The 248,195-nt window shown below is 60.8% G+C and overlaps 3 protein-coding genes across 5 annotated transcripts in view; 2 read left to right on the top strand and 1 right to left on the bottom strand.

Moving 5' to 3' along the window:
• Positions 1-24,234: 24,234 nt before the first annotated feature.
• On the bottom strand, positions 24,235-62,889 carry EXOSC4 (exosome component 4). Of its 3 annotated transcripts, none has more exons than XR_012790599.1 (5): positions 62,740-62,889; positions 45,190-45,585; positions 43,799-44,005; positions 24,747-25,162; positions 24,235-24,674 (listed from the first exon to the last, which is right to left on the bottom strand). XR_012790599.1 is itself a non-coding variant. In XM_075580921.1 (5 exons), exons 2-4 carry the CDS (start codon positions 45,358-45,360, stop codon positions 24,803-24,805), a joined length of 738 nt encoding a protein of 245 aa, XP_075437036.1. In that variant the 5' UTR covers positions 45,361-45,585; positions 62,740-62,889; the 3' UTR covers positions 24,235-24,674; positions 24,755-24,802. The 3 variants fall into 3 exon arrangements, 2 of the variants coding, with proteins under 2 accessions (XP_075437036.1, XP_075437024.1); XM_075580921.1 differs by having other exon boundaries at positions 24,755-25,162; XM_075580909.1 differs by having other exon boundaries at positions 24,235-25,162.
• Positions 62,738-237,028, top strand: LOC142474711 (5-oxoprolinase-like). The gene is made up of 12 exons (XM_075580899.1): positions 62,738-62,886; positions 96,077-96,261; positions 153,156-153,347; positions 159,387-159,501; positions 194,623-194,746; positions 201,592-201,787; positions 218,604-218,769; positions 219,656-219,794; positions 222,742-222,809; positions 224,125-224,390; positions 225,415-225,527; positions 236,854-237,028. Exons 2-12 carry the CDS (start codon positions 96,094-96,096, stop codon positions 237,026-237,028), a joined length of 1,722 nt encoding a protein of 573 aa, XP_075437014.1. The 5' UTR covers positions 62,738-62,886; positions 96,077-96,093.
• A 6,961-nt stretch (positions 237,029-243,989) lies between these two features.
• DGAT1 (diacylglycerol O-acyltransferase 1) overlaps positions 243,990-248,195 on the top strand; it is a 121,256-nt gene continuing 117,050 nt past the window's right edge. The window contains exon 1 of the mRNA XM_075589210.1: positions 243,990-244,000. Within this exon, the coding sequence (XP_075445325.1) occupies positions 243,990-244,000 (11 nt within the window). The remainder of the gene's footprint in view (positions 244,001-248,195) is intronic.

Genomic DNA, 248,195 nt, shown 5'->3' with positions numbered 1-248,195 from the left:
CAGAGAACAGACACACACACAGAGAACAGACACACACACACACAGAGAACAGAGACACACACACACACACACACAGGACACACACACACACACACAGAGACAGAGAGATACACACACACACACACACACACACAGAGAACAGAGACACACACACACAGAGAGAAAAGAGACACACACACACTCAGAGAACAGAGACACACACACAGAGAGAAAAGAGACACACACACACACACACACAGAGAACAGAGACACACACAGAGAGAGAAAAGAGACACACACACACACACACACACAGAGAACAGAGACACACACAGAGAGAGAAAAGAGACACACACACACACACACACAGAGAACAGAGACACACACACAGAGAACAGACACACACACACAGAGAACAGAGACACACACACACAGAGAACAGAGACACACACACACACAGAGAACAGACACACACACACACACACACACACACACACACACACACACAGAGAACAGACACACACACACACACACACACAGAGAGAACAGAGACACACACACACACACAGAGAACAGAGACACACACAGAGAGAACAGAGACACACACAGAGAACAGAGACACACACACACACACACACAGAGAACAGAGACACACACACACACACACAGAGAACAGAGACACACATAAACACACAGAGAACAGAGAGACACACCCAGAGAACAGACACACACACACACACCCAGAGAACAGAGACACACACACACACAGAACAGAGACACACACACACACAGAACAGAGACACACACACACACAACAGAGACACACACACACAGAACAGAGACACACACACACAGAACAGAGACACACACACACAGAACAGAGACACACACACACACACACACAGAGAACAGAGACACACACACAGAGAGACACACACACACACAGAGAGACAGAGACACACACACACACACACACACACACACACACACACACACACACACACACACACACACACACACACACACACACACACACACACACACACACACACACACACACACCAGAGAAGCAGATGCTCTCACCTCCTGTCTGTTACTTCCGGATCAGAGAGACGGGGATATCAGGATAGAGGGAATCCGGAGCCCCACATAGAAGAGAGGCGCGGCAGTGACACCTGTAGCGAGGAGGCGGTACTGCAATCAGACTGACTGCTCAATGGGATAGAGCCCAGACCATGAGATTTCTATCAGCCAAAGAGGGGCAGCAGCCAGGTTCCCAATACCCCCACTGCCAGGTTCCCTATACCCCCACTGCCAGGTTCCCTATACCCCCACTGCCAGGTTCCCAATACCCCCACTGCCAGGTTCCCAATACCCCCACTGCCAGGTTCCCGATACCCCCACTGCCAGGTTCCCGATACCCCCACTGCCAGGTTCCCGATACCCCCACTGCCAGGTTCCCATTACCCCCACTGCCAGGTTCCCGATACACCCACTGCCAGGTTCCCAATACCCCCCACTGCCAGGTTCCCGATACACCCACTGCCAGGTTCCCAATACCCCCACTGCCAGGTTCCCATTACCCCCACTGCCAGGTTCCCGATACACCCACTGCCAGGTTCCCGATACCCCCACTGCCAGGTTCCCAATACCCCCACTGCCAGTTTCCCAATACCCCCACTGCCAGGTTCCCAATACCCCCACTGCCAGGTTCCCATTACACCCACTGCCAGGTTCCCTATACCCCCACTGCCAGGTTCCCAATACCCCCACTGCCAGGTTCCCCATACCCCCACTGCCAGGTTCCCAATACCCCCCACTGCCAGGTTCCCATTACACCCACTGCCAGGTTCCCATTACCCCCACTGCCAGGTTCCCAATACCCCCACTGCCAGGTTCCCAATACCCCCACTGCCAGGTTCCCTATACCCCCACTGCCAGGTTCCCAATACCCCCCACTGCCAGGTTCCCGATACCCCCACTGCCAGGTTCCCGATACCCCCCACTGCCAGGTTCCCGATACCCCCACTGCCAGGTTCCCGATACCCCCACAGACAGGTTCCCGATACCCCCACTGCCAGGTTCCAGATACCCCCACTGCCAGGTTCCAGATACCCCCACTGCCAGGTTCCAGATACCCCCACTGCCAGGTTCCCAATACCCCCACTGCCAGGTTCCCGATACCCCCACTGCCAGGTTCCCATTACCCCCACTGCCAGGTTCCCTATACCCCCAATGCCAGGTTCCCAATACCCCCACTGCCAGGTTCCCTATACCCCCACTGCCAGGTTCCTGATACCCCCACTGCCAGGTTCCCTATACCCCCACTGCCAGGTTCCCTATACCCCCACTGCCAGGTTCCCATTACCCCCACTGCCAGGTTCCCATTACCCCCACTGCCAGGTTCCCATTACCCATACTGCCAGGTTCCCATTACCCCCACTGCCAGGTTCCCAATACCCCCACTGCCAGGTTCCCTATACCCCCACTGCCAGGTTCCCAATACCCCCACTGCCAGGTTCCCATTACCCCCACTGCCAGGTTCCCTATACCCCCACTGCCAGGTTCCCATTACCCCCCACTGCCAGGTTCCCATTACCCCCCACTGCCAGGTTCCCATTACCCATACTGCCAGGTTCCCATTACCCCCACTGCCAGGTTCCCAATACCCCCACTGCCAGGTTCCCTATACCCCCACTGCCAGGTTCCCAATACCCCCACTGCCAGGTTCCCATTACCCCCACTGCCAGGTTCCCTATACCCCCACTGCCAGGTTCCCTATACCCCCACTGCCAGGTTCCCAATACCCCCACTGCCAGGTTCCCATTACCCCCACTGCCAGGTTCCCGATACCCCCACTGCCAGGTTCCCGATACCCCCACTGCCAGGTTCCCGATACCCCCACTGCCAGGTTCCCATTACACCCACTGCCAGGTTCCCATTACACCCACTGCCAGGTTCCCAATACCCCCACTGCCAGATTCCCTATACCCCCACTGCCAGGTTCCCAATACCCCCACTGCCAGGTTCCCAATACCCCCACTGCCAGGTTCCCGATACCCCCACTGCCAGGTTCCCGATACCCCCACTGCCAGGTTCCCAATACCCCCACTGCCAGGTTCCCAATACCCCCACTGCCAGGTTCCCTATACCCCCACTGCCAGGTTCCCGATACCCCCACTGCCAGGTTCCCGATACCCCCACTGCCAGGTTCCCGATACCCCCACTGCCAGGTTCCCATTACACCCACTGCCAGGTTCCCGATACCCCCACTGCCAGGTTCCCGATACCCCCACTGCCAGGTACCCGATACCCCCACTGCCAGGTTCCCGATACCCCCACTGCCAGGTTCCCAATTACACCCACTGCCAGGTTCCCATTACACCCACTGCCAGGTTCCTGATACCCCCACTGCCAGGTTCCCTATACCCCCACTGCCAGGTTCCCAATACCCCCACTGCCAGGTTCCCAATACCCCCACTGCCAGGTTCCCGATACCCCCCACTGCCAGGTTCCCTATACCCCCACTGCCAGGTTCCCATTACACCCACTGCCAGGTTCCCATTACACCCACTGCCAGGTTCCCTATACCCCCACTGCCAGGTTCCCTATACCCCCACTGCCAGGTTCCCGATACCCCCCACTGCCAGGTTCCCGATACCCTCACTGCCAGGTTCCCGATACCCCCACTGCCAGGTTCCCTATACCCCCACTGCCAGGTTCCCAATACCCCCACTGCCAGGTTCCCATTACCCCCACTGCCAGGTTCCCAATACCCCCACTGCCAGGTTCCCAATACCCCCACTGCCAGGTTCCCTATACCCCAACTGCCAGGTTCCCGATACCCCCCACTGCCAGGTTCCCGATACCCCCACTGCCAGGTTCCCTATACCCCCCACTGCCAGGTTCCCAATACCCCCACTGCCAGGTTCCCAATACCCCCACTGCCAGGTTCCCATTACCCCCACTGCCAGGTTCCCAATACCCCCACTGCCAGGTTCCCAATACCCCCACTGCCAGGTTCCCAATACCCCCCACTGCCAGGTTCCCTATACCCCCACTGCCAGGTTCCCAATACCCCCACTGCCAGGTTCCCATTACCCCCACTGCCAGGTTCCCAATACCCCCACTGCCAGGTTCCCTATACCCCCACTGCCAGGTTCCCAATACCCCCACTGCCAGGTTCCCTATACCCCCACTGCCAGGTTCCCAATACCCCCACTGCCAGGTTCCCTATACCCCCACTGCCAGGTTCCCAATACCCCCACTGCCAGGTTCCCAATACCCCCACTGCCAGGTTCCCAATACCCCCACTGCCAGGTTCCCATTACCCCCACTGCCAGGTTCCCGATACCCCCACTGCCAGGTTCCCGATACCCCCACTGCCAGGTTCCCTATACCCCCACTGCCAGGTTCCCAATACCCCCACTGCCAGGTTCCCAATACCCCCACTGCCAGGTTCCCAATACCCCCACTGCCAGGTTCCCATTACCCCCACTGCCAGGTTCCCAATACCCCCACTGCCAGGTTCCCATTACCCCCACTGCCAGGTTCCCGATACCCCCACTGCCAGGTTCCCATTACACCCACTGCCAGGTTCCCATTACACCCACTGCCAGGTTCCCGATACCCCCACTGCCAGGTTCCCGATACCCCCACTGCCAGGTTCCCTATACCCCCACTGCCAGGTTCCCTATACCCCCACTGCCAGGTTCCCATTACCCCCACTGCCAGGTTCCCAATACCCCCACTGCCAGGTTCCCTATACCCCCACTGCCAGGTTCCCATTACACCCACTGCCAGGTTCCCTATACCCCCACTGCCAGGTTCCCATTACCACCACTGCCAGGTTCCCAATACCCCCACTGCCAGGTTCCCATTACCCCCACTGCCAGGTTCCCATTACCCCCACTGCCAGGTTCCCAATACCCCCACTGCCAGGTTCCCATTACCCCCACTGCCAGGTTCCCTATACCCCCACTGCCAGGTTCCCATTACCACCACTGCCAGGTTCCCAATACCCCCACTGCCAGGTTCCCATTACCCCCACTGCCAGGTTCCCATTACCCCCACTGCCAGGTTCCCAATACCCCCACTGCCAGGTTCCCATTACCCCCACTGCCAGGTTCCCAATACCCCCACTGCCAGGTTCCCATTACCCCCACTGCCAGGTTCCCGATACCCCCACTGCCAGGTTCCCATTACACCCACTGCCAGGTTCCCATTACACCCACTGCCAGGTTCCCGATACCCCCACTGCCAGGTTCCCGATACCCCCACTGCCAGGTTCCCTATACCCCCACTGCCAGGTTCCCTATACCCCCACTGCCAGGTTCCCATTACCCCCACTGCCAGGTTCCCAATACCCCCACTGCCAGGTTCCCTATACCCCCACTGCCAGGTTCCCATTACACCCACTGCCAGGTTCCCTATACCCCCACTGCCAGGTTCCCATTACCACCACTGCCAGGTTCCCAATACCCCCACTGCCAGGTTCCCATTACCCCCACTTCCAGGTTCCCATTACCCCCACTGCCAGGTTCCCATTACCCCCACTGCCAGGTTCCCTATACCCCCACTGCCAGGTTCCCATTACCCCCACTTCCAGGTTCCCGATACCCCCACTGCCAGGTTCCCGATACCCCCACTGCCAGGTTCCCGATACCCCCACTGCCAGGTTCCCATTACACCCACTGCCAGGTTCCCATTACACCCACTGCCAGGTTCCCGATACCCCCACTGCCAGGTTCCCAATACCCCCACTGCCAGGTTCCCTATACCCCCACTGCCAGGTTCCCTATACCCCCACTGCCAGGTTCCCATTACCCCCACTGCCAGGTTCCCAATACCCCCACTGCCAGGTTCCCTATACCCCCACTGCCAGGTTCCCATTACACCCACTGCCAGGTTCCCTATACCCCCACTGCCAGGTTCCCATTACCACCACTGCCAGGTTCCCAATACCCCCACTGCCAGGTTCCCATTACCCCCACTTCCAGGTTCCCATTACCCCCACTGCCAGGTTCCCATTACCCCCACTGCCAGGTTCCCTATACCCCCACTGCCAGGTTCCCATTACCCCCACTTCCAGGTTCCCGATACCCCCACTGCCAGGTTCCCGATACCCCCACTGCCAGGTTCCCGATACCCCCACTGCCATGTTCCCGATACCCCCACTGCCATGTTCCCGATACCCCCACTGCCAGGTTCCCAATACCCCCACTGCCAGGTTCCCTATACCCCCACTGCCAGGTTCCCAATACCCCCACTGCCAGGTTCCCATTACCCCCACTGCCAGGTTCCCGATACCCCCACTGCCAGGTTCCCGATACCCCCACTGCCAGGTTCCCGATACCCCCACTGCCAGGTTCCCATTACCCCCACTGCCAGGTTCCCAATACCCCCACTGCCAGGTTCCCATTACCCCCACTGCCAGGTTCCCATTACCCCCACTGCCAGGTTCCCATTACCCCCACTGCCAGGTTCCCATTACCCCCACTGCCAGGTTCCCGATACCCCCACTGCCAGGTTCCCGATACTCCCACTGCCAGGTTCCCATTACCCCCACTGCCAGGTTCCCATTACCCCCACTGCCAGGTTCCCAATACCCCCACAGCCAGGTTCCCTATACCCCCACTGCCAGGTTCCCTATACCCCCACTGCCAGGTTCCCATTACACCCACTGCCAGGTTCCCATTACACCCACAGCCAGGTTCCCATTACACCCACTGCCAGGTTCCCATTACACACACTGCCAGGTTCCCTATACCCCCACTGCCAGGTTCCCATTACCCCCACTGCCAGGTTCCCATTACACCCAATGCCAGGTTCCCATTACACCCACTGCCAGGTTCCCATTACCCCCACTGCCAGGTTCCCAATACCCCCACTGCCAGGTTCCCAATACCCCCACTGCCAGGTTCCCAATACCCCCACTGCCAGGTTCCCAATACCCCCACTGCCAGGTTCCCAATACCCCCACTGCCAGGTTCCCAATACCCCCACTGCCAGGTTCCCTATACCCCCACTGCCAGGTTCCCAATACCCCCACTGCCAGGTTCCCATTACCCCAACTGCCAGGTTCCCGATACCCCCACTGCCAGGTTCCCGATACCCCCACTGCCAGGTTCCCGATACCCCCACTGCCAGGTTCCCGATACCCCCACTGCCAGGTTCCCATTACACCCACTGCCAGGTTCCCATTACACCCACTGCCAGGTTCCCTATACCCCCACTGCCAGGTTCCCAATACCCCCACTGCCAGGTTCCCAATACCCCCACTGCCAGGTTCCCAATACCCCCACTGCCAGGTTCCCTATACCCCCACTGCCAGGTTCCCAATACCCCCACTGCCAGGTTCCCATTACACCCACTGCCAGGTTCCCTATACCCCCACTGCCAGGTTCCTGATACCCCCACTGCCAGGTTCCCTATACCCCCACTGCCAGGTTCCCGATACCCCCACTGCCAGGTTCCCTATACCCCCACTGCCAGGTTCCCATTACCCCCACTGCCAGGTTCCCTATACCCCCACTGCCAGGTTCCCTATACCCCCACTGCCAGGTTCCCGATACAGCCACTGCCAGGTTCCCAATACCCCCACTGCCAGGTTCCCAATACACCCACAGCCAGGTTCCCATTACACCCACTGCCAGGTTCCCAATACCCCCACTGTCAGGTTCCCGATACCCCCACTGCCAGGTTCCCAATACCCCCACTGCCAGGTGCCCATTACCCCCACTGCCAGGTTCCCAATACCCCCACTGCCAGGTTCCCATTACCCCCACTGCCAGGTTCCCTATACCCCCACTGCCAGGTTCCCATTACCCCCACTGCCAGGTTCCCATTACCCCCACTGCCAGGTTCCCTATACCCCCACTGCCAGGTTCCCATTACCCCCACTTCCAGGTTCCCTATACCCCCACTGCCAGGTTCCCAATACCCCCACTGCCAGGTTCCCTATACCCCCACTGCCAGGTTCCCTATACCCCCACTGCCAGGTTCCCTATACCCCCACTGCCAGGTTCCCAATACCCCCACTGCCAGGTTCCCTATACCCCCACTGCCAGGTTCCCGATACCCCCACTGCCAGGTTCCCGATACACCCACTGCCAGGTTCCCGATACCCCCACTGCCAGGTTCCCGATACCCCCACTGCCAGGTTCCCAATACCCCCACTGCCAGGTTCCCGATACCCCCACTGCCAGGTTCCCTATACCCCCACTGCCAGGTTCCCATTACACCCACTGCCAGGTTCCCGATAACCCCACTGCCAGGTTCCCAATACCCCCACTGCCAGGTTCCCTATACCCCCACTGCCAGGTTCCCATTACACCCACTGCCAGGTTCCCATTACACCCACTGCCAGGTTCCCATTACACCCACTGCCAGGTTCCCGATACCCCCACTGCCAGGTTCCCATTACACCCACTGCCAGGTTCCCAATACCCCCACTGCCAGGTTCCCAATACCCCCACTGCCAGGTTCCCGATACCCCCACTGCCAGGTTCCCATTACACCCAATGCCAGGTTCCCATTACCCCCACTGCCAGGTTCCCAATACACCCACTGCCAGGTTCCCATTACCCCCACTGCCAGGTTCCCTATACCCCCACTGCCAGGTTCCCATTACACCCACTGCCAGGTTCCTGATACCCCCACTGCCAGGTTCCCTATACCCCCACTGCCAGGTTCCCATTACACCCACTGCCAGGTTCCCATTACACCCACTGCCAGGTTCCCTATACCCCCACTGCCAGGTTCCCTATACCCCCACTGCCAGGTTCCCATTACACCCACTGCCAGGTTCCCATTACACCCACAGCCAGGTTCCCTATACCCCCACTGCCAGGTTCCCATTACCCCCACTGCCAGGTTCCCGATACCCCCACTGCCAGGTTCCCGATACCCCCACTGAGTAACAATGAGCCTACTCCAAAGGCCACAGTCTTTATGGGGTTAACTCTGCATGAAGGGCAAAGGATTATGTAACGGTCAGACCCCCACCCAATCTCATATTGGCCCCTGTGGGTGTAATCTGCTCCCAATTACATGTATGTGGGTTGTGGAGCACCTGCTGGCAACAGGACTCCTGAGTCTCCCGCTGGTTGGTAATGGGGAATATCACCATGACAGGCGTCTGAGGTAGTGTTCTGAGTCCTACTCACATTTGGTACAGCGCCTCCACCCCATCAGGATCCCTACGGCAGCAGGGAGGAGTTGCTGATGGGGAACTCCTAGGGGCACATTCTTGTGGAATAACTCCAGACTCACACAGGAAGGGTCTCTTGAACCAGGGCATCTTTAATTGCAGGTCTCGTGGCAGACTGCCCATCACAGCGGCCGACACTCAGCCGCACCTCTTGTAGAGGTACTCCATGCAGAAAGTTCCTCCTGTCTCTCTAATTGAGTTGTTCTTCCACCTCTCCCCTAAGGGAGACCACCAGCTGTGCCAGGTCCCTGGACACAGTGGGTAATAGATTGTCCCTTGGCCACTATGCCAGACAGACTTGAACTGCTGCAGACCTTGAACTCCAACTCTGAACCAGCAGAGCTTAAACTTGACACACACTTTTGGGAGTGCTGTGCCATATATAGGCTCCAGAAAAGACCCACCTCTGTGTCACTAATGTGACGGGAGCTTTGTGACAGGCTATAATAATACACCACCAAATATAACTGGGTTGAACTGGACGAGACTTAGATAGGATAAAATATAATTTATTCCTTGAAAAAGGTGAACACACGAGATATACAAATAACAGACAAAATATGGACACTTACTTAAAGGACAAGAAAGCCATCAGCATACAGGATGGGCCATTTCTTCCATAATTCAGTTTACATCACAGCAATACATGCAGATCATGAAGACACATGAAGGACATTTGAGTAAGGGGTGACTGACTTATATACCATTTCAACCCTTCTCTTGCACTCAAGATGCCGAGTTGGCTAGAAAAAATCTCTTTGAAGCAGATTTTGGCTTCCATTGTAAGTTTGAAGTATCACACTTAAAAACACTCAGTTCCTTGGTTCCTGCCCCCAGTATAAACAATTAGGGCAGTTACCTTTTGATCACCGGGCTATGTTAATTCTTGCAGGATGCTCTCCCTGCCCTATTAACATAGCAGATGAGGGGGGTCTGCATATTTCAGAGCAGATCCAAAATTCCATATACACTGTAAATAACTTCATAACTTCAGTTCAGTAGTATTAACTGGCACGCGAGACATATTAATACATTCCGTCTCGCATGACGCTCCGATTGAGACTAAATATTACCGTTTAATACTAAAATTAAGAGAGATATTAATATCTGTCTCTTAGGAACGGCTAAACATCAAGGGTGTCTGTAATCTTTATGTGCGAATCAGTCCCACGAATACACATATGTAGCTTTTATCACGTTCAGCCGAGGACATCTCATAATATTCTTATATTTAATAAGGTCACTCATTCTGTAGCCCCACTCCTAAATCAGGGGCGTTTGGCCAGTCTACCAAATGGAGTGTCTGGCAGGATACTATGGTTTGTAAGTGTGAGTTTTAAAACTCACAAACCACTCCAGCTTCCTAAACATTTGGTCGCATTCCTTAGTAGGCAGGCATCTTTGAGGGTAACTTAAACAAAGGGCTAGAATCACTATTCAACTATTAACCCTTGCCCTCCCGGAGGGATCCCAGTGTTTGTGTGGTGCAGTCACTGGAACAGAAACAATACATTTTTACAGGGGAATAAACAGTTGGATGGCTGAAGCAAGGCAAAACCACATTACTGGACCCCAGTCCAGTTAACCCCTTGCTTCCCAGGTGAGAGTAGAGGGTGGCCAAATGGGGTGTAACCCCTTTAATCCCAGGCCAAATACTCTCTATCATGATAACTAACAGAGGACACAAAGCATTCTGTCACTTCCTTTGCTACATATGACACATCACAGGGGTTTGAGGGCAAACCTCCATGATCACTACTGGCAACCCTGCCTTCTTACCAGGATTACTGCCAGCAAGAGAGAGATCTGTACACCAATTTTACACATGGCTACAATTACTTTGTAACATTGTGTAGACAGGACTGGTTCTTGGTAAGTAATAATGCTGCATGGAGCTGTTGTGAGACAAGTGTGTGTGTGCAGACTAAACAGCAGGGGGCGCCTTTTACTTGCCAAAATGGTGTGCTGCATTTCAATGCTAGGGCCTATTCAGGGTTTGTGGGGGGGTGAGGGCAGTTGTGTGCAGTCAGTGTTGGGAGAGGCTGCAGTAAAATAGAAACCTAGTTCCCACGCCAATTGAGCAGCCGCCATTCAGGTTACGCTGACTAACCAGGACGGAGATACATTGTATCCGAGTACCACTTGAGACGGGAAACTGCAAGTGAAGAATGGTGTGATATTAACTAGACAAAAGAAAGCCAAACCTGAAACTTATAAAGAGATATAGTATGAGATCTCTTCACATATTTTGAAATATAACGATATCTTGCACACTATTCTTACTTGTATATCTAAAACCACAGAGACGCCATATTGTCTCTTTATAATTATCTGGTACATATGAAGTTAAAAAGGAAAGGAAAAATATTCAAGAAAATATAATCAAGAGGGCCTCTCAACTTTCCTTTATATTGTGCCAAAATGTATAAACATTAAGAGATAAAATTCTGGGACGAAGTACAAGGATATCACAAGAATAAGGTTAATTGGAAAAACAGGATATTGCCAATTAGGCCAGGTATCAAGAAAGGTTAGGTAGGTTAAGAAATAATGAGGATGAGACACAGTAGGAATGTATGACACAATTTGATGAGGAACACCTGGGAAAAGTAACAATTTGGGAAAAACAAGTACTTATTTGTCTTTACGGAAATCCGATAACAGGGTATAAAGATGTGGACTTGTGGGAGGAGACTTCAGAATTATTAGGGTTGTTAGAATCTTCAGAATTATCAGAATCATGTTAGGATTTACAACGGCCTATATTTGAATAATTCTCCATCCATAACCTGTGCTGAGGATGCCTGTATAATTTGACGCTGTGATGCTGTGCTCTGAACTTGTCTCTGAATAAATCTGGAAGAGAATCCTGCTCCGTGTTCTTATTGACTAAGGTGCCACACCTTAGATACCAGAACCTCTACAAAGAAGGATCTTCAATTGCGAGCCAGTGCCCGAGTCCGTGACTTAACTCTACTCACAAAGGGGGGAGAAGGGGTGAGCCCCAGGAGGGGTGAGTCCTTCTTCCTCTCACCCACGATCGTGTGAGTAGGGTTCCGGATAAAAGAACCTGAGGAAAAGAAAGAAAGAAGCATCGGACGGATATCCCCCCCAGTCATGTCATTGTCAGGGGAAGGGGACAAGGTAAGGGGGAACAGTAAGTCATGAAAAGTTCAGTCCGCGCTCTGGCTCTTTAAACTTGGAGTGTTGGTCCCTCTCAGTTCTCTTGCTGCTTTTGTGTTTATGAGGTGTCTCCCCCACCTCCAAATGTGGTCTCCACCGGAACCCCGATGGTGATACCAATATCAGCAAAACAAGAAAAAACACAAAAGCGCACCAAGATGAGAGATAGATATTGTATTAGCAACAAATAATAAAATTAGTAACTTACATATAAAATTTCTTTAATAATCCCCGATTCTGGTGTCTATCACAGGAGTAGGGCATCACATAGGAAGTATGAAGGGTAATCTCAGTTCTGAGAGATCAGACCCGCGCGCTGGGGCTGTCTCTGTTCACTCTCCTGTCCTCCACGTGTGGTAGCGTGGTGCAGAGTGTAGCTGGGGGACTGGAGCGGCCGCCGCCGGCATTGCCGCGGTCTGGCTCCGGGTAACCGCCGCCACTCCAGCGGGCTGGGGCACACGGTCGTAGGTGCAGGTCATCGGTCCCAGGTCGTTGCCCAAAAGAATTTCAGCATCCAAACCGGGTAAAACCCCCACCTCCCGCACACCCTTGCCCACCCCCCAATCCAAAAAGATGCGGGCCACCTGCAAGAAACGTGGCACTCCATCAGCCACAGTGATCTGCATCCCAGGGCCTGGGAGCAATTCCTCTGGCCGGACCATATCAGGTCGGACCAGGGTCACTGCAGCTCCTGAATCAAGCAAGCCGACTGCTTGCCGGTCACCGACTGTGACCGGGGTAAGATGTTTGCTCCGGCCGTCCGTCTGCTGCAGGTCTGCGCTGAGATGTCCTCCGCTCCTGGCTGTAGGCACCGAAGAAACCGGGATAGGGGTGACATGGGACATCTCACTGGGAGTTGTTTCCATGACCGGTCCTGGGGTGCGTTGCCCTCGATAGGGTCCGTTGGAATGCAGGGGTTACTGGCAATCTGGTCTGAGGTGACCAGTGCTGTTGCAATTGTAGCACCGGCGCTCATGCCGGAGCTCTCCCGCCTTTGGTGTCCCGCTGCCCGCAGGCGGCTTTTGGGTCCACTGGGGGGTACTCACAGCTTTCTTGACTGGTACCGGTGCGTCGCCGCTTTGGCGGATGCCTTGGTGGTCATCTGGGAACGGCTGATCACATAGTCATCTACCATCCTCGCCGCCTCGTTGTAGGTCTTGGGCTTTTTATCATACACAAAAGCCCTCAACGCCGGCGGGCACTGCTGCATGAGCTGCTCCTGAAAGATGAGGTCCAGCAGGCGTTGGTAAGTCCTGGCCTCAGAGCCCTCCACCCAGTGTAACCCGTACAATGCCATGCGGGTCACATAAGTGACATAGGTCTCCTGAGGGTGCCTCTCCTCCAGCCGGAACTTACCCCGGTAAGCTTCAGGGGTAAAACCGTGCTGAAATAGCAAAAGTTCTTTCAGGTGGTCATAGTCATCAGCATACTCCTCTGTAAGCGCCATCAATGTCTGCTTAGCCAAGCCGGAGATTAGCAGGTCCAGGCGTGCAACCCTATGCTGGGGGAGCATCTTGTACCGCCGGCACTGCGGCTCGAAGTTCATTAAAAACATGTCGATCTGATCAGTGCCTTCCACGTACCTGGTGAGACTGTGCTTGTCCAGTTGGAGTTCATCTTTGCGGGTTTGGACCGGGGGGCAATAAGCGGGTCTGTTCACTGCCATTGAGATAAACTTTAGCCGCTCCTCCGCTGTCCCTCGGTCTCCCCATGTTGTAATCAGGGCCAACATTTCAGAGGTAAACGGACTGGTGGCCGTAGCCATCGGTGCCCCTCTTGTTGCACTTGTCCCGGGAGGTGCACTTGTCCCCTCCCCGGGATCCTGCCGCTCCGGCACTGGGTTCAGTCCCTGATCTCCGGGCGGCTGTACAAGAGCAAGCTGAGCCGTACCCTGAGACTCTTGCAAGCTCGGCTTCATGAGCTGTGATTGCGGCAACCATGTCCTCGACATCCTGGTCCACATATTCCAGTCCATATTCACGGCACTTGTCTCTTAGCTGACTTCTAGTTTTCAGGTAATAGGCGTTCTCCGCTTCACTCATGGTTCTGGGTCGCAGCAGGTGAGGTGGTGTGACAACTTGCGTTACTTGTTGCACTAACGTGTGTTCAATATCTTTAGACCCAGGAACTCGCAATTACTATCGAGTCCCCTCTAGATCACAGTACCCCGCAGAATACTGTAATCTAGGTCCAGTTCAATCCCGCCTCTGCCACCAGTTTTATTAATACGCCTGTGACGATAGCCTACACAGGTCTATTAATATTACACCAAAATAACTGGGTTTGAACTGAACGAGGCTTAAGATATAAGAAAGTGATTTTATTCCTTAGGATAGGTGAACACACGAATAATACAGTAACAGACAAGAAGTACACTTACTTAGGGGTTGGGGAATGAGAAGTTTGATGTAGCATTTCTCTTCAGCAATCAGGTAATCATTCAGGTGATATCAGGTAACCATATCAGCAAACGAAGAACTCAGGATATATGGGGAACAGCAGCTTATAAACCTTTTGTCCCTCTATCCTTAACCTTAAGTACCTGTGATTGGTTTTCAATTACCTCCAGCCAATCTTTGATGGGGGAACCCATTGTATTACATGCCCCGCTGCTAGCTGGCACAGGCGCAGTAGAACTCTGGAGTCTCATTTCTGTAGCCCCACAGGTTCAAATGGAATGCCAGCCAGTCTACCCATCTGGATCTCTGACAGTACAACCTTTGTTGGAATGTGATAAATGGGACACTTAAAAACTGCTCTGGTATGAGCCTCTCCCGCCCTCAAATAGACAGGGAGGGTGATAAGACCCTTTGAACAATACTTAAGTCCTAGACATTGGGGCGCCTCTAGGGCCATCTGCTATCTTGCTATGCAAAGGAATTTCCTCTGGGTCTTTGTCCATACCTTGGGACACAGTATTAAACATAAACCATAAATGTATTCAAATATCCGGTTCTGTTGGGTCTAGCAGAACCAAACTTCCCAGTTCTCATGGCCGGAACTGGGACACCATATGGTCCAAAAAGCGACTTGCTACGACCTACGGAACCGGAGTTACACAAATGCACATTAAATCATTTTTCATTTTATTACAAAAATCTCCGCTAAAAAAGAAATCTCAGCTTTTCACTAAATCCCCATTGAAAACAACGGGCTTCTCCGCCAGAGACTTTCAATGGTAAATTGCCACCATTGAGGTCAATGGGGTTTCTCCGCCATTGAAGTCTATGGGAAAAGTCCCGAACCTTCAAGGGGGTCCATACTCCGTCGGGTTGGTCCAGGAGGGTCAAGGATGGTTCTGCAGTGATGCCGGTGCAGTGACTGCAGATACCCCAAACCTTGATCCACTGGGCCCTCCGGAACCGGAGATATGGAGTACCAAAATACAGCATTTCACACACAGTCATTTTTCTGAGCCGTTTCTGCCGCCGCCGGCAAAGCCTATGGCGCGACCCGTTCTTCTCGGTTCGACCCTTATCGGGGGTCCAGGATTTGGGGACCCGGTTGTGGTCGAGTGGTGGGGAAGCCTAGGAACTAGGGGCAAAAATAATTTTATTCCTAGGGGCCCTAGAACTGTTTATTCCCACGCCACTTGACGTTGACCTTGACTTGTAAGTGATCAAAGCTCTCCTACTGAAAATGTATCCGCTTTGCGGTTTGCGGTCTGGACGGCAGCCAACTTGTTCTTCGAAAGTTACCTCGAGGAACCTCCATTGAAGTCGATGGGCCCATTGACTTTCAATGGGAAACCGCCGCTCTCCCTCTCGGACGCCACCTGCTGGTCTTTACAGGAAACAGGACTAAAACAAGATTCTCCATTAGAATGCATGGAGCCCTAATGGCGGCCAATGGGGACCTGCAAAATGGTGCCTGAAAAGGCGGGAAAACTTCACAAAGAGCTATAATCATTAAAAGACTATTAACCCTTGTGCTCCCGGATGGATTCCAGTGTGTGTGTGATGCAGACATTGATTAAACCAGACATTACAATGGAACAGGGGAACAGGGGAATACACATGCACATGTCATTACAGGGGTTAAATCACTGTTCTGGGTCCTAGCCCAGTTAACCCTTTGACTCCCGGGTGAGGTCAGGGGATGGCCAAATGGGGTGTAACCCCTTTAATCCCGGGCCACCCCCTTTCTCCCTCAACACCTCCCCTTCTTAATGGGTGACCTGTGGCCCATTGGCCCTAACGGGGAGTGGGGCACTGCTGGCACCATTAATGAACTCAGTCTCAGAGGGATAGTCCTGGCGTGAAAGTCCGTCAGCATTGCTGTTTTCACTGCCCTTCTTGTGTTGAATGGTAAATTCAAATTCTTGCAAAGCCAAGCTCCATCTCAGCAGTTTGGCATTTTCCCCTGATACCCTCTGCAGCCAACTTAGGGGGTTGTGGTCTGTGATGACCGTGAAAGCCCTCCTATAGACATAGGGCTGGAGCTTTTTGAGTGCCTACACAATGGCCAAGCACTCCTTCTCAATGGTGGCATATGCCACTTCCCTGGGGAGCAGTTTGCGACTTACATACACCACAGGGTGCTCTTGGCCGTCGTCCCCCACCTGGCTCAACACAGCCCCCACACCAAAGTCTGAGGCATCAGTTTGTATGAGAAAATGCTTGGTATAGTCTGGAGCAGCCAGGATAGGGGCTCCAGCAAGCGCAGTTTTCAGGGCCTGGAAAGCAGTTTCACAGGCAGGAGTCCAGGTAATAAGCACAGGCAGTTGCTTCTTGGTCAGATCAGTCAGGGGTTTGGCCAGGGCGCTGTACTGTGGGACAAATTTCCTATAGTACCCTGCGGTGCCCAAAAATGCCATGACCTGTTTCTTGGTTTTTGGAACAGGCCACTGAACTATGGCTTCTACCTTGGCTGGCTCTGGCTTGAGATGCCCTCCACCCACCCTGTGCCCTAAGTACAGGACTTCTGCCATCCCTACCATACACTTAGTGGGTTTTAAGGTAAGCCCAGCCTCCCTGATCCTATCCAGCACCGCAGCTACATGTCCTATGTGGGATTCCCAGGAATTACTAAAGACAGCAATGTCATCTAAGTAAGCCCTGGTATAGCTCTGCATCCCTTCCAGTAACCTATTGACCAGGCGTTGAAAGGTAGCCGGGGCATTCTTCATCCCAAATGGCATCACTAAGAACTCATAGAGGCCACTTGGAGTGATGAATGCTGACTTCTCCCTAGCCTCCAGGGTCAGTGGGATTTGCCAATAGCCTTTGCTCAAATCCATGGTGGTCAGATACTTTGCACCCGCGAGTTCATCTAGTAACTCATCCATGCGGGGCATGGGGTAAGCATCTGACACCGTCCCAGCGTTGAGCAACCGGTAGTCCACACAAAACCTGGTGGTCTTGTCCTTTTTAGGAACTAGGACTACTGGACTTGCCCAAGGGCTCTGGGTCAGAGTAATTACCCCTAGGGTCAGCATCTCCTCAATCTCTCTCTCCATACTGGTCTTGACCTCTGCTGACACTCTAAAAGCGTGCTTATGCAGAGGCTGCAGGTCCCCGGTGTGTACTGGGTGTTTGGTGAGATGTGTGGTCCCTGGCATGTCAGTGAAGAGGGCGCTATACTGAGCTAGCATGTCCCTGGCTTCTCCCTTCTGCCTGGCACTCAACTGTGCCCCTATCTCTACCTGCTCTACAGTGTTTCCTTGCCTTGCCTCCCCTAGGAGATCAGGCAGAGCATTGCTCGCCGGATCCTCCAGCAGTGGGCTACAAATGGCCATTACTGCTCCCATACTCGGTGCTATGTACTCTTTCAACATGTTGATGTGGTATGTCTTGTGCCTCTCAGGCGCTACCTGTACAACATAGTTGCACTCATTCACCTTTCGGATAACCGAGTACGGTCCCGACCAGGCAGCCATCAGCTTGTTCTCCCGAGTGGGTTTGAGAACAAGTACCTGCTGTCCTGGGATGAATTCTCTGCTACAGGCCTGCTGGTCATACCATCGCTTCTGCTTGGTCTGAGCCGCCCTGAGGTGGTCCTGGGCCACCCCCATGAGCATCTCTAACCGGTCTCTGAGATCTACCACATACTGGATCACTGAAGCATCAGTAGCGGTAGTCTCCCCTTCCCATCCCTCACGGAATAGGTCCAGAGGTCCACGTACCCTGCGGCCATATAGTAGCTCGAAGGGGGAGAAGCCTGTAGATTCCTGCGGTACCTCTCGGTATGCAAACAGCAAGTGCTGCAGGTGAATCTCCCAGTCTTTCCCCTCCGCCTCTATAAAGGTCCGAAGCATCTGCTTCAGGGTCCCGTTAAACCTCTCACATAATCCGTTTGTCTGGGGATGGTAAGGGGTAGTGCGCCGGTGCTGTACACCGCATGCATCCCAGAGACAATGTAACAGTTCACTCATGAACTGCGACCCCTGATCGGTTAGGATCTCACTAGGGAAACCTACCCTAGCAAAAACGTTCAGCAAAGCTGCTGCCACTGTCTTGGCACTTATGGTGCCAAGCGCTACCGCCTCAGGGTACCGGGTGGCAAATTCCACCACCGTGAGGATGTAGCGCTTCCCTGACCTGCTAGGAATCATGAGGGGTCCTATCAGGTCCATCGCTACCTTCTGGAAGGGTTCCCCTATTATCGGTAGGGGTCTCAGGGGTGCCTTCACACGGTCGCCCGCCTTACCTACTCGCTGGCAGGCATCACAAGAGCGGCAGAAGTTGCTCGCATCTCGGGATGCCCCCGGCCAGTAGTAACGCTGCAATAACCGGGCTCGCGTTCTGGTGACCCCCTGGTGTCCCGCTAACGGAATAGAGTGAGCTACCCGTAACAATTGCTGTCGGTACCCCTGGGGCACTACTAGCTGTCGCTTACCGGTCAATCCCTTCTCTATCCCCGGGTTCCCTTCTTCTCGGTATAGGAGTCCCTTATGCCATAGGCAGCCTTCAGTGCCCTACCCTGCCTGAGATTCGGACGCCCGAAGTCTCACGCCGGCCAGGGTAGGGTCTGCCTTCACTGCCTCCCTAAACTGGGCTCCTAAATCTGGCCACCCCCCAGTCATGTCACTGTTAGGGGCAGGGGACAAGGTGAGAGGGAACAGTAAGTCAGCCTGTGGTTGCAACTGGTCCTGGCTTACCTCCCCGGGCTCCTCTGTGCCCTCCGCTAACGTTGGTCCCAAAGGCTGGGGGACTGGGGCGGCCGCCGCCGGCATTGCCGCGGTCTGGCTCCGGGTAACCGCCGCCACTCCAGCGGGCTGGGGCACACGGTCGTAGGTGCAGGTCATCGGTCCCAGGTCGTTGCCCAAAAGAATTTCAGCATCCAAACCGGGTAAAACCCCCACCTCCCGCACACCCTTGCCCACCCCCCAATCCAAAAAGATGCGGGCCACCTGCAGGAAACGTGGCTCTCCGTCGGCCACAGTGATCTGCATCCCAGGGCCTGGGAGCAATTCCTCTGGCCGGACCATATCAGGTCGGACCAGGGTCACTGCAGCTCCTGAATCAAGCAAGCCGACTGCTTGCCGGTCACCGACTGTGACCGGGGTGAGATGCTTGCTCCGGCCGTCCGTCTGCTGCAGGTCTGCGCTGAGATGTCCTCCGCTCCTGGCTGTAGGCACCGATGAAACCGGGATAGGGGTGACATGGGACGTCTCGCTGGGAGTTGTTTCCATGACCGGTCCTGGTTCTTTGGTGGAAGCCACACGCACGCGGGCTACCGGCTTCGCAGCTGGGGTGCGTTGCCCTCGATAGGGGCCGTTGGAACGCAGGGGTTCCGGGCAATCTGGTCTGAGGTGACCAGTGCTGTTGCAATTGTAGCACCGGCGCTCATGCTGGAGCTCTCCCGCCTTTGGTGTCCCGCTGCCCGCAGGCGGCTTTTGGGTCCACTTGGGGGTACTCACAGCTTTCTTGGCTGGTACCGGCGCGTCGCCGCTTTGGCGGATGCCTTGGTGGTCATCTGGGAACGGCTGACCACATAGTCATCTGCCATCCTCGCCGCCTCGGTGTAGGTCTTGGGCTTTTTATCATACACAAAAGCCCTCACCGCCGGCGGGCACTGCTGCATGAGCTGCTCCTGAAAGATGAGGTCCAGCAGGCGTTGGTAAGTCCTGGCCTCAGAGCCCTCCACCCAGTGTAACCCGTACAAAGCCATGCGGGTCACATAAGTGACATAGGTCTCCTGAGGGTGCCTCTCCTCCAGCCGGAACTTACCCCGGTAAGCTTCAGGGGTAAAACCGTGCTGAAATAGCAAAAGTTCTTTCAGGTGGTCATAGTCATCAGCATACTCCTCTGTAAGCGCCATCAATGTCTGCTTAGCCAAGCCGGAGAGTAGCGGGTCCAAGCGTGCAACCCTATGCTCGGGGAGCACCTTGTACCGCCGGCACTGCGTCTCGAAGTTCCTTAAAAACATGTCGATCTGATCAGTGCCTTCCACGTACCTGGTGAGACTGTGCTTGTCCAGTTGGAGTTCATCTTTGCGGGTTTGGACCGGGGGGCAATAAGCGGGTCTGTTCACTGCCATTGAGATAAACTTTAGCCGCTCCTCCGCTGTCCCTCGGTCTCCCCATGTTGTAATCAGGGCCAACATTTCAGAGGTAAACGGACTGGTGGCCGTAGCCATCGGTGCCCCTCTTGTTGCACTTGTCCCGGGAGGTGCACTTGTCCCCTCCCCGGGATCCTGCCGCTCCGGCACTGGGTTCAGTCCCTGATCTCCGGGCGGTTGTACAAGAGCAAGCTGAGCCGTACCCTGAGACTCTTGCAAGCTCGGCTTTATGAGCTGTGATTGCGGCAACCATGTCCTCGACATCCTGGTCCACATATTCCAGTCCATATTCACAGCACTTGTCTCTTAGCTGACTTCTAGTTTTCAGGTAATAGACACTCTCCGCTTCACTCATGGTTCTGGGTCGCAGCAGGTGAGGTGGTGTGACAACTTACGTTACTTGTTGCACTAACGTGTGTTCAATATCTTTAGACCCAGGAACTCGCAATTACCATCGAGTCCCCTCTAGATCACAGTACCCCACAGAATACTGTAATCTAGGTCCAGTTCAATCCCACCGCTGCCACCAGTTTTATTAATACGCCTGTGACGATAGCCTACACAGGTCTATTAATATTACACCAAAATAACTGGGTTTGAACTGAACGAGGCTTAAGATATAATAAAGTGATTTTATTCCTTAGGATAGGTGAACACACGAATAATACAGTAACAGACAAGAAGTACACTTATTTAGGGGTTGGGGAATGAGAAGTTTGATGTAGCATTTCTCTTCAGCAATCAGGTAATCATTCAGGTGATATCAGGTAACCATATCAGCAAACAAAGAACTCAGGATATATGGGGAACAGCAGCTTATAAACCTTTTGTCCCTCTATCCTTAACCTTAAGTACCTGTGATTGGTTTTCAATTACCTCCAGCCAATCTTTGATGGGGGAACCCATTGTAGTACATGCCCCGCTGCTAGCTGGCACAGGCGCAGTAGAACTCTGGAGTCTCATTTCTGTAGCCCCACAGGTTCAAAAGGAATGCCAGCCAGTCTACCCATCTGGATCTGACAGTACAACCTTTGTTGGAAGGTGATAAATGGGACACTTAAAAACTGCTCTGGTATGAGCCTCCCCCGCCCTCAAATAGACAGGGAGGGTGATAAGACCCTTTGAACAATACTTAAGTCCTAGACATTGGGGCGTCTCTAGGGCCATCTGCTATCTTGGTATGCAAAGGAATTTCCTCTGGGTCTTTGTCCATACCTTGGGACACAGTATTAAACATAAACCATAAACGTATTAAAATATCCGGTTCTGTTGGGTCTAGCAGAACCAAACTTCCCAGTTCTCATGGCCGGAACTGGGACACCATATGGTCCAAAAAGCGACTTGCTACGACCTACGGAACCGGAGTTACACAAATGCACATTAAATCATTTTTCATTTTAATACAAAAATCTCCGCTAAAAAAGAAATCTCAGCTTTTCACTAAATCCCCATTGAAAACAACGGGCTTCTCCGCCAGAGACTGTCAATGGTAAATTGCCACCATTGAGGTCAATGGGGTTTCTCCGCCATTGAAGTCTATGGGAAAAGTCCCGAACCTTCAAGGGGGTCCATACTCCGTCGGGTTGGTCCAGGAGGGTCAAGGATGGTTCTGCAGTGATGCCGGTGCAGTGACTGCAGATACCCCAAACCTTGATCCACTGGGCCCTCCGGAACCGGAGATATGGAGTACCAAAATACAGCATTTCACACACAGTCATTTTTCTGAGCCGTTTCTGCCGCCGCCGGCAAAGCCTATGGCGCGACCCGTTCTTCTCGGTTCGACCCTTATCGGGGGTCCAGGATTTGGGGACCCGGTTGTGGTCGAGTGGGGGGGAAGGCTAGGAACTAGGGGCAAAAAGAATTTTATTCCTAGGGGCCCTAGAACTGTTTATTCCGACGCCACTTGACGTTGACCTTGACTTGTAAGTGATCAAAGTTCTCCTACTGAAAATGTATCCGCTTTGCGGTTTGGACGGCAGCCAACTTGTTCTTCGAAAGTTACCTCGAGGAACCTCCATTGAAGTCGATGGGCCCATTGACTTTCAATGGGAAACCGCCGCTCTCCCTCTCGGACGCCACCTGCTGGTCTTTACAGGAAACAGGACTAAAACAACAAGATTCTCCATTAGAATGCATGGAGCCCTAATGGCGGCCAATGGGGATCTGCAAAATGGTGCCTGAAAAGGCGGGAAAACTTCACAAAGAGCTATAATCATTAAAGGACTATTAACCCTTGTGCTCCCGGATGGATTCCAGTGTGTGTGTGATGCAGACACTGATTAAACCAGACATTACAATGGAACAGGGGAATACACATGCACATGTCATTACAGGGGTTAAATCACTGTTCTGGGTTTTAGCCCAGTTAACTCTTTGACTCCCGGGTGGGGTCAGGGGATGGCCAAATGGGGTGTAACCCCTTTAATCCCGGGCCACCCCCTTTCTCCCTCTACAGCCCTCCCTACTGCTTTTTCTGTTTACTGTTTCCTCATTCTTTTGTGAACGTCTCTGTTCTCTCCAACTTCCCCACTCCCCACTGCACCATTATTTATACACCTCTCTCCCAACAACTTCTTTACCCCTCAATAAAAAGCACCCACACAAATCCTCTATTCACACCCTCTATCTACTCCTTCCTGCTGCTGGGGATCTCCCCTAAGCCTGAACTAAGATATATACACCTGATCTAACCCACGCCTCCCTGCCATCTCTTCCCCTGTAAATGGTGTCAACCTTCTGATTTAATACTGACTAACCTTAAAACTCGCCCCACAAATCAAGCTTCCCAAAAGCCTGCACTCATGGCTATTGTCCCACGTTCAGTCACTCCTACCACCCATTGTGACCAAGCACAGCCATCTACAGCACTTACTTCCGCCTCTGCTTTCTGTAAATTTCCCCTCAGAGGGGAGGTGTGCCCCGGGCGTGGGCAGAGCGGGGGGAGGTGCCCCGGGCGTGGGCAGAGCGGGGGAGGTGTGCCCCGGGCGTGGGCAGAGTGGGGGAGGTGTGCCCCAGGCGTGGGCAGAGCAGGGGGGAGGTGTGCCCTGGGCGTGGGCAGGGCGGGGGGAGGTGTGCCCCGGGCGTGTGCAGGGCGGGGAGAGGTGTGCCTCGGGCGTGTGCAGGGCGGGGGGAGGTGTGTGCAGGGCGGGGGGAGGTGTGTGCAGGGCGGGGGGAGGTGTGCCCAGGGCGTGTGCAGGGCGGGGGGAGGTGTGTGCAGCGCGGGGGGAGGTGTGTGCAGGGCGGGGGGAGGTGTGCCCAGGGCGTGTGCAGGGCGGGGGGAGGTGTGTGCAGCGCGGGGGGAGGTGTGCCCTGGGCGTGTCACACTTATACTTTAGACGCCAGAATAAAAAGAAGAGGCGCTTTATGAGAAACGGTTTATTTACCCAACAGGCGCAGTAACCGCAGCGATGTTATTATACTGATCCTTTAGCGAGACGCACGCGCACGCACGGAATGTGGCTTGGAATAAGTGTTACCCCCACCCCGGCCACGTGAGGACCACCACCACTTTTTTTTTAACTTACGTGGTCCCCTCGAGATTTGTTTATTTCATGAACTCACTTTCCAGCCACGAATCCCAAATAAATCCTGCCACGAATCCCAAATAAATCCTGCCACGAATCCCAAATAAATCCTGCCACGGCACGGTCCACGTTCCAACGTCTAACCACCGCAGTCCGGCTCAGAACCACGGCTGTTTCCAGGACACAGATAGTAAATAGCTGTAGCTTCGTGAGGGGGGAGTGGGGGCAATTTCAGTCCTCAAGGGCCACTAACAGGTCAGGTTTTCAGGATATCCCTGCTTCAGCACAGGCGGTGGAGTTGAAGGCCGAGCCACTGATTGAGCCGCCTGTGCTGAAGCAGGGATAACCTGGAAACCTGAGCATTCGGTGGCCCCCCCGGTGTACGAGTCTCCTTTGCTGCTCCTCAGTCTCCCACCAGCGCGGTGACCTCCTGGAGGTGCTCCCGCACCGCCTGGTCCAGCACGGCGTACACGTCCTTGCAGGCCTTGCTCGCCGCGTCCATCACCTTCTCCAGGTGGTCCTCGTGCAGCCGCGCGTTCATCTCCAGCAGGGCGATCTGCTCGGACTTGGGCAGCAGGGCCAGAGCCAGCTGGGGGCCGCCGGACGCCTCCTCCACGTAGCTGAGGTCGGCCAGCGGCGTGTCCTCGATGAAGCCGGCGGAGCAGGCGCACACGTAGTCCCGCATGGGGATCCCGGCGTCGATCACCGCCAGGGTCGCCGCGTTCACGCAGGCGCAGTAATTGCCGCCATCCGCCTGCAGGATCTGGGGAGAAGCAACACGGTACATATTCATACAGGGCCGGGAGCCACGGCACTCTCATAGTTAGGGGCCCAACATTGTCACGGTGATCGGGTCATTATCTTGTGCACAGAATGTTGCCGTCTCTGAGCTGAGGAGCTTACGCTCTAGTTTGAGGAGCCGGAGATGATCGTGAGGATAGGATACAGTAGGTGTGTTCCCGTCCGACACTTACACCGAGCCTGCCACACACAGCCACGCCCGAGCCTGCCACACACAGCCACGCCCGAGCCTGCCACACACAGCCGCGCCCGAGCCTGCCACACACAGCCGCGCCCGAGCCTGCCACACACAGCCGCGCCCGAGCCTGCCACACACAGCCACGCCCGAGCCTGGCACACACAGCCACGCCCGAGCCTGGCACACACAGCCACGCCCGGGTCTGGCACACACAGCCGCGCCCCAGCCTGCCACACACAGCCACGCCCGAGCCTGCCACACACAGCCGCGCCCGAGCCTGGCACACACAGCCACGCCCGGGTCTGGCACACACAGCCGCGCCCCAGCCTGCCACACACAGCCACGCCCGAGCCTGCCACACACTGCCACGCCCGAGCCTGCCACACACAGCCGCGCCCGTGCCTGCCACACAGCCACGCCCGAGCCTGCCACACACAGCCGCGCCCGTGCCTGCCACACACAGCCACGCCCGAGCCTGCCACACACAGCAGCGCCCGAGCCTGCCACACACACAGCCACGCCCGAGCCTGCCACGCACAGCCACGCCCGAGCCTGCCACACACAGCCGTGCCCGAGCCTGCCACACACAGCCGCGCCCGAGCCTGCCACACACAGCCACGCCCGGGTCTGCCACACACAGCCGCGCCCGAGCCTGCCACACACAGCCACGCCCGAGCCTGCCACACACAGCCGCGCCCGAGCCTGCCACACACAGCCACGCCCGGGTCTGCCACACACAGCCACGCCCGAGCCTGCCACACACAGCCGCGCCCGTGCCTGCCACACAGCCACGCCTGAGCCTGCCACACACAGCCGCGCCCGTGCCTGCCACACACAGCCACGCCCGAGCCTGCCACACACAGCAGCGCCCGAGCCTGCCACACACACAGCCACGCCCGAGCCTGCCACGCACAGCCGCGCCTGCCACACACAGCCACGCCCGAGCCTGCCACACACACAGCCACGCCCGAGCCTGCCACGCACAGCCACGCCCGAGCCTGCCACACACAGCCGCGCCAGAGCCTGCCACACACACAGCCACGCCCGAGCCTGCCACGCACAGCCACGCCCGAGCCTGCCACACACAGCCGCGCCTGCCACACACAGCCACGCCCGAGCCTGCCACACACACAGCCACGCCCGAGCCTGCCACGCACAGCCGAGCCTGCCACACACAGCCACGCCCGAGCCTGCCACACACACAGCCACGCCCGAGCCTGCCACGCACAGCCACGCCAGTGCCTGCCACACACAGCCGCGCCAGAGCCTGCCACACACAGTCACGCCCGAGCCTGCCACACACAGCCGCGCCCGAGCCTGCCACACACTGCCACTCCCGAGCCTGCCACACACAGCCACGCCCGAGCCTGCCACACACAGCCACGCCCGGGTCTGCCACACACAGCCACGGCCGAGCCTGCCACACACAGCCGCGCCCGAGCCTGCCACACACAGCCACACACAGCCGCGCCCGAGCCTGCCACACACAGCCACACACAGCCGCGCCCGAGCCTGCCACACACAGCCACACACAGCCGCGCCCGAGCCTGCCACACACAGCCACACACAGCCGCGCCCGAGCCTGCCACACACAGCCACACACAGCCGCGCCCGAGCCTGCCACACACAGCCGCGCCCGAGCCTGCCACACACAGCCACACACAGCCGCGCCCGAGCCTGCCACACACTGCCACGCCCAAGCCTGCCACACACAGCCACACACAGCCGCGCCCGAGCCTGCCACACACAGCCGCGCCCGAGCCTGCCACACACAGTCACGCCCGAGCCTGCCACACACAGCCACGCCCGGGTCTGCCACACACAGCCACGCCCGAGCCTGCCACACACAGCCGCGCCCGTGCCTGCCACACAGCCACGCCTGAGCCTGCCACACACAGCCGCGCCCGGGTCTGCCACACACAGCCACGCCCGAGCCTGCCACACACTGCCGCGCCCGAGCCTGCCACACACAGCCGCGCCCGAGCCTGCCACACACAGCCACACACAGCCGCGCCCGAGCCTGCCACACACACAGCCGCGCCCGAGCCTGCCACACACAGCCGCGCCCGAGCCTGCCACACACAGCCACGCCCGAGCCTGCCACACACAGCCACGCCCGGGTCTGCCACACACAGCCACGCCCGAGCCTGCCACACACAGCCGCGCCCGAGCCTGCCACACACAGCCACGCCCGAGCCTGCCACACACAGCAGCGCCCGAGCCTGCCACACACACAGCCACGCCCGAGCCTGCCACGCACAGCCGAGCCTGCCACACACAGCCACGCCCGAGCCTGCCACACACACAGCCACGCCCGAGCCTGCCACGCACAGCCACGCCCGAGCCTGCCACACACAGCCACGCCCGAGCCTGCCACACACAGCCACGCCCGAGCCTGCCACACACAGCCACGCCCGAGCCTGCCACACACAGCCACGCCCGAGCCTGCCACACACAGCCACGCCCGAGCCTGCCACACACAGCCACGCCCGAGCCTGCCACACACAGCCACGCCCGAGCCTGCCACACACAGCCACGCCCGAGCCTGCCACACACAGCCACGCCCGAGCCTGCCACACACAGCCACGCCCGAGCCTGCCACACACAGCCGCGCCCGAGCCTGCCACACACTGCCACTCCCGAGCCTGCCACACACAGCCACGCCCGAGCCCGCCACAGACAGCCGCGACTGCCACACAGCCGCGCCCGCCATACACAGCCACGCCCGAGCGTGCCACACACAGCCACGCCCGAGCCTGCCACACACAGCCACGCCCGAGCCTGCCACACACAGCAGCGCCCGAGCCTGCCACACACAGCAGCGCCCCATTCTGCCACACACTGCCACGCCCGAGCCTGCCACACACAGCCACGCCCGAGCCTGCCACACACAGCCACGTCTGCCACACACAGCCGCGCCCGAGCCTACCACACACAGCCACGCCTGAGTCTGCCACACACAGCCACGCCCGAGCCTGCCACACACAGCCGCGCCCGAGCCTGCCACACACAGCCACGCCCGAGCCTGCCACACACAGCCGCGCCCGAGTCTGCCACAAACAGCCGCGCCCGAGCCTGCCACACAGCCGCGCCCGAGCCTGAAACACACAGCCACGCCCGAGCCTGCCACACACAGCCACGCCCGAGTCTGCCACACACAGCTGCACCCGAGCCTGCCACACACTGCCACGTCCGAGTACGCCACACACAGCCGCGCCCGAGACACACAGCCGCGCCCGAGCCTGCCACACACAGCCGCGCCCGAGCCTGCCACACAGCCGCACCCGAGCCTGCCACACAGCCACGCCCGAGCCTGCCACACACACAGCCACGCCCGAGCCTGCCACACACAGCCGCGCCCGAGTCTGCCACAAACAGCCGCGCCCGAGCCTGCCACACAGCCGCGCCCGAGCCTGCCACACACACAGCCACGCCCGAGCCTGCCACACACACAGCCACGCCCGAGCCTGCCACACACATCCACGCCCGAGCCTGCCACACACGGCCACGCCCGAGCCTGCCACACACACGGCCACGCCCGAGCCTGCCACACACACGGCCACGCCCGAGTCTGCCACAGACACGGCCACGTCCGAGTCTGCCACACACACGGCCACGCAAGAGTCTGCCACGCACACGGCCACGCCCGAGTCTGCCACACACGGCCACGCCCGAGTCTGCCACACACTGCCACGCCCGAGTCTGCCACACACGGCCACGCCCGAGTCTGCCACACACGACCACGCCCGTGCCTGCCACACAGCCACACCCGAGCCTGCCACACAGTCACGCCCGAGCCTGTCACACACAGCCACGCCCGAGCCTGCCACACACAGCCACGCCCGAGCCTGCCACACACAGCCGCGCCCGAGCCTGCCACACACTGCCGCGCCCGAGCCTGCCACACACTGCCGCGCCCGAGCCTGCCACACACTGCCACTCCCGAGCCTGCCACACACTGCCACTCCCGAGCCTGCCACACACTGCCGCGCCCGAGCCTGCCACACACTGCCACTCCCGAGCCTGCCACACACAGCCACGCCCGAGCCTGCCACACACAGCCACCTGTGTGTATGGATTTGAATCTTTGTGTATTCCATATAGAGCCGTGTACGCGCTATGGAAAGACCACACTAATATCAGAGACGCCCCCCCCAGCGCACAGCGGGGCCCCCACCTGCACATAGATATCGCTCTGTGAGCGCGGGTACAGCTGGGTGAGGATGCCCCCCCCCGGCGCACAGCGGAGCCCCCACCTGCACATAGATATCGATCTGTGAGCGCAGGTACAGCTGCGTGAGTATGCCCACCCCCCCCCCAGCGCACAGCGGTGCCCCCACCTGCACATAGATATCGATCTGTGAGCGCGGGTACAGCTGGGTGAGGATGCCCCCCCCCCAGCGCACAGCGGAGCCCCCGCCTGCACATAGATATCGATCTGTGAGCGCGGGTAAAGCTGGGTGACGATGCCCCCCCCCCCAGCGCACAGCGGAGCCCCCACCTGCACATAGATATCGATCTGTGAGCGCGGGTACAGCTGGGTGAGGATGCCCCCCCCCCCGGCGCACAGCGGGCCCCCACCTGCACATAGATATCGCTCTGTGAGCGCGGGTACAGCTGGGTGAGGATGCCCCCCCCCGGCGCACAGCGGAGCCCCCACCTGCACATAGATATCGCTCTGTGAGCGCGGGTACAGCTGGGTGAGGATGCCCCCCCCCAGCGCACAGCGGGGCCCCCACCTGCACATAGATATCGCTCTGTGAGCGCGGGTACAGCTGGGTGAGGATGCCCCCCCCGGCGCACAGCGGAGCCCCCACCTGCACATAGATATCGATCTGTGAGCGCGGGTACAGCTGCGTGAGGATGCCCCCCCCCCAGCGCACAGCGGTGCCCCCACCTGCACATAGATATCGCTCTGTGAGCGCGGGTACAGCTGGGTGAGGATGCCCCCCCCCCGGCGCACAGCGAGGCCCCCACCTGCACATAGATATCGATCTGTGAGCGCGGGTACAGCTGGGTGAGGATGCCCCCCCCAGCGCACAGCGGTGCCCCCACCTGCACATAGATATCGCTCTGTGAGCGCGGGTACAGCTGGGTGAGGATGCCCCCCCCCCCGGCGCACAGCGGTGCCCCCACCTGCACATAGATATCGATCTGTGAGCGCGGGTACAAATGCGTGAGGATGCGCCCCCCCCCCCCCCCGGCGCACAGCGGTGCCCCCACCTGCACATAGATATCGCTCTGTGAGCGCGGGTACAGCTGGGTGAGGATGCCCCCCCCCAGCGCACAGCGGGCCCCCACCTGCACATAGATATCGATCTGTGAGCGCGGGTACAGCTGGGTGAGGATGCCCCCCCCCGGCGCACAGCGGGGCCCCCACCTGCACATAGATATCGATTTGTGAGCGCGGGTACAGCTGGGTGAGGATGCCCCCCACCAGCGCACAGCGGGGCCCCCACCTGCACATAGATATCGATCTGTGAGCGCGGGTACAGCTGGGTGAGGATGCCCCCCCCCCCGGCGCACAGCGGGCCCCCACCTGCACATAGATATCGATCTGTGAGCGCGGGTACAGCTGGGTGAGGATGCCCCCCCCCAGCGCACAGCGGGGCCCCCACCTGCACATAGATATCGATCTGTGAGCGCGGGTACAGCTGGGTGAGGATGCCCCCCCCCCGGCGCACAGCGGTGCCCCCACCTGCACATAGATATCGCTCTGTGAGCGCGGGTACAGCTGGGTGAGGATGCCCCCCCCGGCGCACAGCGGGCCCCCACCTGCACATAGATATCGATCTGTGAGCGCGGGTACAGCTGGGTGAGGATGCCCCCCCCCCGGCGCACAGCGGGGCCCCCACCTGCACATAGATATCGATCTGTGAGCGCGGGTACAGCTGGGTGAGGATGCCCCCCCCCCCGGCGCACAGCGGGCCCCCACCTGCACATAGATATCGATCTGTGAGCGCGGGTACAGCTGGGTGAGGATGCCCCCCCCCCCCCCCAGCGCACAGCGGGGCCCCCACCTGCACATAGATATCGATCTGTGAGCGCGGGTACAGCTGGGTGAGGATGCCCCCCCCCAGCGCACAGCGGTGCCCCCACCTGCACATAGATATCGATCTGTGAGCGCGGGTACAGCTGGGTGAGGATGCCCCCCCCCAGCGCACAGCGGTGCCCCCACCTGCACATAGATATCGATCTGTGAGCGCGGGTACAGCTGGGTGAGGATGCCCCCCCCCCCCGGCGCACAGCGGGGCCCCCACCTGCACATAGATATCGATCTGTGAGCGCGGGTACAGCTGGGTGAGGATGCCCCCCCCCCCGGCGCACAGCGGTGCCCCCACCTGCACATAGGTATCGCTCTGTGAGCGCGGGTACAGCTGGGTGAGGATGCCCCCCCCCCCGGCGCACAGCGGGCCCCCACCTGCACATAGATATCGCTCTGTGAGCGCGGGTACAGCTGGGTGAGGATGCCCCCCCCCCCGGCGCACAGCGGGCCCCCACCTGCACATAGATATCGCTCTGTGAGCGCGGGTACAGCTGGGTGAGGATGCCCCCCCCCCCCCGGCGCACAGCGGTGCCCCCACCTGCACATAGATATCGATCTGTGAGCGCGGGTACAGCTGCGTGAGGATGCCCCCCCCAGCGCACAGCGGGGCCCCCACCTGCACATAGATATCGCTCTGTGAGCGCGGGTACAGCTGGGTGAGGATGCCCCCCCCCCCGGCGCACAGCGGGGCCCCCACCTGCACATAGATATCGCTCTGTGAGCGCGGGTACAGCTGGGTGAGGATGCCCCCCCCCCCCGGCGCACAGCGGGGCCCCCACCTGCACATAGATATCGCTCTGTGATTGCGGGTACAGCTGGGTGAGGATGCCCCCCCCCCCGGCGCACAGCGGTGCCCCCACCTGCACATAGATATCGATCTGTGAGCGCGGGTACAGCTGGGTGAGGATGCCCCCCCCCAGCGCACAGCGGGGCCCCCACCTGCACATAGATATCGCTCTGTGAGCGCGGGTACAGCTGGGTGAGGATGCCCCCCCCGGCGCACAGCGGGCCCCCACCTGCACATAGATATCGCTCTGTGAGCGCGGGTACAGCTGGGTGAGGATGCCCCCCCCCCGGCGCACAGCGGGGCCCCCACCTGCACATAGATATCGCTCTGTGAGCGCGGGTACAGTTGCGTGAGGATGCCCCCCCCCGGCGCACAGCGGGGCCCCCACCTGCACATAGATATCGCTCTGTGAGCGCGGGTACAGCTGGGTGAGGATGCCCCCCCCCCCCCGGCGCACAGCGGGCCCCCACCTGCACATAGATATCGCTCTGTGAGCGCGGGTACAGCTGGGTGAGGATGCCCCCCCCCCCCCGGCGCACAGCGGTGCCCCCACCTGCACATAGATATCGATCTGTGAGCGCGGGTACAGCTGGGTGACGATGCCCCCCCCCGGCGCACAGCGGGCCCCCACCTGCACATAGATATCGATCTGTGAGCGCGGGTACAGCTGGGTGAGGATGCCCCCCCCAGCGCACAGCGGAGCCCCCACCTGTACATAGATATCGATCTGTGAGCGCGGGTACAGCTGGGTGAGGATGCCCCCCCCCCCCCGGCGCACAGCGGGCCCCCACCTGCACATAGATATCGATCTGTGAGCGCGGGTACAGCTGGGTGACGATGCCCCCCCCCCAGCGCACAGCGGGGCCCCCACCTGCACATAGATATCGCTCTGTGAGCGCGGGTACAGCTGCGTGAGGATGCCCCCCCCCCGGCGCACAGCGGAGCCCCCACCTGCACATAGATATCGCTCTGTGAGCGTGGGTACAGCTGGGTGAGGATGCCCCCCCCCAGCGCACAGCGGTGCCCCCACCTGCACATAGATTTCGATCTGTGAGCGTGGGTACAGCTGGGTGAGGATGCCCCCCCCCCAGCGCACAGCGGAGCCCCCACCTGCACATAGATATCGATCTGTGAGCGTGGGTACAGCTGGGTGAGGATGCCCCCCCCCCAGCGCACAGCGGTGCCCCCACCTGCACATAGATTTCGATCTGTGAGCGCGGGTACAGCTGGGTGAGGATGCCCCCCCCCAGCGCACAGCGGAGCCCCCACCTGCACATAGATATCGCTCTGTGAGCGCGGGTACAGCTGGGTGAGGATGCCCCTCCCCCCCCGGCGCACAGGGGGGCCCCCACCTGCACATAGATATCGATCTGTGAGCGCGGGTACAGCTGGGTGAGGATGCCCCCCCCCCCAGCGCACAGCGGAGCCCCCACCTGCACATAGATATCGCTCTGTGAGCGCGGGTACAGCTGGGTGAGGATGCCCCCCCCCCCCGGCGCACAGCGGTGCCCCCACCTGCACATAGATATCGCTCTGTGAGCGCGGGTACAGCTGGGTGAGGATGCCCCCCCCCAGCGCACAGCGGTGCCCCCACCTGCACATAGATTTCGATCTGTGAGCGCGGGTACAGCTGGGTGAGGATGCCCCCCCCAGCGCACAGCGAAGCCCCCACCTGCACATAGATATCGCTCTGTGAGCGCGGGTACAGCTGGGTGAGGATGCCCCCCCCCCCCGGCGCACAGCGGTGCCCCCACCTGCACATAGATATCGCTCTGTGAGCGCGGGTACAGCTGCGTGAGGATGCCCCCCCCCCCCAGCGCACAGCGGAGCCCCCACCTGCACATAGATATCGCTCTGTGAGCGCGGGTACAGCTGCGTGAGGATGCCCACCCCCCAGCGCACAGCGGGCCCCCACCTGCACATAGATATCGCTCTGTGAGCGCGGGTACAGCTGGGTGAGGATGCCCCCCCCCCCCCCGGCGCACAGCGGTGCCCCCACCTGCACATAGATATCGATCTGTGAGCGCGGGTACAGCTGCGTGAGGATGCCCCCCCCCCCCGGCGCACAGCGGGCCCCCACCTGCACATAGATATCGATCTGTGAGCGCGGGTACAGCTGGGTGAGGATGCCCCCCCAGGCGCACAGCGGTGCCCCCACCTGCACATAGATATCGCTCTGTGAGCGCGGGTACAGCTGCGTGAGGATGCCCCCCCCAGCGCACAGCGGGGCCCCCACCTGCACATAGATATCGCTCTGTGAGCGCGGGTACAGCTGGGTGAGGATGCCCCCCCCCCCCCGGCGCACAGCGGGGCCCCCACCTGCACATAGATATCGCTCTGTGAGCGCGGGTACAGCTGGGTGAGGATGCCCCCCCCCCCCCCCGGCGCACAGCGGGGCCCCCACCTGCACATAGATATCGCTCTGTGAGCGCGGGTACAGCTGGGTGAGGATGCCCCCCCCCCCCCGGCGCACAGCGGTGCCCCCACCTGCACATAGATATCGATCTGTGAGCGCGGGTACAGCTGGGTGAGGATGCCCCCCCCCAGCGCACAGCGGGGCCCCCACCTGCACATAGATATCGCTCTGTGAGCGCGGGTACAGCTGGGTGAGGATGCCCCCCCCCGGCGCACAGCGGGCCCCCACCTGCACATAGATATCGCTCTGTGAGCGCGGGTACAGCTGGGTGAGGATGCCCCCCCCCCGGCGCACAGCGGGGCCCCCACCTGCACATAGATATCGCTCTGTGAGCGCGGGTACAGTTGCGTGAGGATGCCCCCCCCCCGGCGCACAGCGGGGCCCCCACCTGCACATAGATATCGCTCTGTGAGCGCGGGTACAGCTGGGTGAGGATGCCCCCCCCCCCGGCGCACAGCGGGCCCCCACCTGCACATAGATATCGCTCTGTGAGCGCGGGTACAGCTGGGTGAGGATGCCCCCCCCCCCCCCGGCGCACAGCGGTGCCCCCACCTGCACATAGATATCGATCTGTGAGCGCGGGTACAGCTGGGTGACGATGCCCCCCCCCGGCGCACAGCGGGCCCCCACCTGCACATAGATATCGATCTGTGAGCGCGGGTACAGCTGGGTGAGGATGCCCCCCCCAGCGCACAGCGGAGCCCCCACCTGCACATAGATATCGATCTGTGAGCGCGGGTACAGCTGGGTGACGATGCCCCCCCCCCAGCGCACAGCGGGGCCCCCACCTGCACATAGATATCGCTCTGTGAGCGCGGGTACAGCTGCGTGAGGATGCCCCCCCCCGGCGCACAGCGGAGCCCCCACCTGCACATAGATATCGCTCTGTGAGCGTGGGTACAGCTGGGTGAGGATGCCCCCCCCCAGCGCACAGCGGTGCCCCCACCTGCACATAGATTTCGATCTGTGAGCGCGGGTACAGCTGGGTGAGGATGCCCCCCCCCCAGCGCACAGCGGAGCCCCCACCTGCACATAGATATCGATCTGTGAGCGTGGGTACAGCTGGGTGAGGATGCCCCCCCCCAGCGCACAGCGGTGCCCCCACCTGCACATAGATTTCGATCTGTGAGCGCGGGTACAGCTGGGTGAGGATGCCCCCCCCCAGCGCACAGCGGAGCCCCCACCTGCACATAGATATCGCTCTGTGTTCGCGGGTACAGCTGGGTGAGGATGGCCCCTCCCCCCCCGGCGCACAGGGGGGCCCCCACCTGCACATAGATATCGATCTGTGAGCGCGGGTACAGCTGGGTGAGGATGCCCCCCCCCCCAGCGCACAGCGGAGCCCCCACCTGCACATAGATATCGCTCTGTGAGCGCGGGTACAGCTGGGTGAGGATGCCCCCCCCCCCCGGCGCACAGCGGTGCCCCCACCTGCACATAGATATCGCTCTGTGAGCGCGGGTACAGCTGGGTGAGGATGCCCCCCCCCAGCGCACAGCGGTGCCCCCACCTGCACATAGATTTCGATCTGTGAGCGCGGGTACAGCTGGGTGAGGATGCCCCCCCCCAGCGCACAGCGAAGCCCCCACCTGCACATAGATATCGCTCTGTGAGCGCGGGTACAGCTGGGTGAGGATGCCCCCCCCCCCCGGCGCACAGCGGTGCCCCCACCTGCACATAGATATCGCTCTGTGAGCGCGGGTACAGCTGCGTGAGGATGCCCCCCCCCCCCAGCGCACAGCGGAGCCCCCACCTGCACATAGATATCGCTCTGTGAGCGCGGGTACAGCTGCGTGAGGATGCCCCCCCCCCAGCGCACAGCGGGCCCCCACCTGCACATAGATATCGCTCTGTGAGCGCGGGTACAGCTGGGTGAGGATGCCCCCCCCCCCCCGGCGCACAGCGGTGCCCCCACCTGCACATAGATATCGATCTGTGAGCGCGGGTACAGCTGCGTGAGGATGCCCCCCCCCCCCGGCGCACAGCGGGCCCCCACCTGCACATAGATATCGATCTGTGAGCGCGGGTACAGCTGGGTGAGGATGCCCCCCCAGGCGCACAGCGGTGCCCCCACCTGCACATAGATATCGCTCTGTGAGCGCGGGTACAGCTGGGTGAGGATGCCCCCCCCCAGCGCACAGCGGGGCCCCCACCTGCACATAGATATCGCTCTGTGAGCGCGGGTACAGCTGGGTGAGGATGCCCCCCCCCCGGCGCACAGCGGGCCCCCACCTGCACATAGATATCGATCTGTGAGCGCGGGTACAGCTGGGTGAGGATGCCCCCCCCCCCCCCAGCGCACAGCGGGGCCCCCACCTGCACATAGATATCGATCTGTGAGCGCGGGTACAGCTGGGTGAGGATGCCCCCCCCCCCCCGGCGCACAGCGGTGCCCCCACCTGCACATAGATATCGCTCTGTGAGCGCGGGTACAGCTGGGTGAGGATGCCCCCCCCCAGCGCACAGCGGTGCCCCCACCTGCACATAGATTTCGATCTGTGAGCGCGGGTACAGCTGGGTGAGGATGCCCCCCCCAGCGCACAGCGGAGCCCCCACCTGCACATAGATATCGCTCTGTGAGCGCGGGTACAGCTGGGTGAGGATGCCCCCCCCCCCCCCCGGCGCACAGCGGTGCCCCCACCTGCACATAGATATCGCTCTGTGAGCGCGGGTACAGTTGCGTGAGGATGCCCCCCCCCCCCCCCGGCGCACAGCGGTGCCCCCACCTGCACATAGATATCGCTCTGTGAGCGCGGGTACAGCTGCGTGAGGATGCCCCCCCCCCCAGCGCACAGCGGAGCCCCCACCTGCACATAGATATCGCTCTGTGAGCGCGGGTACAGCTGCGTGAGGATGCCCCCCCCCCCCAGCGCACAGCGGGCCCCCACCTGCACATAGATATCGCTCTGTGAGCGCGGGTACAGCTGCGTGAGGATGCCCCCCCCCCCCCCGGCGCACAGCGGGCCCCCACCTGCACATAGATATCGATCTGTGAGCGCGAGTACAGCTGGGTGAGGATGCCCCCCCCGGCGCACAGCGGTGCCCCCACCTGCACATAGATATCGCTCTGTGAGCGCGGGTACAGCTGGGTGAGGATGCCCCCCCCCAGCGCACAGCGGGGCCCCCAACTGCACATAGATATCGCTCTGTGAGCGCGGGTACAGCTGGGTGAGGATGCCCCCCCCCCGGCGCACAGCGGGCCCCCACCTGCACATAGATATCGATCTGTGAGCGCGGGTACAGCTGGGTGAGGATGCCCCCCCCAGCGCACAGCGGGCCCCCACCTGCACATAGATATCGCTCTGTGAGCGCGGGTACAGCTGCGTGAGGATGCCCCCCCCCCCCCCGGCGCACAGCGGGGCCCCCACCTGCACATAGATATCGCTCTGTGAGCGCGGGTACAGCTGGGTGAGGATGCCCCCCCCCCAGCGCACAGCGGTGCCCCCACCTGCACATAGATATCGCTCTGTGAGCGCGGGTACAGCTGGGTGAGGATGCCCCCCCCCCAGCGCACAGCGGTGCCCCCACCTGCACATAGATATCGCTCTGTGAGCGCGGGTACAGCTGCGTGAGGATGCCCCCCCCCCGGCGCACAGCGGGCCCCCACCTGCACATAGATATCGATCTGTGAGCGCGGGTACAGCTGGGTGAGGATGCCCCCCCCCGGCGCACAGCGGGCCCCCCACCTGCACATAGATATCGATCTGTGAGCGCGGGTACAGCTGGGTGAGGATGCCCCCCCCGGCGCACAGCGGAGCCCCCACCTGCACATAGATATCGATCTGTGAGCGCGGGTACAGCTGCGTGAGGATGCCCCCCCCCCCCCCCCCGGCGCACAGCGGGCCCCCACCTGCACATAGATATCGATCTGTGAGCGCGGGTACAGCTGGGTGAGGATGCCCCCCCCGGCGCACAGCGGTGCCCCCACCTGCACATAGACATCGCTCTGTGAGCGCGGGTACAGCTGGGTGAGCATGCCCCCCCCCAGCGCACAGCGGGGCCCCCACCTGCACATAGATATCGCTCTGTGAGCGCGGGTACAGCTGGGTGAGGATGCCCCCCCCCCCGGCGCACAGCGGGCCCCCACCTGCACATAGATATCGATCTGTGAGCGCGGGTACAGCTGGGTGAGGATGCCCCCCCCCCCCCCAGCGCACAGCGGGGCCCCCACCTGCACATAGATATCGATCTGTGAGCGCGGGTACAGCTGGGTGAGGATGCCCCCCCCCCCCCCGGCGCACAGCGGTGCCCCCACCTGCACATAGATATCGCTCTGTGAGCGCGGGTACAGCTGGGTGAGGATGCCCCCCCCCAGCGCACAGCGGTGCCCCCACCTGCACATAGATTTCGATCTGTGAGCGCGGGTACAGCTGGGTGAGGATGCCCCCCCCAGCGCACAGCGGAGCCCCCACCTGCACATAGATATCGCTCTGTGAGCGCGGGTACAGCTGGGTGAGGATGCCCCCCCCCCCCCGGCGCACAGCGGTGCCCCCACCTGCACATAGATATCGCTCTGTGAGCGCGGGTACAGTTGCGTGAGGATGCCCCCCCCCCCCCCGGCGCACAGCGGTGCCCCCACCTGCACATAGATATCGCTCTGTGAGCGCGGGTACAGCTGCGTGAGGATGCCCCCCCCCCCCCAGCGCACAGCGGAGCCCCCACCTGCACATAGATATCGCTCTGTGAGCGCGGGTACAGCTGCGTGAGGATGCCCCCCCCCCCAGCGCACAGCGGGCCCCCACCTGCACATAGATATCGCTCTGTGAGCGCGGGTACAGCTGCGTGAGGATGCCCCCCCCCCCCCCAGCGGGCCCCCACCTGCACATAGATATCGATCTGTGAGCGCGGGTACAGCTGGGTGAGGATGCCCCCCCCGGCGCACAGCGGTGCCCCCACCTGCACATAGATATCGCTCTGTGAGCGCGGGTACAGCTGGGTGAGGATGCCCCCCCCCAGCGCACAGCGGGGCCCCCAACTGCACATAGATATCGCTCTGTGAGCGCGGGTACAGCTGGGTGAGGATGCCCCCCCCCCGGCGCACAGCGGGCCCCCACCTGCACATAGATATCGATCTGTGAGCGCGGGTACAGCTGGGTGAGGATGCCCCCCCCCAGCGCACAGCGGGCCCCCACCTGCACATAGATATCGCTCTGTGAGCGCGGGTACAGCTGCGTGAGGATGCCCCCCCCCCCCCGGCGCACAGCGGGGCCCCCACCTGCACATAGATATCGCTCTGTGAGCGCGGGTACAGCTGGGTGAGGATGCCCCCCCCCCAGCGCACAGCGGTGCCCCCACCTGCACATAGATATCGCTCTGTGAGCGCGGGTACAGCTGGGTGAGGATGCCCCCCCCCCAGCGCACAGCGGGCCCCCACCTGCACATAGATATCGCTCTGTGAGCGCGGGTACAGCTGGGTGAGGATGCCCCCCCCCCGGCGCACAGCGGTGCCCCCACCTGCACATAGATATCGATCTGTGAGCGCGGGTACAGCTGCGTGAGGATGCCCCCCCCCCCCGGCGCACAGCGGGCCCCCACCTGCACATAGATATCGATCTGTGAGCGCGGGTACAGCTGGGTGAGGATGCCCCCCCAGGCGCACAGCGGTGCCCCCACCTGCACATAGATATCGCTCTGTGAGCGCGGGTACAGCTGGGTGAGGATGCCCCCCCCCAGCGCACAGCGGGGCCCCCACCTGCACATAGATATCGCTCTGTGAGCGCGGGTACAGCTGGGTGAGGATGCCCCCCCCCCCGGCGCACAGCGGGCCCCCACCTGCACATAGATATCGATCTGTGAGCGCGGGTACAGCTGGGTGAGGATGCCCCCCCCCCCCCCCCCCAGCGCACAGCGGGGCCCCCACCTGCACATAGATATCGATCTGTGAGCGCGGGTACAGCTGGGTGAGGATGCCCCCCCCAGCGCACAGCGGAGCCCCCACCTGCACATAGATATCGCTCTGTGAGCGCGGGTACAGCTGGGTGAGGATGCCCCCCCCCCCCCCGGCGCACAGCGGTGCCCCCACCTGCACATAGATATCGCTCTGTGAGCGCGGGTACAGTTGCGTGAGAATGGCCCCCCCCCCCCCCCCGGCGCACAGCGGTGCCCCCACCTGCACATAGATATCGCTCTGTGAGCGCGGGTACAGCTGCGTGAGGATGCCCCCCCCCCCAGCGCACAGCGGAGCCCCCACCTGCACATAGATATCGCTCTGTGAGCGCGGGTACAGCTGCGTGAGGATGCCCCCCCCCCCCAGCGCACAGCGGGCCCCCACCTGCACATAGATATCGCTCTGTGAGCGCGGGTACAGATGCGTGAGGATGCCCCCCCCCCCCCGGCGCACAGCGGGCCCCCACCTGCACATAGATATCGATCTGTGAGCGCGGGTACAGCTGGGTGAGGATGCCCCCCCCGGCGCACAGCGGTGCCCCCACCTGCACATAGATATCGCTCTGTGAGCGCGGGTACAGCTGGGTGAGGATGCCCCCCCCCAGCGCACAGCGGGGCCCCCAACTGCACATAGATATCGCTCTGTGAGCGCGGGTACAGCTGGGTGAGGATGCCCCCCCCCCGGCGCACAGCGGGCCCCCACCTGCACATAGATATCGATCTGTGAGCGCGGGTACAGCTGGGTGAGGATGCCCCCCCCCAGCGCACAGCGGGCCCCCACCTGCACATAGATATCGCTCTGTGAGCGCGGGTACAGCTGCGTGAGGATGCCCCCCCCCCCCCCCGGCGCACAGCGGGGCCCCCACCTGCACATAGATATCGCTCTGTGAGCGCGGGTACAGCTGGGTGAGGATGCCCCCCCCCCCCAGCGCACAGCGGTGCCCCCACCTGCACATAGATATCGCTCTGTGAGCGCGGGTACAGCTGGGTGAGGATGCCCCCCCCCCCCAGCGCACAGCGGTGCCCCCACCTGCACATAGATATCGCTCTGTGAGCGCGGGTACAGCTGCGTGAGGATGCCCCCCCCCCGGCGCACAGCGGGCCCCCACCTGCACATAGATATCGATCTGTGAGCGCGGGTACAGCTGGGTGAGGATGCCCCCCCCCCGGCGCACAGCGGGCCCCCACCTGCACATAGATATCGATCTGTGAGCGCGGGTACAGCTGGGTGAGGATGCCCCCCCCGGCGCACAGCGGAGCCCCCACCTGCACATAGATATCGATCTGTGAGCGCGGGTACAGCTGCGTGAGGATGCCCCCCCCCCCCCCCCCCGGCGCACAGCGGGCCCCCACCTGCACATAGATATCGATCTGTGAGCGCGGGTACAGCTGGGTGAGGATGCCCCCCCCGGCGCACAGCGGTGCCCCCACCTGCACATAGATATCGCTCTGTGAGCGCGGGTACAGCTGGGTGAGGATGCCCCCCCCCAGCGCACAGCGGGGCCCCCACCTGCACATAGATATCGCTCTGTGAGCGCGGGTACAGCTGGGTGAGGATGCCCCCCCCCCCCGGCGCACAGCGGGCCCCCACCTGCACATAGATATCGATCTGTGAGCGCGGGTACAGCTGGGTGAGGATGCCCCCCCCCCCCAGCGCACAGCGGGGCCCCCACCTGCACATAGATATCGATCTGTGAGCGCGGGTACAGCTGGGTGAGGATGCCCCCCCCCCCCCCCGGCGCACAGCGGTGCCCCCACCTGCACATAGATATCGCTCTGTGAGCGCGGGTACAGCTGGGTGAGGATGCCCCCCCCCAGCGCACAGCGGTGCCCCCACCTGCACATAGATTTCGATCTGTGAGCGCGGGTACAGCTGGGTGAGGATGCCCCCCCCAGCGCACAGCGGAGCCCCCACCTGCACATAGATATCGCTCTGTGAGCGCGGGTACAGCTGGGTGAGGATGCCCCCCCCCCCCGGCGCACAGCGGTGCCCCCACCTGCACATAGATATCGCTCTGTGAGCGCGGGTACAGTTGCGTGAGGATGCCCCCCCCCCCCCCGGCGCACAGCGGTGCCCCCACCTGCACATAGATATCGCTCTGTGAGCGCGGGTACAGCTGCGTGAGGATGCCCCCCCCCCCCAGCGCACAGCGGAGCCCCCACCTGCACATAGATATCGCTCTGTGAGCGCGGGTACAGCTGCGTGAGGATGCCCCCCCCCCCAGCGCACAGCGGGCCCCCACCTGCACATAGATATCGCTCTGTGAGCGCGGGTACAGCTGCGTGAGGATGCCCCCCCCCCCCCCCCCCGGCGCACAGCGGGCCCCCACCTGCACATAGATATCGATCTGTGAGCGCGGGTACAGCTGGGTGAGGATGCCCCCCCCGGCGCACAGCGGTGCCCCCACCTGCACATAGATATCGCTCTGTGAGCGCGGGTACAGCTGGGTGAGGATGCCCCCCCCCAGCGCACAGCGGGGCCCCCAACTGCACATAGATATCGCTCTGTGAGCGCGGGTACAGCTGGGTGAGGATGCCCCCCCCCCGGCGCACAGCGGGCCCCCACCTGCACATAGATATCGATCTGTGAGCGCGGGTACAGCTGGGTGAGGATGCCCCCCCCCAGCGCACAGCGGGCCCCCACCTGCACATAGATATCGCTCTGTGAGCGCGGGTACAGCTGCGTGAGGATGCCCCCCCCCCCCCCCGGCGCACAGCGGGGCCCCCACCTGCACATAGATATCGCTCTGTGAGCGCGGGTACAGCTGGGTGAGGATGCCCCCCCCCCAGCGCACAGCGGTGCCCCCACCTGCACATAGATATCGCTCTGTGAGCGCGGGTACAGCTGGGTGAGGATGCCCCCCCCCCAGCGCACAGCGGTGCCCCCACCTGCACATAGATATCGCTCTGTGAGCGCGGGTACAGCTGCGTGAGGATGCCCCCCCCCCGGCGCACAGCGGGCCCCCACCTGCACATAGATATCGATCTGTGAGCGCGGGTACAGCTGGGTGAGGATGCCCCCCCCCCGGCGCACAGCGGGCCCCCACCTGCACATAGATATCGATCTGTGAGCGCGGGTACAGCTGGGTGAGGATGCCCCCCCCGGCGCACAGCGGAGCCCCCACCTGCACATAGATATCAATCTGTGAGCGCGGGTACAGCTGGGTGAGGATGCCCCCCCCCCGGCGCACAGCGGTGCCCCCACCTGCACATAGATATCGATCTGTGAGCGCGGGTACAGCTGGGTGAGGATGCCCCCCCCCCGGCGCACAGCGGTGCCCCCACCTGCACATAGATATCGATCTGTGAGCGCGGGTACAGTTGGGTGAGGATGGCCGCCTCGAAGGTCTGCTTCAGGTGCAGGGTCATCTCTGTGGACTTGCGGTCTCCGTGCGGCCGCCGCTTCCTCTCGCCCGTGCTGAAGGTCGCCATGCTGTACTGGCAGTTCACCACGGCGCGGTCGTGGAGGGTCTTACTGCGCGAGCCACGGATCTGGGGGTGGCACGACGGACGCCATTACCTCTACTTATCCCAACCCCCTCGCATTACTCTCCCCCCATGTAAGAGAGGGGTGGGGGATACAGGGGGAGGATACACAGGGCGGGATTGTAATAGGGAGTACCCACGGGGCGATTTTACGGGTGGATACATCCCTGTGGCAGGGGGATGCACACAGGAGGGGGGGGGATAGCACACAGGAGGGGGGGGGCAGCACACAGGAGGGGGGGGGGCAGCACACAGGAGGGGGGGGGCAGCACACAGGAGGGGGGGGGCAGCACACAGGAGGGGGGGGGCAGCACACAGGAGGGGGGGGGCAGCACACAGGAGGGGGGGGGCAGCACACAGGAGGGGGGGGCAGCACACAGGAGGGGGGGGGGCAGCACACAGGAGGGGGGGGGCAGCACACAGGAGGGGGGGGGCAGCACACAGGAGGGGGGGGCAGCACACAGGAGGGGGGGGGTAAGCACACAGGAGGGGGGGGTAAGCACACAGGAGGGGGGGGGTAAGCACACAGGAGGGGGGGGTTAGCACACAGGAGGGGGGGGTAAGCACACAGGAGGGGGGGGTAAGCACACAGGAGGGGGGGTAAGCACACAGGAGGGGGGGGGGTAAGCACACAGGAGGGGGGGGTAAGCACACAGGAGGGGGGGGTAAGCACACAGGAGGGGGGGTAAGCACACAGGAGGGGGGGGTAAGCACACAGGAGGGGGGGCAGTGAGGGGGGCGCAGCACACAGGAGGGGGGCGCAGCACACAGGAGGGGGGCGCAGCACACAGGAGGGGGGCGCAGCACACAGGAGGGGGGCGCAGCACACAGGAGGGGGGCGCAGCACACAGGAGGGGGGCGCAGCACACAGGAGGGGGGCGCAGCACACAGGAGGGGGGCAGGAGGGGGGGTGTAGCACACAGGAGGGGGCAAGAGGGGGGGTGCAGCACACAAGAGGGGGCAGTAAGGGGTGCAGGACACAGGAGGGGGCAGTAGGGGGGGTGCAGCACACAGGAGGGGGCAGTAAGGGGTGCAGCACACAGGAGGGGGCAGTAAGGGGTGCAGGACACAGGAGGGGGCATTAGGGGGGGGGGGGCAGCACACAGGAGGGGGCAGTAAGGGGTGCAGGACACAGGAGGGAGCAGTAGGGGGGTGCAGCACACAGAAGGGGGGTTCCCTGGCCCCCTCACCTCATGCGGTCCGTACACCACCGCCAGCGCCTTGGTGTTGCCCTGCTCGATATAAGCGGAGCCGTCCGCCTGAGCAAACACCCCCATGCGGGCCTGGATCTTCCGCAGCTCCCCGGCCTTCCTCCCGTCCACCCGGTAACCCTGATCGGACAGCAGCTCCACACCCGCCATGGCAGCACACGTGCGCCACCGCCGCGCCGGACTACAACTCCCGTCAGGCCGAGCGCTGGCAGCCAACGTCACTTCCGGACTCAGCAGCGGAGAGGATGGAGAGAACTACATCTCCCAGCATGCCCTCCAGAGCACTCTGCGCAAAAGGGAACGTGGAATAAGAGCAGTGCTTCCTGGGAAATGTAGTTCCTGGGAGCGGCTCGGGCAGTTTCTCCTGCAGGAAGGCTGTGGGGTATATAAATGGGGCCGGTGTAGTTAAAGTAACTCCCAGTATCCCTGATTATAGTAATGTCTGTATTCCCCCCCCACTCTGAGGTTATAAAGCTGATATACAATTGCAGCACATGTACCCCCACCCTCTACAGGGGTGCACAAAGTTTTTAACTTGTCAACTAGTCAATTAGACTGTAAGCTCCTCGGGGCAGGGACTCCTCTTAATGTCTAAAGCACTTATTCCCATGATCTGTTATTTATATGATTACCACGTGTATTACTGCTGTGAAGCGCTATGTACATTAATGGCGCTATATCAATAAAGACACGCAGTACAATACAACTTGCGCCCCCCTCCTTGGCTCCGGGGTCAAATGACGTCATGGGGGGGGGTCATGTGACGTCACGTGACTCCGACGGTTACCATGGCGACGCATCGCTGAAGATCGGGTAAGTGAGGCTCCAGAGGTCATTCCCCACTAAAGCACACTTCTGTCCTCCCTGCCCAGGGACTGACACTCAGACAGGAGCATGGGGAAAGCACAGGGGTCTTTATTCAGCAGTCACTGCCCATCTTCCTTACAGCGGTGCATAGGGTCATCAGAGGATCCCAGGCCGGTCATCAGAGGATCCCAGGCCGGTCATCAGAGGATCCCAGGCCGGTCATCAGAGATCCCAGGCCGGTCATCAGAGGATCCCAGGCCGGTCATCAGAGATCCCAGGCCGGTCATCAGAGGATCCCAGGCCGGTCATCAGAGGATCCCAGGCCAGTCATCAGAGAATCCCAGGCCCCTGGGTTGTGTTGGTTCTTTTAGTGTGGAGCATTAGATCTTCTTGAGCCGGCCAGCCATGAGGGCCTGGCTGCCCTCTCTCTCCCACAGGGAGAAGATTCATGACTCACACCTCCACGCTGATGGAAGGGTGGAAGAGAACAAACTAAATTTGGCACTGCCTCTCTGAAGAACCAGAAGGGGAGGGCTCAATGTCTGTACCTATACCTGATAGGCTATACACAGGCCATGAGTCACCACTACACTTCTGTCACTCAGAGAGGAGCACGAAGGGGGGTCAAAAGACCACAGAATGGCCTGTCACAGCCTAGACTGCTAAGGACTTATGTGACAGGGGGAAAGACAGGTAGAATAGACTAACTATGTTACACTCTCCCCTGGATGGAACTTCCATGTCCTCACTGGAACTAAATTTACTGCACCATCTGTCAGTCTGGAACCTGCAAGGTAACAGCAATATACATACACATTATGCATGGTTACCCAAACACAGGCACAGACGAAAAGAGTACCCATCGCCCACTGACCACAGTGATGATAGACTAACTCTTGAACATAAGAGTATGGGGCGACTAGTTATAGTACTTGGGATCGGGTTTCTTGATGGTCCGTCCCTCTAGATCCTTAACCCAAACATAATATACTTTGGTTCCGCCAGTGACCTGGCGAACCTCCACCCTGTCTTTGAAGTCCCAGTGAGCCACTCCCTCATCACCGCACAGATGTGAGACTCGGTTATATGCTCTTTGTAACTGCTCTTGGACTGTAGATATTCTGTAACAGCCAACCTCAACCAATCACGCCGTTGTTCTTCTATCTCCTGCATGATTGGCTCTGGGACGTGTGGCCCTTCTCCCCTCCCCTGTGTGTGGCCCTTCTCCCCGACCCTATGTGTGGCCCTTCTCCCCTCCCCTGCGTGTGGCCCTTCTATGTATGGGGTGGGGGTGGTTGTAGGATTGGAGTTTGCATATGTATGGTGCTATTGTATGTTTTTATTTATATAGCGCCATTAATGTATGTAGCCTTCTTTCTACTGCTCTAGAGTGACTACGGGTACTGCACACACCTGTTGGCTCAAGGAGATCTGGGCCTCCGCTAGCTGGAAGCCTGTGGCAATAGTTATCTTATTGGCAGCGCCTCCACTTACCCAGGATCCCCATAGCGTAAGATTCCTCTGGGTAAGAACAATAGCAACACACATCAGATTGTAACTGTTTACTGTAATACTGATAAACCCTTATTGCATAGTTATGACGAGAACACATATAACACATTAACCAACTGTTTATAATATAACATGTAACGGCTGGACCCCCTTGTCTGACCCACCCAATCTCACATTGGCCCGTATGGTCTAACCGGTCCCCATTAGGCTAAGGCCCCGCTCCCAGAGTCAGCGCACCTGCACTGTAGACAGGCGGTGCGCTGAGATACACAGACCGCGATATGCGGTCTGTAGGGAGCGGGAGGTGGGCGGGAGTGGGAGGCTTGACAGGGAGGGGGGGCGTGGCTTGAGCGGAGGGACCCGCTACTCTCCCCCCCCTCCCTCCACGGACTCGGGCTGGAGCTGCTGAGGGTAACTTTAAACACACACACGCAGGCACTCATACACATACACACACACACACACAGGCACTCACGCACTCATACACACACGCGCGCACACACAGGCAGGCACTCACGCACTCATACACACACACACACACAGACAGAGGCAGGCACTCACGCACTCGGGCACACACATACACAGACAGGCACGCACGCACGCACTCAGACACACAGACAGGCACTCACCTGCTTTCACTCCACACTCCTCCCCGCTCCCCGAAGCCTCTCCTCCTCCCGAAGCCTCCCCTCCCCATTGGCTCACAGCCACACCACGTGACGCGTCAACGCTTGGAAACACCATTCTCTTGTGTCTCCTAGCGGCTGACGCGCCACAGCGTGTAGTCAGCTGTGCCGCCAGGGGGGACCGGGACCGGCTCGCGAGGATTCCCCTGCTGGTGGGGAACTCGCGACATGGCCGCCAACGAGCGCAGCGGGACCGAGGCCTTATGCAGTAGCATACACTTTACCAGCTACTTCACACAACTGCTGGTCAACCTACAATAACTGACAGTGTTGTGCCTTATATACTTCAGGAGGCAGGCCCATCCCTGATGTCACTATCCAGGGACTCAGAGCATACAGCCACTCTCCTCCATACATAGGGCACCTCACCAGGGTGTGAGGGAAAACCTCCATAACTACTGCTGGCATACCTGTACTTACCAGGACTTACTGCCAACAGAGAGGAAAGTAGTATACCATTATTATGCATGGCTATAAACACTAGTGGCTCGGCCACTCTCATAAGGAGAAATGTCACTGTCCCGTCACCGCGTGCCCCCACACCGTGTCCATATAACTAACGTTATGTCTATAGGCTCAGTCCTTTGGCCACTCCACTTAGTGTCCCCAAAGAGTGTTCCCTAAGGCGGGATCAGCGTTCAGTCCTTTGGCCACTCCACTTAGTGTCCCCAAAGAGTGTTCCCTAAGGCGGGATCAGCGCCTGGTGACTGGTGTTGGTGCACTTAGTAAATACCTCCCAGTCACTGGGGTGACCGGCAACAACTTCAAAGAGGATCCGTCGATCCAACGCAGCCTCCCACGATGCACGATGCACAGCAACCTGGTCCCAGACCACTGGCATCAATCACACCCCGCGACACTTGTCCCTATCCTCTATATAGTAAGGGCAAACGTCGCTCTCACTGCAGCACCACAAGCTAGGGTGGCTCAGGGAATATACTGGGGCCTGAGGGGGAATCTAACCTACGCAGGTGGGTCACGGACCCCCTGCGCCCACACTACCTTCCCCCATGCTCCTCCGGTGCCCTCTGACTAGCGTGACTCTCCCCCACGCTTCCATTTCCTGCCTCCCATAATTCCAGCCCTCCCATTCGCTCCCTGGCGTCAGGTGACTTCGCTAAGGCTCCTGGGAGTTGTAGTTACTGGCTGAGCCTCTTCCTTATTGGCCAGCCGTTCGCGCGCTTGCACTGCGCATGCGCGACCTCTCTCTGCTCTGACAGTGCTCCCTACTATTGTGCTACAACATGGCGGCGCCCTATGCTGTCGGGCCGCCGCGGAACCTTCCAACACTCCCTCTGGAGACGCGCTGCAGCGAAGGGAAAGCAACTAACACATCCCTACATGTACCTAGCGTGTCACAGCAGTAATACCCGTACATAGCGCGTCACAGCGGTAATACACGTACATAGCGCGTCACAGCGGTAATACATGTACATAGCGTGTCACAGCGGTAATACACGTACATAGCGTGTCACAGCAGTAATACCCGTACATAGCGCGTCACAGCGGTAATACACGTACATAGCGTGTCACAGCGGTAATACATGTACATAGCGTGTCACAGCAGTAATACCCGTACATAGCGCGTCACAGCGGTAATACACGTACATAGCGCGTCACAGCGGTAATACATGTACATAGCGCGTCACAGCGGTAATACACGTACATAGCGCGTCACAGCAGTAATACACGTACATAGCGCGTCACAGCAGTAATACACGTACATAGCGTGTCACAGCGGTAATACACGTCGGTAATACATGTACATAGCGCGTCACAGCGGTAATACACGTACATAGCGCGTCACAGCAGTAATACACGTACATAGCGCGTCACAGCAGTAATACACGTACATAGCGCGTCACAGCGGTAATACACGTACATAGCGCGTCACAGCAGTAATACACGTACATAGCGCGTCACAGCGGTAATACACGTACATAGCGCGTCACAGCAGTAATACACGTACATAGCGCGTCACAGCAGTAATACACGTACATAGCGCGTCACAGCGGTAATACACGTACATAGCGCGTCACAGCAGTAATACACGTACATAGCGCGTCACAGCAGTAATACACGTACATAGCGCGTCACAGCGGTAATACACGTACATAGCGCGTCACAGCGGTAATACACGTACATAGCGCGTCACAGCAGTAATACACGTACATAGCGCGTCACAGCAGTAATACACGTACATAGCGCGTCACAGCGGTAATACACGTACATAGCGCGTCACAGCGGTAATACACGTACATAGCGCGTCACAGCAGTAATACACGTACATAGCGCGTCACAGCAGTAATACACGTACATAGCGCGTCACAGCAGTAATACACGTACATAGCGCGTCACAGCAGTAATACACGTACATAGCGCGTCACAGCGGTAATACACGTACATAGCGCGTCACAGCAGTAATACACGTACATAGCGCGTCACAGCGGTAATACACGTACATAGCGCGTCACAGCGGTAATACACGTACATAGCGCGTCACAGCAGTAATACACGTACATAGCGCGTCACAGCAGTAATACACGTACATAGCGCGTCACAGCGGTAATACACGTACATAGCGCGTCACAGCGGTAATACACGTACATAGCGCGTCACAGCGGTAATACACGTACATAGCGCGTCACAGCGGTAATACACGTACATAGCGCGTCACAGCAGTAATACACGTACATAGCGCGTCACAGCAGTAATACACGTACATAGCGCGTCACAGCGGTAATACACGTACATAGCGCGTCACAGCAGTAATACAGGTACATAGCGCGTCACAGCAGTAATACACGTACATAGCGCGTCACAGCGGTAATACACGTACATAGCGCGTCACAGCGGTAATACAGGTACATAGCGCGTCACAGCGGTAATACACGTACATAGCGCGTCACAGCGGTAATACACGTACATAGCGCATCACAGCGGTAATACACGTACATAGCGCGTCACAGCGGTAATACACGTACATAGCGCGTCACAGCGGTAATACAGGTACATAGCGCGTCACAGCAGTAATACACGTACATAGCGCGTCACAGCGGTAATACACGTACATAGCGCGTCACAGCGGTAATACACGTACATAGCGCGTCACAGCAGTAATACAGGTACATAGCGCGTCACAGCGGTAATACACGTACATAGCGCGTCACAGCGGTAATACACGTACATAGCGCGTCACAGCGGTAATACACGTACATAGCGCGTCACAGCGGTAATACACGTACATAGCGCGTCACAGCGGTAATACAGGTACATAGCGCGTCACAGCGGTAATACACGTACATAGCGCGTCACAGCGGTAATACACGTACATAGCGCGTCACAGCGGTAATACAGGTACATAGCGCGTCACAGCGGTAATACACGTACATAGCGCGTCACAGCGGTAATACAGGTACATAGCGCGTCACAGCGGTAATACACGTACATAGCGCGTCACAGCGGTAATACACGTACATAGCGCGTCACAGCGGTAATACACGTACATAGCGCGTCACAGCGGTAATACACGTACATAGCGCGTCACAGCGGTAATACACGTACATAGCGCGTCACAGCAGTAATACAGGTACATAGCGCGTCACAGCAGTAATACACGTACATAGCGCGTCACAGCAGTAATACACGTACATAGCGCGTCACAGCAGTAATACACGTACATAGCGCGTCACAGCAGCCCATCCCTGATGTCACTATCCAGGGACTCAGAGCATACAGCCACTCTCCTCCATACATAGGGCACCTCACCAGGGTGTGAGGGAAAACCTCCATAACTACTGCTGGCATACCTGTACTTACCAGGACTTACTGCCAACAGAGAGGAAAGTAGTATACCATTATTATGCATGGCTATAAACACTAGTGGCTCGGCCACTCTCATAAGGAGAAATGTCACTGTCCCGTCACCGCGTGCCCCCACACCGTGTCCATATAACTAACGTTATGTCTATAGGCTCAGTCCTTTGGCCACTCCACTTAGTGTCCCCAAAGAGTGTTCCCTAAGGCGGGATCAGCGCCCAGTCCTTTGGCCACTCCACTTAGTGTCCCCAAAGAGTGTTCCCTAAGGCGGGATCAGCGCCCAGTCCTTTGGCCACTCCACTTAGTGTCCCCAAAGAGTGTTCCCTAAGGCGGGATCAGCGCTCAGTCCTTTGGCCACTCCACTTAGTGTCCCCAAAGAGTGTTCCCTAAGGCGGGATCAGCGCCCAGTCCTTTGGCCACTCCACTTAGTGTCCCCAAAGAGTGTTCCCTAAGGCGGGATCAGCGCTCAGTCCTTTGGCCACTCCACTTAGTGTCCCCAAAGAGTGTTCCCTAAGGCGGGATCAGCGCCCAGTCCTTTGGCCACTCCACTTAGTGTCCCCAAAGAGTGTTCCCTAAGGCGGGATCAGCGCCTGGTGACCGGTGTTGGTGCACTTTTAGTAAATACCTCCCAGTCACTGGGGTGACCGGCAACAACTTCAAAGAGGATCCGTCGATCCAACGCAGCCTCCCACGATGCACAGCAACCTGGTCCCAGACCACTGGCATCAATCACACCCCGCGACACTTGTCCCTATCCTCTATATAGTGAGGGCAAACGTCGCTCTCACTGCAGCACCACAAGCGAGGGTGGCTCAGGGAATATACTGGGGCCTGAGGGGGAATCTAACCTACGCAGGTGGGTCACGGACCCCCTGCGCCCACACTACCTTCCCCCTTGCTCCTCCGGTGCCCTCTGATTAGCGTGGCCTCTCCCCCACGCTTCCATTTCCTGCCTCCCATAATTCCAGCCCTCCCATTCGCTCCCTGGCGTCAGGTGACTTCGCTAAGGCTCCTGGGAGTTGTAGTTACTGGCTGAGCCTCTTCCTTATTGGCTAGCCGTTCGCGCGCTTGCACTGCGCATGCGCGACCTCTCTCTGCTCTGACAGTGCTCCCTACTATTGTGCTACAACATGGCGGCGCCCTATGCTGTCGGGCCGCCGCGGAACCTTCCAACACTCCCTCTGGAGACGCGCTGCAGCGAAGGGAAAGCAACTAACACATCCCTACATGTACCTAGCGTGTCACAGCAGTAATACCCGTACATAGCGCGTCACAGCGGTAATACACGTACATAGCGCGTCACAGCGGTAATACACGTACATAGCGCGTCACAGCGGTAATATACGTACATAGCGCGTCACAGCAGTAATACAGGTACATAGCGCGTCACAGCGGTAATACACGTACATAGCGCGTCACAGCAGTAATACACGTACATAGCGCGTCACAGCAGTAATACACGTACATAGCGCGTCACAGCAGTAATACACGTACATAGCGCGTCACAGCAGTAATACACGTACATAGCGCGTCACAGCAGTAATACACGTACATAGCGCGTCACAGCGGTAATACACGTACATAGCGCGTCACAGCAGTAATACACGTACATAGCGCGTCACAGCGGTAATACACGTACATAGCACGTCACAGCAGTAATACACGTACATAGCGCGTCACAGCAGTAATACACGTACATAGCGCGTCACAGCGGTAATACACGTACATAGCGCGTCACAGCAGTAATACACGTAAATAGCGCGTCACAGCAGTAATACACGTACATAGCGCGTCACAGCGGTAATACACGTACATAGCGCGTCACAGCGGTAATACACGTACATAGCGCGTCACAGCGGTAATACACGTACATAGCGCGTCACAGCGGTAATACACGTACATAGCGCGTCACAGCGGTAATACACGTACATAGCGCGTCACAGCAGTAATACACGTACATAGCGCGTCACAGCGGTAATACACGTACATAGCGCGTCACAGCAGTAATACACGTACATAGCGCGTCACAGCAGTAATACACGTACATAGCGCGTCACAGCAGTAATACACGTACATAGCGCGTCACAGCGGTAATACACGTACATAGCGCGTCACAGCAGTAATACACGTACATAGCGCGTCACAGCAGTAATACACGTACATAGCGCGTCACAGCAGTAATACACGTACATAGCGCGTCACAGCGGTAATATACGTACATAGCGCGTCACAGCAGTAATACAGGTACATAGCGCGTCACAGCGGTAATACACGTACATAGCGCGTCACAGCAGTAATACACGTACATAGCGCGTCACAGCAGTAATACAGGTACATAGCGCGTCACAGCGGTAATACACGTACATAGCGCGTCACAGCGGTAATACACGTACATAGCGCGTCACAGCGGTAATACACGTACATAGCGCGTCACAGCGGTAATACACGTACATAGCGCGTCACAGCGGTAATACACGTACATAGCGCGTCACAGCGGTAATACACGTACATAGCGCGTCACAGCAGTAATACACGTACATAGCGCGTCACAGCAGTAATACAGGTACATAGCGCGTCACAGCGGTAATACACGTACATAGCGCGTCACAGCGGTAATACACGTACATAGCGCGTCACAGCAGTAATACAGGTACATAGCGCGTCACAGCAGTAATACACGTACATAGCGCGTCACAGCAGTAATACACGTACATAGCGCGTCACAGCAGTAATACACGTACATAGCGCGTCACAGCAGTAATACACGTACATAGCGCGTCACAGCAGTAATACACGTACATAGCGCGTCACAGCAGTAATACACGTACATAGCGCGTCACAGCAGTAATACACGTACATAGCGCGTCACAGCAGTAATACAGGTACATAGCGCGTCACAGCAGTAATACACGTACATAGCGCGTCACAGCAGTAATACACGTACATAGCGCGTCACAGCGGTAATACACGTACATAGCGCGTCACAGCAGTAATACACGTACATAGCGCGTCACAGCGGTAATACACGTACATAGCGCGTCACAGCGGTAATACACGTACACAGCGCGTCACAGCAGTAATACACGTACACAGCGCGTCACAGCGGTAATACACGTACATAGCGCGTCACAGCAGTAATACACGTACATAGCGCGTCACAGCAGTAATACACGTACATAGCGCGTCACAGCAGTAATACACGTACATAGCGCGTCACAGCAGTAATACACGTACATAGCGCGTCACAGCAGTAATACACGTACATAGCGCGTCACAGCAGTAATACACGTACATAGCGCGTCACAGCAGTAATACAGGTACATAGCGCGTCACAGCGGTAATACAGGTACATAGCGCGTCACAGCAGTAATACACGTACATAGCGCGTCACAGCAGTAATACACGTACATAGCGCGTCACAGCGGTAATACAGGTACATAGCGCGTCACAGCAGTAATACACGTACATAGCGCGTCACAGCGGTAATACACGTACATAGCGCGTCACAGCGGTAATACACGTACATAGCGCGTCACAGCAGTAATACACGTACATAGCGCGTCACAGCAGTAATACAGGTACATAGCGCGTCACAGCGGTAATACACGTACATAGCGCGTCACAGCGGTAATACACGTGGTAATCATATAAATAACAGATAATATAAATAACAGATCATGGGAATAAGTGCTTCAGACACAAAGTAACATTAAGGAAGAGGAGTCCCTGCCCCGAGGAGCTTACAGTCTAATTGGTAGGTAGGGAGAACGTACAGAGACAGTAGGAGGGAGTTCTGGTAAGTGTGTCTGCAGGGGGCCAAGCTTTATGTATCATGTGTTCAGAATATCCACAGTGCTACTCATATGCTTCTTTAAGCAAGTGTGTCTTATACACGTTCTATAGTGCTGGGCGCGTGTCACGCCGGGCGCGGATTTTTAGTTGGCTGACGTTGTATAGAAGGGCTGCGCGCGCGCACGGAAGAGGGGAGCCGACAGACAGCGGCGAAGATGAAGAAATTCACCTGCGCTCGTGTGTGTGTGTGTGTGTGTGTGTGTGTGTGTGTGTGTGTGTGTGTGTGTCTCAAGAATTGTAAAACAAAAAAATATTTATTAAACTTTTTTTTCTTTAAAAATATCTAACACACACACACACACACACACACACACACACACACACACACACACACACACACACACACACACACACACGCGTTCACATAGGAACGCACGCTGTATAGAACAGCCCTTAAGGTGGATAGAGTGGGTGCTAGTCGGGTATTGGAGTTTGCATATGTATGGGGTGGGTGTGGTTGTAGGGTTGGAGTTTGCATATGTATGGGGTGGGTGTGGTTGTAGGGTGGAGTTTGCATATGTATGGGGTGGGGGTGGTTGTAGGGTTGGAGTTTGCATATGTATGGGGTGGGTGTGGTTGTAGGGTTGGAGTTTGCATATGTATGGCTGGGTGTGGTTGTAGGGTTGGAGTTTGCATATGTATGGGGTGGGTGTGGTTGTAGGGTTGGAGTTTGCATATGTATGGTTGGGTGTGGTTGTAGGGTTGGAGTTTGCATATGTATGGGGTGGGGGTGCTAGTCGGGTATTGGAGTTTGCATATGTATGGGGTGGGTGTGGTTGTAGGGTTGGAGTTTGCATATGTATGGGGTGGGTGTGGTTGTAGGGTTGGAGTTTGCATATGTATGGGGTGGGGGTGGTTGTAGGGTGGAGTTTGCATATGTATGGGGTGGGTGTGGTTGTAGGGTTGGAGTTTGCATATGTATGGGGTGGGGGTGGTTGTAGGGTTGGAGTTTGCATATGTATGGGGTGGGTGTGGTTGTAGGGTGGAGTTTGCATATGTATGGGGTGGGGGTGGTTGTAGGGTTGGAGTTTGCATATGTATGGGGTGGGTGTGGTTGTAGGGTTGGAGTTTGCATATGTATGGCTGGGTGTGGTTGTAGGGTTGGAGTTTGCATATGTATGGGGAGGGGGTGGTTGTAGGGTTGGAGTTTGCATATGTATGGGGTGGGTGTGGTTGTAGGGTTGGAGTTTGCATATGTATGGGGTGGGTGTGGTTGTAGGGTTGGAGTTTGCATATGTATGGGGTGGGTGTGGTTGTAGGGTTGGAGTTTGCATATGTATGGGGTGGGTGTGGTTGTAGGGTTGGAGTTTGCATATGTATGGGGTGGGTGTGGTTGTAGGGTTGGAGTTTGCATATGTATGGGGTGGGTGTGGTTGTAGGGTTGGAGTTTGCATATGTATGGGGTGGGGGTGTGGTTGTAGGGTGGAGTTTGCATATGTATGGGGTGGGGGTGGTTGTAGGGTTGGAGTTTGCATATGTATGGGGTGGGGTGGTTGTAGGGTTGGAGTTTGCATATGTATGGGGTGGGTGTGGTTGTAGGGTGGAGTTTGCATATGTATGGGGTGGGGGTGGTTGTAGGGTTGGAGTTTGCATATGTATGGCTGGGTGTGGTTGTAGGGTTGGAGTTTGCATATGTATGGGGAGGGGGTGGTTGTAGGGTTGGAGTTTGCATATGTATGGGGTGGGTGTGGTTGTAGGGTTGGAGTTTGCATATGTATGGGGTGGGTGTGGTTGTAGGGTTGGAGTTTGCATATGTATGGGGTGGTTGTAGGGTTGGAGTTTGCATATGTATGGGGTGGGTGTGGTTGTAGGGTTGGAGTTTGCATATGTATGGGGTGGGTGTGGTTGTAGGGTTGGAGTTTGCATATGTATGGGGTGGGTGTGGTTGTAGGGTTGGAGTTTGCATATGTATGGGGTGGGGGTGGTTGTAGGGTGGAGTTTGCATATGTATGGGGTGGGGGTGGTTGTAGGGTGGAGTTTGGATGTGTATGGAGTGGGTGGGGTTGTAGGGTTGGAGTTTGCATATGTATGGGGTGGGGGTGGTTGTAGGGTTGGAGTTTGCATATGTATGGGGTGGGGGTGGTTATAGGGTTGGAGTTTGCATATGTATGGGGTGGGGGTTTGGTTGTAGGGTGGAGTTTGCATATGTATGGGGTGGGGGTGGTTGTAGGGTTGGAGTTTGCATATGTATGGGGTCGGTGTGGTTGTAGGGTTGGAGTTTGCATATGTATGGGGTGGGTGTGTGGTTGTAGGGTGGAGTTTGCATATGTATGGGGTGGGGGTGGTTGTAGGGTTGGAGTTTGCATATGTATGGCTGGGTGTGGTTGTAGGGTGGAGTTTGCATATATATGGAGTGGGTGTGATTGTAGGGTTGGAGTTTGCATATGTATGGAGTGGGGGTGGTTGTAGGGTTGGAGTTTGCATATGTATGGGGTGGGGGTGGTTGTAGGGTTGGAGTTTGCATATGTATGTATGGGGTGGGGGTGGTTGTATCGTTGGAGTTTGCATATGTATGGGGTGGGTGTGGTTGTAGGGTTGGAGTTTGCATATGTATGGGGTGGGGGTGGTTGTAGGGTTGGAGTTTGCATATGTATGGGGTGGGGGTGGTTGTAGGGTTGGAGTTTGCATATGTATGGGGTGGGGGTGGTTGTAGGGTTGGAGTTTGCATATGTATGGGGTGGGGGTGGTTGTAGGGTGGAGTTTGCATATGTATGGGGTGGGGGTGGTTGTAGGGTGGAGTTTGCATGTGTATGGAGTGGGTGGGGTTGTAGGGTTGGAGTTTGCATGTGTATGGAGTGGGTGTGGTTGTAGGGTTGGAGTTTGCATGTGTATGGAGTGGGTGTGGTTGTAGGGTTGGAGTTTGCATATGTATGGGGTGGGTGTGGTTGTAGGGTTGGAGTTTGCATATGTATGGGGTGGGGGTGGTTGTAGGGTTGGAGTTTGCATATGTATGGGGTGGGGGTGGTTGTAGGGTTGGAGTTTGCATATGTATGGGGTGGGGGTGGTTGTAGGGTTGGAGTTTGCATATGTATGGGGTGGGGGTGGTTGTAGGGTTGGAGTTTGCATATGTATGGGGTTGGGGTAGTTGTAGGGTTGGAGTTTGCATATGTATGGGGTTGGGGTGGTTGTAGGGTTGGAGTTTGCATATGTATGGGGTTGGGGTAGTTGTAGGGTTGGAGTTTGCATATGTATGGGGTTGGGGTGGTTGTAGGGTTGGAGTTTGCATATGTATGGGGTGGGGGTGGTTGTAGGGTTGGAGTTTGCATATGTATGGGGTGGGTGTGGTTGTAGGGTGGAGTTTGCATATGTATGGGGTGTGGGTGGTTGTAGGGTGGAGTTTGCATATCTATGGGGTGGGTGGGGTTGTAGGGTTGGAGTTTGCATATGTATGTATGGGGTGGGGGTGGTTGTAGGGTTGGAGTTTGCATATGTATGGGGTGGGGGTGGTTGTAGGGTTGGAGTTTGCATATGTATGGGGTGGGGGTGGTTGTAGGGTGGAGTTTGCATATGTATGGGGTGGGGGTGGTTGTAGGGTTGGAGTTTGCATATGTATGGGGTGGGTGTGGTTGTAGGGTTGGAGTTTGCATATGTATGGGGTGGGTGTGTGGTTGTAGGGTGGAGTTTGCATATGTATGGCTGGGTGTGGTTGTAGGGTGTGGTTGTAGGGTGCAGTTTGCATATGTATGGAGTGGGTGTGGTTGTAGGGTTGGAGTTTGCATATGTATGGAGTGGGGGTGGTTGTATCGTTGGAGTTTGCATATGTATGGGGTGGGTGTGGTTGTAGGGTTGGAGTTTGCATATGTATGGGGTGGGGGTGGTTGTAGGGTTGGAGTTTGCATATGTATGGGGTGGGGGTGGTTGTAGGGTTGGAGTTTGCATATGTATGGGGTGGGGGTGGTTGTAGGGTTGGAGTTTGCATATGTATGGGGTGGGGGTGGTTGTAGGGTTGGAGTTTGCATATGTATGGGGTGGGGGTGGTTGTAGGGTGGAGTTTGCATATGTATGGGGTGGGGGTGGTTGTAGGGTGGAGTTTGCATGTGTATGGAGTGGGTGGGGTTGTAGGGTTGGAGTTTGCATTTGTATGGAGTGGGTGGGGTTGTAGGGTTGGAGTTTGCATATGTATGGGGTGGGGGTGGTTGTAGGGTTGGAGTTTGCATATGTATGGGGTGGGGGTGGTTGTAGGGTTGGAGTTTGCATATGTATGGGGTGGGGGTGTGGTTTTAGGGTGGAGTTTGCATATGTATGGGGTGGGGGTGGTTGTAGGGTTGGATTTTGCATATGTATGGGGTGGGGGTGGTTGTAGGGTTGGAGTTTGCATATGTATGGGGTGGGGGTGGTTGTAGGGTTGGAGTTTGCATATGTATGGGGTGGGGGTGGTTGTAGGGTTGGAGTTTGCATATGTATGGGGTGGGGGTGGTTGTAGGGTTGCAGTTTGCATATGTATGGGGTTGGGGTAGTTGTAGGGTTGGAGTTTGCATATGTATGGGGTTGGGGTGGTTGTAGGGTTGGAGTTTGCATATGTGTGGGGTTGGGGTAGTTGTAGGGTTGGAGTTTGCATATGTATGGGGTTGGGGTGGTTGTAGGGTTGGAGTTTGCATATGTATGGGGTGGGGGTGGTTGTAGGGTTGGAGTTTGCATATGTATGGGGTGGGTGTGGTTGTAGGGTGGAGTTTGCATATGTATGGGGTGTGGGTGGTTGTAGGGTGGAGTTTGCATATCTATGGGGTGGGTGGGGTTGTAGGGTTGGAGTTTGCATATGTATGTATGGGGTGGGGGTGGTTGTAGGGTTGGAGTTTGCATATGTATGGGGTGGGGGTGGTTGTAGGGTTGGAGTTTGCATATGTATGGGGTGGGGGTGGTTGTAGGGTGGAGTTTGCATATGTATGGGGTGGGGGTGGTTGTAGGGTTGGAGTTTGCATATGTATGGGGTGGGTGTGGTTGTAGGGTTGGAGTTTGCATATGTATGGGGTGGGTGTGTGGTTGTAGGGTGGAGTTTGCATATGTATGGGGTGGGGGTGGTTGTAGGGTGGAGTTTGCATATGTATGGGGTGGGGGTGGTTGTAGGGTGGAGTTTGCATATGTATGGCTGGGTGTGGTTGTAGGGTGCAGTTTGCATATGTATGGAGTGGGTGTGGTTGTAGGGTTGGAGTTTTCATATGTATGGGGTGGGGGTGGTTGTAGGGTTGGAGTTTGCATATGTATGGGGTGGGGGTGGTTGTAGGGTGGAGTTTCCATATGTATGGGGTGGTTGTAGGGTTGGAGTTTGCATATGTATGGGGTGGGGGTGCTAGTCGGGTATTGGAGTTTGCATATGTATGGGGTGGGGGTGCTAGTCGGGTATTGGAGTTTGCATATGTATGGGGTGGGTGTGGTTGTAGGGTGGAGTTTGCATATGTATGGCTGGGTGTGGTTGTAGGGTGGAGTTTGCATATGTATGGAGTGGGTGTGGTTGTAGGGTTGGAGTTTGCATATGTATGGAGTGGGGGTGGTTGTAGGGTTGGAGTTTGCATATGTATGGAGTGGGGGTGGTTGTAGGGTTGGAGTTTGCATATGTATGGGGTGGGGGTGGTTGTAGGGTTGGAGTTTGCATATGTATGGGGTGGGGGTGGTTGTAGGGTTGGAGTTTGCATATGTATGGGGTGGGGGTGGTTGTAGGGTGGAGTTTGCATATGTATGGGGTGGGGGTGGTTGTAGGGTTGGAGTTTGCATATGTATGGGGTGGGGGTGGTTGTAGGGTTGGAGTTTGCATATGTATGGGGTGGGGGTGTGGTTGTAGGGTGGAGTTTGCATATGTATGGGGTGGGTGTGGTTGTAGGGTTGGAGATTGCATATGTATGGGGTGGGGGTGGTTGTAGGGTGGAGTTTGCATATGTATGGGGTGGGGGTGGTTGTAGGGTGGAGTTTGCATATGTATGGGGTGGGGGTGGTTGTAGGGTTGGAGTTTGCATATGTATGGGGTGGGGGTGGTTGTAGGGTTGGAGTTTGCATATGTATGGGGTGGGGGTGGTTGTAGGGTTAGAGTTTGCATATGTATGGGGTGGGGGTGGTTGTAGGGTTAGAGTTTGCATATGTATGGGGTGGGGGTGGTTGTAGGGTGGAGTTTGCATGTGTATGGAGTGGGTGGGGTTGTAGGGTTGGAGTGTGCATATGTATGGGGTGGGGGTGGTTGTAGGGTTGGAGTTTGCATATGTATGGGGTGGGGGTGGTTGTAGGGTTGGAGTTTGCATATGTATGGGGTGGGGGTGTGGTTGTAGGGTGGAGTTTGCATATGTATGGGGTGGGGGTGGTTGTAGGGTTGGAGTTTGCATATGTATGGGGTGGGGGTGGTTGTAGGGTGGAGTTTGCATATGTATGGGGTGGGGGTGGTTGTAGGGTTGGAGTTTGCATATGTATGGGGAGGGGGTGGTTGTAGGGTGGAGTTTGCATATGTATGGGGTGGGGGTGGTTGTAGGGTGGAGTTTGCATATCTATGGGGTGGGGGTGGTTGTAGGGTTGGAGTTTGCATATGTATGGGGTGGGGGTGCTAGTCGGGTATTGGAGTTTGCATATGTATGGGGTGGGGGTGGTTGTAGGGTTGGAGTTTGCATATGTATGGGGTGGGGGTGGTTGTAGGGTGGAGTTTGCATATGTATGGGGTGGGGGTGGTTGTAGGGTTGGAGTTTGCATATGTATGGCTGGGGGTGGTTGTAGGGTTGGAGTTTGCATATGTATGGAGTGGGGGTGGTTGTAGGGTTGGAGTTTGCATATGTATGGAGTGGGTGTGGGTGTAGGGTTGGAGTTTGCATATGGGGTGGTGGTGGGGGTGGTTGTAGTTTGCATATGTATGGGGTGGGAGTGGTTGAAGTTTGCATACCTCTCTTAGGATTGGCTCTGCGGTTCCCTGGGGTTACTGATCCTGGCAGGACACTTCCCTAAGCTGTTCTTATCCTGCAGGGTTGGAACTTGCAGGAAGCACATTGCAGCTCATCTGGGGACGTTCGTGTTCTGGAGAACAGTGGTGGTAAGTGACGGATACAAGCACAAGGCAGCGTGTGACCAATCAAATCCGCTTTATTGGCACAGACGGAGACGTGTCAGTATTGCCAAAGCATGAATAACGGGGGGTAGGGTATAATGATTACACAGTACATGAATAACGGGGTAGGGTATAATGATTACACAGTACATGTATAACAGGGGGTAGGTATAATGATTACACAGTACATGAATAACGGGGTAGGGTATAATGATTACACACATGTATAACAGGGGGTAGGTATAATGATTACACAGTACATGTATAACGGGGGGTAGGTATAATGGTTACACAGTACATGAATAACAGGGGGTAGGGTATAATGATTACACAGTACATGAATAACAGGGGGTAGGGTATAATGATTACACAGTACATGAATAACAGGGGGTAGGGTATAATGATTACACAGTACATGTATAACGGGGTAGGTATAATGATTACACAGTACATGAATAACAGGGGGTAGGTATAATGATTACACAGTACATGAATAACGGGGTAGGTATAATGATTACACAGTACATGTATAACAGGGGGTAGGGTATAATGATTACACAGTACATGTATAACAGGGGGTAGGTATAATGGTTACACAGTACATGTATAACAGGGGGTAGGTATAATGATTACACAGTACATGAATAACAGGGGGTAGGTATAATGATTACACAGTACATGAATAACAGGAGGTAGGGTATAATGATTACACAGTACATGAATAACACGGGGTAGGGTATAATGATTACACGGTACATGTAACGGGGTAGGGTATAATGATTACACGGTACATGTAACATGGGGTAGGGTATAATGATTACACAGTACATGTATAACGGGTAGGGTATATTGATTACACAGTACATGAATAACGGGGTAGGGTATAACGATTACACAGTACATGAATAACACGGGGTAGGGTATAATGATTACACAGTACATGTATAACAGGGGGTAGGGTATAATGATTACACAGTACATGAATAACACGGGGTAGGGTATAATGATTACACAGTACATGTATAACAGGGGGTAGGGTATAATGATTACACAGTACATGTATAACAGGGGGTAGGGTATAATGGTTACACAGTACATGTATAACAGGGGGTAGGTATAATGATTACACAGTACATGTGTAACGGGGTAGGTATAATGATTACACAGTACATGAATAATGGGATAGGGTATAATGATTACACAGTACATGAATAACGGGGGGTAGGGTATAATGATTACACAGTACATGTATAACGGGGTAGGGTATAATGATTACACAGTACATGTATAACAGGGGGTAGGGTATAATGATTACACAGTACATGAATAACGGGGTAGGTATAATGATTACACAGTACATGAATAACAGGGGGTAGGGTATAATGATTACACAGTACATGTATAACAGGGGGTAGGGTATAATGATTACACAGTACATGAATAACACGGGGTAGGGTATAATGATTACACGGTACATGTAACGGGGTAGGGTATAATGATTACACGGTACATGTAACATGGGGTAGGGAATAATGATTACACAGTACATGAATAACGGGGTAGGGTATAATGATTACACAGTACATGAATAACGGGGTAGGGTATAATGATTACACAGTACATGAATAACGGGGTAGGGTATAATGATTACACAGTACATGAATAACGGGGGGTAGGGTATAATGATTACACAGTACATGCATAACGGGGTAGGGTATAATGATTACACAGTATATGTATAACAGGGGGTAGGGTATAATGATTACACAGTACATGTATAATGGGGTAGGGTATAATGATTACACAGTACATGAATAACGGGGTAGGGTATAATGATTACACAGTACATGTATAACGGGGTAGGGTATAATGGTTACACAGTACAATTATAACAGGGGGTAGGGTATAATGATTACACAGTACATGTATAACAGGGGGTAGGTATAATGATTACACAGTACATGAATAACAGGGGTAGGGTATAATGATTACACAGTACATGAATAACAGGGGTAGGGTATAATGATTACACAGTACATGTATAACGGGGGGTAGGTATAATGATTACACAGTACATGATTAACAGGGGGTAGGTATAATGGTTACACAGTACATGTATAACAGGGGGTAGGGTATAATGATTACACAGTACATGAATAACAGGGGGTAGGTATAATGATTACACGGTACATGAATAACAGGGGGTAGGGTATAATGATTACACAGTACATGAATAACAGGGGGTAGGGTATAATGATTACACAGTACATGTATAACAGCGGGTAGGGTATAATGGTTACACAGTACATGAATAACAGGGGGTAGGGTATAATGATTACACAGTACATGTATAACAGCGGGTAGGGTATAATGATTACACAGTACATGAATAACAGGGGGTAGGGTATAATGATTACACAGTACATGAATAACAGGGGGTAGGGTATAATGATTACACAGTACATGTATAACAGGGGGTAGGTATAATGATTACACAGTACATGAATAACAGGGGGTAGGGTATAATGATTACACAGTACATGTATAACAGGGGGTAGGTATAATGATTACACAGTACATGTATAACAGGGGGTAGGTATAATGATTACACAGTACATGAATAACGATGTAGGTATAATGATTACACAGTACATGAATAACGGGGTATTGTATGTCTTTATTTATATAGCGCCAAAAGTGTACTCAGCGCTTAACAAAGAATACAGTACAGGGAATTATAATACTACAATAAGTGCAGCAAAATCAGACAGTAGGAAATCCCTACCCCGAAGAGCTTACAATCTAAGGTTTGAGGGGAACTTAGAGACAGCAGGTGAGGGAGTAAGTGCTGTAGATGGCAGTGCTTGGTCACAATGGGTGGTAGGAGTGACTGTGTGAGGGACAGGAGCCATGAGTGCAGGCTATTGGGATGCTTGATTTGTGGGGCGAGTTTTAAGGTTAGTCAGTATTAAATTAAAAGGTTGACACCATTTACACCCCCCCCCCCCTTGCAGCTCTCACTGCCAGCTTTCTATTATTCAGTTGCACGCTTCTCTGCTCTGAAAACACACAGTGCCTGTGTAATTGATACACTTTGTAACATGTTCCTTCTCCACACAGCCTGTAGCTGGTTGTCCTGGCAACCTACCAATTCTCCTAGCTGAGAATGGGTCAATCCACCCCCCCCCTGTCTCTGTTGATAAGTTAGTTTAGTCCCGAGACTATTCCTGTTTCCCAGGCACCCCTCACTTCCTTTCTATCCTAAGCAGGCTGAGTGAGTACATCTTGTGTTATCTACTCCCTGGCAAGGCCATTCTGTTTTTACCTTCCCTTGATACAAAGCACTCCACATAGAGAAGCACTCTCTTACCACTCCACAACATCTACACGTGCCTTTATATGTCTGATGCTTTCCCAATAAAGTCAAGAAATACATAAAGACTTGTTGTGCTTTCAAGAGGCATGAGTTAAGCTATCTGGCATCCTACACGTGACCCTGGTTCCAGAATAGACAGGGAGGCATGAATGAGAGCAGGTGTGTATGTCTGGCTTCAGGGAGATCCCCAGCAGCAGGAAGGAGTAGATAGAGGGTGTGAATAGAGGATTGTGTGGGGGTGTTTTTTTATTGAGGGGTAAAGAAGTTGTTGGGAGAGAGGTGTATAAATAATGGTGCAGTGGGGAAGTTGGAGAGAACAGAAACGCTCACAAAGGAAGGAGGAAACAGTAACCAGAAAAAGCAGTAGGGAGGGCATAGTGAGACGCAGGAGGAGAGGGCATAGTGAGATACAGGAGGAGAGGGCATAGTGAGATGCAGGAGGAGAGACTTCCCAGGTTCTGGAGGATAGGAAGAGTACAAATAATCACAGCGTTTACAAAGTAAAGTTCTCACAGTTGCAGAGTTGTTGTTGTGCAGAGTCCAGATCTTCCTCCATCTTCACCTCCAATGTTAACTCTGCCAGGCACTTAAATATAACACTTTAAGATAAAAACACAGTCACTTGAATAACAATTAAGGGAGGGGTCTGCCTAATCAACTCACAGATACATACCAAATGGTTAATTACATTTTAAGAAGGGCTCTTGCAAACTGATTTAAGGAAACATACCTGTTTTAAGAGTAAGGTATAATGATTGCACGGTATATGGGTAACAGTTTCACACAGGGGTGTGGGGGTTAGTGGACGTCTCTCAGCCTGTGTCCGGTGCTGATACAGTGTGCAGCCAGTCCTGCGGGGGTTTCATCTTCTCCCAGGAGGATCGCTATTTTTTGGTTCTCTACTGTATATTATTGAAGTTCTGTGCCTCGCTGTAAGGTCTGTGCCTCGCTGTAAGGTCTGTGCCTCGCTGTAAGGTCTGTGCCTCGCTGTAAGGTCTGTGCCTCGCTGTAAGTTCTGTGCCTCGCTGTAAGTTCTGTGCCTCGCTGTAAGTTCTGTGCCTCGCTGTAAGTTCTGTGCCTCGCTGTAAGTTCTGTGCCTCGCTGTAAGTTCTGTGCCTCGCTGTAAGTTCTGTGCCTCGCTGTAAGTTCTGTGCCTCGCTGTAAGTTCTGTGCCTCGCTGTAATGTCTGTGCCTCGCTGTAAGTTCTGTGCCTCGCTGTAAGTTCTGTGCCTCGCTGTAAGTTCTGTGCCTCGCTGTAAGGTCTGTGCCTCGCTGTAAGGTCTGTGCCTCGCTGTAAGGTCTGTGCCTCGCTGTAAGGTCTGTGCCTCGCTGTAAGTTCTGTGCCTCGCTGTAAGTTCTGTGCCTCGCTGTAAGTTCTGTGCCTCGCTGTAAGTTCTGTGCCTCGCTGTAAGTTCTGTGCCTCGCTGTAAGTTCTGTGCCTCGCTGTAAGTTCTGTGCCTCGCTGTAAGTTCTGTGCCTCGCTGTAAGTTCTGTGCCTCGCTGTAATGTCTGTGCCTCGCTGTAATGTCTGTAAGACATGGTGCATATATCTATATATCTATCAATAGGTAGAGGACCTGCACAAGTGATCAGACTATTTATTAAAAACAAGGTGCGTGTGTGCGTGCGCGAGTGCGTGTGCGTGTGCGTGTGCGTGTGCGTGTGTGTGTGTGTGTGTGTGTGCGCGTGTGTGTGTGTGTGTTACTGATCACTGCCCGGCCTTACAATGCAGGGTTACACACACCTGAGATCGGGGGCAGGTAACTTCTCCAATCACCGTTATTATCAGGGGCTAAACTGATTAACCCTTTGCTTTGCAATGTGTTGCTTTGTTCCCTGGCTCTGTGAGAATTTAGGGGGGCTCTGAGTATTCAGGGGGGGAGAGGCTCTGTGAGTATTCAGGGGGAAATTGTGTTAGGGGCGAAGCGGGTATCTTTTTGCTGAAGGAATAAAGGCGGTGGTTATGTGTAAAGTAAACCTGTTTATTTAACCCTTTTTAGTTGTAGAGGCAGCACTGAATGGGTTAAGTAATTAGGTGAATATGCAGATAAAAAGAATGAGTGTTCCTGTTTCCCTCCCCTGCACCCTCCCCTGCACCCTCCCCTGCACCCTCCCCTGCACTATAACCCTCGCACTATAACCCTCGCACTATAACCCTCGCACTATAACCCTCGCACTATAACCCTCGCACTATAACCCTCCCTTGTACCCACAGACTATATTGTCCTTGCACTATAGCCCTCCCTTGTAACCTCACTTGGACCCTCACACTATAGCCCTCCCTTGTATTCTTGCTCTATAGCCCTCCCTTGTACCCTCGCACTATATTGTCCTTGCACTATTGCCCTCCCTTGTATTCTTGCACTATAGCCCTCGCACTATAACCCTCCCTTGTACCCTCACACTATATTGTCCTTGCACTATAGCCCTCCCTTGTACCCTCACACTATAGCTCTCCCTTGTACCCTCGCACTATAGCTCTCCCTTGTACCCTCGCACTATAGCCCTCCCTTGTACCCTCGCACTATAGCCCTCCCTTGTACCCTCGCACTATAGCCCTCCCTTGTACCCTCGCACTATAGCCCTCCCTTGTACCCTCGCACTATAGCCCTCCCTTGTACCCTCGCACTATAGCCCTCCTTTGTACCCTCGCACTATAGCCCTCCTTTGTACCCTCGCACTATAACCCTCCCTTGTACCCTCACATTATAGCCCTTGCACTATAACCCTCACACTATAAGCCTCCCTTGTACCCTCACACTATAGCCCTCCCTTGTACCCTCGCACTATAACCCTCCCTTGTACCCTCGCACTATAACCCTCCCTTGTACCCTCACATTATAGCCCTTGCACTATAACCCTCACACTATAAGCCTCCCTTGTACCCTCACACTACAACCCTCCCCTGTACCCTCACACTATATTGTCCTTGCACTATAGCCCTCCCTTGTAACCTCACCTGCACCCTCACACTATAACCCTCCCTTGTATTCTTGCACTGTAGCCCTCCCTTGTAACCTTACCTGCACCCTCACACTATAACCCTCCCTTGTATTCTTGCACTGTAGCCCTCCCTTGTAACCTTACCTGCACCCTCACACAATAACCCTCCCTTGTATTCTTGCACTATAGCCCTGCCTTGTACCCTCGCACTATAACCCTCCCTTGTACCCTCGCACTATAACCCGCCCTCGCACTATAACCCTCACACTATAGCCCTCACACTATAACCCTCACACTATAGCTCTTGTACCCTAACACTATAACCCTCCCTTGTAACCTAACCCTCGCACTATAAGCCTCCCTTGTACCCTCGCACTATAAACCTCCCTTGTACCCTCGCACTATAAGCCTCCCTTGTACCCTCGCACTATAAGCCTCCCTTGTACCCTCACACTATAACCCTCGCACTATAAGCCTCCCTTGTACCCTCACACTATAACCCTTGCACTATAACCCTCCCTTGTAACCTCACACTATAACCCTCCCTTGTACCCTCGCACTATAACCCTCCCTTGTACCCTCACTATAGCCCTCGCACTATAACCCTCCCTTGTACCCTCACACTATAACCCTCGCACTATAAGCCTCCCTTGTACCCTCACACTATAACCCTTGCACTATAACCCTCCCTTGTAACCTCACACTATAACCCTCTCTTGTACCCTCGCACTATAACCCGCCCTCGCACTATAACCCGCCCTCGCACTATAACCCTCACACTATAGCTCTCCCTTGTACCCTCACACTATAGCCCTTGCAGTATAACCCTCCCCTGTACTCTCACACTATAACCCTCCCTTGTACCCGCACACTATAGCCCTCACACTATTACCCTCACACTATAGCTCTTGTACCCTCACACTATAACCCTCCCTTGTAACCTCACACTATAACCCTCGCACTATAAGCCTCCCTTGTACCCTCGCACTATAAGCCTCCCTTGTACCCTCGCACTATAAGCCTCCCTTGTACCCTCACACTATAACCCTCGCACTATAAGCCTCCCTTGTACCCTCACACTATAACCCTTGCACTATAACCCTCCCTTGTAACCTCACACTATAACCCTCCCTTGTACCCTCGCACTATAACCCTCCCTTGTACCCTCACTATAGCCCTCGCACTATAACCCTCCCTTGTACCCTCACACTATAACCCTCGCACTGTAAGCCTCCCTTGTACCCTCACACTATAACCCTCCCTTGTATTCTTGCACTGTAGCCCTCCCTTGTAACCTTACCTGCACCCTCACACTATAACCCTCCCTTGTACCCTCGCACTATAACCCTCCCTTGTGCCCTCGCACTATAACCCGCCCTCGCACTATAACCCGCCCTCGCACTATAACCCGCCCACGCACTATAACCCGCCCTCGCACTATAACCCGCCCTCGCACTATAACCCGCCCTCGCACTATAACCCGCCCTCGCACTATAACCCGCCCTCGCACTATAACCCGCCCTCGCACTATAACCCGCCCTCGCACTATAACCCGCCCTCGCACTATAACCCGCCCTCGCACTATCGCCCTCGCACTATAACCCGCCCTCGCACTATAACCCTCCCCTGTACTCTCACACTATAACCCTCCCTTGTACCCGCACACTATAGCCCTCACACTATAACCCTCACACTATAGCTCTTGTACCCTCACATTATAACCCTCCCTTGTAACCTCACACTATAACCCTCGCACTATAAGCCTCCCTTGTACCCTCGCACTATAAGCCTCCCTTGTACCCTCGCACTATAAGCCTCCCTTGTACCCTCGCACTATAAGCCTCCCTTGTACCCTCACACTATAACCCTCGCACTATAAGCCTCCCTTGTACCCTCACACTATAACCCTCGCACTATAAGCCTCCCTTGTACCCTCACACTATAACCCTTGCACTATAACCCTCCCTTATAACCTCACACTATAACCCTCCCTTGTACCCTCACACTATAACCCTCCCTTGTGCCCTCGCACTATAACCCTCCCTTGTACCCTCACACTATAACCCTCGCACTATAAGCCTCCCTTGTACCCTCACACTATAACCCTTGCACTATAACCCTCCCTTGTAACCTCACACTATAACCCTCTCTTGTACCCTCGCACTATAACCCGCCCTCGCACTATAACCCGCCCTCGCACTATAACCCGCCCTCGCACTATAACCCGCCCTCGCACTATAACCCTCACACTATAGCTCTCCCTTGTACCCTCACACTATAGCCCTTGCACTTTAACCCTCCCCTGTACTCTCACACTATAACCCTCCCTTGTACCCGCACACTATAGCCCTCACACTATAACCCTCACACTATAGCTCTTGTACCCTCACACTATAACCCTCCCTTGTAACCTCACACTATAACCCTCGCACTATAAGCCTCCTTTGTACCCTCGCACTATAAGCCTCCCTTGTACCCTCGCACTATAACCCTCCCTTGTACCCTCGCACTATAACCCTCCCTTGTACCCTCGCACTATAACCCTCCCTTGTACCCTCGCACTATAACCCTCCCTTGTACCCTCGCACTATAAGCCTCCCTTGTACCCTCGCACTATAAGCCTCCCTTGTACCCTCGCACTATAACCCTCGCACTATAAGCCTCCCTTGTAACCTCACACTATAACCCTCCCTTGTACCCTCGCACTATAAGCCTCCCTTGTAACCTCACACTATAACCCTCGCACTATAACCCTCCCTTGTACCCTCGCACTATAACCCTCCCTTGTGCCCTCGCACTATAACCCGCCCTCGCACTATAACCCGCCCTCGCACTATAACCCGCCCTCGCACTATAACCCTCCCTTGTACCCTCACACTATAACCCTCGCACTATAAGCCTCCCTTGTACCCTCACTATAGCCCTCGCACTATAACACATAATGTGACGGCCGAGAAGAACCACGTGGCCCCCCGTGGCTGCCCACAATGTGACGGCTGATAAGACCCACGTGGCCCCCGTGGCTGCCCACAATGTGACCGCCGATAAGAACCACGCGCCCCCCCGTGGCTGCCCACAATGTGACGGCAGATAAGAACCACGTGGCCCCCGTGGCTGCCCACAATGTGACCGCCGATAAGAACCACGCGGCCCCCGTGGCTGCCCACAATGTGACGGCAGATAAGAACCACACGCCCACCGTGGCTGCCCACAATGTGACGGCAGATGAGAACAATCCTATCGGCTGTCACACCTCCGCCTCTATTTGATCCTGAGCTTCTATTTGGATTTAGCCTTGTGTCTATCCCAAACATGTCTGAACTCCCTTAGGCCGCGCCAATAGTGCCGTCGTTGGCGATGGCGACACGGCGGGTGACGTTATGTTTCGCCGGGCGGCGGGGTCGCGGGATTCCGGCAATTTCATTTGTTCAAGGGCCGTCACGTGACGCGACAGCCCTTGAAAAATCACATTTTGCCGGCTTCCAGTTTCCGCTTTGTCGCCATCGCGCAGACTATAAGCGCACGCGGCGGCGGCAATGTATTTGTTTTTGGGCGACGTCGCCGGAACTGTAAGCGCGGCCTTACTCTGAGCCCTTACCACCTCTGCTGGGAGGCTGTTCCAGAAACCACCACCCTTTCAGTGAAGACATACTTCCTCCCAGCGTCAGAGAACGACCTCTTCTCTCTGTCCGATATATGCTTCCTTCCTGTACTCCGACCCCCTTTAATAACAGCAGCAGCAGCAGCAGCAGCGGGGACATTTTACTCTTAGCTCAGTACCTGTCTATTTTGCTAATCGTTTTAATGTTTGTGCAGAAACAGCGAATAGCGCCATCAGATTCTATAACCGCGACTAAAGACTGAGATCAGCCGTGAAAACGAGACAGCGGGAGGTGGGGAGCGTCCCCTTCCAGCCCGACGGGCGGGACACCGACACTCACAGATTCGCGTGATACATCTGCGGCAATAAAAAGAGCGGTGAAGTTACACTTACCATGCACAAAAATAAAGAGGGGTGTTTGGGTAATAATATACAGTAAGGAGATACCCATAAACCATCCTGAGGAGTGAATCCCGGACAGAGCGGAGAACGTTCTACCCCAAAGGCCCGGAAAGAAACGGTCAATTACTCACCTTGTGCTTATAGTTATTACATCTGGGAAACGATATCGCACCATTGGGTTTTTTTTTTTTTTTTTTTTTACTTGTCCCCCCCTTTTTTCCTCCCCTCACCCCCCCCCCCCCCCCGCTCTCCCGTTTTTCTCTCCCTCCTTTCCCCCTCCCTTATCTGGATGTATGCGCCATAAGACTCATTTACCACCGTGTAATGTTTGTTTGGACTGCGTGTGTAAGGTCAAGTGTAGATAAATATAGTTGCGTATCATCGGCATAGAGATAAGTGAGTCCATGAGGTCCCCCCAGTGAGAGGGTATGTAGAGAGAAGAGAAGGGGCCTAAAACTGCACCCTGAGATGTTCCATAGGGGTGGAGGAGGAGTTGGCATAATAGACACCGAAGGAATGGGGAGAGAGGAGAACCAGGAGAGGGCTGTGCCACGGAGTGAAGAATGTGCAGGAGAAGAGGGTGGCCAATAGTACCGAAAGCCGAGGAGAGGTCACGAGTAATTCATACACCCACCCAACAAAAGGATCTCATTCATATTCATTCATACACCCACCCAACAGAGGATCTCATTCATTCATACACCCACCCAACAGAGGATCTCATTCATTCATATTCATTCATACTCCCATCCAACAGAGGATCTCATTCATTCATATACATTCAAACTCCCATCCAACAGAGAATCTCATTCATTCATACACACATCCAACAGAGGATCTCATTCATTCATACACCCACCCAACAGAGGATCTCATTCATTCATATTCATTCATACTCCCATCCAACAGAGGATCTCATTCATTCATACACACATCCAACAGAGGATCTCATTCATTCATACACCCATCCAACAGAGGATCTCATTCATATACATTCATACTCCCATCCAACAGAGGATCTCATTCATTCATACACCCACCCAACAGAGGATCTCATTCATATACATTCATACTCCCATCCAACAGAGGATCTCATTCATTAATATTCATTCATACTCCCATCCAACAGAGGATCTCATTCATTCATACACACATCCAACAAAAGGATCTCATTCATATTCATTCATACACCCACCCAACAGAGGATCTCATTCATTCATACACACATCCAACAGAGGATCTCATTCATTCATACACACATCCAACAGAGGATCTCATTCATATACATTCATACACCCAACAGAGGATCTCATTCATTAATATTCATTCCTACTCCCATCCAACAGAGGATCTCATTCATTCATACACACATCCAACAGAGGATCTCATTCATTCATACACCCATCCAACAGAGGATCTCATTCATATACATTCATACTCCCATCCAACAGAGGATCTCATTCATTCATACACCCACCCAACAGAGGATCTCATTCATATACATTCATACTCCCATCCAACAGAGGATCTCATTCATTAATATTCATTCATACTCCCATCCAACAGAGGATCTCATTCATTCATACACACATCCAACAAAAGGATCTCATTCATATTCATTCATACACCCACCCAACAGAGGATCTCATTCATTCATACACACATCCAACAGAGGATCTCATTCATTCATACACACATCCAACAGAGGATCTCATTCATATACATTCATACACCCAACAGAGGATCTCATTCATTAATATTCATTCCTACTCCCATCCAACAGAGGATCTCATTCATTCATATTCATTCCTACTCCCATCCAACAGAGGATCTTCACTGCAATACAGTGCTCGTCCTTCTGGCAGTGCAGGGGTTACACTCACTTCACGCCCTGGCTTGCCTATTATGTATAGAATACCCCAGTGGCGTTCTCCTGTGTACTGCGGGTAACTTTCCGTGCAGCTCTCCCCCAGATTGATATACTTTGGACCCGGTGTAAAGATGCTTGTCTTGCTTTCCTCTCCGCTGAGACGTGAAGTATCTGTACGGGTGTTTGTCCCGGCACTGGGGTGCGGTTAATGGTTACTGGGATGGAATGTGGTACTGTATGTCACTGCTGCGTATTGTACATTCCCAGCACCCAGGACACGTTTCATTACACCCGCTGGGGTAACCGCCGCAGAGGCACCTATATATTTCTCGTGTTTTCTGCGTGTTTTTGGGCAGTGACAAATGGGACCTGTAGGGGGATTTAATTCCATAGAGGAACAATACAGCAAATGAAAAGCAAATACAGGAAGTGTGGTATAGTGGGTGAGGTCTTACTTCACAGGCCGCCGACGCCAGTCACAGGCCGCCGACCCCAATCACAGGCCGCCGACGCCAATCACAGGCCGCCGACGCCAATCACAGGCCGCCGACGCCAATCACAGGCCGCCGACCCCAGCCACAGGCCGCCGACCCCAGCCACAGGCCGCCGACCCCAGCCACAGGCCGCCGGCCCCAGTCACAGGCCGCCGGCCCCAGTCACAGGCCGCCGGCCCCAGTCACAGGCCGCCGACCCCAGCCACTGGCCGCCGACCCCAGCCACTGGCCGCCGACCCCAGCCACTGGCCGCCGACCCCAGCCACTGGCCGCCGACCCCAGCCACAGGCCGCCGACCCCAGCCACAGGCCACAGGCCACCGGCTCCAGCCACAGGCCGCCATTCACAGGCCGCCGGCCCCAGGCACAGGCCGCCGACCCCAGACACAGGCCGCCTGTCACAGCCACAGGCCGCCGGCCCCAGCCACAGGCCGCCAGCCACAGGCCGCTGACCCCAGCCACAGGCCGCCGGTCACAGGCCACCGACCCCAGACACGGCGCCGACCCCAGATACAGGCCGCCGGTCACAGCCACAGGTCGCCGACCCCAGACACAGGCCGCCGACCTCAGCCACAGGCCGCCGACCCCAGCCAAAGGCCGCCGACCCCAGACACAGGTCGCCAGCCACAGGTCGCCGACCCCAGCCACAGGTCGCCGGCCCCAGCCACAGGCCGCCGACCCCAGCCACAGGGCGCCGACCCCAGTCACAGGCCGCCAGCCACAGGCCGCCGACCCCAGCCACAGGCCGCTGACCCCAGCCACAGGTCACTGACCCCAGTCACAGCCACAGGCCGCCAGACCCAGCCACAGGCCGCTGACCCCAGCCACAGGCCGCCAGCCACAGGCCGCCGACCCCATTCACAGGCCGCCAGCCACAGGCCGCTGACCCCAGCCACAGGCCGCCGACCCCAGACACAGGCCGCCGGTCACAGGCCACCGACCCCAGACACAGGGCGCCGACCCCAGATACAGGCCGCCGGTCACAGCCACAGGTCGCCGGCCCCAGCCACAGGTCGCCGACCCCAGACACAGGCTGCCGACCCCAGCCAAAGGCCGCCGACCTCAGCCACAGGCCGCCGACCCCAGCCACAGGTCGCCGACCCCAGCCACAGGTCGCCAGCCCCAGTCACAGGGCGCCGGCCCCAGCCACAGGCCGCCGACCCCAGCCACAGGCCGCCAGCCACAGGCCGCCGACCCCAGTCACAGGCCGCCAGCCACAGGCCGCCGACCCCAGCCACAGGCCGCTGACCCCAGCCACAGGTCACCGACCACAGCCACAGGCCGCCAGCCACAGGCCGCCGACCCCAGCCACAGGCCGCTGACCCCAGCCACAGGTCACCGACCACAGCCACAGGCCGCCAGCCACAGGCCGCTGACCCCAGCCACAGGCCGCCGACCCCAGCCACAGGCCGCCGGCCCCAGCCACAGGCCGCCGACCCCAGCCACAGGCCGCCGACCCCAGCCACAGGCCGCCGACCCCAGCCACAGGCCGCCGACCCCAGCCACAGGTCGCCGACCCCAGTCACAGGCCGCCAGCCACAGGGCGACGACCCCAGCCACAGGTCGCCGGCCGCCGACCCCAGCCACAGGGTGCCGACCCCAGCCACAGGCCGCCGACCCCAGCCACAGGGCCCCGGTCACCGGCCGCCGACCCCAGCCACAGGCCGCCGACCCCAGTCACAGGCCGCCGACCCCAGCCACAGGCCGCCGACCCCAGCCACAGGCCGCCGACCCCAGCCACAGGCCGCCGACCCCAGCCACAGGCTGCCGACCCCAGTCACAGGCCGCCGACCCCAGCCACAGGCCGCCGACCCCAGCCACAGGTCGCCGACCTCAGTCACAGGCCGCCGACCCCAGCCACAGGTCACCGACCCCAGCCACAGGTCACCGACCCCAGTCACAGGCCGCCAGCCACAGGCCGCCGCCCCTAGCCACAGGCCGCCGACCCCAGCCACAGGCCCCGACCCCAGCCACAGGCCGCCGGCCCCAGCCACAGGCCGCCGACCCCAGCCACAGGCCGCCGACCCCAGCCACAGGCCGCCGACCCCAGCCACAGGCCGCCGACCCCAGCCAGAATCCACCGACCCCAGCCACAGGCCACCGACCCCAGCCACAGGCCGCCGACCCCAGCCACAGGTCGCCGACCCCAGTCACAGGCCGCCAGCCACAGGGCGCCGACCCCAGCCACAGGCCGCCGACCCCAGCCACAGGCAGCCGACCCCAGTCACAGGCCGCCGACCCCAGTCACAGGCCGCCGGCCCCAGTCACAGGCCGCCGACCCCAGTCACAGGCCGCCGGCCCCAGGCACAGGCCGCCGACCCCAGACACAGGCCGCCTGTCACAGCCACAGGCCGCCGGCCCCAGCCACAGGCCGCCAGCCACAGGCCGCTGACCCCAGCCACAGGCTGCCGACCCCAGACAGGCCGCCGGTCACAGGCCACCGACCCCAGACACGGCGCCGACCCCAGATACAGGCCGCCGGTCACAGCCACAGGTCGCCGACCCCAGACACAGGCCGCCGACCTCAGCCACAGGCCGCCGACCCCAGCCAAAGGCCGCCGACCCCAGCCACAGGTCGCCAGCCACAGGTCGCCGACCCCAGCCACAGGTCGCCGGCCCCAGCCACAGGCCGCCGACCCCAGCCACAGGGCGCCGACCCCAGTCACAGGCCGCCAGCCACAGGCCGCCGACCCCAGCCACAGGCCGCTGACCCCAGCCACAGGTCACTGACCCCAGTCACAGCCACAGGCCGCCAGACCCAGCCACAGGCCGCTGACCCCAGCCACAGGCCGCCGACCCCAGCCACAGGCCGCCAGCCACAGGCCGCCGACCCCAGTCACAGGCCGCCAGCCACAGGCCGCCGACCCCAGCCACAGGCCGCCGACCCCAGACACAGGCCGCCGGTCACAGGCCACCGACCCCAGACACAGGGCGCCGACCCCAGATACAGCCACAGGTCGCCGGCCCCAGCCACAGGTCGCCGACCCCAGACACAGGCCGCCGACCCCAGCCAAAGGCCGCCGACCTCAGCCACAGGCCGCCGACCCCAGCCACAGGTCGCCAGCCACAGGTCGCCGACCCCAGCCACAGGTCGCCAGTCACAGGGCGCCGGCCCCAGCCACAGGCCGCCGACCCCAGCCACAAGCCGCCAGCCACAGGCCGCCGACCCCAGTCACAGGCCGCCAGCCACAGGCCGCCGACCCCAGCCACAGGCCGCTGACCCCAGCCACAGGTCACCGACCACAGCCACAGGCCGCCAGCCCCAGTCACAGGGCGCCGGCCCCAGCCACAGGCCGCCGACCCCAGCCACAGGCCGCCAGCCACAGGCCGCCGACCCCAGTCACAGGCCGCCAGCCACAGGGCGCCGACCCCAGCCACAGGTCGCCGGCCGCCGACCCCAGCCACAGGGTGCCGACCCCAGCCACAGGCCGCCGACCCCAGCCACAGGGCCCCGGTCACCGGCCGCCGACCCCAGCCACAGGCCGCCGACCCCAGTCACAGGCCGCCGACCCCAGTCACAGGCCGCCGACCCCAGTCACAGGCCGCCGACCCCAGCCACAGGCCGCCGACCCCAGCCACAGGCTGCCGACCCCAGCCACAGGCCGCCGACCCCAGCCACAGGTCGCCGACCTCAGTCACAGGCCGCCGACCCCAGCCACAGGCCGCTGACCCCAGCCACAGGTCACCGACCCCAGTCACAGGCCGCCAGCCACAGGCCGCCGCCCCCAGCCACAGGCCGCCGCCCCCAGCCACAGGCCGCCGCCCCCAGCCACAGGCCGCCGACCCCAGCCACAGGCCGCCGACCCCAGCCACAATCCACCGACCCCAGCCACAGGCCACCGACCCCAGCCACAGGCCGCCGACCCCAGCCACAGGCAGCCGACCCCAGTCACAGGCCGCCGACCCCAGTCACAGGACGCCGGCCCCAGTCACAGGCCGCCGACCCCAGTCACAGGCCGCCGGCCCCAGTCACAGGCCGCCGACCCCAGTCACAGGCCGCCGGCCCCAGTCACAGGCCGCCGACCCCAGCCACAGGCCGCCGCCCCCAGCCACAGGCCGCCGCCCCCAGCCACAGGCCGCCGCCCCCAGCCACAGGCCGCCGCCCCCAGCCACAGGCCGCCGACCCCAGCCACAGGCCGCCGACCCCAGCCACAATCCACCGACCCCAGCCACAGGCCACCGACCCCAGCCACAGGCCGCCGACCCCAGCCACAGGCAGCCGACCCCAGTCACAGGCCGCCGACCCCAGTCACAGGCTGCCGGCCCCAGTCACAGGCCGCCGACCCCAGTCACAGGCCGCCGGCCCCAGTCACAGGCCGCCGACCCCAGTCACAGGCCGCCGGCCCCAGTCACAGGCCGCCGACCCCAGCCACAGGCCGCCGACCCCAGCCACAGGCCGCCGGCCCCAGTCACAGGCCGCCGGCCCCAGTCACAGGCCGCCGACCCCAGCCACTGGCCGCTGACCCCAGCCACTGGCCGCCGACCCCAGCCACAGGCCGCCGACCCCAGCCACAGGCCGCCGACCCCAGCCACAGGCCGCCAGTCACAGGCCGCCGGCCCCAGGCACAGGCCGCCAGCCCCAGCCACAGGCCGCTGACCCCAGCCACAGGCCGCCGACCCCAGACACAGGCCGCCGGTCACAGGCCACCGACCCCAGACACGGCGCCGACCCCAGATACAGGCCGCCGGTCACAGCCACAGGTCGCCGGCCCCAGCCACAGGTCGCCGGCCCCAGCCACAGGTCGCCGACCCCAGCCAAAGGCCGCCGACCCCAGCCACAGGTCGCCAGCCACAGGTCGCCGACCCCAGCCACAGGTCGCCAGCCCCAGTCACAGGCCGCCGGCCCCAGCCACAGGCCGCCGACCCCAGCCACAGGGCGCCGACCCCAGTCACAGGTTGCCAGCCACAGGCCGCCGACCCCAGCCACAGGCCGCTGACCCCAGCCACAGGTCACTGACCCCAGTCACAGCCACAGGCCGCCACACCCAGCCACAGGCCGCTGACCCCAGCCACAGGCCGCCGACCCCAGCCACAGGCCACCAGCCACAGGCCGCCGACCCCAGTCACAGGCCGCCAGCCACAGGCCGCCAGCCCCAGCCACAGGCCGCTGACCCCAGCCACAGGCCGCCGACCCCAGACACAGGCCGCCGGTCACAGGCCACCGACCCCAGACACAGGGCGCCGACCCCAGATACAGGCCGCCGGTCACAGCCACAGGTCGCCGGCCCCAGCCACAGGTCGCCGGCCCCAGACACAGGCCGCCGACCCCAGCCAAAGGCCGCCAACCTCAGCCACAGGCCGCCGACCCCAGCCACAGATCGCCAGCCACAGGTCGCCGACCCCAGCCACAGGTCGCCAGCCCCAGTCACAGGGCGCCGGCCCCAGCCACAGGCCGCCGACCCCAGTCACAGGCCGCCAGCCACAGGCCGCCGACCCCAGCCACAGGCTGCTGACCCCAGCCACAGGTCACCGACCCCAGTCACAGCCACAGGCCGCCAGCCCCGGTCACCGGCCGCCGACCCCAGCCACAGGGTGCTGACCCCAGTCACAGGCCGCCGAACCCAGTCACAGGCCGCCGACCCCAGCCACAGGCCGCCGACCCCAGCCACAGGCCGCCGACCCCAGCCACAGGTCGCCGACCCCAGTCACAGGCCGCCAGCCACAGGGCGCCGACCCCAGCCACAGGGCGCCGACCCCAGCCACAGGTCGCCGGCCGCCGACCCCAGCCACAGGTCGCCGGCCGCCGACCCCAGCCACAGGGTGCCGACCCCAGCCACAGGCCGCCGACCCCAGCCACAGGTCGCCGACCCCAGTCACAGGCTGCCGGTCACAGGCTGCCGACCCCAGCCACAGGGCCCCGGTCACCGGCCGCCGACCCCAGCCACAGGGTGCCGACCCCAGTCACAGGCCGCCGAACCCAGCCACAGGCCGCCGACCCCAGCCACAGGCCGCCGACCCCAGCCACAGGCCGCCGACCCCAGCCACAGGCCGCCGACCCCAGCCACAGGCCGCCGACCCCAGCCACAGGCCGCCGACCCCAGCCACAGGCCGCCGACCCCAGCCACAGGTCGCCGACCCCAGTCACAGGCCGCCGACCCCAGCCACAGGCCGCCGACCCCAGCCACAGGTCACCGACCCCAGTCACAGGCCGCCAGCCACAGGCCGCCGACCCCAGCCACTGGCCGCCGACCCCAGCCACAGGCCGCCGACCCCAGCCACAGGCCGCCGACCCCAGCCACAGGCCGCCAGTCACAGGCCGCCGGCCCCAGGCACAGGCCGCCAGCCCCAGCCACAGGCCGCTGACCCCAGCCACAGGCCGCCGACCCCAGACACAGGCCGCCGGTCACAGGCCACCGACCCCAGACACGGCGCCGACCCCAGATACAGGCCGCCGGTCACAGCCACAGGTCGCCGGCCCCAGCCACAGGTCGCCGGCCCCAGCCACAGGCCGCCGACCCCAGCCACAGGCCACAGGCCACAGGCCACCGACCCCAGCCACAGGCCGCCAGTCACAGGCCGCCGGCCCCAGCCACAGGCCGCCAGTCACAGGCCGCCGGCCCCAGCCACAGGCCGCCAGTCACAGGCCGCCGGCCCCAGACACAGGCCGCCTGTCACAGCCACAGGCCGCTGACCCCATCCACAGGCCGCCGACCCCAGACACAGGCCGCCGGTCACAGGCCACCGACCCCAGACACAGGCCGCCGGTCACAGCCACAGGTCGCCGGCCCCAGCCACAGGTCGCCGACCCCAGACACAGGCCGCCGACCCCAGCCAAAGGCCGCCGACCCCAGCCACAGGTCGCCGACCCCAGCCACAGGTCGCCAGCCCCAGTCACAGGGCGCCGGCCCCAGCCACAGGCCGCCGACCCCAGTCACAGGCCGCCAGCCACAGGCCGCCGACCCCAGCCACAGGCCGCTGACCCCAGCCACAGGTCACTGACCCCAGTCACAGCCACAGGCCGCCAGACCCAGCCACAGGCCGCTGACCCCAGCCACAGGCCGCCGACCCCAGGCACAGGCCGCCAGCCACAGGCCGCCGACCCCAGTCACAGGCCGCCAGCCACAGGCCGCCAGCCACAGGCCGCTGACCCCAGCCACAGGCCGCCGACCCCAGACACAGGCCGCCGGTCACAGGCCACCGACCCCAGACACAGGGCGCCGACCCCAGATACAGGCCGCCGGCCACAGCCACAGGTCGCCGGCCCCAGCCACAGGTCGCCGACCCCAGACACAGGCCGCCGACCCCAGCCAAAGGCCGCCGACCTCAGCCACAGGCCGCCGACCCCAGCCACAGGTCGCCAGCCACAGGTCGCCGACCCCAGCCACAGGTTGCCAGCCCCAGTCACAGGGCGCCGGCCCCAGCCACAGGCCGTCGACCCCAGTCACAGGCCGCCAGCCACAGGCCGCCGACCCCAGCCACAGGCCGCTGACCCCAGCCACAGGTCACCGACCCCAGTCACAGCCACAGGCCGCCAGCCCCAGCCACAGGCCGCTGACCCCAGCCACAGGCCGCCGACCCCAGCCACAGGCCGCCGGCCCCAGCCACAGGCCGCCGACCCCAGCCACAGGCCGCCGACCCCAGCCACAGGTCGCCGACCCCAGTCACAGGCCGCCAGCCACAGGGCGCCGACCCCAGCCACAGGTCGCCGGCCGCCGACCCCAGCCACAGGGTGCCGACCCCAGCCACAGGCCGCCGACCCCAGCCACAGGTCGCCGACCCCAGTCACAGGCTGCCGGTCACAGGCTGCCGACCCCAGCCACAGGGCCCCGGTCACCGGCCGCCGACCCCAGCCACAGGGTGCCGACCCCAGTCACAGGCCGCCGAACCCAGCCACAGGCCGCCGACCCCAGCCACAGGCCGCCGACCGCAGCCACAGGCCGCCGACCCCAGCCACAGGCCGCCGACCCCAGCCACAGGCCGCCGACCCCAGCCACAGGCCGCCGACCCCAGTCACAGGCCGCCGACCCCAGTCACAGGCCGCCGACCCCAGCCACAGGCCGCCGACCCCAGCCACAGGTCGCCGACCCCAGCCACAGGCCGCCGACCCCAGCCACAGGCCGCTGACCCCAGCCACAGGTCACCGACCCCAGTCACAGGCCGCCAGCCACAGGCCGCCGACCCCAGCCACAGGGCGCCGACCCCAGCCACAGGTCGCCGGCCGCCGACCCCAGCCACAGGGTGCCGACCCCAGCCACAGGCCGCCGACCCCAGCCACAGGTCGCCGACCCCAGTCACAGGCTGCCGGTCACAGGCTGCCGACCCCAGCCACAGGGCCCCGGTCACCGGCCGCCGACCCCAGCCACAGGGTGCCGACCCCAGTCACAGGCCGCCGAACCCAGCCACAGGCCGCCGACCCCAGCCACAGGCCGCCGACCCCAGCCACAGGCCGCCGACCCCAGCCACAGGCCGCCGACCCCAGCCACAGGCCGCCGACCCCAGCCACAGGCCGCCGACCCCAGCCACAGGTCGCCGACCCCAGTCACAGGCCGCCGACCCCAGCCACAGGCCGCTGACCCCAGCCACAGGTCACCGACCCCAGTCACAGGCCGCCAGCCACAGGCCGCCGACCCCAGCCACTGGCCGCCGACCCCAGCCACAGGCCGCCGACCCCAGCCACAGGCCGCCGACCCCAGCCACAGGCCGCCAGTCACAGGCCGCCGGCCCCAGGCACAGGCCGCCAGCCCCAGCCACAGGCCGCTGACCCCAGCCACAGGCCGCCAACCCCAGACACAGGCCGCCGGTCACAGGCCACCGACCCCAGACACGGCGCCGACCCCAGATACAGGCCGCCGGTCACAGCCACAGGTCGCCGGCCCCAGCCACAGGTCGCCGGCCCCAGCCACAGGCCGCCGACCCCAGCCACAGGCCACAGGCCACCGACCCCAGCCACAGGCCGCCAGTCACAGGCCGCCGGCCCCAGCCACAGGCCGCCAGTCACAGGCCGCCGGCCCCAGACACAGGCCGCCAGTCACAGGCCGCCGGCCCCAGCCACAGGCCGCCGGTCACAGGCCACCGACCCCAGACACAGGCCGCCGGTCACAGCCACAGGTCGCCGGCCCCAGCCACAGGTCGCCGACCCCAGACACAGGCCGCCGACCCCAGCCAAAGGCCGCCGACCCCAGCCACAGGTCGCCGACCCCAGCCACAGGTCGCCAGCCCCAGTCACAGGGCGCCGGCCCCAGCCACAGGGCGCCGGCCCCAGCCACAGGCCGCCAGCCACAGGCCGCCGACCCCAGCCACAGGCCGCTGACCCCAGCCACAGGTCACTGACCACAGCCACAGGCCGCCAGACCCAGCCACAGGCCGCTGACCCCAGCCACAGGCCGCCGACCCCAGGCACAGGCCGCCAGCCACAGGCCGCCGACCCCAGTCACAGGCCGCCAGCCACAGGCCGCCAGCCACAGGCCGCTGACCCCAGCCACAGGCCGCCGACCCCAGACACAGGCCGCCGGTCACAGGCCACCGACCCCAGACACAGGGCGCCGACCCCAGATACAGGCCGCCGGCCACAGCCACAGGTCGCCGGCCCCAGCCACAGGTCGCCGACCCCAGACACAGGCCGCCGACCCCAGCCAAAGGCCGCCGACCTCAGCCACAGGCCGCCGACCCCAGCCACAGGTCGCCAGCCACAGGTCGCCGACCCCAGCCACAGGTCACCAGCCCCAGTCACAGGGCGCCGGCCCCAGCCACAGGCCGCCGACCCCAGCCACAGGCCGTCGACCCCAGTCACAGGCCGCCAGCCACAGGCCGCCGACCCCAGCCACAGGCCGCTGACCCCAGCCACAGGTCACCGACCCCAGTCACAGCCACAGGCCGCCAGCCCCAGCCACAGGCCGCTGACCCCAGCCACAGGCCGCCGACCCCAGCCACAGGCCGCCGGCCCCAGCCACAGGCCGCCGACCCCAGCCACAGGCCGCCGACCCCAGCCACAGGTCGCCGACCCCAGTCACAGGCCGCCAGCCACAGGGCGCCGACCCCAGCCACAGGTCGCCGGCCGCCGACCCCAGCCACAGGGTGCCGACCCCAGCCACAGGCCGCCGACCCCAGCCACAGGTCGCCGACCCCAGTCACAGGCTGCCGGTCACAGGCTGCCGACCCCAGCCACAGGGCCCCGGTCACCGGCCGCCGACCCCAGCCACAGGGTGCCGACCCCAGTCACAGGCCGCCGAACCCAGCCACAGGCCGCCGACCCCAGCCACAGGCCGCCGACCCCAGCCACAGGCCGCCGACCCCAGCCACAGGCCGCCGACCCCAGCCACAGGCCGCCGACCCCAGCCACAGGCCGCCGACCCCAGCCACAGGCCGCCGACCCCAGCCACAGGCCGCCGACCCCAGCCACAGGCCGCCGACCCCAGCCACAGGCCGCCGACCCCAGCCACAGGCCGCCGACCCCAGCCACAGGCCGCCGACCCCAGTCACAGGCCGCCGACCCCAGCCACTGGCCGCCGACCCCTGCCACAGGCCGCCGACCCCAGCCACAGGCCGCCGACCCCAGCCACAGGCCGCCAGTCACAGGCCGCCGGCCCCAGGCACAGGCCGCCAGCCCCAGCCACAGGCCGCTGACCCCAGCCACAGGCCGCCGACCCCAGACACAGGCCGCCGGTCACAGGCCACCGACCCCAGACACGGCGCCGACCCCAGATACAGGCCGCCGGTCACAGCCACAGGTCGCCGGCCCCAGCCACAGGTCGCCGGCCCCAGCCACAGGCCGCCGACCCCAGCCACAGGCCACAGGCCACCGACCCCAGCCACAGGCCGCCAGTCACAGGCCGCCGGCCCCAGCCACAGGCCGCCAGTCACAGGCCGCCGGCCCCAGACACAGGCCGCCAGTCACAGGCCGCCGGCCCCAGCCACAGGCCGCCAGTCACAGGCCGCCGGCCCCAGACACAGGCCGCCTGTCACAGCCACAGGCCGCTGACCCCATCCACAGGCCGCCGACCCCAGACACAGGCCGCCGGTCACAGGCCACCGACCCCAGACACAGGCCGCCGGTCACAGCCACAGGTCGTCGGCCCCAGCCACAGGTCGCCGACCCCAGACACAGGCCGCCGACCCCAGCCAAAGGCCGCCGACCCCAGCCACAGGTCGCCGACCCCAGCCACAGGTCGCCAGCCCCAGTCACAGGGCGCCGGCCCCAGCCACAGGCCGCCGACCCCAGTCACAGGCCGCCAGCCACAGGCCGCCGACCCCAGCCACAGGCCGCTGACCCCAGCCACAGGTCACTGACCACAGTCACAGCCACAGGCCGCCAGACCGAGCCACAGGCCGCTGACCCCAGCCACAGGCCGCCGACCCCAGGCACAGGCCGCCAGCCACAGGCCGCCGACCCCAGTCACAGGCCGCCAGCCACAGGCCGCCAGCCACAGGCCGCTGACCCCAGCCACAGGCCGCCGACCCCAGACACAGGCCGCCGGTCACAGGCCACCGACCCCAGACACAGGGCGCCGACCCCAGATACAGGCCGCCGGCCACAGCCACAGGTCGCCGGCCCCAGCCACAGGTCGCCGACCCCAGACACAGGCCGCCGACCCCAGCCAAAGGCCGCCGACCTCAGCCACAGGCCGCCGACCCCAGCCACAGGTCGCCAGCCACAGGTCGCCGACCCCAGCCACAGGTCGCCAGCCCCAGTCACAGGGCGCCGGCCCCAGCCACAGGCCGCCGACCCCAGCCACAGGCCGCTGACCCCAGCCACAGGCCGCCGACCCCAGCCACAGGCCACCAGCCACAGGCCGCCGACCCCAGTCACAGGCCGCCAGCCACAGGCCGCCAGCCCCAGCCACAGGCCGCTGACCCCAGCCACAGGCCGCCGACCCCAGACACAGGCCGCCGGTCACAGGCCACCGACCCCAGACACAGGGCGCCGACCCCAGATACAGGCCGCCGGTCACAGCCACAGGTCGCCGGCCCCAGCCACAGGTCGCCGGCCCCAGACACAGGCCGCCGACCCCAGCCAAAGGCCGCCGACCTCAGCCACAGGCCGCCGACCCCAGCCACAGGTCGCCAGCCACAGGTCGCCAACCCCAGCCACAGGTCGGCAGCCCCAGTCACAGGGCGCCGGCCCCAGCCACAGGCCGCCGACCCCAGTCACAGGCCGCCAGCCACAGGCCGCCGACCCCAGCCACAGGCCGCTGACCCCAGCCACAGGTCACCGACCCCAGTCACAGCCACAGGCCGCCAGCCCCGGTCACCGGCCGCCGACCCCAGCCACAGGGTGCTGACCCCAGTCACAGGCCGCCGAACCCAGTCACAGGCCGCCGACACCAGCCACAGGCCGCCGACCCCAGCCACAGGCCGCCGACCCCAGCCACAGGTCGCCGACCCCAGTCACAGGCCGCCAGCCACAGGGCGCCGACCCCAGCCACAGGGCGCCGACCCCAGCCACAGGTCGCCGGCCGCCGACCCCAGCCACAGGGTGCCGACCCCAGCCACAGGCCGCCGACCCCAGCCACAGGTCGCCGACCCCAGTCACAGGCTGCCGGTCACAGGCTGCCGACCCCAGCCACAGGGCCCCGGTCACCGGCCGCCGACCCCAGCCACAGGGTGCCGACCCCAGTCACAGGCCGCCGAACCCAGCCACAGGCCGCCGACCCCAGCCACAGGCCGCCGACCCCAGCCACAGGCCGCCGACCCCAGCCACAGGCCGCCGACCCCAGCCACAGGCCGCCGACCCCAGCCACAGGCCGCCGACCCCAGCCACAGGCCGCCGACCCCAGCCACAGGCCGCCGACCCCAGCCACAGGTCGCCGACCCCAGTCACAGGCCGCCGACCCCAGCCACAGGCCGCTGACCCCAGCCACAGGTCACCGACCCCAGTCACAGGCCGCCAGCCACAGGCCGCCGACCCCAGCCACAGGCCGCCGACCCCAGCCACAGGCCGCCGACCCCAGCCACAGGCCGCCGACCCCAGCCACAGGCCGCCAGTCACAGGCCAGCCCCAGGCACAGGCCGCCAGCCCCAGCCACAGGCCGCTGACCCCAGCCACAGGCCGCCGACCCCAGACACAGGCCGCCGGTCACAGGCCACCGACCCCAGACACGGCGCCGACCCCAGATACAGGCCGCCGGTCACAGCCACAGGTCGCCGGCCCCAGCCACAGGTCGCCGGCCCCAGCCACAGGCCGCCGACCCCAGCCACAGGCCACAGGCCACCGACCCCAGCCACAGGCCGCCAGTCACAGGCCGCCGGCCCCAGCCACAGGCCGCCAGTCACAGGCCGCCGGCCCCAGACACAGGCCGCCAGTCACAGGCCGCCGGCCCCAGCCACAGGCCGCCAGTCACAGGCCGCCGGCCCCAGACACAGGCCGCCAGCCCCAGCCACAGGCCGCTGACCCCATCCACAGGCCGCCGACCCCAGACACAGGCCGCCGGTCACAGGCCACCGACCCCAGACACAGGCCGCCGGTCACAGCCACAGGTCGCCGGCCCCAGCCACAGGTCGCCGACCCCAGACACAGGCCGCCGACCCCAGCCAAAGGCCGCCGACCCCAGCCACAGGTCGCCGACCCCAGCCACAGGTCGCCAGCCCCAGTCACAGGGCGCCGGCCCCAGCCACAGGCCGCCGACCCCAGTCACAGGCCGCCAGCCACAGGCCGCCGACCCCAGCCACAGGCCGCTGACCCCAGCCACAGGTCACTGACCCCAGTCACAGCCACAGGCCGCCAGACCCAGCCACAGGCCGCTGACCCCAGCCACAGGCCGCCGACCCCAGGCACAGGCCGCCAGCCACAGGCCGCCGACCCCAGTCACAGGCCGCCAGCCACAGGCCGCCAGCCACAGGCCGCTGACCCCAGCCACAGGCCGCCGACCCCAGACACAGGCCGCCGGTCACAGGCCACCGACCCCAGACACAGGGCGCCGACCCCAGATACAGGCCGCCGGCCACAGCCACAGGTCGCCGGCCCCAGCCACAGGTCGCCGACCCCAGACACAGGCCGCCGACCCCAGCCAAAGGCCGCCGACCTCAGCCACAGGCCGCCGACCCCAGCCACAGGTCGCCAGCCACAGGTCGCCGACCCCAGCCACAGGTCGCCAGCCCCAGTCACAGGGCGCCGGCCCCAGCCACAGGCCGCCGACCCCAGCCACAGGCCGTCGACCCCAGTCACAGGCCGCCAGCCACAGGCCGCCGACCCCAGCCACAGGCCGCTGACCCCAGCCACAGGTCACCGACCCCAGTCACAGCCACAGGCCGCCAGCCCCAGCCACAGGCCGCTGACCCCAGCCACAGGCCGCCGACCCCAGCCACAGGCCGCCGGCCCCAGCCACAGGCCGCCGACCCCAGCCACAGGCCGCCGACCCCAGCCACAGGTCGCCGACCCCAGTCACAGGCCGCCAGCCACAGGGCGCCGACCCCAGCCACAGGTCGCCGGCCGCCGACCCCAGCCACAGGGTGCCGACCCCAGCCACAGGCCGGCCGACCCCAGCCACAGGTCGCCGACCCCAGTCACAGGCTGCCGGTCACAGGCTGCCGACCCCAGCCACAGGGCCCCGGTCACCGGCCGCCGACCCCAGCCACAGGGTGCCGACCCCAGTCACAGGCCGCCGACCCCAGCCACAGGCCGCCGACCCCAGCCACAGGCCGCCGACCCCAGCCACAGGCCGCCGACCCCAGCCACAGGCCGCCGACCCCAGCCACAGGCCGCCGACCCCAGCCACAGGCCGCCGACCCCAGTCACAGGCCGCCGACCCCAGCCACAGGCCGCCGACCCCAGCCACAGGTCGCCGACCCCAGTCACAGGCCGCCGACCCCAGCCACAGGCCGCCGACCCCAGCCACAGGCCGCCGACCCCAGCCACAGGCCGCCGACCCCAGCCACAGGCCGCCGACCCCAGCCACAGGCCGCCGACCCCAGTCACAGGCCGCCGACCCCAGCCACAGGCCGCCGACCCCAGCCACAGGTCGCCGACCCCAGTCACAGGCCGCCGACCCCAGCCACAGGCCGCCGACCCCAGCCACAGGTCACCGACCCCAGTCACAGGCCGCCAGCCACAGGCCGCCGACCCCAGCCACTGGCCGCCGACCCCAGCCACAGGCCGGCGACCCCAGCCACAGGCCGCCGACCCCAGCCACAGGCCGCCAGTCACAGGCCGCCGGCCCCAGGCACAGGCCGCCAGCCCCAGCCACAGGCCGCTGACCCCAGCCACAGGCCGCCGACCCCAGACACAGGCCGCCGGTCACAGGCCACCGACCCCAGACACGGCGCCGACCCCAGATACAGGCCGCCGGTCACAGCCACAGGTCGCCGGCCCCAGCCACAGGTCGCCGGCCCCAGCCACAGGCCGCCGACCCCAGCCACAGGCCACAGGCCACCGACCCCAGCCACAGGCCGCCAGTCACAGGCCGCCGGCCCCAGCCACAGGCCGCCAGTCACAGGCCGCCGGCCCCAGACACAGGCCGCCAGTCACAGGCCGCCGGCCCCAGCCACAGGCCGCCAGTCACAGGCCGCCGGCCCCAGACACAGGCCGCCTGTCACAGCCACAGGCCGCTGACCCCATCCACAGGCCGCCGACCCCAGACACAGGCCGCCGGTCACAGGCCACCGACCCCAGACACAGGCCGCCGGTCACAGCCACAGGTCGTCGGCCCCAGCCACAGGTCGCCGACCCCAGACACAGGCCGCCGACCCCAGCCAAAGGCCGCCGACCCCAGCCACAGGTCGCCGACCCCAGCCACAGGTCGCCAGCCCCAGTCACAGGGCGCCGGCCCCAGCCACAGGCCGCCGACCCCAGTCACAGGCCGCCAGCCACAGGCCGCCGACCCCAGCCACAGGCCGCTGACCCCAGCCACAGGTCACTGACCCCAGTCACAGCCACAGGCCGCCAGACCCAGCCACAGGCCGCTGACCCCAGATACAGGCCGCCGACCCCAGGCACAGGCCGCCAGCCACAGGCCGCCGACCCCAGTCACAGGCCGCCAGCCACAGGCCGCCAGCCACAGGCCGCTGACCCCAGCCACAGGCCGCCGACCCCAGACACAGGCCGCCGGTCACAGGCCACCGACCCCAGACACAGGGCGCCGACCCCAGATACAGGCCGCCGGCCACAGCCACAGGTCGCCGGCCCCAGCCACAGGTCGCCGACCCCAGACACAGGCCGCCGACCCCAGCCAAAGGCCGCCGACCTCAGCCACAGGCCGCCGACCCCAGCCACAGGTCGCCAGCCACAGGTCGCCGACCCCAGCCACAGGTCGCCAGCCCCAGTCACAGGGCGCCGGCCCCAGCCACAGGCCGCCGACCCCAGCCACAGGCCGTCGACCCCAGTCACAGGCCGCCAGCCACAGGCCGCCGACCCCAGCCACAGGCCGCTGACCCCAGCCACAGGTCACCGACCCCAGTCACAGCCACAGGCCGCCAGCCCCAGCCACAGGCCGCTGACCCCAGCCACAGGCCGCCGACCCCAGCCACAGGCCGCCGGCCACAGCCACAGGCCGCCGACCCCAGCCACAGGCCGCCAGCCACAGGGCGCCGATCCCAGCCACAGGGCGCCGACCCCAGCCACAGGTCGCCGGCCGCCGACCCCAGCCACAGGGTGCCGACCCCAGCCACAGGGTGCCGACCCCAGCCACAGGCTGCCGACCCCAGCCACAGGTCGCTGACCCCAGTCACAGGCTGCCGACCCCAGCCACAGGGCCCCGGTCACCGGCCGCCGACCCCAGCCACAGGGTGCCGACCCCAGTCACATGCCGCCGAACCCAGTCACAGGCCGCCGACCCCAGCCACAGGCCGCCGACCCCAGCCACAGGCCGCCGACCCCAGCCACAGGTCGCCGACCCCAGTCACAGGCCGCCGACCCCAGCCACAGGCCGCTGACCCCAGCCACAGGTCACCGACCCCAGTCACAGGCCACCAGCCACAGGCCGCCGACCCCAGCCACAGGCCGCCGACCCCAGCCACAGGCCCTGACCCCAGCCACAGGCCGCCGGCCCCAGCCACAGGCCGCCGACCCCAGCCACAGGCCGCCGACCCCAGCCACAGGCCACCGACCCCAGCCACAGGCCGCCGACCCCAGCCACAGGTCGCCGACCCCAGTCACAGGCCGCCGGCCGCCGACCCCAGCCACAGGGCGCCGGTCACCGGCCGCCGACCCCAGCCACGGCGCCGACCCCAGCCACAGGTCGCCGACCCCAGTCACAGGCCGCCGACCCCAGTCACAGGCCGCCGATCACAGGCTGCCGACCCCAGCCACAGGGCCCCGGTCACCGGCCGCCGACCCCAGCCACAGGGTGCCGACCCCAGTCACAGGCCGCCGACCCCAGTCACAGGCCGCCGACCCCAGCCACAGGCCGCCGACCCCAGCCACAGGCCGCCGGCCCCAGCCACAGGCCGCCGATCCCAGCCACAGGTTACTCACTGTCTTCATTGACATTTGCAACACAGCATCCATACAGTTATTAGTTGTTAGGAAGCCGCGCGCTCGTATTAGCGGACGCCGCACTCTCGTATTAGCGGACGCCGCACTCTCGTATGAGCGGACGCTGCACTCTCGTATTAGCGGACGCCGCACTCTCGTATTAGTGGACGCCGCGCTCTCGTATTAGCAATTGTTGTATTCCCTTTTTTAACAGAAAAAAAGTTGGCCAAACGTGATTTGAACCAGTAACCATGTGTATGCGGCTCTAACACACCCGCTCATCTCCTCTAAGTCTTCTCCTGCCTCTCCCCTGCAGGTGGTTGCTCTGTGACCATGTGTATGCGGCTCTAACACACGCACTCATCTCCTCTGTCTTCTCCTGCCTCTCCCCTGCAGGTGGTTGCTCTGTGACCATGTGTATGCGGCTCTAACACACGCGCTCATCTCCTCTGTCTTCTCCTGCCTCTCCCCTGCAGGTGGTTGCTCTGTGACCATGTGTATGCGGCTCTAACACACGCGCTCATCTCCTCTGTCTTCTCCTGCCTCTCCCCTGCAGGTGGTTGCTCTGTGACCATGTGTACGCGGCTCTAACACACGCGCTGATCTCCTCTAAGTCTTCTCCTGCCTCTCCCCTGCAGGTGGTTGCTCTGTGACCATGTGTATGCGGCTCTAACACACGCGCTCATCTCCTCTGTCTTCTCCTGCCTCTCCCCTGCAGGTGGTTGCTCTGTGACCATGTGTACGCGGCTCTAACACACGCGCTCATCTCCTCTAAGTCTTCTCCTGCCTCTCCCCTGCAGGTGGTTGCTCTTTGACCATGTGTATGCGGCTCTAACACACGCGCTCATCTCCTCTGTCTTCTCCTGCCTCTCCCCTGCAGGTGGTTGCTCTGTGACCATGTGTATGCAGCTCTAACACACGCGCTCATCTCCTCTATCTTCTCCTGCCTCTCCCCTGCAGGTGGTTGCTCTGTGACCATGTGTATGCGGCTCTAACACACGCGCTCATCTCCTCTGTCTTCTCCTGCCTCTCCCCTGCAGGTGGTTGCTCTGTGACCATGTGTATGCGGCTCTAACACACGCGCTCATCTCCTCTAAGTCTTCTCCTGCCTCTCCCCTGCAGGTGGTTGCTCTGTGACCATGTGTATGCGGCTCTAACACACGCGCTCATCTCCTCTGTCTTCTCCTGCCTCTCCCCTGCAGGTGGTTGATCTGTGACCATGTGTATGCGGCTCTAACACACGCGCTCATCTCCTCTGTCTTCTCCTGCCTCTCCCCTGCAGGTGGTTGCTCTGTGACCATGTGTATGCGGCTCTAACACACGCGCTCATCTCCTCTGTCTTCTCCTGCCTCTCCCCTGCAGGTGGTTGCTCTGTGACCATGTGTATGCGGCTCTAACACACGCGCTCATCTCCTCTAAGTCTTCTCCTGCCTCTCCCCTGCAGGTGGTTGCTCTGTGACCATGTGTATGCGGCTCTAACACACGCACTCATCTCCTCTGTCTTCTCCTGCCTCTCCCCTGCAGGTGGTTGCTCTGTGACCATGTGTATGCGGCTCTAACACACGCACTCATCTCCTCTGTCTTCTCCTGCCTCTCCCCTGCAGGTGGTTGCTCTGTGACCATGTGTATGCGGCTCTAACACACGCGCTCATCTCCTCTAAGTCTTCTCCTGCCTCTCCCCTGCAGGTGGTTGCTCTGTGACCATGTGTATGCGGCTCTAACACACGCGTTCATCTCCTCTAAGCCTTCTCCTGCCTCTCCCCTGCAGGTGGTTGCTCTGTGACCATGTGTATGCGGCTCTAACACACGCGCTCATCTCCTCTGTCTTCTCCTGCCTCTCCCCTGCAGGTGGTTGCTCTGTGACCATGTGTATGCGGCTCTAACACACGCGCTCATCTCCTCTAAGTCTTCTCCTGCCTCTCCCCTGCAGGTGGTTGCTCTGTGACCATGTGTATGCGGCTCTAACACACGCACTCATCTCCTCTGTCTTCTCCTGCCTCTCCCCTGCAGGTGGTTGCTCTGTGACCATGTGTATGCGGCTCTAACACACGCACTCATCTCCTCTGTCTTCTCCTGCCTCTCCCCTGCAGGTGGTTGCTCTGTGACCATGTGTATGCGGCTCTAACACACGCGCTCATCTCCTCTAAGTCTTCTCCTGCCTCTCCCCTGCAGGTGGTTGCTCTGTGACCATGTGTATGCGGCTCTAACACACGCGTTCATCTCCTCTAAGCCTTCTCCTGCCTCTCCCCTGCAGGTGGTTGCTCTGTGACCATGTGTATGCGGCTCTAACACACCCGCTCATCTCCTCTAAGTCTCTCCTGCCTCTCCCCTGCAGGTGGTTGCTCTTTGACCATGTGTATGCGGCTCTACCACACGCGCTCATCTCCTCTAAGCCTTCTCCTGCCTCTCCCCTGCAGGTGGTTGCTCTGTGACCATGTGTATGCGGCTCTAACACACGCGTTCATCTCCTCTAAGCCTTCTCCTGCCTCTCCCCTGCAGGTGGTTGCTCTGTGACCATGTGTATGCGGCTCTAACACACCCGCTCATCTCCTCTAAGTCTCTCCTGCCTCTCCCCTGCAGGTGGTTGCTCTGTGACCATGTGTATGCGGCTCTAACACACGCGCTCATCTCCTCTAAGCCTTCTCCTGCCTCTCCCCTGCAGGTGGTTGCTCTGTGACCATGTGTATGCGGCTCTGACACACGCTCTCATCTCCTCTAAGTCTTCTCCTGTCTCTCCCCGGCAGGTGGTTGCTCTGTAACCATGTGTATGCGGCTCTAACACACGCGCTCATCTCCTCTGTCTTCTCCTGCCTCTCCCCTGCAGGTGGTTGCTCTGTGACCATGTGTATGCGGCTCTGACACACGCTCTCATCTCCTCTAAGTCTTCTCCTGCCTCTCCCCTGCAGGTGGTTGCTCTGTAACCATGTGTATGCGGCTCTAACACACACGCTCATCTCCTCTGTCTTCTCCTGCCTCTCCCCTGCAGGTGGTTGCTCTGTAACCATGTGTATGCGGCTCTAACACACGCGTTCATCTCCTCTGTCTTCTCCTGCCTCTCCCCTGCAGGTGGTTGCTCTGTGACCATGTGTATGCGGCTCTAACACACGCGCTCATCTCCTCTGTCTTCTCCTGCCTCTCCCCTGCAGGTGGTTGCTCTGTGACCATGGCCGGGCCGGACAAGTTCCAGTTTGCTATAGACCGAGGCGGCACATTCACAGACGTGTTCGCCCGATGTCCTGGTGGGAAAGTCAGTGTGATGAAGCTGCTATCGGAGGACCCCGGAAACTATCGGGACGCCCCCACTGAAGGGATCCGAAGAATCCTGGAGGAGGTGAGGGGCAGCGGTCTCATACTAGGGACATTTACACCATGCATCGCAGGTCTCAGTAACACTTTGAGAATAAAGCGATGAGGTTTGAAAGCTCTGTACACTTTAATCTAGGAAGAACTACTATGTTGGTGATATCACACCTAATAGCGAATCTGCAGGTCTCCATAATAATAATAATAATAATAATAATATATAGCGCTGACCCCGTGGACAATGTTGTACATGGAATTTGGCAGGCACAATGAGATCCTGCCCGGAAGAGCTTACAATCTAAATTCGACGCCTGAGGCACAGGTAAGTGAACGGGCCATATTGACTAAGCAGTCTTCTGCCATAAGCCACCCTGTGACACTGGAAGGTCCCCTCGCTGTCCACTCATGCCAATAGGCAGTAAAGAGTCTTCCGTCTTCTACTTCTTAGTAAATTTGGGTCCATGTGACTCGCCCAAGTAATGCTGACTCTGGGATTCGAACCAAGGTCACCTGCTTCGGCGCCGATATTCTTATTAGAGATGGTCACACCGGGCCCAGTTTGACTCGCAAAGGTTCGCATGATTTGTGAAAGAGCTTCGTGAGTTTTGGTAAAACATTTTTAGCAAATTTGAATGATGTTAAAATTGACCAAATTTCACCAATGTTCACAAAACTGTGTGTGATAAAAACAAAATGAGGTGGAACATCCTCACTGTGACACCGATAAAGGTTTTCCCACGCTCTCTAACTACCGTACGCTACTCATTCAGCCGGGTATGAACCAGTTCAGTTGGTTTCATGTCTTTTTGAAGAGAGTCCTAAGAAAAAGTCCATCCCAGGTCAGAGGAGTTCCAGAAAAGCAGGAGAGGAGGGGGGGGTCTGGCAATGCAAAACCATCCGCAAACTGCGCGCAATCTGGGGTCTCCATGCAGGAAAATCGCACCGCTGGACATCTGATTTGCAGAGAGAGAGAGGACAGTGAGGGGACAGAGTCGGGGAGAGGGGTCATTAACCTACACTTCACGTGGTGCGCGGACACGTCTTGTGAAGATGCCTGTGACGTAGGCCAGCAAATAATTTTAATACATTTACATATTTTATATTTGCATATTCTCGGGTATCTCCGGTGTCCTCTCAGTAAATGGGCCAGCTAGTGTATTATTATTATTATTATTATTATTATTATGAAAAGAGAAACATGGGCAAAGAAAAAATAACCACAGGGCGTCTATCCATAGCAGTGAGCCCATGTATATGTGCCCAGAAATGAATATATCCTATGGGAGGAGACTGGGGGCATCTGTACATAACCAGCGATACCCACCACTCGTGTCACTGATTTTATACACAAAGCAGTCAGACTGCTAAAATCAGCACTTTTCCTTTCAAAATGCCATTTTTTGGAACCAGAGCGCCCCAAGCCCGACTGATTTCAGTCTTTGAGCTCCCTGTGTTCCGACCCTGGATACATTTGAGAAAGGACGCATTGAAATATACATCCCATTACCCCGTGTGTCTGGGGAAGCAGAGGAGGGGGTTAACGGTGTTACCTTATATGCAGTATCATTCTATACTGCTAGTCTTTCCACCGCATGGCACGCTGCTCGGCTCCTAATCTCATCAGCAACGAGAGTACAGGTGCAGCTGTCTGTTCTCGCCCGCGTGCCACGGACGCTCTGTGGCCACCTCGCAGCCAGATTACCGCGAGACGGCCACGGATTTTCCTTGGCACGCGGGAGACAGGGGCAGATACATGTGTATGTTCAGATAGAATACTCGGGGCGTGAGACGAAATAGAACATTCTAACAGTCTAATCCGAGCTGGCCGCTCTCTCCTAATGTGTCGCTGCACTCTCAGTACCACACTGGAATAGAAACGCCCGCAGATAACGCTGGGAGAACCCCAACTCAGGAAGGGGGGTAGTATATTTGGTTTAGACCTGATGGGGAATAAAGACCTGGTGCAAGCTGCAGACCAATTATTTGGAACAGGGGAAGTATGAGAGAGTATGCAAGGAGTAATCCAGGAGGTGCGGGCAGTATGTGTTATTAATATGACCCTGGTTAGATAGTAATGAATGGTTAGTGATCAGTGTATGATTTGGGATCATTTTCCGTGATGGCCCCAGGATGGCGGAGTACTGAATATATCTGACCAGTGGGACGTATTTGGGACTTGGCCTCCATTGCTCATCATAATGATCCATACTGCACAACCCTTATCTCAGGGGCGGCCTACTATGTCCTCCTCGGCCACCGACAGATCAGGTCTGAGGGATATCCTGCTTCAGCACAGGTCAATGACTGAGCCACTGATTCAGCCACCTGTGCTGAAGCAGGGATATCCCTGGCCTGTTGGTGGCCCTTGTGGACTTGAGTTGGCCACCCCCTGACTCGGGTAGTTAGTGCAATAAAACATTGGGCCGGATTCATCAAATTCCCACAAAGTGGAGATATTATCGAATATTGCAGGGAGATACCGGCACCCCACACCGGGGCTCGGGAAGCAGGGAGATACCGGCACCCCACACCGGGGCCTGTCACTCGGGAAGCAGGGAGATACCGGCACCCCACACCGGGGCCCGTAACTCGGGAAGCAGGGATATACCGGCACCCCACACCGGGGCCTGTATCTCGGGAAGCAGGGAGATACCGGCACCCCACACCGGGGCTCGGGAAGCAGGGAGATACCGGCACCCCACACCGGGGCCTGTCACTTGGGAAGCAGGGATATACCGGCACCCCACACCGGGGCCTGTCACTCGGGAAGCAGGGGGATACCGGCACCCCACACCGGGGCCTGTCACTCGGGAAGCAGGGAGATACCGGCACCCCACACCGGGGCCCGTAACTCGGGAAGCAGGGAAATACCGGCACCCCACACCGGGGCTCGGGAAGCACAGAGATACCAGCACCCCACACCGGGGCCTGTCACTCGGCAAGCAGGGGGATACCGGCACCCCACACCGGGGCCTGTCACTCGGGAAGCAGGGGGATACCGGCACCCCACACCGGGGCCCGTAACTCGGGAAGCAGGGAGATACTGGCACCCCACACCGGGGCCCGTAACTCGGGAAGCAGGGAGATACCGGCACCCCACACCGGGGCCTGTCACTCGGGAAGCAGGGAGATACCGGCACCCCACACCGGGGCCCGTAACTCGGGAAGCAGGGGGATACCAGCACCCCATACCGGAGCCTGTCACTCTGGAATCAGGGAGATACCGGCACCCCACACTGGGGCCTGTCACTCGGGAAGCAGGGGTATACCGGCACCCCACACCGGGGCCTGTCACTCGGGAAGCAGGGAGATACCGGCACCCCACACCGGGGCCTGTCACTAGGGAAGCAGGGGTATACCGGCACCCCACACCGGGGCCTGTCACTCGGGAAGCAGGGAGATACCGGCACCCCACACCGGGGCCCGTAACTCGGGAAGCAGGGAGATACCGACACCCCACACCGGGGCCTGTCACTCGGGAAGCAGGGAGATACCGGCACCCCACACAGGGGCCCGTAATTCGGGAAGCAGGGGGATACCGGCACCCCACACCGGGGCCTGCCACTCGGGAATCAGGGAGATACCGGCACCCCACACCGGGGCCTGTCACTCGGGAAGCAGGGAGATACCGGCACCCCACACCAGGGCCTGTCACTCGGGAATCAGGGAGATACCGGCACACGGCACCCCACACCGGGGCCTGTCACTCGAGAAGCAGGGGGATACCGGCACCCCACACCGGGGCCTGCCACTCGGGAATCAGGGGGATACCGGCACCCCACACCGGGGCCTGTAACTTGGGAAGCAGGTGGATACCGGCACCCCACACCGGGGCCTGTAACTTGGGAAGCAGGGAGATACCGACACCCCACACCGGGGCCTGTCACTCGGGAAGCAGGGGGATACCGGCACTCCACACCGGGGCCTGTAACTCGGGAAGCAGGGAGATACTGACACCCCACACCGGGGCCCGTCACTCGGGATACAGGGAGATACCGGCACACCACACCGGGGCCTGTCACTCGGGATACAGGGAGATACCGGCACCCCACACCGGGGCCTGTCACTCGGGAAGCAGGGAGATACCTGTACCCCACACCGGGGCCTGTCACTCGGGAAGCAGGGAGATACCGGCACCCCACACCGGGGCCCGTAACTCGGGAAGCAGGGAGATACCGGCACCCTACACCGGGGCCCGTCACTCGGGAAGCAGGGAGATACCGGCAACCCACACCGGGGCCCGTAACTCGGGAAGCAGGGAGATACCGGCACCCCACACCGGGGCCCGTCACTCGGGAAGCAGGGAGATACCGGCACCCCACACCGGGGCCTGTCACTCGGGAAGCAGGGAGATACCGGCACCCCACACAGGGGCCTGTCCCTCGGGAAGCTGGGAGATACCGGCACCCCCTACCGGGGCCTGTCACTCGGGAAGCAGGGAGATACCGGCACCCCACACCAGGGCCTGTCACTCGGGAAGCAGGGAGATACCGGCACCCCACACCAGGGCCTGTCACTCGGGAAGCAGGGAGATACCGGCACCCCACACCGGGGCCCGTAACTCGGGAAGCAGGGGGATACCAGCACCCCATACCGGAGCCTGTATCTCGGGAAGCAGGGAGATACCGGCACCCCACACCGGGGCCCGTCACTCGGGAAGCAGGGAGATACCGGCACCCCACACCGGGGCCCGTAACTCGGGAAGCAGGGAGATACCGGCACGCCACACCGGGGCCCGTAACTCGGGAAGCAGGGAGATACCGGCACCCCACACCGGGGCCCGTAACTCGGGAAGCAGGGGGATACCAGCACCCCATACCGGAGCCTGTCACTCTGGAATCAGGGCGATACCGGCACCCCACACCGGGGCCTGTCACTCGGGAAGCAGGGAGATACCGGCACCCCACACCGGGGCCTGTCACTCGGGAAGCAGGGGGATACCGGCACCCCACACCGGGGCCCGTAACTCGGGAAGCAGGGAGATACCGTCACGTCACACCGGGGCCCGTAACTCGGGAAGCAGGGGGATACCGGCACCCCACACTGGGGCCTGTCACTCGGGAATCAGGGAGATACCGGCACCCCACACCGGGGCCCGTAACTCAGGAAGCAGGGAGATACCGGCACCCCACACCGGGGCCTGTCACTCGGGAAGGAGGGGGATACCGGCACCCCACACCGGGGCCCGTAACTCGGGAATCAGGGAGATACCAGCACCCCACACCGGGGCCCGTAACTTGGGATGCAGTGAGATACCGGCACGCCACACCGGGGCCCGTCACTCGGGAAGCAGGGAGAAACCGGCACCCCACACCGGGGCCCGTAACTCGGGAAGCAGGGAGATACCGGCACCCCACACCGGGGCCTGTCGGGAAGCAGGGAGATACCGGCACCCCACACCGGGGCCTGTCACTCGGGAAGCAGGGAGATACCGGCACCCCACACCGGGGCCCGTAACTCGGGAAGCAGGGAGATACCGGCACCCCAATCCGGGGCCTGTCACTCTTGAAGCAGGGAGATACCGACACCCCACACCGGGGCCTGTCACTCGGGAAGCAGGGAGATACCGGCACCCCACACCGAGGCCCGTCACTCGGGAAGCAGGGAGATACCGGCACCCCACACCGGGGCCTGTCACTCGGGAAGCAGGTGGGATACCGGCACCCCACACCGGGGCCCGTAACTCGGGAAGCAGGGAGATACCGGCACCCCACACCAGGGCCTGTCACTCGGGAATCAGGGAGATACCGGCACACGGCACCCCACACCGGGGCCTGTCACTCGGGAATCAGGGGGATACCGGCACCCCACACCGGGGCCTGTCACTCGAGAACAGGGGGATACCGGCACCCCACACCGGGGCCTGCCACTCGGGAATCAAGGGGATACCGGCACCCCACACCGGGGCCTGTCACTCGGGAAACAGGGGGATACCGGCACCCCACACCGGGGCCTGTAACTTGGGAAGCAGGTGGATACCGGCACCCCACACCGGGGCCTGTAACTTGGGAAGCAGGGAGATACCGGCACCCCACACCGGGGCCTGTAACTTGGGAAGCAGGGAGATACCGACACCCCACACCGGGGCCTGTCACTCGGGAAGCAGGGGGATACCGGCACTCCACACCGGGGCCTGTAACTCGGGAAGCAGGGAGATACTGACACCCCACACCGGGGCCCGTCACTCGGGATACAGGGAGATACCGGCACACCACACCGGGGCCTGTCACTCGGGATACAGGGAGATACCGGCACCCCACACCGGGGCCTGTCACTCGGGAAGCAGGGAGATACCGGCACCCCACACCGGGGGCCGTAACTCGGGAAGCAGGGAGATACCGGCACCCTACACCGGGGCCCGTCACTCGGGAAGCAGGGAGATACCGGCAACCCACACCGGGGCCCGTAACTCGGGAAGCAGGGAGATACCGGCACCCCACACCGGGGCCCGTCACTCGGGAAGCAGGGAGATACCGGCACCCCACACCGGGGCCTGTCACTCGGGAAGCAGGGAGATACCGGCACCCCACACAGGGGCCTGTCCCTCGGGAAGCTGGGAGATACCGGCACCCCCTACCGGGGCCTGTCACTCGGGAAGCAGGGAGATACCGGCACCCCACACCGGGGCCTGTCACTCGGGAAGCAGGGAGATACCGGCACCCCACACCAGGGCCCGTAACTCGGGAAGCAGGGAGATACCGGCACCCCACACCGGAGCCTGTCACTCTGGAATCAGGGAGATACCGGCACCCCACACCGGGGCCTGTCACTCGGGAAGCAGGGAGATACCGGCACCCCACACCGGGGCCTGTCACTCGGGAAGCAGGGGGATACCGGCACCCCACACCGGGGCCCGTAACTCGGGAAGCAGGGAGATACCGTCACGTCACACCGGGGCCCGTAACTCGGGAAGCAGGGGGATACCGGCACCCCACACTGGGGCCTGTCACTCGGGAATCAGGGAGATACCGGCACCCCACACCGGGGCCCGTAACTCGGGAAGCAGGGAGATACCGTCACGTCACACCGGGGCCCGTAACTCGGGAAGCAGGGGGATACCGGCACCCCACACCGGGGCCTGTCACTCGGGAAGCAGGGGGATACCGGCACTCCACACCGGGGCCTGTAACTCGGGAAGCAGGGAGATACTGACACCCCACACCGGGGCCCGTCACTCGGGATACAGGGAGATACCGGCACACCACACCGGGGCCTGTCACTCGGGATACAGGGAGATACCGGCACCCCACACCGGGGCCTGTCACTCGGGAAGCAGGGAGATACCTGTACCCCACACCGGGGCCTGTCACTCGGGAAGCAGGGAGATACCGGCACCCCACACCGGGGCCCGTAACTCGGGAAGCAGGGAGATACCGGCACCCTACACCGGGGCCCGTCACTCGGGAAGCAGGGAGATACCGGCAACCCACACCGGGGCCCGTAACTCGGGAAGCAGGGAGATACCGGCACCCCACACCGGGGCCCGTCACTCGGGAAGCAGGGAGATACCGGCACCCCACACCGGGGCCTGTCACTCGGGAAGCAGGGAGATACCGGCACCCCACACAGGGGCCTGTCCCTCGGGAAGCTGGGAGATACCGGCACCCCCTACCGGGGCCTGTCACTCGGGAAGCAGGGAGATACCGGCACCCCACACCGGGGCCTGTCACTCGGGAAGCAGGGAGATACCGGCACCCCACACCGGGGCCCGTAACTCGGGAAGCAGGGAGATACCGGCACCCCACACCGGAGCCTGTCACTCTGGAATCAGGGAGATAGCGGCACCCCACACCGGGGCCTGTCACTCGGGAAGCAGGGAGATACCGGCACCCCACACCGGGGCCTGTCACTCGGGAAGCAGGGGGATACCGGCACCCCACACCGGGGCCCGTAACTCGGGAAGCAGGGAGATACCGTCACGTCACACCGGGGCCCGTAACTCGGGAAGCAGGGGGATACCGGCACCCCACACTGGGGCCTGTAACTCGGGAAGCAGGGAGATACCGGCACCCCACACCGGGGCCTGTCACTCGGGAAGCAGGCAGATACCGGCACCCCACACCGGGGCCTGTCACTCGGGAATCAGGGAGATACCGGCACCCCACACCGGGGCCCGTAACTCAGGAAGCAGGGAGATACCGGCACCCCACACCGGGGCCTGTCACTCGGGAAGCAGGGGGATACCGGCACTCCACACCGGGGCCTGTAACTCGGGAAGCAGGGAGATACTGACACCCCACACCGGGGCCCGTCACTCGGGATACAGGGAGATACCGGCACACCACACCGGGGCCTGTCACTCGGGATACAGGGAGATACCGGCACCCCACACCGGGGCCTGTCACTCGGGAAGCAGGGAGATACCTGTACCCCACACCGGGGCCTGTCACTCGGGAAGCAGGGAGATACCGGCACCCCACACCGGGGCCCGTAACTCGGGAAGCAGGGAGATACCGGCACCCTACACCGGGGCCCGTCACTCGGGAAGCAGGGAGATACCGGCAACCCACACCGGGGCCCGTAACTCGGGAAGCAGGGAGATACCGGCACCCCACACCGGGGCCCGTCACTCGGGAAGCAGGGAGATACCGGCACCCCACACCGGGGCCTGTCACTCGGGAAGCAGGGAGATACCGGCACCCCACACAGGGGCCTGTCCCTCGGGAAGCTGGGAGATACCGGCACCCCCTACCGGGGCCTGTCACTCGGGAAGCAGGGAGATACCGGCACCCCACACCGGGGCCTGTCACTCGGGAAGCAGGGAGATACCGGCACCCCACACCGGGGCCCGTAACTCGGGAAGCAGGGAGATACCGGCACCCCACACCGGAGCCTGTCACTCTGGAATCAGGGAGATAGCGGCACCCCACACCGGGGCCTGTCACTCGGGAAGCAGGGAGATACCGGCACCCCACACCGGGGCCTGTCACTCGGGAAGCAGGGGGATACCGGCACCCCACACCGGGGCCCGTAACTCGGGAAGCAGGGAGATACCGTCACGTCACACCGGGGCCCGTAACTCGGGAAGCAGGGGGATACCGGCACCCCACACTGGGGCCTGTAACTCGGGAAGCAGGGAGATACCGGCACCCCACACCGGGGCCTGTCACTCGGGAAGCAGGCAGATACCGGCACCCCACACCGGGGCCTGTCACTCGGGAATCAGGGAGATACCGGCACCCCACACCGGGGCCCGTAACTCAGGAAGCAGGGAGATACCGGCACCCCACACCGGGGCCTGTCACTCGGGAAGCAGGGGGATACCGGCACCCCACACCGGGGCCCGTAACTCGGGAATCAGGGAGATACCGGCACCCCACACCGGGGCCCGTAACTCGGGAATCAGGGAGATACCGGCACCCCACACCGGGGCCCGTAACTTGGGATGCAGGGAGATACCGGCACGCCACACCGGGGCCCGTCACTCGGGAAGCAGGGAGAAACCGGCACCCCACACCGGGGCCCGTCACTCGGGAAGCAGGGAGATACCGGCACCCCACACCGGGGCCTGTCGGGAAGCAGGGAGATACCGGCACCCCACACCGGGGCTTGTCACTCGGGAAGCAGGGAGATACCGGCACCCCACACCGGGGCCCGTAACTCGGGAAGCAGGGAGATACCGGCACCCCAATCCGGGGCCTGTCACTCTTGAAGCAGGGAGATACCGACACCCCACACCGGGGCCTGTCACTCGGGAAGCAGGGAGATACCGGCACCCCACACCGAGGCCCGTCACTCGGGAAGCAGGGAGATACCGGCACCCCACACTGGGGCCCGTAACTCGGGAAGCAGGGAGATACCGGCACCCCACACCGGGGCCCGTCACTCGGGAAGCAGGGAGATACCGGCACCCCACACCGGGGCCTGTATCTCGGGAAGCAGGGAGATACCGGCACCCCACACCGGGGCCCGTCACTCGGGAAGCAGGGAGATACCGGCACCCCACACCGGGGCCCGTCACTCGGGAAGCAGGGAGATACCGGCACCCCACACCGGGGCCTGTCGGGAAGCAGGGAGATACCGGCACCCCACACCGGGGCCTGTCACTCGGGAAGCAGGGAGATACCGGCACCCCACACCGGGGCCCGTAACTCGGGAAGCAGGGAGGTACCGGCACCCCACACCGGGGCCTGTCACTCGGGAAGCAGGGAGATACCGGCACCCCACACCGGGGCCTGTCACTCGGGAAGCAGGGAGATACCGGCACCCCACACCAGGGCCCGTAACTCGGGAAGCAGGGAGGTACCGGCACCCCACACCGGGGTCTGTCACTCAGGAAGCAGGGAGATAACGGCACCCCACACCGGGGCCCGTAACTCGGGAAGCAGGGGGATACCGGCACCCCACACCGGGGCCTGTAACTCAGGAAGCAGGGAGATACCGGCACCCCACACCGGGGCCTGTCACTTGGGAAGCAGGGGGATACCGGCACCCCACACTGGGGCCTGTAATTCAGGAAGCAGGGAGATACTGGCACCCCACACCGGGGCCTGTCACTCAGGAAGCAGGGGGATACCGGCACCCCACACCGGGGCCTGTCACTCGGGAAGCAGGGGGATACCGGCACCCCATACCGGGGCCTGTCACTTGGGAAGCAGGGGGATACCGGCACCCCACACCGGGGCCTGTCACTTGGGAAGCAGGGGGATACCGGCACCCCACACTGGGGCCTGTAATTCAGGAAGCAGGGAGATACTGGCACCCCACACCGGGGCCTGTCACTCGGGAAGCAGGGAGTTACCGGCACCCCACACCGGGGCCCGTAACTCGGGAAGCAGGGAGATACCGGCACCCCACACCGGGGCCTGTCACTGTTGAAGCAGGGAGATACCGACACCCCACACCGGGGCCTGTCACTCGGGAAGCAGGGAGATACCGGCACCCCACACCGGGGCCCCTCACTCGGGAAGCAGGGAGAAACCGGCACCCCACACCAGGGCCTGTCACTCGGGAAGCAGGGAGATACTGGCACCCCACACCGGGGCCCGTAACTCGGGAAGCAGGGAGATACCGGCACCCCACACCGGGGCCCGTCACTCGGGAAGCAGGGAGATACCGGCACCCCACACCGGGGCCTGTATCTCGGGAATCAGGGAGATACCGGCACCCCACACCGGGGCCCGTCACTCGGGAAGCAGGGAGATACCGGCACCCCACACCGGGGCCCGTAACTCGGGAAGCAGGGAGATACCGGCACCCCACACCGGGGCCCGTAACTCGGGAATCAGGGAGATACCAGCACCCCACACCGGGGCCCGTAACTTGGGATGCAGGGAGATACCGGCACGCCACACCGGGGCCCGTCACTCGGGAAGCAGGGAGAAACCGGCACCCCACACCGGGGCCCGTAACTCGGGAAGCAGGGAGATACCGGCACCCCACACCGGGGCTTGTCACTTGGGAAGCAGGGGGATACCGGCACCCCACACCGGGGCCCATAACTCGGGAAGCAGGGAGATACTGGCACCCCACACCGGGGTCTGTCACTAGGGAAGCAGGGGGATACCGGCACCCCACACCAGGGCCTGTCACTCGGGAAGCAGGGAGAAACCGGCACCCCATACCGGGGCCTATAACTCAGGAAGCAGGGATATACAGGCACCCCACACCGGGGCCTGTCACTCGGGAAGCAGGGAGATACCGGCACCCCACACCGGGGCCTGTCACTCGGGAATCAGGGAGATACTGGCACCCCACACCGGGGCCCGTAACTCGGGAATCAGGGAGATACTGGCACCCCACACCGGGGCCTGTCGGGAAGCAGGGAGATACCGGCACCCCACACCGGGGCCTGTCACTCGGGAAGCACGGAGTTACCGGCACCCCACACCGGGGCCTGTCACTCGGGAAGCAGGGAGATACCGGCACCCCACACCGGGGCCTGTCACTCGGGAAGCAGGGGGATACCGGCACCCCATACCGGGGCCCGTAACTGGGGAAGCAGGGAGATACCGGCACCCCACACCGGGGCCCTTCATTCGGGAAGCAGGGAGATACCGGCACCCCACACCGGGGCCCGTAACTCGGGAAGCAGGGAGATACCGGCACCCCACACCGGGGCCCGTCACTCGGGAAGCAGGGAGATACCGGCACCCCACACCGGGGCCTGTATCTCGGGAAGCAGGGATATACCGGCACCCCACACCGGGGCCCGTCACTCGGGAAGCAGGGAGATACCGGCACCCCACACCGGGGCCCGTAACTCGGGAAGCAGGGAGATATCGGCACCCCACACCTGGGCCTGTCGGGAAGCAGGGAGATACTGGCACCCCATACCGGGGCCTGTCACTCGGAAAGCAGGGGGATACCGGCACCCCACACCGGGGCCTGTCACTGTTGAAGCAGGGAGATACCGGCACCCCACACCGGGGCCCGTAACTCGGGAAGCAGGGAGGTACCGGCACCCCACACCGGGGCCTGTCACTCGGGAAGCAGGGAGATACCGGCACCCCACACTGGGGCCTGTCACTCGGGAAGCAGGGAAATACCGGCACCCCATACCGGGGCCTGTCACTCGGGAAGCAGGGAGATACCGGCACCCCACACCGGGGCCCGTAACTCGGGAAGCAGGGAGATACCGGCACCCCACACCGGGGCCCGTAACTCGGGAAGCAGGGAGATACCGGCACCCCACACCGGGGTCTGTCACTCGGGAAGCAGGGGGATACCGGCACCCCACACCGGGGCCCGTAACTCGGGAAGCAGGGGGATACCGGCACCCCACACCGGGGCCTGTCACTTGGGAAGCAGGGGGATACCGGCACCCCACACTGTGGCCTGTAACTCAGGAAGCAGGGGTATACTGGCACCCCACACCGGGGCCTGTCACTCGGGAAGCAGGGGGATACCGGCACCCCACACCGGGGCCTGTCACTCGGGAAGCAGGGGGATACCGGCACCCCACACCGGGGCCTGTCACTCGGGAAGCAGGGAGAAACCGGCACTCCACACAGGGGCCTGTCACTCGGGAAGCAGGGGGATACCGGCACCCCACACCGGGGCCTGTCACTCGGGAAGCAGGGGGATACCAGCACCCCACACCGGGGCCTGTCACTCGGGAAGCAGGGAGAAACCGGCACTCCACACAGGGGCCTGTCACTCGGGAAGCAGGGTGATACCGGCACCCCACACCGGGGCCCGTAACTCGGGAATCAGGGAGATACCGGCACCCCACACCGGGGCCTGTCACTCGGGAAGCAGGGAGATACCGGCACCCCACACAGGGGCCTGTCACTTGGGAAGCAGGGTGATACCGGCACCCCACACCGGGGCCTGTAACTCGGGAATCAGGGAGATACCGGCACCTCACACCGGGGCCTGTCACTCGGGAAGCAGGGAGATACCGGCACCCCACACCAGGGCCCGTAACTCGGGAAGCAGGGGGATACCGGCACCCCACACCGGGGCCTGTCACTCGGGAAGCAGGGAGATACCGGCACCCCACACAGGGGCCTGTCACTCGGGAAGCAGGGAGATACCGGCACCCCACACCGGGGCCTGTCACTCGGGAAGCAGGGAGATACCGGCACCCCACACCGGGGCCTGTCACTCGGGAAGCAGGGAGATACCGGCACCCCACACTGGGGCCCGTAACTCGGGATACATTGAGATACCGGCACCCCACACCGGGGCCCATAACTCGGGAAGCAGGGAGATACTGGCACCCCACACCGGGGTCTGTCACTAGGGAAGCAGGGGGATACCGGCACCCCACACCGGGGCCTGTCACTCGGGAAGCAGGGAGAAACCGGCACTCCACACAGGGGCCTGTCACTCGGGAAGCAGGGAGATACCGGCACCCCACACCGGGGCCCGTAACTCGGGAAGCAGGGAGATACCGGCACCCCACACTGGGGCCCGTAACTCGGGATACATTGAGATACCGGCACCCCACACCGGGGCCCATAACTCGGGAAGCAGGGAGATACTGGCACCCCACACCGGGGTCTGTCACTAGGGAAGCAGGGGGATACCGGCACCCCACACCGGGGCCTGTCACTCGGGAAGCAGGGATATACAGGCACCCCACACCGGGGCCTGTCACTCGGGAAGCACGGAGATACCGGCACCCCACACCGGGGCCTGTCACCCGGGAAGCAGGGATATACCGGCACCCCACACCGAGGCCTGTCACTCGGGAAGCAGGGGGATACCGGCACCCCACACCGGGGCCTGTCACTCGGGAATCAGGGAGATACTGGCACCCCACACCGGGGCCTGTCGGGAAGCAGGGAGATACCGGCACCCCACACCGGGGCCTGTCACTCGGGAAGCAGGGAGATACCGGCACCCCACACTGGGGCCTGTCACTCGGGAAGCAGGGGGATACCGGCACCCCACACCGGGGCCTGTCACTCGGGAATCAGGGAGATACCGGCACCCCACACCGGGGCCCATAACTCGGGAAGCAGGGAGATACCGGCACCCCACACCGGGGCCCGTCGGGAAGCAGGGGGATACTGGCACCCCACACCGGGGCCTGTCACTCGGGAAGCAGGGAGATACCGGCACCCCACACCGGGGCCTGTCACTCGGGAATCAGGGAGATACCGGCACCCCACACCGGGGCCTGTCACTCGGGAAGCAGGGAGATACCGACACCCCACACCGGGGCCTGTCACTCGGGAAGCAGGGAGATACCGGCACCCCACACCGGGGCCCGTCACTCGGGAAGCAAGGAGATACCGGCACCCCACACCGGGGCCCGTCACTCGGGAAGCAGGGAGATACCGGCACCCCACACCGGGGCCCGTAACTCGGGATGCAGGGAGATACCTGCACCCCACACCGGGGCCTGTCGGGAAGCAGGGAGATACCGGCACCCCACACCGGGGCCCGTAACTCGGGAAGCAGGGAGATACCTTCACCCCACACCGGGGCCTGTCGGGAAGCAGGGAGATACCGGCACCCCACACCGGGGCCTGTCACTCGGGAAGCAGGGAGATACCGGCACCCCACACCGGGGCCCGTAACTCGGGAAGCAGGGAGATACCGGCACCCCACCCCGGGGCCTGTCACTCGGGAAGCAGGGAGATACCGGCACCCCACACCGGGGTCTGTCACTCGGGACGCATGGGGATACCGGCACCCCACACCGGGGCCCGTAACTCGGGAAGCAGGGAGGTACCAGGGCCCGTAACTCGGGATGCATGGAGATACCGGCACCCCACACCGGGGCCCGTAACTTGGGAAGCAGGGGGATACCGGCACCCCACACCGGGGCCTATCACTAGGGAAGCAGGGGGATACCGGCACCCCACACCGGGGCCTGCCACTCGGGAATCAGGGAGATACTGGCATCCCACATCGGGGCCTGTCACTCGGGAAGCAGGGAGATACCGGCACCCCACACCGGGGCCTGTCACTCGGGAAGCAGGGAGATACCGGCACCCCACACCGGGGCCTGTCACTCGGGAAGCAGGGAGATACCGGCACCCCACACCGGGGTCTGTCACTCGGGAAGCAGGGGGATACCGGCACCCCATACCGGGGCCTGTCACTCGGGAAGCAGGGGGATACCGGCACCCCACACCGGGGCCTGTCACTCGGGAAGCAGGGAGATACCGGCACCCCACACCGGGGCCTGCCACTCGGGAATCAGGGGGATACCGGCACCCCACACCGGGGCCCGTCACTCGGGAAGCAGGGAGATACCGGCACCCCACCGGGGCCCGTAACTCGGGAAGCAGGGAGATACCGGCACCCCACACCGAGGCCCGTAATTCGGGAAGCAGGGGGATACCGGCACCCCATACCGGGGCCTGTAACTCAGGAAGCAGGGAGATACCGGCACCCCATACCGGGGCCTGTCACTCGGGAAGCAGGGAGATACCGGCACCACACACCGGGGCCCGTAACTCGGGAAGCAGGGAGATACTGGCACCCCACAACGAGGCCCGTAACTCGGGAAGCAGGGGGATACCGGCATCCCACACCGGTGCCTGTCACTCGGGAAGCAGGGAGATACCGGCACCCCTCACCGAGGCCCGTAACTCGGGAAGCAGGGGGATACCGGCACCCCACACCGGGGCCTGTCACTCGGGAAGCAGGGAGATACCGGCACCCCACACCGGGGCCTGTCACTCGGGAAGCAGGGAGATACCGGCACCCCATACCGGGGCCTGTCACTCAGGAAGCTGGGAGATACCGGCACCCCACACCGGGGCCTGTCACTCGGGAAGTACAGAGATACCGGCACCCCACACCGGGGCCTGTCACTCGGGAAGCAGGGAGATACCGGCACCCCACACCGGGGCCTGTCACTCGGGAATCAGGGAGATACCGGCACCTCACACCGGGGCCTGTCACTCCGGAAGCAGGGGGATACCGGCACCCCACATCGGGGCCTGTCACTCGGGAAGCAGGGGGATACCGGCACCCCACACCGGGGCCTGCCACTCGGGAATCAGGGAGATACCCGCACCCCACACCGGGGCCTGTCACTCGGGAAGCAGGGAGATACTGGCACCCCACACCGGGGCCTGTCACTCGGGAAGCAGGGAGATACCGGCACCCCACACCGGGGCCTGTCACTCGGGAAGCAGGGAGATACCGGCACCCCACACCAGGGCCCGTAACTCGTGAAGCAGGGAGATACCGGCACCCCACACCAGGGCCTGTCACTCGGGAAGCAGGGAGATACCGGCACCCCACACCGGGGCCTGTCACTCGGGAAGCAGGGAGATACCGGTAACCCACACCGGGGCCCGTAAATCGGGAAGCAGAGAGATACCGGCACCCCATACCGGGGCCTGTAACTCAGGAAGCAGGGAGATACCGGCACCCCATACCGGGGCCTGTCACTCGGGAAGCAGGGAGATACCGGCACCACACACCGGGGCCCGTAACTCGGGAAGCAGGGAGATACTGGCACCCCACAACGAGGCCCGTAACTCGGGAAGCAGGGGGATACCGGCATCCCACACCGGGGCCTGTCACTCGGGAAGCAGGGAGATACCGGCACCCCTCACCGAGGCCCGTAACTCGGGAAGCAGGGGGATACCGGCACCCCACACCGGGGCCTGTCACTCGGGAAGCAGGGAGATACCGGCACCCCACACCGGGGCCTGTCACTCAGGAAGCTGGGAGATACCGGCACCCCACACCGGGGCCTGTCACTCGGGAAGTACAGAGATACCGGCACCCCACACCGGGGCCTGTCACTCGGGAAGCAGGGAGATACCGGCACCCCACACCGGGGCCTGTCACTCGGGAATCAGGGAGATACCGGCACCTCACACCGGGGCCTGTCACTCCGGAAGCAGGGGGATACCGGCACCCCACATCGGGGCCTGTCACTCGGGAAGCAGGGGGATACCGGCACCCCACACCGGGGCCTGCCACTCGGGAATCAGGGAGATACCCGCACCCCACACCGGGGCCTGTCACTCGGGAAGCAGGGAGATACTGGCACCCCACACCGGGGCCTGTCACTCGGGAAGCAGGGAGATACCGGCACCCCACACCGGGGCCTGTCACTCGGGAAGCAGGGAGATACCGGCACCCCACACCAGGGCCCGTAACTCGTGAAGCAGGGAGATACCGGCACCCCACACCAGGGCCTGTCACTCGGGAAGCAGGGAGATACCGGCACCCCACACCGGGGCCCGTAACTCGGGAAGCAGGGAGATACCAGCACCCCACACCGGGGCCTGTCACTCGGGAAGCAGGGAGATACCGGTACCCCACACCGGGGCCCGTAAATCGGGAAGCAGAGAGATACCGGCACCCCATACCGGGGCCCGTAACTCGGGAAGCAGGGAGATACCGGCACCCATACCGGGGCCCGTAACTCGGGAAGCAGGGGGATACCGGCACCCAATACCGGGGCCCGTAACTCGGGAAGCAGGGAGATACCGGCACCCCACACCGGGGCCTGTCACTAGGGAAGCAGGGGGATACCGGCACCCCACACCGGGGCCCGTAACTCGGGAAGCAGGGAGATACCAGCACCTCACACCGGGGCCCGTAACTCGGGAAGCAGGGAGATACCGGCACCACACACCGGGGCCTGTAACTCAGGAAGCAGGGAGATACCGGCACCCCACACCAGGGCCCGTAACTCGGGAAGCAGGGAGATACCGGCACCCCACACCGGGGCCCGTAACTCGGGAAGCAGGGAGATACCGGCACCCCACACCGGGGCCTGTCACTCAGGAAGCAGGGAGATACCGGCACCCCACACTGGGGCCCGTAACTCGGGAAGCAGGGAGATACCGGCACCCCACACCGGGTGCCGTAACTCGGGAATCAGGGAGATACCGGCACCCCACACCGGGGCCCGTAACTCGGGAAGCAGGGAGATACCGGCACCCCACACCGGGGCCTGTCACTCGGGAATAAGGGAGATACCAGCACCTCACACCGGGGCCCGTAACTCGGGAAGCAGGGAGGTTCCGGCACCCCACACCGGGGCCCGTAACTTGGGAAGCAGGGGGATACCGGCACCCCACACCGGGGCCTGTAACTCGGGAAGCAGGGAAATACCGGCACCCCACACCGGGGCCTATCACTCGGAAAGCAGGGAGATACCGGCACCCCACACCGGGGCCCGTAACTTGGGAAGCAGGGGGATACCGACACCCCACACCGGGGCCTGTAACTCGGGAAGCAGGGAAATACCGGCACCCCACACCGGGGCCCGTAACTTGGGAAGCAGGGGGATACCAGCACCCCACACCGGGGCCTATCACTCGGGAAGCAGGGAGATACCGGCACCCCACACCGGGGCCCGTAACTCGGGAAGCAGGGAGATACCGGCACCCCATACCGGGGCCTGTCACTCGGGAAGCAGGGGGATACCGGCACCCCATACCGGGGCCCGTAACTCGGGAAGCAGGGGGATACCGGCACGCCACACCGGGGCCTATCACTCGGGAAGCAGGGAGATACCGGCACCCCACACCGGGGCCTGTAACTCGGGAAGCAGGGAGATACCGACCCCCCACACCGGGGCCCGTAACTCGGGAAGCAGGGGGATACCGGCACCCCACACCGGGGCCTATCACTCGGGAAGCAGGGAGATACCGGCACCCCACACCGGGGCCTGTAACTCGGGAAGCAGGGAGATACCGGCACCCCACACCGGGGCCTGTCACTCGGGAAGCAGGGAGATACCAGCACCCCACACCGGGGCCCGTAACTCGGGAAGCAGGGAGATACCGGCACCCCACACCGGGGCCTGTCACTCGGGAAGCAGGGAGATACCGGCACCCCACACCGGGGCCTGTCACTCGGGAAGCAGGGGGATACCGGCACCCCACACCGGGGCCCGTAACTCGGGAAGCAGGGAGATACCGTCACGTCACACCGGGGCCCGTAACTCGGGAAGCAGGGGGATACCGGCACCCCACACTGGGGCCTGTCACTCGGGAATCAGGGAGATACCGGCACCCCACACCGGGGCCCGTAACTCAGGAAGCAGGGAGATACCGGCACCCCACACCGGGGCCTGTCACTCGGGAAGCAGGGGGATACCGGCACCCCACACCGGGGCCCGTAACTCGGGAATCAGGGAGATACCAGCACCCCACACCGGGGCCCGTAACTTGGGATGCAGTGAGATACCGGCACGCCACACCGGGGCCCGTCACTCGGGAAGCAGGGAGATACCGGCACCCCACACCGGGGCCTGTCGGGAAGCAGGGAGATACCGGCACCCCACACCGGGGCCTGTCACTCGGGAAGCAGGGAGATACCGGCACCCCACACCGGGGCCCGTAACTCGGGAAGCAGGGAGATACCGGCACCCCAATCCGGGGCCTGTCACTCTTGAAGCAGGGAGATACCGACACCCCACACCGGGGCCTGTCACTCGGGAAGCAGGGAGATACCGGCACCCCACACCGAGGCCCGTCACTCGGGAAGCAGGGAGATACCGGCACCCCACACCGGGGCCTGTCACTCGGGAAGCAGGTGGGATACCGGCACCCCACACCGGGGCCCGTAACTCGGGAAGCAGGGAGATACCGGCACCCCACACCAGGGCCTGTCACTCGGGAATCAGGGAGATACCTGCACACGGCACCCCACACCGGGGCCTGTCACTCGGGAATCAGGGGGATACCGGCACCCCACACCGGGGCCTGTCACTCGAGAACAGGGGGATACCGGCACCCCACACCGGGGCCTGCCACTCGGGAATCAAGGGGATACCGGCACCCCACACCGGGGCCTGTCACTCGGGAAACAGGGGGATACCGGCACCCCACACCGGGGCCTGTAACTTGGGAAGCAGGTGGATACCGGCACCCCACACCGGGGCCTGTAACTTGGGAAGCAGGGAGATACCGGCACCCCACACCGGGGCCTGTAACTTGGGAAGCAGGGAGATACCGACACCCCACACCGGGGCCTGTCACTCGGGAAGCAGGGGGATACCGGCACTCCACACCGTGGCCCGTAACTCGGGAAGCTGGGAGATACCGGCACCCCACACCGGGGCCCGTCACTCGGGATACAGGGAGATACCGGCACACCACACCGGGGCCTGTCACTCGGGATACAGGGAGATACCGGCACCCCACACCGGGGCCTGTCACTCGGGAAGCAGGGAGATACCTGTACCCCACACCGGGGCCTGTCACTCGGGAAGCAGGGAGATACCGGCACCCCACACCGGGGCCCGTAACTCGGGAAGCAGGGAGATACCGGCACCCTACACCGGGGCCCGTCACTCGGGAAGCAGGGAGATACCGGCAACCCACACCGGGGCCCGTAACTCGGGAAGCAGGGAGATACCGGCACCCCACACCGGGGCCCGTCACTCGGGAAGCAGGGAGATACCGGCACCCCACACCGGGGCCTGTCACTCGGGAAGCAGGGAGATACCGGCACCCCACACAGGGGCCTGTCCCTCGGGAAGCTGGGAGATACCGGCACCCCCTACCGGGGCCTGTCACTCGGGAAGCAGGGAGATACCGGCACCCCACACCAGGGCCTGTCACTCGGGAAGCAGGGAGATACCGGCACCCCACACCAGGGCCTGTCACTCGGGAAGCAGGGAGATACCGGCACCCCACACCGGGGCCCGTAACTCGGGAAGCAGGGAGATACCGGCACCCCACACCGGAGCCTGTCACTCTGGAATCAGGGAGATACCGGCACCCCACACCGGGGCCTGTCACTCGGGAAGCAGGGAGATACCGGCACCCCACACCGGGGCCTGTCACTCGGGAAGCAGGGGGATACCGGCACCCCACACCGGGGCCCGTAACTCGGGAAGCAGGGAGATACCGTCACGTCACACCGGGGCCCGTAACTCGGGAAGCAGGGGGATACCGGCACCCCACACTGGGGCCTGTCACTCGGGAATCAGGGAGATACCGGCACCCCACACCGGGGCCCGTAACTCAGGAAGCAGGGAGATACCGGCACCCCACACCGGGGCCTGTCACTCGGGAAGCAGGGGGATACCGGCACCCCACACCGGGGCCCGTAACTCGGGAATCAGGGAGATACCAGCACCCCACACCGGGGCCCGTAACTTGGGATGCAGGGAGATACCGGCACGCCACACCGGGGCCCGTCACTCGGGAAGCAGGGAGAAACCGGCACCCCACACCGGGGCCCGTAACTCGGGAAGCAGGGAGATACCGGCACCCCACACCGGGGCCTGTCGGGAAGCAGGGAGATACCGGCACCCCACACCGGGGCTTGTCACTCGGGAAGCAGGGAGATACCGGCACCCCACACCGGGGCCCGTAACTCGGGAAGCAGGGAGATACCGGCACCCCAATCCGGGGCCTGTCACTCTTGAAGCAGGGAGATACCGGCACCCCATACCGGGGCCTGTCACTTGGGAAGCAGGGGGATACCGGCACCCCACACCGGGGCCTGTAACTCAGGAAGCAGGGAGATACCGGCACCCCACACCGGGGCCTGTCACTTGGGAAGCAGGGGGATACCGGCACCCCACACTGGGGCCTGTAATTCAGGAAGCAGGGAGATACTGGCACCCCACACCGGGGCCTGTCACTCAGGAAGCAGGGGGATACCGGCACCCCACACCGGGGCCTGTCACTCGGGAAGCAGGGGGATACCGGCACCCCATACCGGGGCCTGTCACTTGGGAAGCAGGGAGATACCGGCACCCCACACCGGGGCCTGTAACTCAGGAAGCAGGGAGATACCGGCACCCCACACCGGGGCCTGTCACTTGGGAAGCAGGGGGATACCGGCACCCCACACTGGGGCCTGTAATTCAGGAAGCAGGGAGATACTGGCACCCCACACCGGGGCCTGTCACTCGGGAAGCAGGGAGTTACCGGCACCCCACACCGGGGCCCGTAACTCGGGAAGCAGGGAGATACCGGCACCCCACACCGGGGCCTGTCACTGTTGAAGCAGGGAGATACCGAAACCCCACACCGGGGCCTGTCACTCGGGAAGCAGGGAGATACCGGCACCCCACACCGGGGCCCCTCACTCGGGAAGCAGGGAGAAACCGGCACCCCACACCAGGGCCTGTCACTCGGGAAGCAGGGAGATACCGGCACCCCACACCGGGGCCCGTAACTCGGGAAGCAGGGAGATACCGGCACCCCACACCGGGGCCCGTCACTCGGGAAGCAGGGGGATACCGGCACCCCACACCGGGGCCTGTATCTCGGGAAGCAGGGAGATACCGGCACCCCACACCGGGGCCCGTCACTCGGGAAGCAGGGAGATACCGGCACCCCACACCGGGGCCCGTAACTCGGGAAGCAGGGAGATACCGGCACCCCACACCGGGGCCCGTAACTCGGGAATCAGGGAGATACCAGCACCCCACACCGGGGCCCGTAACTTGGGATGCAGGGAGAAACCGGCACCCCACACCGGGGCCCGTAACTCGGGAAGCAGGGAGATACCGGCACCCCACACCGGGGCCTGTCGGGAAGCAGGGAGATACCGGCACCCCACACCGGGGCTTGTCACTTGGGAAGCAGGGGGATACCGGCACCCCACACCGGGGCCCATAACTCGGGAAGCAGGGAGATACTGGCACCCCACACCGGGGTCTGTCACTAGGGAAGCAGGGGGATACCGGCACCCCACACCGGGGCCTGTCACTCGGGAAGCAGGGAGAAACCGGCACCCCATACCGGGGCCTATAACTCAGGAAGCAGGGATATACAGGCACCCCACACCGGGGCCTGTCACTCGGGAAGCAGGGAGATACCGGCATCCCACACCGGGGCCTGTCACTCGGGAATCAGGGAGATACTGGCACCCCACACCGGGGCCCGTAACTCGGGAATCAGGGAGATACTGGCACCCCACACCGGGGCCTGTCGGGAAGCAGGGAGATACCGGCACCCCACACCGGGGCCTGTCACTCGGGAAGCACGGAGTTACCGGCACCCCACACCGGGGCCTGTCACTCGGGAAGCAGGGAGATACCGGCACCCCACACCGGGGCCTGTCACTCGGGAAGCAGGGGGATACCGGCACCCCACACCGGGGCCCATAATTCGGGAAGCAGGGGGATACCGGCACCCCATACCGGGGCCCGTAACTGGGGAAGCAGGGAGATACCGCCACCCCACACCGGGGCCCTTCATTCGGGAAGCAGGGAGATACCGGCACCCCACACCGGGGCCCGTAACTCGGGAAGCAGGGAGATACCGGCACCCCACACCGGGGCCCGTCACTCGGGAAGCAGGGAGATACCGGCACCCCACACCGGGGCCTGTATCTCGGGAAGCAGGGATATACCGGCACCCCACACCGGGGCCCGTCACTCGGGAAGCAGGGAGATACCGGCACCCCACACCGGGGCCCGTAACTCGGGAAGCAGGGAGATATCGGCACCCCACACCGGGGCCTGTCGGGAAGCAGGGAGATACTGGCACCCCATACCGGGGCCTGTCACTCGGAAAGCAGGGGGATACCGGCACCCCACACCGGGGCCTGTCACTGTTGAAGCAGGGAGATACCGGCACCCCACACCGGGGCCCGTAACTCGGGAAGCAGGGAGGTACCGGCACCCCACACCGGGGCCTGTCACTCGGGAAGCAGGGAGATACCGGCACCCCACACTGGGGCCTGTCACTCGGGAAGCAGGGAGATACCGGCACCCCATACCGGGGCCTGTCACTCGGGAAGCAGGGAGATACCGGCACCCCACACCGGGGCCCGTAACTCGGGAAGCAGGGAGATACCGGCACCCCACACCGGGGCCCGTAACTCGGGAAGCAGGGAGATACCGGCACCCCACACCGGGGTCTGTCACTCGGGAAGCAGGGGGATACCGGCACCCCACACCGGGGCCCATAACTCGGGAAGCAGGGGGATACCGGCACCCCACACCGGGGCCTGTCACTTGGGAAGCAGGGGGATACCGGCACCCCACACTGTGGCCTGTAACTCAGGAAGCAGGGGTATTCTGGCACCCCACACCGGGGCCTGTCACTCGGGAAGCAGGGGGATACCGGCACCCCACACCGGGGCCCGTAACTCGGGAAGCAGGGGGATACCGGCACCCCACACCGGGGCCTGTCACTCGGGAAGCAGGGGGATACCGGCACCCCACACCGGGGCCTGTCACTCGGGAAGCAGGGAGAAACCGGCACTCCACACAGGGGCCTGTCACTCGGGAAGCAGGGGGATACCGGCACCCCACACCGGGGCCCGTAACTCGGGAATCAGGGAGATACCGGCACCCCACACCGGGGCCTGTCACTCGGGAAGCAGGGGGATACCGGCACCCCACACCAGGGCCCGTAACTCGGGAAGCAGGGGGATACCGGCACCCCACACCGGGGCCTGTCACTCGGGAAGCAGGGGGATACCGGCACCCCACACAGGGGCCTGTCACTTGGGAAGCAGGGTGATACCGGCACCCCACACCGGGGCCCGTAACTCGGGAATCAGGGAGATACCGGCACCCCACACCGGGGCCTGTCACTCGGGAAGCAGGGAGATACCAGCACCCCACACCGGGGCCCGTAACTCGGGAATCAGGGGGATACCGGCACCCCACACCAGGGCCCGTAACTCGGGAAGCAGGGGGATACCGGCACCCCACACCGGGGCCTGTCACTCGGGAAGCAGGGAGATACCGGCACCCCACACTGGGGCCCGTAACTCGGGATACATTGAGATACCGGCACCCCACACCGGGGCCCATAACTCGGGAAGCAGGGAGATACCGGCACCCCACACTGGGGCCTGTAACTCGGGAAGCAGGGAGATACTGGCACCCCACACCGGGGTCTGTCACTAGGGAAGCAGGGGGATACCGGCACCCCACACCGGGGCCTGCCACTCGGGAAGCAGGGAGAAACCGGCACTCCACACAGGGGCCTGTCACTCGGGAAGCAGGGAGATACCGGCACCCCACACCGGGGCCTGTCACTCGGGATACATTGAGATACCGGCACCCCACACTGGGGCCCGTAACTTGGGATACATTGAGATACCGGCACCCCACACCGGGGCCCATAACTCGGGAAGCAGGGAGATACTGGCACCCCACACCGGGGTCTGTCACTAGGGAAGCAGGGGGATACCGGCACCCCACACCGGGGCCTGTCACTCGAGAAGCAGGGAGATACCGGCACCCCACACCGGGGTCTGTCACTCGGGAAGCAGGGAGATACCGGCACCCCACACCGAGGCCTGTCACTCGGGAAGCAGGGGGATACCGGCACCCCACACCGGGGCCTGTCACTCGGGAATCAGGGAGATACTGGCACCCCACACCGGGGCCTGTCGGGAAGCAGGGAGATACCGGCACCCCACACCGGGGCCTGTCACTCGGGAAGCAGGGAGATACCGTCACCCCACACTGGGGCCTGTCACTCGGGAAGCAGGGAGATACCAGCACCTCACACCGGGGCCTGTCACTCGGGAATCAGGGAGATACCGGCACCCCACACCGGGGCCCATAACTCGGGAAGCAGGGAGATACCGGCACCCCACACCGGGGCCCGTCGGGAAGCAGGGGGATACTGGCACCCCACACCGGGGCCTGTCACTCGGGAAGCAGGGAGATACCGGCACCCCACACCGGGGCCTGTCACTCGGGAATCAGCGAGATACCGGCACCCCACACCGGGGCCTGTCACTCGGGAAGCAGGGAGATACCGACACCCCACACCGGGGCCTGTCACTCGGGAAGCAGGGAGATACCGGCACCCCACACCGGGGCCCGTCACTCGGGAAGCAAGGAGATACCGGCACCCCACACCGGGGCCCGTCACTCGGGAAGCAGGGAGATACCGGCACCCCACACCGGGGCCCGTAACTCGGGATGCAGGGAGATACCTGCACCCCACACCGGGGCCTGTCGGGAAGCAGGGAGATACCGGCACCCCACACCGGGGCCCGTAACTCGGGAAGCAGGGAGATACCGGCACCCCACACCGGGGTCTGTCACTCGGGACGCATGGGGATACCGGCACCCCACACCGGGGCCCGTAACTCGGGAAGCAGGGAGGTACCAGGGCCCGTAACTCGGGATGCATGGAGATACCGGCACCCCACACCGGGGCCCGTAACTTGGGAAGCAGGGGGATACCGGCACCCCACACCGGGGCCTGTCACTAGGGAAGCAGGGGGATACCGGCACCCCACACCGGGGCCTGCCACTCGGGAATCAGGGAGATACTGGCATCCCACATCGGGGCCTGTCACTCGGGAAGCAGGGAGATACCGGCACCCCACACCGGGGCCTGTCACTCGGGAAGCAGGGAGATACCGGCACCCCACACCGGGGCCTGCCACTCGGGAATCAGGGAGATACCGGCACCCCACACCGGGGCCCGTCACTCGGGAAGCAGGGGGATACCGGCACCCCATACCGGGGCCTGTCACTCGGGAAGCAGGGGGATACCGGCACCCCATACCGGGGCCTGTCACTCGGAAAGCAGGGAGATACCGGCACCCCACACCGGGGCCTGCCACTCGGGAATCAGGGGGATACCGGCACCCCACACCGGGGCCCGTAACTCGGGAAGCAGGGAGGTACCGGCACCCCACACCGGGGCCTGTCACTCGGGAAGCAGGGAGATACCGGCACCCCACACTGGGGCCTGTCACTCGGGAAGCAGGGAGATACCGGCACCCCATACCGGGGCCTGTCACTCGGGAAGCAGGGAGATACCGGCACCCCACACCGGGGCCCGTAACTCGGGAAGCAGGGAGATACCGGCACCCCACACCGGGGCCCGTAACTCGGGAAGCAGGGAGATACCGGCACCCCACACCGGGGTCTGTCACTCGGGAAGCAGGGGGATACCGGCACCCCACACCGGGGCCCATAACTCGGGAAGCAGGGGGATACCGGCACCCCACACCGGGGCCTGTCACTTGGGAAGCAGGGGGATACCGGCACCCCACACTGTGGCCTGTAACTCAGGAAGCAGGGGTATACTGGCACCCCACACCGGGGCCTGTCACTCGGGAAGCAGGGGGATACCGGCACCCCACACCGGGGTCTGTCACTCGGGAAGCAGGGAGATACCGGCACCCCACACCGAGGCCTGTCACTCGGGAAGCAGGGGGATACCGGCACCCCACACCGGGGCCTGTCACTCGGGAATCAGGGAGATACTGGCACCCCACACCGGGGCCTGTCGGGAAGCAGGGAGATACCGGCACCCCACACCGGGGCCTGTCACTCGGGAAGCAGGGAGATACCGTCACCCCACACTGGGGCCTGTCACTCGGGAAGCAGGGAGATACCAGCACCTCACACCGGGGCCTGTCACTCGGGAATCAGGGAGATACCGGCACCCCACACCGGGGCCCATAACTCGGGAAGCAGGGAGATACCGGCACCCCACACCGGGGCCCGTCGGGAAGCAGGGGGATACTGGCACCCCACACCGGGGCCTGTCACTCGGGAAGCAGGGAGATACCGGCACCCCACACCGGGGCCTGTCACTCGGGAATCAGGGAGATACCGGCACCCCACACCGGGGCCTGTCACTCGGGAAGCAGGGAGATACCGACACCCCACACCGGGGCCTGTCACTCGGGAAGCAGGGAGATACCGGCACCCCACACCGGGGCCCGTCACTCGGGAAGCAAGGAGATACCGGCACCCCACACCGGGGCCCGTCACTCGGGAAGCAGGGAGATACCGGCACCCCACACCGGAGCCCGTAACTCGGGATGCAGGGAGATACCTGCACCCCACACCGGGGCCTGTCGGGAAGCAGGGAGATACCGGCACCCCACACCGGGGCCCGTAACTCGGGAAGCAGGGAGATACCGGCACCCCACACCGGGGTCTGTCACTCGGGACGCATGGGGATACCGGCACCCCACACCGGGGCCCGTAACTCGGGAAGCAGGGAGGTACCAGGGCCCGTAACTCGGGATGCATGGAGATACCGGCACCCCACACCGGGGCCCGTAACTTGGGAAGCAGGGGGATACCGGCACCCCACACCGGGGCCTGTCACTAGGGAAGCAGGGGGATACCGGCACCCCACACCGGGGCCTGCCACTCGGGAATCAGGGAGATACTGGCATCCCACATCGGGGCCTGTCACTCGGGAAGCAGGGAGATACCGGCACCCCACACCGGGGCCTGTCACTCGGGAAGCAGGGAGATACCGGCACCCCACACCGGGGCCTGCCACTCGGGAATCAGGGAGATACCGGCACCCCACACCGGGGCCCGTCACTCGGGAAGCAGGGAGATACCGGCACCCCACACCGGGGTCTGTCACTCGGGAAGCAGGGGGATACCGGCACCCCATACCGGGGCCTGTCACTCGGGAAGCAGGGGGATACCGGCACCCCATACCGGGGCCTGTCACTCGGAAAGCAGGGAGATACCGGCACCCCACACCGGGGCCTGCCACTCGGGAATCAGGGGGATACCGGCACCCCACACCGGGGCCCGTAACTCGGGAAGCAGGGAGGTACCGGCACCCCACACCGGGGCCTGTCATTCGGGAAGCAGGGAGATACCGGCACCCCACACTGGGGCCTGTCACTCGGGAAGCAGGGAGATACCGGCACCCCATACCGGGGCCTGTCACTCGGGAAGCAGGGAGATACCGGCACCCCACACCGGGGCCCGTAACTCGGGAAGCAGGGAGATACCGGCACCCCACACCGGGGCCCGTAACTCGGGAAGCAGGGAGATACCGGCACCCCACACCGGGGTCTGTCACTCGGGAAGCAGGGGGATACCGGCACCCCACACCGGGGCCCATAACTCGGGAAGCAGGGGGATACCGGCACCCCACACCGGGGCCTGTCACTTGGGAAGCAGGGGGATACCGGCACCCCACACTGTGGCCTGTAACTCAGGAAGCAGGGGTATACTGGCACCCCACACCGGGGCCTGTCACTCGGGAAGCAGGGGGATACCGGCACCCCACACCGGGGCCCGTAACTCGGGAAGCAGGGGGATACCGGCACCCCACACCGGGGCCTGTCACTCGGGAAGCAGGGAGAAACCGGCACTCCACACAGGGGCCTGTCACTCGGGAAGCAGGGGGATACCGGCACCCCACACCGGGGCCCGTAACTCGGGAATCAGGGAGATACCGGCACCCCACACCGGGGCCTGTCACTCGGGAAGCAGGGGGATACCGGCACCCCACACCAGGGCCCGTAACTCGGGAAGCAGGGGGATACCGGCACCCCACACCGGGGCCTGTCACTCGGGAAGCAGGGGGATACCGGCACCCCACACAGGGGCCTGTCACTTGGGAAGCAGGGTGATACCGGCACCCCACACCGGGGCCCGTAACTCGGGAATCAGGGAGATACCGGCACCCCACACCGGGGCCTGTCACTCGGGAAGCAGGGAGATACCAGCACCCCACACCGGGGCCCGTAACTCGGGAATCAGGGGGATACCGGCACCCCACACCAGGGCCCGTAACTCGGGAAGCAGGGGGATACCGGCACCCCACACCGGGGCCTGTCACTCGGGAAGCAGGGAGATACCGGCACCCCACACTGGGGCCCGTAACTCGGGATACATTGAGATACCGGCACCCCACACCGGGGCCCATAACTCGGGAAGCAGGGAGATACTGGCACCCCACACCGGGGTCTGTCACTAGGGAAGCAGGGGGATACCGGCACCCCACACCGGGGCCTGTCACTCGGGAAGCAGGGAGAAACCGGCACTCCACACAGGGGCCTGTCACTCGGGAAGCAGGGAGATACCGGCACCCCACACCGGGGCCTGTCACTCGGGATACATTGAGATACCGGCACCCCACACTGGGGCCCGTAACTCGGGATACATTGAGATACCGGCACCCCACACCGGGGCCCATAACTCGGGAAGCAGGGAGATACTGGCACCCCACACCGGGGTCTGTCACTAGGGAAGCAGGGGGATACCGGCACCCCACACCGGGGCCTGTCACTCGAGAAGCAGGGATATACAGGCACCCCACACCGGGGCCTGTCACTCGGGAAGCACGGAGATACCGGCAACCCACACCGGGGCCTGTCACCCGGGAAGCAGGGATATACCGGCACCCCACACCGAGGCCTGTCACTCGGGAAGCAGGGGGATACCGGCACCCCACACCGGGGCCTGTCACTCGGGAATCAGGGAGATACTGGCACCCCACACCGGGGCCTGTCGGGAAGCAGGGAGATACCGGCACCCCACACCGGGGCCTGTCACTCGGGAAGCAGGGAGATACCGTCACCCCACACCGGGGCCCGTCACTCGGGATACAGGGAGATACCGGCACCCCACACCGGGGTCTGTCACTCGGGAAGCAGGGGGATACCGGCACCCCACACTGGGGCCTGTCACTCGGGAAGCAGGGAGATACCAGCACCTCACACCGGGGCCTGTCACTCGGGAATCAGGGAGATACCGGCACCCCACACCGGGGCCCATAACTCGGGAAGCAGGGAGATACCGGCACCCCACACCGGGGCCCGTCGGGAAGCAGGGGGATACTGGCACCCCACACCGGGGCCTGTCACTCGGGAAGCAGGGAGATACCGGCACCCCACACCGGGGCCTGTCACTCGGGAATCAGGGAGATACCGGCACCCCACACCGGGGCCTGTCACTCGGGAAGCAGGGGGATACCGGCACCCCACACCGGGGCCCGTAACTCGGGAATCAGGGAGATACCGGCACCCCACACCGGGGCCTGTCACTCGGGAAGCAGGGAGATACCAGCACCCCACACCGGGGCCCGTAACTCGGGAATCAGGGGGATACCGGCACCCCACACCAGGGCCCGTAACTCGGGAAGCAGGGGGATACCGGCACCCCACACCGGGGCCTGTCACTCGGGAAGCAGGGTGATACCGGCACCCCACACCGGGGCCCGTAACTCGGGAATCAGGGAGATACCGGCACCCCACACCGGGGCCTGTCACTCGGGAAGCAGGGAGATACCAGCACCCCACACCGGGGCCCGTAACTCGGGAATCAGGGGGATACCGGCACCCCACACCAGGGCCCGTAACTCGGGAAGCAGGGGGATACCGGCACCCCACACCGGGGCCTGTCACTCGGGAAGCAGGGAGATACCGGCACCCCACACTGGGGCCCGTAACTCGGGATACATTGAGATACCGGCACCCCACACCGGGGCCCATAACTCGGGAAGCAGGGAGATACTGGCACCCCACACCGGGGTCTGTCACTAGGGAAGCAGGGGGATACCGGCACCCCACACCGGGGCCTGTCACTCGGGAAGCAGGGAGAAACCGGCACTCCACACAGGGGCCTGTCACTCGGGAAGCAGGGAGATACCGGCACCCCACACCGGGGCCTGTCACTCGGGATACATTGAGATACCGGCACCCCACACTGGGGCCCGTAACTCGGGATACATTGAGATACCGGCACCCCACACCGGGGCCCATAACTCGGGAAGCAGGGAGATACTGGCACCCCACACCGGGGTCTGTCACTAGGGAAGCAGGGGGATACCGGCACCCCACACCGGGGCCTGTCACTCGGGAAGCAGGGGGATACCGGCACCCCACACCGGGGCCTGTCACTCGGGAAGCAGGGAGATACCAGCACCTCACACCGGGGCCTGTCACTCGGGAATCAGGGAGATACCGGCACCCCACACCGGGGCCCATAACTCGGGAAGCAGGGAGATACTGGCACCCCACACCGGGGTCTGTCACTAGGGAAGCAGGGGGATACCGGCACCCCACACCGGGGCCTGTCACTCGAGAAGCAGGGAGATACCGGCACCCCACACCGGGGTCTGTCACTCGGGACGCATGGGGATACCGGCACCCCACACCGGGGCCCGTAACTCGGGAAGCAGGGAGGTACCAGGGCCCGTAACTCGGGATGCATGGAGATACCGGCACCCCACACCGGGGCCCTTAACTTGGGAAGCAGGGGGATACCGGCACCCCACACCGGGGCCTGTCACTAGGGAAGCAGGGGGATACCGGCACCCCACACCGGGGCCTGCCACTCGGGAATCAGGGAGATACTGGCATCCCACATCGGGGCCTGTCACTCGGGAAGCAGGGAGATACCGGCACCCCACACCGGGGCCTGTCACTCGGGAAGCAGGGAGATACCGGCACCCCACACCGGGGCCTGCCACTCGGGAATCAGGGAGATACCGGCACCCCACACCGGGGCCCGTCACTCGGGAAGCAGGGAGATACCGGCACCCCACACCGGGGTCTGTCACTCGGGAAGCAGGGGGATACCGGCACCCCATACCGGGGCCTGTCACTCGGGAAGCAGGGGGATACCGGCACCCCACACCGGGGCCTGTCACTCGGGAAGCAGGGAGATACCGGCACCCCACACCGGGGCCTGCCACTCGGGAATCAGGGGGATACCGGCACCCCACACCGGGGCCCGTCACTCGGGAAGCAGGGAGATACCGGCACCCCACCGGGGCCCGTAACTCGGGAAGCAGGGAGATACCGGCACCCCACACCGAGGCCCGTAATTCGGGAAGCAGGGGGACACCGGCACCCCATACCGGGGCCTGTAACTCAGGAAGCAGGGAGATACCGGCACCCCACACCGGGGCCCGTAACTCGGGAAGCAGGGAGATACCGGCACCCCACACCGGGGTCTGTCACTCGGGACGCATGGGGATACCGGCACCCCACACCGGGGCCCGTAACTCGGGAAGCAGGGAGGTACCAGGGCCCGTAACTCGGGATGCATGGAGATACCGGCACCCCACACCGGGGCCCGTAACTTGGGAAGCAGGGGGATACCGGCACCCCACACCGGGGCCTGTCACTAGGGAAGCAGGGGGATACCGGCACCCCACACCGGGGCCTGCCACTCGGGAATCAGGGAGATACTGGCATCCCACATCGGGGCCTGTCACTCGGGAAGCAGGGAGATACCGGCACCCCACACCGGGGCCTGTCACTCGGGAAGCAGGGAGATACCGGCACCCCACACCGGGGCCTGCCACTCGGGAATCAGGGAGATACCGGCACCCCACACCGGGGCCCGTCACTCGGGAAGCAGGGAGATACCGGCACCCCACACCGGGGTCTGTCACTCGGGAAGCAGGGGGATACCGGCACCCCATACCGGGGCCTGTCACTCGGGAAGCAGGGGGATACCGGCACCCCACACCGGGGCCTGTCACTCGGGAAGCAGGGAGATACCGGCACCCCACACCGGGGCCTGCCACTCGGGAATCAGGGGGATACCGGCACCCCACACCGGGGCCTGTCACTTGGGAAGCAGGGAGATACCGGCACCCCACACCGGGGCCTGCCACTCGGGAATCAGGGGGATACCGGCACCCCACACCGGGGCCCGTCACTCGGGAAGCAGGGAGATACCGGCACCCCACACCGGGGTCTGTCACTCGGGAAGCAGGGGGATACCGGCACCCCATACCGGGGCCTGTCACTCGGGAAGCAGGGGGATACCGGCACCCCACACCGGGGCCTGTCACTCGGGAAGCAGGGAGATACCGGCACCCCACACCGGGGCCTGCCACTCGGGAATCAGGGGGATACCGGCACCCCACACCGGGGCCCGTCACTCGGGAAGCAGGGAGATACCGGCACCCCACCGGGGCCCGTAACTCGGGAAGCAGGGAGATACCGGCACCCCACACCGAGGCCCGTAATTCGGGAAGCAGGGGGATACCGGCACCCCATACCGGGGCCTGTAACTCAGGAAGCAGGGAGATACCGGCACCCCACACCGGGGCCCGTAACTCGGGAAGCAGGGAGATACCGGCACCCCACACCGGGGTCTGTCACTCGGGACGCATGGGGATACCGGCACCCCACACCGGGGCCCGTAACTCGGGAAGCAGGGAGGTACCAGGGCCCGTAACTCGGGATGCATGGAGATACCGGCACCCCACACCGGGGCCCGTAACTTGGGAAGCAGGGGGATACCGGCACCCCACACCGGGGCCTGTCACTAGGGAAGCAGGGGGATACCGGCACCCCACACCGGGGCCTGCCACTCGGGAATCAGGGAGATACTGGCATCCCACATCGGGGCCTGTCACTCGGGAAGCAGGGAGATACCGGCACCCCACACCGGGGCCTGTCACTCGGGAAGCAGGGAGATACCGGCACCCCACACCGGGGCCTGCCACTCGGGAATCAGGGAGATACCGGCACCCCACACCGGGGCCCGTCACTCGGGAAGCAGGGAGATACCGGCACCCCACACCGGGGTCTGTCACTCGGGAAGCAGGGGGATACCGGCACCCCATACCGGGGCCTGTCACTCGGGAAGCAGGGGGATACCGGCACCCCACACCGGGGCCTGTCACTCGGGAAGCAGGGAGATACCGGCACCCCACACCGGGGCCTGCCACTCGGGAATCAGGGGGATACCGGCACCCCACACCGGGGCCCGTCACTCGGGAAGCAGGGAGATACCGGCACCCCACCGGGGCCCGTAACTCGGGAAGCAGGGAGATACCGGCACCCCACACCGAGGCCCGTAATTCGGGAAGCAGGGGGATACCGGCACCCCATACCGGGGCCTGTAACTCAGGAAGCAGGGAGATACCGGCACCCCATACCGGGGCCTGTCACTCGGGAAGCAGGGAGATACCGGCACCACACACCGGGGCCCGTAACTCGGGAAGCAGGGAGATACTGGCACCCCACAACGAGGCCCGTAACTCGGGAAGCAGGGGGATACCGGCATCCCACACCGGGGCCTGTCACTCGGGAAGCAGGGAGATACCGGCACCCCTCACCGAGGCCCATAACTCGGGAAGCAGGAGGATACCGGCACCCCACACCGGGGCCTGTCACTCGGGAAGCAGGGAGATACCGGCACCCCACACCGGGGCCTGTCACTCGGGAATCAGGGAGATACCGGCACCTCACACCGGGGCCTGTCACTCCGGAAGCAGGGGGATACCGGCACCCCACATCGGGGCCTGTCACTCGGGAAGCAGGGGGATACCGGCACCCCACACCGGGGCCTGCCACTCGGGAATCAGGGAGATTCCCGCACCCCACACCAGGGCCTGTCACTCGGGAAGCAGGGAGATACCGGCACCCCACACCAGGGCCTGTCACTCGGGAAGCAGGGAGATACCGGCACCCCACACCGGGGCCCGTAACTCGGGAAGCAGGGAGATACCAGCACCCCACACCGGGGCCTGTCACTCGGGAAGCAGGGAGATACTGGCACCCCACACCGGGGCCCGTAAATCGGGAAGCAGAGAGATACCGGCACCCCATACCGGGGCCCGTAACTCGGGAAGCAGGGAGATACCGGCACCCATACCGGGGCCCGTAACTCGGGAAGCAGGGGGATACCGGCACCCCACACCGGGGCCTGCCACTCGGGAATCAGGGAGATACTGGCATCCCACATCGGGGCCTGTCACTCGGGAAGCAGGGAGATACCGGCACCCCACACCGGGGCCTGTCACTCGGGAAGCAGGGAGATACCGGCACCCCACACCGGGGCCTGCCACTCGGGAATCAGGGAGATACCGGCACCCCACACCGGGGCCCGTCACTCGGGAAGCAGGGAGATACCGGCACCCCACACCGGGGTCTGTCACTCGGGAAGCAGGGGGATACCGGCACCCCATACCGGGGCCTGTCACTCGGGAAGCAGGGGGATACCGGCACCCCACACCGGGGCCTGTCACTCGGGAAGCAGGGGGATACCGGCACCCCACACCGGGGCCCGTAACTCGGGAAGCAGGGGGATACCGGCACCCCACACCGGGGCCTGTCACTCGGGAAGCAGGGAGAAACCGGCACTCCACACAGGGGCCTGTCACTCGGGAAGCAGGGGGATACCGGCACCCCACACCGGGGCCCGTAACTCGGGAATCAGGGAGATACCGGCACCCCACACCGGGGCCTGTCACTCGGGAAGCAGGGGGATACCGGCACCCCACACCAGGGCCCGTAACTCGGGAAGCAGGGGGATACCGGCACCCCACACCGGGGCCTGTCACTCGGGAAGCAGGGGGATACCGGCACCCCACACAGGGGCCTGTCACTTGGGAAGCAGGGTGATACCGGCACCCCACACCGGGGCCCGTAACTCGGGAATCAGGGAGATACCGGCACCCCACACCGGGGCCTGTCACTCGGGAAGCAGGGAGATACCAGCACCCCACACCGGGGCCCGTAACTCGGGAATCAGGGGGATACCGGCACCCCACACCAGGGCCCGTAACTCGGGAAGCAGGGGGATACCGGCACCCCACACCGGGGCCTGTCACTCGGGAAGCAGGGAGATACCGGCACCCCACACCGGGGCCTGCCACTCGGGAATCAGGGGGATACCGGCACCCCACACCGGGGCCTGTCACTTGGGAAGCAGGGAGATACCGGCACCCCACACCGGGGCCTGCCACTCGGGAATCAGGGGGATACCGGCACCCCACACCGGGGCCCGTCACTCGGGAAGCAGGGAGATACCGGCACCCCACACCGGGGTCTGTCACTCGGGAAGCAGGGGGATACCGGCACCCCATACCGGGGCCTGTCACTCGGGAAGCAGGGGGATACCGGCACCCCACACCGGGGCCTGTCACTCGGGAAGCAGGGAGATACCGGCACCCCACACCGGGGCCTGCCACTCGGGAATCAGGGGGATACCGGCACCCCACACCGGGGCCCGTCACTCGGGAAGCAGGGAGATACCGGCACCCCACCGGGGCCCGTAACTCGGGAAGCAGGGAGATACCGGCACCCCACACCGAGGCCCGTAATTCGGGAAGCAGGGGGATACCGGCACCCCACACCAGGGCCCGTAACTCGGGAAGCAGGGGGATACCGGCACCCCACACCGGGGCCTGTCACTCGGGAAGCAGGGAGATACCGGCACCCCACATCGGGGCCTGTCACTCGGGAAGCAGGGAGATACCGGCACCCCACACCAGGGCCCGTAACTTGGGAAGCAGGGGGATACCGGCACCCCACACCGGGGCCTGCCACTCGGGAATCAGGGAGATACTGGCATCCCACATCGGGGCCTGTCACTCGGGAAGCAGGGAGATACCGGCACCCCACACCGGGGCCTGTCACTCGGGAAGCAGGGAGATACCGGCACCCCACACCGGGGCCTGCCACTCGGGAATCAGGGAGATACCGGCACCCCACACCGGGGCCCGTCACTCGGGAAGCAGGGAGATACCGGCACCCCACACCGGGGTCTGTCACTCGGGAAGCAGGGGGATACCGGCACCCCATACCGGGGCCTGTCACTCGGGAAGCAGGGGGATACCGGCACCCCACACCGGGGCCTGTCACTCGGGAAGCAGGGAGATACCGGCACCCCACACCGGGGCCTGCCACTCGGGAATCAGGGGGATACCGGCACCCCACACCGGGGCCCGTCACTCGGGAAGCAGGGAGATACCGGCACCCCACCGGGGCCCGTAACTCGGGAAGCAGGGAGATACCGGCACCCCACACCGAGGCCCGTAATTCGGGAAGCAGGGGGATACCGGCACCCCATACCGGGGCCTGTAACTCAGGAAGCAGGGAGATACCGGCACCCCATACCGGGGCCTGTCACTCGGGAAGCAGGGAGATACCGGCACCACACACCGGGGCCCGTAACTCGGGAAGCAGGGAGATACTGGCACCCCACAACGAGGCCCGTAACTCGGGAAGCAGGGGGATACCGGCATCCCACACCGGGGCCTGTCACTCGGGAAGCAGGGAGATACCGGCACCCCTCACCGAGGCCCATAACTCGGGAAGCAGGAGGATACCGGCACCCCACACCGGGGCCTGTCACTCGGGAAGCAGGGAGATACCGGCACCCCACACCGGGGCCTGTCACTCGGGAATCAGGGAGATACCGGCACCTCACACCGGGGCCTGTCACTCCGGAAGCAGGGGGATACCGGCACCCCACATCGGGGCCTGTCACTCGGGAAGCAGGGGGATACCGGCACCCCACACCGGGGCCTGCCACTCGGGAATCAGGGAGATTCCCGCACCCCACACCGGGGCCTGTCACTCGGGAAGCAGGGAGATACCGGCACCCCACACCAGGGCCTGTCACTCAGGAAGCAGGGAGATACCGGCACCCCACACCGGGGCCCGTAACTCGGGAAGCAGGGAGATACCAGCACCCCACACCGGGGCCTGTCACTCGGGAAGCAGGGAGATACCGGCACCCCACACCGGGGCCCGTAAATCGGGAAGCAGAGAGATACCGGCACCCCATACCGGGGCCCGTAACTCGGGAAGCAGGGAGATACCGGCACCCATACCGGGGCCCGTAACTCGGGAAGCAGGGGGATACCGGCACCCCACACCGGGGCCTGCCACTCGGGAATCAGGGAGATACTGGCATCCCACATCGGGGCCTGTCACTCGGGAAGCAGGGAGATACCGGCACCCCACACCGGGGCCTGTCACTCGGGAAGCAGGGAGATACCGGCACCCCACACCGGGGCCTGCCACTCGGGAATCAGGGAGATACCGGCACCCCACACCGGGGCCCGTCACTCGGGAAGCAGGGAGATACCGGCACCCCACACCGGGGTCTGTCACTCGGGAAGCAGGGGGATACCGGCACCCCATACCGGGGCCTGTCACTCGGGAAGCAGGGGGATACCGGCACCCCACACCGGGGCCTGTCACTCGGGAAGCAGGGGGATACCGGCACCCCACACCGGGGCCCGTAACTCGGGAAGCAGGGGGATACCGGCACCCCACACCGGGGCCTGTCACTCGGGAAGCAGGGAGAAACCGGCACTCCACACAGGGGCCTGTCACTCGGGAAGCAGGGGGATACCGGCACCCCACACCGGGGCCCGTAACTCGGGAATCAGGGAGATACCGGCACCCCACACCGGGGCCTGTCACTCGGGAAGCAGGGGGATACCGGCACCCCACACCAGGGCCCGTAACTCGGGAAGCAGGGGGATACCGGCACCCCACACCGGGGCCTGTCACTCGGGAAGCAGGGGGATACCGGCACCCCACACAGGGGCCTGTCACTTGGGAAGCAGGGTGATACCGGCACCCCACACCGGGGCCCGTAACTCGGGAATCAGGGAGATACCGGCACCCCACACCGGGGCCTGTCACTCGGGAAGCAGGGAGATACCAGCACCCCACACCGGGGCCCGTAACTCGGGAATCAGGGGGATACCGGCACCCCACACCAGGGCCCGTAACTCGGGAAGCAGGGGGATACCGGCACCCCACACCGGGGCCTGTCACTCGGGAAGCAGGGAGATACCGGCACCCCACACTGGGGCCCGTAACTCGGGATACATTGAGATACCGGCACCCCACACCGGGGCCCATAACTCGGGAAGCAGGGAGATACTGGCACCCCACACCGGGGTCTGTCACTAGGGAAGCAGGGGGATACCGGCACCCCACACCGGGGCCTGTCACTCGGGAAGCAGGGAGAAACCGGCACTCCACACAGGGGCCTGTCACTCGGGAAGCAGGGAGATACCGGCACCCCACACCGGGGCCTGTCACTCGGGATACATTGAGATACCGGCACCCCACACTGGGGCCCGTAACTCGGGATACATTGAGATACCGGCACCCCACACCGGGGCCCATAACTCGGGAAGCAGGGAGATACTGGCACCCCACACCGGGGTCTGTCACTAGGGAAGCAGGGGGATACCGGCACCCCACACAGGGGCCTGTCACTCGAGAAGCAGGGATATACAGGCACCCCACACCGGGGCCTGTCACTCGGGAAGCACGGAGATACCGGCAACCCACACCGGGGCCTGTCACCCGGGAAGCAGGGATATACCGGCACCCCACACCGAGGCCTGTCACTCGGGAAGCAGGGGGATACCGGCACCCCACACCGGGGCCTGTCACTCGGGAATCAGGGAGATACTGGCACCCCACACCGGGGCCTGTCGGGAAGCAGGGAGATACCGGCACCCCACACCGGGGCCTGTCACTCGGGAAGCAGGGAGATACCGTCACCCCACACCGGGGCCCGTCACTCGGGATACAGGGAGATACCGGCACCCCACACCGGGGCCTGTCACTCGGGAATCAGGGAGATACCGGCACCCCACACTGGGGCCTGTCACTCGGGAAGCAGGGAGATACCAGCACCTCACACCGGGGCCTGTCACTCGGGAATCAGGGAGATACCGGCACCCCACACCGGGGCCCATAACTCGGGAAGCAGGGAGATACCGGCACCCCACACCGGGGCCCGTCGGGAAGCAGGGGGATACTGGCACCCCACACCGGGGCCTGTCACTCGGGAAGCAGGGAGATACCGGCACCCCACACCGGGGCCTGTCACTCGGGAATCAGGGAGATACCGGCACCCCACACCGGGGCCTGTCACTCGGGAAGCAGGGAGATACCGACACCCCACACCGGGGCCTGTCACTCGGGAAGCAGGGAGATACCGGCACCCCACACCGGGGCCCGTAACTCGGGATGCAGGGAGATACCTGCACCCCACACCGGGGCCTGTCGGGAAGCAGGGAGATACCGGCACCCCACACCGGGGCCCGTAACTCGGGAAGCAGGGAGATACCGGCACCCCACACCGGGGTCTGTCACTCGGGACGCATGGGGATACCGGCACCCCACACCGGGGCCCGTAACTCGGGAAGCAGGGAGGTACCAGGGCCCGTAACTCGGGATGCATGGAGATACCGGCACCCCACACCGGGGCCCTTAACTTGGGAAGCAGGGGGATACCGGCACCCCACACCGGGGCCTGTCACTAGGGAAGCAGGGGGATACCGGCACCCCACACCGGGGCCTGCCACTCGGGAATCAGGGAGATACTGGCATCCCACATCGGGGCCTGTCACTCGGGAAGCAGGGAGATACCGGCACCCCACACCGGGGCCTGTCACTCGGGAAGCAGGGAGATACCGGCACCCCACACCGGGGCCTGCCACTCGGGAATCAGGGAGATACCGGCACCCCACACCGGGGCCCGTCACTCGGGAAGCAGGGAGATACCGGCACCCCACACCGGGGTCTGTCACTCGGGAAGCAGGGGGATACCGGCACCCCATACCGGGGCCTGTCACTCGGGAAGCAGGGGGATACCGGCACCCCACACCGGGGCCTGTCACTCGGGAAGCAGGGAGATACCGGCACCCCACACCGGGGCCTGCCACTCGGGAATCAGGGGGATACCGGCACCCCACACCGGGGCCCGTCACTCGGGAAGCAGGGAGATACCGGCACCCCACCGGGGCCCGTAACTCGGGAAGCAGGGAGATACCGGCACCCCACACCGAGGCCCGTAATTCGGGAAGCAGGGGGACACCGGCACCCCATACCGGGGCCTGTAACTCAGGAAGCAGGGAGATACCGGCACCCCACACCGGGGCCCGTAACTCGGGAAGCAGGGAGATACCGGCACCCCACACCGGGGTCTGTCACTCGGGACGCATGAGGATACCGGCACCCCACACCGGGGCCCGTAACTCGGGAAGCAGGGAGGTACCAGGGCCCGTAACTCGGGATGCATGGAGATACCGGCACCCCACACCGGGGCCCGTAACTTGGGAAGCAGGGGGATACCGGCACCCCACACCGGGGCCTGTCACTAGGGAAGCAGGGGGATACCGGCACCCCACACCGGGGCCTGCCACTCGGGAATCAGGGAGATACTGGCATCCCACATCGGGGCCTGTCACTCGGGAAGCAGGGAGATACCGGCACCCCACACCGGGGCCTGTCACTCGGGAAGCAGGGAGATACCGGCACCCCACACCGGGGCCTGCCACTCGGGAATCAGGGAGATACCGGCACCCCACACCGGGGCCCGTCACTCGGGAAGCAGGGAGATACCGGCACCCCACACCGGGGTCTGTCACTCGGGAAGCAGGGGGATACCGGCACCCCATACCGGGGCCTGTCACTCGGGAAGCAGGGGGATACCGGCACCCCACACCGGGGCCTGTCACTCGGGAAGCAGGGAGATACCGGCACCCCACACCGGGGCCTGCCACTCGGGAATCAGGGGGATACCGGCACCCCACACCGGGGCCTGTCACTCGGGAAGCAGGGAGATACCGGCACCCCACACCGGGGCCTGCCACTCGGGAATCAGGGGGATACCGGCACCCCACACCGGGGCCCGTCACTCGGGAAGCAGGGAGATACCGGCACCCCACACCGGGGTCTGTCACTCGGGAAGCAGGGGGATACCGGCACCCCATACCGGGGCCTGTCACTCGGGAAGCAGGGGGATACCGGCACCCCACACCGGGGCCTGTCACTCGGGAAGCAGGGAGATACCGGCACCCCACACCGGGGCCTGCCACTCGGGAATCAGGGGGATACCGGCACCCCACACCGGGGCCCGTCACTCGGGAAGCAGGGAGATACCGGCACCCCACCGGGGCCCGTAACTCGGGAAGCAGGGAGATACCGGCACCCCACACCGAGGCCCGTAATTCGGGAAGCAGGGGGATACCGGCACCCCATACCGGGGCCTGTAACTCAGGAAGCAGGGAGATACCGGCACCCCACACCGGGGCCCGTAACTCGGGAAGCAGGGAGATACCGGCACCCCACACCGGGGTCTGTCACTCGGGACGCATGGGGATACCGGCACCCCACACCGGGGCCCGTAACTCGGGAAGCAGGGAGGTACCAGGGCCCGTAACTCGGGATGCATGGAGATACCGGCACCCCACACCGGGGCCCGTAACTTGGGAAGCAGGGGGATACCGGCACCCCACACCGGGGCCTGTCACTAGGGAAGCAGGGGGATACCGGCACCCCACACCGGGGCCTGCCACTCGGGAATCAGGGAGATACTGGCATCCCACATCGGGGCCTGTCACTCGGGAAGCAGGGAGATACCGGCACCCCACACCGGGGCCTGTCACTCGGGAAGCAGGGAGATACCGGCACCCCACACCGGGGCCTGCCACTCGGGAATCAGGGAGATACCGGCACCCCACACCGGGGCCCGTCACTCGGGAAGCAGGGAGATACCGGCACCCCACACCGGGGTCTGTCACTCGGGAAGCAGGGGGATACCGGCACCCCATACCGGGGCCTGTCACTCGGGAAGCAGGGGGATACCGGCACCCCACACCGGGGCCTGTCACTCGGGAAGCAGGGAGATACCGGCACCCCACACCGGGGCCTGCCACTCGGGAATCAGGGGGATACCGGCACCCCACACCGGGGCCCGTCACTCGGGAAGCAGGGAGATACCGGCACCCCACCGGGGCCCGTAACTCGGGAAGCAGGGAGATACCGGCACCCCACACCGAGGCCCGTAATTCGGGAAGCAGGGGGATACCGGCACCCCATACCGGGGCCTGTAACTCAGGAAGCAGGGAGATACCGGCACCCCATACCGGGGCCTGTCACTCGGGAAGCAGGGAGATACCGGCACCACACACCGGGGCCCGTAACTCGGGAAGCAGGGAGATACTGGCACCCCACAACGAGGCCCGTAACTCGGGAAGCAGGGGGATACCGGCATCCCACACCGGGGCCTGTCACTCGGGAAGCAGGGAGATACCGGCACCCCTCACCGAGGCCCATAACTCGGGAAGCAGGAGGATACCGGCACCCCACACCGGGGCCTGTCACTCGGGAAGCAGGGAGATACCGGCACCCCACACCGGGGCCTGTCACTCGGGAATCAGGGAGATACCGGCACCTCACACCGGGGCCTGTCACTCCGGAAGCAGGGGGATACCGGCACCCCACATCGGGGCCTGTCACTCGGGAAGCAGGGGGATACCGGCACCCCACACCGGGGCCTGCCACTCGGGAATCAGGGAGATTCCCGCACCCCACACCGGGGCCTGTCACTCGGGAAGCAGGGAGATACCGGCACCCCACACCAGGGCCTGTCACTCGGGAAGCAGGGAGATACCGGCACCCCACACCGGGGCCCGTAACTCGGGAAGCAGGGAGATACCAGCACCCCACACCGGGGCCTGTCACTCGGGAAGCAGGGAGATACCGGCACCCCACACCGGGGCCCGTAAATCGGGAAGCAGAGAGATACCGGCACCCCATACCGGGGCCCGTAACTCGGGAAGCAGGGAGATACCGGCACCCATACCGGGGCCCGTAACTCGGGAAGCAGGGGGATACCGGCACCCCACACCGGGGCCTGCCACTCGGGAATCAGGGAGATACTGGCATCCCACATCGGGGCCTGTCACTCGGGAAGCAGGGAGATACCGGCACCCCACACCGGGGCCTGTCACTCGGGAAGCAGGGAGATACCGGCACCCCACACCGGGGCCTGCCACTCGGGAATCAGGGAGATACCGGCACCCCACACCGGGGCCCGTCACTCGGGAAGCAGGGAGATACCGGCACCCCACACCGGGGTCTGTCACTCGGGAAGCAGGGGGATACCGGCACCCCATACCGGGGCCTGTCACTCGGGAAGCAGGGGGATACCGGCACCCCATACCGGGGCCTGTCACTCGGAAAGCAGGGAGATACCGGCACCCCACACCGGGGCCTGCCACTCGGGAATCAGGGGGATACCGGCACCCCACACCGGGGCCCGTAACTCGGGAAGCAGGGAGGTACCGGCACCCCACACCGGGGCCTGTCACTCGGGAAGCAGGGAGATACCGGCACCCCACACTGGGGCCTGTCACTCGGGAAGCAGGGAGATACCGGCACCCCATACCGGGGCCTGTCACTCGGGAAGCAGGGAGATACCGGCACCCCACACCGGGGCCCGTAACTCGGGAAGCAGGGAGATACCGGTACCCCACACCGGGGCCCGTAACTCGGGAAGCAGGGAGATACCGGCACCCCACACCGGGGTCTGTCACTCGGGAAGCAGGGGGATACCGGCACCCCACACCGGGGCCCATAACTCGGGAAGCAGGGGGATACCGGCACCCCACACCGGGGCCTGTCACTTGGGAAGCAGGGGGATACCGGCACCCCACACTGTGGCCTGTAACTCAGGAAGCAGGGGTATACTGGCACCCCACACCGGGGCCTGTCACTCGGGAAGCAGGGGGATACCGGCACCCCACACCGGGGCCCGTAACTCGGGAAGCAGGGGGATACCAGCACCCCACACCGGGGCCTGTCACTCGGGAAGCAGGGGGATACCGGCACCCCACACCGGGGCCTGTCACTCGGGAAGCAGGGGGATACCGGCACCCCACACCGGGGCCCGTAACTCGGGAAGCAGGGGGATACCGGCACCCCACACCGGGGCCTGTCACTCGGGAAGCAGGGAGAAACCGGCACTCCACACAGGGGCCTGTCACTCGGGAAGCAGGGGGATACCGGCACCCCACACCGGGGCCTGTAACTCGGGAATCAGGGAGATACCGGCACCCCACACCGGGGCCTGTCACTCGGGAAGCAGGGGGATACCGGCACCCCACACCAGGGCCCGTAACTCGGGAAGCAGGGGGATACCGGCACCCCACACCGGGGCCTGTCACTCGGGAAGCAGGGGGATACCGGCACCCCACACAGGGGCCTGTCACTTGGGAAGCAGGGTGATACCGGCACCCCACACCGGGGCCCGTAACTCGGGAATCAGGGAGATACCGGCACCCCACACCGGGGCCTGTCACTCGGGAAGCAGGGAGATACCAGCACCCCACACCGGGGCCCGTAACTCGGGAATCAGGGGGATACCGGCACCCCACACCAGGGCCCGTAACTCGGGAAGCAGGGGGATACCGGCACCCCACACCGGGGCCTGTCACTCGGGAAGCAGGGAGATACCGGCACCCCACACTGGGGCCCGTAACTCGGGATACATTGAGATACCGGCACCCCACACCGGGGCCCATAACTCGGGAAGCAGGGAGATACTGGCACCCCACACCGGGGTCTGTCACTAGGGAAGCAGGGGGATACCGGCACCCCACACCGGGGCCTGTCACTCGGGAAGCAGGGAGAAACCGGCACTCCACACAGGGGCCTGTCACTCGGGAAGCAGGGAGATACCGGCACCCCACACCGGGGCCTGTCACTCGGGATACATTGAGATACCGGCACCCCACACTGGGGCCCGTAACTCGGGATACATTGAGATACCGGCACCCCACACCGGGGCCCATAACTCGGGAAGCAGGGAGATACTGGCACCCCACACCGGGGTCTGTCACTAGGGAAGCAGGGGGATACCGGCACCCCACACCGGGGCCTGTCACTCGAGAAGCAGGGATATACAGGCACCCCACACCGGGGCCTGTCACTCGGGAAGCACAGAGATACCGGCAACCCACACCGGGGCCTGTCACCCGGGAAGCAGGGATATACCGGCACCCCACACCGAGGCCTGTCACTCGGGAAGCAGGGGGATACCGGCACCCCACACCGGGGCCTGTCACTCGGGAATCAGGGAGATACTGGCACCCCACACCGGGGCCTGTCGGGAAGCAGGGAGATACCGGCACCCCACACCGGGGCCTGTCACTCGGGAAGCAGGGAGATACCGTCACCCCACACCGGGGCCCGTCACTCGGGATACAGGGAGATACCGGCACCCCACACCGGGGCCTGTCACTCGGGAATCAGGGAGATACCGGCACCCCACACTGGGGCCTGTCACTCGGGAAGCAGGGAGATACCAGCACCTCACACCGGGGCCTGTCACTCGGGAATCAGGGAGATACCGGCACCCCACACCGGGGCCCATAACTCGGGAAGCAGGGAGATACCGGCACCCCACACCGGGGCCCGTCGGGAAGCAGGGGGATACTGGCACCCCACACCGGGGCCTGTCACTCGGGAAGCAGGGAGATACCGGCACCCCACACCGGGGCCTGTCACTCGGGAATCAGGGAGATACCGGCACCCCACACCGGGGCCTGTCACTCGGGAAGCAGGGAGATACCGACACCCCACACCGGGGCCTGTCACTCGGGAAGCAGGGAGATACCGGCACCCCACACCGGGGCCCGTCACTCGGGAAGCAAGGAGATACCGGCACCCCACACCGGGGCCCGTAACTCGGGATGCAGGGAGATACCTGCACCCCACACCGGGGCCTGTCGGGAAGCAGGGAGATACCGGCACCCCACACCGGGGCCCGTAACTCGGGAAGCAGGGAGATACCGGCACCCCACACCGGGGTCTGTCACTCGGGACGCATGGGGATACCGGCACCCCACACCGGGGCCCGTAACTCGGGAAGCAGGGAGGTACCAGGGCCCGTAACTCGGGATGCATGGAGATACCGGCACCCCACACCGGGGCCCTTAACTTGGGAAGCAGGGGGATACCGGCACCCCACACCGGGGCCTGTCACTAGGGAAGCAGGGGGATACCGGCACCCCACACCGGGGCCTGCCACTCGGGAATCAGGGAGATACTGGCATCCCACATCGGGGCCTGTCACTCGGGAAGCAGGGAGATACCGGCACCCCACACCGGGGCCTGTCACTCGGGAAGCAGGGAGATACCGGCACCCCACACCGGGGCCTGCCACTCGGGAATCAGGGAGATACCGGCACCCCACACCGGGGCCCGTCACTCGGGAAGCAGGGAGATACCGGCACCCCACACCGGGGTCTGTCACTCGGGAAGCAGGGGGATACCGGCACCCCATACCGGGGCCTGTCACTCGGGAAGCAGGGGGATACCGGCACCCCACACCGGGGCCTGTCACTCGGGAAGCAGGGAGATACCGGCACCCCACACCGGGGCCCGTCACTCGGGAAGCAGGGAGATAACGGCACCCCACCGGGGCCCGTAACTCGGGAAGCAGGGAGATACCGGCACCCCACACCGAGGCCCGTAATTCGGGAAGCAGGGGGATACCGGCACCCCATACCGGGGCCTGTAACTCAGGAAGCAGGGAGATACCGGCACCCCACACCGGGGCCCGTAACTCGGGAAGCAGGGAGATACCGGCACCCCACACCGGGGTCTGTCACTCGGGACGCATGGGGATACCGGCACCCCACACCGGGGCCCGTAACTCGGGAAGCAGGGAGGTACCAGGGCCCGTAACTCGGGATGCATGGAGATACCGGCACCCCACACCGGGGCCCGTAACTTGGGAAGCAGGGGGATACCGGCACCCCACACCGGGGCCTGTCACTAGGGAAGCAGGGGGATACCGGCACCCCACACCGGGGCCTGCCACTCGGGAATCAGGGAGATACTGGCATCCCACATCGGGGCCTGTCACTCGGGAAGCAGGGAGATACCGGCACCCCACACCGGGGCCTGTCACTCGGGAAGCAGGGAGATACCGGCACCCCACACCGGGGCCTGCCACTCGGGAATCAGGGAGATACCGGCACCCCACACCGGGGCCCGTCACTCGGGAAGCAGGGAGATACCGGCACCCCACACCGGGGTCTGTCACTCGGGAAGCAGGGGGATACCGGCACCCCATACCGGGGCCTGTCACTCGGGAAGCAGGGGGATACCGGCACCCCACACCGGGGCCTGTCACTCGGGAAGCAGGGAGATACCGGCACCCCACACCGGGGCCTGCCACTCGGGAATCAGGGGGATACCGGCACCCCACACCGGGGCCTGTCACTCGGGAAGCAGGGAGATACCGGCACCCCACACCGGGGCCTGCCACTCGGGAATCAGGGGGATACCGGCACCCCACACCGGGGCCCGTCACTCGGGAAGCAGGGAGATACCGGCACCCCACACCGGGGTCTGTCACTCGGGAAGCAGGGGGATACCGGCACCCCATACCGGGGCCTGTCACTCGGGAAGCAGGGGGATACCGGCACCCCACACCGGGGCCTGTCACTCGGGAAGCAGGGAGATACCGGCACCCCACACCGGGGCCTGCCACTCGGGAATCAGGGGGATACCGGCACCCCACACCGGGGCCCGTCACTCGGGAAGCAGGGAGATACCGGCACCCCACCGGGGCCCGTAACTCGGGAAGCAGGGAGATACCGGCACCCCACACCGAGGCCCGTAATTCGGGAAGCAGGGGGATACCGGCACCCCATACCGGGGCCTGTAACTCAGGAAGCAGGGAGATACCGGCACCCCACACCGGGGCCCGTAACTCGGGAAGCAGGGAGATACCGGCACCCCACACCGGGGTCTGTCACTCGGGACGCATGGGGATACCGGCACCCCACACCGGGGCCCGTAACTCGGGAAGCAGGGAGGTACCAGGGCCCGTAACTCGGGATGCATGGAGATACCGGCACCCCACACCGGGGCCCGTAACTTGGGAAGCAGGGGGATACCGGCACCCCACACCGGGGCCTGTCACTAGGGAAGCAGGGGGATACCGGCACCCCACACCGGGGCCTGCCACTCGGGAATCAGGGAGATACTGGCATCCCACATCGGGGCCTGTCACTCGGGAAGCAGGGAGATACCGGCACCCCACACCGGGGCCTGTCACTCGGGAAGCAGGGAGATACCGGCACCCCACACCGGGGCCTGCCACTCGGGAATCAGGGAGATACCGGCACCCCACACCGGGGCCCGTCACTCGGGAAGCAGGGAGATACCGGCACCCCACACCGGGGTCTGTCACTCGGGAAGCAGGGGGATACCGGCACCCCATACCGGGGCCTGTCACTCGGGAAGCAGGGGGATACCGGCACCCCACACCGGGGCCTGTCACTCGGGAAGCAGGGAGATACCGGCACCCCACACCGGGGCCTGCCACTCGGGAATCAGGGGGATACCGGCACCCCACACCGGGGCCCGTCACTCGGGAAGCAGGGAGATACCGGCACCCCACCGGGGCCCGTAACTCGGGAAGCAGGGAGATACCGGCACCCCACACCGAGGCCCGTAATTCGGGAAGCAGGGGGATACCGGCACCCCATACCGGGGCCTGTAACTCAGGAAGCAGGGAGATACCGGCACCCCATACCGGGGCCTGTCACTCGGGAAGCAGGGAGATACCGGCACCACACACCGGGGCCCGTAACTCGGGAAGCAGGGAGATACTGGCACCCCACAACGAGGCCCGTAACTCGGGAAGCAGGGGGATACCGGCATCCCACACCGGGGCCTGTCACTCGGGAAGCAGGGAGATACCGGCACCCCTCACCGAGGCCCATAACTCGGGAAGCAGGAGGATACCGGCACCCCACACCGGGGCCTGTCACTCGGGAAGCAGGGAGATACCGGCACCCCACACCGGGGCCTGTCACTCGGGAATCAGGGAGATACCGGCACCTCACACCGGGGCCTGTCACTCCGGAAGCAGGGGGATACCGGCACCCCACATCGGGGCCTGTCACTCGGGAAGCAGGGGGATACCGGCACCCCACACCGGGGCCTGCCACTCGGGAATCAGGGAGATTCCCGCACCCCACACCGGGGCCTGTCACTCGGGAAGCAGGGAGATACCGGCACCCCACACCAGGGCCTGTCACTCGGGAAGCAGGGAGATACCGGCACCCCACACCGGGGCCCGTAACTCGGGAAGCAGGGAGATACCAGCACCCCACACCGGGGCCTGTCACTCGGGAAGCAGGGAGATACCGGCACCCCACACCGGGGCCCGTAAATCGGGAAGCAGAGAGATACCGGCACCCCATACCGGGGCCCGTAACTCGGGAAGCAGGGAGATACCGGCACCCATACCGGGGCCCGTAACTCGGGAAGCAGGGGGATACCGGCACCCAATACCGGGGCCCGTAACTCGGGAAGCAGGGAGATACCGGCACCCCGCACCGGGGCCTGTCACTAGGGAAGCAGGGGGATACCGGCACCCCACACCGGGGCCCGTAACTCGGGAAGCAGGGAGATACCAGCACCTCACACCGGGGCCCGTAACTCGGGAAGCAGGGAGATACCGGCACCACACACCGGGGCCTGTAACTCAGGAAGCAGGGAGATACCGGCACCCCACACCAGGGCCCGTAACTCGGGAAGCAGGGAGATACCGGCACCCCACACCGGGGCCCGTAACTCGGGAAGCAGGGAGATACCGGCACCCCACACCGGGGCCTGTCACTCAGGAAGCAGGGAGATACCGGCACCCCACACTGGGGCCCGTAACTCGGGAAGCAGGGAGATACCGGCACCCCACACCGGGTGCCGTAACTCGGGAATCAGGGAGATACCGGCACCCCACACCGGGGCCCGTAACTCGGGAAGCAGGGAGATACCGGCACCCCACACCGGGGCCTGTCACTCGGGAATAAGGGAGATACCAGCACCTCACACCGGGGCCCGTAACTCGGGAAGCAGGGAGGTTCCGGCACCCCACACCGGGGCCCGTAACTTGGGAAGCAGGGGGATACCGGCACCCCACACCGGGGCCTGTAACTCGGGAAGCAGGGAAATACCGGCACCCCACACCGGGGCCTATCACTCGGAAAGCAGGGAGATACCGGCACCCCACACCGGGGCCCGTAACTTGGGAAGCAGGGGGATACCGGCACCCCACACCGGGGCCTGTAACTCGGGAAGCAGGGAAATACCGGCACCCCACACCGGGGCCCGTAACTTGGGAAGCAGGGGGATACCAGCACCCCACACCGGGGCCTATCACTCGGGAAGCAGGGAGATACCGGCACCCCACACCGGGGCCCGTAACTCGGGAAGCAGGGAGATACCGGCACCCCATACCGGGGCCTGTCACTCGGGAAGCAGGGGGATACCGGCACCCCATACCGGGGCCCGTAACTCGGGAAGCAGGGGGATACCGGCACGCCACACCGGGGCCTATCACTCGGGAAGCAGGGAGATACCGGCACCCCACACCGGGGCCTGTAACTCGGGAAGCAGGGAGATACCGACCCCCCACACCGGGGCCCGTAACTCGGGAAGCAGGGGGATACCGGCACCCCACACCGGGGCCTATCACTCGGGAAGCAGGGAGATACCGGCACCCCACACCGGGGCCTGTAACTCGGGAAGCAGGGAGATACCGGCACCCCACACCGGGGCCTGTCACTCGGGAAGCAGGGAGATACCAGCACCCCACACCGGGGCCCGTAACTCGGGAAGCAGGGAGATACCGGCACCCCACACCGGGGCCTGTAACTCGGGAAGCAGGGAGATACCGGCACCCCACACCGGGGCCTGTAACTCGGGAAGCAGGGAGATACCGGCACCCCACACCGGGGCCTGTAACTCGGGAAGCAGGGAGATACCGGCACCCCACACCGGGGCCTGTAACTCGGGAAGCAGGGGGATACCGGCACCCCACACCGGGGCCTGTAACTCGGGAAGCAGGGAGATACCGGCACCCCACACCGGGGCCCGTCACTCGGGAAGGGAAGCAGGGATATACCGGCACCCCACACCGGGGCCTGTCACTCGGGAAGCAGGGAGATACCGGCACCTCACACCGGGGCCTGTCACTCGGGAAGCAGGGATATACCGGCACCCCACACCGGGGCCTGTCACTCGGGAAGCAGGGAGATACCGGCACCTCACACCGGGGCCTGTCACTCGGGAAGCAGGGAGATACCGGCACCTCACACCGGGGCCTGTCACTCGGGAAGCAGGGATATACCGGCACCCCACACCGGGGCCTGTCACTCGGGAAGCAGGGATATACCGGCACCCCACACCGGGGCCTGTCACTCGGGAAGCAGGGAGATACCGGCACCTCACACCGGGGCCCGTAACTCGGGAAGCAGGGAGATACCGGCACCCCACACCGGGTCCCGTAACTCTGGAAGCAGGGAGATACCGGCACCCCACACCGGGGCCTGTCACTCGGGAAGCAGGGAGATACCGGCACCCCACACCGGGGCCCGTAACTCGGGAATCAGGGAGATACCGGCACCCCATACCGGGGCCTGTCACTCGGGAAGCAGGGAGATACCGGCACCCCACACCGGGGCCTGTAACTCGGGAAGCAGGGAGATACCGACACCCCACACCGGGGCCCGTAACTCGGGAATCAGGGAGATACCGGCACCCCACACCGGGGCCTGTCACTCGGGAATCAGGAGGTCAGCCGAGGATGAAATTGAATGCGGTTCAGCTCCGGAGACCCCCTGCTTCAATACGGTATTATTAAAGTAAAATCCGCGCGATTGCCTGTTAGAGGCGCGCAGAGGGAGTGCCCGGTTCAATCTTACTGCGCATCGCTGCGGCCGCAGTGGTTACAGCTGCACGTGCCGGAGCGTCTGGCGGTGAGTGCACCCGTTTCAGCCACCACCTGTGGTCTGCGGTTGAAGAGCAGGAGATCCGACGGGGGGGGGGGGAGGGGTCACACATCGTGGCTAGCGCACGCACGCCGACTGGGGCCTGCCCCATAGAGGGCTGTGCTTGGTGTGCAGCGCGCACGCCTGCGCGGCCAGAGGGGACGTGGCCTTACAGATAGAAGTGGCTGCGCCTGTATATAGGAACGGGCGGTTTAGCGCCAGCCTGGAGGAGGTGATAAAAAAGTGGCGCTAATTCAAGTAATAATAGCGTTTCTAAAAATATCCAAATTTGATGAATACAATTTTTTTTACTTAAACTGGCTATATTTTTAACCCACCCAAAATAAGGCGCCGTATTGTTGGCGATACAACACTGAGGTTCAGCACCGTTAACATAACACCCGTTTTTTTTAAAGATAAATTCGCATTATTAAGTTATCGAAATGGGATGAATCCCGGACATTACTTGTTTAATTGCCCGTGGAGAGGAAACTTAAAGGGACACACCCACCGGGCACTCATTTGCATGTCACTACCCAGAATCCTTTTCTGCAGTGTAACCACTGAATGACGTGACAATGAGATGATAGGAGCAGGTTTGGGGTCGCGTAGGTACACTCTGGGGGTACAGTACAGTATCGGGGTACAGTATATCTTGTATCTATGAAATGCCGGCAGTGCAGTCAGAGCTTTACAAAACAAAGAGTAGAATACAGGAATGTATAATACAGTAAGTACATGAAACATACAAGCACACGATTGTAAGCTCTGCGGAGCAGTGTTTTCCTCTTAGTGGTATGCTGCGAGCATTGCAGAGACGGCAGGGGAAGGAGTAAGAGCGGTGGGTAGTAGTGCCTGGGTTAATAGTTATTAGTAAGTGTGGGGGATGGCTGTGCCTGGCCTTGATGGTGGGCAAGCGCCTCCTGTGTATGTGGGGAAAATTGGACATGACTCCAGGATATTGTAATGCTTCATTCAGAAGGTGAGATGTGACTGGAAGTTGGGAAGAGAAGGTGCATGGTGTATATGTGTGCGAGGGAGTCCCACAGGTGAAAGAACCGTAGAGGTGGCAAGTAGACCATTTGGAGTTGGGAAGAGAAGGTGCATGGTGTAGACTCGTGTGAGGGAGTCCCACAGGTGAAAGAGCCGTAGAGGTGGCAAGGAGACCATTTAGAGTTGGGAAGAGAAGGTGCATGGTGTATACTCGTGTGAGGGAGTCCCACAGGTGAAAGAGCCGTAGAGGTGGCAAGGAGACCATTTGGAGTTGGGAAGAGAAGGTGCATGGTGTAGACTCGTGTGAGGGAGTCCCACAGGTGAAAGAGCTGTAGAGGTGGCAAGGAGACCATTTAGAGTTGGGAAGAGAAGGTGCATGGTGTATACTCGTGTGAGGGAGTCCCACAGGTGAAAGAGCCGTAGAGGTGGCAAGGAGACCATTTGGAGTTGGGAAGAGAAGGTGCATGGTGTATACTCGTGTGAGGGAGTCCCACAGGTGAAAGAGCCGTAGACATGGCAAGGAGACCATTTGGAGTTGGGAAGAGAAGGTGCATGGTGTATACTCGTGTGAGGGAGTCCCACAGGTGAAAGAGCCGTAGAGGTGGCAAGTAGACCATTTGGAGTTGGGAAGAGAAGGTGCATGGTGTATACTCGTGTGAGGGAGTCCCACAGGTGAAAGAGCCGTAGAGGTGGCAAGGAGACCATTTGGAGTTGGGAAGAGAAGGTGCATGGTGTATACTCGTGTGAGGGAGTCCCACAGGTGAAAGAGCCGTAGAGGTGGCAAGGAGACCATTTGGAGTTGGGAAGAGAAGGTGCATGGTGTATACTCGTGTGAGGGAGTCCCACAGGTGAAAGAGCCGTAGAGGTGGCAAGGAGACCATTTGGAGTTGGGAAGAGAAGGTGCATGGTGTATACTCGTGTGAGGGAGTCCCACAGGTGAAAGAGCCGTAGACATGGCAAGGAGACCATTTGGAGTTGGGAAGAGAAGGTGCATGGTGTATACTCGTGTGAGGGAGTCCCACAGGTGAAAGAGCCGTAGACATGGCAAGGAGACCATTTGTAGTTGGGAAGAGAAGGTGCGTGGTGTATACTCGTGTGAGGGAGTCCCACAGGTGAAAGAGCCGTAGAGGTGTCAAGGAGACCATTTGGAGTTGGGAAGAGAAGGTGCATGGTGTATACTCGTGTGAGGGAGTCCCACAGGTGAAAGAGCCGTAGAGGTGGCAAGAAGACCATTTGGAGTTGGGAAGAGAAGGTGCATGGTGTATACTCGTGTGAGGGAGTCCCACAGGTGAAAGAGCCGTAGACATGGCAAGGAGACCATTTGGATTTGGGAAGAGAAGGTGCATGGTGTATACTCGTGTGAGGGAGTCCCACAGGTGAAAGAGCCGTAGACGTGGCAAGGAGACCATTTGGAGTTGGGAAGAGAAGGTGCATGGTGTATACTCGTGTGAGGGAGTCCCACAGGTGAAAGAGCCGTAGAGGTGGCAAGGAGACCATTTGGAGTTGGGAAGAGAAGGTGCATGGTGTATACTCGTGTGAGGGAGTCCCACAGGTGAAAGAGCCGTAGAGGTGGCAAGTAGACCATTTGGAGTTGGGAAGAGAAGGTGCATGGTGTATACTCGTGTGAGGGAGTCCCACAGGTGAAAGAGCCGTAGAGGTGGCAAGGAGACCATTTGGAGTTGGGAAGAGAAGGTGCATGGTGTATACTCGTGTGAGGGAGTCCCACAGGTGAAAGAGCCGTAGAGGTGGCAAGGAGACCATTTGGAGTTGGGAAGAGAAGGTGCATGGTGTATACTCGTGTGAGGGAGTCCCACAGGTGAAAGAGCCGTAGAGGTGGCAAGGAGACCATTTGGAGTTGGGAAGAGAAGGTGCATGGTGTATACTCGTGTGAGGGAGTCCCACAGGTGAAAGAGCAGTAGAGGTGGCAAGTAGACCATTTGGAGTTGGGAAGAGAAGGTGCATGGTGTAGACTCGTGTGAGGGAGTCCCACAGGTGAAAGAGCCGTAGAGGTGGCAAGGAGACCATTTGGAGTTGGGAAGAGAAGGTGCATGGTGTATACTCGTGTGAGGGAGTCCCACAGGTGAAAGAGCCGTAGAGGTGTCAAGGAGACCATTTGGAGTTGGGAAGAGAAGGTGCATGGTGTATACTCGTGTGAGGGAGTCCCACAGGTGAAAGAGCCGTAGAGGTGTCAAGGAGACCATTTGGAGTTGGGAAGAGAAGGTGCATGGTGTATACTCGTGTGAGGGAGTCCCACAGGTGAAAGAGCCGTAGAGGTGGCAAGGAGACCATTTGGAGTTGGGAAGAGAAGGTGCATGGTGTATACTCGTGTGAGGGAGTCCCACAGGTGAAAGAGCCTTAGACATGGCAAGGAGACCATTTGGAGTTGGGAAGAGAAGGTGCATGGTGTATACTCGTGTGAGGGAGTCCCACAGGTGAAAGAGCCGTAGACGTGGCAAGGAGACCATTTGGAGTTGGGAGGGGTCTCCTGTCTAATGACCCCGGTGTTCTCTGTCCCACACAGGAGACCGGAGTTGGGTTCCCTCGGGACCGTCCCCTGAACACGGAGCGGATAGAGTGGATCCGGATGGGGACGACCGTAGCGACCAACGCCTTGCTGGAGAGGAAGGGGGAGCGTATCGCTTTGCTGATCACGCGCGGGTTCCGGGACCTGCTCCATATTGGTAACCAATCCCGGCCCAAGATCTTTGACCTGGTGAGATAAGAAAGCGTGTGCCCCCCCGTGTATTACAGAGATAAGGGAGTCACTTGTTGTCGTATGTGTAAGTAAGCCGGGGACGGACCAGGGCCATGTTTATTGATATGTACGGCTGTGATCTATGTATATGACGGCGACTACTAAGGTGAGCAGAGTGCCAGAGAAGGAGGAGGGGAGAATGTCTTTATACGGTGCTAACATATTACCAACAGATACAAAGGAAGAGCAGTGAGAACAGCGCTAATGCTATGAATATAAAAATAATGACACATATGTGACAAATAAATATATAATAAACGCACTTTAAAAATTAAAGTGGGGGCTGCCAAGGCAAAACCAATACAGATAATAATAACAAAAAAACGGCGCCTCCAAAAATAGATGTAAATAAAAGCTGACCAAATATAAAGTCCGGTATGGCTGAAGAGAAATCCAGGGAGGGATCTTCAATGAAGTCTCATGGGAAGACAAACAAACAAATAGGACAAAAAAAAGAAAGAAAAAGATCATAGTGCAACTAAAAACAACAATAAACAAATAATCACTGAAAAGATTGGCAAGGAAATAATTACAAATTTAATGCAAGTGAATAAAAATATAATAAAAATATATAAATAAAACAACAAACACATGTACGTTGGGCTGGAGACACTATTAAAGCGATGACATCCGGTAGGGATAAAATTGAAACCCTACTTACAGCAAGGCTGCTAGGTATAAGCCCGTAGCACAGCTGTCCAGTACTTCAGACCAAAGCCAGACATGTGACCTGCCTTCCTCAGAGGGAAGGAACAACCCCTACATTTATTGCAGTCCTACCCTTCAGTACAGCCAGAGGGCGGGCACCCGGTTGTCCCAGCTACAACAGGATGTACCACCCTCTGCTGTCACTCAAGTGCAGTACCAAAGGTGAAGGGGAAAACCCCATATCAACTACTGGCAAACCTGTGAATACCAGGGTTTACTGCCAGCCCATTGGGTAGAATAGTAGCTAGGGGGTACCCCGCTACAAGTGTATGTGTAATATATATTGATGCCAAGTTGCAGTCTCTTTTAGTCCCAATTTAAGGCAGGAAACACACTATTTCTCTATATGGGGTTTATTTACAGGGATTCAAATCATACACCAAAAGGCCCACCGTCCCTTTAAGTCAAAACAAAATATAAAAAGAACACCTATTCCCTTTAGGGAAAATAACTCCACTTTGTTTCAGCCCTTTCTAATGACAGCTGGCCAACTATACTGGTTCCCATCTTAAAACATGTAGTACCATATGCACCCCACCTGAACAGTCTTAAGCATATCAATATAGTGTCTCTCTTATCTGTTGGTGCATTGGAGCAGACGTCCCCGCTTCAGCATGGCCTCGCGTCCTTCCTTCCTAGGGGAACTCGGCACCACCAGCAATCCCTGCTCACTGGCACGCCCGGAAACTCATACCCTGCCAATCCCTGCTCGCTGGCACGCCCGGAAACTCATCCCCCAGCAATCTCTGCTCGCTGGCACGCCCGGAAACTCATCCCCCAGCAATCTCTGCTCGCTGGCACGCCCGGAAACTCATACCCCAGCAATCCCTGCTCGCTGGCACGCCCGGAAACTCATCCCCCAGCAATCTCTGCTCGCTGGCACGCCCGGAAACTCATACCCCAGCAATCCCTGCTCGCTGGCACGCCCGGAAACTCATCCCCCAGCAATCTCTGCTCGCTGGCACGCCCGGAAACTCATACCCCAGCAATCCCTGCTCGCTGGCACGCCCGGAAACTCATACCCTAGCGATCCCTGCTCGCTGGCACTCCCTGCTCGCTGGCACGCCCGGAAACTCATACCCCAGCGATCCCCGCTCGCTGGCACGCCCGGAAACTCTTACCCTAGCGATCCCCGCTCGCTGACACGCCCGGAAACTCATACCCTAGCGATCCCCGCTCGCTGGCACGCCCGGAAACTCATCCCCCAGCAATCTCTGCTCGCTGGCACGCCCGGAAACTCATCCCCCAGCAATCTCTGCTCGCTGGCACGCCCGGAAACTCATACCCCAGCAATCTCTGCTCGCTGGCACGCCCGGAAACTCATCCCCCAGCAATCCCTGCACGCTGGCACGCCCGGAAACTCATCCCCCAGCAATCTCTGCTCGCTGGCACGCCCGGAAACTCATCCCCCAGCAATCTCTGCTCGCTGGCACGCCCGGAAACTCATACCCCAGCAATCCCTGCTCGCTGGCACGCCCGGAAACTCATCCCCCAGCAATCCCTGCTCGCTGGCACGCCCGGAAACTCATACCCCAGCAATCTCTGCTCGCTGGCACGCCCGGAAACTCATACCCCAGCAATCTCTGCTCGCTGGCACGCCCGGAAACTCACCCCCTAGCAATCCCTGCTCGCTTGCATGCCCGGAAACTCATACCCCAGCAATCCCTGCTCGCTGGCACGCCCGGAAACTCATACCCCGCCATCCCTGCTCGCTGGCACGCCCGGAAACTCATCCCCCAGCAATCCCCGCTCGCTGGCACGCCCGGAAACTCCTCCCCCAGCAATCCCTGCTCGCTGGCACGCCCGGAAACTCATACCACAGCAATCCCTGCTCGCCGGCACGCCCGGCAAATCATTCCCCCAGCAATCCCTGCTCTCTGGCACGCCCGGAAACTCATACCCCAGCAACCCCTGCTCGCTGGCACGCCCGGAAACTCATACCCCGCCATCCCTGCTCGCTGGCACGCCCGGAAACTCATCCCCCAGCAATCCCCGCTCGCTGGCACGCCCGGAAACTCATCCCCCAGCAATCTCTGCACGCTGGCACGCCCGGAAACTCATACCCCAGCAATCCCTGCTCGCTGGCACGCCCGGAAACTCATCCCCCAGCAATCTCTGCTCGCTGGCACGCCCGGAAACTCATCCCCCAGCAATCTCTGCTCGCTGGCACGCCCGGAAACTCATACCCTAGCAATCCCTGCTCGCTGACACGCCCGGAAACTCATACCCCAGCAATCCCTGCTCGCTGGCACGCCCGGAAACTCATCCCCCAGCAATCCCTGCTCGCTGGCACGCCCGGAAACTCATCCCCCAGCAATCCCTGCTCGCTGGCACGCCCGGAAACTCATCCCCAGAAATCCCTGCTCGCTGGCACGCCCAGAAACTTATACCCCAGCAATCCCTGCTCGCTGGCACGCCCGGAAACTTATACCCCAGCAATCCCTGCTCGCTGGCACGCCCGGAAACTCACCCCCTAGCAATCCCTGCTCGCTGGCACGCCCGGAAACTCATCCCCCAGCAATCCCTGCTCGCCGGCACGCCCGGCAAATCATTCCCCCAGCAATCCCTGCTCGCCGGCACGCCCGGCAAATCATTCCCCCAGCAATCCCTGCTCGCTGGCACACCCGGAAACTCATACCCCAGCAATCCCTGCTCGCTGGCACACCCGGAAACTCATACCCCAGCAATCCCTGCTCGCTGGCACGCCCGGAAACTCATCCCCCAGCAATCCCTGCTCGCTGGCACGCCCGGAAACTCATACCCCAGCAACCCCTGCTCGCTGGCACGCCCGGAAACTCATACCCCGCCATCCCTGCTCGCTGGCACGCCCGGAAACTCATCCCCCAGCAATCCCCGCTCGCTGGCACGCCCGGAAACTCATCCCCAGCAATCCCTGCTCGCTGGCACGCCCGGAAACTCATCCCCCAGCGATCCCCGCTCGCTGGCACGCCCGGAAACTCCTCCCCCAGCAATCCCTGCTCGCTGGCACACCCGGAAACTCTTACCCCAGCAATCCCTGCTCGCTGGCACGCCCGGAAACTCAACCCCCAGCAATCCCTGCTCGCTGGCACGCCCGGAAACTCATCCCCCAGCAATCCCTGCTCGCTGGCACGCCCGGAAACTCATACCCCGGCAATCCCTGCTCGCTGGCACGCCCGGAAACTCATCCCCTAGCGATCCCCGCTCGCTGGCACGCCCGGAAACTCATCCCCCAGCAATCCCTGCTCGCTGGCACGCCCGGAAACTCTTAACCTAGCGATCCCCGCTCGCTGGCACGCCCGGAAACTCCTACCCTAGCGATCCCCGCTCGCTGGCACGCCCGGAAACTCATCCCCCAGCAATCTCTGCTCGCTGGCACTCCCGGAAACTCATCCCCCAGCAATCCCTGCTCGCTGGCACGCCCGGAAACTCATCCCCCAGCAATCCCTGCTCGCTGGCACGCCCGGAAACTCATCCCCCAGCAATCCCTGCTCGCTGGCACGCCCGGAAACTCACCCCCTAGCAATCCCTGCTCGCTTGCATGCCCGGAAACTCATACCCCAGCAATCCCTGCTCGCTGGCACGCCCGGAAACTCATCCCCCAGCAATCCCTGCTCGCTGGCACGCCCAGAAACTCCTCCCCCAGCACAATCCCTGCTCGCTGGCACGCCCGGAAACTCATACCCCAGCAATCCCTGCTCGCTGGCACGTCCGGAAACTCATCCCCCAGCAATCTCTGCTCGCTGGCAGTCCCGGAAACTCATCCCCCAGCAATCCCTGCTCGCTAGCACGCCCGGAAACTCCTCCCCGAGCACAATCCCTGCTCGCTGGCACGCCCGGAAACTCATCCCCCAGCAATCCCCGCTAGCTGGCACGCCTGGAAACTCACCCCCCAGCAATCCCTGCTCGCTGGCACGCCCGGAAACTCATCCCCCAGTAATCCCTGCTCGCTGGCACGCCCGGAAACTCATACCCCAGCAATCCCTGCTCGCTGGCACGCCCGGAAACTCATACCCCGGCAATCCCTGCTCGCTGGCACGCCCAGAAACTCATCCCCCAGCAATCCCTGCTCGCTGGCACGCCCGGAAACTCATACCCTAGCAATCCCTGCTCGCTGGCACGCCCGGAAACTCATCCCCCAGCAATCCCTGCTCGCTGGCACGCCCGGAAACTCATACCCTAGCAATCCCTGCTCGCTGGCACGCCCGGAAACTCATACCCCAGCAATCCCTGCTCCCTGGCACGCCCGGAAACTCATCCCCCAGCAATCCCTGCTCGCTGGCACGCCCGGAAACTCATCCCCCAGCAATCCCTGCTCGCTGGCACGCCCGGAAACTCATCCCCCAGCAATCCCTGCTCGCTGGCACGCCCGGAAACTCATCCCCCAGCAATCCCTGCTCGCTGGCGCACCTGGAAACTCATACCCCAGCAATCCCTGCTCGCTGGCACGCCCGGAAACTCATCCCCCAGCAATCCCTGCTCGCTGGCACGCCCGGAAACTCACACCCCAGCAATCCCTGCTCGCTGGCGCACCTGGAAACTCATCCCCCAGCAATCCCTGCTCGCTGGCACGCCCGGAAACTCATACCCCGCCATCCCTGCTCGCTGGCACGCCCGGAAAGGGGAAAACACGAAAAATACTTTTATTACAGACAGTATAACAGAATGGCACATTGTTACTGGGCCCAAGAGCTGACTCTCTCTGACCCTTATACATGGAGCAGGGGTAACCAGACCGGGCTTAACCTTTATTTGGGAGCCTGGTTACCCCCTGCCGTCACACTAAGGGCTTAGGCCCTCACCCCCAATATTTATAGGCCCTAGTGACAGGTCACCATGGTTACATGGGAGGTATCCCGGGTCCTTTCACCGAAGCCCAGTCTGGATGACCGAGAGGGCACCTTCTGGAAGGTGGGCGGAGCCTGCAAGGTGGGCGGAGCTCGGGTGGCAGTTGCATGAGCTGCCACATTTAAGTAACAGTCATCTATATTTAACCTATTATATGCCTAATAGTAATCCCAACTGGGGGGGTTACGCTAGGTACAGGTTAAGATGTCCCTGCTTCAGCACAGGTGGCTCAATCAACCCAAGCTCCAGTACTGGCTAAGCCACCTGTGCTGAAGCTGGGATATCCTGAAAACCAGACCTGTTTGATGGGGGGTGGTGTGGCTGGTGTTGAGTCCCCCCCCCCCCCCCCTGACATAACCCTCGCGCTAACCCCACTCACCGTTCTGTGTAACAGGTCTGGCGGGTCTCGCAGGCCCGAGCCCTCCTGGAGTACCCTCCCTGACCCCTTCGCTCTGTCCTCAGGAGATCCAGATGCCCGAGGTGCTGTACGAGAGGGTGATCGAGGTGGGGGAGAGGGTCGTGCTGCATCGGGAGGGCTGCCGGCTTCCCACTCACCCGTCCCGGGAGATCTTCGTAGGTGAGTGCTGAGTATGACGGCCATGCTGGGAGGCTGCAGGTATTTATTGCCTGCGCCCTGGAACTGTATCTAATTAGCGGGTTCTGCACCTTCTAGTTATGTCCGGTATCTAGTAAAGCCGCGACGTGTCTGTACGTGAGAGGGGAGGAGCGCTGCACGTCCAGAAGTGTCCCACGCGACCCGTGTCCCACGCGAACCCTTATCCCACGCTGTCCTGAATCCCACGCAGCCCCGTGTCCGACGCTGTCCTGAATCCCACGCGGCTCCATATCCCACGCGGCCCCATATCCCACGCTGTCCTGAATCCCACGCGGCCCTGTGTCCCACGCGGCCCCGTGTCCCACGCTGTCCTGAATCCCGCGCGGCCCTTGTCCCACACTGTCCTGAATCCCACGCGGCCCCGTGTCCCACGCTGTCCTGAATCCCTCGCGGCTCCGTGTCCCACGCTGTCCTGAATCCCACGCGGCCCCGTGTCCCACGCTGTCCTGAATCCCACGCGGCTCCGTGTCCCACGCTGTCCTGAATCCCACGCGGCCCCGTGTCCCACGCTGTCCTGAATCCCGCGCGGCCCTTGTCCCACACTGTCCTGAATCCCACGCGGCTCCGTGTCCCACGCTGTCCTGAATCCCGCGCGGCCCTTGTCCCACACTGTCCTGAATCCCACGCGGCTCCGTGTCCCACGCTGTCCTGAATCCCGCGCGGCCCTTGTCCCACACTGTCCTGAATCCCACGCGGCTCCGTGTCCCACGCTGTCCTGAATCCCACGCGGCTCCGTGTCCCACGCTGTCCTGAATCCCGCGCGGCCCGTGTCCCACGCTGTCCTGAATCCCACGCGGCTCCGTATCCCACGCTGTCCTGAATCCCACGCGGCCCCATATCCCACGCTGTCCTGAATCCCACGCGGCCCCGTGTCCCACGCTGTCCTGAATCCCACGCGGCTCCGTGTCCCACGCTGTCCTGAATCCCACGCGGCCCCATATCCCACGCGGCCCCGTGTCCCACGCTGTCCCGTCTCCCACGCTGTCCCGTCTCCCACGCTGTCCCGTGTCCCACGCTGTCCTGAATCCCACGCGGCCCCGTGTCCCACGCTGTCCTGAATCCCACGCGGCTCCGTGTCCCACACTGTCCTGAATCCCGCGCGGCCCGTGTCCCACGCTGTCCTGAATCCCACGCGGCTCCGTGTCCCACGCTGTCCTGAATCCCGCGCGGCCCGTGTCCCACGCTGTCCTGAATCCCACGCGGCCCCGTGTCCCACGCTGTCCTGAATCCCACGCGGCCCCATATCCCACGCTGTCCTGAATCCCACGCGGCCCCGTGTCCCACGCTGTCCTGAATCCCACGCGGCCCCGTGTCCCACACTGTCCTGAATCCCACACTGTCCCGTCTCCCACACTGTCCTGAATCCCACGCGGCCCCATATCCCACGCGGCCCCGTGTCCCACGCTGTCCCGTCTCCCACGCTGTCCCGTCTCCCACGCTGTCCCGTGTCCCACGCTGTCCTGAATCCCACGCGGCTCCGTGTCCCACGCTGTCCTGAATCCCACGCGGCCCCATATCCCACGCTGTCCTGAATCCCACGTGGCCCCATATCCCACGCGGCTCCGTATCCCACGCTGTCCTGAATCCCACGCGGCCCCGTGTCCGACGCTGTCCTGAATCCCACGCGGCCCCGTGTCCCACGCTGTCCTGAATCCCACGCGGCTCCGTGTCCCACGCTGTCCTGAACCCCGCGCGGCCCGTGTCCCACGCTGTCCTGAATCCCACGCGGCCCGTGTCCCACGCTGTCCTGAATCCCACGCGGCCCCGTGTCCCACGCTGTCCTGAATCCCACGCGGCTCCGTGTCCCACGCTGTCCTGAATCCCACGCGGCCCCATATCCCACGCTGTCCTGAATCCCACGTGGCCCCATATCCCACGCGGCCCCGTCTCCCACGCTGTCCTGAATCCCGCGCGGCCCCGTGTCCCACGCTGTCCTGAATCCCACGCGGCTCCGTATCCCACGCTGTCCTGAATCCCACGCGGCCCCGTGTCCCACGCGGCCCCGTGTCCCACGCTGTCCTGAATCCCACGCGGCCCCGTGTCCCACGCTGTCCTGAATCCCACGCGGCTCCGTGTCCCACCCCACGCGGCCCCGTGTCCCACGCTGTCCTGAATCCCGCGCGGCCCCGTGTCCCACGCTGTCCTGAATCCCACGTGGCCCCATATCCCACGCGGCCCCGTGTCCCACGCTGTCCTGAATCCCACGCGGCCCCGTGTCCCACGCTGTCCTGAATCCCACGCGGCTCCGTGTCCCACGCTGTCCTGAATCCCGCGCGGCCCCGTATCCCACGCTGTCCTGAATCCCACGCGGCCCCGTGTCCCACGCTGTCCTGAATCCCACGCGGCCCTGTGTCCCACGCTGTCCTGAATCCCACGCGGCCCGTGTCCCACGCTGTCCTGAATCCCACGCTGTCCTGAATCCCACGCGGCCCCGTGTCCGACGCTGTCCTGAATCCCACGCGGCCCGTGTCCCACGCTGTCCTGAATCCCACGCGGCCCCGTGTCCGACGCGGTCCTGAATCCCACGCTGTCCTGAATCCCACGCTGTCCCGTCTCCCACGCTGTCCTGAATCCCACGCGGCCCCGTGTCCGACGCTGTCCTGAATCCCACGCGGCTCCGTGTCCCACGCTGTCCTGAATCCCACGCGGCTCCGTGTCCCACGCTGTCCTGAATCCCACGCGGCTCCGTATCCCACGCTGTCCTGAATCCCACGCGGCCCGTGTCCCACGCTGTCCTGAATCCCACGCGGCTCCGTATCCCACACTGTCCTGAATCCCACGCGGCCCCGTGTCCCACACTGTCCTGAATCCCACGCGGCCCCGTGTCCCACGCTGTCCTGAATCCCACGCGGCTCCGTATCCCACGCTGTCCTGAATCCCACGCGGCTCCGTGTCCCACGCTGTCCTGAATCCCACGCGGCCCCGTGTCCGACGCTGTCCTGAATCCCACGCGGCCCGTGTCCCACGCTGTCCTGAATCCCACGCTGCCCCGTGTCCCACGCTGTCCTGAATCCCACGCGGCTCCGTGTCCGACGCTGTCCTGAATCCCACGCGGCCCGTGTCCCACGCTGTCCTGAATCCCACGCGGCTCCGTGTCCCACGCTGTCCTGAATCCCACGCTGTCCTGAATCCCACGCGGCCCCGTGTCCCACGCTGTCCTGAATCCCACGCGGCCCTGTGTCCCACGCTGTCCTGAATCCCACGCGGCTCCGTGTCCCACGCTGTCCTGAATCCCACGCGGCTCCGTGTCCCACGCTGTCCTGAATCCCATGCGGTCCCGTGTCCCACTCTGTCCTGAATCCCACGCGGCCCCGTGTCCCACGCTGTCCTGAATCCCACGCGGCTCCGTGTCCCACGCTGTCCTGAATCCCACGCGGCTCCGTGTCCCACGCTGTCCTGAATCCCACGCGGCCCCGTGTCCGACGCTGTCCTGAATCCCACGCGGCCCCGTGTCCCACGCTGTCCTGAATCCCACGCGGCCCCGTGTCCCACGCTGTCCTGAATCCCACGCGGCCCCGTGTCCCACGCTGTCCTGAATCCCACGCGGCCCCGTGTCCCACGCTGTCCTGAATCCCACGCGGCCCGTGTCCCACGCTGTCCTGAATCCCGCGCGGCTCCATATCCCACCCCACGCGGCTCCGTGTCCCACCCCACGCGGCTCCGTGTCCGACGCTGTCCTGAATCCCACGCGGCCCCGTGTCCCACGCTGTCCTGAATCCCACGCGGCCCCGTGTCCCACGCTGTCCTGAATCCCACGCTGTCCTGAATCCCACGCGGCCTCGTGTCCCACGCTGTCCTGAATCCCACGCGGCCCCGTGTCCCACGCTGTCCTGAATCCCACGCTGTCCTGAATCCCACGCGGCTCCGTGTCCCACGCTGTCCTGAATCCCACGCGGCTCCGTGTCCCACGCTGTCCTGAACCCCGCGCGGCCCCGTGTCCCACGCTGTCCTGAATCCCACGCGGCCCGTCTCCCACGCTGTCCTGAATCCCACGCGGCCCCATATCCCACGCGGCCCTGTCTCCCACGCTGTCCTGAATCCCACGTGGCCCCATATCCCACGCGGCCCCGTCTCCCACGCTGTCCTGAATCCCACGCGGCCCCGTGTCCCACGCTGTCCTGATTCCCACGCGGCCCCGTGTCCCACGCTGTCCTGAATCCCACGCTGTCCTGAATCCCACGCGGCTCCGTGTCCCACGCTGTCCTGAATCCCACGCGGCTCCATATCCCACCCCACGCGGCCCCGTGTCCCACTCTGTCCTGAATCCCACGCGGCTCCATATCCCACCCCACGCGGCCCCGTGTCCCACGCTGTCCTGAATCCCACGCTGTCCTGAATCCCACGCGGCCCCATATCCCACGCTGTCCTGAATCCCACGCGGCTCCGTGTCCCACGCTGTCCTGAATCCCACGCGGCCCCGTGTCCCACGCTGTCCTGAATCCCACGCGGCCCCGTGTCCCACGCTGTCCTGAATCCCACGCGGCCCCGTGTCCCACGCTGTCCTGAATCCCGCGCGGCTCCGTGTCCCACGCGGTCCTGAATCCCACGCGGCCCCGTGTCCCACGCTGTCCTGAATCCCACGCGGCCCCGTCTCCCACGCTGTCCTGAATCCCACGCGGCTCCGTGTCCCACGCTGTCCTGAATCCCACGCGGCCCCATATCCCACGCTGTCCTGAATCCCACGCGGCCCGTGTCCCACGCTGTCCTGAATCCCACGCTGTCCTGTCTCCCACGCGGCTCCATATCCCACCCCACGCGGCTCCGTGTCCCACCCCACGCGGCTCCGTGTCCCACGCTGTCCTGAATCCCACGCGGCCCCGTCTCCCACACTGTCCTGAATCCCACGCGGCTCCGTGTCCCACGCTGTCCTGAATCCCACGCGGCCCCGTGTCCCACACTGTCCTGAATCCCACGCGGCTCCGTGTCCCACGCTGTCCTGAATCCCACGCGGCCCCGTGTCCCACGCTGTCCTGAATCCCACGCGGCCCCATATCCCACGCTGTCCTGAGTCCCACGCGGCCCGTGTCCCACGCTGTCCTGAATCCCACGCTGTCCTGTCTCCCACGCAGCTCCATATCCCACCCCACGCGGCTCCGTGTCCCACCCCACGCGGCTCCGTGTCCGACGCTGTCCTGAATCCCACGCGGCCCCGTGTCCCACGCTGTCCTGAATCCCACGCGGCCCCGTGTCCCACGCTGTCCTGAATCCCACACTGTCCCGTCTCCCACACTGTCCTGAATCCCACGTGGCCCCGTGTCCCACGCTGTCCTGAATCCCACGCGGCCCTGTGTCCCACGCTGTCCTGATTCCCACGCGGCCCCGTGTCCCACGCGGCCCTGAATCCCACGCTGTCCTGAATCCCGCGCGGCTCCATATCCCACCCCACGCGGCTCCGTGTCCCACCCCACGCGGCTCCGTGTCCCACCCCACGCGGCTCCGTGTCCGACGCTGTCCTGAATCCCACGCGGCTCCGTGTCCCACGCTGTCCTGAATCCCACGCGGCCCCGTATCCCACGCTGTCCTGAATCCCACGCGGCCCCGTATCCCACGCTGTCCTGAATCCCACGCGGCCCCGTGTCCCACGCTGTCCTGAATCCCGCGCGGCCCCGTGTCCCACGCTGTCCTGAATCCCACGCGGCCCCGTGTCCGACGCTGTCCTGAATCCCACGCGGCCCGTGTCCCACGCTGTCCTGAATCCCGCGCGGCTCCATATCCCACCCCACGCGGCTCCGTGTCCCACCCCACGCGGCTCCGTGTCCGACGCTGTCCTGAATCCCACGCGGCCCCGTGTCCCACGCTGTCCTGAATCCCACACTGTCCCGTCTCCCACACTGTCCTGAATCCCACGTGGCCCCGTGTCCCACGCTGTCCTGAATCCCACGCGGCCCTGTGTCCCACGCTGTCCTGATTCCCACGCGGCCCCGTGTCCCACGCGGCCCTGAATCCCACGCTGTCCTGAATCCCGCGCGGCTCCATATCCCACCCCACGCGGCTCCGTGTCCCACCCCACGCGGCTCCGTGTCCGACGCTGTCCTGAATCCCACGCGGCCCCGTGTCCCACGCTGTCCTGAATCCCACGCGGCCCCGTCTCCCACGTTGTCATGAATCCCACGCGGCCCCGTGTCCCACGCTGTCCTGTCTCCCACGCGGCTCCATATCCCACCCCACGCGGCTCCGTGTCCCACGCTGTCCTGAATCCCACGCGGCTCCGTGTCCCACGCTGTCCTGAATCCCACGCGGCCCCATATCCCACGCTGTCCTGAATCCCACGCGGCCCTGTGTCCCACGCTGTCCTGAATCCCACGCGGCCCCGTCTCCCACACTGTCCTGAATCCCACGCGGCTCCGTGTCCCACACTGTCCTGAATCCCACGCGGCTCCGTGTCCCACGCTGTCCTGAATCCCACGCGGCCCGTGTCCCACGCTGTCCTGAATCCCACGCGGCTCCGTGTCCCACGCTGTCCTGAATCCCACGCGGCCCCATATCCCACGCTGTCCTGAATCCGACGCTGTCCTGAATCCCACGCGGCCTCGTGTCCCACGCTGTCCTGAATCCCACGCGGCTCCGTGTCCCACGCTGTCCTGAATCCCACGCTGTCCTGAATCCCACGCGGCCTCGTGTCCCACGCTGTCCTGAATCCCACGCGGCTCCGTGTCCGACGCTGTCCTGAATCCCACGCGGCCCCGTGTCCCACTCTGTCCTGAATCCCACGCGGCTCCATATCCCACCCCACGCGGCTCCGTGTCCCACCCCACGCGGCTCCGTGTCCGACGCTGTCCTGAATCCCACGCGGCCCCGTGTCCCACGCTGTCCTGAATCCCACGCGGCCCCGTCTCCCACGCTGTCCTGAATCCCACGCGGCTCCGTGTCCGACGCTGTCCTGAATCCCACGCGGCCCCGTGTCCCACTCTGTCCTGAATCCCACGCGGCTCCATATCCCACCCCACGCGGCTCCGTGTCCCACCCCACGCGGCTCCGTGTCCCACGCTGTCCTGAATCCCACGCGGCCCCGTGTCCCACTCTGTCCTGAATCCCACGCGGCTCCATATCCCACCCCACGCGGCTCCGTGTCCCACCCCACGCGGCTCCGTGTCCCACCCCACGCGGCTCCGTGTCCCACGCTGTCCTGAATCCCACACGGCTCCGTGTCCCACGCTGTCCTGAATCCCACGCGGACCCATATCCCACGCTGTCCTGAATCCCACGCGGCCCCGTGTCCCACGCTGCCCTGAATCCCACGCGGCTCCGTGTCCCACGCTGTCTTGAATCCCACGCTTTCCCGTGTCCCACGCTGTCCTGAATCCCACGCGGCCCCGTGTCCCACACTGTCCTGAATCCCACGCGGCTCCGTGTCCCACGCTGTCCTGAATCCCACGCGGCCCCGTATCCCACGCTGTCCTGAATCCCACGCGGCCCCGTGTCCCACGCTGTCCTGAATCCCACGCTTTCCCGTGTCCCACGCTGTCCTGAATCCCACGCGGCCCCGTGTCCCACACTGTCCTGAATCCCACGCGGCTCCGTGTCCCACGCTGTCCTGAATCCCACGCGGCCCCGTATCCCACGCTGTCCTGAATCCCACGCGGCTCCGTGTCCCACACTGTCCTGAATCCCACGCGGCTCCGTGTCCCACGCTGTCCTGAATCCCACGCGGCCCCATATCCCACGCTGTCCTGAATCCCACGCGGCCCCATATCCCACGCTGTCCTGAATCCCACGCGGCTCCGTGTCCCACGCTGTCCTGAATCCCACGCGGCCTCGTGTTCCACGCTGTCCTGAATCCCACGCGGCCCCGTGTCCCACGCTGTCCTGAATCCCACGCGGCCTCGTGTCCCACGCTGTCCTGAATCCCACGCGGTCCCCTGTCCCACACTGTCCTGAATCCCACGCGGCTCCGTGTCCCACGCTGTCCTGAATCCCACGCGGCCCCGTATCCCACGCTGTCCTGAATCCCACGCGGCCCCGTGTCCCACGCTGTCCTGAATCCCACGCGGCCCCGTGTCCCACGCTGTCCTGAATCCCACGCGGCCCCGTGTCCCACGCTGTCCTGAATCCCACGCGGCCCCGTGTCCCACGCTGTCCTGAATCCCACGCGGCCCCGTATCCCACGCTGTCCTGAATCCCACGCGGCCCCGTGTCCCACGCTGTCCTGAATCCCACGCGGCCCCGTGTCCCACGCTGTCCTGAATCCCACGCGGCCCGTGTCCCACGCTGTCCTGAATCCCACGCGGCCCCGTGTCCCACGCTGTCCTGAATCCCACGCTGTCCTGAATCCCACGCGGCTCCGTGTCCCACGCTGTCCTGAATCCCACGCGGCCCCGTGTCCCACTCTGTCCTGAATCCCACGCGGCTCCATATCCCACCCCACGCGGCTCCGTGTCCCACCCCACGCGGCTCCGTGTCCGACGCTGTCCTGAATCCCACGCGGCCCCGTGTCCCACGCTGTCCTGAATACCACGCGGCCCCGTCTCCCACGCTGTCCTGAATCCCACGCGGCTCCGTGTCCCACGCTGTCCTGAATACCACGCGGCCCCGTCTCCCACTCTGTCCTGAATCCCACGCGGCTCCATATCCCACCCCACGCGGCTCCGTGTCCCACCCCACGCGGCCCCGTGTCCCACGCTGTCCTGAATCCCGCGAGGCCCCACGTCCCACGCTGTCCTGAATCCCACGCGGCCCCGTGTCCCACGTGGCCCCGTCTCCCACGCTGTCCTGAATCCCGCGCGGCTCCGTGTCCCACGCGGCCCCGTGTCCCACGCTGTCCTGAATCCCACGCGGCCCCATATCCCACGCGGCACCATATCCCACGCTGTCCTGCATCCCACGCGGCCCCATATCCCACGCGGCCCCGTGTCCCACGCTGTCCTGAATCCCATGCGGCCCCATATCCCACGCGGCACCATATCCCACGCTGTCCTGAATCCCACGCGGCCCCGTGTCCCACGCTGTCCTGAATCCCGCGAGGCCCCACATCCCACGCTGTCCTGAATCCCACGCGGCCCTGTGTCCCACGTGGCCCCGTCTCCCACGCTGTCCTGAATCCCACGCGGCTCCGTGTCCCACACTGTCCTGAATCCCACGCGGCCCCGTGTCCCACGCTGTCCTGAATCCCACGCGGCCCCGTGTCCCACGCTGTCCTGAATCCCACGCGGCTCCATGTCCCACCCCACGCGGCTCCGTGTCCCACCCCACGCGGCCCCGTGTCCCACGCTGTCCTGAATCCCACGCGGCCCCGTGTCCCACGCTGTCCTGAATCCCACGCTGTCCTGAATCCTGCGCGGCTCCGTGTCCCACGTGGTCCCGTCTCCCACGCTGTCCTGAATCCCACGTGGCCCCGTGTCCCACGCTGTCCTGAATCCCACGCGGCCCCGTGTCCCACGCTGTCCTGAATCCCACGCGGCCCCGTGTCCCACGCTGTCCTGAATCCCACGCGGCCCTGTGTCCCACACTGTCCTGAATCCCACGCGGCTCCGTGTCCCACGCTGTCCTGAATCCCGCGCGGCCCTTGTCCCACACTGTCCTGAATCCCACGCGGCTCCGTGTCCCACGCTGTCCTGAATCCCACGTGGTCCCATATCCCACGCGGCCCCGTGTCCAACGCTGTCCTGAATCCCACGTGGCCCCGTGTCCCACGCTGTCCTGAATCCCACGCGGCCCCGTGTCCCACGCTGTCCTGAATCCCACGCGGCCCCGTCTCCCACACTGTCCTGAATCCCACGTGGTCCCATATCCCACGCGGCCCCGTGTCCCACGCTGTCCTGAATCCCACGCGGCCCCGTGTCCCACGCTGTCCTGAATCCCACGCGGCTCCGTATCCCACGCTGTCCTGAATCCCACGCGGCCCCGTGTCCCACGCTGTCCTGAATCCCACGCGGCCCCGTGTCCCACGCTGTCCTGAATCCCACGCGGCCCCGTCTCCCACACTGTCCTGAATCCCACGTGGTCCCATATCCCACGCGGCCCCGTGTCCCACGCTGTCCTGAATCCCACGCGGCCCCGTGTCCCACGCTGTCCTGAATCCCACGCGGCTCCGTGTCCCACGCTGTCCTGAATCCCACGCGGCCCCGTATCCCACGCTGTCCTGAATCCCACGCGGCCCCGTGTCCCACGCTGTCCTGAATCCCACGCGGCTCCATATCCCACCCCACGCGGCTCCGTGTCCCACGCTGTCCTGAATCCCACGCGGCCCCGTGTCCCACGCTGTCCTGATTCCCACGCGGCCCCGTGTCCCACGCTGTCCTGAATCCCACGCTGTCCTGAATCCCACGCGGCTCCGTGTCCCACTCTGTCCTGAATCCCACGCGGCTCCGTGTCCCACGCTGTCCTGAATCCCACGCGGCTCCGTGTCCCACGCTGTCCTGAATCCCACGCGGCCCCGTGTCCCACGCTGTCTTGAATCCCACGCTGTCCCGTCTCCCACTCTGTCCTGAATCCCACGCGGCTCCGTGTCACACGCTGTCCTGAATCCCACGCGGCCCCTTGTCCCACGCTGTCCTGAATCCCACGCGGCCAGTGTCCCACGCTGTCCTGAATCCCACGCGGCCCCTTGTCCCACGCTGTCCTGAATCCCACGCGCCCCGTCTCCCACGCTGTCCTGAATCCCACGCGGCCCTGTGTCCCACGCTGTCCTGAATCCCACGCGGCTCCGTGTCCCACGCTGTCCTGAATCCCACGCGGCCCTGTGTCCCACGCTGTCCTGAATCCCACGCGGCCCCGTGTCCCATGCTGTCCTGAATCCCACGCGGCTCCGTGTCCCACGCTGTCCTGAATCCCGCGAGGCCCTGTGTCCCACGCTGTCCTGAATCCCACGCGGCCCCGTGTCCCACGCTGTCCTGAATCCCGCGAGGCCCTGTGTCCCACGCTGTCCTGAATGCACAATGGTCTCTCCTCGTGTCCTCTCCCCCACATCCCTTACTGATGCACAATGGTCCCTCCTCGTGTCCTCTCCCCCACATCCCTTACTGGTGCACAATGGTCTCTCCTCTCCCCCACATCCCTTACTGATGCACAATGGTCTCTCCTCGTGTCCTCTCCCCCATATCCCGTACTGATGCACAATGGTCCCTCCTCGTGTCCTCTCCCCCACATCCCTTACTGATGCACAATGGTCTCTCCTCGTGTCCTCTCCCCCACATCCCTTACTGATGCACAATGATCTCTCCTCTCCCCCACATCCCTTACTGATGCACAATGGTCTCTCCTCGTGTCCTCTCCCCCACATCCCTTACTGATGCACAATGGTCTCTCCTCTCCCCCACATCCCTTACTGATGCACAATGGTCTCTCCTCTCCCCCACATCCCTTACTGATGCACAATGGTCTCTCCTCGTGTCCGCTCCCCCACCTCCCTTACTGATGCACAATGGTCTCTCCTCGTGTCCTCTCCCCCACCTCCCTTACTGATGCACAATGGTCCCTCCTCTCCCCCACCTCCCTTACTGGTGCACAATGGTCTCTCCTCTCCCCCACATCCCTTACTGATGCACAATGGTCTCTCCTTGTGTCCTCTCCCCCACATCCCTTACTGATGCACAATGGTCTCTCCTCGTGTCCTCTCCCCCACATCCCGTACTGATGCACAATGGTCTCTCCTCGTGTCCTCTCCCCCACATCCCTTACTGATGCACAATGGTCTCTCCTCTCCCCCACATCCCTTACTGATGCACAATGGTCTCTCCTCGTGTCCTCTCCCCCACATCCCTTACTGATGCACAATGGTCTCTCCTCGTGTCCTCTCCCCCACATCCCTTACTGATGCACAATGGTACCTCCTCGTGTCCTCTCCCCCACATCCCTTACTGATGCACAATGGTCTCTCCTCGTGTCCTCTCCCCCACATCCCTTACTGATGCACAATGGTCTCTCCTCGTGTCCTCTCCCCCACATCCCTTACTGATGCACAATGGTCTCTCCTCGTGTCCTCTCCCCCACCTCCCTTACTGATGCACAATGGTCTCTCCTCGTGTCCTCTCCCCCACATCCCGTACTGATGCACAATGGTCTCTCCTCGTGTCCTCTCCCCCACATCCCGTACTGATGCACAATGGTCCCTCCTCGTGTCCTCTCCCCCACATCCCTTACTGATGCACAATGGTCTCTCCTCGTGTCCTCTCCCCCACATCCCTTACTGATGCACAATGGTCTCTCCTCGTGTCCTCTCCCCCACATCCCTTACTGATGCACAATGGTCCCTCCTCTCCCCCACCTCCCTTACTGGTGCACAATGGTCTCTCCTCTCCCCCACATCCCTTACTGATGCACAATGGTCCCTCCTCGTGTCCTCTCCCCCACATCCCTTACTGATGCACAATGGTCTCTCCTCTCCCCCACATCCCGTACTGATGCACAATGGTCTCTCCTCGTGTCCTCTCCCCCACCTCCCTTACTGATGCACAATGGTCTCTCCTCGTGTCCTCTCCCCCACATCCCTTACTGATGCACAATGGTCTCTCCTCGTGTCCTCTCCCCCACATCCCTTACTGATGCACAATGGTCTCTCCTCGTGTCCTCTCCCCCACATCCCGTACTGATGCACAATGGTCTCTCCTCGTGTCCTCTCCCCCACATCCCTTACTGATGCACAATGGTCTCTCCTCTCCCCCACATCCCGTACTGATGCACAATGGTCTCTCCTCGTGTCCTCTCCCCCACATCCCTTACTGATGCACAATGGTCCCTCCTCGTGTCCTCTCCCCCACATCCATTACTGATGCACAATGGTCTCTCCTCGTGTCCTCTCCCCCACATCCCTTACTGATGCACAATGGTCTCTCCTCGTGTCCTCTCCCCCACATCCCGTACTGATGCACAATGGTCCCTCCTCGTGTCCTCTCCCCCACATCCCGTACTGATGCACAATGGTCTCTCCTCGTGTCCTCTCCCCCACATCCCTTACTGATGCACAATGGTCTCTCCTTGTGTCCTCTCCCCCACATCCCTTACTGATGCACAATGATCTCTCCTCTCCCCCACATCCCTTACTGATGCACAATGGTCTCTCCTCGTGTCCTCTCCCCCACATCCGTTACTGATGCACAATGGTCTCTCCTCGTGTCCTCTCCCCCACATCCCTTACTGATGCACAATGGTCTCTCCTCGTGTCCTCTCCCCCACATCCCTTACTGATGCACAATGGTCTCTCCTCGTGTCCTCTCCCCCACATCCGTTACTGATGCACAATGGTCTCTCCTCTCCCCCACATCCGTTACTGATGCACAATGGTCTCTCCTCGTGTCCTCTCCCCCACATCCCTTACTGATGCACAATGGTCCCTCCTCGTGTCCTCTCCCCCACATCCCTTACTGATGCACAATGGTCTCTCCTTGTGTCCTCTCCCCCACATCCCTTACTGATGCACAATGATCTCTCCTCTCCCCCACATCCCTTACTGATGCACAATGGTCTCTCCTCGTGTCCTCTCCCCCCATCCCTTACTGATGCACAATGGTCTCTCCTCGTGTCCTCTCCCCCACATCCCTTACTGATGCACAATGGTCCCTCCTCGTGTCCTCTCCCCCACATCCCTTACTGATGCACAATGGTCTCTCCTCTCCCCCACCTTCCTTACTGATGCACCATGGTCTCTCCTCTCCCCCACATCTCGTACTGATGCACAATGGTCCCTCCTCGTGTCCTCTCCCCCACATCCCTTACTGATGCACAATGATCTCTCCTCTCCCCCACATCCCTTACTGATGCACAATGGTCTCTCCTCGTGTCCTCTCCCCCACATCCCTTACTGATGCACAATGGTCTCTCCTCGTGTCCTCTCCCCCACATCCCTTACTGATGCACAATGGTCTCTCCTCTCCCCCACATCCGTTACTGATGCACAATGGTCTCTCCTCGTGTCCTCTCCCCCACATCCCGTACTGATGCACAATGGTCTCTCCTTGTGTCCTCTCCCCCACATCCCTTACTGATGCACAATGATCTCTCCTCTCCCCCACATCCGTTACTGATGCACAATGGTCTCTCCTCGTGTCCTCTCCCCCCATCCCTTACTGATGCACAATGGTCTCTCCTCGTGTCCTCTCCCCCACATCCCTTACTGATGCACAATGGTCTCTCCTCGTGTCCTCTCCCCCACATCACTTAATGATGCACAATGGTCTCTCCTCTCCCCCACATCTCGTACTGATGCACAATGGTCCCTCCTCGTGTCCTCTCCCCCACCTCCCTTACTGATGCACAATGGTCTCTCCTCGTGTCCTCTCCCCCACATCCCTTACTGATGCACAATGGTCTCTCCTCGTGTCCTCTCCCCCACATCCCTTACTGATGCACAATGGTCTCTCCTCGTGTCCTCTCCCCCACCTCCCTTACTGATGCACAATGGTCTCTCCTCGTGTCCTCTCCCCCACATCCCTTACTGATGCACAATGGTCTCTCCTCGTGTCCTCTCCCCCACATCCCTTACTGATGCACAATGGTCTCTCCTCGTGTCCTCTCCCCCACATCCCTTACTGATGCACAATGGTCTCTCCTCGTGTCCTCTCCCCCACACCCCTTACTGATGCACAATGGTCTCTCCTCGTGTCCTCTCCCCCACATCCCTTACTGATGCACAATGGTCTCTCCTCGTGTCCTCTCCCCCACATCCCTTACTGATGCACAATGGTCTCTCCTCGTGTCCTCTCCCCCACATCCCTTACTGATGCACAATGGTCTCTCCTCTCCCCCACATCCCTTACTGATGCACAATGGTCTCTCCTCGTGTCCGCTCCCCCACCTCCCTTACTGATGCACAATGGTCTCTCCTCGTGTCCTCTCCCCCACCTCCCTTACTGATGCACAATGGTCCCTCCTCTCCCCCACCTCCCTTACTGATGCACAATGGTCCCTCCTCTCCCCCACCTCCCTTACTGGTGCACAATGGTCTCTCCTCTCCCCCACATCCCTTACTGATGCACAATGGTCTCTCCCCGTGTCCTCTCCCCCACATCCCTTACTGATGCACAATGGTCTCTCCTCTCCCCCACATCCCTTACTGATGCACAATGGTCTCTCCTCGTGTCCTCTCCCCCACATCCCTTACTGATGCACAATGGTCTCTCCTCGTGTCCTCTCCCCCACCTTCCTTACTGATGCACCATGGTCTCTCCTCGTGTCCTCTCCCCCACCTTCCTTACTGATGCACAATGGTCTCTCCTCTCCCCCACATCCCTTACTGATGCACAATGGTCTCTCCTCGTGTCCTCTCCCCCACATCCCTTACTGATGCACAATGGTCTCTCCTCGTGTCCTCTCCCCCACATCCCTTACTGATGCACAATGGTCTCTCCTCTCCCCCACATCCCTTACTGATGCACAATGGTCCCTCCTCGTGTCCTCTCCCCCACATCCCTTACTGATGCACAATGGTCTCTCCTCGTGTCCTCTCCCCCACATCCCTTACTGATGCACAATGGTCCCTCCTCGTGTCCTCTCCCCCACATCCCTTACTGATGCACAATGGTCTCTCCTCGTGTCCTCTCCCCCACCTTCCTTACTGATGCACCATGGTCTCTCCTCTCCCCCACATCTCGTACTGATGCACAATGGTCTCTCCTCGTGTCCTCTCCCCCACATCCCTTACTGATGCACAATGGTCTCTCCTCGTGTCCTCTCCCCCACGTCCCTTACTGATGCACAATGGTCTCTCCTCGTGTTCTCTCCCCCACATCCCTTACTGATGCACAATGGTCTCTCCTCGTGTCCTCTCCCCCACCTCCCTTACTGATGCACAATGGTCTCTCCTCGTGTCCTCTCCCCCACCTCCCTTACTGATGCACAATGGTCTCTCCTCGTGTCCTCTCCCCCACATCCCGTACTGATGCACAATGGTCTCTCCTCGTGTCCTCTCCCCCACATCCCGTACTGATGCACAATGGTACCTCCTCGTGTCCTCTCCCCCACATCCCTTACTGATGCACAATGGTCTCTCCTCGTGTCCTCTCCCCCACATCCCTTACTGATGCACAATGGTCCCTCCTCGTGTCCTCTCCCCCACATCCCGTACTGATGCACAATGGTCTCTCCTTGTGTCCTCTCCCCCACATCCCTAACTGATGCACAATGGTCTCTCCTCTCCCCCACATCCCTTACTGATGCACAATGGTCTCTCCTCGTGTCCTCTCCCCCACCTCCCTTACTGATGCACAATGGTCTCTCCTCGTGTCCTCTCCCCCACCTCCCTTACTGATGCACAATGGTCCCTCCTCTCCCCCACCTCCCTTACTGGTGCACAATGGTCTCTCCTCTCCCCCACATCCCTTACTGATGCACAATGGTCTCTCCTCTCCCCCACATCCCTTACTGATGCACAATGGTCTCTCCTCGTGTCCTCTCCCCCACCTCCCTTACTGATGCACAATGGTCTCTCCTCGTGTCCTCTCCCCCACCTCCCTTACTGATGCACAATGGTCCCTCCTCTCCCCCACCTCCCTTACTGGTGCACAATGGTCTCTCCTCTCCCCCACATCCCTTACTGATGCACAATGGTCTCTCCTCTCCCCCACATCCCTTACTGATGCACAATGGTCTCTCCCCGTGTCCTCTCCCCCACATCCCTTACTGGTGCACAATGGTCTCTCCTCTCCCCCACATCCGTTACTGATGCACAATGGTCTCTCCTCGTGTCCTCTCCCCCACATCCCTTACTGATGCACAATGGTCCCTCCTCGTGTCCTCTCCCCCACATCCCTTACTGATGCACAATGGTCTCTCCCCGTGTCCTCTCCCCCACCTCCCTTACTGGTGCACAATGGTCTCTCCTCTCCCCCACATCCCTTACTGATGCACAATGGTCTCTCCTCGTGTCCTCTCCCCCACATCCGTTACTGATGCACAATGGTCTCTCCTCGTGTCCTCTCCCCCACATCCCTTACTGATGCACAATGGTCTCTCCTCGTGTCCTCTCCCCCACATCCCTTACTGATGCACAATGGTCTCTCCTCTCCCCCACATCCCTTACTGATGCACAATGGTCTCTCCTCGTGTCCTCTCCCCCACATCCCTTACTGATGCACAATGGTCTCTCCTCGTGTCCTCTCCCCCACCTCCCTTACTGATGCACAATGGTCTCTCCTCGTGTCCTCTCCCCCACATCCCGTACTGATGCACAATGGTCTCTCCTCGTGTCCTCTCCCCCACATCCCTTACTGATGCACAATGGTCTCTCCTCTCCCCCACATCCCTTACTGATGCACAATGGTCCCTCCTCGTGTCCTCTCCCCCACATCCCTTACTGATGCACAATGGTCCCTCCTCGTGTCCTCTCCCCCACATCCCTTACTGATGCACAATGGTCTCTCCTCGTGTCCTCTCCCCCACATCCCTTACTGATGCACAATGATCTCTCCTCTCCCCCACATCCCTTACTGATGCACAATGGTCTCTCCTCGTGTCCTCTCCCCCACCTCCCTTACTGATGCGCAATGGTCTCTCCTCGTGTCCTCTCCCCCACATCCCTTACTGATGCACAATGGTCTCTCCTCGTGTCCTCTCCCCCACATCCCTTACTGATGCACAATGGTCTCTCCTCGTGTCCTCTCCCCCACATCCCTTACTGATGCACAATGGTCTCTCCTCGTGTCCTCTCCCCCACATCCCTTACTGATGCACAATGGTCCCTCCTCGTGTCCTCTCCCCCACATCCCTTACTGATGCACAATGGTCTCTCCTCGTCTCCTCTCCGCCACCTCCCTTACTGATACACAATGGTCTCTCCTCGTGTCCTCTCCCCCACATCCCTTACTGATGCACAATGGTCTCTCCTCGTGTCCTCTCCCCCACCTTCCTTACTGATGCACCATGGTCTCTCCTCTCCCCCACATCCCTTACTGATGCACCATGGTCTCTCCTCGTGTCCTCTCCCCCACATCCCTTACTGATGCACAATGGTCTCTCCTCGTGTCCTCTCCCCCACCTCCCTTACTGATGCACAATGGTCTCTCCTCGTGTCCTCTCCCCCACCTTCCTTACTGATGCACCATGGTCTCTCCTCGTGTCCTCTCCCCCACCTTCCTTACTGATGCACAATGGTCTCTCCTCGTGTCCTCTCCCCCACATCCCTTACTGATGCACAATGGTCTCTCCTCGTGTCCTCTCCCCCACATCCCGTACTGATGCACAATGGTCCCTCCTCGTGTCCTCTCCCCAACATCCCGTACTGATGCACAATGGTCTCTCCTCGTGTCCTCTCCCCCACATCCCTTACTGATGCACAATGGTCTCTCCTCGTGTCCTCTCCCCCACATCCCGTACTGATGCACAATGGTCTCTCCTCGTGTCCTCTCCCCCACATCCCTTACTGATGCACAATGGTCTCTCCTCGTGTCCTCTCCCCCACATCCCTTACTGATGCACAATGGTCTCTCCTCTCCCCCACATCCCTTACTGATGCACAATGGTCCCTCCTCGTGTCCTCTCCCCCACATCCCTTACTGATGCACAATGGTCTCTCCTCTCCCCCACATCCCTTACTGATGCACAATGGTCTCTCCCCGTGTCCTCTCCCCCACCTCCCTTACTGATGCACAATGGTCTCTCCTCTCCCCCACATCTCGTACTGATGCACAATGGTCTCTCCTCGTGTCCTCTCCCCCACATCCCTTACTGATGCACAATGGTCTCTCCTCGTGTCCTCTCCCCCACGTCCCTTACTGATGCACAATGGTCTCTCCTCGTGTCCTCTCCCCCACCTCCCTTACTGATGCACAATGGTCTCTCCTCGTGTCCTCTCCCCCACATCCCTTACTGATGCACAATGGTCTCTCCTCGTGTCCTCTCCCCCACCTCCCTTACTGATGCACAATGGTCTCTCCTCTCCCCCACATCCCTTACTGATGCACCATAGTCTCTCCTCGTGTCCTCTCCCCCACCTCCCTTACTGATGCACAATGGTCCCTCCTCGTGTCCTCTCCCCCACATCCCTTACTGATGCACAATGGTCTCTCCTCTCCCCCACATCCCGTACTGATGCACAATGGTCTCTCCTCGTGTCCTCTCCCCCACATCCCTTACTGATGCACAATGGTCTCTCCTCGTGTCCTCTCCCCCACATCCCTTACTGATGCACAATGGTCTCTCCTCGTGTCCTCTCCCCCACGTCCCTTACTGATGCACAATGGTCTCTCCTCGTGTCCTCTCCCCCCATCCCTTACTGATGCACAATGGTCTCTCCTCGTGTCCTCTCCCCCCATCCCTTACTGATGCACAATGGTCCCTCCTCGTGTCCTCTCCCCCACATCCCTTACTGATGCACCATGGTCTCTCCTCGTGTACTCTCCCCCACATCCCGTACTGATGCACAATGATCTCTCCTCTCCCCCACATCCCTTACTGATGCACAATGGTCTCTCCTCGTGTCCTCTCCCCCACATCCCTTACTGATGCACAATGGTCCCTCCTCGTGTCCTCTCCCCCACATCCCTTACTGATGCACAATGGTCTCTCCTCGTGTCCTCTCCCCCACCTCCCTTACTGATGCACAATGGTCTCTCCTCGTGTCCTCTCCCCCACCTCCCTTACTGATGCACAATGGTCTCTCCTCGTGTCCTCTCCCCCACCTCCCTTACTGATGCACAATGGTCTCTCCTCGTGTCCTCTCCCCCACCTTCCTTACTGATGCACCATGGTCTCTCCTCGTGTCCTCTCCCCCACCTCCCTTACTGATGCACAATGGTCTCTCCTCGTGTCCTCTCCCCCACATCCCTTACTGATGCACAATGGTCTCTCCTCGTGTCCTCTCCCCCACATCCCTTACTGATGCACAATGGTCTCTCCTCGTGTCCTCTCCCCCACATCCCTTACTGATGCACAATGGTCTCTCCTCTCCCCCACATCCCTTACTGATGCACAATGGTCTCTCCTCGTGTCCTCTCCCCCACATCCCTTACTGATGCACAATGGTCTCTCCTCGTGTCCTCTCCCCCACATCCCTTACTGATGCACAATGGTCTCTCCTCGTGTCCTCTCCCCCACGTCCCTTACTGATGCACAATGGTCTCTCCTCGTGTCCTCTCCCCCTCCTCCCTTACTGATGCACAATGGTCTCTCCTCGTGTCCTCTCCCCCACATCCCTTACTGATGCACAATGGTCTCTCCTCTCCCCCACCTCCCTTACTGATGCACAATGGTCTCTCCTCGTGTCCTCTCCCCCACCTCCCTTACTGATGCACAATGGTCTCTCCTCGTGTCCTCTCCCCCACATCTCTTACTGATGCACAATGGTCTCTCCTCGTGTCCTCTCCCCCACATCCCTTACTGATGCACAATGGTCTCTCCTCGTGTCCTCTCCCCCACCTCCCGTACTGATGCACAATGGTCCCTCCTCGTGTCCTCTCCCCCACATCCCTTACTGATGCACAATGGTCTCTCCTCGTGTTCTCTCCCCCACATCCCTTACTGATGCACAATGGTCCCTCCTCGTGTCCTCTCCCCCACATCCCTTACTGATGCACAATGGTCTCTCCTCGTGTTCTCTCCCCCACATCCCTTACTGATGCACAATGGTCTCTCCTCGTGTCCTCTCCCCCACATCCCTTACTGATACACAATGGTCCCTCCTCGTTTCCTCTCCCCCACATCTCTTACTGATGCACAAGGGTCTCTCCTCGTGTCCTCTCCCCCACATCCCTTACTGATGCACAATGGTCTCTCCTCGTGTCCTCTCCCCCACCTCCCTTACTGATGCGCAATGGTCCCTCCTCGTGTCCTCTCCCCCACATCCCTTACTGATGCACAATGGTCTCTCCTCGTGTCCTCTCCCCCACATCCCTTACTGATGCACCATGGTCCCTCCTCGTGTCCTCTCCCCCACATCCCTTACTGATGCGCAATGGTCCCTCCTCGTGTCCTCTCCCCCACATCCATTACTGATGCACAATGGTCTCTCCTCGTGTCCTCTCCCCCACATCCCTTACTGATGCACCATGGTCCCTCCTCGTGTCCTCTCCCCCACATCCCTTACTGATGCACAATGGTCTCTCCTCGTGTCCTCTCCCCCACATCCCTTACTGATGCACAATGGTCTCTCCTCGTGTCCTCTCCCCCACATCCCTTACTGATGCACAATGGTCTCTCCTCGTGTTCTCTCCCCCACATCCCTTACTGATGCACAATGGTCTCTCCTCTCCCCCACATCCCGTACTGATGCACAATGGTCTCTCCTCGTGTCCTCTCCCCCACGTCCCTTACTGATGCACAATGGTCTCTCCTCGTGTCCTCTCCCCCACATCCTGTACTGATGCACAATGGTCTCTCCTCGTGTTCTCTCCCCCACATCCCTTACTGATGCACAATGGTCTCTCCTCGTGTCCTCTCCCCCACATCCTGTACTGATGCACAATGGTCTCTCCTCGTGTCCTCTCCCCCACATCCCGTACTGATGCACAATGGTCTCTCCTCGTGTCCTCTCCCCCACATCCCTTACTGATGCACAATGGTCTCTCCTCGTGTCCTCTCCCCCACATCCCGTACTGATGCACAATGGTCTCTCCTCGTGTCCTCTCCCCCACATCCCTTACTGATGCACAATGGTCCCTCCTCGTGTCCTCTCCCCCCATCCCTTACTGATGCACAATGGTCTCTCCTCGTGTCCTCTCCCCCACATCCCTTACTGATGCACAATGGTCCCTCCTCGTGTCCTCTCCCCCACATCCCTTACTGATGCACAATGGTCTCTCCTCGTGTCCTCTCCCCCACCTCCCTTACTGATGCACAATGGTCTCTCCTCGTGTCCTCTCCCCCACCTCCCTTACTGATGCACAATGGTCTCTCCTCGTGTCATCTCCCCCACCTCCCTTACTGATGTACAATGGTCTCTCCTCGTGTCCTCTCCCCCACCTCCCTTACTGATGCACCATGGTCCCTCCTCGTGTCCTCTCCCCCACATCCCTTACTGATGCACAATGGTCTCTCCTCGTGTCCTCTCCCCCACCTCCCTTACTGATGCACAATGGTCTCTCCTCGTGTCCTCTCCCCCACCTCCCTTACTGATGCACAATGGTCTCTCCTCGTGTCCTCTCCCCCACCTCCCTTACTGATGCACAATGGTCTCTCCTCGTGTCCTCTCCCCCACATCCCGTACTGATGCACAATGGTCTCTCCTCGTGTCCTCTCCCCCACATCCCTTACTGATGCACAATGGTCCCTCCTCGTGTCCTCTCCCCCACATCCCTTACTGATGCACAATGGTCTCTCCTCGTGTCCTCTCCCCCACATCCCTTACTGATGCACAATGGTCCCTCCTCGTGTCCTCTCCCCCACATCCCTTACTGATGCACAATGGTCTCTCCTCGTGTCCTCTCCCCCACATCCCTTACTGATGCACAATGGTCTCTCCTCGTGTCCTCTCCCCCACATCCCTTACTGATGCACAATGGTCTCTCCTCGTGTCCTCTCCCCCACCTCCCTTACTGATGCACAATGGTCTCTCCTCGTGTCCTCTCCCCCACATCCCTTACTGATGTACAATGGTCTCTCCTCGTGTCCTCTCCCCCACATCCCTTACTGATGCACAATGGTCTCTCCTCGTGTCCTCTCCCCCACATCCCTTACTGATGCACAATGGTCTCTCCTCGTGTCCTCTCCCCCACCTCCCTTACTGATGCACAATGGTCTCTCCTCGTGTCCTCTCCCCCACATCCCTTACTGATGTACAATGGTCTCTCCTCGTGTCCTCTCCCCCACCTCCCTTACTGATGCACAATGGTCTCTCCTCGTGTCCTCTCCCCCACATCCCTTACTGATGCACAATGGTCTCTCCTCGTGTCCTCTCCCCCACATCCCTTACTGATGCACAATGGTCTCTCCTCGTGTCCTCTCCCCCACATCCCTTACTGATGCACAATGGTCTCTCCTCGTGTCCTCTCCCCCACATCCGTTACTGATGCACAATGGTCTCTCCTCGTGTCCTCTCCCCCACCTCCCTTACTGATGCACAATGGTCTCTCCTCGTGTCCTCTCCCCCACATCCCTTACTGATGCACAATGGTCTCTCCTCGTGTCCTCTCCCCCACATCCCTTACTGATGCACAATGGTCCCTCCTCGTGTCCTCTCCCCCACATCCCTTACTGATGCACAATGGTCTCTCCTCGTGTCCTCTCCCCCACATCCCGTACTGATGCACAATGGTCTCTCCTCGTGTCCTCTCCCCCCATCCCTTACTGATGCACAATGGTCTCTCCTCGTGTCCTCTCCCCCACATCCCTTACTGATGCACAATGGTCCCTCCTCGTGTCCTCTCCCCCACATCCCTTACTGATGCACAATGGTCTCTCCTCGTGTCATCTCCCCCACCTCCCTTACTGATGTACAATGGTCTCTCCTCGTGTCCTCTCCCCCACCTCCCTTACTGATGCACCATGGTCCCTCCTCGTGTCCTCTCCCCCACATCCCTTACTGATGCACAATGGTCTCTCCTCGTGTCCTCTCCCCCACCTCCCTTACTGATGCACAATGGTCTCTCCTCGTGTCCTCTCCCCCACCTCCCTTACTGATGCACAATGGTCTCTCCTCGTGTCCTCTCCCCCACCTCCCTTACTGATGCACAATGGTCTCTCCTCGTGTCCTCTCCCCCACATCCCGTACTGATGCACAATGGTCTCTCCTCGTGTCCTCTCCCCCACATCCCTTACTGATGCACAATGGTCCCTCCTCGTGTCCTCTCCCCCACATCCCTTACTGATGCACAATGGTCTCTCCTCGTGTCCTCTCCCCCACCTCCCTTACTGATGCACAATGGTCTCTCCTCGTGTCCTCTCCCCCACATCCCTTACTGATGCACAATGGTCTCTCCTCGTGTCCTCTCCCCCACATCCCTTACTGATGCACAATGGTCTCTCCTCGTGTCCTCTCCCCCACCTCCCTTACTGATGCACAATGGTCTCTCCTCGTGTCCTCTCCCCCACCTCCCTTACTGATGCACAATGGTCTCTCCTCGTGTCCTCTCCCCCACCTCCCTTACTGATGCACAATGGTCTCTCCTCGTGTCCTCTCCCCCACATCCCGTACTGATGCACAATGGTCTCTCCTCGTGTCCTCTCCCCCACATCCCTTACTGATGCACAATGGTCCCTCCTCGTGTCCTCTCCCCCACATCCCTTACTGATGCACAATGGTCTCTCCTCGTGTCCTCTCCCCCACATCCCTTACTGATGCACAATGGTCCCTCCTCGTGTCCTCTCCCCCACATCCCTTACTGATGCACAATGGTCTCTCCTCGTGTCCTCTCCCCCACATCCCTTACTGATGCACAATGGTCTCTCCTCGTGTCCTCTCCCCCACATCCCTTACTGATGCACAATGGTCTCTCCTCGTGTCCTCTCCCCCACCTCCCTTACTGATGCACAATGGTCTCTCCTCGTGTCCTCTCCCCCACATCCCTTACTGATGTACAATGGTCTCTCCTCGTGTCCTCTCCCCCACATCCCTTACTGATGCACAATGGTCTCTCCTCGTGTCCTCTCCCCCACATCCCTTACTGATGCACAATGGTCTCTCCTCGTGTCCTCTCCCCCACCTCCCTTACTGATGCACAATGGTCTCTCCTCGTGTCCTCTCCCCCACATCCCTTACTGATGTACAATGGTCTCTCCTCGTGTCCTCTCCCCCACCTCCCTTACTGATGCACAATGGTCTCTCCTCGTGTCCTCTCCCCCACATCCCTTACTGATGCACAATGGTCTCTCCTCGTGTCCTCTCCCCCACATCCCTTACTGATGCACAATGGTCTCTCCTCGTGTCCTCTCCCCCACATCCCTTACTGATGCACAATGGTCTCTCCTCGTGTCCTCTCCCCCACATCCGTTACTGATGCACAATGGTCTCTCCTCGTGTCCTCTCCCCCACCTCCCTTACTGATGCACAATGGTCTCTCCTCGTGTCCTCTCCCCCACATCCCTTACTGATGCACAATGGTCTCTCCTCGTGTCCTCTCCCCCACATCCCTTACTGATGCACAATGGTCCCTCCTCGTGTCCTCTCCCCCACATCCCTTACTGATGCACAATGGTCTCTCCTCGTGTCCTCTCCCCCACATCCCGTACTGATGCACAATGGTCTCTCCTCGTGTCCTCTCCCCCCATCCCTTACTGATGCACAATGGTCTCTCCTCGTGTCCTCTCCCCCACATCCCTTACTGATGCACAATGGTCCCTCCTCGTGTCCTCTCCCCCACATCCCTTACTGATGCACAATGGTCTCTCCTCGTGTCATCTCCCCCACCTCCCTTACTGATGTACAATGGTCTCTCCTCGTGTCCTCTCCCCCACCTCCCTTACTGATGCACCATGGTCCCTCCTCGTGTCCTCTCCCCCACATCCCTTACTGATGCACAATGGTCTCTCCTCGTGTCCTCTCCCCCACCTCCCTTACTGATGCACAATGGTCTCTCCTCGTGTCCTCTCCCCCACCTCCCTTACTGATGCACAATGGTCTCTCCTCGTGTCCTCTCCCCCACCTCCCTTACTGATGCACAATGGTCTCTCCTCGTGTCCTCTCCCCCACATCCCGTACTGATGCACAATGGTCTCTCCTCGTGTCCTCTCCCCCACATCCCTTACTGATGCACAATGGTCCCTCCTCGTGTCCTCTCCCCCACATCCCTTACTGATGCACAATGGTCTCTCCTCGTGTCCTCTCCCCCACCTCCCTTACTGATGCACAATGGTCTCTCCTCGTGTCCTCTCCCCCACATCCCTTACTGATGCACAATGGTCTCTCCTCGTGTCCTCTCCCCCACATCCCTTACTGATGCACAATGGTCTCTCCTCGTGTCCTCTCCCCCACCTCCCTTACTGATGCACAATGGTCTCTCCTCGTGTCCTCTCCCCCACATCCCTTACTGATGTACAATGGTCTCTCCTCGTGTCCTCTCCCCCACCTCCCTTACTGATGCACAATGGTCTCTCCTCGTGTCCTCTCCCCCACATCCCTTACTGATGCACAATGGTCTCTCCTCGTGTCCTCTCCCCCACATCCGTTACTGATGCACAATGGTCTCTCCTCGTGTCCTCTCCCCCACCTCCCTTACTGATGCGCAATGGTCTCTCCTCGTGTCCTCTCCCCCACATCCCTTACTGATGCACAATGGTCTCTCCTCGTGTCCTCTCCCCCACATCCGTTACTGATGCACAATGGTCTCTCCTCGTGTCCTCTCCCCCACCTCCCTTACTGATGCGCAATGGTCTCTCCTCGTGTCCTCTCCCCCACATCCCTTACTGATGCACCATGGTCCCTCCTCGTGTCCTCTCCCCCACATCCCTTACTGATGCGCAATGGTCCCTCCTCGTGTCCTCTCCCCCACATCCCTTACTGATGCACAATGGTCTCTCCTCGTGTCCTCTCCCCCACATCCCTTACTGATGCACAATGGTCTCTCCTCGTGTCCTCTCCCCCACATCCATTACTGATGCACAATGGTCTCTCCTCTCCCCCACATCCCTTACTGATGCACAATGGTCTCTCCTCATGTCCTCTCCCCCACATCCCTTACTGATGCACAATGGTCCCTCCTCGTGTCCTCTCCCCCACATCCCTTACTGATGCACAATGGTCTCTCCTCGTGTCCTCTCCCCCACATCCCTTACTGATGCACAATGGTCTCTCCTCTCCCCCACATCCCTTACTGATGCACAATGGTCTCTCCTCGTGTCCTCTCCCCCACATCCCTTAATGATGCACAATGGTCTCTCCTCGTGTCCTCTCCCCCACATCCCTTACTGATGCACAATGGTCTCTCCTCTCCCCCACCTCCCTTACTGATGCACAATGGTCTCTCCTCTCCCCCACATCCCGTACTGATGCATAATGGTCCCTCCTCGTGTCCTCTCCCCCACATCCCTTACTGATGCACAATGGTCTCTCCTCGTGTCCTCTCCCCCACATCCCTTACTGATGCACAATGGTCTCTCCTCGTGTCCTCTCCCCCACCTCCCTTACTGATGCACAATGGTCTCTCCTCGTGTCCTCTCCCCCCATCCATTACTGATGTACAATGGTCTCTCCTCGTGTCCTCTCCCCCACCTCCCTTACTGATGCACCATGGTCCCTCCTCGTGTCCTCTCCCCCACATCCCTTACTGATGCACAATGGTCTCTCCTCGTGTCCTCTCCCCCACCTCCCTTACTGATGCACAATGGTCTCTCCTCGTGTCCTCTCCCCCACCTCCCTTACTGATGCACAATGGTCTCTCCTCGTGTCCTCTCCCCCACCTCCCTTACTGATGCACCATGGTCCCTCCTCGTGTCCTCTCCCCCACATCCCTTACTGATGCACAATGGTCTCTCCTCGTGTCCTCTCCCCCACCTCCCTTACTGATGCACAATGGTCTCTCCTCGTGTCCTCTCCCCCACATCCCTTACTGATGCACAATGGTCTCTCCTCGTGTCCTCTCCCCCACCTCCCTTACTGATGCACAATGGTCTCTCCTCGTGTCCTCTCCCCCACATCCCTTACTGATGCACAATGGTCTCTCCTCGTGTCCTCTCCCCCACATCCCTTACTGATGCACAATGGTCTCTCCTCGTGTCCTCTCCCCCACATCCCTTACTGATGCACAATGGTCTCTCCTCTCCCCCACATCCCTTACTGATGCACAATGGTCTCTCCTCGTGTCCTCTCCCCCACATCCCTTACTGATGCACAATGGTCTCTCCTCGTGTCCTCTCCCCCACACCCCTTACTGATGCACAATGGTCTCTCCTCTCCCCCACCTCCCTTACTGATGCACAATGATCCCTCCTCGTGTCCTCTCCCCCACATCCCTTACTGATGCACAATGGTCTCTCCTCTCCCCCACATCCCTTACTGATGCACAATGGTCTCTCCTCGTGTCCTCTCCCCCACATCCCTTACTGATGCACAATGGTCTCTCCTCTCCCCCACATCCCTTACTGATGCACAATGGTCTCTCCTCGTGTCCTCTCCCCCACATCCCTTAATGATGCACAATGGTCTCTCCTCGTGTCCTCTCCCCCACATCCCTTACTGATGCACAATGGTCTCTCCTCGTGTCCTCTCCCCCACATCCCTTACTGATGCACAATGGTCTCTCCTCGTGTCCTCTCCCCCACATCCCTTACTGATGCACAATGGTCTCTCCTCGTGTCCTCTCCCCCACATCCCTTACTGATGCACAATGGTCTCTCCTCGTGTCCTCTCCCCCACCTCCCTTACTGATGCACAATGGTCTCTCCTCGTGTCCTCTCCCCCACATCCCTTACTGATGCACAATGGTCTCTCCTCGTGTCCTCTCCCCCACCTTCCTTACTGATGCACAATGGTCTCTCCTCGTGTCCTCTCCCCCACATCCTTTACTGATGCACAATGGTCTCTCCTCGTGTCCTCTCCCCCACCTCCCTTACTGATGCACAATGGTCCCTCCTCGTGTCCTCTCCCCCACATCCCGTACTGATGCACAATGGTCTCTCCTCGTGTCCTCTCCCCCACCTCCCTTACTAATGCACAATGGTCTCTCCTCGTGTCCTCTCCCCCACATCCCTTACTGATGCACAATGGTCTCTCCTCGTGTCCTCTCCCCCACATCCCTTACTGATGCACAATGGTCTCTCCTCTCCCCCACATCCCTTACTGATGCACAATGGTCTCTCCTCTCCCCCACATCCCTTACTGATGCACAATGGTCTCTCCTCGTGTCCTCTCCCCCACCTCCCTTACTGATGCACAATGGTCTCTCCTCGTGTCCTCTCCCCCACATCCCTTACTGATGCACCATGGTCCGTCCTCGTGTCCTCTCCCCCACATCCCTTACTGATGCGCAATGGTCCCTCCTCGTGTCCTCTCCCCCACATCCATTACTGATGCACAATGGTCTCTCCTCGTGTCCTCTCCCTCACATCCCTTACTGATGCACAATGGTCTCTCCTCGTGTCCTCTCCCCCATATCCCGTACTGATGCACAATGGTCTCTCCTCGTGTCCTCTCCCCCACATCCCTTACTGATGCACAATGGTCTCTCCTCGTGTCCTCTCCCCCACATCCCTTACTGATGCACAATGGTCTCTCCTCGTGTCCTCTCCCCCACATCCCTTACTGATGCACAATGGTCTCTCCTCGTGTCCTCTCCCCCACATCCCTTACTGATGCACAATGGTCTCTCCTCGTGTCCTCTCCCCCACATCCCGTACTGATGCACAATGGTCTCTCCTCGTGTCCTCTCCCCCACCTCCCTTACTGATGCACAATGGTCTCTCCTCTCCCCCACATCCCTTACTGATGCACAATGGTCTCTCCTCGTGTCCTCTCCCCCACATCCGTTACTGATGCACAATGGTCTCTCCTCGTGTCCTCTCCCCCACGTCCCTTACTGATGCACAATGGTCTCTCCTCGTGTCCTCTCCCCCACATCCCTTACTGATGCACAATGGTCTCTCCTCGTGTCCTCTCCCCCACGTCCCTTACTGATGCACAATGGTCTCTCCTCGTGTCCTCTCCCCCACATCCCTTACTGATGCACAATGGTCCCTCCTCGTGTCCTCTCCCCAACATCCCTTACTGATGCACAATGGTCTCTCCTCTCCCCCACATCTCGTACTGATGCACAATGGTCTCTCCTCTCCCCCACATCCCTTACTGATGCACAATGGTCTCTCCTCTCCCCCACATCCCTTACTGATGCACAATGGTCTCTCCTCTCCCCCACATCCCTTACTGATGCACAATGGTCTCTCCTCGTGTCCTCTCCCCCACATCCCTTACTGATGCACAATGGTCTCTCCTCGTGTCCTCTCCCCAACATCCCTTACTGATGCACAATGGTCTCTCCTCGTGTCCTCTCCCCCACATCCCTTACTGATGCACCATGGTCCCTCCTCGTGTCCTCTCCCCCACATCCCTTACTGATGCGCAATGGTCCCTCCTCGTGTCCTCTCCCCCACATCCATTACTGATGCACAATGGTCTCTCCTCGTGTCCTCTCCCTCACATCCCTTACTGATGCACAATGGTCTCTCCTCGTGTCCTCTCCCCCACATCCCTTACTGATGCACAATGGTCTCTCCTCGTGTCCTCTCCCCCACATCCCTTACTGATGCACAATGGTCTCTCCTCGTGTCCTCTCCCCCACATCCATTACTGATGCACAATGGTCTCTCCTCTCCCCCACATCCCTTACTGATGCACAATGGTCTCTCCTCGTGTCCTCTCCCCCACATCCCTTACTGATGCACAATGGTCTCTCCTCGTGTCCTCTCCCCCACATCCCGTACTGATGCACAATGGTCTCTCCTCGTGTCCTCTCCCCCACCTCCCTTACTGATGCACAATGGTCTCTCCTCTCCCCCACATCCCTTACTGATGCACAATGGTCTCTCCTCGTGTCCTCTCCCCCACATCCGTTACTGATGCACAATGGTCTCTCCTCGTGTCCTCTCCCCCACGTCCCTTACTGATGCACAATGGTCTCTCCTCGTGTCCTCTCCCCCACATCCCTTACTGATGCACAATGGTCTCTCCTCGTGTCCTCTCCCCCACGTCCCTTACTGATGCACAATGGTCTCTCCTCGTGTCCTCTCCCCCACATCCCTTACTGATGCACAATGGTCCCTCCTCGTGTCCTCTCCCCAACATCCCTTACTGATGCACAATGGTCTCTCCTCGTGTCCTCTCCCCCACATCCCTTACTGATGCACAATGGTCTCTCCTCGTGTCCTCTCCCCAACATCCCTTACTGATGCACAATGGTCTCTCCTCTCCCCCACATCCCGTACTGATGCACAATGGTCTCTCCTCGTGTCCTCTCCCCCACATCCCTTACTGATGCACAATGGTCTCTCCTCGTGTCCTCTCCCCCACATCCCTTACTGATGCACAATGGTCTCTCCTCGTGTCCTCTCCCCCACATCCCGTACTGATGCACAATGGTCCCTCCTCGTGTCCTCTCCCCCACATCTCTTACTGATGCACCATGGTCTCTCCTCGTGTCCTCTCCCCCACATCCCTTACTGATGCACAATGGTCTCTCCTCGTGTCCTCTCCCCCATATCCCGTACTGATGCACAATGGTCCCTCCTCGTGTCCTCTCCCCCACATCCCTTACTGATGCACAATGGTCTCTCCTCGTGTCCTCTCCCCCACATCCCTTACTGATGCACAATGGTCTCTCCTCGTGTCCTCTCCCCCACGTCCCTTACTGATGCACAATGGTCTCTCCTCGTGTCCTCTCCCCCACATCCCGTACTGATGCACAATGGTCTCTCCTCGTGTCCTCTCCCCCACCTCCCTTACTGATGCACAATGGTCTCTCCTCGTGTCCTCTCCCCCACGTCCCTTACTGATGCACAATGGTCTCTCCTCGTGTCCTCTCCCCCACATCCCGTACTGATGCACAATGGTCTCTCCTCGTGTCCTCTCCCCCACCTCCCTTACTGATACACAATGGTCTCTCCTCGTGTCCTCTCCCCCACGTCCCTTACTGATGCACAATGGTCTCTCCTCGTGTCCTCTCCCCCACATCCCGTACTGATGCACAATGGTCTCTCCTCGTGTCCTCTCCCCAACATCCCTTACTGATGCACAATGGTCTCTCCTCGTGTCCTCTCCCCCACATCCCTTACTGATGCACAATGGTCTCTCCTCTCCCCCACATCCCTTACTGATGCACAATGGTCTCTCCTCGTGTCCTCTCCCCCACCTCCCTTACTGATGCACAATGGTCTCTCCTCTCCCCCACATCCCTTACTGATGCACAATGGTCTCTCCTCGTGTCCTCTCCCCCATATCCCGTACTGATGCACAATGGTCCCTCCTCGTGTCCTCTCCCCCACATCCCTTAATGATGCACAATGGTCTCTCCTCGTGTCCTCTCCCCCACATCCCGTACTTATGCATAATGGTCCCTCCTCGTGTCCTCTCCCCCACATCCCTTACTGATGCACAATGGTCTCTCCTCGTGTCCTCTCCCCCCATCCCTTACTGATGCACAATGGTCTCTCCTCTCCCCCACATCCCTTACTGATGCACAATGGTCTCTCCTCTCCCCCACATCCCTTAATGATGCACAATGGTCTCTCCTCGTGTCCTCTCCCCCACATCCCGTACTTATGCATAATGGTCCCTCCTCGTGTCCTCTCCCCCACATCCCTTACTGATGCACAATGGTCTCTCCTCGTGTCCTCTCCCCCACATCCCGTACTGATGTACAATGGTCTCTCCTCGTGTCCTCTCCCCCACCTCCCTTACTGATGCACCATGGTCCCTCCTCGTGTCCTCTCCCCCACACCCCTTACTGATGCACAATGGTCTCTCCTCATGTCCTCTCCCCCACCTCCCTTACTGATGCACAATGGTCTCTCCTCGTGTCCTCTCCCCCACCTCCCTTACTGATGCACAATGGTCTCTCCTAGTGTCCTCTCCCCCACCTCCCTTACTGATGCACAATGGTCTCTCCTCGTGTCCTCTCCCCCACATCCCTTACTGATGCACAATGGTCCCTCCTCGTGTCCTCTCCCCCACCTCCCTTACTGATGCACAATGGTCTTTCCTCGTGTCCTCTCCCCCACATCCCTTACTGATGCACAATGGTCTCTCCTCGTGTCCTCTCCCTCACATCCCTTACTGATGCACAATGGTCTCTCCTCGTGTCCTCTCCCCCACATCCCTTACTGATGCACAATGGTCTCTCCTCTCCCCCACATCCCGTACTGATGCACAATGGTCTCTCCTCGTGTCCTCTCCCCCACATCCCTTACTGATGCACAATGGTCTCTCCTCGTGTCCTCTCCCCCACATCCCGTACTGATGCACAATGGTCTCTCCTCGTGTCCTCTCCCCCACATCCCTTACTGATGCACCATAGTCTCTCCTCGTGTCCTCTCCCCCACATCCCTTACTGATGCACAATGGTCTCTCCTCGTGTCCTCTCCCCCACATCCCTTACTGATGCACAATGGTCTCTCCTCGTGTCCTCTCCCCCACATCCATTACTGATGCACAATGGTCTCTCCTCTCCCCCACATCCCTTACTGATGCACCATAGTCTCTCCTCGTGTCCTCTCCCCCACATCCCTTACTGATGCACAATGGTCTCTCCTCGTGTCCTCTCCCCCACATCCATTACTAATGCACAATGGTCTCTCCTCGTGTCCTCTCCCCCACCTCCCTTACTGGTGCACAATGGTCTCTCCTCTCCCCCACATCCCTTACTGATGCACAATGGTCTCTCCCCGTGTCCTCTCCCCCACATCCCTTACTGATGCACCATAGTCTCTCCTCGTGTCCTCTCCCCCACATCCCTTACTGATGCACAATGGTCTCTCCTCGTGTCCTCTCCCCCACATCCATTACTAATGCACAATGGTCTCTCCTCGTGTCCTCTCCCCCACATCCCTTACTGATGCACCATAGTCTCTCCTCGTGTCCTCTCCCCCACATCCCTTACTGATGCACAATGGTCTCTCCTCGTGTCCTCTCCCCCACATCCCTTACTGATGCACAATGGTCTCTCCTCGTGTCCTCTCCCCCACATCCCTTACTGATGCACAATGGTCTCTCCTCTCCCCCACATCCCGTACTGATGCACAATGGTCCCTCCTCGTGTCCTCTCCCCCACATCCCTTACTGATGCACAATGGTCCCTCCTCGTGTCCTCTCCCCCCATCCTTTACTGATGCACAATGGTCTCTCCTCGTGTCCTCTCCCCCACCTCCCTTACTGATGCACAATGGTCTCTCCTCGTGTCCTCTCCCCCACATCCCGTACTGATGTACAATGGTCTCTCCTCGTGTCCTCTCCCCCACCTCCCTTACTGATGCACCATGGTCCCTCCTCGTGTCCTCTCCCCCACATCCCTTACTGATGCACAATGGTCTCTCCTCGTGTCCTCTCCCCCACCTCCCTTACTGATGCACAATGGTCTCTCCTCGTGTCCTCTCCCCCACCTCCCTTACTGATGCACAATGGTCTCTCCTCGTGTCCTCTCCCCCACCTCCCTTACTGATGCACAATGGTCTCTCCTCGTGTCCTCTCCCCCACATCCCTTACTGATGCACAATGGTCTCTCCTCGTGTCCTCTCCCCCACATCCCTTACTGATGCACAATGGTCTCTCCTCGTGTCCTCTCCCCCACATCCCTTACTGATGCACAATGGTCTCTCCTCGTGTCCTCTCCCCCACATCCCGTACTGATGCACAATGGTCTCTCCTCGTGTCCTCTCCCCCACATCCCGTACTGATGCACAATGGTCTCTCCTCGTGTCCTCTCTCCCACCTCCCGTACTGATGCACAATGGTCTCTCATCGTGTCTTCTCCCCCACATCCATTACTGATGCACAATGGTCTCTCCTCTCCCCCACATCCCTTACTGATGCACAATGGTCTCTCCTCTCCCCCACATCCCTTACTGATGCACAATGGTCTCTCCTCGTGTCCTCTCCCCCACATCCCGTACTGATGCACAATGGTCTCTCCTCGTGTCCTCTCCCCCACATCCCGTACTGATGCACAATGGTCTCTCCTCGTGTCCTCTCCCCCACATCCCTTACTGATGCACAATGGTCTCTCCTCGTGTCCTCTCCCCCACCTCCCTTACTGATGCACAATGGTCCCTCCTCGTGTCCTCTCCCCCACATCCCGTACTGATGCACAATGGTCTCTCCTCGTGTCCTCTCCCCCACATCCCGTACTGATGCACAATGGTCTCTCCTCGTGTCCTCTCTCCCACCTCCCGTACTGATGCACAATGGTCTCTCATCGTGTCTTCTCCCCCACATCCATTACTGATGCACAATGGTCTCTCCTCTCCCCCACATCCCTTACTGATGCACAATGGTCTCTCCTCGTGTCCTCTCCCCCACATCCCGTACTGATGCACAATGGTCTCTCCTCGTGTCCTCTCCCCCACATCCCGTACTGATGCACAATGGTCTCTCCTCGTGTCCTCTCCCCCACATCCCTTACTGATGCACAATGGTCCCTCCTCGTGTCCTCTCCCCCACATCCCGTACTGATGCACAATGGTCTCTCCTCGTGTCCTCTCCCCCACATCCCTTACTGATGCACAATGGTCTCTCCTCTCCCCCACATCCCTTACTGATGCACCATGGTCTCTCCTCGTGTCCTCTTCCTTCCCTCCTCTGCACAGGATCCACCGGAGATTCCATGGAGGTTTGGGAGCCGGTGAATCTAGAACGCCTGGAGGGAGACCTGCGGGAGGCGCTGTCCCACGGGATCCGGAGCCTGGCTGTCGTCCTCATGCACTCTTACACGTGAGCGAAACGCGCCGGGGGAAAATGCGCTCCGCAGGCTCTCTGAGAAAGTGCTCCATTTCTAGTAATGTCCACTCTAGTCGGAGGGAGGCAGCGTGTGATGGAGACTTTCAAATGGCGTCAAGACCGTAAAAGTGTACAAATGTAGTAAGAGAGTCTGGTGTCGCTACCACGCGCGGTTGTGCGGCCACGGAGGTTGCGGCCAGAAAATTAACGCTGTGGGAAGGTTTCATTCGGGAGCATAGACCCCCCACAACTCAATCGCGGCAGATGCCGTCCCCGGCGCCGCAGTCTTTAGCTTCTTTGTCCTTGGCGCCCGGGACAGGGAGTGGTGCTACATCTGTATTTCCCCAGGGGGATTTAAAATGGGGTCAACACTGGGAGAGGCAAAACGTTGGTATGTATTTAATGTTCGAGGATAATGCCCGCCCTCTGTATCGGGATTATGCCCGCCCTCTGTATCGGGATTATGCCCGCCCTCTGTATCGGGATAATGCCCGCCCTCTGTATCGGGGTTATGCCCGCCCTCTGTATCGGGATAATGCCCACCCTCTGTATCGGGATTATGCCCGCCCTCTGTATCGGGATTATGCCCGCCCTCTGTATCGGGATAATGCCCACCCTCTGTATCGGGATTATGCCCGCCCTCTGTATCGGGATTATGCCCGCCCACTGTATCGGGATTATGCCCGCCCTCTGTATCGGGATTATGCCCGCCCTCTGTATCGGGATTATGCCCGCCCTCTGTATCGGGATTATGCCCGCCCTCTGTATCGGGATTATGCCCGCCCTCTGTATCGGGATTATGCCCGCCCTCTGTATCGGGATTATGCCCGCCCTCTGTATCGGGATTATGCCCGCCCTCTGTATCGGGATTATGCCCGCCCTCTGTATCGGGATTATGCCCGCCCTCTGTATCGGGATTATGCCCGCCCTCTGTATCGGGATAATGCCCACCCTCTGTATCGGGATTATGCCCGCCCTTTGTATCGGGATAATGCCCGCCCTCTGTATCGGGATAATGCCCGCCCTCTGTATCGGGATAATGCCCGCCCTCTGTATCGGGATAATGCCCGCCCTCTGTATCGGGATTATGCCCGCCCTCTGTATCGGGATTATGCCCGCCCTCTGTATCGGGATAATGCCCGCCCTCTGTATCGGGATAATGCCCGCCCTCTGTATCGGGATTATGCCCGCCCTCTGTATCGGGATAATGCCCGCCCTCTGTATCGGGATAATGCCCGCCCCCTGTATCGGGATTATGCCCGCCCTCTGTATCGGGATTATGCCCGCCCTCTGTATCGGGATTATGCCCGCCCCCTGTATCGGGATTATGACCGCCCTCTGTATCGGGATTATGCCCGCCCTCTGTATCGGGATTATGCCCGCCCTCTGTATCGGGATTATGCCCGCCCTCTGTATCGGGATTATGCCCGCCCCCTGTATCGGGATTATGCCCGCCCCCTGTATCGGGATAATGCCCGCCCTCTGTATCGGGATTATGCCCGCCCTCTGTATCGGGATAATGCCCACCCTCTGTATCGGGATTATGCCCGCCCTCTGTATCGGGATTATGCCCGCCCTCTGTATCGGGATTATGCCCGCCCTCTGTATCGGGATTATGCCCGCCCTCTGTATCGGGATTATGCCCGCCCTCTGTATCGGGATTATGCCCGCCCTCTGTATCGGGATTATGCCCACCCTCTGTATCGGGATTATGCCCGCCCTCTGTATCGGGATTATGCCCGCCCTCTGTATCGGGATTATGCCCGCCCCCTGTATCGGGATTATGCCCGCCCTCTGTATCGGGATTATGCCCGCCCTCTGTATCGGGATTATGCCCGCCCTCTGTATCGGGATTATGCCCGCCCTCTGTATCTGGATTATGCCCGCCCTCTGTATCGGGATAATGCCCGCCCTCTGTATCGGGATAATGCCCGCCCTCTGTATCGGGATTATGCCCGCCCTCTGTATCGGGATAATGCCCGCCCTCTGTATCGGGATAATGCCCGCCCCCTGTATCGGGATTATGCCCGCCCTCTGTATCGGGATTATGCCCGCCCTCTGTATCGGGATTATGCCCGCCCCCTGTATCGGGATTATGACCGCCCTCTGTATCGGGATTATGCCCGCCCTCTGTATCGGGATTATGCCCGCCCTCTGTATCGGGATTATGCCCGCCCTCTGTATCGGGATAATGCCCGCCCTCTGTATCGGGATAATGCCCGCCCTCTGTATCGGGATAATGCCCACCCTCTGTATCGGGATAATGCCCGCCCTCTGTATCGGGATAATGCCCACCCTCTGTATCGGGATTATGCCCGCCCTCTGTATCGGGATAATGCCCACCCTCTGTATCGGGATTATGCCCGCCCTCTGTATCGGGATTATGCCCGCCCTCTGTATCGGGATAATGCCCGCCCTCTGTATCGGGATTATGCCCGCCCTCTGTATCGGGATTATGCCCGCCCTCTGTATCGGGATTATGCCCGCCCTCTGTATCGGGATTATGCCCGCCCTCTGTATCGGGATTATGCCCGCCCCCTGTATCGGGATTATGCCCGCCCCCTGTATCGGGATTATGCCCGCCCTCTGTATCGGGATTATGCCCGCCCCCTGTATCGGGATTATGCCCGCCCCCTGTATCGGGATTATGCCCGCCCTCTGTATCGGGATAATGCCCGCCCTCTGTATCGGGATTATGCCCGCCCTCTGTATCGGGATAATGCCCACCCTCTGTATCGGGATAATGCCCGCCCTCTGTATCGGGATTATGCCCGCCCTCTGTATCGGGATTATGCCCGCCCTCTGTATCGGGATTATGCCCGCCCCCTGTATCGGGATAATGCCCGCCCTCTGTATCGGGATTATGCCCGCCCTCTGTATCGGGATAATCCCCGCCCTCTGTATCGGGATTATGCCCGCCCTCTGTATCGGGATTATGCCCGCCCCCTGTATCGGGATTATGCCCGCCCCCTGTATCGGGATTATGCCCGCCCTCTGTATCGGGATAATGCCCGCCCTCTGTATCGGGATTATGCCCGCCCTCTGTATCGGGATTATGCCCGCCCTCTGTATCGGGATAATGCCCGCCCTCTGTATCGGGATTATGCCCGCCCTCTGTATCGGGATTATGCCCGCCCTCTGTATCGGGATAATCCCCGCCCTCTGTATCGGGATTATGCCCGCCCTCTGTATCGGGATTATGCCCGCCCTCTGTATCGGGATTATGCCCGCCCTCTGTATCGGGATTATGCCCGCCCTCTGTATCGGGATTATGCCCGCCCTCTGTATCGGGATTATGATGCCCGCCCTCTGTATCGGGATTATGATGCCCGCCCTCTGTATGGGGATAATCCCCGCCCTCTGTATCGGGATTATGCCCGCCCTCTGTATCGGGATTATGCCCGCCCTCTGTATCGGGATTATGCCCGCCCTCTGTATCGGGATTATGCCCGCCCTCTGTATCGGGATTATGCCCGCCCTCTGTATCGGGATTATGATGCCACCTGAGTGCACGATACAAAGGGTGGGAGCACCCTCTCGTTCCCAAGATATCGCCTTGCTCGCCCTTTGTGTACCTCCTCGTGTCATAGGGACCCCTTTCAGTACTAAGAGCGTGAGCGCGAGCGACTTCTCCCCCCGTCTGTCCAGTGTCATATCCAGGGAAGTCCCAAGTTCTAGTAGCTCTGTTGGTTCTGGAGATGAGGGAGGGAGATTCGTTGAGGATTGGGTTCTTTGTAGATCCAATGATACAGAGTTTTCCAAACCGGACCCAGGCAGGAGAAAGCTGAGGCATTTACACAGCTCCGTACACGATAAAACCGGTGACAACATTCAGCACCAGATTAAGCAAAACCATCCCGCATAGGTTTGTTACATCTGAGGAAGGGGCGTGCGTACCCCCAAAATGTGTACATCTGGGCTCTTGTTAATGACAATAAATAGTCAAAGAAATTCCCCTTTTCATTTATTGCGTGCGTTTAACCTTATTATTCATTGCTGGATTTCAATGTTTAGTGAACGTGTTTGACGATTTCAGTGGCAAATCAGTAAATGTTATTGTTTCCCCAAAACTGTAGAAGCCTTCTGTAGCGATGAGCATCCTCTAGCCCCCCCCCCCCACCATGCGCAGATACAGAGCAGGGGGTCTCTGCATTAAAGGCTGGGGTTTATTACCCCCCCCCCCGTCTCACAGCATCCCCCCTCCCCCCCACCATGCGCAGATACAGAGCAGGGGGTCTCTGCATTAAAGGCTGGGGTTTATTACCCCCCCCCCCGTCTCACAGCATCCCCCCTCCCCCCCACCATGCGCAGATACAGAGCAGGGGGTCTCTGCATTAAAGGCTGGGGTTTATTACACCCCCCCCCCGTCTCACAGCATCCTCTCCCCCCCCCCCCCCACCCCTCCACCATGCGCAGATACAGAGCAGGGGGTCTCTGTATTAAAGGCTGGGGTTTATTACCCCCCCCCCCCGTCTCACAGCATCCTCTCCCCCCCCCCCCCACCATGCGCAGATACAGAGAAGGGGGTCTCTGCATTAAAGGCTGGGGTTATTACACCCCCCCCCGTCTCACAGCATCCCCCCCCCCCCCCACCATGCGCAGATACAGAGAAGGGGGTCTCTGCATTAAAGGCTGGTGTTTATTACCCCCCCCCCCCCGTCTCACAGCATCCTCTCCCCCCCCCCGTCTCACAGCATCCTCTCCCCCCCCCCCCCCCACCACCACCATGCGCAGATACAGAGCAGGGGGTCTCTGCATTAAAGGCTGGGGTTATTACACCCCCCCCCGTCTCACAGCATCCCCCCCCCCCCACCATGCGCAGATACAGAGAAGGGGGTCTCTGCATTAAAGGCTGGGGTTTATTACACCCCCGTCTTAGAACGTCCTCTCTGACACGGATGACGCGTGACGCACACGGATGACGCGTGACGCACACGGCGTGCGTGCTTGCGATCTGTCTCTATCTGCTCCAGTCCGCGGCTATGAACTCTCTGCACCAGGGGACCGTTTTTCTACCTATGCTCCCTAGTCTGTTAGCTGCCGGCTTCCATGTCCTGTGTGGGGGTATTGCAGCCCTCTTGTGATGGGAACACCTATTCAGTGTATGCTCTGTGCTTTCTCTATAAGTAGAGTTTCACACCCGCGCATTATATTGCACATGGAGGGTATTTCAGGCATTGTATATGATATGTACTCTCAGGGGTGACACGGTATTGCATGTAAGTATCTGTCTGAGGCCTCGGGCCCAGACTCCAGCAGGGAATGGCTGCTATGTGTCCCTGCTGAGTCTTAGGAAGCGGATATTCTGTACGTGTGACTGTACTCGCTATGTATTGGGACCGTGCAGTATGAGAACTTCGTGTAGAGACTCCTCTGTGTCGGTCAGGGGGCGGTCAGAGGGCGGTCAGCCTCTGAGTGTTTCTTATGTCTAAATAAACGTTTTGCATTTTTTGCTATACCCCGAGTGCTTATTTTGGACGTTCTTATTTTCTTTTTTCTTCCACAGTATTATATATTTATTTGCGTCAGTTTGAGCGTTCCTGGGAAAGCGACCTCTAGTATATAGTATATAGCATACTACTATACATGAAGAATCAAATATCTCTGTTATATTATAATTCCCACAGATGACGCGCTTATTTTCTCAGTCTGTACAGGAATTGAGCGGTTTTCACCATTCAAACTGTTACATTTTTCTTCAGAGAAACCAATTCCTATGAATTTTATTTCTTCTATACTCTCAAGTAATATTCAAGATATAATAAGAATAAACGAACATTGGCACATGATCAAAAAGTATATAAAACGCAAGAATATACAAAAAAAATCGTCCCCCGATTTATTCCAGAGCAAGAACATTGAGCGATATTGTAACTCATACGGAGCTTGAATCTGTCATAAAAACCTCCTGTTTGGGTAATAACCGCGGGGGTAATTATGGGAGTTCCCCCTGTGTCTATGGTTCTAATACTATCCATACCACTACTTTTCCTGCCCCGCCATCGGGATGTAAAATTGACATAATAGCATTTATTAATTGTCCCGCGGAAGGTGTCGCTTTTCAGATTTTAATTTTGTCCAGAGTACGTCGACGTGTTCTCTCTGCTTGTCATTCGGTGTAATAAACGTGGCTTTTAATGAGTAGAACGCCAGGCCGGGATCAGCGCATGGCGGCAGGATGGTGGCAGGATGGGGATTTTCATGTCTGTTGATGAAGCTTTTCTCCAGTTTTGGGAATCACTAGACATGCGCCACTAATGATGTCCTACATTTTGAAAGTTGGCGACACATTTGTTCCACACGGTGAGATATCGGGATTGGATTTTATTTGCTACTCCGACCTTGGTTGTCCAAAGATTTCAGTGGGAATTTATCTTCCTAAATCTGGTGCCATTTGTGTGACCCACTTTTACAGCCGGGCGACTTTGTGATAAATAACCCGGTAGATTACAAAGAATTAAAAAATGCCGGTGGTAGACAGCAGGGTACGTGTAGGAAGTATCAAGTATGAACCTGATGATCAGCTCTATTAAACAATTATATTACTAGCCCTCTACCATAATTACCAGCCCCCTACCATAATTACTAGCCCCCTACCATAATTACTAGCCCCCTACCATAATTACTAGCCCCCTACCATAATTACCAGCCCCCTACCATAATTACTAGCCCCCTACCATAATTACTAGCCCCCTACCATAATTACTAGCCCCCTACAGTATGTATCACGTGGGAAGACAGTGAGGCTGGATTGGCCAGGTCCTGTACAGGTTATTGCTGTGGGATATTATGGTCTCATCGGACACGTCCCTGTATCCCTGTATTCCTGTCACCCTCAGGTGGTCAGCACATGAGCGTCAGATCGGGGCGCTGGCCCGCTCCTTGGGCTTCACCCACGTGTCGCTGTCCTCGGAGGTGATGCCGATGATCCGGATGGTGCCCCGGGGGTATACTGCCTGCGCCGACGCATATCTCACCCCCTGTATACAGAGGTACCTGGATGGGTTTCGCAGCGGCTTCCAAAACCAACTGAAGGTGAGACACGGGGGGAAGGACATTCTGTGTGACCCCCCACTAACAAGGGACATTCTGTGTGACCCCCCCACTAACAAGGGACATTCTGTGTGACCCCCCCACTAACAAGGGGTATCCCGTGTGTCCCCCCCACTAACAAGGGACATTCTATGTGACCCCCCACTAACAAGGGGTATCCCGTGTGTCCCCCCCACTAACAAGGGACATTCTGTGTGACCTCCCACTAACAAGGGGTATCCCGTGTGTCCCCCCCACTAACAAGGGACATTCTGTGTGTCCCCCCCACTAACAAGGGACATTCTGTGTGTCCCCCCCACTAACAAGGGGCATAGAGATAAGGGATATCCTGTGTGACCCTCCCACTTACAAGGGGTATCCCGTGTGTCCCCCCCACTAACAAGGGACATTCTGTGTGTACCCCCCACTAACAAGGGACATTCTGTGTGTGTCCCCCACTAACAAGGGGTATCCCGTGTGTCCCCCCCACTAACACGGGACATTCTGTGTGACCCCCCCACTAACAAGGGACATTCTGTGTGACCCCCCACTAACAAGGGGTATCCCGTGTGTCCCCCCCACTAACAAGGGACATTCTGTGTGACCCCCCCACTAACAAGGGACATTCTGTGTGTCCCCCCCACTAACAAGGGACATTCTGTGTGTCCCCACCACTAACAAGGGACATTCTGTGTGTCCCCCCCACTAACAAGGGACATTCTGTGTGTCCCCCCCACTAACAAGGGACATTCTGTGTGTCCCCCCCACTAACAAGGGACATTCTGTGTGTCCCCCCCACTAACAAGGGACATTCTGTGTGACCCCCCACTAACAAGGGACATTCTGTGTGACCCCCCACTAACAAGGGACATTGTGTGTGACCCCCCCACTAACAAGGGGCATAGAGATATATATCCCGTGTGACCCTCCAGTGACAGGGCACAGAGATAAGGGATATCCCGGTGTGTCCCCTCCCAGTGACAGGGCACAGAGATAAGGGATATCCCGTGTGTCCCTCCCAGTGACGGGGCACAGAGATAAGGGATATCCCGTGTGACCCTCCCAGTGACAGGGGCACAGAGATAAGGGATATCCCGTGTGTCCCTCCCAGTGACAGGGCACAGAGATAAGGGATATCCCGTGTGTCCCTCCCAGTGACGGGGCACAGAGATAAGGGATATCCCGTGTGTCCCTCCCAGTGACAGGGGCACAGAGATAAGGGATATCCCGTGTGTCCCTCCCAGTGACAGGGCACAGAGATAAGGGATATCCCGTGTGTCCCTCCCAGTGACAGGGCACAGAGATAAGGGATATCCCGTGTGTCCCTCCCAGTGACGGGGCACAGAGATAAGGGATATCCCGTGTGTCCCTCCCAGTGACAGGGCACAGAGATAAGGGGATATCCCGTGTGTCCCTCCCAGTGACAGAGCACAGAGATAAGGGATATCCCGTGTGACCCTCCCAGTGACGGGGCACAGAGATAAGGGATATCCCGTGTGTCCCCCCCGTGACAGGGCACAGAGATAAGGGATATCCCGTGTGTCCCTCCCAGTGACAGGGGCACAGAGATAAGGGATATCCCGTGTGTCCCTCCCAGTGACAGGGCACAGAGATAAGGGATATCCCGTGTGACCCTCCCAGTGACAGGGCACAGAGATAAGGGATATCCCGTGTGTCCCTCCCAGTGACGGGGCACAGAGATAAGGGATATCCCGTGTGTCCCTCCCAGTGACGGGGCACAGAGATAAGGGATATCCCGTGTGTCCCTCCCAGTGACAGGGCACAGAGATAAGGGATATCCCGTGTGTCCCTCCCAGTGACAGGGCACAGAGATAAGGGATATCCCGTGTGTCCCTCCAGTGACAGGGCACAGAGATAAGGGATATCCCGTGTGTCCCTCCCAGTGACGGGGCACAGAGATAAGGGATATCCCGTGTGTCCCTCCCAGTGACAGGGCACAGAGATAAGGGATATCCCGTGTGACCCTCCCAGTGACAGGGCACAGAGATAAGGGATATCCCGTGTGTCCCTCCCAGTGACAGGGCACAGAGATAAGGGATATCCCGTGTGTCCCTCCCAGTGACAGGGCACAGAGATAAGGGATATCCCGTGTGTCCCTCCCAGTGACGGGGCACAGAGATAAGGGATATCCCGTGTGTCCCTCCCAGTGACAGGGGCACAGAGATAAGGGATATCCCGTGTGTCCCTCCCAGTGACGGGGCACAGAGATAAGGGATATCCCGTGTGTCCCTCCCAGTGACAGGGCACAGAGATAAGGGATATCCCGTGTGACCCTCCCAGTGACGGGGCACAGAGATAAGGGATATCCCGTGTGACCCTCCCAGTGACGGGGCACAGAGATAAGGGATATCCCGTGTGTCCCTCCCAGTGACGGGGCACAGAGATAAGGGATATCCCGTGTGTCCCTCCCAGTGACAGGGCACAGAGATAAGGGATATCCCGTGTGACCCTCCCAGTGACGGGGCACAGAGATAAGGGATATCCCGTGTGACCCTCCCAGTGACGGGGCACAGAGATAAGGGATATCCCGTGTGTCCCTCCCAGTGACGGGGGCACAGAGATCAAGGGATATCCCGTGTGTCCCTCCCAGTGACAGGGCACAGAGATAAGGGATATCCCGTGTGTCCCCTCCCAGTGACGGGGCACAGAGATAAGGGATATCCCGTGTGTCCCTCCCAGTGACAGGGCACAGAGATAAGGGATATCCCGTGTGTCCCTCCCAGTGACAGGGCACAGAGATAAGGGATATCCCGTGTGTCCCTCCCAGTGACGGGGCACAGAGATAAGGGATATCCCGTGTGTCCCTCCCAGTGACAGGGCACAGAGATAAGGGATATCCCGTGTGTCCCTCCCAGTGACGGGGCACAGAGATAAGGGGATATCCCGTGGGTCCCTCCCAGTGACAGGGGCACAGAGATATGGGATCGAACCCGTGGTCCCTCCCAGTGACAGGGGGCACAGAGATAAGGGATATCCCGTGAGTCCCTCCCAGTGACGGGACACAGAGATAAGGGATATCCCGTGTGGACCCTCAGTGCGGGGCACAGAGATAAGGGATATCCGTGTGTCCCTCCCAGTGACAGGGCACAGAGATAAGGGATATCCCGTGTGTCCCTCCCAGTGACAGGGGCACAGAGATAAGGGATATCCCGTGTGTCCCTCCCAGTGACAGGGCACAGAGATAAGGGATATCCCGTGTGACCCTCCCAGTGACAGGGCACAGAGATAAGGGATATCCCGTGTGTCCCTCCCAGTGACGGGCACAGAGATAAGGGATATCCCGTGTGTCCCTCCCAGTGACAGGGCACAGAGATAAGGGATATCCCGTGTGACCCTCCCAGTGACGGGGCACAGAGATAAGGGATATCCCGTGTGTCCCTCCAGTGACAGGGCACAGAGATAAGGGATATCCCGTGTGTCCCTCCCAGTGACAGGGCACAGAGATAAGGGATATCCCGTGTGTCCCTCCCAGTGACAGGGCACAGAGATAAGGGATATCCCGTGTGACCCTCCCAGTGACGGGGCACAGAGATAAGGGATATCCCGTGTGTCCCTCCCAGTGACGGGGCACAGAGATAAGGGATATCCCGTGTGTCCCTCCCAGTGACAGGGCACAGAGATAAGGGATATCCCGTGTGACCCTCCCAGTGACAGGGCACAGAGATAAGGGATATCCCGTGTGTCCCTCCCAGTGACGGGGCACAGAGATAAGGGATATCCCGTGTGTCCCTCCCAGTGACGGGGCACAGAGATAAGGATATCCCGTGTGTCCCTCCCAGTGACAGGGCACAGAGATAAGGGATATCCCGTGTGACCCCTCCCAGTGACAGGGCACAGAGATAAGGGATATCCCGTGTGTCCCTCCCCAGTGACGGGGCACAGAGATAAGGGATATCCCGTGTGTCCCTCCCAGTGACAGGGCACAGAGATAAGGGATATCCCGTGTGACCCTCCCAGTGACGGGGCACAGAGATAAGGGATATCCCGTGTGTCCCTCCCCAGTGACAGGGCACAGAGATAAGGGATATCCCGTGTGTCCCTCCCAGTGACAGGGGCACAGAGATAAGGGATATCCCGTGTGTCCCTCCAGTGAAGGGCACAGAGATAAGGGATATCCCGTGTGTCCCTCCCAGTGACGGGGCACAGAGATAAGGGATATCCCGATGTGTCCCTCCCAGTGACAGGGCACAGAGATAAGGGATATCCCGTGTGTCCCTCCCAGTGACAGGGCACAGAGATAAGGGATATCCCGTGTGTCCCTCCCAGTGACAGGGCACAGAGATAAGGGATATCCCGTGTGTCCCTCCCAGTGACAGGGCACAGAGATAAGGGATATCCCGTGTGTCCCTCCCAGTGACAGGGCACAGAGATAAGGGATATCCCGTGTGTCCCTCCCAGTGACGGGGCACAGAGATAAGGGATATCCCGTGTGTCCCTCCCAGTGACAGGGCACAGAGATAAGGGATATCCCGTGTGACCCTCCCAGTGACGGGGCACAGAGATAAGGGATATCCCGTGTGTCCCTCCCAGTGACGGGGCACAGAGATAAGGGATATCCCTTGTGTCCCTCCCAGTGACGGGGCACAGAGATAAGGGATATCCCGTGTGTCCCTCCCAGTGACGGGGCACAGAGATAAGGGATATCCCGTGTGTCCCTCCCAGTGACGGGGCACAGAGATAAGGGATATCCCGTGTGTCCCTCCCAGTGACGGGGCACAGAGATAAGGGATATCCCGTGTGTCCCTCCCAGTGACGGGGCACAGAGATAAGGGATATCCCGTGTGTCCCTCCCAGTGACGGGGCACAGAGATAAGGGATATCCCGTGTGACCCTCCCAGTGACGGGGCACAGAGATAAGGGATATCCCGTGTGTCCCTCCCAGTGACGGGGCACAGAGATAAGGGATATCCCGTGTGTCCCTCCCAGTGACGGGGCACAGAGATAAGGGATATCCCGTGTGACCCTCCCAGTGACAGGGCACAGAGATAAGGGATATCCCGTGTGACCTCCCAGTGACAGAGCACAGAGATAAGGGATATCCCGTGTGACCCTCCCAGTGACAGGGCACAGAGATAAGGGATATCCCGTGTGACCCTCCCAGTGACAGGGGCATAGATATAAGGTATATCCTGTGTGACCCTCCCAGTGACAGGAGAGACGTGTGTCCCCACGGAGTCTCTACCTCCCACCACAGGGGGACACAGTGACACAGACAGGGAGACGTATGTCCCCACGGAGTCTCTGCCTCCCACCACAGGGGGTCACAGTGACACAGACAGGAGAGACGTGTGTCCCCACGGAGTCTCTACCTCCCACCACAGGGGGACACAGTGACACAGACAGGGAGACGTATGTCCCCACGGAGTCTCTGCCTCCCACCACAGGGGGTCACAGTGACACAGACAGGAGAGACGTGTGTCCCCACGGAGTCTCTGCCTCCCACCACAGGGGGACACAGTGACACAGACAGGAGAGACGTATGTCCCCACCGAGTCTCTGCCTCCCACCACAGGGGGACACAGTGACACAGACAGGAGACGTGTGTCCCCACGGAGTCTCTGCCTCCCACCACAGGGGGACACAGTGACACAGACAGGAGAGACGTGTGTCCCCACGGAGTCTCTGCCTCCCACCACAGGGGGACACAGTGACACAGACAGGAGACGTATGTCCCCACGGAGTCTCTGCCTCCCACCACAGGGGGACACAGTGACACAGACAGGAGACGTGTGTCCCCACGGAGTCTCTGCCTCCCACCACAGGGGGACACAGTGACACAGACAGGAGAGACGTGTGTCCCCACGGAGTCTCTGCCTCCCACCACAGGGGGACACAGTGACACAGACAGGAGAGACGTGTGTCCCCACGGAGTCTCTGCCTCCCACCACAGGGGGACACAGTGACACAGACAGGAGAGACGTGTGTCCCCACGGAGTCTCTGCCTCCCACCACAGGGAGACACAGTGACACAGACAGGAGACGTATGTCCCCACGGAGTCTCTGCCTCCCACCACAGGGGGACACAGTGACACAGACAGGAGAGACGTATGTCCCCACGGAGTCTCTGCCTCCCACCACAGGGGGACACAGTGACACAGACAGGAGAGACGTATGTCCCCACGGAGTCTCTGCCTCCCACCACAGGGGGACCCAGTGACACAGACAGGAGAGACGTATGTCCCCACGGAGTCTCTGCCTCCCACCACAGGGGGACACAGTGACACAGACAGGAGACGTGTGTCCCCACGGAGTCTCTTCCTCCCACCACAGGGGGACACAGTGACACAGACAGGAGAGACGTGTGTCCCCACGGAGTCTCTGCCTCCCACCACAGGGGAACTCAGTGACACAGACAGGAGAGACGTGTGTCCCCACGGAGTCTCTTCCTCCCACCACAGGGGGACACAGTGACACAGACAGGAGAGACGTGTGTCCCCACGGAGTCTCTGCCTCCCACCACAGGGGGACACAGTGACACAGACAGGAGAGACGTGTGTCCCCACGGAGTCTCTGTCTTCCACCACAGGGGGACACAGTGACACAGACAGGAGAGACGTATGTCCCCACGGAGTCTCTGCCTCCCACCACAGGGGGACACAGTGACACAGACAGGAGACGTATGTCCCCACGGAGTCTCTGCCTCCCACCACAGGGGGACACAGTGACACAGACAGGAGACGTATGTCCCCACGGAGTCTCTGCCTCCCACCACAGGGGGACACAGTGACACAGACAGGAGAGACGTGTGTCCCCACGGAGTCTCTGCCTCCCACCACAGGGGGACACAGTGACACAGACAGGAGAGACGTGTGTCCCCACGGAGTCTCTGCCTCCCACCACAGGGGGACACAGTGACACAGACAGGAGACGTATGTCCCCACAGAGTCTCTGCCTCCCACCACAGGGGGACACAGTGACACAGACAGGAGAGACGTATGTCCCCACGGAGTCTCTGCCTCCCACCACAGGGGGACACAGTGACACAGACAGGAGAGACGTATGTCCCCACAGAGTCTCTGCCTCCCACCACAGGGGGACACAGTGACACAGACAGGAGAGACGTGTGTCCCCACGGAGTCTCTGCCTCCCACCACAGGGGGACACAGTGACACAGACAGGAGACGTATGTCCCCACGGAGTCTCTGCCTCCCACCACAGGGGGACACAGTGGCACAGACAGGAGAGACGTGTGTCCCCACGGAGTCTCTGCCTCCCACCACAGGGGGACACAGTGACACAGACAGGAGAGACGTGTGTCCCCACGGAGTCTCTTCCTCCCACCACAGGGGGACACAGTGACACAGACAGGAGAGACGTATGTCCCCACGGAGTCTCTGCCTCCCACCACAGGGGGACACAGTGACACAGACAAGAGACGTATGTCCCCACGGAGTCTCTGCCTCCCACCACAGGGGGACACAGTGACACAGACAGGAGAGACGTATGTCCCCACGGAGTCTCTGCCTCCCACCACAAGGGGACACAGTGACACAGACAGGAGAGACGTGTGTCCCCACGGAGTCTCTGCCTCCCACCACAGGGGGACACAGTGACACAGACAGGAGAGACGTATGTCCCCACGGAGTCTCTGCCTCCCACCACAGGGGGACACAGTGACACAGACAGGAGACGTATGTCCCCACAGAGTCTCTGCCTCCCACCACAGGGGGACACAGTGACACAGACAGGAGAGACGTATGTCCCCACGGAGTCTCTGCTTCCCACCACAGGGGGACACAGTGACACAGACAGGAGAGACGTATGTCCCCACGGAGTCTCTGCCTCCCACCACAGGGGGACACAGTGACACAGACAGGAGAGACGTGTGTCCCCACGGAGTCTCTGCTTCCCACCACAGGGGGACACAGTGACACAGACAGGAGAGACGTATGTCCCCACGGAGTCTCTACCTCCCACCACAGGGGGACACAGTGACACAGACAGGAGAGACGTATGTCCCCACGGAGTCTCTGCCTCCCACCACAGGGGGACACAGTGACACAGACAGGAGAGACGTATGTCCCCACGGAGTCTCTGCCTCCCACCACAGGGGGACACAGTGACACAGACAGGAGAGACGTGTGTCCCCACGGAGTCTCTGCCTCCCACCACAGGGGGACACAGTGACACAGACAGGAGACGTATGTCCCCACGGAGTCTCTGCCTCCCACCACAGGGGGACACAGTGACACAGACAGGAGAGACGTATGTCCCCACGGAGTCTCTGCCTCCCACCACAGGGGGACACAGTGACACAGACAGGAGAGACGTGTGTCCCCACGGAGTCTCTGCCTCCCACCACAGGGGGACACAGTGACACAGACAGGAGACGTGTGTCCCCACGGAGTCTCTGCCTCCCACCACAGGGGGACACAGTGACACAGACAGGAGACGTATGTCCCCACGGAGTCTCTGCCTCCCACCACAGAGGGACACAGTGACACAGACAGGAGACGTGTGTCCCCACGGAGTCTCTGCCTCCCACCACAGGGGGACACAGTGACACAGACAGGAGAGACGTGTGTCCCCACGGAGTCTCTACCTCCCACCACAGGGGGACACAGTGACACAGACAGGAGAGAAGTATGTCCCCACGGAGTCTCTACCTCCCACCACAGGGGGACACAGTGACACAGACAGGAGAGATGTGTGTCCCCACGGAGTCTCTGCCTCCCACCACAGGGGGACACAGTGACACAGACAGGAGAGACTTATGTCCCCACAGAGTCTCTGCCTCCCACCACAGGGGGACACAGTGACACAGACAGGAGAGACGTGTGTCCCCACAGAGTCTCTGCCTCCCACCACAGGGGACACAGTGACACAGACAGGAGACGTATGTCCCCACGGAGTCTCTACCTCCCACCACAGGGGGACACAGTGACACAGACAGGAGACGTGTGTCCCCACGGAGTCTCTGCCTCCCACCACAGGGGGACACAGTGACACAGACAGGAGAGACGTGTGTCCCCACGGAGTCTCTACCTCCCACCACAGGGGGACACAGTGACACAGACAGGAGAGAAGTATGTCCCCACGGAGTCTCTACCTCCCACCACAGGGGGACACAGTGACACAGACAGGAGAGATGTGTGTCCCCACGGAGTCTCTGCCTCCCACCACAGGGGGACACAGTGACACAGACAGGAGAGACTTATGTCCCCACGGAGTCTCTGCCTCCCACCACAGGGGGACACAGTGACACAGACAGGAGAGACGTGTGTCCCCACAGAGTCTCTGCCTCCCACCACAGGGGACACAGTGACACAGACAGGAGACGTATGTCCCCACGGAGTCTCTACCTCCCACCACAGGGGGACACAGTGACACAGACAGGAGAGACGTGTGTCCCCACGGAGTCTCTGCCTCCCACCACAGGGGGACACAGTGACACAGAAAGGGAGACGTATGTCCCCACGGAGTCTCTGCCTCCCACCACAGGGGGACACAGTGACACAGACAGGAGAGACGTATGTCCCCACGGAGTCTCTGCCTCCCACCACAGGGGGACACAGTGACACAGACAGGAGAGACGTATGTCCCCACGGAGTCTCTGCCTCCCACTACAGGGGGACACAGTGACACAGACAGGGAGACGTATGTCCCCACGGAGTCTCTGCCTCCCACTACAGGGGGACACAGTGACACAGACAGGGAGACGTATGTCCCCACGAAGTCTCTGCTTCCCACCACAGGGGGACACAGTGACACAGACAGGAGAGACGTATGTCCCCACGGAGTCTCTACCTCCCACCACAGGGGGACACAGTGACACAGACAGGAGAGACGTATGTCCCCACGGAGTCTCTGCCTCCCACCACAGGGGGACACAGTGACACAGACAGGAGACGTATGTCCCCACGGAGTCTCTGCCTCCCACCACAGGGGGACACAGTGACACAGACAGGAGAGACGTATGTCCCCACGGAGTCTCTGCCTCCCACCACAGGGGGACACAGTGACACAGACAGGAGAGACGTATGTCCCCACGGAGTCTCTGCCTCCCACCACAGGAGGACACTGACACAGACAGGAGAGACGTGTGTCCCCACGGAGTCTCTGCTTCCCACCACAGGGGGACACAGTGACACAGACAGGAGAGACGTATGTCCCCACCGAGTCTCTGCCTCCCACCACAGGGGGACACAGTGACACAGACAGGAGACGTGTGTCCCCACGGAGTCTCTGCCTCCCACCACAGGGGGACACAGTGACACAGACAGGAGAGACGTGTGTCCCCACGGAGTCTCTGCCTCCCACCACAGGGGGACACAGTGACACAGACAGGAGACGTATGTCCCCACGGAGTCTCTGCCTCCCACCACAGGGGGACACAGTGACACAGACAGGAGACGTGTGTCCCCACGGAGTCTCTGCCTCCCACCACAGGGGGACACAGTGACACAGACAGGAGAGACGTGTGTCCCCACGGAGTCTCTGCCTCCCACCACAGGGGGACACAGTGACACAGACAGGAGAGACGTGTGTCCCCACGGAGTCTCTGCCTCCCACCACAGGGGGACACAGTGACACAGACAGGAGAGACGTGTGTCCCCACGGAGTCTCTGCCTCCCACCACAGGGAGACACAGTGACACAGACAGGAGACGTATGTCCCCACGGAGTCTCTGCCTCCCACCACAGGGGGACACAGTGACACAGACAGGAGAGACGTATGTCCCCACGGAGTCTCTGCCTCCCACCACAGGGGGACACAGTGACACAGACAGGAGAGACGTATGTCCCCACGGAGTCTCTGCCTCCCACCACAGGGGGACCCAGTGACACAGACAGGAGAGACGTATGTCCCCACGGAGTCTCTGCCTCCCACCACAGGGGGACACAGTGACACAGACAGGAGACGTGTGTCCCCACGGAGTCTCTTCCTCCCACCACAGGGGGACACAGTGACACAGACAGGAGAGACGTGTGTCCCCACGGAGTCTCTGCCTCCCACCACAGGGGAACTCAGTGACACAGACAGGAGAGACGTGTGTCCCCACGGAGTCTCTTCCTCCCACCACAGGGGGACACAGTGACACAGACAGGAGAGACGTGTGTCCCCACGGAGTCTCTGCCTCCCACCACAGGGGGACACAGTGACACAGACAGGAGAGACGTGTGTCCCCACGGAGTCTCTGTCTTCCACCACAGGGGGACACAGTGACACAGACAGGAGAGACGTATGTCCCCACGGAGTCTCTGCCTCCCACCACAGGGGGACACAGTGACACAGACAGGAGACGTATGTCCCCACGGAGTCTCTGCCTCCCACCACAGGGGGACACAGTGACACAGACAGGAGACGTATGTCCCCACGGAGTCTCTGCCTCCCACCACAGGGGGACACAGTGACACAGACAGGAGAGACGTGTGTCCCCACGGAGTCTCTGCCTCCCACCACAGGGGGACACAGTGACACAGACAGGAGAGACGTGTGTCCCCACGGAGTCTCTGCCTCCCACCACAGGGGGACACAGTGACACAGACAGGAGACGTATGTCCCCACAGAGTCTCTGCCTCCCACCACAGGGGGACACAGTGACACAGACAGGAGAGACGTATGTCCCCACGGAGTCTCTGCCTCCCACCACAGGGGGACACAGTGACACAGACAGGAGAGACGTATGTCCCCACAGAGTCTCTGCCTCCCACCACAGGGGGACACAGTGACACAGACAGGAGAGACGTGTGTCCCCACGGAGTCTCTGCCTCCCACCACAGGGGGACACAGTGACACAGACAGGAGACGTATGTCCCCACGGAGTCTCTGCCTCCCACCACAGGGGGACACAGTGGCACAGACAGGAGAGACGTGTGTCCCCACGGAGTCTCTGCCTCCCACCACAGGGGGACACAGTGACACAGACAGGAGAGACGTGTGTCCCCACGGAGTCTCTTCCTCCCACCACAGGGGGACACAGTGACACAGACAGGAGAGACGTATGTCCCCACGGAGTCTCTGCCTCCCACCACAGGGGGACACAGTGACACAGACAAGAGACGTATGTCCCCACGGAGTCTCTGCCTCCCACCACAGGGGGACACAGTGACACAGACAGGAGAGACGTATGTCCCCACGGAGTCTCTGCCTCCCACCACAAGGGGACACAGTGACACAGACAGGAGAGACGTGTGTCCCCACGGAGTCTCTGCCTCCCACCACAGGGGGACACAGTGACACAGACAGGAGAGACGTATGTCCCCACGGAGTCTCTGCCTCCCACCACAGGGGGACACAGTGACACAGACAGGAGACGTATGTCCCCACAGAGTCTCTGCCTCCCACCACAGGGGGACACAGTGACACAGACAGGAGAGACGTATGTCCCCACGGAGTCTCTGCTTCCCACCACAGGGGGACACAGTGACACAGACAGGAGAGACGTATGTCCCCACGGAGTCTCTGCCTCCCACCACAGGGGGACACAGTGACACAGACAGGAGAGACGTGTGTCCCCACGGAGTCTCTGCTTCCCACCACAGGGGGACACAGTGACACAGACAGGAGAGACGTATGTCCCCACGGAGTCTCTACCTCCCACCACAGGGGGACACAGTGACACAGACAGGAGAGACGTATGTCCCCACGGAGTCTCTGCCTCCCACCACAGGGGGACACAGTGACACAGACAGGAGAGACGTATGTCCCCACGGAGTCTCTGCCTCCCACCACAGGGGGACACAGTGACACAGACAGGAGAGACGTGTGTCCCCACGGAGTCTCTGCCTCCCACCACAGGGGGACACAGTGACACAGACAGGAGACGTATGTCCCCACGGAGTCTCTGCCTCCCACCACAGGGGGACACAGTGACACAGACAGGAGAGACGTATGTCCCCACGGAGTCTCTGCCTCCCACCACAGGGGGACACAGTGACACAGACAGGAGAGACGTGTGTCCCCACGGAGTCTCTGCCTCCCACCACAGGGGGACACAGTGACACAGACAGGAGACGTGTGTCCCCACGGAGTCTCTGCCTCCCACCACAGGGGGACACAGTGACACAGACAGGAGACGTATGTCCCCACGGAGTCTCTGCCTCCCACCACAGAGGGACACAGTGACACAGACAGGAGACGTGTGTCCCCACGGAGTCTCTGCCTCCCACCACAGGGGGACACAGTGACACAGACAGGAGAGACGTGTGTCCCCACGGAGTCTCTACCTCCCACCACAGGGGGACACAGTGACACAGACAGGAGAGAAGTATGTCCCCACGGAGTCTCTACCTCCCACCACAGGGGGACACAGTGACACAGACAGGAGAGATGTGTGTCCCCACGGAGTCTCTGCCTCCCACCACAGGGGGACACAGTGACACAGACAGGAGAGACTTATGTCCCCACAGAGTCTCTGCCTCCCACCACAGGGGGACACAGTGACACAGACAGGAGAGACGTGTGTCCCCACAGAGTCTCTGCCTCCCACCACAGGGGACACAGTGACACAGACAGGAGACGTATGTCCCCACGGAGTCTCTACCTCCCACCACAGGGGGACACAGTGACACAGACAGGAGAGACGTGTGTCCCCACGGAGTCTCTGCCTCCCACCACAGGGGGACACAGTGACACAGACAGGAGACGTATGTCCCCACGGAGTCTCTGCCTCCCACCACAGAGGGACACAGTGACACAGACAGGAGACGTGTGTCCCCACGGAGTCTCTGCCTCCCACCACAGGGGGACACAGTGACACAGACAGGAGAGACGTGTGTCCCCACGGAGTCTCTACCTCCCACCACAGGGGGACACAGTGACACAGACAGGAGAGAAGTATGTCCCCACGGAGTCTCTACCTCCCACCACAGGGGGACACAGTGACACAGACAGGAGAGATGTGTGTCCCCACGGAGTCTCTGCCTCCCACCACAGGGGGACACAGTGACACAGACAGGAGAGACTTATGTCCCCACGGAGTCTCTGCCTCCCACCACAGGGGGACACAGTGACACAGACAGGAGAGACGTGTGTCCCCACAGAGTCTCTGCCTCCCACCACAGGGGACACAGTGACACAGACAGGAGACGTATGTCCCCACGGAGTCTCTACCTCCCACCACAGGGGGACACAGTGACACAGACAGGAGAGACGTGTGTCCCCACGGAGTCTCTGCCTCCCACCACAGGGGGACACAGTGACACAGAAAGGGAGACGTATGTCCCCACGGAGTCTCTGCCTCCCACCACAGGGGGACACAGTGACACAGACAGGAGAGACGTATGTCCCCACGGAGTCTCTGCCTCCCACCACAGGGGGACACAGTGACACAGACAGGAGAGACGTATGTCCCCACGGAGTCTCTGCCTCCCACTACAGGGGGACACAGTGACACAGACAGGGAGACGTATGTCCCCACGGAGTCTCTGCCTCCCACTACAGGGGGACACAGTGACACAGACAGGGAGACGTATGTCCCCACGAAGTCTCTGCTTCCCACCACAGGGGGACACAGTGACACAGACAGGAGAGACGTATGTCCCCACGGAGTCTCTACCTCCCACCACAGGGGGACACAGTGACACAGACAGGAGAGACGTATGTCCCCACGGAGTCTCTGCCTCCCACCACAGGGGGACACAGTGACACAGACAGGAGACGTATGTCCCCACGGAGTCTCTGCCTCCCACCACAGGGGGACACAGTGACACAGACAGGAGAGACGTATGTCCCCACGGAGTCTCTGCCTCCCACCACAGGGGGACACAGTGACACAGACAGGAGAGACGTATGTCCCCACGGAGTCTCTGCCTCCCACCACAGGAGGACACTGACACAGACAGGAGAGACGTGTGTCCCCACGGAGTCTCTGCCTCCCACCACAGGGGGACACAGTGACACAGACAGGAGAGACGTGTGTCCCCACGGAGTCTCTGTCTCCCACCACAGGGGGACACAGTGACACAGACAGGAGAGACGTATGTCCCCACGGAGTCTCTGCCTCCCACCACAGGGGGACACAGTGACACAGACAGGAGAGACGTATGTCCCCACGGAGTCTCTGCCTCCCACCACAGGGGGACACAGTGACACAGACAGGAGACGTGTGTCCCCACGGAGTCTCTGCCTCCCACCACAAGGGGACACAGTGACACAGACAGGAGAGACGTATGTCCCCACTGAGTCTCTGCCTCCCACCACAGGGGGACACAGTGACACAGACAGGAGAGACGTGTGTCCCCACGGAGTCTCTGCCTCCCACCACAGGGGGACACAGTGACACAGACAGGAGACGTATGTCCCCACGGAGTCTCTGCCTCCCACCACAGGGGGACACAGTGACACAGACAGGAGAGACGTATGTCCCCACGGAGTCTCTGCCTCCCACCACAGGGGGACACAGTGACACAGACAGGAGAGACGTATGTCCCCACGGAGTCTCTGCCTCCCACCACCGGGGGACACAGTGACACAGACAGGAGAGACGTGTGTCCCCACGGAGTCTCTGCCTCCCACCACAGGGGGACACAGTGACACAGACAGGAGAGACGTGTGTCCCCACGGAGTCTCTGCATCCCACCACAGGGGGACACAGTGACACAGACAGGAGAGACATATGTCCCCACGGAGTCTCTGCCTCCCACCACAGGGGGACACAGTGACACAGACAGGAGAGACGTATGTCCCCACGGAGTCTCTGCCTCCCACCACAGGGGGACACAGTGACACAGACAGGAGACGTGTGTCCCCACGGAGTCTCTGCTTCCCACCACAGGGGGACACAGTGACACAGACAGGAGAGACGTGTGTCCCCACGGAGTCTCTGCCTCCCACCACAGGGGGACACAGTGACGCAGACAGGAGAGACGTGTGTCCCCACGGAGTCTCTGCCTCCCACCACAGGGGGACACAGTGACACAGACAGGAGACGTGTGTCCCCACGGAGTCTCTGCTTCCCACCACAGGGGAACACAGTGACACAGACAGGAGACGTGTGTCCCCACGGAGTCTCTGCTTCCCACCACAGGGGGACACAGTGACACAGACAGGAGAGACGTATGTCCCCACGGAGTCTATGCCTCCCACCACAGGGGGACACAGTGACACAGACAGGAGAGACGTGTGTCCCCACGGAGTCTCTGCCTCCCACCACAGGGGGACACAGTGACACAGACAGGAGACGTGTGTCCCCACGGAGTCTCTGCTTCCCACCACAGGGGAACACAGTGACACAGACAGGAGACGTGTGTCCCCACGGAGTCTCTGCTTCCCCACACAGGGGAACACAGTGACACAGACAGGAGAGACGTGTGTCCCCACGGAGTCTCTGCCTCCCACCACGGGGGGACACAGTGACACAGACAGGAGAGACGTGTGTCCCCACGGAGTCTCTGCCTCCCACCACAGGAGGACACTGACACAGACAGGAGAGACGTGTGTCCCCACGGAGTCTCTGCCTCCCACCACAGGGGGACACAGTGACACAGACAGGAGACGTGTGTCCCCACAGAGTCTCTGCCTCCCACCACAGGGGGACACAGTGACACAGACAGGAGAGACGTGTGTCCCCACGGAGTCTCTGCCTCCCACTCATGCCACAGTGACACAGACAGGAGAGACGTGTGTCCCCACGGAGTCTCTGCCTCCCACTCATGCCACAGTGATGTAGATTCCTTTAGTCGCCTTGAGCCATTGAGACCCACTGGAGGGACAGACTGGAAGTCGGCCCCATAATGCCTTTCACCACCAGTCTCGGGAGATTATATAATGACCACTGGCCCATTAAACCTGCCCCCCCACCTCCCCCTCCCCCACGTTAGGGTGAGCAGTGACCCCGGCCTTTTCCCCTCCTCAGGATCTGCAGGTCCTGTTCATGCGCTCGGACGGAGGGCTGACCCCCATGGACCGTTTCAGCGGGTCCCGTGCGATCCTCTCGGGGCCCGCGGGGGGCGTGGTCGGATACGCCATCACCACGTACAGTCCTGACGATCGCCAGCCGGTCATCGGATTCGACATGGGAGGTGAGAGAGGCCGGGGACCGAACCGTGTGCGGACCTCACACCGCGGGACGGATTTGGGGAGGAAGACCCGGGAGAGGGGATTGGGCGGCTTCGCCCAACGCTAGCTGCAGGCGTGTCTGAGGCGTGTCTGAGGCGTGTCTGTGGCGTGTCTGTGGCGTGTCTGAGGCGTGTCTGAGGCGTGAATGTGGCGTGTCTGAGGTGTGAATGTGGCGTGTCTGAGGCGTGTCTGAGGCGTGTCTGTGGCGTGTCTGAGGCGTGTCTGAGGCGTGTCTGTGGCGTGTCTGTGGCGTGTCTGTGGCGTGTCTGAGGCGTGTCTGTGGCGTGTCTGAGGCGTTTCTGAGGCGTGAATGTGATCACAAGTGATATTTTCATTTGAGAGAAATGAGTAATCGATACCCCTGTGAATACAGAATGAAGGCATACGCTGCCATCTAGTGTTGGCAGAGCTAACTGCAGCGGTTCTGGATCAGCAGCTTCGGTCCCTGCGAGATCCTGAGATCCTGAGATCCTTAATCACCACTATGTATTGTTTATTATGCAAAAGACACCGCCGGGGACTTTACCCTGCGACTCCCTTTGCAAACCTCTGCTTGGCTGTATTCTGCATTCTTTCCCCCATTCCTCATTACGGGCTATAGGATCCAATCTCTCAATAACACAATAAGGGACACACAGGTTCTCACCACAACGGACACGGTCCAGTGTGACCTTACCTTCTGGGTCACAAGTTTCAGGTGATTGAAGGTGAAGTCCTCTCTCCCGTAACGCAAAGCTGGGCAATGTGCACTCCCATATACTGCATGTATAGGAAAGATATCCCTGAGGGGGTCCCCTCCTCTCGTGCCTTAGATCACATCAGTCTTCTGTCCCCCTCCCCTATTGACAGGGACTTCGACAGATGTCAGCAGATACGCTGGAGAATATGAACACGTGTTTGAGGCCACAACAGCTGGAATCAGCATCCAAGCTCCCCAGCTGGATGTGAACACGGTGGCTGCAGGCGGGGGGTCCATGCTCTTCTTCAGGTCAGTGTGTGGGCAGTCTAAGAGGAAGATGGAGACCAAGGTTGTAGGGTGGAAATGCTCTATACTGAAATCTCACACCAGTTTGGTTAAGGCCCAGGCGTAGACTGGCTTCCACTTATGGTCCAGGCGTAGACTGGCTTCCACTTAAAATCCAGGCGTAGACTGGGCTCCATTTACGGTCCAGGCGTAGACTGGCTTCCACTTATGGTCCAGGCGTAGACTGGGTTCCACTTATGGTCCAGGCGTAGACTGGGTTCCACGTATGGTCCAGGAGTAGACTTGGTTCCACGTATGGTCCAGGAGTAGACTGGGTTCCACTTATGGTCCAGGAGTAGACTGGGTTCCACTTACAGTCCAGGCGTAGACTGGGTTCCACGTATGGTCCAGGAGTAGACTGGGTTCCACTTATGGTCCAGGAGTAGACTGGGTTTCACTTACGGTCCAGGAGTAGACTGGGTTCCACTTACGGTCCAAGAGTAGACTGGGTTTCACTTACGGTCCAGGAGTAGACTGGGTTCCACTTATGGTCCAGGAGTAGACTGGGTTCCACTTATGGTCCAGGAGTAGACTGGGTTCCACTTATGGTCCAGGAGTAGACTGGGTTCCACTTACGGTCCAGGAGTAGACTGGGTTTCACTTACGGTCCAGGAGTAGACTGGGTTCCACTTATGGTCCAGGAGTAGACTGGGTTTCACTTACGGTCCAGGAGTAGACTGGGTTCCACTTATGGTCCAGGAGTAGACTGGGTTTCACTTACGGTCCAGGAGTAGACTGGGTTCCACTTATGGTCCAGGAGTAGACTGGGTTCCACTTATGGTCCAGGAGTAGACTGGGTTCCACTTATGGTCCAGGAGTAGACTGGGTTCCACTTATGGTCCAGGAGTAGACTGGGTTCCACTTATGGTCCAGGAGTAGACTGGGTTCCACTTATGGTCCAGGAGTAGACTGGGTTTCACTTACGGTCCAGGAGTAGACTGGGTTCCACTTATGGTCCAGGAGTAGACTGGGTTTCACTTACGGTCCAGGAGTAGACTGGGTTCCACTTATGGTCCAGGAGTAGACTGGGTTCCACTTATGGTCCAGAAGTAGACTGGGTTCCACTTATGGTCCAGGAGTAGACTGGGTTCCACTTATGGTCCAGGAGTAGACTGGGTTTCAATTCCGGTCCAGGAGTAGACTGGGTTCCACTTATGGTCCAGGAGTAGACTGGGTTTCACTTACGGTCCAGGAGTAGACTGGGTTCCACGTATGGTCCAGGCTGTAAGAAGAAAGGAGTGAAGTAATGTCCGCTAGAACTGCGGCCATTCCCTACAAAGGAACATAGCAATAAATAGCGCTACACTGTTGCCAATAGTGGATGACCGTGTTTAATCACTGGTAGATCAGTAGGGGTAGAACCTATACAGCCTATATCCAATAAGGTCCCAGTCATATACTAACATTTACCTCCATCTATTAGAATGAAAACCTTAATTTGGTATTAATCCAGAGTATACTAAGGGGGCAACTTCTACACAAAAGGAGGGTATCAGGCCCTTACTATAATCCCCTTACATGGATATAGGGGACATGGTGCGCATATACCGGCAGCTCACACAAACATATACCCCAACAGTCTGATCACTATAGGGGCTATTCTACTGTAGGGATTCTATCTAACCCCAAGGAGGGTATATTATAGAGAGACGACAGTCCCTCTAGGGTGTTTCTGACACCCCCATGTCCGTGTTTATATGTGTGTAGGTGTTTGTTATACCCCACGGTATTTTATGGAGTTTATTAAAGATTTATATTTTAACGAAGTTCACGTATCGATCCATGTAAGGGGTTTTATTGTTATACTGATTATCATTACTCATTATCATTATCTCAGCCCTAGACCAGTTCTGTTGCAGCAGTATTAAGGACAGGGCACGGTAAGGGGGGGTTCCTCTGCGCAGAACGTCGGCAGTTCTGGCGGACATTACTTCACACCTTTATTTGTTGTTACTAACCCTGGTGCGTCCCTATTTTTGCTAACAGGAGAGCGGGGGTGTCCACTATTTCCCTCCGTATGGCCCAGGCCGTCCTGATCTGGGGACTGTCCGAATCTCCCATGGCGGTCTGAGTGCGGCCGCTCTGTGGGAATATAGCGCACGGATGTGGGCTCCTATAGAAAAGACCCTAATTCTTCTGCCCCTCGGAGCAGCTGGATTCTGCCCCCTTGTTCATAGCGATATATTCTGGGCAGGCGCGCTGATTAAGAATATCAATGCATTTCCGTGTCTCTGGCGCGTCCGGGTCTCTGGCGCGAGTTACACACAGTTCATAAGACCGGTCAAAAGGGCTGTCCGGTGGGCAGGGCGCATGGGTCAGGTTGACGCCCATGCCACTTAGCATACCTGGGCTACACCCATAACTTGGTGCCGCTCCGTCTGATTTTTGACCAATAAATGTCACTAGACTGGCATCTGTGATACCTCGGAATGCCGGCCGTGTATAACTTATGGGTATCTGGGTCTTTTCATAACTGACACCCTTTTAGACAGGGAGACTCTAAATCTGTGAGACCCCTTTTGAGGCGCCGTCATAAAAATACCTACAGCTCATTGAGACCCCTTTGAAGCTTCGTCATAAAAATACCTACAGCTCATTGAAATGGCGGTTTCTATTCTGCCATCATGTGTCGGTTAGAGGGTATGGCGAGCAATGCATGTTGTCTTTTCACATGGCAGCCAGGGAATGGCTTGTAAATGGGGAACAAAAACGTCTGGGACAGGGCAACCACAGTAATGCATAGCAAATCAGGTATTAACCCCTTCCCTCCCCGTCACACCTTAAGCCAGGGGTCGCCTGATCTCCGGAAGTGGCGTCCCCCGCAGGGCACCTGGGCACCCACGAGTGGCGAGGTATTCTGTCACGGTGTAATAATACAGTAATAATACAATAATACTTTCTCCTATTGCAGGTCAGGTCTGTTTGTGGTCGGGCCGGAGTCTGCCGGAGCCCACCCGGGCCCAGCCTGCTACAGGAAGGGTAATAACACAGCGCGGTGACACCGTGCCAATCAGTAATTACCCCTCAGGGGGACAATGTGACACCCAGGGAATAATGTCCCCATCACGCTGTCACTCCTATGTCATGGTGACACAGACACTCTCTCTGCCTCTCTGTCTCTCTGCCTCTCTCTCTCTGCCTCTCTCTCTCTCTCTGCCGCTCTCTCTGCCTCTCTCTGCCGCTCTCTCTCTCTGCCTCTCTCTCTCTCGACCGCTCTCTCTCTCTACCGCTCTATCTCTCTCTGCCGCTCTCTCTGCCGCTCTCTGCCGTTTCTCTCTCTCTGCCTCTCTCTTTGCCTCTCTCTCTGCCCCTATCTCTCTGCCGCTCTCTCTTTCTGCCGCTCTCTCTGACTCTCTCTCTGACTCTCTGACTCTCTCTCTGACGCTCTCTCTGACGCTCTCTCTGACGCTCTCTCTGACTCTGTCTCTCTGCCATTCTCTGCCGTTTCTCTCTCTCTCTCTCTCTCTCTCTCTCTGCCGCTCGCTCTCTCTCTCTGCCTCTCTCTCTCTTTCTCACTTTCTGCCTCTCTCTCTGTCTGTCTCTCTCTCTGTCTCTCTGCCTCTCTCTCTCTTTCTCACTTTCTGCATCTCTTTCTCTGTCTGTCTCTCTCTCTGCCTCTCTGCCCCCCCTCTCTCTCTCTGCCACCCCCCCCTCTCTCTCTGCCCCCCTCTCTCTGTGAGAGACAGGCAGAGAGAGGCAGAGAGAGAGAGGCAGAGAGAGAGAGTCAGAGAGGAAAGGAATACTGCCCTGCTTACCTTTAGTAAGCGGGGAGACAATGATCCGGGCAGAGAGAGAGGCGCAGAGAGAGAGGCGCAGAGAGAGAGGCAGAGAGAGAGAGAGGCAGAGAGAGAGAGGCGCAGAGAGAGAGGCAGAGAGAGAGAGAGGCAGAGAGAGAGAGAGGCAGAGAGAGAGAGGCACAGAGAGAGGCACAGAGAGAGGCGCAGAGAGAGAGGCAGAAAATGTGACCTAGATTTAATTAAACTTAATCCTCAGATCACTTTGGTCCGAGGTGGGACAGCCCTATCTCCCTCTGTGAGATCTGTCCGTGGAAGGGAATGTGGATTTATACCAGGGAAGTACCACGGATCTCTGAGAGTCTCCCTTATTTATCCCACCCCAGTCCGCGGTCTCGGTGTCGCTGAATAGATGTCTTGGTCAGGCAGGTCATGGTGTTGTGGTGTGTGAGTGAGATGCGCAGAATATCCGGCCACGTCAGCCGCATTCACCGTCAGTGCTACGTCTGCTATGTGAGGTCGGTCCAATCCTCGCTAGGAACCGCTCGCTGTCATTGCAGGCGGGCCGCTGACCGTGACCGATGCCAATCTGTGCCTGGGCCGCCTGCTGCCGGATTACTTCCCCCGGATTTTCGGGCCCTCGGAGGACCAGCCGCTCTCCCAGCGCGACGCGCTGCGCGGGTTCCAGGCGCTGGCTGCCAGCGTTAACCACTTCATGTCCGGGCGGCCGGGCGGCGGCGCCTCCATGAGCGTGGAGGAAGTGGCCATGGGCTTCATCAGAGTGGCCAACGAAGCCATGTGCCGGCCAATCAGATCGCTCACCCAGGTACTTGGGGTGGGCCACATGACAAATAATAACCGCGCCGCTAACAGAAGACACGCAGCCCCCGGAGTCATTGTGCAGCTGGCATTACTGCGCAGTAAGATGCCAGCTATACCCAGGGTAATACTCGGGTAACCAAAGAGAGAGTATTACAAACATATATACTCCACCTCCTACAAGGCGTAGTATACATGGTGGCGCTGGATTGGATAGCGTGGTGTTTGTGTGATGGGCGCTGGTGTCTGATTGGAGGGCGGAATGTGCGTCTTGTCATAGAAATAGTAACGTCTGCAGTGTTTGTGTGTGTGTGTTTGTGTGTATGTCTGTGTGTTTGTGTGTGTGTGTGTGTGTGTGTTTGTGTGTGTGTGTGTGTGTGTTTGTGTGTGTGTTTGTGTGTTTGTGTGTGTGTGTGTGTGTGTGTGTGTGTGTTTGTGTGTTTGTGTGTGTGTGTGTTTGTGTGTGTGTGTGTGTGTTTGTGTCCGCAACGGATTGGCTAGGGCAGGAAATATGTGCGGGGCGTGTGAAAGATGGCTGGGCAGCACAATGAAACCGCAAAGCATATTCTGTACTTCTCCTTAAAGGGCCATTTCACACACATCCTTTCACAAGGACTCGCAAGGCTCCCTGTCCATTCTCTTCTCAGGTCCTATCCGGTCCGTTTGGTTCCGTTTATATATAGGGTTCCGTTTATATATAGGGTCCCCTTTATATATAGGGTCCCCTTGTGTCTCTCCCAAGCAGTTCTGAATTTCCCTGTTGATAGCTCCTGCCACCTCTGCTGGTTGGCTGCTCCATGTATAACACCAGTACTGGACAGGACTGCTCACTTTCTGAGCCGGTGGGGACCTCTGCACAGACAGGTCTCTTTCGTCTTGGTTGACTAGTTTCCTACATGTGAAGCAGCCGCTGGACAACACGGAAAAGTGATGGCGATCGAGCATCTCTCCGCTGTCCTGTAGCTGCCACCCATATTGTTCTGGGGGATTTACATGGCGGTGTAATAATACGATCCATTGTCCTCCCACAGGCCAAAGGTCACGACACCTCTCGCCATGTGCTGGCGTGCTTCGGCGGTGCAGGGGGGCAGCACGCCTGTGCCATCGCTCGCTCCCTCGGCATGAAAACCGTGTTCATTCACAAGTAAGTGCCAACTGCTGAGGGAGATGTAACGTGGTCAGCAGGGAGATGTACTATGGTCAGCAGGGAGGAGACGTACCGTGGTCAGCAAGGAGCAGACGTACCGTGGTCAGCAGGGAGGAGACGTACCGTGGTCAGCAGGGAGGAGACGTACCGTGGTCAGCAGGGAGGAGATGTACCATGATCAGCAGGGAGGTGTACCATGGTCAGCAGGGAGGAGATGTACCATGGTCTGCAGGGAGGAGATGTACCATGGTCTGCAGGGAGGAGATGTACCATGGTCAGCAGGAAGGAGATGTACCGTGGTCAGCAGGAAGGAGATGGGCCATGGTCAGCAGGGAGGAGATGTACCGTGGTCAGCAGGAAGGAGATGTACCGTGGTCAGCAGGAAGGAGATGGGCCATGGTCTGCAGGGAGGAGATGTACCATGGTCAGCAGGGAGGAGATGTACCATGGTCTGCAGGGAGGAGATGTACCGTGGTCAGCAGGGAGGAGATGTACCATGGTCAGCAGGGAGGAGATGTACCATGGTCAGCAGGGTGGAGATGTACCATGATCAGCAGGGTGGAGATGTACCGTGGTCTGCAGGGAGGAGATGTACCATGGTCAGCAGGGAGGAGATGTACCATGGTCAGCAGGGAGGTGATGTACCATGGTCAGCAGGAAGGAGATGTACCGTGGTCAGCAGGAAGGAGATGGGCCATGGTCTGCAGGGAGGAGATGTACCATGGTCAGCAGGGAGGAGATGTACCATGGTCTGCAGGGAGGAGATGTACCGTGGTCAGCAGGGAGGTGATGTACCATGGTCAGCAGGGAGGAGATGTACCGTGGTCAGCAGGGAGGAGATGTACCGTGGTCAGCAGGGAGGATATGTACCATGGTCTGCAGGGAGGAGATGTACCATGGTCAGCAGGGAGGAGATGTACCGTGGTCAGCAGGGAGGATATGTACCATGGTCAGCAGGGAGGATATGTACCATGGTCAGCAGGGGGGAGATGTACCATGGTCTGCAGGGAGGAGATGTACCATGGTCAGCAGGGAGGAGATGTACCATGGTCAGCAGGGAGGATATGTACCATGGTCTGCAGGGAGGAGATGTACCGTGGTCAGCAGGAAGGTGATGTACCATGGTCAGCAGGGAGGAGATGTACCATGGTCAGCAGGAAGGAGATGTACCATGGTCAGCAGGGAGGAGATGTACCATGGTCAGCAGGGAGGAGATGTACCATGATCTGCAGGGAGGAGATGTACCATGGTCAGCAGGGAGGAGATGTACCATGGTCAGCAGGGAGGATATGTACCATGGTCTGCAGGGAGGAGATGTACCGTGGTCAGCAGGAAGGTGATGTACCATGGTCAGCAGGGAGGAGATGTACCATGGTCAGCAGGGAGGAGATGTACCATGGTCAGCAGGGAGGAGATGTACCATGATCTGCAGGGAGGAGATGTACCATGGTCAGCAGGGAGGAGATGTACCATGGTCAGCAGGGAGGAGATGGGCCATGGTCAGCAGGAAGGAGATGGGCCATGGTCATCAGGGAGGAGATGTACCATGGTCAGCAGGGAGGAGATGTACCATGGTCAGCAGGGAGGAGATGTACCATGATCTGCAGGGAGGAGATGTACCATGGTCAGCAGGGAGGAGATGTACCATGGTCAGCAGGAAGGAGATGGGCCATGGTCAGCAGGGAGGAGATGTACCATGGTCAGCAGGGAGGAGATGTACCATGGTCAGCAGGGAGGAGATGTACCATGGTCAGCAGGGAGGAGATGTACCATGATCAGCAGGGAGATGTACCATGGTCAGCAGGGAGGAGATGTACCATGGTCAGGGAGGAGATGTACCATGGTCAGCAGGGAGGAGATGTACCATGGTCAGCAGGGAGGATATGTACCATGGTCTGCAGGGAGGAGATGTACCGTGGTCAGCAGGAAGGTGATGTACCATGGTCAGCAGGGAGGAGATGTACCATGGTCAGCAGGAAGGAGATGTACCATGGTCAGCAGGGAGGAGATGTACCATGGTCAGCAGGGAGGAGATGTACCATGGTCAGCAGGGAGGAGATGGGCCATGGTCAGCAGGAAGGAGATGGGCCATGGTCATCAGGGAGGAGATGTACCATGGTTAGCAGGGAGGAGATGTACCATGGTCAGCAGGGAGGAGATGTACCATGATCTGCAGGGAGGAGATGTACCATGGTCAGCAGGGAGGAGATGTACCATGGTCAGCAGGAAGGAGATGGGCCATGGTCAGCAGGGAGGAGATGTACCATGGTCAGCAGGGAGGAGATGTACCATGGTCAGCAGGGAGGAGATGTACCATGGTCAGCAGGGAGGAGATGTACCATGATCAGCAGGGAGATGTACCATGGTCAGCAGGGAGGAGATGTACCATGGTCAGCAGGGAGGAGATGTACCATGATCAGCAGGGAGGTGTACCATGATCAGCAGGGAGGAGATGTACCATGGTCAGCAGGGAGGAGATGTACCGTGGTCTGCAGGGAGGAGATGTACCATGACCAGCAGGGAGGAGATGTACCATGATCAGCAGGGAGGAGATGTACCATGATCAGCAGGGAGGAGATGTACCATGGTCAGCAGGGAGGAGATGTACCATGGTCAGCAGGGTGGAGATGTACCGTGGTCAGCAGGGAGGAGATGTACCGTGGTCAGCAGGGAGGAGATGTACCATGGTCAGCAGGAGGGAGATGTACCATGGTCAGCAGGGAGGAGATGTACCATGGTCAGCAGGGAGGAGATGTACCATGGTCAGCAGGGAGGAGATGTACCATGGTCAGCAGGGAGGAGATGTACCATGGTCAGCAGGGAGGAGATGTACCATGATCAGCAGGGAGGTGTACCATGATCAGCAGGGAGGAGATGTACCATGGTCAGCAGGGAGGAGATGTACCGTGGTCTGCAGGGAGGAGATGTACCATGGTCAGCAGGGGGGAGATGTACCATGGTCAGCAGGGAGGAGATGTACCATGGTCAGCAGGGAGGAGATGTACCATGGTCAGCAGGGAGATGTACCATGATCAGCAGGGAGATGTACCATGGTCAGCAGGGAGGAGATGTACCATGGTCAGCAGGGAGGAGATGTACCATGATCAGCAGGGTGGAGATGTACCGTGGTCTGCAGGGAGGAGATGTACCGTGGTCAGCAGGGAGGAGACGTACCGTGGTCAGCAGGGAGGAGATGTACCATGACCAGCAGGGAGGAGATGTACCATGATCAGCAGGGAGGAGATGTACCATGGTCAGCAGGGAGGAGATGTACCATGGTCAGCAGGGTGGAGATGTACCGTGGTCAGCAGGGAGGAGATGTACCATGGTCAGCAGGGCGGAGATGTACCATGGTCAGCAGGGAGGAGATGTACCATGATCAGCAGGGAGGAGATGTACCGTGGTCAGCAGGGAGGAGATGTACCATGGTCAGCAGGGAGGAGATGTACCGTGGTCAGCAGGGAGGATATGTACCATGGTCAGCAGGGTGGAGATGTACCATGGTCAGCAGGAAGGAGATGTACCATGGTCAGCAGGGAGGAGATGTACCATGGTCAGCAGGGAGGAGATGTACCATGGTCAGCAGGGAGGAGATGGGCCATGGTCAGCAGGAAGGAGATGGGCCATGGTCATCAGGGAGGAGATGTACCATGGTCATCAGGGAGGAGATGTACCATGGTCAGCAGGGAGGAGATGTACCATGGTCTGCATGGAGGAGATGTACCATGGTCAGCAGGGAGGAGATGTACCATGGTCAGCAGGGAGGAGATGTACCATGGTCAGCAGGGAGGAGATGTACCATGATCAGCAGGGAGATGTACCATGGTCAGCAGGGAGGAGATGTACCATGGTCAGCAGGGAGGAGATGTACCATGATCAGCAGGGAGGTGTACCATGATCAGCAGGGAGGAGATGTACCATGGTCAGCAGGGAGGAGATGTACCGTGGTCTGCAGGGAGGAGATGTACCGTGGTCAGCAGGGAGGAGATGGGCCATGGTCAGCAAGAAGGAGACGTACCATGGTCAGCAGGGGGGAGATGTACCATGACCAGCAGGGAGGAGATGTACCATGATCAGCAGGGAGGAGATGTACCATGATCAGCAGGGAGGAGATGTACCATGGTCAGCAGGGAGATGTACCATGGTCAGCAGGGAGGAGATGTACCATGGTCAGCAGGGAGGAGATGTACCATGATCAGCAGGGATGTGTACCATGATCAGCAGGGAGGAGATGTACCATGGTCAGCAGGGAGGAGATGTACCGTGGTCTGCAGGGAGGAGATGTACCATGGTCAGCAGGGGGGAGATGTACCATGGTCAGCAGGGAGGAGATGTACCATGGTCAGCAGGGAGGAGATGTACCATGGTCAGCAGGGAGATGTACCATGATCAGCAGGGAGATGTACCATGGTCAGCAGGGAGGAGATGTACCATGGTCAGCAGGGAGGAGATGTACCATGGTCAGCAGGGAGGAGATGTACCATGATCAGCAGGGTGGAGATGTACCGTGGTCTGCAGGGAGGAGATGTACCGTGGTCAGCAGGGAGGAGACGTACCGTGGTCAGCAGGGAGGAGATGTACCGTGGTCAGCAGGGTGGAGATGTACCGTGGTCAGCAGGCAGGAGATGTACCATGGTCAGCAGGGAGGAGATGTACCATGGTCAGCAGGGGGGAGATGTACCATGGTCAGCAGGGAGGAGATGTACCATGGTCAGCAGGGGGGAGATGTACCATGACCAGCAGGGAGGAGATGTACCATGATCAGCAGGGAGGAGATGTACCATGATCAGCAGGGAGGAGATGTACCATGGTCAGCAGGGAGGAGATGTACCATGGTCAGCAGGGTGGAGATGTACCGTGGTCAGCAGGCAGGAGATGTACCATGGTCAGCAGGGAGGAGATGTACCATGGTCAGCAGGGGGAGATGTACCATGGTCAGCAGGGAGGAGATGTGCCATGGTCAGCAGGGAGGAGATGTACCATGGTCAGCAGGGAGGAGATGTACCATGATCAGCAGGGAGATGTACCATGGTCAGCAGGGAGGAGATGTACCATGGTCAGCAGGGAGGAGATGTACCATGATCAGCAGGGAGGTGTACCATGATCAGCAGGGAGGAGATGTACCATGGTCAGCAGGGAGGAGATGTACCGTGGTCTGCAGGGAGGAGATGTACCATGGTCAGCAGGGGGGAGATGTACCATGGTCAGCAGGGAGGATATGTACCATGGTCTGCAGGGAGGAGATGTACCGTGGTCAGCAGGAAGGTGATGTACCATGGTCAGCAGGGAGGAGATGTACCATGGTCAGCAGGAAGGAGATGTACCATGGTCAGCAGGGAGGAGATGTACCATGGTCAGCAGGGAGGAGATGTACCATGGTCAGCAGGGAGGAGATGGGCCATGGTCAGCAGGAAGGAGATGGGCCATGGTCATCAGGGAGGAGATGTACCATGGTCAGCAGGGAGGAGATGTACCATGGTCAGCAGGGAGGAGATGTACCATGATCTGCAGTGAGGAGATGTACCATGGTCAGCAGGGAGGAGATGTACCATGGTCAGCAGGAAGGAGATGGGCCATGGTCAGCAGGGAGGAGATGTACCATGGTCAGCAGGGAGGAGATGTACCATGGTCAGCAGGGAGGAGATGTACCATGGTCAGCAGGGAGGAGATGTACCATGGTCAGCAGGGAGGAGATGTACCATGATCAGCAGGGAGATGTACCATGGTCAGCAGGGAGGAGATGTACCATGGTCAGCAGGGAGGAGATGTACCATGATCAGCAGGGAGGTGTACCATGATCAGCAGGGAGGAGATGTACCATGGTCAGCAGGGAGGAGATGTACCGTGGTCTGCAGGGAGGAGATGTACCGTGGTCAGCAGGGAGGAGATGGGCCATGGTCAGCAGGAAGGAGACGTACCATGGTCAGCAGGGTGGAGATGTACCATGACCAGCAGGGAGGAGATGTACCATGATCAGCAGGGAGGAGATGTACCATGATCAGCAGGGAGGAGATGTACCATGGTCAGCAGGGAGGAGATGTACCATGGTCAGCAGGGTGGAGATGTACCGTGGTCAGCAGGGAGGAGATGTACCATGGTCAGCAGGGAGGAGATGTACCATGGTCAGCAGGAGGGAGATGTACCATGGTCAGCAGGGAGGAGATGTACCATGGTCAGCAGGGAGGAGATGTACCATGGTCAGCAGGGAGGAGATGTACCATGATCAGCAGGGAGATGTACCATGGTCAGCAGGGAGGAGATGTACCATGGTCAGCAGGGAGGAGATGTACCATGATCAGCAGGGAGGAGATGTACCATGGTCAGCAGGGATGAGATGTACCGTGGTCTGCAGGGAGGAGATGTACCATGGTCAGCAGGGGGGAGATGTACCATGGTCAGCAGGGAGGAGATGTACCATGGTCAGCAGGGAGGAGATGTACCATGGTCAGCAGGGAGATGTACCATGATCAGCAGGGAGATGTACCATGGTCAGCAGGGAGGAGATGTACCATGGTCAGCAGGGAGGAGATGTACCATGATCAGCAGGGTGGAGATGTACCGTGGTCTGCAGGGAGGAGATGTACCGTGGTCAGCAGGGAGGAGACGTACCGTGGTCAGCAGGGAGGAGATGTACCATGACCAGCAGGGAGGAGATGTACCATGATCAGCAGGGAGGAGATGTAACATGGTCAGCAGGGAGGAGATGTACCATGGTCAGCAGGGTGGAGATGTACCGTGGTCAGCAGGGAGGAGATGTACCATGGTCAGCAGGGCGGAGATGTACCATGGTCAGCAGGGAGGAGATGTACCATGATCAGCAGGGAGGAGATGTACCGTGGTCAGCAGGGAGGAGATGTACCATGGTCAGCAGGGAGGAGATGTACCGTGGTCAGCAGGGAGGATATGTACCATGGTCAGCAGGGTGGAGATGTACCATGGTCAGCAGGGAGGAGATGTACCATGGTCAGCAGGGAGGAGATGTACCATGGTCAGCAGGGAGGAGATGTACCATGGTCAGCAGGGAGGAGATGGGCCATGGTCAGCAGGAAGGAGATGGGCCATGGTCATCAGGGAGGAGATGTACCATGGTCAGCAGGGAGGAGATGTACCATGGTCAGCAGGGAGGAGATGTACCATGGTCTGCATGGAGGAGATGTACCATGGTCAGCAGGGAGGAGATGTACCATGGTCAGCAGGAAGGAGATGGGCCATGGTCAGCAGGGAGGAGATGTACCATGGTCAGCAGGGAGGAGATGTACCATGATCAGCAGGGAGATGTACCATGGTCAGCAGGGAGGAGATGTACCATGGTCAGCAGGGAGGAGATGTACCATGATCAGCAGGGAGGTGTACCATGATCAGCAGGGAGGAGATGTACCATGGTCAGCAGGGAGGAGATGTACCGTGGTCTGCAGGGAGGAGATGTACCGTGGTCAGCAGGGAGGAGATGGGCCATGGTCAGCAGGAAGGAGACGTACCATGGTCAGCAGGGGGGAGATGTACCATGACCAGCAGGGAGGAGATGTACCATGATCAGCAGGGAGGAGATGTACCATGATCAGCAGGGAGGAGATGTACCATGGTCAGCAGGGAGATGTACCATGGTCAGCAGGGAGGAGATGTACCATGGTCAGCAGGGAGGAGATGTACCATGATCAGCAGGGAGGTGTACCATGATCAGCAGGGAGGAGATGTACCATGGTCAGCAGGGAGGAGATGTACCGTGGTCTGCAGGGAGGAGATGTACCATGGTCAGCAGGGGGGAGATGTACCATGGTCAGCAGGGAGGAGATGTACCATGGTCAGCAGGGAGGAGATGTACCATGGTCAGCAGGGAGATGTACCATGATCAGCAGGGAGATGTACCATGGTCAGCAGGGAGGAGATGTACCATGGTCAGCAGGGAGGAGATGTACCATGATCAGCAGGGTGGAGATGTACCGTGGTCTGCAGGGAGGAGATGTACCGTGGTCAGCAGGGAGGAGACGTACCGTGGTCAGCAGGGAGGAGATGTACCATGACCAGCAGGGAGGAGATGTACCATGATCAGCAGGGAGGAGATGTACCATGGTCAGCAGGGAGGAGATGTACCATGGTCAGCAGGGTGGAGATGTACCGTGGTCAGCAGGGAGGAGATGTACCATGGTCAGCAGGGCGGAGATGTACCATGGTCAGCAGGGAGGAGATGTACCATGATCAGCAGGGAGGAGATGTACCGTGGTCAGCAGGGAGGAGATGTACCATGGTCAGCAGGGAGGAGATGGGCCATGGTCAGCAGGAAGGAGATGGGCCATGGTCATCAGGGAGGAGATGTACCATGGTCAGCAGGGAGGAGATGTACCATGGTCAGCAGGGAGGAGATGTACCATGGTCTGCATGGAGGAGATGTACCATGGTCAGCAGGGAGGAGATGTACCATGGTCAGCAGGAAGGAGATGGGCCATGGTCAGCAGGGTGGAGATGTACCATGGTCAGCAGGGAGATGTACCATGGTCAGCAGGGAGGAGATGTACCATGGTCAGCAGGGAGGAGATGTACCATGATCAGCAGGGAGGTGTACCATGATCAGCAGGGAGGAGATGTACCATGGTCAGCAGGGAGGAGATGTACCGTGGTCTGCAGGGAGGAGATGTACCGTGGTCAGCAGGGAGGAGATGGGCCATGGTCAGCAGGAAGGAGACGTACCATGGTCAGCAGGGGGGAGATGTACCATGACCAGCAGGGAGGAGATGTACCATGATCAGCAGGGAGGAGATGTACCATGATCAGCAGGGAGGAGATGTACCATGGTCAGCAGGGAGGAGATGTACCATGGTCAGCAGGGTGGAGATGTACCGTGGTCAGCAGGCAGGAGATGTACCATGGTCAGCAGGGAGGAGATGTACCATGGTCAGCAGGGGGGAGATGTACCATGGTCAGCAGGGAGGAGATGTACCATGGTCAGCAGGGGGGAGATGTACCATGACCAGCAGGGAGGAGATGTACCATGATCAGCAGGGAGGAGATGTACCATGATCAGCAGGGAGGAGATGTACCATGGTCAGCAGGGAGGAGATGTACCATGGTCAGCAGGGTGGAGATGTACCGTGGTCAGCAGGCAGGAGATGTACCATGGTCAGCAGGGAGGAGATGTACCATGGTCAGCAGGGGGGAGATGTACCATGGTCAGCAGGGAGGAGATGTACCATGGTCAGCAGGGAGGAGATGTACCATGGTCAGCAGGGAGGAGATGTACCATGATCAGCAGGGAGATGTACCATGGTCAGCAGGGAGGAGATGTACCATGGTCAGCAGGGAGGAGATGTACCATGATCAGCAGGGAGGTGTACCATGATCAGCAGGGAGGAGATGTACCATGGTCAGCAGGGAGGAGATGTACCGTGGTCTGCAGGGAGGAGATGTACCATGGTCAGCAGGGGGGAGATGTACCATGGTCAGCAGGGAGGAGATGTACCATGGTCAGCAGGGAGGAGATGTACCATGGTCAGCAGGGAGGAGATGTACCATGGTCAGCAGGGAGGAGATGTACCGTGGTCAGCAGGGAGGAGATGTACCATGGTCAGCAGGGTGGAGATGTACCATGACCAGCAGGGAGGAGATGTACCCTGATCAGCAGGGAGGATATGTACCATGGTCAGCAGGGTGGAGATGTACCATGACCAGCAGGGAGGATATGTACCATGGTCAGCAGGGAGGAGATGTACCATGGTCAGCAGGAAGGAGATGTACCATGGTCAGCAGGGAGGAGATGTACCATGGTCAGCAGGGTGGAGATGTACCTGACCAGCAGGGAGGAGATGTACCATGGTCAGCAGGGTGGAGATGTTCCATGGTAAGCATGGTGGAGATGTACCATGACCAGCAGGGAGGAGATGTACCCTGATCAGCAGGGAGGAGATGTACCATGGTCCGCAGGGAGGAGACGTACCATGGTCAGCAGGGAGGAGATGTACCATGGTCAGCAGGGAGGAGATGTACCATGGTCGGCAGGGAGGAGATGTACCATGGTCAGCAGGGAGGAGATGTACCATGGTCAGCAGGAAGGAGATGGGCCATGGTCAGCAGGGAGGAGATGTGCCATGGTCAGCAGGGAGGAGATGTACCGTGGTCTGCAGGGAGGAGATGTACCGTGGTCAGCAGGGAGGAGATGGGCCATGGTCAGCAGGAAGGAGACGTACCATGGTCAGCAGGGAGGAGATGTACCATGGTCAGCAGGGAGGAGATGTACCATGGTCTGCAGGGAGGAGATGTACCATGGTCAGCAGGGAGGAGATGTACCGTGGTCTGCAGGGAGGAGATGTACCGTGGTCAGCAGGGAGGAGATATACCATGGTCAGCAGGGAGGAGATGTACCGTGGTCAGCAGGGGGGAGATGTACCATGGTCAGCGGGGAGGAGATGTACCATGGTCAGCAGGGAGGAGATGTACCATGGTCAGCAGGGAGGAGATGTACCGTGGTCTGCAGGGAGGAGATGTACCGTGGTCAGCAGGGAGGAGATGTACCGTGGTCAACAGGGAGGAGATGTTATTACCACATCACAGAAGAGTTTCCCAGTGTTTTCTCCTGCAGGAGCTGGGTTACCCCCCGGATAGTGTAATACAATCAAACATGTCATAGTAGCAGAAAAAGATTAGTATATTAGAGGTGCCGGTTACATTACTGCGGGGGAGGTCAGGAGCACAAAGCACTCAGGAAGTCACACGCATCTTTTACATGGGATTGTGAGCTGTACTTACTAAGCAGTGCCCGCCACGAGACGCCTCACAGCCGGCTCACGTCAATGGGCTTTAAAGTATCTCTTGGTGCCTTATAGTGGAACACCATGTAGTAGATATGGGCCTGACGCTTAATCACCCATTTCTGTAAGAATTGACCCACAAACTGGGCTGATGGTTGTTCCTGGGAGTGGGACTTACTGGGTGGACTGGCCAATGATCTGTGAGACTCTACTCCAGGTCAGGTTTCTCTAATCTCCGTTTTCCATCGTTAGATTGTCAGCTCTTCAGGGGAGGGGGCTCCTATTGGCCAATGCTTCCTTTTCCTGCGTTGCGCTGCCGCCCCGATCTCTCCTATTCTTCCCTGTGTTATCTATGCAAACGCCGGGCAATTCGAGGACAAATTGCCCCAGATGCATCCAAGATAAACTCCCCTTGATTTGAATGGGATTTGTTTGCCGGAGACGTACGGTGCAGATTATTTGCCCCGGATCTGCCCTGTGCGTTCATACAATAGCCCCTGTTTCTCTTATGTTCTGTATGTTGTCTATGTAACGTCACCGCACCCTGACTGACCTCGGCTGTGCTCCGTCTTCCCCTCGCCCAGGTATGGTGGAGTCCTGTCGGCATTCGGCATGGCGCTAGCAGACGTGGTACACGAGGCACAGGAGCCCTGCTCCGTGGTGTACAACACGGACTCCTTCCCCCTCCTGGAGCGGCGGGTCGCGGCCCTGGAGAGGCAGTGTACGGAGGCCCTGCAGGAGCAAGGCTTTCACAGGTAACAGGACGGCAGGCATGGTGAGACTGTGGGGTGAGATACCCCTGTGCCCAGAGTGTGAGGGTAGGATGGGGGGCAGAGGATCAGTCCTTTCTTCTTTGTCCAGGTATTTATGTAAGGATGCAGGTGTTACAGAAGTGATCATTAGAAGGCGACACTCGGTGTGTCGCGTGGGGCGAGTAGCAATTCCAGTCCAGGCTTTCAATTTCCAGCAGCCTGATTAACTAATTACTATCCCTGCACCCTGCCAGCTGTCCCTGCACCCTGCCAGCTGTCCCTGCACCCTGCCAGCTGTCCCTGCACCCTGCCAGCTGTCCCTGCACCCTGCCAGCGTTCCCTGCACCCTGCACACTGCCAGCTGTCCCTGCACCCTGCCAGCTGTCCCTGCACCCTGCCAGCTGTCCCTGCCCCCTGCCAGCTGTCCCTGCACCCTGCCAGCTGTCCCTGCACCCAGGCAGCTGTCCCTGCACCCTGCCAGCTGTCCCTGCACCCTGCACACTGCCAGCTGTCCCTGCACCCTGCCAGCTGTCCCTGCACCCTGCCAGCTGTCCCTGCACCCTGTCAGCTGTCCCTGCACCCTGCACCCTGTCAGCTGTCCCTGCACCCTGCCAGCTGTCCCTGCACCCTGCCAGCTGTCCCTGCACCCTGCCAGCTGTCCCTGCACCCTGCCAGCTGTCCCTGTGTCCTGCCAGCTGTCCCTGCACCCTGCACACTGCCAGCTGTCCCTGCACCCTGCCAGCTGTCCCTGCACCCTGCCAGCTGTCCCTGCACCCTGCCAGCTGTCCCTGCACCCTGCACCCTGTCAGCTGTCCCTGCACCCTGCACACTGCCAGCTGTCCCTGCACCCTGCCAGCTGTCCCTGCACCCTGCCAGCTGTCCCTGCACCCTGTCAGCTGTCCCTGCACCCTGCACACTGCCAGCTGTCCCTGCACCCTGCCAGCTGTCCCTGCACCCTGCCAGCTGTCCCTGCACCCTGCCAGCTGTCCCTGCACCCTGGCAGCTGTCCCTGCACCCTGCCAGCTGTCCCTGTGCCCTGCCAGCTGTCCCTGCACCCTGCACACTGCCAGCTGTCCCTGCACCCTGCCAGCTGTCCCTGCGCCCTGCCAGCTGTCCCTGCACCCTGCCAGCTGTCCCTGCACCCTGCCAGCTGTCCCTGTGCCCTGCACCCTGCCAGCGTACCCTGCACCCTGCCAGCTGTCCCTGCACCCTGCACACTGCCAGCTGTCCCCGCACCCTGCCAGCTGTCCCTGCACCCTGCCAGCTGTCCCTGCACCCTGCCAGCTGTCCCTGCACCCTGCCAGCTGCCCCTGCACCCTGCACCCTGCACCCTGCACCCTGCCAGCTGTCCCTGCACCCTGCCAGCTGTCCCTGCCCCCTGCCAGCTGTCCCTGCACCCTGCCAGCTGTCCCTGTGCCCTGCACCCTGCCAGCGTTCCCTGCACCCTGCCAGCTGTCCCTGCACCCTGCCAGCTGTCCCTGCACCCAGGCAGCTGTCCCTGCACCCTGCCAGCTGTCCCTGCACCCTGCCAGCTGTCCCTGCACCCTGCCAGCGTTCCCTGCACCCTGCCAGCTGTCCCTGCACCCTGCCAGCTGTCCCTGCACCCTGCCAGCTGTCCCTGCACCCTGCCAGCTGTCCCTGCACCCTGCCAGCTGTCCCTGCACCCTGCACACTGCCAGCTGTCCCTGCACCCTGCCAGCTGTCCCTGCACCCTGCCAGCTGTCCCTGCACCCTGCCAGCTGTCCCTGCACCCTGCCAGCGTTCCCTGCACCCTGCACCCTGCCAGCTGTCCCTGCACCCTGCCAGCTGTCCCTGCACCCTGCCAGCTGTCCCTGCCCCCTGCCAGCTGTCCCTGCACCCTGCCAGATGTCCCTGCACCCAGGCAGCTGTCCCTGCACCCTGCCAGCGTTCCCTGCACCCTGCCAGCTGTCCCTGCACCCTGCCAGCTGTCCCTGCACCCTGCACACTGCCAGCTGTCCCTGCACCCTGCCAGCTGTCCCTGCACCCTGCCAGCGTTCCCTGCACCCTGCCAGCTGTCCCTGCACCCTGCACACTGCCAGCTGTCCCTGCACCCTGCCAGCTGTCCCTGCACCCTGCCAGCTGTCCCTGCACCCTGTCAGCTGTCCCTGCACCCTGCACCCTGTCAGCTGTCCCTGCCCCCTGCCAGCTGTCCCTGCACCCTGCCAGCTGTCCCTGCGCCCTGCACACTGCCAGCTGTCCCTGCACCCTGCCAGCTGTCCCTGCACCCTGCCAGCTGTCCCTGCACCCTGCCAGCTGTCCCTGCACCCTGCCAGCTGTCCCTGCACCCTGCCAGCTGTAGTTGCACCCTGCCAGCTGTCCCTGTGCCCTGCCAGCTGTCCCTGCACCCTGCACACTGCCAGCTGTCCCTGTGCCCTGCCAGCTGTCCCTGCACACTGCCAGCTGTCCCTGCACCCTGCCAGCTGTCCCTGCACCCTGCCAGCTGTCCCTGTGCCCTGCACCCTGCCAGCGTACCCTGCACCCTGCCAGCTGTCCCTGCACCCTGCACACTGCCAGCTGTCCCCGCACCCTGCCAGCTGTCCCTGCACCCTGCCAGCTGTCCCTGCACCCTGCCAGCTGTCCCTGCACCCTGCCAGCTGCCCCTGCACCCTGCACCCTGCCAGCTGTCCCTGCACCCTGCCAGCTGTCCCTGCCCCCTGCCAGCTGTCCCTGCACCCTGCCAGCTGTCCCTGTGCCCTGCACCCTGCCAGCGTTCCCTGCACCCTGCCAGCTGTCCCGGCACCCTGCCAGCTGTCCCTGTACCCAGGCAGCTGTCCCTGCACCCTGCCAGCTGTCCCTGCACCCTGCCAGCTGTCCCTGCACCCTGCCAGCTGTCCCTGCACCGTGCCAGCTGTCCCTGCACCCTGCCAGCTGTCCCTGCACCCTGCCAGCTGTCCCTGCACCCTGCCAGCTGTCCCTGTGCCCTGCACCCTGCCAGCGTACCCTGCACCCTGCCAGCTGTCCCTGCACCCTGCACACTGCCAGCTGTCCCCGCACCCTGCCAGCTGTCCCTGCACCCTGCCAGCTGTCCCTGCACCCTGCCAGCTGTCCCTGTGCCCTGCACCCTGCCAGCTGTCCCTGCCCCCTGCCAGCTGTCCCTGCACCCTGCCAGCTGTCCCTGCACCCTGCCAGCGTTCCCTGCACCCTGCCAGCTGTCCCTGCGCCCTGCCAGCTGTCCCTGCACCCTGCCAGCTGTCCCTGCACCCAGGCAGCTGTCCCTGAACCCTGCCAGCGTTCCCTGCACCCTGCCAGCTGTCCCTGCGCCCTGCCAGCTGTCCCTGCACCCTGCCAGCTGTCCCTGTGCCCTTCACCCTGCCAGCTGTCCCTGTGCCCTGCACCCTGCCAGCTGTCCCTGCACCCTGCCAGCGTTTCCTGCACCCTGCCAGCTGTCCCTGCACCCTGCCAGCTGTCCCTGCGCCCTGCCAGCTGTCCCTGCACCCTGCCAGCTGTCCCTGCGCCCTGCCAGCTGTCCCTGAACCCTGCCAGCTGTCCCTGCACCCTGCCAGCGTTCCCTGCACCCTGCCAGCTGTCCCTGCACCCTCCCAGCTGTCCCTGCACACTGCCAGCTGTCCCTGCACACTGCCAGCTGTCCCTGCACCCTGCCAGCGTTCCCTGCACCCTGCCAGCGTTCCCTGCACCCTGCCAGCTGTCCCTGCACCCTGCCAGCGTTCCCTGCACACTGCCAGCTGTCCCTGCACACTGCCAGCTGTCCCTGCACACTTCCAGCGTTCCCTGCACCCTGACAGCGTTCCCTGCACCCTGCCAGCTGTCCCTGCACCCTGCCAGCTGTCCCTGCACCCTGCCAGCTGTCCCTGCACCCTGCCAGCTGTCCCTGCGCCCTGTCAGCTGTCCCTGCACCCTGCCAGCTGTCCCTGCACCCTGCCAGCGTTCCCTGCACCCTGCCAGCGTTCCCTGCACCCTGCCAGCTGTCCCTGCACCCTGCCAGCGTTCCCTGCACCCTGCCAGCTGTCCCTGCACCCTGCCAGCTGTCCCTGCACCCTGCCAGCGTTCCCTGCACCCTGCCAGCTGTCCCTGTGCCCTGCACCCTGCCAGCTGTCCCTGTGCCCTGCCAGCGTTCCCTGCACCCTGCCAGCTGTCCCTGCACCCTGCCAGCTGTCCCTGCGCCCTGCCAGCTGTCCCTGAACCCTGCCAGCTGTCCCTGCACCCTGCCAGCGTTCCCTGCACCCTGCCAGCGTTCCCTGCACCCTGCCAGCTGTCCCTGCACCCTGCCAGCTGTCCCTGCACACTGCCAGCTGTCCCTGCACACTGCCAGCGTTCCCTGCACCCTGCCAGCTGTCCCTGCACCCTGCCAGCTGTCCCTGCACCCTGCCAGCTGTCCCTGCACCCTGCCAGCGTTCCCTGCACCCTGCCAGCTGTCCCTGCGCCCTGTCAGCTGTCCCTGCACCCTGCCAGCTGTCCCTGCACCCTGCCAGCGTTCCCTGCACCCTGCCAGCGTTCCCTGCACCCTGCCAGCTGTCCCTGCACCCTGCCAGCGTTCCCTGCACCCTGCCAGCTGTCCCTGCACCCTGCCAGCTGTCCCTGCACCCTGCCAGCGTTCCCTGCACCCTGCCAGCTGTCCCTGTGCCCTGCACCCTGCCAGCTGTCCCTGTGCCCTGCCAGCGTTCCCTGCACCCTGCCAGCTGTCCCTGCACCCTGCCAGCTGTCCCTGCACCCTGCCAGCTGTCCCTGTGCCCTGCACCCTGCCAGCTGTCCCTGTGCCCTGCACCCTGCCAGCTGTCCCTGCACCCTGCCAGCTGTCCCTGCACCCTGCCAGCTGTCCCTGCGCCCTGCCAGCTGTCCCTGCACCCTGCCAGCTGTCCCTGCGCCCTGCCAGCTGTCCCTGAACCCTGCCAGCTGTCCCTGCACCCTGCCAGCGTTCCCTGCACCCTGCCAGCTGTCCCTGCACCCTGCCAGCTGTCCCTGCACACTGCCAGCTGTCCCTGCACACTGCCAGCTGTCCCTGCACCCTGCCAGCGTTCCCTGCACCCTGCCAGCGTTCCCTGCACCCTGCCAGCTGTCCCTGCACCCTGCCAGCTGTCCCTGCACACTGCCAGCTGTCCCTGCACACTGCCAGCTGTCCCTGCACCCTGCCAGCGTTCCCTGCACCCTGCCAGCTGTCCCTGCACCCTGCCAGCTGTCCCTGCACCCTGCCAGCTGTCCCTGCACACTGCCAGCTGTCCCTGCACCCTGCCAGCGTTCCCTGCACCCTGCCAGCGTTCCCTGCACCCTGCCAGCTGTCCCTGCACCCTGCCAGCGTTCCCTGCACACTGCCAGCTGTCCCTGCACACTGCCAGCTGTCCCTGCACACTGCCAGCGTTCCCTGCACCCTGCCAGCTGTCCCTGCACCCTGCCAGCTGTCCCTGCACCCTGCCAGCTGTCCCTGCACCCTGCCAGCGTTCCCTGCACCCTGCCAGCTGTCCCTGCGCCCTGTCAGCTGTCCCTGCACCCTGCCAGCTGTCCCTGCACCCTGCCAGCGTTCCCTGCACCCTGCCAGCTGTCCCTGCACCCTGCCAGCTGTCCCTGCACCCTGCCAGCGTTCCCTGCACCCTGCCAGCTGTCCCTGTGCCCTGCACCCTGCCAGCTGTCCCTGTGCCCTGCCAGCGTTCCCTGCACCCTGCCAGCTGTCCCTGCACCCTGCCAGCTGTCCCTGCGCCCTGCCAGCTGTCCCTGCACCCTGCCAGCTGTCCCTGTGCCCTGCACCCTGCCAGCTGTCCCTGTGCCCTGCACCCTGCCAGCTGTCCCTGCACCCTGCCAGCGTTCCCTGCACCCTGCCAGCTGTCCCTGCACCCTGCCAGCTGTCCCTGCGCCCTGCCAGCTGTCCCTGCACCCTGCCAGCTGTCCCTGCGCCCTGCCAGCTGTCCCTGAACCCTGCCAGCTGTCCCTGCACCCTGCCAGCGTTCCCTGCACCCTGCCAGCGTTCCCTGCACCCTGCCAGGTGTCCCTGCACCCTGCCAGCTGTCCCTGCACACTGCCAGCTGTCCCTGCACACTGCCAGCTGTCCCTGCACCCTGCCAGCGTTCCCTGCACCCTGCCAGCTGTCCCTGCACCCTGCACACTGCCAGCTGTCCCTGCACCCTGCCAGCTGTCCCTGCACCCTGCCAGCTGTCCCTGCACCCTGCCAGCTGTCCCTGCACCCTGCCAGCTGTCCCTGCACCCTGCCAGCTGCCCCCGCACCCTGCCAGCATTCCCTGCACCCTGCACCCTGCCAGCTGTCCCTGCACCCTGCCAGCTGTCCCTGCACCCTGCACCCTGCCAGCTGTCCCTGCACCCTGCCAGCTGTCCCTGCACCCTGCATACTGCCAGCTGTCCCTGCACCCTGCCAGCTGTCCCTGCACCCTGCCAGCTGTCCCTGCACCCTGCACCCTGCCAGCTGTCCCTGCACCCTGCCAGCTGTCCCTGCACCCTGCCAGCTGTCCCTGCACCCTGCCAGCTGTCCCTGCACCCTGTCAGCTGTCCCTGCACCCTGCCAGCGTTCCCTGCACCCTGCACACTGCCAGCTGTCCCTGCACCCTGCCAGCTGTCCCTGCACCCTGCCAGCTGTCCCTGCACCCTGCCAGCTGTCCCTGCACCCTGCCAGCTGTCCCTGCACCCTGCCAGCTGCCCCCGCACCCTGTCAGCTGTCCCTGCACCCTGCCAGCTGTCCCTGTGCCCTGCACCCTGCCAGCGTACCCTGCACCCTGCCAGCTGTCCCTGCACCCTGCCAGCATTCCCTGCACCCTGTACCCTGCCAGCTGTCCCTGCACCCTGCCAGCTGTCCCTGCACCCTGCACCCTGCCAGCTGTCCCTGCACCCTGCCAGCATTCCCTGCACCCTGCACCCTGCCAGCTGTCCCTGCACCCTGCCAGCTGTCCCTGCACCCTGCCAGCTATCCCTGCACCCTGCCAGCTGTCCTGCACCCTGCCAGTTAGCCTTGCACCCTGCCAGTTAACCTTGCACCCTGCAGCATGATGATGGCCACTGTGTAAGAGTATACAATGCATAAGAGATGTAATTCTGCGCACCATAAAAAACAATAATATCCTTGCAGTTACAGGCGCTATCTGTCTGACAAAGTGACACAAAGAGAAGTTCCCGGGCACTACGGACAGTTTCAAAATGAATTTTTCGATCAACTGTTGATAAAATAAATTCATTTGGAAGATCCCGCAGTGCCGGGAACCTCTCTGTGTGTCACTGTGTGAGGGTGCCGTTCTCTCTATTGATGCCGCAGTGCCGGGAACCTCTCTGTGTGTCAATGTGTGAGGGTGCCGTTCTCTCTATTGATGCCGCAGTGCCCGGGAACCTCTCTGTGTGTCACTGTGTGAGGGTGCCGTTCTCTCTATTGATCCCGCAGTGCCGGGAACCTCTCTGTGTGTCACTGTGTGAGGGTGCCGTTCTCTCTATTGATGCCGTAGTGCCGGGAACCTCTCTGTGTGTCACTGTGTGAGGGTGCCGTTCTCTCTATTGATGCCGTAGTGCCGGGATCCTCTCTGTGTGTCACTTTGTGAGGGTGCCGTTCTCTCTATTGATCCCGTAGTGCCCGGGAACCTCTCTGTGTGTCACTGTGTGAGGGTGCCGTTCTCTCTATTGATGCCGTAGTGCCGGGAACCTCTCTGTGTGTCACTGTGTGAGGGTGCCGTTCTCTCTATTGATGCCGCAGTGCCGGGAACCTCTCTGTGTGTCAATGTGTGAGGGTGCCGTTCTCTCTATTGATGCCGCAGTGCCGGGAACCTCTCTGTGTGTCACTGTGTGAGGGTGCCGTTCTCTCTATTGATCCCGCAGTGCCGGGAACCTCTCTGTGTGTCACTGTGTGAGGGTGCCGTTCTCTCTATTGATGCCGTAGTGCCGGGAACCTCTCTGTGTGTCACTGTGTGAGGGTGCCGTTCTCTCTATTGATGCCGTAGTGCCGGGATCCTCTCTGTGTGTCACTTTGTGAGGGTGCCGTTCTCTCTATTGATCCCGTAGTGCCCGGGAACCTCTCTGTGTGTCACTGTGTGAGGGTGCCGTTCTCTCTATTGATGCCGTAGTGCCGGGAACCTCTCTGTGTGTCACTGTGTGAGGGTGCCGTTCTCTCTATTGATGCCGCAGTGCCGGGAACCTCTCTGTGTGTCACTGTGTGAGGGTGCCGTTCTCTCTATTGATGCCGCAGTGCCGGGAACCTCTCTGTGTGTCACTGTGTGAGGGTGCCGTTCTCTCTATTGATGCCGCAGTGCCGGGAACCTCTCTGTGTGTCACTGTGTGAGGGTGCCGTTCTCTCTATTGATGCCGTAGTGCCGGGAACCTCTCTGTGTGTCACTGTGTGAGGGTGCCGTTCTCTCTATTGATGCCGTAGTGCCGGGAACCTCTCTGTGTGTCACTTTGTGAGGGTGCCGTTCTCTCTATTGATGCCGTAGTGCCGGGAACCTCTCTGTGTGTCACTTTGTGAGGGTGCCGTTCTCTCTATTGATGCCGTAGTGCCCGGGAACCTCTCTGTGTGTCACTGTGTGAGGGTGCCGTTCTCTCTATTGATGCCGCAGTGCCGGGAACCTCTCTGTGTGTCAATGTGTGAGGGTGCCGTTCTCTCTATTGATGCCGCAGTGCCGGGAACCTCTCTGTGTGTCACTGTGTGAGGGTGCCGTTCTCTCTATTGATCCCGCAGTGCCGGGAACCTCTCTGTGTGTCACTGTGTGAGGGTGCCGTTCTCTCTATTGATGCCGTAGTGCCGGGAACCTCTCTGTGTGTCACTGTGTGAGGGTGCCGTTCTCTCTATTGATGCCGTAGTGCCGGGATCCTCTCTGTGTGTCACTTTGTGAGGGTGCCGTTCTCTCTATTGATCCCGTAGTGCCCGGGAACCTCTCTGTGTGTCACTGTGTGAGGGTGCCGTTCTCTCTATTGATGCCGTAGTGCCGGGAACCTCTCTGTGTGTCACTGTGTGAGGGTGCCGTTCTCTCTATTGATGCCGCAGTGCCGGGAACCTCTCTGTGTGTCACTGTGTGAGGGTGCCGTTCTCTCTATTGATGCCGCAGTGCCGGGAACCTCTCTGTGTGTCACTGTGTGAGGGTGCCGTTCTCTCTATTGATGCCGCAGTGCCGGGAACCTCTCTGTGTGTCACTGTGTGAGGGTGCCGTTCTCTCTATTGATGCCGTAGTGCCGGGAACCTCTCTGTGTGTCACTGTGTGAGGGTGCCGTTCTCTCTATTGATGCCGTAGTGCCGGGAACCTCTCTGTGTGTCACTTTGTGAGGGTGCCGTTCTCTCTATTGATGCCGTAGTGCCGGGAACCTCTCTGTGTGTCACTTTGTGAGGGTGCCGTTCTCTCTATTGATGCCGTAGTGCCCGGGAACCTCTCTGTGTGTCACTGTGTGAGGGTGCCGTTCTCTCTATTGATGCCGCAGTGCCGGGAACCTCTCTGTGTGTCACTGTGTGAGGGTGCCGTTCTCTCTATTGATCCCGCAGTGCCGGGAACCTCTCTGTGTGTCACTGTGTGAGGGTGCCGTTCTCTCTATTGATGCCGTAGTGCCGGGAACCTCTCTGTGTGTCACTGTGTGAGGGTGCCGTTCTCTCTATTGATGCCGTAGTGCCGGGATCCTCTCTGTGTGTCACTTTGTGAGGGTGCCGTTCTCTCTATTGATCCCGTAGTGCCCGGGAACCTCTCTGTGTGTCACTGTGTGAGGGTGCCGTTCTCTCTATTGATGCCGTAGTGCCGGGAACCTCTCTGTGTGTCACTGTGTGAGGGTGCCGTTCTCTCTATTGATGCCGCAGTGCCGGGAACCTCTCTGTGTGTCACTGTGTGAGGGTGCCGTTCTCTCTATTGATGCCGCAGTGCCGGGAACCTCTCTGTGTGTCACTGTGTGAGGGTGCCGTTCTCTCTATTGATGCCGCAGTGCCGGGAACCTCTCTGTGTGTCACTGTGTGAGGGTGCCGTTCTCTCTATTGATGCCGTAGTGCCGGGAACCTCTCTGTGTGTCACTGTGTGAGGGTGCCGTTCTCTCTATTGATGCCGTAGTGCCGGGAACCTCTCTGTGTGTCACTTTGTGAGGGTGCCGTTCTCTCTATTGATGCCGTAGTGCCGGGAACCTCTCTGTGTGTCACTTTGTGAGGGTGCCGTTCTCTCTATTGATGCCGTAGTGCCCGGGAACCTCTCTGTGTGTCACTGTGTGAGGGTGCCGTTCTCTCTATTGATGCCGCAGTGCCGGGAACCTCTCTGTGTGTCACTGTGTGAGGGTGCCGTTCTCTCTATTGATGCCGTAGTGCCGGAACCTCTCTGTGTGTCACTGTGTGAGGGTGCCGTTCTCTCTATTGATGCCGTAGTGCCGGGAACCTCTCTGTGTGTCACTGTGTGAGGGTGCCGTTCTCTCTATTGATGCCGTAGTGCCGGGAACCTCTCTGTGTGTCACTGTGTGAGGGTGCCGTTCTCTCTATTGATGCCGCAGTGCCCGGGAACCTCTCTGTGTGTCACTGTGTGAGGGTGCCGTTCTCTCTATTGATGCCGCAGTGCCGGGAACCTCTCTGTGTGTCACTGTGTGAGGGTGCCGTTCTCTCTATTGATGCCGTAGTGCCCGGGAACCTCTCTGTGTGTCACTGTGTGAGGGTGCCGTTCTCTCTATTGATCCCGCAGTGCCCGGGAACCTCTCTGTGTGTCACTGTGTGAGGGTGCCGTTCTCTCTATTGATGCCGCAGTGCCGGGAACCTCTCTGTGTGTCACTGTGTGAGGGTGCCGTTCTCTCTATTGATGCTGCAGTGCCGGGAACCTCTCTGTGTGTCACTGTGTGAGGGTGCCGTTCTCTCTATTGATGCCGCAGTGCCGGGAACCTCTCTGTGTGTCACTGTGTGAGGGTGCCGTTCTCTCTATTGATGCCGCAGTGCCGGGAACCTCTCTGTGTGTCACTTTGTGAGGGTGCCGTTCTCTCTATTGATGCCGCAGTGCCGGGAACCTCTCTGTGTGTCACTGTGTGAGGGTGCCGTTCTCTCTATTGATGCCGGCAGTGCCGGGAACCTCTCTGTGTGTCACTGTGTGAGGGTGCCGTTCTCTCTATTGATGCCGTAGTGCCGGGAACCTCTCTGTGTGTCACTGTGTGAGGGTGCCGTTCTCTCTATTGATGCCGCAGTGCCCGGGAACCTCTCTGTGTGTCACTGTGTGAGGGTGCCGTTCTCTCTATTGATGCCGTAGTGCCGGGAACCTCTCTGTGTGTCACTGTGT

The sequence above is a fragment of the Ascaphus truei genome, chromosome 2 (genome assembly GCF_040206685.1).
Source record: "Ascaphus truei isolate aAscTru1 chromosome 2, aAscTru1.hap1, whole genome shotgun sequence".
Lineage (NCBI taxonomy): Eukaryota > Metazoa > Chordata > Amphibia > Anura > Ascaphidae > Ascaphus > Ascaphus truei.
This window is presented reverse-complemented; position numbering and strand designations above follow the sequence as displayed.

Coding starts and splice junctions, on each gene's coding strand:
- EXOSC4 (XM_075580909.1), bottom strand. CDS start 45,360: ATGGCGGGTGTGGAGCTGCTGTCCGATCAGGGTTACCGGGTGGACGGG. Junction 44,006..45,189: donor TGGTGTACGGACCGCATGAG/GTGAGGGGGCCA, acceptor TGCCACCCCCAG/ATCCGTGGCTCGCGCAGTAA. Junction 25,163..43,798: donor AGATCGATATCTATGTGCAG/GTGGGGGCACCG, acceptor GCTTCTCCCCAG/ATCCTGCAGGCGGATGGCGG.
- LOC142474711 (XM_075580899.1), top strand. CDS start 96,094: ATGGCCGGGCCGGACAAGTTCCAGTTTGCTATAGACCGAGGCGGCACA. Junction 218,770..219,655: donor CATCGGATTCGACATGGGAG/GTGAGAGAGGCC, acceptor CCCTATTGACAG/GGACTTCGACAGATGTCAGC. Junction 225,528..236,853: donor AAAACCGTGTTCATTCACAA/GTAAGTGCCAAC, acceptor CCCCTCGCCCAG/GTATGGTGGAGTCCTGTCGG.